Source organism: Budorcas taxicolor, chromosome 13, assembly GCF_023091745.1.
Source record: "Budorcas taxicolor isolate Tak-1 chromosome 13, Takin1.1, whole genome shotgun sequence".
In the NCBI taxonomy this organism is placed as follows: Eukaryota; Metazoa; Chordata; class Mammalia; order Artiodactyla; family Bovidae; genus Budorcas; species Budorcas taxicolor.
This window is the reverse complement of record NC_068922.1, coordinates 39,198,658-39,467,352: the sequence shown is the minus strand read 5'-3', so window position 1 is coordinate 39,467,352 and position 268,695 is coordinate 39,198,658. Positions and strand designations below refer to the sequence as shown.

Below are 268,695 nucleotides of genomic sequence, written 5' to 3'. Positions count from 1 at the left end.
GAGGGGGCAGCAGAAATAGAAATTTTTTGCACCTTTCATTCAATTTTCCTGTGAATCTAAAGCTGCTCTAAAAAATCAAGTTTATTTTTAAAATTTCTAACCATTTGTGTACACATAATTTTTCTGCTTCTGAAGACAGGTTAGGTATTTATGGAGCACTTTACACAGATTTTCTCTTTAATCCTGGTGAAATAGATATTATTTATGTCATATAGTTAAGGACTAAAGATTTTGATTGTGTGGATCACAACAGAATGCGGAAAATTCTTAAAGAGATGGGAGTATCAGCCCACCGTACCTGTCTCCTGAGAAACCTGTATGTGGGTCAAGAAGCATACTGGACATGAAACAACTGACTGGTTCAAAATTGGGAAAGGAGTATGCCAAGGCTGCATATTGTCACTCTGCTTATTTAACTTCTATGCAGAGCATATCATGTGAAATTCTGGGCTGAATGAATCACAAGCTGAAATTAAGATTGCCAGGAGAAATATCAGTACCCTCATATACGCAAATGATACCACTCTAATGGCAGAAAGTGAAGATGAACTAAAGAGCCTCTTGATGAGGATGAAAGAGGAGAGTGAAAAAGCTGGCTTGAATCTCAACATTAAAAAAACATGGCATCCAGTCCCATCACTTCGTGGCAAATAGAAGGGGAAAACGTGGAAGCAGTGACAGATTTTTTCTCCCCTCGGGCTCCAAAATCACTGCAGGATGATAACTGCAGCCATGAAATTAAAAGATTCTTGCTCCTTGAAAGGAAAGCTATGACAAACCTAGACAATATATTAAAAAGCAGAGATATCACTTTGCCAACAAATGTCTGTATGGTCAGAGCTATGGTTTTCTCCATAGTCATGCACAGATTTGAGAGCTGGACCATAAGGAAGGCTGATCACCATAGAATTTATACTTTCTAGTTGTGGTGCTGGACAAGCCTCTTGAGAGTCACTTGAACTGCATGGAGATCAAACCAGTCAGTCCTAAAGGAAATCAACCCTGAATGTTCATTGGAAGGAATGAAGCTGAAGCTCCAATACTTTGGCCACTATATGCAGACAGCCAAGTCAGTGGAAAAGACCTGATGCTGGGAAAGACTGACGGCAAAAGGAAAAGGAGGTGGTAGAGGGTGAGATGGTTAGATGCAATCACTGACTCAACGGACATAAATTTCAGCAAATTACAGGAGATAGTGGAGGATAGAGAAGCTTGGTGTGCTACAGTCCATGAGGTCACAAAGAGTGGGACCTGAATTCGCGACTCAATAACAACAAAAGTTAAGCGAACTGGCGCTACGAAAATTGACATTAAGACACAATGACAGAAAATTTTAAATATCTGTTTATCTGATATTATTTAAGATTGATATATTATATTGCTTATCTGATATTATAAGGCTGGGTTATTTGCTAGTACTCTGATGATTTATTTTCACTTTTTTCTGTTATCTAGCTTTAAAATTCCTTCAGTTACTTTCATTTATAAGCCATAGAATTATTTGGTCACAACTGTCCGGAAACCAAGGGGCAGTTGACCATTCTGGCCTACAAAGCCCAGAATGCACCCCAGCTCAGGGCGGCCGAGGAGGTCAGCAGCTTGCCGCTAGGTATGCCAGGATGGTAGTTTTCTATCCCACCCTCGCCCTCGAGCGTCCGCACGGTAGCCGGGTTCCTGTCTCCTTGCGGGATACCGCGGCTTCACGGATCCACCCGTCCTCGCACGGTCATCACAATCCCAGAGGCGATCTGAGGATGCGCCCCTGACGGCCCGGATTCTGGCGGCCTCTAGGCGGGCAGCCAGCACTCCTCACCTCACCTGCAACTCCAGAGTCCCGGGCTCCGAAGAGGACGCGCAGCCCGGTTACCACAGAAACGACGTTGACTCCGTCACGGCGCGGGAGAAAGGTCAAAAGTCGCCCCAGCCAGTTCCGCTTCCGGTTCCGGGATCCCGCTTGTTGTCGGAAAGTTGCGCGGTGTGGGCGAGTCCTCGGGGAAGGTTCTGTGGTCCCGGGCTCGCCCGCGGTCGCCGCTGCAGCCATGGCGGCTTCCACCGCGGCCGGGAAGCAAAGGATCCCCAAAGTGGCCAAGGTGAGCGGCTCGGGGCCTTGTGGGAGGAGGCCCGGGATGGGGTTGGTCCGGCCTCGGTGGTGCCTGGGGCGGGAGGCGTGTGGTCCCGGGAGCTGGTCCTCCCTACCTGAGCGAGGGCGGCGGGCGGGGAGGGCCAGCCGGGGATGGGGGTCACCTCCGCGTCCGCGTGGTCGTCGTGTTAGAAGGTGTTTATCTGGGGGAGGAGAGAGGTTCTTCAGCACAGACACGCTGAAACAGACACTCGCTAGTCGCTGGGGCTCCGGGTAGAGCGGGCTAAGAGCTACCCTGCGTAAGGGTAGAACTGCAGCCTTGCAAAGGCTCCTGAGCCCCAGAGGAATAGGCCGTGGCTTCCTGGGCTCGTGTGAGGGGTCTCCAGCGCAAGAAGTGATGATTAACCTGTGCTGAAGGCTGTAATAGAAGTCAACCCCGGGTGAGAGTGGAAGGAGTGAAAAGAGATGACAAGGGCTGTATTTTGGTTGATCTCACTTTTTCCGTCGGCGGTGAATACTTCAGTTCAGTTCAGTTCACTCACTCAGTCGTGTCCGACTCTATGCGACCCCATGAATCGCAGCACGCCAGGCCTCCCTGTCCATCACCAACTCCCGGAGTTCACTCAGACTCACGTCCATCGAGTCCGTAATGCCATCCAGCCATCTCATTCTCTGTCGTCCCCTTCTCCTCCTGCCCCCAATCCCTCCCAGCATCAGAGTCTTTTCCAATGAGTCAACTGTTCGCATGAGGTGGCCAAAGTACTGGAGTTTCAGCTTTAGCATCATTCCTTCCAAAGAAATCCCAGGGCTGATCTCCTTCAGAATGGACTGGTTGGATCTTCTTGCAGTCCAAGGGACTCTCAGGAATCTTCTCCAACACCACAGTTCAGAAGCATCAATTCTTCGGCGCTCAGCCTTCTTCACAGTCCAACTCTCACATCCATACATGACCACAGGAAAAACCATAGCCTTGACTAGACGGACCTTAGTCGGCAAAGAATGTCTCTGCTTTTGAATATGCTATCTAGGTTGGTCATAACTTTTCTTCCAAGGAGTAAGCGTCTTTTAATTTCATGGCTGCAGTCACCATCTGCAGTGATTTTGGAGCCCCCCAAAATAAAGTCTGACACTGTTTCCACTGTTTCCCCATCTGTTTCCCATGAAGTGATGGGACCGGATGCCATGATCTTCGTTTTCTGAATGTTGAGCTTTAGGCCAACTTTTTCCTTTCCACTTTCACTTTCATCAAGAGGCTTTTTAGTTCCTCTTCACTTTCTGCCATAAGGGTGGTGTCATCTGCATATCTGAGGTTATTGATATTTCTCCCAGCAATCTTGATTCCAGCTTGTGTTTCTTCCAGCCCAGCATTTCTCATGATGTACTCTGCATATAAGTTAAACAAGCAGGGTGACAATATACAGCTTTGATGTACTCCTTTTCCTATTTGGAACCAGTCTGTTGTTCCATGTCCAGTTCTAACTGTTGCTTCCTGACCTGCATACAGATTTTTCAAGAGGCAGGTCAGGTGGTCTGGTATTCCCATCTCTTTCAGGATTTTCCAGTTTATTGTGATCCACACAGTCAAAGGCTTTGGCAAAGTCAATAAAGCAGAAATAGATGTTTTTCTGGAACTCTCTTGCTTTTCCCATGATCCAGCGGATGTTGGCAATTTGATCTCTGGTTCCTCTGCCTTTTCTAAAACCAGCCTGAACATCAGAAAGTTCACAGTTCATGTATTGCTGAAGCCTGGCTTGGAGAATTTTGAGCATTACTTTACTAGCGTGTGAGATGAGTGCAATTGTGCGGTAGTTTGAGCAGTCTGGCATTGTCTTTCTTTGGGACTGGAATGAAAAATGACCTTTTCCAGTCCTGTGGCCACTGCTGAGTTTTCCAAATTTGCTGGCATATTGAGTGCAGCACTTTCACAGCATCATTTTTCAGGATTTGAAACAGCTCAACTGGAATTCCATCACTTCCACTAGCTTTGTGCGTAGCCATGCTTTCTAAGGCCCACTTTGACTTCACATTGCAGAATTTCTGGCTCTAGATGAGTGATCACATCATCATGATTATCTGGGTCATGAAGATCTTTTTTGTACAGTTCTTCTGTGTATTCTTGCCACCTCTTCTTAATATCTTCTGCTTCTGTTAGGTCCATACCATTTCTGTCCTTTATCGAGCCCATCTTTGCATGAAATGTTCCCTTGGTATCTCTAATTTTCTTGAAGAGATCTCTAGTCTTTCCCATTCTGTTCTTTTCCTCTGTTTCTTTGCATTGATTGCTGAAGAAGGCTGTCTTATCTCTTCTTGCTATTCTCTGGAACTCTGCATTCAGATGCTTATATCTTTCCTTTTCTCCTTTGCTTTTCGCCTCTCTTTATTTTCACAGCTATTTGTAAGGCCTCCCCAGACAGCCATTTTGCTTTTTTGCATTTCTTTTCCATGGGGATGGTCTTGATCCCTGTCTCCTGTACAGTGTCACGAACCTCATTCCATAGTTCATCAGGTACTCTGTGTATCAGATCTAGTCCTTTAAATCTATTTCTCACTTCCACTGTATAATCATAAGGGATTTGATTTAGGTCATACCTGAATGGTCTAGCGGTTTTTCCTACTTTCTTCAATTTGAGTCCAAATTTGGCAATAAGGAGTTCATGATCTGAGCCACAGTCAGCTCCTGGTCTTGTTTTTGTTGACTGTAGAGCTTCTCCATCTTTGGCTGCAAAGAATATAATCAATCTGATTTTGGTGTTGACCATCTGGTGATGTCCATGTGTAGAGTCTTGTCTTGTGTTGTTGGAAGAGGGTGTTTGCTATGACCAGTGCACTTTCTTGGCAAAACTTGATTAGTCTTTGCCCTGCTTCATTCTGCATTCCAAGGCCAAATTTGCCTGTTACTCCAGGTGTTTCTTGACTTCCTACTTTTGCATTCCAGTTCCCTATAATGAAAAGGACATCTTTTTTGGGTGTGTGTTCTAAAAGGTCTTGTAGGTCTTCATAGAACCGTTCAACTTCAGCTTCTTCAGCGTTATTGGTTGGGCATAGACTTGGATTACCAAGATGTTGAATGGTTTGCCTTGGAGACGAACAGAGACCATTAAAAATACTGCATTTCGGACTCTTCTGTTGACCATGATGGCTACTCCATTTCTTCTGAGGGATTCCTGCCTGCAGTAGTAGATATAATGGTCATCTGAGTTAAATTCACCCATTCCAGTCCATTTTAGTTCACTGATTCCTAGAATGTCGACGTTCACTCTTGCCATCTCTTGTTTGACCACTTCCAATTTGCCTTGATTCATGGACCTGACATTCCAGGTTTCTATGCAATATTGCTCTTTACAGCATCGGACCTTGCTTCTATCACCAGTCACATCCACAGCTGGATATTGTTTTTGCTCTGGCTTCATACCTTCATTCTTTCTGGAGTTATTTCTCCACTGATCTCCAGTAGCATATTGGGCACCGACTGACCTGGGGAGTTCCTCGTTCAGTATCCTATCATTTTGCCTTTTCATACTGTTCATGGGGTTCTCAAGGCAAGAATACTGAAGTGGTTTGCTATTGCCTTCTCCAGTGGGTTAATACTTAGCGAATGCTTAATATGTGACAGCATTTGTCCTAAACATTTGCACATACTCTTCCCTCCCGTCTTTCTCCATCTCAGATGACTCTCTAGAGCCTGTCCTTTAGGTCCCGTTTGGATGACTGCTGGAGAGAGTGCATAGAAAGCACTCAGCACAGTTTCTGGCACTTAATGTTCATAAGATAGGCGCCCTCAGCATCGTCATTGCACACATGGCATTAAATACTTAGTATTTCTTATAGTTCAGTTCCATAAACATCTGTTGGGCTCCACAGGTCCCATAAAAATTTAACGTAATTTTAAGTTTTGTCATAGCTACAGTAAAAAAAAATAGGTCAAAACAGGTGACATGAATTTTAATTATATGATAGGAACTTACTGAATACGTCTTTGACTTGAAATGCCATGAAAAATCAAAGACGGTTATCCACCTGGGGCCAAGGCAGAAATTGAAGGATTCTGCAAATAGACGTTGAAATGCCAGTTAAGGCATGGTGCACATCTTGATAAGACCTCTGGTTAGAGTTTTACCTAGGCATCCTCAAAATTTATTATACTATTCTAAAAGAGAAATGTTGTTTTTGCGACCTTTCCTCTTGAGACTTTTATCTATGGCTTTGTGATAAATACCTTGCATGAAATTAAAAAGTTTGTGTTGTTTTTTTTTTAGTTTCATAGAGAAACGGGAGCACGTCATGCAAAGGGGGCATCTTGTAATAGCGTTCATAAAGTTCACATTCTAAAAAAAGTTCATTTGTTTCTTACACGTTGTGTGAAAAGCATCTGCTAAAAATGGAAATGTCTCCTGTGTTAAAAGGTGAAAAACAAAGCCCCAGCTGAAGTACAGATCACTGCGGAGCAACTGCTAAGAGAAGCTAAGGAGAGAGAACTTGAGCTTCTTCCACCTCCCCCTCAACAGAAGATCACAGATGAAGAGGAGTTAAATGATTACAAACTACGGAAGAGGAAGGTTGGTCTGTTTCAGTCTGTCAATATCGTTAAGAATTTATAGACCAGAGTTTGAAAAGTTCCTCACTGATAAGAGAGACTATAAACTAAGACGAATTTAGTGTTTCTGGCCACCTGTGTAATGTGACTTCTGCTCACCAAGTGGTTGCATTATCGCTAAACTTCATAAAATACACCACGAGTTGTCTGTCTTACATTAAATCCACCACGGACAGAATTTTTAGTGCTGAATCAAAGACGGGTGGGAGTTTGCCAGGCAGAACAACTGACAGCTGAGGAGGGGCAGAAGCAGTGAGGTTGCGCCATGTTCTTCTGCCTGTAGCGGCCTTCTGTGCTGAGAGGTAACACCTGGGCTAGAGCCAAGAGAGGACCTGGGGATCTGATCCAACCTCCCCCACCCCAGGATGTGGGATTATTTTTTTTAAAAAATCCTCTTTGTTTGCCTATAAGATTTTAAAGAAACACTTGTGACTTTAACCTTCTTCAGTGGGTTTCTTATCTCTCAAGGATTCCAGGATGTAATTTCTCTTAAATAAGAGCAAAATGAATAAATTTCTTAGTACAAGGGTTAATAGACAAAAGACAATGTCATCTTTAGTTATTTTCCGTTTAATTTGACCCTTTTTGCCTTTTGCCAGACTTTCGAAGATAACATAAGAAAAAACAGGACTGTGATTAGTAACTGGATAAAATATGCACAATGGGAAGAGAGTCTAAAGGAGATTCAGAGGTAAAGTCACTGAGCATGTAACTCTGTAAATAGAAATCCTTAAGTTACCAGATACAAAAACACAGAAGTTAAAGCAAGTGTAAAACCATGTGCCTCTGATAATAATAAAATAAAAATTTATAGAGTTTGTTCCTTGGGACCCTAGGGTTCCTTTGAGGGGCCTCAGGAGCGCTATGGTGGGCTGGTCCTGGGCGGGGAACAGTGAAGCAGGCTCTCCAGGTGGGTCTCGTCACCAGCACACACTCTGCAGCCAGAGAAGTGCAGTTCCATCCATTTTCTCCATATTAGGAAATTCGTTTTTTGGTTTTTTTTTTTTAAAGAATTATTGTTCCACTCAAAACCAGTGGCCAACAAAATGAAATCATGACCTGACCCTTCCTGTTGTCCCACCTTCCTGTGTTCTCCCTACTGGCCAGGCCCAGAACTCACCGCGTCTCCTCACCCTGATGCCGGCAGGGACCGCCCCCCCCCCCCCCCCCACTCATCTTGGTACTGGGGTTTTTGCCCAGGTTCTCACCTACTGCTTAACTAACTTTTCCACTTGACATTTTTCTTTCTTTCCCCTCTGCTTCCTTGTGCAGACCTTCACTGTAACATCACATTGCATTGCAGTTACATGCATGTCAGTCTTTCTCTAAAACTTACAAGGTTCCTGAGAACATGATATCTTTTCACCTTTTTATGCCCAGAACATCGCTCACAGTAAACACCTGAAAAAATAGCCGAGCCTTGGAGGGGGTTGCCAGGTGTGTGGCGTGTGCTGTAACTGATATCCTCCAAATCTGGCTTCTCAAGGGCTCGATCCATATATGAACGCGCCTTGGATGTGGACTACCGAAATATTACACTATGGCTGAAATATGCCGAAATGGAAATGAAGAATCGCCAGGTCAACCACGCCCGGAATATCTGGGACCGAGCCATAACAACTCTGCCTCGAGTCAACCAGTTCTGGTAAGTTCCTGAGCTAATGAAATGGCTTTTTGTAGACTGTATTTGCACATTTTTGTGTGTACATGTGTTTACATTTATTTGTTTATTTGGCCGCATCGACTCTTAGTTGTGGTATGTGGGGTCTTCATTGTGATGTGTGGGCTATTCTCCAGTTGTGGTTCACGGGCTGCAGAGCGCACAGGCTCAGTAGTTGTGGCACATGGGCTTAGGTGCCCAACCAGGGGTTAAACCCGTGTCCCCTGCATTGGAAGGTGATATGTTCTTAACCACTGGACCATGAGGGAAGTCCTGTGTAATTATTTTATTTATAGTTGTAATCGTATGTATTAAATCTTGCATCCTACTTTTTCTTTAAACATACACTCATTACTGTTTAATGTCCTTTAGCCTTTTAAGTCATAATCCCAATGTATAATTGCTTTGTAATCAAAACTGAAATTTTGGTTGCAATCCTTTATACAGAAGAATCTTTTTGTTGACCTAAGCAAAAAATCCTTTTTTTCCAGTGTCTGATCCTTTTCAGATTTATATTTTAATAGGTGAAACATGTTTGACTTCACCTTTTGGGAAGATAAAGCCCTGACTCTTCACGTGTTAACAAAGTTAGAGCCAGAGATTGCCAAAGACCGTTTTTTTCTGAAGTCATTTTGACTGTGACCAATAAGTTCAGATGATTGTGTTGAAGGTACAAGTACACGTACATGGAGGAGATGCTCGGGAACGTCGCTGGTGCCCGGCAGGTTTTCGAGCGCTGGATGGAGTGGCGGCCCGAGGAGCAGGCCTGGCATTCGTACATCAACTTCGAGCTGAGATACAAGGAGGTGGACCGGGCCCGCACCATCTATGAGCGCTATATCCTTCGGACGGGTCTGCCTGCTGCACTGCTGGGGAGCTGTGGTCTGGCTGGGACACGCAGTCACTGATTTTGGCCCAGAAGTCAACTTCTGCTTCATAAGTTGCGTTTATATTTTCTAGGGACATAGTTGTTCAGAACAAAAGTTTGTGGTCGGGATAGTTGTCTCTTTTCCAGGGAGACTTGGGTTTGTTTATCCTTTGGCATTAACACTGTGGTTCCTTATGGAAGTTAATACTGTAAGGCTCTGTTTGCTCTGGGGTGTATGTTGGTCATGGGCACTGGTACTGGCGTTGGTCCAGAGGTTTACTGTTTACTAGCCATGTGATCTCGATGCGTCAGATCACTCCTTGGAGCCTAGGTGTCCTCGTCTTTATTTTCTCAGTTATTTACTTATTTATTTCTGGCTATGCAGGCTTTTCTCTCATTGTAGCGGGCGGGGGCTACTCCAGGTGACATGTGCAGGCTTCTCATTGCAGAGCACTGGCTCTGGGCACGCAGGCCTCAGTAGCTGTGGCTCCTGCGCTCCAGAGCACAGGCTCGGTAGTCGTGGCACGTGGCCTTAGTTGCTCCATGGCGTGTGGGATCTTCCTGGACCAGGGATCGAACCGGTGTCTGCTGCATTGGCAGGCAGATTCCTTAGCACTGAGTCACCGGGGAAGCTCCCTCATCTTTAGAAGGGAGGTAAAAGTCCCTGTTGTGGGCCGATTGTGAGGAGGAAGGAGATGGTGACGGGAAAGCACCCTCAGCAGTGCTTGATTCTTGTTTCACTGTTCTTGTGCTGATTTATCTCCTATTTGATAGCGTTTATTCATAGATCCACAGTCAGTGTTGGTGGCACTTTGGCAGTCATTTGCAGACACGCCCAGAGTGATGAACATTTGCATCCCCCAAGGCACTTGGTCCCAGTGAAGGACAAACAAGACAACCATCTGCCTTCCTGTCTCTGCTCTCCTGCAGGGCTGACCGGGGCAGGGAGCGGGAGGGGCAGTGCAGGGGAGGGAGACGCCCCAGCTCTGGGCCAGCTGAGCAGGACAGAATTCCTTCTCTGGCACCGGTTAGTGGGCAGCTTTAGGCATGTCACTTAACACTTCTGAGACTTGTTTTCTCTTTTCTAAAATAAAAGAATTTGCCAATGATAGTTATTTTTAGGATTGAAAATCACAGTCTATGTGAGACGTGTGTGTATTCGTATGTATAGATATAGTATATATGTGGGTGTGTATCATGCATACATATTTCCTCTGGGAGCAGCGATTTGGTGTTCTCCAGGCAGAGTGACTTCATAGAGCGTAGGTACCGCGAGATAACAAGACTCAACTTTATTATGTAATTTTAGCATCTTAGCTGTGACTACTCATTTTGATATCACTAGTTTAACAAAAGCATGTATGGCACCTGCTCTGTGCCATGCGTTATGATAAGCACTTTACAGATACTGTTGTTTAATCCCTGTGACAGCCCTCGATTCAGAAGCTGCTTCCTTCTGCAGATGGGGAATCTGAGGCAGGATAGCACCTTTCGGGTGCTGGTGAGGCTGGGATTTGAGCCAGTCAGCTTCAGAGCCGGTGCTCATCAGTCATTGCCCTATTGGAACACGTTCAGTTCAGTCGCCAGTCGTGTCCGACTCTTTGCGACCCCATGGGCTGCGTACTCTTTAACCATTGCCCTATTGGAAAGTGTTACTACTTTGAAATTTAATGATTTCTTCAAGGAAAGTAGATGAAAAATACATCCTATGAAGAAGTAAAATTGTAATCAAAAATGTCTCTGTTGGGTCTGATTAGTAGTTTTCTTTTCTTCTTTTCGTGACGTGTTTTTTCTTTCTTCCTTTTTTTTTTTTTGATTTTCTGGCCTTGCCGCACACCTTGTAGGATATTTGTTCTCCCAGCCAGGGGTTGAATCTGGGCCGTGGTAGTGAAAGCACTGAGTCCTAACCACTGGACCACCAGCAGCTTCCTCTTTTTTTCCCTTAAATCTTTATTGGAGTACAGTTGATTTACAGTGTTATGTTATACAGCAAACTAAGTCAGTTTTATATATATATATGTGTGTGTATATACATATATCCATTCTTTTTAGAATCTTTTGCAATATAATTTACCACAGAAGTGTTTCCTGTGCTATACAGTAGGTGCCTGTTATCTATCTTATATACAGTAGTGTGTGTGTGTGCACGTGTGTGTGCGTGCCGACTCTTTGCGGCCCATGTACTGTAATCCACCATGCTCCTCTGTCCATGAAATTCTCCAGGCAAGAACCCTGGAGTGGATTGCCATTCCCTCCTCCAGGGATCTTCCTGATCCAGGGATTAGACCCAGGTGCCCTGCAATGCAGGTGGCTGCTTTACCGCTTGGGCCTCCAGGGAAGCCCAGTAGTGCATTATATGTTAATTCCAGTTTCCCAGTCCATCACTTCCCCTCATGTTTCCCCTTCTGCAACCGTAAATTTGATTTTGGGATCTGTGAGTCTGTTTCTCTCTGCCAGACACTTCATTTGTGTCATTTTTTGTTGTTGTTAAATTTCACCAATAAGTGATAAACGGTATTTGTCTTTCTCTGACTTACTTCAATTAGTATGACTACATCTCTTCTTTGGAGAAAAGTCTACTTAGATCTTTTGTCCATTTTTTGGTTGGGTTGTTTGTTTTTTTGATACTCTAGGTTTATTCATGTTGATGCAAATGACATTATTTCATTCATTCTTATCGCTGAGTAATATTCCAGTGTATATATGCACCACATCATCTTTATCCATTCTTCTGTTGATGGACATTAAGGTTGCTTCCATGTCTTGGCTATTGTAAATAGTGCTTCAAATTAAAATAGTGAACATTGGGGTACATATGTCTTTTGAATTAGGGCTTTCTACAGATGTATGCATAGGAGTTGGATTGCTGGATCGTATGGTAATTCTGTTTCTAGTTTTTTTAAGAACTTCCATACTGTTCTCCATAATGATTGTACCAAATTATATTCGCATCAACAGGGTAGGAGGGTTCTCTTTTCTCCCTATCTCCTCCAGCATTTATTATTCACAGATTTTTTGATGATGGCCATTCTGGCCAGTGTAAGGTGGTATTTATAGTTTGGATGTGCATTTCTCTAATAATTAGTTATGCTGAGCATCTTCTCCTATGATTTTTCCCCATCTGTCTGTCTTGGGAGAAATGTCTATTTAGATCTTCTGTCCATTTTTTTATTGGGTTTTTTTTTTTATATAGAGCTGCATGAACTGTTGGTGTATTTTGGAAATAAATCCTTTGTTGGTTGCTTTATTTGCAGATATTTTCTCCCATTCTATGGGTTGTCTTTGCATTTTCTTAATGGTTTCCTTTGATGTGCAAAAGCTGTTATGTTTAATTAAGTCCTGTTTGTTTTTTGTTTTTATTTTTGTTACTCTAGGAGGGGGATTCAGAAAAATACTGCTGTGATTTATGTCAGAGAGTGTTCTGTTTTCTTCTAAGAGTATCTGGCCTTACATTTAGGTCTTTAATAATCTACTTTGAGTTTATTTTTGTGTATGGTGTTAGGTAGTATTCTAATTTCATTCTTTTACATGCAGCTGTCCAGTTTTCCCAGCACCACTTATTGAAGAGACTGTCTTCTCCATTGCATAGTCTTGCTTCCTTTGTCATAGGTCAGTGTGTGGGTTTATACCTGGGCTTTCTGTCCTGTTCCATTGATCTATATTTCTGTTTTTGTGCCAGTACCATACTGTTTTGATGACGGTAGCTTTGTAGTATAGTCTGAAGTCAGGGAGCCTAATTCTTCCCGCTCTGTTTTTGATTCTCAAGATTGCCCTAGCTACATGGGGTCTTCTGTGTTTCCATACAAATTAAAAAATTTTTTCTTTTCAGTTCTGTGGGAAATGCCATTGATAGGGATTGCATTAAATCTGTAGGTTGCCTTGGGCAGTATTGTAATTTTTGACACTATTGATTCTTCTAGCTGACGAACATGGTATGTGTTTCCATCTGTATATGTCATCTTTGATTTTGTTAATCAGCTGATCTCTCCAGCTGTAAGGGGGCTTCCCCAGGTGCGGGATTCTCTCCTCTCCTTCATTCCCCAGGGGTGCAGGTCCTATCCCGCTTACTGTTGTCTATCGTTTTTCTTTCTTTCATCCCGCCTGGATACGTGGGCATCTTCTTGTTCTCTCAGGTGTCTGAGGTCCTCTGCTGGTGTTCAGCAGGTGCTCCGTGAGAACTGTTCCGTGTGTAGCTGTACTCTTGGTGTACTTGGGGGGAGAGGTGAGTGTCACGTCCTCCTCTGCCATCCAGAGTCCTCTCAGGAGTTTTTTTCCTTAATCAGTAATTCAGATATTGTTCCTAAGCAGATAGCACAACAGGTGCCATTTGTTGAGCGCATTCTTTTGGCCTGAAATTGCAAAGAGTTTTCTACACATTTTTTCTAATTTATAGTTGATAATCATTAAATGAGGTTGGTTGTTACTATTTTCTTATCATTTAAAGATGATAAACTGAGGCTTCGATAAGGTAAGAACTTGCCCAGATCACATGGCTAGTCACGGGGTTCAGCTTTCCTCTTTGTACTACTCCTGAAACATGAAGAAGCACTGGAGGAGGCCAGAGAAACAAGACCCTGCCCCCCGGGGAGTCACCCCCATAGCCATAGTGGGTGTTGTTGAGGTTCTGGGTTTGGGCGTGGGTTTTTGTTCTCTAAGCCACATTGTGCTGCCTGGTTTTTCCTTCATTCCACTCACTTGTTCTCGTGCACCCTGATGTGAAGAACTGGATTAAGTATGCCCGCTTTGAAGAAAAGCATGGTTACTTCGCCCACGCACGGAAAGTGTATGAGAGGGCTGTCGAGTTCTTCGGGGACGAACACATGGACGAACACCTTTATGTTGCCTTTGCCAAATTTGAGGAAAATCAGAAAGAAGTAGGTAACCTTAAAGGGACTCGATTATGTTGCAAAAGAGCTTAGAAAGGATGACTTTTTGTGCACGTTGAGTTCATTTACAGTTTCTTACTTATCCTTGGAGAAAATAATTTCAAAATACGAAAACATGATTTCTCAAGGAAAACAGTGCACGTCACTCACCTGCAGGTTGGGAGTGATTATAGATTGTATTACAATGGTCTTAATTTTGTGTGCTCTACTTGGAAACAGATCTTTAAATCTAGAATGAGAATATTATCTACAGACTTAAGAGTCGTTTGATACTCTGATTAAAGGGCTTTATAAGTAATGAGCCTGGGAAACAAAAGGCCTAGAGCCTTCAGTACTGAGAACAGAATTTGAAGTGAAAAACAATGATGGCCCCACAAGTAAGTCAGTTGTGTTCTCCCTTAGTATATGTGGAAAATAATCCCTTCACGTAGTTCAGATAATCTGGTATGGGGAGGGCCATGTGCTGGGGTCTGAGTGTGGGGTCTTACACAGGTCCCAGGGATGAGTACAGGTTCTGTCCTCAGGCTGGTGGGAGATGTGGAGGGTCTTAAGCAGGAAGTGGTCAGATGTTGTCTGTGTGCCATGTGGTGGGCCTGTGGCTGCTTCAGGGGCAGTGTATGAGGGGAGGGCGGCAGAAGTGGGATGGGAGCTTTTCATATGGTCCACAGAGAGATGGAGGTGGGTCGGCAGGGACCTGGGGAGAAGTGGAGGGCCGAGTTGAGGTAGAAGAGGCGGACTGTGGAAGCAGGGAGTGTGGGAGTGCAGGGGAGAGAGGAGTTGGGGTGGGGGGTGGGGGGAGGGCCCTGGCTGAGCAGGGGCGTGATCAAGACTGGAATGAGGAGTCGACAACGACCCAGCTGGGCGGGACTCAGGTGAGTCCAAGATGCAAGGACGATGTCCAGCTGGCAGGTTAGGTAGACTTAAATGTGGGGCTCAGAGTGTCTGTCCATCCTGACAAAAGTTCCTCAACAAAAGAGAGAGGGAAAACCGTACTTTGGACACTTTCAGGCCTCACAGTCTAACGTACAGGTCATGTTTTATGTGTTGTGGCTAGAACGAGAGGGCTGTGTTCTGAAAGAGTAACCATCCTGTCTGCTTTCAGTTTGAGAGGGTACGAGTGATCTACAAGTATGCCCTGGATAGAATTTCGAAACAGGAGGCCCAGGAACTCTTTAAAAATTATACCATCTTCGAGAAGAAGTTTGGTGACAGGCGGGGCATCGAAGACATCATCGTGAGCAAACGGAGGTTCCAGTATGAGGAGGAGGTGAAGGTGAGTGTCGCAGGGCGGCCCTGACAGGCCTGCCAGCCAGGCCTCTCCCCACCCTGTGTCTGCAGTAAACCGGCAGTCACCCCAGAAGGGGGAGGCAAACAGGGCAGGTGGAAAAGGCAAGCAGACAGCACTTGGACTTGCTCTGCCACGCGAGTGTCAGAAGTCACAGTGTTGGCTGCTAACTGGACACAAAGAACTTGAGCAAAGGAAATTTGGAACCCGTTTGCGCTCATTGTTTAAAGAAGATGGAAGATTGACCTAAAAGAACCATTTTTATACATTACCCTTTAGTTTAACTGCCTGAGCAAGACTATTGTAGTTACAGTTCCATCCTCATCTCTCTCTGTAATATACTGTTTTGATTTGAATTCAAAGGTAGTAGTGTTTGCCTTTATTGCTCTATGTATTTTAAAATATTTCTGCCTGGTCAAATTAATTAAGATATCTCCAAACAAAGGACCAAGTGGTGGTAGATGAGGGCGAAATATGTTCAAGATATATTATCATTAAATGAGAAGGCAGGTTCTGCAGTTGTGAGAGTGGTACAATCCCACTATAATTTTAAATCAATCCAGACATAGACAGAGTCACATACAGAAACAGATACTTAGGAGAACAGACGTTTGTTTTCATGGCTGTAGATACTGGAGGCTTTGCAGAATCAGTAGGAAGCTGGAGGAGGTGGCTTGGAAAGTGGGCAGGAATCAGGCCAGTTGCAGAGAGTCCTGAAGAAGAAGATGGGACGGTCACATTTCAGCCCGGCTGGGAATGATCAACCTACCAATGGAAAGCACTTCCACAAGCCAGTTCCTGCTGTCCTTCATCTCTGTGTCACCCACCCACGTGAGCCAGACTCTCAGACAGGGGTCCTTACGTTGCCAAGTGCAGTGGCTTCCAGGGGCCGGGAAGGTGGGGCCCCACTCCCTTCACTTCTGTGGAGGAGAGGTGTGCAGGGCATTGCCCAGCACAGAGCTGTGTGTAATTTGACAAATTACCAATTGCTGCTTCATTTAAAACAAAAACAGAAAACCAATTGTTAATTAATTTTTATGCATTTGCCTCTAAGTCATTTTTCCATTACCTTCTTTCAAAAAGCTTAAAAATTGTGCATTAATTCACTTCAGTTGTGTCCAACTCTGTGACCCCATGGACTATAGCCTGCCAGGCTTCTCTGTCCATGGGATTCTCCAGGCAAGAGTACTGAAGTGGATTTCCATACCCTCCTCCAGGGGATCTTCCCAACCCACGGTTTGAACCCATGTCCCGAATTGGCAGGGAGGTTCTTTACCATTAGCGCCACCTTGAAAATCCAACTTAAAAACTGGGATGCTCCCCCCCAAAAAAAGGCTGTTGTAGGCGAAAGGAGCTTTACTGGGGAACCGCTAGGTAACAGTCTTCTCTCTCCTTTTCCCTTTCTATTTATAAAATCTCAACAATGGTATTTTTCAATGAAATAGTGTAAAGTCTAGGAAAAAAGCTGCTGGAGTATAGAAAGTCAGTCTGGTGCCTTCCGTCAGCTTGCCTAGTCCAGCAGGTGCAGCTCTGGGTTCGGTTTCTGTTTAATCCAGCCTGGTGTTTCCAGGCTAACCCGCACAACTACGACGCGTGGTTCGATTACCTGCGCTTGGTGGAGAGTGACGCGGAGGCCGAGACGGTGCGGGAAGTGTACGAGCGCGCCATCGCCAACGTGCCGCCCGTGCAGGAGAAGAGGCACTGGAAGCGCTACATCTACTTGTGGATCAACTACGCCCTCTATGAGGAGCTAGAGGCCAAGGTGCAGAGTGGGTCCTGGCTGCGGGGAGCTGCTCCTCGGGCAGCCGGCTGGCACGGGTGGGAACTGGTACCACGGAGCCTTGACCACACAGGAATTTCGCTGTACATTCTTACAGGCCTTCTTGCAGCCGTTTACATTCTTTCTGCCACGTTTTAAACTCTCTATACTTGTTGTGGACACAAGCGAGGTGGTTTTTAGTTTTGATGTGTGTGGGTTTTTTTTACACTTTGAGGTACTTGAAAAGGAACAATTAACCAGCCCTTAGTTTCATTATTTATAGTTGCCAGGGTTTTTCTCATAACTAGGGGTCACAGCTGGATTGCACATTCTTGCTCTTAAATCAAGTAGAAGTTTCAGTAATTGGTTGTAAGTTAATAGGAAAAGACGAATCCTGTTGGTCGAAGACTGCAGGACATCTTTGTTCCTGCTGTCACACAAGAAAGCCTCTCCACTGAGAAGCTCTCACTTGGTGGCTCAGTGCTGTGGGTAGGTCTTTGACCAAAGCTTGATGCCCAAAGTTAGTTCACTTGTGGTCATAAATGGAAATAACAGCTTGTGGAAACATATTCAGTGTGAGGGGTGTACATTTTTGTTAGTAATGGTAGAATTAGTGTTAATATTGGACCTGAATATTTTGTGCAAATTCCTTATTCTAATGTAGGATCCCGAGAGGACAAGACAGGTTTACCAAGCCTCTTTGGAACTCATTCCTCATAAAAAGGTATGTTTGCTATGAGTATTCTGTTCTAAACACATGAAAATCCTGCGTCTGTTACTTGTGAAATAATCCCATGGAATTGTATTTGTTGATGAGCTCTTGCCCTGTGCTAGGCACCCTAGGAAAACATTAAGAACAAGGTATACTCTTTGCCTCTGAAAACAGCTTCCAGTCTGGTTGAATGGACAGTCTTTAAGTGACCAGTGACTGATAGAGATAATGGAGAAATTCCGAGAGGATCGTAATGGGAACAGACTGAGCAGAGTGCACTCAGCTTCCACAGGGACAGCCAGCAGGCTGCTGGCACCTGCGTGGATGTCCATAGGCACAGGGACACGGGTGTTCTGGGAGCAGTTGACACGTGGTCTCTTCCCACTGTGGGCAGTAGGCTTTATTTCCTGACACCAGAGATAGCGAGCAGTGTTGACCAAATTACTTTCTGGAACAGAGGGCCGTTTTCTCCCTACTCACCACACACCCACAAAGCTGCCCCTTAGTGGGGGCCAGAGAGCCCTGCGTCACAGTGAAGTGTCCAGATTACTCTTGGTGATTTCTGTCAGATATTGTTAGCTTAGCTTATAAACGAGAAAATATGTCTGTCCTAGCTGTGAAGCTTTAGGGAAATTCACTTGTGGCCTTGTGTTAATTTAAATTTAAGTGATTTTTTGTGCTTTTGTTTTCTAGTTCACATTTGCCAAAATGTGGTTACTATATGCACAGTTTGAAATAAGACAGAAAAATTTACCATTTGCCAGAAGAGCTTTGGTGAGTAAATAAAGGCTCATGATACATCATTAAGTTCTTTGAGAAGGAAATTTACATCTTAGTGTTTATAGGTTGTCCAGTCCCCAACTAAGAAGGCAGGAGAAATACTGTGCATTTATAACCTGAGACATGTTTTCGAAAGCTGGGCCTTAGAGGAAAGATTGGGCGATAATGCTTAAATTATTCTATTGTCAACAATGGACAGTTACAGCTACCTGTTAACCAGATCTTTCCTGCGGCTAGAGAGATTTGATCTTAAATTGTTAGTAGTCTGATCCTCTGCAAGATTTTTGGTGTATTAAATGCACCTCCATCTTGACAAGTACTCTAAAGTTTCTCAATAAGATTAGATGCAGCTGTCCTTCTGATAAGACCCTGTCTGTGGGCAGCAGGGTTCGTTCATTGATAACCCCTTTATCATGGGAAGTGTTCTCCTCTGACATCTGGATTCCATAAGAGATCCTGAGAATCTAGGTGAGATTCAAAATAGTTTTCCAAACACTTCAGGAACCCCGCCTCTTACTGAACAGACCCAGGTGACGGCTGAGTGAGCTGGAAGGTTTCTTTGGGCCTCTGTCAGGAGCCAGTAGACCAGTGCGGTACTGCAGAGGGAGTGGGTGGTTCACCGGATCGATACCCCAAGGCCCTTGCTCAGTGGAGTAATGGCTTCTCGGCCAGGTCAAGGATGTCTGCACAAGTCAGACCAGACCTGCTCAGGCATCACCTTGGTGTCTTCTTTTCCAGGGAACGTCCATAGGCAAATGTCCAAAGAACAAATTATTTAAAGGTTACATAGAACTGGAGCTGCAGCTTCGAGAATTTGACAGATGCCGGAAGCTTTATGAAAAGTTCCTGGAATTTGGGCCAGAAAACTGTACCTCTTGGATTAAATTTGCAGAATTAGAGACAATCCTTGGCGATATTGAGCGAGCCCGGGCGATCTACGAGTTAGCCATTAGTCAGCCACGCTTGGACATGCCAGAGGTGAGGCACTTGGCATTGACTGTGGCTTTATTTCTGATACTTGCCCAGCATTACCTTAGATAACCATCTAAGAGACAGAAAGGAGGGGAGAAGAGGCCCTCTCTAGCGGGTAGCTCAGCCCTGCCCCAGTGACACCAGGATGAATTGGAATTTTATACGTGGGCTGTTCCTGCCTTTCTGTAACAGAAGGCTAAAGGCGGGTGGCCAGGGCAGTGCAGTCAAGGCCACGTGAAGTACAGGGGAAGGGTTCTTCTGTCACAGATTTGCCTGGGTTAAGCCCTCACCAAATCAGGATGTTCCTGGAGGCACCAGTGCCCTGGCCTGGCCAGCTACGGGGTAAGCGTGAGCCTCCAGGTGGTGCCAAACTGCAGCCTGGACAACATGAACCTCTCTCTCAGGCACCTCTAGGCTCGCTCAGGTGTTCTGTGAATCTTGCTCTGGGGTGACTGCACTAAGTGGTTTACCAGGCCCCACTGACTGCACTGGGCAGGGCTTTCTGGGTTACTGGTCCCATGAGTTGGCCTCAGCTACTCAACAGACTGTGGTCTCAGGTGTCTGGGCTACATCTTTCTTGCCCTTGTGCCCTGACAGGCTGTACTGAGCGAGTGGGCAGCTGGTCCCTGGATGCTTGTTGAGTTGAATTCAGACGCATCAGGGAACTTATAGTGATGGCAAAAACAGTGTATGCTGACTGACCAAGGCCCGTTTTCTCCGCCCAAGTTCCTTGTATGTGGCAGGCTTATGATAGTGCTGGGTGGTTGGTTAAGTTTCTCTGCTCTTCTTGTTAAGTCCAGCATTTGGGAAATTTCAAAAGAGAATCTGGAAGTAAATCCAAGGTCTTTTTTCTCATAGTGTAGACTCTTAGCCAAATCTTGGCCAGCTCGTAAATACTAGCATTAGTTGTTGTATCCACATACTGTGTGTTCCTTAGAAAGTTCTAGGTTCCTGGATATTCTAGGTTGAGATGCTAGTTAGGCTGTGCTTCAAACAAGAGCATGTTGCTTTTTAAATGTCAAGACCTATGAATTTGTCTTTCTCAGGTGCTTTGGAAATCATATATTGATTTTGAAATTGAGCAGGAAGAAACTGAAAGAACACGAAATCTTTACCGAAGATTGCTTCAGCGGACACAGCACGTCAAGGTATTCTGTGATTTGTGGGCTACCTTTGATTTTGCTCAAATCAGCAGTCTGGAAGAGATATTTTAAATATATTTTAAGTGGCTTCCTTTTACAAAGAGCTTGTGAGTCTCAAGACTTTGGAATGTTGAGCTTATACCAGGCCAGTATTTATACTGCATGTGAGTAACTTGGATATTGTAGGTTGAATAAAAATTAAAACTTTTTTCAGGATATTAAGATTATTTCAGGCACCTAATTGGATATAAAAGCAGACTTCTTCACCATTACTATATAGAAGCAGCTAGTCAATAGGTTATATTCTTTAGCATACTCAAGATGAATACAGTAGGTATGTTCAGATGTTGTCAACAAGAAATTAGCTTTATTATTACAGTATTGTTTCCTGGGTGACATGGTTAATTTGGTTTGGTAATGATTTCTTTCTAAGGTATGGATCAGTTTTGCACAGTTTGAGTTGTCTTCAGGGAAAGAAGGAAGTTTGGCCAAGTGCAGACAAATTTATGAAGAGGCTAACAAAACCATGCGAAACTGTGAGGAAAAGGAAGAGAGGCTCATGCTGCTGGAGTCGTGGCGAAGCTTTGAGGATGAATTTGGAACAGCGTCGGATAAGGAGAGAGTGGACAAGCTCATGCCCGAGAAGGTCAAGAAGAGGAGAAAGGTCCAGGCTGACGACGGGGTAAGGACTGAGCCCCTGGTGGTGGTCCTCCATGCCAGCCGAGCAGAAGCGCCCCAGACTTTGAAATGTGTGTGCAATGCGTGGCACGTGTACAGCCTGAGGAAGGGGGCAGCAGCTGGGGAAGGAGCCGGTCACAGTCTGGCTGCTGTAGGAACACGACAGGGTGTGCGGTCCACCCAGGGTGGAGCCCCAAGGAGGGCTGGCAGAGGGTCTTCCTGGCACTGCTGGTTCTGGGAACTGTCTGAAGTGTGTTGTTTCTGGAGCATTAGACAGGAGGTGGAGGGCACTGTGGCCCCGCCTCTAGGTGGGAACTAAAGCAGGGGAGGCTCCGTGGGCTGTAGGAAACCCCCCAGAACTCTGATGCAGTTGGCGTCTCCTGTGGCGGATTGCGGGGGCTTGGTTGGAGAGGGTCTCCCGGGAGGCTGTTGTATCAAGAGAAGCGTTGCTGGCATCTGGGACAGCGCACCCTTGGGGAGTGCAGCCAGTGGCCAGCTGGACGTGGGAGAGACAGGCAGGGAGCCAGGAGTCCCAGGTCTGTGGCTTCACCGCGAGGTGAAAGTAAATCTTTAGAAGTTCAAAATCTCACACACAGGACTGCAGGGTGGGGTGGAGGACATTTCGTTTCTTCTGGTTGACTGTGGAGCACTTTTCCCACCACGCAGTTGCTTTCAGTGAGCAGCAGCTGCAACAACACCCATCCAGCAGTACTCACTCACTCCCAGTCTCCCGGGCCTGCCCTTGAAAGTAGAACTTTCAGAGTAGGCCTTGATGTTGTTTTGCACAATAACTGTAAGTTGAATACAAACCCTGGGCTCCACAGTGAGAAATTCTCTGCTGTAACTGAAAAATGCATTTCAGCCACAGGTTAGCTTATCTTGTTTTTCTTTGTCCCTGTAGTCGGATGCAGGCTGGGAAGAATACTATGATTACATCTTTCCGGAAGATGCAGCCAACCAACCCAATCTCAAGCTCCTGGCCATGGCCAAACTGTGGAAGAAGCAGCAGCAGGAGAAGGAGGCTGGAGAGCAGGACCCAGACGGAGACGCTGCTGAGCGAGAAGCTGGGCCCTCCTGTTCGTATTGACAGATGTTATATTATTTTTATAAATGTATAGTTTGGAATTCTTGTGACTCCTGTAAGTTTTTGGGTATTCCACCAGTGATGAATTGATGGGGATCTTTTGACAACTACTTTTGAATTATTTTTAAAATGCTCTTGGGTTAGTTGAGGGTGGGATTTGTAAGTAAAGGAATTTTTCTTTAGCTGCTGGGTTTTCTTATCTGAGTCTAAAACAGTTTGTGTCTCCATCATTCATTAGGAAATCTAATTCATCTATTTTAGATGGAACTGCATAATTTTGAAAATCTTATTTATATAAGTTCTCAATTACATTCCATAATAACTTTTAAGTTTTCTCATGGTTGTCTTCATAAAGATATTTTATGCATTCCTCTGAAACTTGTAACTTACTCACATCTCGAGTCACTGACTTGAGTTCCATCCCCAGCTCTGTCAGTTAGTGATACCTTTCAGTTTACGGACTTTTGCTGGGTCATTTTGAAGATTAAATTAGAAAAGGAGTATACCTGGCACAGAGGGAGTGCTCAGTCAGATGTTCATTCCTTGTGGAATTGGGTGTGCTTGGATTAATTTTAACATAAACAACTGTACCTTCTTAATGGCCGTTTATACTAAATGTTTATGAAAACACCAGTTGGAAAATAATTTACAGTTGCTACACTTCTGCACAAGGTGTTTTTTTAAAAAAACCAAGAACATTTTAATAAAATTTCAGTTATACATCATCATCAGTTGCCCAAACTAGCTGAGTTCTCCAGGGGCTTGTTTAAAGAACAGTAATTCAGGAGCTGTGATGAACAATGTCCCATGCTCCAGTGAGTGTGGGAAACCTAGGTTAAGCCTTGCTGACAAGTCTCTTTATACTTAGGCTTCTCAGGGCTCTTGACACATTCCTGTATGTTATGAATCCTCAGCAGCAAGGCCTGGCTGTGTTTCCCAAAATACAGTGAACAAGGAAACCATTTTTACCAAGAGCACCAATAAACACTGCCCAGCATGCTGCAGCAGAGACTGTGTACCCATAAACTTGATGCATTCAACCTGGCCTCGATTTAGAACGTGAAAAACACCTGTGGTAACTTACATGGCACAAAGCCACGCAAGATGATGGTGTATTTGCTGGCTGACGCACTGCTTATATTCTCAAGCAGAAAAGCATTTGCCTTAGTTAACCAATCTGAGAAATTGTTTCCTTTAATCTAGCCTGTGTTCTCAAGCCTGTTTTTTGGTTGTTCACTGCCAAGGTTATTTGACTGGAAGCATATCTATGTGTTTCTTCACCTGTAAGGAAAATTAGCAGATTTACTTGGGCAAATGTATTATTACATTTTCAAGTATGTTAGTCACCCAAGGGAGTAAAAGCTAGTTGTTATGGTGTTAAATTCTATCTTGAAAATAGGAGCGTTTGAATGCAGAAAGAAATAGGACCTGCAGGTAAAAGCAACCTGTTCTCCACTTCACTGCTTCGGTCACCAGACTGGCATTGGCTGCTGGAGTCACAGGCTCTGAGTCCTGAGGTCTGAGCAGGGGCTTCAGAGGAGCGCCATGTTCTGAACTGGCTAAGTTGCAGGGCCATGGGTGAGATGAAAACGGCCCAGATGCTACTGTAAGTGATGAATCATAATCATGTTTGTGTTGCACATGTATGAAAGGAAAAAAACCAGCCAAGTTCTTGTGTAAACTCCTACTGCTGTTTGCAGGCACATACTGTGCCTGTGTAAAATGCATGAAAGAAAAAGTTACTCTCTTGGGAAAGTATCACTTCTCTCTCACCTCAACCAAAATAATTCCTTTCAAAAGTAAAGGGTTTTAACAGTCGTTTGTGATTCGTTTTCTTTAGCTACTTCTTTTATTCGCTGGTATTACAAGTGAACTACACATGAAAATAAGTGGTTAGCCTGTGATCTAATCGTTTGGCCTTTTTTCTTTTTCTTTTTTTTATAAAGAAATTAGGTTCTGTTCTCCTTTTATCATATCTTTTTGTATTCTGAAAGGCAGGAATACAGTATTGTGAAACTAGACCGAGGAAAGACCTGAGACCAGCAGTGAGGAAACAAGGATCTGGGAAGAACTTATGCAGTAAATAGGGAGCTTAAGTGTGCTGGGCAGGGGCTGTTCCCGTAAGCTTTTAAACAATGCTTTGTATGTAAATGAAAAATGTGACAAACAAACCCTAAGTGACGACCTTTCTCAATCCTGCTAACTTTGGGTTTACAAATGACCATCAAACTTCCAGAAAACATTCATAGAGTCAACAGTGCATTTTATTATACATCTTAGATTTATACATTTCATATATGCTTTTAAAGCTTAAGTTCAATACAAAATAAAAACTGTGTATGCAGCAGTGGTTCTCAGGCACAGAATTTAGGGGGAGACTGGAGCAATCATTTTCCCTAGCACACTGTGAATAGTGTGTTATGAGCCACGACAGTGGAATGTTTCCTTCTCGCCTAGCTGCCTTTTTTGGTTGGATTTTATTACAGTGAACAGCTGTAGAAGGTATGATATTGCTAACAGGATACATGAAGGCTTAAAATTTGATAACCTATATTTTCTTGAAGTCTTTAAGAGCTAAATGATCCCCTTTTCTCCTAATAGATCTCCAAGGTCACCTAATGAACATAATATTGTCCATAATTCTACTTGGAGCATCACCAGCCTAAGAACCACTGCTCATGGTTATTCAATGTCTTCTGGCCTCACAGGATGAGGTAATGGTATGATGGACTTCTTCTCAGTGTCCCTGGATAGAGCTTTCCTCATATCTGTTAAGAAGCAAAGTTTAATGTAAGTACACAAATGTCAGAGTATGATTTTATATCAGATTTAAAGTGTACAAGTGTTTTAAAAAACACTAAAACCATAAGCAGTTTTGTCCCCTACTCTCCCACTTTTACCAGATTCTAAGAGAAATGTATTTATAAGTGAGACTCCCAAGCAGGAGTACACAAAACACTAACCAAACCTTAGCTGGGATTCAGCTCTTCCTACAAATGTTCTTTGACAAAGTCTTAGTAACATGTCTCTAACAGCAAAACAACAACTGATGGTAATTAACCATTGGTTAGTTAATATAAGTTAGTTAGTGGTAGGTTCATGAAGGTAGCTTACAGGGGATTTAAATACTATAGCTCAAATTTAAATATGATTTTTTAAGTGTATTGAAAGAGCCGAGTATTTTGGTCTATAGGATGCAAGTAAACGTCCCTTCCTCCGGGATGCTGCCCCAGTGGGGACTCACCGTAAGCGTCCTCGTCGGGCTCCCCGTTGCTCGCCGAATAGTACTCTATGACTGTCCTGTACACACTGTAGCCCAGCTGCTTGTACATGTTGACAGCAACTTGGTTAGACACTCTTACAAAGAGATCAACAAAAAATCCACCCTTTCTGTAATTAGAAAAAAAAAATCAGAATGGGAGAAGTCCTAGAAGACAATACTGGCTTGAGTAGTTCCGCTCTTCATTTACATAGGTCATCTTTACTGTCTCGGGGTAAAGCTGTACAAACTTCAGAGAGGTCTTGCACAGCTTTTGTTAGATTTTTTCCTAAAGGCTTAGTGGGCTGATGCCAATGCAGATCTCATCCCCTTCTAAATGTTACTGTTTGTATAGAAACGCAGCTGAATTTAGACTCACTTCATATCCAACAAACTAGATTCTTACAGGTTTTTTATGTGTACACTCTTATCTGCCCAAATAACAGTAATGTTTCCTCTCAGTCCTCATACCTTTTTTAAAATTGCTTCACTGTACAATCAAGGATTTCCGATAATTACTAAGAGAAGCTGGCTTTAGGCATCCTGTCCTGGAAAGCATTCCATGCATCACCTCTAAAGGTTTTCAGTAAATACTTTTTTGCAGGTTAAAGTTTTCCCTTTCTGTAGGCTAGATTGCTTAATCAAGAGTGAATACTGTATTTTATCAAAGCATTTTCTATATTTACTGAGATAAAAAAATGTTCTTCAGTCTGTTAATTGCTAGAATACATTCTTAGGTCCGTTTGCTAAGTTTTTCTAGGACTTCTGCATCTGTAATGAGATGTTCTTTCTCATATCGCTTGTCAGGTTTTTGTTAAGATTATCTTAGCCTTAAAAAATAAGTTCTCTTTTTGTGTGTAAGACTGAACTTAGAACCCTTTTTTTTTTTTTTTTTACAATTTTGAAGGGACAACCCTTAAATATTTAGAAATATATTTTAATGTTTTGCCTATGTTGTCTTCAAGAAGTTTATGGAGTATGGTGACATTTATACAATGAAAACATGAAACCCACTAAACTATATTTTAAAAGGATGAACATTACATAATACATCAATTATAATGTGCAACAGAGACCTCAGGTCGCCTTGTGAACCCTTTCTGGTGGCCCAGAATAAGTTCGTTGACCCCTGTTTTATACAATTAAATCAATTTCTGATTGTTCTAATTAGGAATAGGCCTGTTCATACCTCTAATTATGATGATCTATTTCTTCCTATAGTTTAGTCAGTTGTTGCATTTTTAAGTTTGTCACTGGGTATGTAACATTTGATTGACTCTTACCAATATGCAGTGACCGTTTTTTATTCTAGTAATAACTATAATGTGACTTAATTACACCCTTAATTGCTTTTCAGTTTTTACTTGCTTTAGAATTTGCAAAATTTAAAAAGTGAAGTGAGCGTAAGTCACTCAGTTGTGTCCAACTCTTTGCAACCCCATGGACTATACAGTCCATGGAATTCTCCAGGCCATCTATCCAACCCAGGGATCAAACCCAGGTCTCCCGCATTGCAGGCAGATTCTTTACCAGCTGAGCCACCAGGGAAGCTCAATTTAGGAAATTTCTTTTAGTCTTTGTGTATCTTTACATGTATTTCCTGTAAATAGAGTACAGCTCTGACAGTATCATTTTTTTAATGTTACTGTACTAAGAACACTAAACATGAGGTTCACCCTACTGGTAAACTGTAAATGTAATAACTTCCCATCCCCCCTCCCCCCACTCCTCTACCACCATTCCACTCATTATGAATCTAACTACCTTAAGTCTCTGAGTGCTATCATGTAGTATTTGTCTTTCTGTGACTGGCCTATTTCACTTGGCATGATATCTTTGTCTTTAAACTGGAGTTATTAGTTCCTTAACATTCACTGTTGTACTTACATAATTATATTGGGATTCATGACTACCAGCTCATTTCATGCTTTTTGTTTTGCCACTTTAGTTTTTCTTTTGATTTTTATTAGTCACACTTTTCCTTTGGAAATATAGTTTGTATTTTTAGTGTACATTAATATATACATGTATATATGTATGTGTATACATATAGGTACACACATACTCCTGTACAAATACAAGTCACTTAAATCTTAGTAACTACTGTAATGAAGGTTTAGGAACTGGAAGGGGAAGGAGAGTAGTAGTTTTCTACTCTAAAAGAGTCTGTCCTATAAATTTTATGTGTAAGGTCACGGCTATTAGAACGTATGTCCAAACTCCCTGTCCACTATAATAATAATGTCGTAACTTTTTCAACAAGATGTCCATGCCATTAATTCTTGTGTGTAAACTACAATCTTCTCTTCCCTGTTCAGTCTAGGAGAACCTGATTCTGCAGAACCACCTGCATTCTTGTTTTATATTGATTTTCACATGGTCCTGGGGCTTTATAATGACAGGAATTTTAAAATTCTTAAGGACTAGACTTCTTTTACAGCTTAAACAAGAATGAGCTCACGTTCCCTCTTGCCCTCGACTTGCCTCAAGTCGACTTTTGAGGCCATGGTTACTTCTGTAAAACGCTCCATTTTAGTGGATTTAATAAAAGTAACACATAACAAGTGTCTGATATATGAAACAGGTCTTTAAAAAAAAAAGCCACAATGTTGGCTGTTCAAACTGTGCTCCCAGGTCGTCCAAACTCATGGACGTGCTGTAGAATATTTCAAACATTTTGGGAAAACACAGGCAAACTACTGGCTTTGTATAGTTCACAAATACACATCACATTATATTTCTTTTGGTGACACAATGTCTTTATGAAGCCAGGGTTTTAGCAATTCCGATCATTATAAAGCCCCAGGACCACATGAAAATCAATGTGAAACAAGAGTGTAGGTGGTTCTCCAGAATCAGATTCCAAGGTTTGAGAAGCCATGTGATGCTCAGCAGGTGCCATCTCATCAGGAGATAACCACAGTGACTAACAATGAAATGAAAATATTTCTTTCCGTTTTACTGCTTAAAACTCTAAACTTTTCTTTAGCCTAGGACACTATGAAAAAAATCACTGAGATGCAAAGGGCAACATTAACAAAGAATTGGGGAATGTCTGCCAGTGGCAAAAACAGTAACAGAGACCTTGAGGGCTGGATTCTGATTCTGCCCATTACCCAGCTCAAGAGTCTACAGAACGTTATTCACTCTGCGTTAATTTTCCTCAGTGGCAAAACAGGGACAATACCACCACTATGAATATGTGACTGAACTGTTGTAACGACTTTTAGAGGCTGAACATGAAACTCCTATGAAACTGCATCATGACAACATTCAACCTGAAGGAAACAACTGATAAACATTCACCAAGAGAAAAACCAAATGGTTAAGAGTTCAAGAATTATTTGAAAAACAGGCTCCTACCTTTCTGAAATTTCCTCTAATAACTCCATAAGTTTAGCAGCCAAACCAAGGCGCCGAAACTCCGGGGCAACAGACAGAGCTGTGACATGCCCGTGCCATTCTTCCCTCGCCACTGAGCCTTCTGCTTTGCCCATGACTGCCAATGAAAGACCGCATCCAGTAACTAAACATGGCAACTCACACGCGGAGAAATACTGTGTGGTGCACTTTTATCATAAAGGAAATGACCAAGCTCTGATTTTTAGGTAACACTTAAAGCCGAGGTCCCCACCCTCTGGGGACCTGATGATCTGAGGTGAAGCTGATGTAATAATAATAGAAATAACGTGCACAATAAATGTAATGTGCTTGAATTGTCCAAAAACCGTCCTCACCCCCACCAGAAAATTGATCTTCCATGAAACCGGTCCCTGGTGCCAAAAAGTTTGGGGACGGCTGCTTAAAGCCATCTAGCTAATTATTATTAGTGCTCTTACTTGATATGTATTTAAACAACCTACATTTTCTGTGGGTATGTATGTATGCACACACAACAGACAATCCACAGCTCAAACTTGTGCCAGTAACATGACCAGTTCTGTTTGGGCCACTGCTCTATCCCCTGGGCCTAGCACAGTACCTAAGACAGAGGTATCAGTAAGCTGTCAAAGAGCTGAAAAGAAAATAAAATTACAGGCATCATGATTTCCAGTTCTGTGATCAGTCTAAGAGTTAAAAACTAATTTTATCTTAACTGCTTACCCAGAAAAGTACTAGTAGTGTTATACTTACTGTAACCCATTAACTCGCCTCCAGGGGCCTCTGCGACGATGAAGTACTCTGGCCAGTGGGCAAGGTACTGTAGGTAAAAAGGAATCCCATACTAGAGACTCGTTAAGGAGGATGCAAAGTAAGGGCAGTCAGAGTTCTTCACAAAACATGTTTTGAAGTTTCCTTTAAAAAGCATATTGTTCCTTTATCCCTAGCTGTATGTATGATTTCTGCAATCAATTCATTACATGAAATGTTTAGGTTAGCACTAAGTTTTAAGAAAACTGCCTGAATATGTAACCTCAGATGTGAATGGAGACATACCATCCAAGAGTGGAGAATCAGGACCCCCAAGTTCTACAGCCTGTCTCCCCGCTGCTCACACTATGTCTAGAGCCCCCTCCCCGCACAGCACTTCCCCATCACCTGGCATTCCTGTCTACTGTCCCCTTACAGTGAGAGTGTCACCTGCCCTCTCCCCCTGGTGCTGGACACACAGTGCAACCTCAGTATGTTTACTTCTCCCTTTCTGCACTAGGAAGAGTGACGAGTGCCTTCAGGAGCTTCAGGCATGGGACAGTGAAAATAACTGTAGTTTACTTCCAAAGGCTACATAACAAACCCAGTTTGTCCAGTCCACTGATTCAAATTCTGCATTTCTAGTAATGCCCAAAATAAAAACCTGATGTTAAAAGTGAATGCCTGCGTACTTTGCTCATTACTTAGCTCTTCAGCTCTGCTGTCCTGCTGAGTTGTACTCATTTCTATACTTCTCAGTATTAACTTAGGAGAAGGCAATGGCAACCCACTCCAGTACTCTTGCCTGGAAAATCCCATGGACGGAGGAGCCTGGTGGGCTACAGCCCATGGGGTCGCGAAGAGTCGGACACGACTGAGCGACTTCACTTTCCCTTTTCACTTTCATGCATTAGAGGAAATGGTGACCCACTCCAGTGTTCTTGCCTGGAGAATCCCGGGGACGGGGGAGCTGCTGTCTATGGGATCACACAGAGTCGGACACGACTGAAGTGACTTAGCTTCAGACATCAAACCACAAGAGAACAAAAAAGGAAGGTAAGAAAATAACCTACAAAAACAAACCCAAAACAAGAAAATGGCAGAAAGAATGTGTCAATAATTACCTTAAATGTAAATGGATTAAATGCTCAAAAGACACAGACTTGCTGAATGGATACAAAACAAGACCCATATATATGCTGTCTCCAAGAGACCCACTTCCAACCTAGGGACACACACAGACTAAAAGTGAAGGGACAGAAAAAGGTATTACATGCCAATGAAAAATCAAAAGAAAGCTAGAGTAGCAATACTCATATCAGATAAAATGGACTTTAAAGACTGTTACAAGAGACGTAATGATCAAGGGATCAATCCAAAAAGACGTATACATGCACCCAACACAGGAGCACCTCACTATATCCTGCAAATGATAACAGAGAAAGAGAAATCAACAAAACGATGATTGTGGGTGACTTTAACAAGCCATTTTCATCAATGGACAGAGACAAAACCAATGAGGAAACACAGGCCTGAAATGACACATTACACCAGATGGAAAAACAAAACCTCAAAATTAGTAGAAGGAAAGAAATCATAAAGATCAGAGAAGAAATAAATGAAAAGATCAATTTGAAACAATAAAACAGATAAACCTTTAGCCCAAACTCATCAAGAAAAAAGAAAGCTCAAATAAATTAGAAATGAAAAAGAAGTTACAACTGACACCACAGAAATACAAAGGATCATAAAAAACTACTACAAACAACTGTATGCTAATAAAATGGACAAATTCTTAGATACAGTCTTCCAAGACTGAAGAAATTGAAAATATGAACAAACCAATCACAAGTACTTAAATTGAAACAGTGATTTAAAAACGTCCAACAAACAAAAATCCAGGACCAAATGCTTCACAGGTGAATTCTAACAAACATCTAAAGAAGAGTTAACACCTATCCATCTGAAACTTTCCCAAAAATTGCAGAAAAAGGAACACTTCCAAACTTATTCTATGAGATCACTATCACCCTGATATCAAAGATACGACGAAAAAATAATTACAGGCCAACATCACTGATGAACACAGATACAAAAATCCTCAACAAAATACAAGTAAACCAAACCCAACAATACATTAAAAGGATCATACACCATGATCAAGTAGATTTATCCCAGGGATGCAAAGATTCTTTAACAGCTTCAAATCAATCAATGTGATACAGCACATTAACAAACTGAAGAAAAACCATAGGATATCTCAATAGAAGCAGAAAAAGCTTTTTACGAAATCTGACACCAATTTATGATAAAAACTGTCCAGAACGTTGGCATAGAGGGAACTTAACCTAAACCTAATAAAGGCCATATAGGATAAACCCACAGCTAATATTCTCAATGGTGAAAAGCCAAAAGCATTCCCTCTGAGATCAGGAACAAGGCAAGAATGTCCACTATTACCACTTTTATTTGACATAGTTTTGGAAGTCCTAGCCACAGCAGAGAAGAAAAAGAAAGAAAAGGAATCCAAACTGAAAAACAAGTGAAACTGTCACTACAGTTGACAAGATACTACACACAGAAAATCCTGAAGATGCTACCAGAAAACTACTAGAGACTGTCAGTGATTCGGGTTCAAACTGCAGGATACAAAATACACAGAAATCTCTTACATTCCATACACTAACGATGAAAGATCACAAAGAGAAATTCAGGAAACAATACCATTTACCATTTACATCAAAAAGAAAAAAAAAATTACCTGGGTGTAAGCCTACATAGGGGACAAAAGACCTGGACTCTGAAAACTGTTAAGATGCTGATGAAAGAAATCAATGACAGACAGATGGAAAGATACACCAAGCTCTTGGATTGGAAGAATCAATATTGTCAAAGTGACTATACTACCCAAGGCAATCAGGTTCAATTGCAACCCCTATCAAATTAGCAATGGCATTTTTCACAGAAGATTTTTAATCTGTATGTAAACACAAAAGACCTCAAAGACCCAAAGCAATCCTAAGAACAACAAACAGACCTGATTCAGAGGAATCAGGCCCCCTGACTTCAGACTATACTACAAAGCTGCAGTCATCAAAACAGCATGGTACTGGCACACAGCAAAAAAAAAAAAAAAAACACCATGGAGAAAAGACAGTCTCTTCAGGAAGTAGTGCTGGGGAAACTGTACAGCTACATGTAAAAGAATGAAATCAGAACATTCTCTAACACTATACACAAAAATAAACTCAAAATGGATCAAAGACCTAAATGTAAGATAAGATACTATAAAACTCTTAGAAGAAAACACAGGTAAAATTTTTTTTTATATAATCATGTCAGTATACTTTAGAGTAATCAAAATAAATGGGACCTAATTAAACAAAAGCTTTTGCACAGCAAAGGAAACCATAAAAAAAAAATGAAAAGAATCCACAGAATGGGGGGAAAATATCTGGAAATGAAGTGACTGAGGTGGTTAATTTCTAAAATATACAAACAGCTCATGCAACTTTGTATCAAAGAAACAACCCAACCAAAAACTGGGCAGATAGAATTTCTCCAAAGGTATACAGATGGCTAAAAAGCACATGAAAAGATGCTCAATATCCCTAATTATCAGAGAAAAGCAAGTCAAAACTAAAATGATGTATCACCTCACAGTGGTCAGAATGGCCATCTTCAAAAAGTATACAACAATAAAATGCTGGCGAGGGTGTGGAGAAAAGGACCCTTCGTAGGGAACATAAACTGGTAGGGAGAACAGAACAGAGGTTCCTTAAAAAACAAAATAGAACTACCATATGATCAAGCAGTCCCACTCCTCTGTATGTATCAGGAGAAAACTGTAACTCCAAAAGATACATGCACCCCAGTGTTCACTGCAGCACTGTTTATAATAGCCAAGATACAGAAGCAACCTAAATGTCCACTGACAGTTGAATGGATAAAGATGTGGTAAACACATACAATGGAGTATTACTCAGCCATAAAAAATGAAATAATGCCATTTGCAGCGACCTGGATGGACCCAGAGATTACCATACTAAGTGAAATAAGATAAAGACAAGCATCATATGCTGTCACCTTTATGTGGAATCTAATTTAAAAACTGATACAAAGAAACTTATAAAGCAGACTTACAGATATCAAAAACAAACTTATGGTTACCAAAGGGAAAACATGGGGTGAGAGGATAAATCAGGAGTCAGGGATTAACATACACACTACTATATATAAAATGTGTGTGTGTAAATAACCACTAGGGACCTACTGTATAGCACATGGACTTCAACTCAATATTCTGTGATAACCTATATGGGAGAAGAATCTGATAAAAGAATGGTTTTACATATATAACTAATCACTCTGCTGTACACTTAAAACTAACACAATATTGTACATCAATTATACTCACATTTTTTAAAAGGTCACAAAACAAAGAGGGATTGTTGTTAATATATATTACAGATACTCACTGTCAGTTTTAGATATTTAAAAAACCTGCTTCCATTCTACTATGATGTTCTTTAAGTAAATATACATGTTTTAAATACTCAATTATTTTCTTGTGCTGAACTCACCTAAAGGTTCAGAAAATTGTAACAAGAATTTTATTTTTTGACTTCAAAGTCTAAAGTTTTTACTACAAAAAAAAAGTACACACATCCACATATTCTTGATTTCTACTGCCGGTGTACACATGCTACTGCTGTTTTAAAACTTGATCTTGGTTCTAACGTTGGTGAATGTTCTTAAGTTGTTCTTTTTTCTAGACTGATGATCGTACTATCAATTGTAAATGAAGATAGCTTTATTTCTACCTTTCTCCTCCTTATACTTCTTCCTTCCTTCTGGAAGTTTGGTCAGTTCCTCTAGAACTATGTTAAAGGGCAGTAGTGACAGTAGGTGTTCTTATCTTATGCCCAATCCTGAAGGGAATGTATCTGAATTTCTCACTCAAGTATATAATGCTTGCTGAAAGTTTTAAAATATAAAACCTTTACCAAATTAATAAAAGTCCTTCTAGTTCTAGCTTGTTATACATTCTTACCATAAAAAAGCACTAAACTGTAAGTCAGCTATATTTCAACTAAAAAAAAAAAAAAAAAAACTGTGAAAGTCAAGGACTAGAGCACAGTGTGTAAATTATTCCCCAGTAAAGCGTTATTTACAAAAACAGGCCCATGCATATTAGCGTGCCAACCCCTGACATAAATGCCTCTATTGTTATTTTCAGGTTCCAGGAAACAGAATTACCAGGTATTCTGTAAAGTGCTTTCAAAAGACTAGCTTTTGAACATTCTCATAAACTGCTGTGTCGCTAGCAGTTTATGAGAATACTCTCCTCACCTCACCTCCATCAGCCTTGAGCTTCATCACTGCTTGAAATCCTTGATAGTTTGATAGATAAAACATGGTACATCATTTTGGTTTTAATTATCATGTCTTTTAATTGGTGAGACTGAACTCTTGAAATTTTCACAGCTTCCTATATGCCCTCTTGGTTAAATGATCAATTAACACTACCCTCTGACCGGACTGTGGACATAGCACATAACCCAGAAATCCAACTCTGTGTTTCAAGCTGTTGAGAATGTAGGAGTTATCTATTCAGGTCAGAGGACCCTAACTTCACACATCCTTGCCCATGTTTCTATTGGGTACCATGACAGATACTGCTAATTGTTACCTAAAATCATTTTTTTCCCCTTTAGCAACCAGCCTGAATGTAAACCCCGGCTCATCCCAGACTGTTCTAGATAGGTGTATCTCGAGGCAGGTGCTGGTCTCCAGGGCAGAGGGCTGCGTCACACCTCTCAGCGGTCCCCTTGGCTTCCCCTCTCCTGATCGACGCTCCTGCCAGGAATGTGGATGAGATGCCATAGACTCTGGAAGCCAGGGTCCCCCGGATGACAGAGTGGTCCCAGGGCAGAGCCCGGTGTCTAGGACATCATGGAATCGCCCGGCACTGATCATCCTCTTGAGGCTTTGTTCTTATCAGACAAAAACAGCCCCTCCTGCTGAAGTCACAGCTTTCTGCTGCTCACAGCTATGCTTACTACTGAGGGGCAGGGAGGGCAGGGGATTGTACTGTTCTTGATTTATGAGGTCATTATATTAGCAGCTTCTCAGCAGATGTAAGATAACTCTTGTTCCCAGTTTTTAGTTTCTTTTTATTTTAATTGCCTTCAATGTTGTTTATGATGTTTCCTGATCTCCAAGTCTTAAACATTTTCAGTATTCAAGTCTATTTTTTTTCTTTTCTCTATTTTCCTTACTCTTTATTTAAACTTTTTAAAAAAGGATACAGTTTCTGTAAGTGGATCCAAGTTACTAAAAGAAACAAGAGAAATGTCAACAGTAAGCAGTGTTTACAAAATCAGTTTAAATAGGCCAATTACAACTAAAAATAACATGCACAGGGAAAACAGAACATGTTAAATTCACAACTTTAAAACCAACTTTTCAACTAAGAAAGATGGTTTAACCTACTGAATGACCATATTAAGCCATCATTACAGTCACTAAAAAGACACCCATACCTTTTCATTTAACTGCTTCTTTACAAATTACTTTACAGTTAACACATCATCAAAACATTCCATCTTCTTTTTTTTTGGCCACGCTTCACCGTGGCTTGTAGAATGTTAGTTCTGCAACCCAGGATTGAACCCAGGCACTGGGAGCACTAGGTCAACCACTGGATCACCAGGGAATTCCCTACAAGTTTCCATTTCCTAACAGTAAACTGTAAGTGGAACTGGTGACCAACCTGAGGTTTCAGTCACAGACAGGGCTCCACCAGCCTTGCAGCACGTGCCAAGGGCCGTCCCTGCCTTATCCCATCCTCTCAATGTGGGCTCTCACTCCTGGAGCTTCTGCTCCCCACTACCCCCATTCTCATACTTTTAATTTTGCTCTCAGAGGAATACTCCTTACCTGGCTCTGGAGCTGCTCAGCAGCTGCCTTACCAGCGTGTCTGACCACAACACTCCCAAATCAGCATTTCCACACCTGCCTCCCTCCACAGAGAGCTCTGCCCCTCACTTCCCCATTCAGTCAGTGGAAGCACAATCCTGGCGGACCCCAGAAGGGCGCCCTCAACTCCTCTCATACATGCAGTCAAGCTCGTCCTCAGGACCTTTAGCAACAGCAGAAGTCAACAGCACATTTCTGGAGACCAGCAAATCTTAGCACCCCTTTCCCCTTTACATTCAAAAATTACTGAAGACCCCAAGACTTAAATCTATTGATATTTAAAAGTGTAAGATATTTGTTCATTTTTTAAAAATCAGTTAAATATTAATGTGAATGACTTTTTTAAACCAAAAGTCACTATTTTCAAAAACAAAAGAAAATTTAGTGACAAGAATGTCATTATTTGAACAATTTTATGTATCTTTTTAATGTCTGAAGGTGAAGTCACTCAGTCGTGTCCGACTCTTTGCGACCCGTGGACTGTAGCCCACCAAGCTCCTCTGTCCATGGGATTCTCCAGGCAAGAATACTGGAGTGGGTTGCCATTTCCTTCTCCAGGGGATCTTCCTGACCCAGGGATCGAACCCATGTCTCCCAAATTGCAGGCAGACGCTTTAACCTCTGCACCACCAGGGAAGCCCCTTTTAATGTCTGGCTTAATAGAAAACAGCTGGTTTCTCATTTCTGTGTCTGCTATGCTGTTAGATGATCACACATCTGGAAGCCTCCACTTGTGCAGTAGTGAGAGCATGAGAGTTAAAAAAAGGCAATAAAAAACAATAAACCAGACTTCCCTGGTGTAAGACTGTGCTGATAATGCAGGGGGCCAGGGTTCAATCCCTGGTTGGGGAATTAAGATCCCGCATGCTGTGTGGCATGGCCAAAAGGTTTTTAAAAAACAAAAAACCTTAGTTTTATCATGAAAATGGCTCTGACTCTGCAGAACCCCCAAGCAATCTTGAGGCGTCCCTGCCCACACCTAGAGAATCACTGCTCTAATCGAGTATAGGACTCACTCTGTGCCCTTCTCAAGACTACTTTATACCCTCTCCTGTCTCCTCAGTGCTCCCTCTTCCAGCTCAGCTGCTTCTAATTTCAGGAAGAAAACACAACTGTAATAAGAAGCTTCACCAAGGTTCCAGCATCCACCCCACCTGCTCTCTACCTGCTGCCTTGGACCCAGGCCTGGAGTGCAGGTGAGCAGGTCCCACCCTCTCAGGACCCAGCAGCCTGCTCCCCTAAAGAAATGGACAGACATGCTGCACACTAGGCCACAGGAACACGTGACACAGTCCACAGCTCCGTCCCCCTGACCTGCTGTCCTTGCTCAGCCTCCAGACCCAGCAGCAGGGTCTCCTCCTGCTTCACTGGGCCACTGTGTCTCCTTTACCACGTGATGCCCTGGGAGCCATCCTGGAGCCTTTTTTCCTGTCCGCACTCATCAATGAAGTCGCCAAGCCACCTGGGTTTAACAGCATCCATGCAGTGTTGACCCCCAAGTTTCTATTTTTAGCCCAGACCTAAACTTGAAACTCCCATGTCCAGATGCCTGGCTGACTTCTCTACCTGGGGGTCTGAGCACCCTCTGCAGAGGAGCCCTTCCAGCGCTGGCCTCTCCAAGGTCGAGCCCTCTGACTCCAACCTGGTGTTCTCACACTCCCACTTGCTGCTTGGGCCACACTGGCAGCCGCCTCCGCCTCCCCCACTTCGTGTCTAAAACAGGAACCAGTACCCATACTACCCATGCCCCCAAAGCCTACACACACCCCCTATCCCCATCTTCCTGCAGTGACACCTTCCCTGAAACACCTCACCCAAAGCTGAATCCACATGTACTTCCTATTTCCCTTTCCTGCTCTCATTTTTCCTTGTTTACTGAGCACAGTTCTATCTTACTTTCCCCTCTAAAATGTAAATTCTGGGAATTCCCTGGCAGTCCAATGCAATGGTTACGTACAACTACAGCGACTTCCATTTTCAATGACTTTGGTTTTCACTGCTGAGGGTCTGAGTTCAACCCCTGGACTTGGGGAACCAAGAACCGACAAGCAGTGTGGTGTGGCCAATTTAAACAAATAAATTGTAAATTCCATAAAGATAACATTTTTTGTCTTGTTCACTACCGTCTCTTCAGTGCTGGCAGGCATACAATATTTTTCCAAGTATAAAATATTTGCCGTTAACAGCAACGTTTCCACATCCGTTGCTTCTTTCAGTTACTACTGCAACACCCTACCCCAGTGATTCTCCATGTTCTGGACAGAAGCGCCCTAAACAAGGTGAGAAACAGAAGGAAGTGAGGAGGGAGAGGAGTCCCCCACTGGCATAGACTGAAGAGGCCTTAACAAGTTAGATAACTGAATTCAAATTGTTTAGTTGCTAAAGTGAAGGTGAAGTTGCTCAGTCGATTCTGACTGTCTGCAACCTCATAGACTGTAGTCTATCGGGCTCCTCCATTTATGGCATTTTCCAGGCAAGAGTACTGGAGAGGGTTGCCATTTCCTTCTCCGGAGATATTCCCAGCCCAGGGATCAAACCCAGGTCTCTCAAATTGCAGGCAGATACTTTACCCTCTGAGCTACCAAGGAAATTAACACATTTGAAATAGGGGGCCTAAATGTCCTACATGAGAAGTGGGACAGTAACCATGGAAACCAGTCCTCCCTCCCTCCCCATCCTACAAACAAAAATGTCAGCAGTAGTTGATCCCCAAGATAAAACCAAAATGTAAAGAAAAGAACTAGAACCTCTGGTGAGTGAGTGAAAGTTGCTCAGTTGTGTCCGACTTTTTGCTGTTTAGTCGCTAAGGCGTGTTCAACTCTTTGTGACCCCCATGGACTGTAACCCACCAGTCTCCTCTATCCGGGGGATTCTCCAGGCAAGAGTACTGGAGCAGTTGCCGTTTCCTTCTCCAGGGGATCTTCCCGGCCCAGGAATTGAACTGACGTCTCCTGCACTGGCAGGCAGACTTCTTACCACTGAGCCACCAGGCAAGTCCTCAATTAATCTTTAATAATGGTAATTTTGAATATATACCTTCTTTGTTATACAAAGGCATGGTGACTTACACAATGTGGAGATTAAACAAATATGTGTCGATTTTCTCTGCCTGTTAACAGGACAGGATGATGTTTTGTTGTATATAAATGGTCACGCTTACTTTCCTTCTGTTCTATTCATTTTCATACAAAAGCACTGGCCCTTCCTCAGTCTTCGGTTAAAAATGACTTTCTAGGCAGCTTTGCCTCATCCATTCTTGAAACGTCAAAGCACACTGTCACTTCCCGGGTCTGTGCTTCTGAAAGCCAAGCCTTCGTCAAGTTATCATCTCTGGGCCATTGCCAAGACCTCCTAAATGGCTCACCTGCTGGGTACACCTTCTCCAGTCACCCGGAGATACACGGCCCTGCGGTGGACAGCTTAGGGGTCCTGCGCGGCCAGGAATGAAGAACCACCCGACTGGGGCCAATCTCCTTAGCAGTCTCCTTGCTCTGCCCACTCCCACACAGAGCTCTTCCACCTGGGCCATTCCTCTCAGCTCTCAGCTCCTTAGCGGACTCAAAAAATGGGCATGAGAAGGGCAACTACTTCACAGAGGTGTGAGGAGGAAAGGGGTTACTCCGATCTTCCCTGTAGCTCAGATGGTAAAGAGTTTGCCTACAATGCAAGAGAGCGGGGCTCGATCCCTGGATTGGCAAGATCCCCTGAAGAAGGGATAGGCTACCACTCCAATATTCTTGCCTGGAGAATCCCATGGACAGAGGAGCCCGACTGGCCACAGTCCATGGTGTCACCAAGAGTCGGACACGACTAAGCTGCTACTACTACTATAGCTACTACTATAGCAACGAGACTGAACGCAGTCGCCTCAGCTACTCTGCTCCGACTGAGAGAGGCCCCCAGAAACCATCTCCACCCCCAACAACGGGGCACAAGTCCAGTCTCACCAGTTGCTCTGACCTCGGAGTTTCAGAAACCGGCTCCTAGTCACTCCCCGCCCTAGTGTCGGCCGCCCCCCAGGGCAGCGGCTTCCTCCTCCAGCACCTCCTTCCTCACCACTGTCAACACTTTCCCATCTTCTGAGACTCAGTCCCTCTGTGAACATTTCTAGCGAACTCTTTTCAGGTTCTTTCTGACACTTGAAACTGAACTACCTGGTCCTTCAAATAACTGTCTTGGGATCTTTAAAAGTGGGTCTGGGATTGGTGAGGTGGGTGGATAAGATGGGCTGAAATGTGATGAAGCCAAAGGAGTGAAATGGTAAAAAAGTGGGAGTCCAGCTAGTAGCCTACAGGTGTTTACGGTAAAATTCTATGAAGCTTGTAAGCGCTCAGAAATTTTCATAATAAAACTTAGGGGGAAAAAAAATGAAAGCTGCAAGTCACAGAGCCTGACTTAAGTCGGACGAAGGACCGGGCACCCCAAGGACCGCCCCTCTATCCATCCCGCAGCAACAAGTGGTACCCCCGCCGCGACGCGCAGCAACAGTAACGAGGAGCGCAAAGGCGCCGCGCCCGGCGGCGGCCAGTGTTACCCCGCGCGGATACAAGGTAACCGCGCCGCCGCCGGGCCCCGGCTGCCGCGCAGGGCGGGGGACGCCGGCAGGAAGCGGAGGAGAGCTCGGCTCGGCACCCCCCGACCCTCGCCCGACGTCCCCCCAGGCCTCGAGAGGCGCCCGCACTGCGGTCGGGGCTGCGGGGACACGGCCACCCGGCCAAGGTCAGCGGGGCCGTCCGGACGTCCCGCCCGGCTCCCTCCCCGAGCGGCCCCGGGGACGCGCCGGCCGCCGCCGGGCCCGAGCGTGCCTCACTCACATGTTGTTGAAGCGAAACAGGTCGTCGCATGTAAAGGCCCGGAGCGTGGTCATCGCGTCGCCGCCCGGTTCGCGGAAACACCGCACTCGCCCCGCCGGAAGTCGTCCGGCGCGGATGCCCTGGGGCGGGACGGGGGGAGGGGGCGGTGCAGAGAACTACTTCCGGGCCACGAGTTGCTCGGCAACGGCAGTCTCGACTTTGCGCCTTCTGGAGGCCGCAGCCGGGAACGCCTGTAAAGTCTGGGGTGTTCCGAGGATCTTCACTGTGAGCCCCCAGAAGGAAACAAGAGGCTGCCAGGGGTTAGGAACCCAAGGCAGAAAAGCAGGGTTCAGGATCACTTTGTGCCCCTTGGCATGTGAGGAAGGAAGCCGAGAGGGATGGGAGAACTCATGGTCCAGAGCGGCCTGTCCCAGTGATGACAGCTGTGCCTGCGACTGCAAATTTTCTAACATATTTCACAACATAAGAGAAAGGTGGAATTAACAGCATTATTATTTTACCCAGTGTATAAACAATATTGTTTCACATGTAATCAATTTTAAAAAATTCTAATAGAATGTTTTAATTTTTTCTTTTTTTTATGATACTAAGCCTTAGAAATATATTTGCAGCATATTTCAACTCAGGACCTAAATTGTCATAGGCAATTCTTGTCCTATATTTAGATTTCATAAAAGGTATGATTAAAAAGTGGATTGATATACCCAAATTGTTCCAACCATGCTAAGTTTTCAAATAGCCTTTTAAAAAAGATAAAATTGTGATTCTTATACAAACATAAAACGCACACATAAAAAAAATTTTAACTCATTCATTATGAAAGAACCACTAAGATGTTGCCATAGGTTAAAAGGAGAATTTAAACCACAGAAGGCAATCAGGAAAGCTGAAATGTGTTTATAAATACATGTACAGCTGGTCTATTTACTGTATCTCCTGGCCATGTACCATGCATTTGTGTTTTTGTGGACAGGAATCCTTTTTATTACTGTCCATTTTCTGCAGCTTACAGAGTTAACCTGGATGTGTGTACCTGGCAGAAAGTCTGTTTTTTGTTTTTTTTTTTTGTAATTTCCAAATGAACTGAATTAAAACTAAATAGATGACTGAGAAATAAGAGTACCCAAAGATCTCCTTTACACTTAAGATATATATTATATTACATCGTATACGGGAAGATCCCCTGGAAGAGGAAATGGCAACCCACTCTATTATTCTTGCTTGGAAAATTCCGTAAACAGAAAAGCCTGGCAGGCTACAGTCCATGGGGTTGCAAAGAGTTGGACATGGCTGAAGCAACTTAGCACACACACACATCATATATAGTAAATATGTTTTCTACATCTTAATGAAAATCATTAAAAAGTATTTTTTACTATAAGCTTCCATTTAGGGCACTACTGTCTCTCTGTAATGAAAGATATAATGATCTTTGTCATGGTCTTTGTCCCTTCTGCCCTAGTCTCCTGATTATGTTGCTTGTAATATTGTTACTTTTCTGCTATGCATCTCCCAGTTGCTTGATTTCTTCAGTCTGTAACTGAGTGGATATCATGCTCACTGCCACTTTTTGTTACAATTTCCTCATTCCATTCTTCATTTTGATTCATATATGGCTTGGCTGGGTTTCATTATAGTATTTCCTTTTCCCTCTTTGCTTTGTTTTCCAGATGCCCCGTGGGGCTGGTCCTCTTAGACCTCCTTAGTCTGTGAGACCCCTGATTAGAATATTGGCTGGGATATTCCTGGATTCCCGTGTTCTCTCCCCGCCAAGAACTTTGTAAACATCATTATTCCGTTGTTTTCCGGTGTTGAAAGTTTCTGGGAAAAAAGAGTAAGGCCAGCAGGATTTCTGTTTTCCCTTTTGCGGGTGATTTAGTTTTTGTACTGGAGTGGGATTAGTCAGGACACTTCCAGAAAGAAAACATTCTTAAAAGTGCATACTTTTTAAACCAACTAAATCTTTGACAAATTTCAGCAGTTTAACACACACACACACACAAAAACAATAGTCAAAGTTGAATCACTCCCACATAACCAGAGACAGCCTCTCTGGAAAAGTTTGGTAGTTTCTTTAAAAACTAATGAGTTGGCCAAAAAGTTTGTTTGGGTTCTCCTTTAAGATGTTATGAAAAGCCCAAAACGACTTTTCAGCCAACCCAATAAATATGCAATTACTATATAGCCCAGCAGTTGCACTCCTGGGGATTTATCCCAGAGAAGTGAAAATGTGTGTATACAGAAAAACCTGTACACAAATACTTAGTTCAGTTCAGTTCAGTCACTCGGTTGTGTCCGACTCTTTGCGACCCCATGGACTGCAGCAAGCCAGGCTTCCCTGTCCATCACCATCTCCTGGAGCTCACTCAACCTCATGTCCACTGAGTCAGGGATGTCATCCAACCATCTCATCCTCTGTCGTCCCCTTCTCTTCCCTCCCACCTTCAATCTTTCCCAGCATCAGGATCTTTTTAAATAAGTCAGTTCCTCGAATCAGGTGGCCAAAGTATTGGAGTTTCAGCTTCAGCATCAGTCCTTCCAATGAATATTCAGGATTGATTTCCTTTAGGATGGACTGGTTGGATCTCCTTGCAGTCCAAGAGAATTGTCATGGTTTGCATCATTACATCTATTTCAAACATACAGAGTACATTAAGTGCCTTGGAGCCCCACACTGACTTAGGCTTCTAGGATGTGCTATTATGGCTTTCCCTTTCAGCACATCCAATCTGATTTTTAACCTGCAGAAAAACACCGTTCCTGTCCTGGCTGCACATTTTCCTATGTTACAGATGACTCAGAACTTCTCATTGATCATTTCACACTGTACTTCCTTTCTTTGCTTAGTTGGAAAAAAGAACAAGTTTTTACCACATTTTATCACAAAACATCTTCCTGCTCATTGAGATGAAACACCATGTGCTCTTCTGTAAATAGTGCTGACCCAGGCTCTCATCCACCATGGCAACGTTTCACTGACATTTAAACAAGCAAACAGCCTGGCGTTTCAGCCACTGTTGCTTTGTTGTTGTTTTCCCCTTCAGATCACATGGAAAAGACTAAGTGCCCAGGAAATATGTATTTTGAGAAATCCTCAGCAATATGTTTGACAATGAAACAGCTTGGTAGTTGCCTTCAGATTAAAATTTTCTTTTTTTTAAATAAAATACGGGTTGGCTAGATGCTTTCACTCCAGCCCTCCATGGAATCAATTACTTTTAGTTTTGCTAACTAGCTTGTACAAAAGCACTGTCTATTCATATGAAAAGCTGACAACAGGGTTCAATAAAACAAGGTGAGCAGCACACACAGGCTCCCTACCAGCACCTCACTTAAAATGAGAAGAAAAGAGCTTTTTAAAAAAATAAACTTTTGAAAGACACAAATCCACGTGAGGGGCTTCCCCGGTAGCTCAGGGGTAAAGAATCGGCCTGCAATGCCGGAGACGATGGATATTCGGGTTCCATCTCTAGGTCTGGGAAGATCCCCTGGAGGAGGAAATGGCCATCCACTCCAGTACTCTCGTCCAATCCCATGGGTGGAGGAGCCCGTGGGGTCACGAAGAGTTGGACACACAGAGTGATTGAGCACCCACTGCACCAAATCCATAAGAACGAAGAAAATGCAGGAGGAGACAACAGCCAGTGATAACAGGCAGCACAGTTATGGAAGCTGGTAAACTCATTCAGCAACTGGAGACACGCTGAGAGATAAGCAACTGCTGGACAAAAAGCCAAGGGGCAGGCAGTGGCTTCCCATTCCAGAATCTGCCGAGGCCCAGGATTTGGACAAGGCTGGGACGCCTGCAAGGAGAGGAATGCAGCTTTATCCCCAGAGCGGCACAGGAGCTGTGTTCCTCAGTTCTCAGCACACAGCACAGGGTGAGGGTGAGACAGGGCTAAGGAAGAGCAGTCACCCTGACCCTGCCCTCTGGCTCACTAGTTGTGGCAAGGTGCTGGCAGGACCTGGGTGCTGGCAAGACCAGGGTGCTGGCAAGACTTACTCCCACCCTGCAGCCTCCAGTAGGACACTGGAGAACTTTTCATGGGGAGGTTGCCTGACCCAAAAAGAAAAGCCCCACAGCTATACACATTTTTCATCCCTCCAATGAAATGACCAGGTTGTGACATGGTCACTGGGAGGGTCACCAGTTCACAAACTCTGCCCAGTATCTGCAGCTCCCAACAAGCTTTGTGATGCTTTCCATTTAATTATGAATAGCCAGCCAAAAGCCACGGAACATTTCAGTACAGCCGGTAACCCAAAAAACAATAAAACAGAAAAAGAGAACTAGGATAAACAGAGATTGAAAAAAAAAAAAAAAAAAGATACTGAGGGCTTCCCTGGGGGCTCAGTGGTAACTAATCTGGCTCCTATGCAGGAGACATGGGTTCAACTTCTGATCCAGGAAGATCCCACATGCCACATAGCAACTAAGCCTGTGAGCCACAACTACTGAGCCTGTGCTTTTGAGCCTGGGAGGCACAACCAGTGAGCCCAACTACTGAAGCCTGAGTGCCTAGAAGAAGCCACCGCAATGAGAAGCCTGCATATAGAAACAGAGTAGCCCCTGCTCACAACTAGAGAAAAGCTGGCACAGAAACTGAGGCCCAGCACAGCCAAAAATAAATAAATCTTTAAAAAAAAAGAGCTTAAAAAAATAGGTGTGCAATCTACTAGGTCTGTAACAGAGGCAGGTTCATTTCCTCTATATGAAGCAAGCCAAACGCTGGGAGATTTGTCACAAAGGTTTATTTACAAGGCAGCCCCCATAAAACTCCCCCAGTTCCCTTCTGGCCCCTCAACTCCAGCCCCTGGGATTGGGGGCGGGGACTGGAACCACTGCTTCCTTATATAGCTGCAATTATTTGATGTTTTACACAATTCACTTCTTAACCACCAAATACATTTTAATTACATCTCTCTTCCCTGTGTTTCAAAACTGATGAGTAAAATGGCCCCGTTGGTAACAGATTTTCAGAGAATGAAATGCCTTTAAAAGAAAGTTGGCTGTCCTTTCAGAAAATGAAAAAGCCCATAAACTTCCAGCATCACGTGCAGACAGCGTGACTAATTATCCAGAGTACGTGATGATGTCCCTGCGCGCACACACACGAGCACACAAGTGAGAGCAGCTGGCCCAGACAGAAAGAACCTTCTGACTCAGCTTCTGCGCTCACGTAGTCGGAGATAAAAGACGATGCAAAGTTACTGAATTTTTCTTTCCCCTACCTTTCAGGTGTTTTTTTTTCCCCTATAAAAGCAAGAAGAATATATAAATAACCAGGAGGGTAATACTCATTTCCTGACATCTGCCTTTTAAACCTTTTGTGATCATGCAGTTGATGTGAAGTGAGGTTATGCCTTATTTTTTTTTTCCCCTGTAAGCGTCACCAGCTCCTTTCCTCCAGAGTTTTTTAATAACAAGTCTTTCCAGGTGGCACAGTGATAAAAAATCCGCCTGCCAATGCATGAGATTAGGGTTTAATCCCTGGACTGGGAAGATCCCATGGAGTAAGAAATGGTAACCCACTCCAGTATTCTTGCCTGGAGAGTCCCATGGACAGAGGAGCCTGGTGAGGTCGCAAAGAGTCGGACATGACTGACGAACTGAGCACACACACCAGCCCTTTCCTCCAGACTTGGAACAGCAGCAGCCTACTACATCTGTTTAATCGTATCAGCTGCACAAATGTCCTCAATTCAAATATGCTTTGAACTAATACTTCTCAAACTGTAACATGCGTTTGGTCATCTGGAATTTTGTTAAAATGTGTGTTTGGTTTCAGTAGGTCTGAGAAGGGCCTGAGACTCTGACCAGCACCTAGGAGATGCTGGGCTTGATCCTTCTGTTGCATTTTCTGCAGCAAAAACTTCAACTATCTGTGAAACGAGATTCTGCACTCTGCCAAATATGGTATTTCCATGTGCTTATAAAAAGCAGAGGCTTTCCAATGTCCTAGCAAATTCACGTGTTTATTTTTAATTACTGAAAGAGACTTGGGCAGTTTCTTGTTCTTTGCAATTGGTCATTCTTTCATTTCACTATTGATGCATTTCTGTTCTGCTCTTGATTGTATATCGATAGACTAGAGAAACAGAGAGCAAAAAAGATAAAATTGACTAACACTACAATCTGAATCCACTCTCTCATAATCTGTAGAATTGGCAGCATGTAGGAAGCAAGGACACTAGAGATAAAGAAAATCACATCAAATGACACCTGATTCTTCTTTCAAAAGCCTAATGTATTTCAGAGTAATCCAGTTAAGTAACAGACACGCATATATAAATATCTAAATGAATAAGTGAATATAAAAATACAATTAAAAGAGGAGAAGCTATGGAGATAATCACTGACAGCAGCTGCACTTCTCCTTATGCCATTCCTTTCTGGGAGGCGCTGCTGAAGGCAACCTCAGGGGCAGACCCAGTTCCTCCTGGGAGGTCACTCTCCCTGCCCCTGCAGTCTCCCTTCCTCTCTTTGCCCCCTCTTGGCAATAGTCATCACCGGCCATGAGCCCTGCTGATGCTCTTAGCCAGGAGGGAACGCTGGGAAAATCCTTCCAGTTCACACGTGTATCCACCATCACTGCCATCATCACCTCCATCATAAGCAAGGCTAACGGAAGGCATCCACTTTAATTCTCCCACATTGGGCATCCCACATACACGTGCTCAGTGCTCAGTCGTATCCAACTCTCTGTGACCCCATGGACTGGAGCCCATCAGGTTCCTCTGTCCATGGGATTTCCCAGGCAAGATTACTGGAGCTGGTTACCATTTCCTGGGGGATCTTCCTGACTCAGGGATTGAACCCACATCTCTTGTGTCTCTTGCACTGTAGGCGGATTCTTTACGCCTGCGCCACCTGGGAACATGAACACTCTCTCTATATGTGTGTGTGTGTGTATGTGTGTGTATGCTGTGCTTAGTTGCTCAGTCGTGTCTGACTCTCTGAGACCCCCTGGACTCTAGCCCGCCAGCCTCCTCTGTCCATGGAGATTCTCCAGGCAAGAATACTGGACACACACATACACACACACACACACACACACACAGACACACACAGACACACACACATATATAAATATTAAACCTTTGGTACCTGTTACTGCCTTTCTTTTTTTCATAAGAAAAATTGCCAGCAGATAGTAACATGGATGAGGAAGTAGAAATAACCAGTGGCAGTGGAAATTTTTCAAAGTTGATTATCTCATGATAATAGTAACTAATATTCAACGTGCTGGTGGAGAACTGGGTCCTAAGACTTCACATGGATTAACACAGTGCCGTATGGCTCTCAGAGGAGTTAAGAGGAAGATGCTGTTTGTTCCTCAGCTGGTAAGAAGTGCCTGTTGGACAGTGTGCATGTTTGTGTGTTTTGTGGATAGATGCTCTGGACGTGATTTTATTTTATATGCATCTATAGCTACATTTTTCAGCTTCTTAAATCGTTCCTAGTGAATCTGGTAGAACAGCGCTTTCCAATATTGTAGCCATGGGCCAATTTTGGCTCCTAAACATTTGACATCTGGCTAATAAGATGTGACATAAGTGCCTAGTACACAAAGATGTTGAAGACAATGAAAAAAAATTAACATAAAATATCTCTAAGGTTTTAGATTAATTGTTGAACTATTATATTTGGGATATCATGGGTTAAATATAATAGATTACTAAGAGTAGATTCCTAAATTATTAGTAATACTGCAATATAGTGCTATTGATTTCACCCATTTGTTTTTCTTCTCTCTTTAACGTGGCTACTAGAAAACCGAAAATCACTTATGTGGCTTGCTTCCTATTTGCATGGAACAGCACCATGTTACGAGCACATTTTCTATGGTCTTTGCTGAAATCAAGCAGATGAGATGAAGAACTTGTACTTGATTAGGTGTTTCGGGCTGTAGACACGGTCTTACCTCTCCCAGGTGAGTGTCTCTCCTAAGACCTGTCTTGCTCTAGCCTGCTATTTCTCAGCCCCAGTGGAATCACCTTGGAAATTTCAGTAAAAGTTGCCACCTGGATCCTGCGTGCAGACATTCTGATGGTCTGGACAGCTTGGCCATCGGGGTTTTAAAGGCCTGCAGGTGAGCTGAAGAAGCAGTGGAAGCCGAGAACCTGATGGGAAAAAATGACCTGCAGAATTGAGCCCTGGGGACAGAGGTGGGGGGAAGCGGAGGGGGCGGGGTGTTGGCAGAGGGGCTTGGCTCACTCTGCATCTCTCATAGAACTAGATAAGCATGGCGTGGAAAGGCCCAGGGGAATGGTCAGAGCCTGCCCAGCTCATAAAAAACTCAACTCCCCTCCCCTTCAGGGTCCTGGGGTGGGGAGGGGAGGAGTGGAGTGCAATTGGGGTGAGGGGTGGGGGGTGAGAATGCTTTCAGCTGTATGAGGTGATACTTCCCCAGGGACCCCACGGAGGGCTGGCTGCAGAGGTGTATGCCTCTCTCACCTCCAGGGGCCACGGGGGCTGAGAGATGCTACCCTGGAGGAAACCACAGCACTGAGCTGAGCCTGGCCTTACCCCCCACCCCACCCCCAGTCCCCAGCCTTTGTCCACAGGCTCTGAGCATCCTCCCGTCCAGGCCAAGAGCCAGAGTCCAGGAGAGGCTACAGTGGATCTCTGTTTGGTCGAAGGAAATACTCAGATCCATTCATATGATATTCTAAACGTCTATCTACTACGTACTGAATTTCAGAATTCAGGCAACTTTCAGCTCTAGAAGGTTAGATTATTAGCATCGAGATAAGAAACTAGCCCCCGAAACCCCCGCTGACTTCAATCAAAGCTGCCCCCTGCCTGCAGACTGGCCTGTTGAGCAGGGGTGTGGGTACTTTATTAAACATATTAGCCCAGATCTTTCTGAATAATTTATAAAACTTCCCCTGCATGCCTTCCTGACAAAGTCACTGTTCCAAGGGGGGAGATGGTCCCACCTGCCACCCATCCTTCCATGCTGGAGCAAGACAACTTTTGCGAATAAGCATGTTTTCTCTGAGACCAACCACCAGATCTTCCTCCGTCTATCTCTTCTATTTTTCTACGACCCATTTAGGATTCTGCCATGTTTTGTGAACTTTCCCCTATGTCCAAGTTGATCAGGGCTCACTAAATGAACAACAACTTTTGCTCTCAAATTCACCATCATGAACACAACTTGGAAAATGATTACTTTTTAGGATTTTTACCATCAGATACTGCCAGGCGATGAAAATAACTGTGTCCGTGTACGTAACCTTTCCTCTCAGACCTTTGGGGGAGTAAGTGGGCAGCGCTGAAGATTATCAGAGCACTCTCTCACTTCCAGACTCTTAAAGATGAAGGGAAGAGCTACCCAGAGAACGCGAAGCCGCATTTATGAATGAACGCATTCATGGCTGGGTTTCCTGCCTTCTGTGTTTCCTTACAGATCTAAAGTTGTAACTTCCACACAGCACTGAACTACATGAACAGTTTCTATTTCTATTCTCTGTCCCGCGAGGAGAGAATACTTGGCAGCGCATGTAACGTTAAAAAAAAAAAAAAAAAATTCCTTATTCCTTTCCTCTGGCTGGCATTCAACTTTTATATTTTTAGATTTGGAAATACGTTTTCCTCTCCCTCCACCCTGCATGTATATTTTTATTCTCCTCTGACTCCTTCCAAACTGCAGCAAAATCTGTTTCCTGGCAATTTGAGAAGTGAGAACTGTCAGAGTGGGGGGAAAAAAAAGTGAGGAGACATGTGATGCTGTCATGTTAGCATGGAAACATTGCCCAAGGACAAAACCAGGGGCTGTCTTGTGATGTTTTCTTCTGCTCACACCAGCATCCTATTTTGATCTCACCGAGGTTCACTCCAGCTGTCCCCCATTCAGACATTGTGACCCGCGTGAAATCAGCGGTGTACCAGCTTCTGAAGATAAGGAGAGCTGACGCTCTCACAACCATCAGGACCAAACTGTCACTTGGAATTCACTGTAAATATACAAAGCAGGCAGCCCGCTCAGCTATAGCTCTGATCTTAAAGTGCCCATCCTACTGCTGGGTTAGAAAGTTCGTTCCTTCAACAACGCCGTATCGTGCCATTGCTCTCTGCCAGGCTTGGCTCCAAGCAGCAGGAACAGGACAGCTTCTGCAACACTGGTTTTGCAACAACCCTAAACTCTCAGCCTGGGCACTTTAGAGGTTACATAAGACCTGGGCAGCAGGGGTGGGGGAGAGAGGGAGCGGAGTGGGGAAAGGAGAGTCTGCAGGGCTCCCAGAAACACCAAATCCTTTCAGGTTAGAGGACCATCTTTTCCTTCTGCTGCTGGATTTTTGCCTCCTATCAGAACATGAGCTGGCTAAAAAGAAACAAAAAAAAAAAAAAAAAACAACAACATCAACTATTCTGTTTCCTGTCTGAGGATTATCTAACCACAAACACCATCATGGATTCCACTTTTACATAACTCTCTGAGGTACATCATTACACTCCACTTCTCAAAGAAAAAGAGACAACGTGAGGATATTGCAAGAATTATTTTCACACATGAATTATTGTACAGTATTACAAAGAGTTATGTGCAAAACTCCATTAAAAATCATTTACAAAAGGAAGTACAACACAGTATGTGTTGAGGGTTCCAGATGTACAGCAAAAGCTTGAAAAGGTACAAAGTAGAAAGCCAAACAAATCAGATGACTGGGCATCTTTACACAGTACAATAACATATTTCCCTAACTACCTGTGTGACACGAATACGAGAACTCATTCTCTGTGCAACCCCCTGACCCCCACCCAAACAGGTATTGTAAAACAGAAATTGAACTTCACCACATATTCCTACAACACAGACAGGCTTTTTGGTGCATCGGCAAACTCCTTTCCAAATGGTATTTATTTAACTCGATGAAACTCACATTATATGGTTTCTGCCCCAAAGAATTTGATGCTGTTAGTTTTGATTTATGTGGAAAGGGGGGGGGGGGAAACCTGTTGCTCCAATTTTTTTTTTTTCCCCTCATGGGGTTTTCAAAATTGCTTCCAAAAGCAAATAACATGGGACAGATTTTGCAAACCTCACTGCATATTTGCAGTATTTTCAGCATAGGTGGTTCCTTCTATCTCCTTTCCCCACTTCCTTTAAGGAGCCTGAACCAGCAGGCTCCACTCCTTAGCCTTCTGTTAAGAGTCTGTATTTCCCTCTCAGTCTCTCTCTACATTCATTTCTCTCCTGATCCTCAGCATCACTTGGTGAAAACACAAAACATGATAGCACTGAGCGTGAACAAGGTAACAAGAGTACATCAGATTCCTAAAGGCATTCTGTGGCCAGCGTCATCGCTGTAAGAAACCCAGCAGTCTCTCCCCACAAAGTGGCCGAAACATCCAGTTACGGAAGAGAGACTTATAAAATGCAATACTCTCAAATCCAGCAAGAGATTTCTTTTTTGCATCAATGTTAAAATCACATGCATAATTATAGAATATCTTAAAAGTTACAAAAATATTTTAAAAACCAATCCTGACAGTTTACCTGCAACTGCTATAAAATCTTCTATGAAATATATAAAAACACAAAGGCTCTTTGTAAAAAAAAAAAAAAGGAAGGAAGGAAGGAAGGGTGGATGAAGGCATCCACAGATCTGAGAGGTCCTTGATGCACTGCATCGGACAGTCTTGTCAAACGCCTGCTGCTGAACTCGAGAGAAGAGCTGGTACTTCAATGTTTATTCAGTACATATACACACACGTGAGCCAACCCGAAACCTGGCTGAGGGGTAGGCAGCAAGCTATCCGGGGACACTTGAACCATTGGATGCAACTCTCCAACTCTCCTTCTCTTTGCTGAACCTCAGCGAGCTCGCTGGGGAGTCATGGTTAAAGATGCCCTTGGCCAAGTGGGCCTGTGGATGGCTCGGTCACGGGTCCTCAAGGAGGTGACTGCACAAGCCCGTGGACGCCAGAGGCCAGGTTCCTAAGTCTCCCTCTTTGGATCCACCACTGGGAAGCCTCGTGAGTCCCCTAGGAGGTGCTGAGGTCTTCCTCCCCGTTCTGGAAGATGATGCCATAAGGATCCTTCTTGATGCGCTTGTAGACGAAGTGGAAGACGTGGGGCTGTGGCCGGCTGTGCAGCTCGGCCTTGATCTTCTGTGGGTACGTGTCCTCTGCGAGCTGCTGCCATGTTTCGTCCACAAAGAGGAAGAGGCTGTACTCCCGGGGGTCGGCCACCTTGAACTTCTCGGCACAAAGCTGACACACGTCTTCAGTGGTGACGTACGGCCTCACAAGGAGGGTCTTTCCTGTGCAGCCACTGTTGACCTCCTGGAATGCAACCCGGAGGTAATTCTGCAGGGGAAGGGCGGGGGAGAGATTCGGAGGGACAGAGTCAGAAAGGAAGAGAGGCGGCACAGGGGAACCCGTGGGATGCCAAGGAGAGGGCCGGCGGGTGAGCCTCACTGGGACGCCTTGGTGTCAGGACACGCGGCCCCCAGGCAGGGAAGGGGGCTGATCCGCGGCCCCCAGGCAGGGAAGGGGGCTGACCGCGGTCGGGACAGTGGAGAGCACACTGCAGGGTCTGGGCTGCTGTACTGTTGTTGTTTAGTCGCTCAGTCATGTCCGACTCTTGGCAACTCCATGGAGTGTAGCCCGCGGGGCTCCTCTGTCCACGGGATTCTCCAGGCCAGAATACTGGAGTGGGTTGCCATTCCCTTCTCCAGGGGATCTTTCCAACCCAGGGATCATACCCGCGTTTCCTGCATTGGCAGGTGGATTCCTTACCAACGAGCCACCAGGGAAGCCCTGTAATTCATCTCAAATGTCATAAGCAGGAATTCTGTTCAGCCCTGCTCTTTCAGTCCCTTTCATAAAGCTGGGCTGAGAAATTCCTGGTAAAGAGTGTCAACTTACTGCTACCCTGATCTTGCCCCTCTAGCCTCCAAAACTGTAAGAAATAAATTTCTGTTGTTCACAAGCCAAAAAAAAAAAAAAAAGAGTGTCAACTAGAACTGAAGCCGGGTTTATCCCCAGCTTGAAAAATAAACCAAAGGGCAGAAGAGCCTGAGCCAGGACAGCAGGGCGAGACACATAAAGTGAGGACATAGGAGCACAGCCCCGTCGGCTTTGGACTGCCTTTCACAAGCCTACGCAGGGGCTATGGTGTTACTGCGGACAGCTGACCATCCTCCCCTCCCCTAAGGGCAGTTTCACACCACTGAAGCCAATGCAAGGCTCCAGGCAGCTCTGAGCACCCTGTGGAAAGGTTGGTGGTGATGGGGGGCAGGGAATATGGATTCTGTGGAAAGACTTGGGAGATGTGCTGACTGGGTGCAGGTGCTGCCATGTAGAAATGGAAGGTGTCGGGGCAGGGGGCAGTGGGTGTTGGCAGGCCCCATGTCAGAAGCAGTGCCAGGCAAGCAGCGTCACAGGACAGACTGGGGTCCTGACCAGGGGCAGGGTGTCCCAGCCTCCTGCCCGGTTCTCCCAGAGTCTGTGGCCCCGAATTATCCTTCAGCTCCACTGCTTCAGGAGCGGGGGTTATAGGGGAGGCCCTGTTACATCGGATTTTCAGACAGAAAATAAATACATCTTCCTTTTCAAAACATGGCTGCCCTACTCAGGCATGAAGGGGAGTGAAGCACTCTGCCTGGGTCCCTTGAGGTTCCCCTGAGGGTATCCTGGGCTGATAGAAAAGAGAGCTCTCTCAGGAAGGACAGTGTGCTCTGCACATGAATGATAAAGTCGAGGCTCTGAATTGGAAAGTTTCGGGGCACCTCTGAGTACACACCTGCCCTGTTTTACTTACCCCTCCCCCTCTCCCCCAGCACACGTGGTCCACACGCCTGGTGTGCATTCACTCACTGACTCCTGGAGATGACTTTGTGGAGGAGGCCTACACGATCCCCATTTGATCAGGGAAGAAACTGAGGCACAGAGAGGATAGGTAACTTTCTCAAGGCCACACAGCGGGCGAGTGGCAGGGCCAGCGTTCCAGCCTCTTGCCCGTGAGGTGAGGTGCTGCCACTCCAGCGTGAGCAGATGCGTGTGTTTGTGAGCCTGACTTAGGTGTTTCGAGTGCAGCCTCGCTTCCCGGCTTTGCTCCTATAGCCAAGCTGAATCCCCGTCTTGGGCCTGCTCTAAGAAGATGTCCGTCTGCAAGGTGAGTGAGGCAGGTGGGGAGGGGTGTGCGTGGGACAAGGGCTCCGTGGACTCCGGGGGGTCTCTGGTCGAGAAGCTCCAGATAGAGACAGGGGACTGGGGGAAGGTGGGAATTGGAAGGACATGCATTTTCCTTTTCTCCTGCCCTCTTTCCATGCTTCTCCTCAGAGGCTGGGCAGCCTCCAGAAACCCCTGCCTAGACGGCTGACAATCACTGCATCCCAAGGGCCCATGAACACCTGGATGTTCTTCAACCATCCCAGGGGTGGGCGGTGCACAGGATGCCTTCTTGCCCTTTAGATTTATGTGCTTGGGAAGGAAGTTTCTGGAAACACGACTATCCTTAAGAACACCTTGCTGACCCTGCCTTTCCACAACAGGCTCCTTTAAACCAAATGTAGCTTTTGAGTGTTTTCAGAACATTAAAAAGGCAAAAAGGGCAAGGAAAGTGAATTGGGACACAGAGACAAATCTGGCCTGCTTGGGAATTTACCACGTGGCACATGGACTCAGTCTGGGTTCACAGTTCTGCTGGAAGCTTTTGAAATAGTATTCAAAGACCTGTGCAGACTCGCTCATCATTTCATAGACTGTAAGCTCATGAAGCGATCCTGTGTTGGGTCAAGATTTCTACAGCCTCAACCCGCCTCTCCTCTCCAGGAAGCATGCTCCATAGGAACCCCACCTTCCCAGCACCCGTCCATGGACAGAGAAAATTCTGGATGGGGAATTCAGAAGATTGGGCTCAGATGCTCATGCTTCAGCTCTGGCCCTACCAGGCTGCCAGAGCTGACACTGCCAGTGAGACCCTAGGGTCTTCTGTTTTGGGGGGAGGGGCGGGGAGAGGAAAAAGGAACAGGGTCATAGCACCCCTCTGTCTTCTCAAAGAGGCCAGGTCAAGTGCAGGGCCTCACAGGGCTGTTTCCATATGGCAGGTTACCTGTCTGCCACCTGTGCTAAAAGCATCCTTCCTGTAGGCTTCCTGAGTGCCCAGGTGCTCAGTATCCACACTGAACCTTCACGAGGAAATCCTGCCCTCATTTGACTATTTCCTTAAGGGCAGCAGAACTTGGGCCAAATCCACACACACACACACACACACACACACACACACACTCTCTCTCTCTCTCCCTCTCTCTCTTTTAAGGAAGAGAGAAGTGAAACAACAAGGTCAGAAGGTGGTTTAAAATATCCCTTTTCCACTGGGTGATTGGATGAAGGGGTGGGGGTGGGGGGTGCTGAGCCGCGTGGGCCATGAGGAAGCAGCTGGGCCCACCCCGGCCGCTGGCCACGCACCTGGAAGTCATCCACCGAGGGGACGGTCCGGGTGGTGGTCCTGCGCTTGTGCCACTGCCTCAGGGTGTCCCTGGCCTCAGAGCTGAGTAGCCGCGCTGCCTGCTCTTCCTGGAAGTTCTTTATCAGGGAGAGGGCCCCATAGGCGCTCGTCAGGTAATAGCCTCCTGGAAAGGGTAGACAGAATGAGTTCTCCAGGGTTCACCTCTGGGGACCACAGGAGGGTGACCACAGAGTTGGACGTCAGGCTCCACCTTGCCCCTTCTCTTCCACATGCATTATTTATTTATTTATTTGAGAAAAGAATCCTCTTCCATTCATTCCTGCATTCCTCCCCACGGATGTGCAGCTAACCCAGGCCTGAGCCACTGCATGGGGACTGAGGACCAGGCCCTGCTTTCTGATGGAATTTCCATTCCAAAGCTGAGACTCACAGAATCAACCGAAGTGCAACTGTGAAAATGCTTTTCCAGAAAAGGTCAGAGCTCTGGAGCCTGACCTATTGAGGGAGAGGGGTGTGGTGGCTTGTGAGGGCAGCGGGGTCCACTGCTGAGGTCAGAACATCTTCCAGTAGGAACAGGAGTCCACACACCTCCCAGAAACACCTGCTTTGAAGCTTCTCATTTAAGAATCCATACGTTCTAAATTTTAAGTGAACTATACATTTTGAAAGAAATACACAATATACAAGTGTGCTTACAATAATATGGGTTTTTCAAAAGAACCTCTCCCTCGTGTTTCCCTTTCTTACCCTTATATAGGGACTCACAGAACAGGACATTTAGGAAAAGGTTAATTTACAAGGAAAAGGAAGTGACGCCCCTTTTGCCAGTGCATTTGGGAATGATTTCCTATGTTTGTGCTGTGCTGAGTTGCTCAGTTGTGTATAACTCTTTGCGACCCCATGGACTGTAGCCCACCAGAGTCCTCTGTCCACGAGGATTCTCCAGGCAAGAATACTGGAGTGAGTAGACTCCCCCTTCTCCAGGGGATCTTCCCGACCCAGGAATCGAACCCTGGGTCTCCCACATTGCAGGCAGATTCTTTACCAGCTGAGCCACCAGGGAAGCCCTCTTATGTCTGAGGGAGTGTTAAAAACACTTACAATACTCTGAAAGGCATGTAAATGTGTTCACAGGTTGGTCCCAAACTATAGAGTTGTCCGATAAGTTCATTCTGGTTTTCCTATAAGGTGTTACAGGAAAATGGGAAAGAACTTTTAGGCTAACTGAGGTGCCTTTCTGGAACTTGTAAAGCTCTTCGCTGGAGAAACACTAGAGGGCGCACTAGATGCTTATTACAAACTCCGCAACTGGACGCTGCACGTTGTGGACTGAGAGAAGTTCTTCGTCCAAATACCTGTCGAATCTCCACCTGAGCCAGGTACAGAGCCCAGCTGGGTTTGTAAAAGTTAGAATCTGTGTCCCTGCTCCATAGATACATAAAAAGAAAACGGATATTGGCGTGTTATTCATGCGGGGACCAGAAGTTAGCTGTGGTTAGATGAGCTTTGTCTGCCAAGTGTCACCTCCACTGCCAAAGTACTGAGTGTTAACACAAGACCCTAGAGAACTTTCTCTCTGGTCAACGAGTGGCAACACTCAAGATGGCAGGTGGTCCACCATCTAGGAAACGAGTTGAATGCCCCCTGCTAAGTCATACTGGACGTGGAATCTGAGAAACAGTTCTGTGGTTTTCAGGTCACTGGCAGAGATTTCGGGGTCATTTTTTTTTTTTAAGATTTTTGATGTGGACCATTTTAAAAGTCTTTTCTGAGTTTGCTGCAATATTGGTTCTGTTTTATGATTTGGTTTTTTGGCAGCGAGGCGTGTAGGAGCTTAGCCCCCCAACCAGGGATCGAACTAGCATCCCCTACGTTGGAAGGTGAAGTCCTAACCACTGGACCACCAGGGACATCCCTGGAGGTTATCACTTACTGTCGCATCCTCTCGCCCACTCTGAGCAGCACACCTTCTATGCATCCATCGTAGGTCAGCCTTTTGTTCAGAGTCATTTGACTAATTTAGCAGATTTACCACTCAGCTGTACACAGTAGAAAGTTTCGAGTGGCTGAGTTTTACTAATATTTTACCCATGAACAAATTACATGATTGAGTGAGAAACTCAGTAGTATGGAATTTAAATGTGACACAGAGGATTTCAGGAAAAACCAATGTGGACCTAAGGACTCAAGAGAGGCTTGTGGAGGTGTCAGAATTGGAGCTTGGACTTGGAGGGGCCACGACTGTTGAGTTGGGGAGGGGGGTGGTTTGCTTTGAATGTCAAATTTTTCACTCCATGGCTCAAAGTTCAGGCCACTGAGGAGAAAACTCCAAATGTTGGAAGCACAAAACTGACCACACTTGAAAACCTGTGGATGCAATTAGAATAAGGTTTAAATTTCAGCAAAACCAACCCTGCCACTAGGGCTGTGCACGTCAAAGGGATTCTATGACATCTTTTCTGTAAATGAAACTACCTGCTTAAACGGCAGAAAACTGATGTGGGCTGTGCTTTGGGCAGTGGGGCAGGATGCAGGGCAGGACCAGCCGTGCGTCTCCTCCTGGTCTGCCAGCCTGACAGGGCCGCCCGGTTCTCCCAGCAAGGAGCCCAAGCAGCCAGGATGTGGCTGAGTGAAGGCGGGCTCCAGTGAAACCCCGAGTTGACTGACTGCTCTGTGTGTTTTTTAGCTGCGTCCTTGTCTTTCTCTGTGATTCCTGGAGGTGAGGACCTGCCCACCTGTCACTGACACAGTACCCTGGGCAGTGCCTCACTCTGAAGAAATGCTGGGAAAGGTGACAGGAAGTGGCTGTCTCCATCCTCAGGTCACAGGATGTAAGCACGTGTTTGTCCCAAGTACACAGTGTCAGCAACAGAATGGTAATTTTCTGAGGGAGGCTGGCATGCCTTTTCCCCAAAGCCCCAAGAGTTCAGCACACTTATTACTAGAATTAAACATGACTGAAGCTCAAAAAAATCCTCGATGCAAATACAATTATAATAATAATGCTGTGGAAGAAAGAAAAGAAGGGCATGGAGATGAATGTATGTTTCCTCCTGGTCCACGGACAAAGCCACATGCTTCCTCCCTCCTGGGAATCCCAGGGCAGAGCCGGGGAGGAAGGCTACAGGCAGGGTCTGGGCAGTTTATCCTGGAGGGTCCGGCCTCAGCATCAGTTTATATTAATGAGGGGAGATAAACCGGGAAGAGGTAAAGGGATGGATGAAAAGATACTCATCACTGGTCCTGAGTCAGCGGGTCCCTGCAGGGGTGGAGAGGGACCACAGGGCTCCCTGGAGGTCAGACCCTCTGACCCAGAGCCAGGCCCTGGGGACCAAGGGAACTAATGCACACGTTTCGGGGGGTGACTGCACTGCTGTCTCCTCCAGGGAAAATCCCGGGATGATACATTCCCTGGGGAATCCCATTGGCATGTGGATGGACCTTTTTATTCAAGCCCAGACTAAAACTCACTAGAGGAAAAAATGTTAGGCGCCAATTCATCACTCAAGAGTCCATCTGGGCTGAGACATGAAATGAACTGTCAGGACACACAGGCCGAACAAGCTCCGATCTGATCCCCTTTAGACAAGCTCATACAAGAGTCTTGTTATTTCAGGCCTGTGTACCACGGTGACAAACACCCTAATTATTTCCATAAAATACCTAACCCTTGTGTAAGGAGAGGGATTCCTGTGAAGACGTGTTGGAATGAGGCAGACAGGAGGAGGGTGACTGAACTGACAAAGTAAGTTGAAAGCAAATCGCCCAGATTTTTTTACTCCACTGTGGTTTGATGTTAACGATGAGCACGTGCTATCTTTTAAGAAAAGGAAATCACTGATGCTATTTTCATCTTGAAAACCAAATTTAAAAAATAAAGATTAAAACAAAAGATAGGCCTTTGTCCGATTCACTGACACAACAGTGGGCAGTTGTTCTGGCAATGGAAGTATTCTGCAGCAAAACTTTACAGCTTCCCTGTGAAAGCAAAGAAACCATTTCTTTTAAAAAATGGCCCTGATTCTACTGAACGGTATTTTTTTTTACTGCAACTAAGCAATCTCAGTGAAGTATAATTATGGCAGGGTTGCATTGTTTTGTGTGTTTTTCCGACTTTTCCAAATTTTCTGCGACCAATACTATGACTTCTGTAATCTGGAAAAAAGTCAGTACCTTCTCATAAATGAACAAAACTAAAATGGCCATTAACCCTGAATATATCAAGAAGCACCCATGTAAGTATCAGATGGATCTGAGGTCTTATTTGGGGGGATGAAAATGTTTTGGAGCTGAAAAGAGTTGGAGGGTTGCCCCAAATGGCAACTGGACTAAACGCTACTGAATTGTCCACTTTACAATAGTTAATTTTAGTTTAACCATGAATGTACTAAGGGCTATTGCATTGCTCATTTTCAAATGGTTACCTCATGTTCTGCGAACTCTGCCTCAATTTACAAAGAAAAGAAAATAAAACTGAAGGAAAGCACCCTGTTCCTCCCACTTCTCCAAAAGCCTGCTACCTTCTCCATGTAGCAGAGACGGATCCAGAAGCTCCATCATGTACTCGACCTCCGTGTCTAGCTCCAGCATGTCACATTGCGCTATGACATAGGTCAGGACCGGCAAAAAGTCATCTGCTCCGTACATCCTCCCTGGAGTAGGAAGAAAGGAGGGGGGACAGATGGGGTATTTTTAGCCACATTTCTCCCTTTCATGTCCTACTTGCTGCTTTTATTAGCAAAGAGCCATGCAGGGGAAGTGAGGTGGGTATTTCTGGAATCCTACAGTGGGAGGGCTCCTCCCCACTGCCCTCATCAGAGGCCGACCCTAACTCACAATTCCAGGATGAATGTCCGAGTCAGTGAACACAGGGGAAACTGTTTTTCCATTTCCATGATTTGCCTCAATGCAAGCAATAAAACAGGGCTTCCCTGGTGGCTCAGCGGTAAAGAACCCGCCTCAATACAGGAGAGGCAGGTAGACACAGGCTTGATCCCTGGGTCGGGAAGATCCCCTGGATCTACTGGAGTGGGCAACCCACTCCAGCATTCTTGCCAGGGGAATCCCATGGACAGAGGAGCCTACTGGGCTACAGTCCATAGGGTTGCAAAGAGTCGGACATGACTGAGCATGCACACACGTGCAATAAGAGTCCTTTTTTTTTAAAAAAGGGTTTAACTTTCAGCAAGTGACAGAATAAAACATCTGCGTGTCTACTTACAATGTTTCTCCTTTGTGTCTTCCTTCCTATTGCCTTCTGTGCAAATTAACCAAAACATAGTGACCAAAACCAACTGGAGCAAGGAACAACCTGTCCTTCTCCATCTTCAGTGTGACTTAAATGTGCTCAATCGCTGTACATTGAATAAATACATCTGATTAATATCTGACAAAAAAAATGGTCAGTCCGTACTATGTTTTATTACGACAGAGATTCTCAACTAGCAGTGACTCTGCCTCCCAGGGAAGTCTGGCATTGTCTGGGGACATCTTTCACGCTCATGACTGGACGTGGGCGTGCAAATAGCATGCATCCGGATGCCGATAAACTTCCTAGAGGAAGTGGGATGTTTCCACAGCAAAGGACTAGCCAGCTGTAATGTTATTAGTGCTGAGGTTGAGAAACTGCCTGAGAACAGAATCCTGTGCAGATATAATGTGGGGGACTTCTTACAAATAATTTGACAGACCAGAAAATACACTTTTGGGGACTTCCCTGGCTGCCCAGGGGTTAAGACTCTGCACTTCCAAGGCAGGGGGCGCAAGTTCAATTCCTGGTTGGGGAACTAAGACACACATGCTGCTTGGCTCAGCCAAAAAATAAAAGAAAATACATTTCTTGCATGTGAAGTATGCTTCAGAGGCAGTGTTCATCCGCCAGCATCACCAGCCCGGGAGTTCATGTGTTAACATTTCTGCTCAACAATCTGCAAAGTGCATGCCCATGGTGACCTCCTCCAGCCGTGAGAAACAGAGCCTGTGTTTTCTCTCTGCTGCCTCTCCATGAAGCAGTTTCACTCAAGGGAAACACTGTGATCATCCAGGGAATTAAAAAGGCTCACCCAAGTCCTGGGGTACCACAGGGCTCATCACTACCCATAAATCAGGGTCACTCTCGCATCTACACGCAGGAGCCCTGGGGACACCTGAGGGCTGACATGTGTGAATTCCTATTGCACTGCAACAGCTCAGAGCAAAGAAGGGATGGCCGATAAATGACTATAATGAGAGCTGAATGCTCCAAGTTTCTGACAGATGCTATCACGGACACAGGCTCTCACTGGCCAGAATGCAGTAGCAACAGGAATAATTGGAACTATCTCCACCACGCTTGGGGCTGTGCAAACATTGATCTGTCTAATGCCCACCTTAGGAGGAAGGCTAAGGTCATACCAAGGACAAGAACAGAACTGCAGCTTGGAAGGTTGATTACTGAGGCCGAAGCCCCACAGTTAGAAACCCATTCCCAGAGCCAGGGTCTCAACTCAGACCCCAAGACTGAGTCTGTATCCACTGCCCTGAATTAAATCTTTTTTTTTTTTAAGCTTAACATAACTTTTTTAAAGGTTTTTTTTTTTTTTTCTTTTTTGGATATGGACCAATTTTTAAAGTCTTTATTGAATTTGTTACAATACTGCTTCTATTTGCTTTGATGTTTTGGCCACAAGGCATGTGGGATCTTAGACCCCTGACCAGGTATCTAACTCTTGCTCCCTGCGTTGGAAGTGCAGTCTTAACCACTGGATTGCCAGGGAAGTTTCTGAACTAAAGCTTTCATAAACTGGCATTGTACAAAACTCTTGTTGCCTTGCCCTGGATTTTTGGCGCTGTTAATTTGTTGCATGTGGACTAATTTGCCAGAACCAGAGTAACACCTGCATTTCTGTGGGCCCCTTGGTAAGTCAAGAAGCTGAAAGGAAAGCCCAACACTTCCCAGCCCCATCGGAGGGCCAAGAGCCTGGATGGTGTGGTAGCCTCACCTGAGTTGTTCTCCATGACGGTATAAATGAGCTTGCAGACTCTCAACAGCAGCATGACCTTCTTTTCTGGCGAATACATCTTCTGCATGGTCATGAACTTGACCTTGATTTTCTCCACATCCACAAAGTCAGGGGTGGGGGCGAAGACGCCTAGCTCCTGGGGATTCCTCTGCCGCACGAGCTGCAGGTTCTCCTTGAGTTGTTTCCATGAGCCATCGGCCACGTGGAAGTGCTTCAGCATGGCCTCGACGTGGCCCTTCAGGGGCTTTAGGATGCACTTGTGCATGGCCTTCTCCAGCACCACATCTGCCAAAGAAAGCGCAGCCACTGTGACTGTTGTCTGAAGAAAGAAGAAGCGTGAGGCCTGCTTTCTGGAAATGCACACCTGCAACTCTGTGCATTGGTTATTGGGCAGACATGTCCCAACTGTACAGCCAATCAACCAAAATTGAGCCCCACATCATTTACACACCGGGCTTCCCTGGTGGCTTGGACAGTAAAAAATCCGCCTGCAGCGTGGGAGACCTGGGTTCGATCCCTGGGTTGGGAGGATCCCCTGGAGAAGGAAATGGCAACCCACTCCTGGAGAATTCCCATGGACAGAGGAGCCTGGCAGGCTACAGTCCATGGGATCACAAAGAGTCAGACTGCGCGACGAAGCACAGCACACACGCATTCACACACCAAACTTGTTTTTCCTCAGTAAAGCCAAGAAGAGTGAATCTTCCCTAACAGTCTTATAGTCTCTCTTGCATGCAGTCAGTACAACTGAATATATTTGTTTTAACTACTTTTACACCTTCTCACCCATAAGTATAGGTGAATATTCTAGAAGATATGCTTTTGACCCAGTCTTTCCACTGAAGAACCAGTGAACAGTTAAGTAAATGTGTTATGTTAAAAGAAGGATTTGCTAATAAAGGGTACCAGCTCCCTCAAAATATTCCTGAGGGAAAAATTCAACTAAATACACATGGTATCTTGGATTGGATTCTGGACCAAAAAAGTCTTTCTATCATTTACTATAAAGGATATAGTGGGGCATTAGATGAGATCTGAATAAACCTGCAGATTAGATAATATTGTTAACAGTGAATCTGGTTTCTTTCACACAGTCTGTATCTTGGAGACCCGGCCAGCTGTGTCTGGAGCAACAGTGTGCTCTTTTTCACAGAATGACTCTTCCTTGAAAGTTAATGAAAGTTAATGTTACTGCAGTTTTGTAACACAATGTCCCTATTTTTAGATAAATACCCACTAAGTATTTAGGGAGAAAGGGATACAATGGCTGCAACTAGCTCTCATGGTTTAGATAAAAGGAGGGGATGTGTGCATGTGTGTGTGTGTGTGAGGGGATGTGTACGTGTGTGTATGCGTGCGGAGTCCGTGTGTATGTGTGTGTGTGTGTGTGTGTGTGTGTGAACAGAATAGCACTAATGGGTGAATCCGGGTGAAGGGCAGACATGATTTCTTCATTGACTTTTTGCAACTTTTTTGAATGTCTGAGCTGATTTCAAAATGAAAATTTAAAAATTCTTGAAGTGCGTTTCTGTTCAGAATTAGGAAATACCCTTAGGTGTAGGAGGCATTATTTCCCCCTCTTTCTTTGAAATGGTTTGCCCAGTGGAGAAGCCTTCTTGGCTGACAGTACAGTAACCAGGACCACAAAGCTGGAGCTCTGGTCTGAAGAGGGTCTGTGCTGTGAGAAGCTTTCTGCTTCTTCCACATCAGTTTTTCCATCTCAAATGTTTCATGTTCTCATCAAAGCTGCCTGGGTAGCAACCACCCCTAGGATGCAACACTTGGGGATACGATTTCATCTTGGAAGCCCAGGAACCCACAGCAATAGCCAAGTTATCTCTCTGGCCCTTGGCATTCCTGACAGACATCAGATGACACAGGACTCGAAATGATCACCTATTATTAGAAGATCAGGGACAAAGAGAAATGTAAGCAGGATATACCTATAGAAACAAAAGGTCGAAGCAAAAGAGATTATACAGAAGATGAAAAACAGAACAACATTTCTTCACATCTGGCATTAAAACAAATTGCTGTTTTAAAACAAATTAAAACCAAGTTTGCATTGGTTATGCTGTGTCAATAAATTTCTAGAAAGTCATATAGCATCTCTGACTTCACTTCAAATGGCCACTAGGATGAAAAGTCAACAATAGTAATCAACATTGAGTGCCCAGTTGGACTAGGTTTTATTTCATTATCTCATCTAATTCTATAGTATCTCTATTATTTTTGCACAATATGACTATTAGGGCTTTTTATAGATAAGGAAACAGATTTGGAGATGTCTAATGGTTTGCTTGAGCCCATAAAACTGAACACTCTGCTTTTCAAAGTCAATGATTTCTTAGTTCTAAAGTTCATGGTGTTTCATTAACATTCACCAGTTTACTGCTCTATCCAAGGATTCTGCAGCTACATTCCTGGTGACCCCTCCCTCTGCTGGAAGGAGGTCACCAACGGGGGAAAAAGCCACGTCAATCATTAATTAGCACACACATGAAAGTTGGGAGCAGCTTTACTCATAACAGGCCCAAACTGCAAAGCACCCAAGGCCCAACCCAATGGCATGGATGCCAGGAGATAAACACACAATGGAATTCAGAAAATGGAATGCAGACAATGGAAGATTCATTCCATGAAAAAGAGCACGCTGCTGCTCCGGACACAACTGGCTAAGTCTCCAAGATATAATCTGTGTGAAAAAAGCCAGAGTTGTCTCCTTTAGCACGATGTTTACACAAAGCTCAAGGAGAGGCAAAACCAATCTATGATGACAGGTCAGGATGGCAGTCACCCTGAGAAATAAATCAGGCTTCCGCGGACACTTCCAGGGGGTGGAGACGGTAGATGCCTGTGGTGGCTACATGGATAAAGAATTGTCAAGCTGAGCACTTGAAATTTATACACTTCATGGATATATGTTAAACCTCAATAGCCATGTGTATAAATCAAACCAACAGAAAACACCTAGAGACCAGCCTGGGCTTTTCACCTTGAAACCCAAGGGCAACTTTTACATTCCGAGCAAGTCTGATCATCTCAGGACCAGAGTGTGCACACAAACCATCTCCAAAAGGTTCTATGCTGTTCCTGGGGCTGACAGCAGACAGCTCGTCCCCAGCCAGCTGAGTGAGTCTCTTGAGCAGCTCATCCTTGTCCCCAGGGAAGGGGTGCAGATACTGACCTTTGAGCCACAAGCGCCACTCTTAGTAGGAAATGCAACAGCGGGAATCTGCTAGGAGGGTTGGCATCGAGGGCCCACTGCCTTAAAACCCCCGAAGAAACAAATTTTTAGAATATTTTTAAAAGGCTATAATTTAGAAATGAGAAAAACTGCTCTCTCTGCTTTCTTTTTCAGGTCTTCACTCCCAACCACCCCTCCCCGTCCTCACAAATCTTTAATAAATACAATGAATAAGAAAAAAAAGTCTAAATGACAAGGACCCAGTACCTGAATGAGTCTCTCCAATAGGAAAAGAAGGTCATGCTTACGAAGCAAGACGGAAAAATGATTTTAGGAAACAAAAGGAACAGAAAATCTTTCAGAACGTGGACTAGCTCAGAACAAAAGGAAAGAACAGATCAGATCAGTCATATGGCTTATAAATTACTACTATCTGTTTTTCCCTACCATCTCTGGTTACTTTACATCCAAGAATGATGCTGTTCTAGGCACTTGACACGCACTGACTCTTCAGCTCCTCCACCAAACCCCTGGTGGGAGGACCATGATTTCTTTATTTTTATAGCTGAGGAAACCCAGAGACACGGATGCCACACAGGTACCAAGGGGAGCCAGGATTCAAGCCCAAGAACTGGTTATGTCAACTGTGTTTATCTACCAAGAAACAAAAAGATGCCGGAGAACTGTCTGCACTACAACATTTTGAGTGTTAGAAACCGATTGCTAACTGGATAACCCACAGGAAACACAGTTTCTGAAAATATTTATAGAGATCCTATCAACTGGTTCTAAAGTTCATCCACTCAGGGAAGTAGTCAGGGGCATGAGCCTAGAGCTCCCTACCTTAGTGAGACCTGTAAATGCAGTGATTTACAGGAAGCGCTAAACGTGTCGGCCTCTAGAGCCATGAGGTGATTGCCCCGTCTTAGGAAGGAGGACAGAAGCCTAAGGTCTGTCACTTCCCTCTGATCAGAGGCACGGATTCCAGAGAAAGTCAGGCATGAGACGGGAACCCATCACAGGACAGGCCCGCTCATCAGCTTGTCTGGACACTTGCTGCTCCCCAACTGCTGCCAAAGAGGAAGCGAGAGTCCAGAAGCTGAAGTTCAGCGAAGGCGCGTGTCTTAGAAAGAGTGAGAGGAGGTGGCCTGGAAGCCGGCCCAGCTGTGTCTTTCTAAGTGACTCTGGCCTCACCACTTTACCTCTCTCACTGCCACTGCCTGCAACTTCTGAACTGCCACCTACTCCTCGCCCAGGGCAGGGAAGACAGGAGCACTCTGAACCTGGTTAAAACAAAGCAATTCCCAGTATTTGCCACAGAACCCAGAGTCTAAACAACACGATGTCCAAAAGGGGTAGGTTGCAACCTACATGACAAAGATCAAAGACAAAGTGAGGTCATACAGCCTCTTGGCTTATTCAAGTTCTAGCATTCTTTCAAGAAAGGAAAGTAGAAGAAATAGAAGTTAACATTTGATGACAAGAGGCAGACCTTTTTTGTGGGGAACTCAAACTGTGAAGTGCAAACGTGCACCATCACGAATACCGACGGGCACATCTGTTTGCACAATTCCTGGGACAAGGGGCGGGACGGAAGCCCATGCTCTGTGCCGGCCCTCGCTGCAGCCCTGTCACAATGAAAGAGGGCCCTCTCCCTGAGGCACAGAAGTTAAGTGACCTTCCCTGGACGGTGGGGAACCTGGTTGTTCCTACCGCAAGGAAGTCAGGAAATAGCATAGTGGCCCTTGCGCTGTACGAGAAGGGCAAAAGGAGCTGCTTCTGTCCTTCAGTGCTAACATGGTCACCTTTGGCTGCACAGCTGGATTAAAAATCGGGGCTGAACTGGACGGGGTACTAAGTGCTTTCCAAGCATTCCAAACACTTTTATGTACTTTACATGTATTTAAACTACCCTTTGACTGACATGAATACATAACTCCTATGTGTTTTCCCTTGGGTCTTCTGAGCTATAGTCAGGAAAAGAGGGGCAGTCTTCTATCTATTCAAACTAATTTTCAAAAATAATATAGATGTGCTTTTCCTAGGCTGCAAGAGGTCGAGGCTTCTCTTGCTCTGTACCTTTTGATACTGTACTGAGATCGCCTCCTTCCAGGTGACATGCACACAAGGACTAGATCAGAGGTCAGAGTCAAGGTGGTTTAACTCTTTGCTCTGCACCACTGTGCCTCTCGGCCTACAACTTTCAGAATGACCCTGCCTAAAACAGAGCAGGTAACACAATAACTCAAGGGATTAAACCAAACTCTGAATTCAAAATTAAAAGCTGAAAATCACACTAGATACTGAAGCTTGAGTTAGACTTATGCCTGCATGCTCAGTCGTATCCAGCTCTTTGAGACCTCATGGACTATATGTAGCCAGCCAGGCTCCTCAGTCCATGAGATTTCCCAGCCAAGAATACTGGAGTGTGTTGCCATTTCGCCCTCCAGGGGATCTTCCCAACCCAGGGGATTGAACCCACTCTCCTGCATTGGCAGGCAGATTCTTTTTGACTGTATCACCTGGGAATCCCCAGTCTGGAATGCTCATTTAAAAAAATGACATGAAACAAGGCAGTTTTAATTGAGTTTAAGGCTACTTTTTCTTCAAATAATGGTAATACTCCTCAGAAAAAATACACATTTTGACAGCCACTAAAAAAAGCAAAACCATATCTTGTTTTTCATTACTGACTTTTAGAAACACAGTTGGCTTATCTGTATCTTTGTTGAGTGTTTGTGTGCAACTTGAATGAAGTAGAAAGTTGAGGATTACTAACATTTTGGGAGTTGGAAAAATTGTTTTTCTTGAAACAAGACTTGAAAACAGAGGGATTTCCTTAAGATTAATATCAAATCAGAGGTAAAAATTCTTTTGCTGTAAGAAAATCAAAACAGTATCCACAAAAATGCAACAAGTTCTGCAAAGTGTAGATTTCACTACCAGAAAGTTGGGACTAAGTTCTCTCGTTGGTTGAAAGAGACTGAGGTGGAAGTGGTGTGATGTGAAAACCCACCAATAAGGAGTATGTGCTGGGATAACAAATGATGTCACAGGGTCTATACCTTACTGGGCGGGGCATTCAGGAGTGAGTACACTTCACTCTGTCCATGAAGTTACAGATCGTAGGCTTTTGAGGAGGATGCCAAATGGTATACATGCTTTTGTTAAAGCAGTTGCTTGTCCCTCCATGTACCACTTTTGCAGAGTGGAGGGTAGAGAGCTTACCACAAGGGAAACACGATATGTGGCCCTGGAATCAAGAGGGAGCTGGGTCAAATGGGAACTTCTCCTCCCATCAGGAGAGCAAAGCTGATGTCAATCAACCAACATCTGCTCAAGAACCTCTACACGGCAGGGCTTTGTGTGGCAGTGCTTTAAAGAGCAGTCTAAACAGAAGCCAAATTCTCTACAATTGGGCACCACCACTTAGGCTGGCAATTTTACAGCTTTGAGACTGTCATTCTTACCTGGAAAGTGCTGACCTACAGGGCTATGATAGGAGCACATGGACAAAGTGGCAGTTGGGCGAGAGCTATTTGGTTTTTTCATTGGCTTTTCTCTGTGCAACTGAAGAACTCCTTTGCGAAGAAGATTAGCACTGTATCCAAACACTAAATGCACATGCTTTCATATGGTTCTTTTTCACATATGAGTGATGGAATTCTACATGGGTAACAGCACTGAAATACCTCCTCCAACTTCCTTAATTTCAGGATGGAATTCTGTAGATCTAGGCTTTACATTCCCACCTCCTCATTCAGCACTCTCTCCCCCAGAAGCTGTGGGAAAGGAGGGCAGGACTAGATTTTTTTTTTGAAGAGAAACCCAACTGGCATTCTTGAAAAGCCTTACAAGCATCAGTTGACACCGGTTCTGAAGAAATTTGAGGTTTGGAATCCTGGGGGTGGCATTTAAAGTGAATCCACTCAAAGTGGATTATAACTTCCCAGGAAGTGAGATTGGTGAAAATAAACAGATAAACCAGAGGAGACCAGGGCTGAATCCAATCTCCCCTACCCACCAGCAGCATAACTCTCCACAAGTCACTTTATACACCTTGACCACCATTCCTGAATTTGCAAAACAGAGCAAAATCTACACGAAGGTGAAAACCGTGAGTTGATCACACAGCTCAAAGGAATCACTGTGTTAACAAGGTCTTAGTAAACTAGTGAGCCCTTCATTTAGGAATATGTAAAACAGATCATTTAGACTCCATTTTCTTGCCAGAGTCCGAATCTGAACTGGCACATTTAAGGGGATTGGTTTTCTAATCATTAGGATCACATCCTTCCTCACAACTGGGCATGTGATGAGTTTCTTAGGTCACCTTCTGCTTTGGCTTGCCTTCCTCTTAATTTCAAAAGCCCAGCACATTCTCTGCCCTTTTCAAAACAGAATAATAGTTTCACTGATGAAGCAACAGATATGATGAAGCATCTGCTTTAATGCAAAAGCTTAAACAAAACAAACCAATAAAAAAGTGTGGCAGTGTGTCACACATTCGCAGACAGTGGCACTCTGAGCTTCCTCTACCAATGGTGAGCCTACTATTCTAATTCCCTTGAATTTACAAATTAAATGTTTAAGTTAATTTTCATTGAGATATAATTGACAAATATAGTATTCCTATCAGGTGTATAATACAATTTAACAATGTTTTCCAATCTCCTTAGTTTCTTATGAGAAAATATGAACATAGGCACCAGCAGGGGAGAGGCTGCTGCTGCTGTTGCTAAGTCGCTTCAGTCGTGTCCGACTCTGCGACCCCAGAGACGGCAGCCTACCAGGCTCTGCCATCCCTGGGATTCTCCAGGTAAGAACACTGGAGTGGGTTGCCATTTCCTTCTCCAATGCATGAAAGTGAAAAGTAAAAGTGAAGTCACAACTCCATGGACTGCAGCCCACCAGGCTCCTCCGTCCATGGGATTTTCCAGGCAAGAGTGCTGGAGTGGGTTGCCATTGCCTTCTCTGGCAGGGGAGAGGGGTAAGGTTCAAAACACAGGGTTTAAAAAAAATAAATTGGGGTGGGGGGCTTCCTTGGTGGCTCAGTGGTAAAGAATCTGCCTGTCAATGCAGGAGACATGAGTTTGATCCCTGGTCCGGGAAGATCCCACGTGCTGCTGGACAACTAAACCCGTGTGCCACAACTACGGAGCCTGCACACTAGAGCCTGTGCTCTGCAAAAGAAGCTGCCACAAGGAGAAGCCGTGCACTGAAACTAGAGAGTAACCCCTGATTGCCACAACTAGAGAAGACCTGTGCAGCAACAAAGACCCCGCACAGCCAAATAAACAAAGTAAAAAAAAGTTTTTAATTTATAAGATTTTTTTTAATGTGGACCTTTTTAAAAGTCTTTATTAAATTTGTTGCAATATTGCTTCTGTTTTATGTTTTGTGTCTCTGGCCAGGAGGCACATGAGATCTTAGCTCTCAGACCAAGGGTTGAATTCCCCCCGGTGGTCCAGTGGAAGGCAACCACTGGGCCACCAGGGAAGTCCCCTCAAATAAACAGGCTCTGAATCCAAAGAAGAAAGTTCAGAAGCTGCACAGGCTAGGCCGGTATAGCCCTGGACACCTGGCTCCAGCTGGCAGAACCCGGCCTTGCTCCAGGGCACACGGATGCCTGCTTCACAGGGCTGAGGCCAAGACTTACTGCCATCGCTGGGACAGGCAGCCTGGATGTTAGCTTCCCTCCTCCTCAGGACCTTAGATTTTTAGATGGAAAGCTCTATCTTTCCAGAGCAGCAAAGCGTTTGTGTCAAAGACTGCTGGCCACATTCAAATCTGTTTTTGGAGAAGATGAGATCCGGGGCTCCAACCAACAGCAATACCCTATCTGAAATGTCACCTTCCGAGAAGCTAGCAGGAGGGCTTCCCCCCCACCTGCCGGAAGGACCGGCAGCTTCGGTCGGTGCTCACAGCATCGGCGGGGAAGGAAGGCAAAGCCTGGCTCCCCAGGGAGGAGCCTCGTCTCCGTGGGCTGGCTGGCACTGCGGCCACATAGCCCAGCGCTGACATCAGCGCCCGCCGGGCTCTCCGGCCGGTGCGGGGTCCGAGCCGGTCTCCCCTGAGAGGCAGGCTCTGGGAGGGCGGGGGCCGGACCGAGAGGGCCCGGGCTGCTCTTCCGTTGTCTCGAAGGCATGCTTTTCCATCCCCACGGCACATCCTGGGGCACATTCCTTCCAGCTTTCTCTCCAGCAGCCGGGCTCTAGCCACGCCCCACCCACCCAGGCGCAAGCCACAGGAAAACAAACAAGGCTTTGATTCCTTTGTGAGAAAATAAAAAAGCTGCTGAAACTCACTTCAAGGAGAGGGGGAGAGAGAGAGGCGGGGAGACACCACCGGCAAACCACACGCTGTTTACTACTTTCCACAAACAGACCCAATCAGAAAGAAACCGATTCCAGCTTTGCTTTATGAACGGCCTAGAAATGTTGGGTAGCTCTTTTTGATTGCTGCTGCCCAGTGAATGAGGTCTCTGAAATTTGTCCTTCAGAGTCAATCTTCTGAAGTTTAAAAAAAAAAAATCTCTTAAGACTCTAGGCCTGGAAAAAGAGAGGTCTTGCCAAATTCAATCTTCCCTTGGCCAAAGTAACTATTAGCAATTCAGCTCTCCAATGAGGTTAGAAAGAAAGTTATTTCCCCTTGACTTTGGAGAAAACACCTTTCAAGTGCCCTCCAAAATTTGATAATTATTTTTAAAGATACACAAAACAAACTTGTCCATTTGACTTTTTTATTTTTGCTTACTCCCAAACTTATTGAATTCTGTGATTAGAAGCCCGCAGGGCAGTTACCCTTTGGGGAGAAGGGGGACAGGGAGGGGTTCCCTGGGGACTTTGATGCTGTCATGTTCTGCTGCGCTGGTGCTTGCTCCCTGTGGCAACTCACCCAGCTGCACACCATGGCCTCTGCCCTCCTCTGAGGGTGAAAAAGGGCACTTTCCAACCAATACAGCACAACCACCCATGGCTTGCTGAGACGCACCTTCAGGAGACCCTCAGTGCCCACACAGAGGACAAAATCAAGCAGGCAACCGGAATGGTCCAGCCCTGAACAGACCCATCTGCGGCTCCCATTAGTCGTTCCCCCAAAGGTATCGGAGCCTGATGCTCAGCCCCCAAGCCAGGTATATAACATGAAGTCAACTTGAAGAAGCTGTGTTTCTAGTTCAGATCAGCCCAGGGGGTGGAGTGTGTTGCTGTTTTGAATTCCGGAGAAACCAAGAGAACTAACACAGGATACATTGTCCTGCCAGGCCACAAGCTACAAATATATATATATATATATATATATATACACACAGCATATATTTATATATTTTTTTGGTAATTTTATTGAAGTATAGTTGATTTACAAAGTCGTATTAGTTTCAGGTGTATAGTAAACTGATTCATATATATATATATATATACATATACACACACAAACACATCCTGGAGGACGAAATGGCAACCCCACTCCAGTATTCTTGCCTGGAGAATCCCATGGAAAGAGGAGCCTGGTGAGCTATAGTCTGTGGGGTTGCAAAGAGTTGGACACAACTGAGCGCATATATCCAAACATATATAGATACACACATATGTATTCTTTTTCAGACTCCTCCCATATAGGTTATTACAAACTACTAAGTATATCGGTCCTTGTGCTATACAGTAGGTCCTTGTTGCTTACCTATTTTACCTGCAGTGGGGTGTATCTGTTAATCCCAAACTCATCTCTCCCTCCCTCCCCTTCCCCCTTTGATAACCCTAAGTTTCTTTCTACGGCTGTGGACTTCTGAATTCCACTGGTATCTTTTCTCGATAGCACGTATAAGCAATTCTATACACACACATGTATTTTAAAGGCAAGGCGGCACTCACCTATCTGGTCTTCGGGGATCAGCGATTCGATGGGGGGGTCCAGCTCGGAGCTCTGGGACAGGTAGTTCTTCACCTGGGTCATGAACTGCCGGATGGTCTGCAGGAGGTCGGTGCTGGACACGTGGCACTCCTTGTTCTCCTGCAGGAAGCTCACGTAGTCCTGCACCAGGCAGCCGAAGTAGGTGCGCTTGTCGCGGGCCAGCTCGGCGATCCGGCGCACCATGCGCTTCTCCGGGGTCAGGAACGAGCTGAAGACGCCGCTCATCTTGCGGAGCTGGGACTTGACGAGCTTGGGCAGCACGAAGGAGCTGTTCCGCTTCTTCTTGGACTTGATGGGGGGGGGCATGGTCTCCTGGTCGCTCTCGCCGTCGTAGTCCTCCAGGCTGCTGTTGGTGTCCGCCTCGTAGCCAAAGAGGGGCATGCTGCGGTCCAGGTCCAGCGAGTCGGAGGAGGAAGTGGAAAGGCTCATGTCACTCAGCCGCTGGCGGCCCGCGCGCCACGGGGGCCGGGATGCCGAGGCCGAGGCGGCGGCGCGCCGGGCCCTTGCGCAATCCCCGGAGGCCAGGACCGCCTCCGCCTCCGTCTCTGCTGGGGCAGGGCCCCCCCCTGCGCCGCCCGCCGGGCCCGCCGCGGGCTCCGGGCGAGGCCGGCCGCCGGTCAAGGTCTTGGCGCCGCCCTCCGCCTCGAGGAAAGACGCCTGCTTCTTGAGCCGGGGTGGAGGCACGGGGGTGGGTTTCGCTCCAAGCCGCGCCGCGTCCCCGGGCTGGTGCAGGGCGACGGTTTCCGGCATGCCGGCCGGGGGCGCCACGGGCCCGGCCAGCTGGGGGCCGGCGGGCTGACTATGAATAGCGGGCGGCGGGGGCCGGGGCGGCGGGGACCGAGGCCTCTCGGTGCCATCCGCGTCGGGAGTCCGGGTGCAGGGCCGCCGGGGGCCCCCGCCGACGTCCTGGCTGTGCACTTTGAAGAACAGGGGATTAATAAAGCACAGGGCCCCGTTGGTCTGGCTGCACTCCAGTTCCGAGGGCGTCCTGGTTTTTATAGAATGCACTCCATTTATCAGGCAGAGCTGACGCGAGGAGGCCGGACCCACGCCGTCGTCGCCGCCACCGTCGGAGGAGGGAGGCCTATGGGGAGGTGGAGGGTTTGGGGGTTTGTTGTCAGCTGGAGAGCTCCAAAAATCTGAAAGTCATTATCAGTGAACACAAGAATGTAAATACAGTGCACTCGGCGGTCCATCACAAACAGCACACTCGCCTGGCAATGCATGGCTTTGGAGGGGAGGTGCTACGCTGGAGTGTGGTGTTTTCCTTTCTCTCTCCCTCTTTTTTGCTTTTAACTGCATTCCTTTACTGGAAGGGCTGGAAATGCTGCCAGGCCCAGCTGCGGGCTCCCGGGAAGGTTCAGGAGGCTTTGGGCTTCAAGGCTCTTGAGAAATGGCTTGGCTGTTGCCCACAGAGGGCCCAGCCCTTCCCCAGGTGAGGAAAAAGGAATAGTGGAAGCTGGGAGAAGGCTGGGAGGGGGCGGGGGGGTCCCCGGGGAGGTGGTGGTGGGGGCTTCTCACTTGCTCCACCAAGAGGGAGTTTGCCCGCCCAGTGGCAGCACCCTTTCTGATGGATCCCCTTATCCTGGGGTGCCCTCCTCCGCCCCCTAGGGCCTGCAGTTCCCCTTTAATGGGCAGGACTAGCAGCTGGGTCTGTGGACATTACACAATCTGCCTGGGGTTTTACACATTCAGCATTAAAACCCAAAAGGAGGAAAAATGCACTCACAGGGCCCATCAGCAAAAAAAAAAAAAAAAACACAACAGGACAGCTGGGCTCAGGCCAAGGATAAGTGCAAGTTCGTCTGTCTTTGTGGTTTGCTGCCCACTCCTCCCAAATCTTCCAACATCCTAGCCGTGGCCACTGCGGCTCAGCACACTCTGGAGTGGGGCACATTGCTGTGACTGCAGCCACCCTGCCTGTGCGTCCTTGGACGGACAGGTTGGTCTTCCAGGCAAATTGAGGGAGGCTGATAAATAAATACCTGGTGTCATTTCCATCTGGAATAGGTTGTTCTCTCTACAGCTTTGCCTTGTTTTGTTTGCTGAAACTGTGTTTCTTTCCTAAGGGCCCAGAATGGCTGGTCACTGGGATGGTGGAGATCATGGAGAGAGGGTGAGGCCGGGAGCCCTGGGCCTGCCTTGTCCTTGCCATGCACACCCCTGACCTTGGCTCCTGTTGCCTGCTTTCTGTCATCCTTCCTTCCCTCTAAGGTCTGTGCTGTCCAACAGGGGAGCCAACAGCCACCTGTGGCCAGTGAGCGCTTGAAATCCAGCTTGTGCAATGAGGGACTCAATTTTCCATCTTATTTCATGTAAACCCATTTAAATGTAAAACCGGACAATTCCATTACTGGGAAACTCAAGTAGGTCTGGAACTGGGGTATGTGAAACTACTTCTTCAGTTGTAAATTTAATGGAATCTAAATACTGATCCATGTATTTTTGCTGAAAATTTAGTGCCTGAATAGAAGTGTGCTGTAAGGATATAATATATACTGGATTTCAAACACTTAGCAAGAAAAAAAGAAGGTAAAATATTTCATTACTATTTTAAAAAATAGAGATGATATATTGAAATAGCATTTCACATAGTAAATAAATTATAAAAAATAACTGCACCTTTAATTCTCTTTCATGTGGCCCCCAGGAAATTTAACAAGTGCGCACTGGCTGGCCTTACATATTTTTATAGTGGCCAGTATAGGGCTGCTCTAGCTCGAAATTTAACCCTCCTTAAATTCCTACTGTCACCGTTAAGATTTTGCAAATATAGAACATGTAGTTCCTGTGTATGTGTTGTTTTCATACAGACTATAAAGCTGGGGAGTGGGCAAGGGGGAGAGACCCTATGGATCCTTAAACCCTTGCTGTGGCTGCCAATAGCACACCCTCCACAAACACTTGTTGGATGAACAAAATACATGAGGTACAGGGTTTTAAAAAGGGATGTCTCTTCACAAAATGAAGTGCACAGTAACAATTACACGTTGAATATCTATGGGCTTCTCTGGTGGCTCAGACAGTAAGGAATCTGCCTGCAATGCAAGAGACCTGGGTTTGAGCCCTGGGTCAGGAAGATCCCCAGGAGAAGGGAAAGGCTACCCACTCCAGTATTCTTGTCTGAAGACTTCCATGGATAGAGGAGGCCAGGAGCCTGGTGGGCTATAGTCCACAGGGTCGCAGAGACTGGGACATGACCGAGCGATTAATACTTTCACTTTAAAAAAAAATTTGCTTCTGGTGAGTGACCACCGGAACAGTTTTGTTTTTTTTGCCTGAGCCTCTGCAGGGATCAAGGGCTGCCCTCAGATACTCTAGTCCTTGAGCCCTGGCACGAAGCACACATAGCAGGTGGACCACCCACCTAGGGGTCCCATGGACAGAGGCCACCAGAGGAAACAGAGGCCTGGAACGCGTCCTCAGCAGGGCTAGAATCTAGGTGTTGATGTGACCTTAAACTCAGGAAATGCTCTGAACTCTCTCCAAGGGCTATAAAGCTCAGTGGCAGAGATGGCATGACTTTTCAGCAGGGACACTTACGTGGCCCTGGTATTTTTACCAGGACTCTGCCTCCTTGTCCTGTGACCCAGCTGGCCATCAGGCAGGCCTTGGATGCATGTGGCAGTTCTTCTGAGGCAATCTAGGTTTCAGAGGGGAACATGACTCTTAACTCCAGCTTCTCTGTGAATTCTGCAGGCTCCCCTGGCAATGGGACCCTCTTCAGAACAAATTCTTTAGAGCAAGGGGAAAACGTGCCCAAGGAAGGACATTTCTTATTTGCTGGGTCAAGTATCACAGTTTCTTAGGTTCTAAGAATCCTGGGACTTGCACTTCTGAATCCCGAAGTGAAGTGAAGTTGCTCAGTCATGTCCGACTCTTTGCGACCCCGTGGACTGTAGCCCACCAGGCTCCTCTATCCATGGGATATTCCAGGCAAGAATACTGGAGTGGGCTGCCATTTCCTTCTCCAACTCTCACGCAAATACCATGGCCTGGTTGTTCATCTATCTGAAGACTGGAGCCCTGAAATCTTAAGAGAATTCCCCTTTCCCATCAAGGAGGAAAACATTGTGTGTGTGTGTGTGTGTGTGTGTGTGTGTGTGTGTGTGTGAAAGTCAAATGCACACAGATTCCCCAGGGCAACAGGACCCAGAAGTGACACTGGGGAGTGGTGTGTCCTGAGCCCCTACCATCCACCACCCAGCAGGGAGCTGGGTTGAGAGGCACGAGGGGAAGCGAACATCTGGCTGGCCGGAGTGGGGATGCACGGCAGGGTGAGGGACGTGGCCGAGAACACCAGGGCCGGAACTAAGACAGAGAGGAACTGAGACAGATGTCCCTGTGCAGTCAGATTCTTCAAAGCACAGAAGTGCCATCAACACTGTGCATTCTAGAATGAAACTCAAGCAGGGGAGGTGCCCGCTCTGGACTTCCCTGTCCGTCAGGCATGGCCATTCCCCAGCAAGATGCCATAGAAAGGGAGGACCTATGACAGACACCCACCAGACATTTGGGGGAGCTCAAACTCATCAACAGGAGGTGCTGGGGAGAACTGTGGGAGCTCCCGAGGCAAACCTAGCACCTGCCTCTGAGAGCTGGTTCAATGCTTGACTTAGAAAAAGTCTCTCAAAAGATGTGACTCAGGGCCTCCTGAAGTTCTGCCATGGAAGTGAGGGTTACATTCTGATGCAACAATGTATCAGGGGCCACTGGCTCTGCTCCACGCATGCATGACAAGAGACTGGGCAAGGGCACCCACTTACTTAGTCCCAGCTGGGCGAGTTCCTCAAGCTGAGCCTCGGTCTTGGCTGTTGAAATGGCATAAGGCAACTTCAAGGTAAATGGCAGGACGTCCCTGATTTTTCAAAAGAGAGAATACACATGATTACACATCTCGTTTCTGTCTCTCGCTTTCATATCCATCCTAGAAAGGTTTCAGCTGAAATTATATTTTATTTTAAGTCTTGTTGATTTACAGTGTTTCCGATATACAGCATAGTGATTCAGTTTACTTTGCCAACAAAGGTCCGTCTAGTCAAGGCTATTGGTTTTTCCAGTGGTCATGTATGGATGTGAGAGTTGGACTGTGAAGAAGGCTGAGTGCTGAAGAATTGATGCTTTTGAACTGTGGTGTTGGAGAAGACTCTTGAGAGTCCCTTGGACTGCAAGGAGATCCAACCAGTCCATTCTAAAGGAGATCAGCCCTGGGTGTTCTTTGGAAGGAATGATGCTAAAGCTGAAACTCCAGTACTTTGGCCACCTCATGTGAAGAGTTGACTCATTGGAAAAGACTCTGATGCTGGGGGGGATTGGAGGTAGGAGGAGAAGGGGATGACAGAGGATGAGATGGCTGGATGGCATCACCAACTCGATGCATGTGAGTTTGAGTGAACTCCAGGAGTTGGTGATGGACAGGGAGGCCTGGTGTGCCCCGATTCATGGGGTGGAAAGAGTCGGACACGACTGAGCAGCTGAACTGAACTGAACTGAACTGATAGTCTTTTTCCAGATTCTTTTCTATTATAGGTTATTATAAAATATTGAATACAGTGCCCTGTGCTGTGCAGTAGATCCCTGTTATTTATCTATAGCTTTAACTATTTCAACATTGCAGCATATTCAACCGGACTTGTCTTGACTGGTGACTGGACTGGGGGGTCATGACTTCTGCCCATGTTAACACATGCAGGACAGACTGAGTTCCTGGTTCCAGATCAGCAGTGAAGACTGAATTGCATTCCCGGGCAGCTAAACTGTATCTAGAGTTAATATTGGACTCACTGACTATGATGGTTGATCCGTCATGCAAATAATACATTAGGTATCAATTTGCTACCTGCTCTGGATATTGGGGCTTCTCTCATAGCTCAGTGGTAAAGAATCTGCCTGCAATGCAGGAGACCCAGGTTCGACCTCTTCCAACAACACAAGAGAAGACTCTACACATGGACATCACCAGATGGTCAACACCAAAATTAGACTGATTATATTCTTTGCAGCCAAAGATGGAGAAGCTCTATACAGTCAGAAAAAAAAAAAAGACTGGGAGCTGACTGGGTCAGATCATGAACTCCGTATTGCCAAATTCAGACTTAAATTGAAGAAAGTAGGAAAAACCACTGGACCACTCAGGTACGACCTAAATAAAATCCCTTATGATTATACAGTGGAAGTGAGATACAGATTTAAGGGACTAGATCTGATAGACAGAGTACCTGATGAACTATGGACGGAGGTTCGTGACCTTGTATAGGAGACAGGGATCAAGACCATCCCCATGGAAAAGAAATGCAGAAAAGCAAAATGGCTGTCTGAGGAGGCCTAACAAATAGCTGTGAAGAGAAGAGAAGAGAAACGCAAAAGAGAAAGGAAAGATATTCCCATTTGAATGCAGAGTTCCAAAGAATAGCAAGGAGAGATAAGAAAGCCTTCCTCAGCGATCAATGCAAAGTAATAGAGGAAAACAACAGAATGGGAAAGACTAGAGACCTTTTCAAGAAAATTAGAGATACCAAGGGAACATTTCATGCAAAGATGGGCTTGATAAAGGACAGAAATGGTATGGACCTGACAGAAGCAGAAGATATTAAGAAGAGGTGGCAACAATACACGGAAGAACTGTACAAAAAATATCTTCGTGACCCAGATAATCACAATGGTGTGATTACTCACCTAGAGCCAGACATCCTGGAATGTAAAGTCAAGTGGGCCTTAGATAGCATCACTATGAACAAAGCTAGTGGAGGTGACGGAATTCCAGTTGAGCTATTTCAAATCCTGAAAGATGATGCTGTGAAAGTGCTGCACTCAATATGCCAGCAAATTTGGAAAACTCAGCAGTGGCCACAGGACTGGAAGAGGTGTTTTCATTCCAATCCCAAAGAAAGGCAATGCCAAAGAATGCTCAAATTGCTGCACAACTGCACTCATCTCACATGCTAGTAAAGTAATGTTCAAAATTCTCCAAGCCAGGCTTCAGCAATATGTGAACCGTGAACTTCTAGATGTTCAAACTAGTTTTAGAAGAGGCATTGGAACCAGAGATCAAACTGCCAACATCCGCTGGATCATCAAAAAAGCAAGAGAGTTCCAGAAAAACATTTATTTCTGCTTTATTGACTATGCCAAAGCCTTTGACTGTGTGGATCACAATAAACTGTGAAAAATTCTGAAAGAGATGGGAATACCAGATCACCTGACCTGCCTCTTAGAAACCTATATGGAGGTCAGGAAGCAACAGTTAGAACTGGACATGGAACTAGCTGGTTTCAAATAGGAAAAGGAATACATCAAGGCTGTATATTGTCACCCTGCTTATTTAACTTATATGCAGAGTACATCATGAGAAACACTGGGCTGGAAGAAGCACAAGCTAGAATCAAGATTGCCGGGAGACATATCAATAACCTCAGATATGCAGATGACACCACTCTTATGGCAGAAAGTGAAGAGGAAATAAAAAGCCTCTTGATGAAAGTGAAACAGGAGAGTGAAAAAGTTAGCTTAAAGCTCAACATTCAGAAAACTAAGATCATGGCATCTGGTCCCATCACTTCATGGCAAATAGATGGGGGAACAGTGGCAGACTTTATTTTTGGGGGCTCCAAAATCACTGCAGATGGTGACTGCAGTCATAAAATTTAAAAGACGCTTACTCCTTGGAAGGAAAGTTATGACCAACCTAGATAGCATATTCAAAAGCAGAGACATTACTTTGCCAACAAAGGTCCATCTAGTCAAGGCTATGGTTTTTCCAGTAGTCATGTATGGATGTGAGAATTGGACTGTGAAGAAAGCTGAGTGCCAAAGAATTGATGCTTTTGAACTCTGGTGCTGGAGAAGACTCTTGAGAGTCCCTTGGACTGCAAGGAGATCCAACCAGTCCATCCTAAAGGAGACCAGTCCTAGGTGTTCATTGGAAGGACTGATGCTGAGGCTGAAACTCCAGTACTTTGGCCACCTCATGAGAAGAGCTGACTCACTGGAAAAGACCCCGATGCTGGGAGGGATTGGGGGCAGGAGGAGAAGGGGACGACAGAGGATGAGATGGCTGGATGACATCACCGACTCGATGGACATGGGTTTGGGTGAACTCCGGGAGTTGGTGATGGACAGGGAGGCCTGGCGTGCTGCGATTCATGGGGTCACGAAGAGTCGGACACGACTGAGCAACTAAACTCAACTGAACTGGATGTTGGACCCCGACACCCTGGGTGGGAATATGTGATCCTAAACTGAGACGTGTTACCCACTGCATTTCCCACAGTAGGTTCTCAGTGAATGTCTGTTGATTTTCCTTGTGAGGGGTTCCAGCTGGAGCCCAAATGCTGTCCTTGTGTGCTGGTGGCAGACCTTCCTTTGGAGTCTTCAGGTTGTGTTTGTCTAACTGTGATGTGTGCCTGAATCCCCGAGCGTCTTGTGAGGCTGCGCTCTGATTCAACAGGTCTAGGGGAGGCTGGAGGTTTGGCATTTCTGCCAAGCTCCCTGCCCCTGGATCACACTTTGAGCAGAAAAGCAAAGCTAAAGGACCTCATGCGACAACCCTGCCCCTAAAAAGTCTGGTGCCATGTGTGGACCAGGATACACACGCACTGCAGCACTGCAGACCAGCAGACCCAAGAGGAAGGAGCTGGGCTTGCAAAAGGATCCTGCCATGGCCAGACATAGCGTCACCACCGTGACCTCTTGCTTTGTGATCTCCTGTTTTTCCCAAAGGGCAAAGGCAGACTTGAGAAACATCTGCTCATCTTCACATACAAGGATCTGGGCTCAGATGGTAAAGACTCTGCCTGCAATGCTAGGAGACCTGGGTTTGATCCCTGGGTCAGGAAGATCCCCTGAAGAAGGAAATGGCAACCCACTCGAGTATTCTTGCCTGCAGAATCCCATGGACAGAGGAGCCTGGTGGGCTACAGTCCATGGGGGTCACAGACACAACTGAGAGACTAACCCTTAGACACAAGGATTTGGATCATGCTCTCAGCACTGGTGAAATCTAAATGGGGCTCAGCACACAACCTGGCCTGATACAGGTGGGAGAGAGTGTGCTTCAAATAAATAGATGAATGAATGTGCAATGACAATAATGACTTCTCAGGAAAGGACTTTTTTTTTTTCCCCATTGATGGTATTGATCTTACAAAGAAAGAATTCATTCATTCATCCAGCAAAGTCTATGGTCATCCACAATGTGCCAGACAGTGTTCTAGGTGCTTCGAACAAAACAAAGTCCACACCTGCATGAAGCGTCACTCCAGTGGATGCCAGCAGACAGAGAACAATAACGCAATTCATAGAATCTACGAGAAGCGGATATGCTCCATGCATAAAAATAAAGCACAAAAGCAGAAAAATAAAGAGGGTTCAAGTGTGAGAGTTGGCCTCATATTCCAGGCAGAGGGAACAGCAGGTGCAAAGACCCTGGGGTAGGAGGGTGTCTGGCATGTATAAAGAACAGCAAGGAGACCCCTCCCCACCCATGCCTGTGGTGAAGTGTGTGAGGGCAACACTTGGAATGTCTGTCTACACAAGATGCTCTGGATATTTCCAATGAAGAAAGTAACTACACCAAACAACTTGTCATTTACAGTAAGGCTGGGCAACACTCTGGGCTACAGCAGATTAAATCGGGTTGAGCAGAGAATCTTGGAGCCCCTGAGGCTGTTGACAATGAACAACAAATTAGTAAGGCTGATGAAAAGAGCAAAACATGAATAGAGTGTAACAGGGTCACGAGGGCTCACATAAATATTGGGAGCTGGCAGTCAAGAGGCTCCTTTTGCCAGGGTGTCAAGCCAGGGACACATCCTGCTTCCAGGAGAGCCTTCTTGTCCTAGACGCTACGATCACCTCCCTCTACTTGTCCCTGCACATCTGTTCTGGATGAAGCAGGTGGAGTATCAGGAGACACAGCATTTGTGTAAGAGTGGCTGCCTGACCCAGGAGAGGCCATGTAACGCCAAAGCATCATGCAAATATATGTTTCCATGGCTTGCCCACTTCATGAAAATCTACTTTCTTTACACGATCTGGGAGGAAAACCACGTATTGTCTGACCCAGGCAGGTTCTTTACCACTGAGTCACCTGGGAAGCCCCAAACAAAAACCAACCTACGTTTATTTTAAGATTTTACTTTGCCCAGCACAGTACCTAGAGCCTAAAACATCGCGCGCTTGGTTTTGGTTTTCCTTAATGACAGAGATGGCAGGAAACCACACCTGTCATTCACTCACAGGTGGTTTTAGGCTTTGATCTACTAGAAAATTAGATGTTGTTTGTGAGCCCTCTCCTGCTGTGCCGGGCAAGGGCACAACCCAGCCCCTCCTCACATACATACACAAAAGAGGGTGCCTCCTTCTCACCTACACCCCGGCGCTAAAACTCTCATGATAGACAAAATAAAGCCATCTATGTTAAAAATGTCTCACTCAAGAGTGTTAGTACATGTGTACTCATTTTATCTTTTTAATTTTGTTTTTACTCCCTGTGTAGATTTTCTAAAGAGGAGGAGATGGCTATTAATCACAAAATGTCAACAGAGGGGTCTGCCTGTGAGCACCTGTCTTGGCATCACGTGTGTAGGTCACCAAGGCTTCTATGGGCTCTGTCCCCTCCAGTCATCCAGTGGCCCTGGACAGCGGTACCCAGTCTCCCATGACCACCGATGGCAGAGATGATCTCTTTCTCAGGCTGCCAAACCCTGTTTTCTGGGTGGGATGATCTTTTTTTTTTAACTTATTTAGTTTTAACTGAAGAATAACTGCTTTACAATATTGTGTTGTTTTTGCCATACATCAACATGAATCACCCATAGGGACACTTATGTCCCCTCCCTCTTGGACTTCCTTCCCACCTCCTACCCCATCCCACCCCTCTAGGTTGTCACAGAGCCTAGGTGGGACTATCTTTCATAACAACAGCAGGCCCATCAAGACGTGAGCTATGGCGTGCAAACGCTGGCCAACCTCACCTCTGGCCCACATGCTGGGTTGATCGTGGCTCTCAGGGGCTCGTGGCACAGCATGTCTGGGGATGTGGGGGTTCGGCACTGCCCTCCTCGAGTGGATTCCCTCACACCTGGGCAGGTGGTGGCCCCTGCAGGGTACTCACGGGGTTGCGGTCAGTCCCATTCAGGGGCGTAAAAGCCCTGTTTCTTCCCTCTCTGAAAGTGCCTCCCCCATCAGGCTGCTGACCATGCCTTCGGCTGGCCTGGTCTGGGGACCTCCGGGAGTGGACAGCTTGGTGCCTCCTCTACCACCTACCCGCCAAGGGTCTAGTCCAACAGGTGCAACAAACACCTAACTCAGTTTTTGAGAAACAGCCCACATATTAAATTAACATAAAATAACCCGATTCCAAATAGACTTCTCAGCCACAGGTGGGATGGGGATGAGAAGTATCTTTGGCAAAAAACCCCAGGAACACATGCCCATCTCTGCTCTGTCAGCTGCAACAGATGTGGAGAAAAACCCAGGGACTCCCCCCACCCCCCTGACCAAGCCAGGCTACCTGAGAGGAGGCAGTGTTAGCCTCTGCAGACAATGCGTTTTGATCCTGATTCACAGAAAGTATCCTTGATTTGAGAAACTGGGGTGGCTCACAAGAAAATAAAGAAAGAAAGCCCTTCCCAATTTGCGCCCTCCTGACACTTGTTAACGTCGGGGTTTGGGGCTTAGCTTCATGTAGACTGAAACAGTTCCTTTAGTTACAGGGGTACCCAGCGGGCCTAAAGGAGAGGGATGCAAGATTTAGGGGCTGAAGGCACCCACAATTCTAGATGAACTGCATCCACTGGGGAGTTTTCCGAAACATTAGGACCTTGATTTATTCTGAAGTAGAAAAGGATATATTGCTTTGCCAGGCAAGGGGGACAGGGAAGGCCTCTGCCTTGAAAAGCTATGTGTGCCAATCCCAGAGGAGGTTTTTTTTTTTTTGGATTGGAGTATAGCCGATTAACAATGTTGTGATAGTTTCAGGTGAACAGCTAAGGGACTCAGCAATACATACACATGTATCCATTCTCACCCAAACTCGCCTCCCATCCAGCCTGCCACAAAACATTGTGCAGAGTTGCCTGTGCTATACAGAAGGTCCTTGTTGGTTATCCAGTTTATTCTCTTTTTTAAAAAAATTATTTATTTGGCTGTACCGGGTCTTTATTGCAGCATGTGGGATCTTGTTCCCCAGCCAGGGATCGAACCCAGGCCCCCTGCACTGGGAGAGTCTTAGCCACTGGATCACCAGAGAAGCTTCCTATCCAGTTTAAATATAGCGCTGTGTACATGTCCAGCCTAAATTCACATACTATCCCTTCCACTCCCCCCTCCCCCCGGCAACCATAGGTTCCTTCTCTAAGTCTGTGAGTCTGTGAGTCTCTTTCTATTTTATAAGTTCATTTGTATCATTTCTATTTAGCTTCCACATACCATGTTGTCATACCATGTTTCTCCTTCTCTGACTTACTTCATTCAGTGTGACACTCTTAGTTCGATCCATGAGGAATATTAGGATCTTTAAACTTAACCGGTTTGCATCACAGGTCCCTTTCTACGTGAGTGTGCGATTTTACATTTACAGGGGCCAGGGCAGTCATTCTGATCTTAAGCCTAGCACAGGGGGGCCTGGGGACCCTTTTACCTCAGGGGCCAATCCTTCCAGGGACGTCCAATAGCTGACAAGCCCTCCAGAGCCCCCTGCCCGGGGTGAATCAAGAAACCTGGGGGCTGTTGACAGCGCAGTCACCAAGCAGCGGCTTGACATCAGGAGACAAAGGGAGCCTTACCTGCTGATGCAGTAGAAAGCAATGAGCCGGAATAAATCCGCAAAGCTGATTCCTGAGCCTTCCAGGGAAAAGGCTGGAAAAGAGAGAGTTCGGAAACCAGCTGAGTGTCCCCGAGTGCATCCTGGGAAAGGAAAGGCCCTTGATATTGCTGGCTGGGAGGGCAGGAGCATCTCCGGGCTCCCCGACCGTCTCCCGCGCGCCTGATGGGAACCAGCTGTACGGAGGATGCATGGTCGCGGGAGATAGGCCAGAGGAGGGTGGGCGGCCTACAGTAAGTCCAGCCCCTGACTCATCGGAGCACGTGCTCCAGTGCTTGGTAAACAAAGCAGCCAAGACTCAAATTACACAACTATCTTTTTTTTTAAGTTCAGGATACAAAACTGGGCAGAGTCAAGGGGTCAAACGGGCTGGTGCGAGAGGCCAGCAGAAGGCAGGGCTTGGGGGAACACCAAGGCCCCCCCAGCCCTTGACCCTCCCAGGCCAGACCTCCTGGATCACAAATGCGCCATTTGTGGTTAAGACAAAAGGCAGAAGGAGGGTGAAGCCTGGAGGATAACACAGGTTCCCATACATCAGCTTGGGTTCAACTTGGCAAGAAAGATGCTACAATTTATTTACTTCAAGAGCCCCCGCCCCACCCCACTGCCGCCACTAAGTGTGCAACCTTACAAGAAAGAAGTATTCTGGCAAGATGGTGTGCCATTTTGTAAATCTTCTAAATGATGGAACAGAGAGAGTGGCTTGACTTCAAAAATTCATGTATTTGCCAACCACTCCTTATGCTGTCTTGGCTGAAATACCACCCCGGCAGCCCTTCTTCCAGAAATTCTCCAAAGAGCTTCAGTTCTGTGATGATTCCCTAACTTCAGATGAGTTTCTCTCCCTTCCACATCCTCATTTATTTTGCTTATTACTTGCTTATGTTGTATTATTTCACTTACTTACTATTTCTTTAGTACCCCTACACATATACCCTGACTGACAGACACAAAGAGAAACACACCCATATGTACCACAATTTTGTGAGTGGAGTAAAAGGGAACGAACCTGGGTAGGTTAACATCTCTGGCCTCGGTTTTCTCATCTGTAAAATGGACAATAATTATACTTTCCTTGTCTCCCAGAAGGAGAGTAGTGGGTAGTGCGATTTTTAAAAAAATGGAGTAACTTCTGTGAAAGCAGTTCTATGCAGATATGAGTTGGTACTTATTATGCAAAACACTGTCCAGATGTTATGACGAAATAGCTATGGGGTTTTGGGTTTTTTGGTTTTGCTTTTTATATTTATTTATTGGGCTGTGCTGGGTCTTAGTTGTGGGCATGCAGGAGCTTTAGTTGAGGCATGTGACCTTTCAGTTGCAGCATGTGGGTTCTAGTTCCCTGACCAGGGATCACAGCTGGGCCCCCTGCATTGGGAGCATGGAGTCTAAGCCACTAGACCACCAGCAAAATCCAAAAATATCTGTTTTTAAGGCCAGCTCTTCCTCGCAAAGAAGGTAGACCCTGCCTGGGAAGGGGTCATCATGGGAGGCCTGTGGTAACCAGTTATAGGCAGGTTAATGTTTTGCTCAGACTAGGCAGACTAGCTCTTTCAGCTACTTTAAAACCAGAGAAATGATAAAGATCTTCGCAAAACAGGGAGGAAAATCATGCAGCCAGGGAGGGATCTCAGACGAACAACAAGAGAAGTTTAAAATACAAAACACTAACTGTACTTATTGTAGGAGGGGAAGGTGGGTGGGATTTGCAAGCTGACTTATCACGGTAAACTGTGGGAACTGTTCATCTGCTAAGTTGTCCGACTCTTTGTGACCCCATGGACTGCAGCACACCAGGCTTCCCTGTCCTTCACTATTCCCTGCAATTTGCTCACATTTATGTCCATTGAGTTGCTGATGCCATCCAACCATCTTGTCCTTTTGCCCTCAATCTTTCCCAGCATCAGGGTCTTTTCCAATGAGTCGGTTCTTTGCATCAGGTGGTCAGAGTATTGGAGCTTCAGCTTCAGCATCAGTCCTTCCAGTGAATATTCAAGGTTGATTTCCTTTAAGATTGATTGGTTGGATCTCCTTTCAAGTCCAGGGGACTCTCAAGAGACGTCTCTAGCACCACAGTTCAAAAGCATCAATTCTTAGGCGCTCAGCTTTCTTTATGGTCCAACTCTCACATCTGTAACACGACTACTGGAAAAATCATAACTGACTAGACGGACCTTTGTCAGCAAAGTGATGTCTCTGCTTTTTAATACATCGTCTAGGTTTGAAATGGCTTTCCTTCCAAGGAGCAAGAGTTTTTAAATTTCATGGCTGCAATCACTGTGTGCAGTGATTTTGGAGTCCAAGAAAATAAAATCTGTCACTGTTTCCACTTTTCCCCCATCTATTTGCCATGAAGTGATGGGACTGGTTGCCATGATCTTAGTTTTTTGAATGTTGAGTTTGACGCCAGCTTTTTCAACTGTGGATGTTAGAAGGGATTTAAAAACCACTTAGATTTATCACCTCTTGGCTAGCTGACTTAAAAAAGCCAACTCAGCATCACCCTTTTTCACTTAACATTTAATTCACTGTCTTTCAGAGGGCGGGTTTGAAATCTACCTTTTGACTCCCTCCTAATGTAAATAAACCGGCAGATCATTAGCCAAGCTTAGTGACTGCTCAGATGACTCTGCACGTGGGAGCTTTTCCCTGACGTCAGCGACCTTGGAAGAGGCCTGGAGGTAAACATCATAGGACCCCATCTACAGCTGACCTGAGGCCAGTTGTAGATCACACAGAGGCTGGCAAGTTCCGCTGTGGCCGGAAACATCTCCTCCAGACCCAGTTAATAGATATTTGGCTCAGCAAGACTCTGAACTCCAGGCTGACTGGAAGCCTGTATCTGCCCCCACATCAGTCTCGGGACCTTCGGCTCCTTCAAAGACTGAGGCTGCTCAGCTTATAATGAGAATCTGGTCTACATCAGGATCCAAACTGGCCTTCACACCTGGGCTCGCTCACCTGTGGCTGAGAGAGGCCTACCCCTTGGGGCTGTAGGTCCACCTTCTGATTGTCACTGGGAGGCTCAAAGGGCATCAGGATTGTGTGTTCCCCTTTTCCTTGAAAACTTGACCTCCCAAAGACTTCACGTTTCCAGGGACCACAGATCAGCAGAAAGAAACCAACACTCCTGATTCTCTCCTTCCAAAACTTCAGCCTATGACCAGTTGCCCCTATAGAACACTGTAGAAGGGTGGCCTGGAGGGGACAATCCCCTCTAGGGCTATTCAAGGACTGTGCAGACACACACTTTGGAGTAAGATCCCCAGAAAAGATTGTCGTGCAGCCCGTCCTTCAGCTTAGCCATCAGCAAACCTGGGGACCACGCCCGGCGTAACTGGGAAACTAGCCTCTGTGAGGCCCTGTCATGTGCCAGGCAATAGACTGTGAACCTTGTACAAAGGCTGTCAACAGCTCTCTGAGGTCACCACCATCCCATTATACAGGTAAGAAAACCGAGGCTCCTGTGCTAGGTTATCTATAGGGGATAAGTGACAGCTCTGGGACTCAGACCCACATCTGTCCATCTTCAAGTTGCAGGCCCTCTCCCCCTCCGCTTACTTGAAGACCCGACTCCACTGGGACCTCACCACCTGACGACCACTTACTGTATGTGCTTTCCTTTATGGCAAATTCCTTGAGTGGGACTCCAAATTCACAGGGCAGGCGAAGGCAGAGGACCTTCTTCTGCATTTTGGTGGATTTACGAACCAGGAAGATCTAGGGGAGGGAAAAGAAATGCAAGCTTAAGAGACATCTAGAAGGCTGGGGCCTGGGTGTGTCCCTGGGAAGCTACACACGTAGCTTCCATGTACAGAACCCCTCTTGTAGCCAAACTACAGGGCTTTAGGTGCACACTGCTGCCATGGAAACTGATGAGCCAGCAGGCTACGGATGCCCACCTTTGGTAACCAGTCTCAGGAGGATCCCACTTTCTCTTTGATGGGAACTTCTTCACGAGACTGAGAACCTCCTCAATCTGTGAAACATTTTCAGTTTGGTGACTATTTTACAGCTCATGATACGTACTCTCCAGCCTATGTCTGATAAGGCGTACTGGCTGATGAACCCTAAATTCTAGACACAGGCTCAGCCATTGGTGGAGAATTGGAAGTTCACTGCCTAATCTGGCTCATGGGTGTATTTAAGATAGAAATCTGAATTTGTTGCCAACAGTGGAAGAGCACAAGGTCTTTCACTTTACACATGAAAATCTGAGTGGCCAGCGTCTCTTGGAAAATGGGAAAATAAGGCAAGATCTGGCTTGGCCACATCTGCTGGAGCTGAAAATGGGAAGTGCTCTGAGGTTCGCTCCAGCCAACACGCAGGCTGGTGGACCCTTTACTCTTGACTCACTTTGCTTTACGACAACTCCTTCCAATTCCAAATGGTGTCTTTAGATGTATGTTTAAACCAGCCCAACCCCAGTGCTGATCTCAGGAGACCATCCAAGCATATGTTACTGTAGAGCTGGGTATGCCACATTCAGCTGTGCACTGCACAAACCTGGGGGGCATCATCTACCCAGGGTGTCATCTACCTGGCGGGCATCATGACAAACGAAATGGTACTCCCTGGAGTTTGTGGTGTGGTGGCCTGGCTACATGCTGGTTTCCTCCTGTGATTCACGACCCTTCTCCAAGGAGACCATCCTATCCTTTTTCTTTATCTCTCTTTGCTCTGTTTGGATAGCTGCTCCTAAGGTTCTGTAGCCTTTCACTTTCTCCACCTAACTGTCATCTCTTTCTTGATATCAGGTCAATAGCTCCTAAGATACTTTTATGAGGGGAGAAGGGGTAATGGGAACTGGGTGCCTGTGGAAGACAGGAAGGTCATCTTCAGGGCTCTCTTTTTCCCCAGCGACCATAGAGAGGTGGCCACAGAATGTGCCAGCTGTGGGAACCAATGGTTCTGGGTCACCCTGAAGCAGAAGCAGGTGTTCCCACAATGCTTTTGTGATGAGGAAAAGCCTCAAAGTACTGCTAGGAGGCAGCTGCTGGTTGGTGGAAAGAAGTATCTCTCCCTTTGGGAGGTGGGTTCTCTTTGAGTTTTGAGGCTCAGGGAGGGTACAATCTCTGAGCCTTATCTCTTGAACATCCAAAACCTTAGGTCAGCAGTTGGTAAAGCATGGCCTACAGACCAAACCTATCCTGCCACTTGCTTGCATAAATAAAGTTTTATTGACATACAGCCTTGCTGCTTGGTCTACATACTTAAACAGCAGCTGTGGCTGCCCTATGACGGCAGAGTTGACCGTGACAGAGGCTCTATGCCCACAAAGCCCCGGATACTGATATTCTGACTCTTCACAGAAAGAGTCTGCCGATCCTTGTCTTAGGGCTATAGATGAATTAGGGATGGTGGCACCCTAAGGACCATATGCCACTAGGGTTGGTCTTTCAAACCTTTTTCTTTCACACACCCGCTCCTCCTTTTCAGGATCCTTGCTTCTCCTGGTGAACTGTGGCCTCTCCCCTCCTCACCCTGCCCTCAGCCCCATCCCATCAGGCAGATCCTGCCCAGGGATCCAGTAGGTGGAGAACCTCCTGCCTGACTTGCTCCCCACCAGTTTCCAGCAGGAATGGACATGCCTAACTCCAGGTGCTGGCGTGAGCAGGGAGAGAAAGTGTTGCCTAGCAACATGGCAACCTCCCTCCTTAGAATTTTTTTTGCAGAAATACAGGAGCAGACAACTCAACTTGCAAAAAGTGGGGGCCTCACAGAAAGGGGTCCTGATCATATTGACCAAAACCAGGGGCAACAACCCGGTGTGCTGGCCAAGGAATTCTCTACAAGGATGATCCAATACTGCGCCTGTCCTCCCGAACGTGTTCCAGCAGAGGACTTAGTCCTGTCTGCTTCCGCCAGATGAGGAACAAAGACTCACTTGTGAGTCAAAAAGTGACAACCGACAAGCTTCGGCTGACAGGAAACTGGAAAGTTTATTTTTGTGTCCAGCTGTTACAACATTCCTCAGCCAGCTACTGAAGGAATTTTCTCCCTGCCTCTCCATCTATTTCTTAGTTTCTATCTCTTGTTGTGTGTTGTTTCCAGTCTTATTTTGTCTGTAATTTATTGTATTTACCCTTGTTTTAGAAGTGTACATTGTACACAATTGCTGTCCCCAAGAACTTTCTATAATGGTGGCAATGTTCTATAATTTGCACTGTCCATTCAATATGGTAGCCACCAGACATTGGGGATAGTGAGATCTTAAAATATGGCTAGTGCCACTGACGAACCAAATGTTTTATTCTATTTTACTAATGTAATTTAAAAAGCTACATGAAGCCAGTGGCCACCATGTCAGATAGCACAGAATATATCTACCTACCACTGAATAACATTTTCTAAGAAACTTCTATAGCATCACAGAGTGGGCTTGGGTTAGATGAGACTAGCCTTGGGTGAAAGTGAAAGTTGCTCAGTAGTGTCCGCCTCTTTGCAACTCCATGGATTATACAGTCCATGGAATTCTCTAGGCCAAAATACTGGAGTGGGTAGCCTTTCCCTTCTCCAGGGGATCTTCCCCACCCAGGGATTGAACCCAGCTTTCCCGCATTGCAGGCAGATTCTTTACCAGCTGAGCCACACAGGAAGCCCTTGTGTAGCCTTGGGTAGAGGGTTGCTGAAGAAACCAAGCTGGGCCTTGATGTGTCACTGAGACCACACAAGGGAAAGAGGATGACACTGGCAGCCAGAGTAGACAAGACTAGCGATGTGGAATTTCTGAAGGCTGGGTCCCAAATTGGACGGCTGGACCCAGGCCAGGGCTCCCGGGCTCATAATGAAAGGAAAAGCACAGACCCCACAACCAGGCTCATCCTCCATGCCACATCTCAAGAAGTCAGGCCCAGGGCCCGTGGCCAGCGGCCCCTCCTCAGTACCCAGGTGCCCTATTATTCCTCAGAGTCTGGAGGTCCCAAGGTCACCGGGCAGATGAAGGGCTCTGTTTTGGGAGCTGCTCATAGTTTCCAGAATTTCTCTGCATTGTAATGAGACACACAAACTGGGAGCCGTGCTCCCTAGGGGCTGGGAAGAACTCTCTGGAACTCGCCGTCTTTCTCTTTAGGGAAGTGACGGCCCTGCCCGCCTCCCCGTTCCCCACTTAGAGTCTTACCCCCGGAGGCTGCGCTTGCAGGACTCCGGCTGCCTCCTCCTCGCTCAGGCTCAGCTGCAGCCATATGGGGTGGGTGTGCAGGAGTCGGTCCAAGATGCTGAGTCTGTTGGAGAGACTGTCGTAGCCCGAGTCCCGGGGGCAGGTCTTGGCGTCCGTTTCCTCGGAGTAGTGATCGTCCTTGTGTCTTACCATGCTAGGAGAGAGAATCGGCAGGGGTCAGGTGGCTGCAGCGAGGTCTCCCTCATGAAGACAGCACCCTGTGCTCTTCTTGGCTGGACCTATCCTGGCCTGGGGCCCCGTCCTTCATCACCACCTCTTCTGTCTTCCCCTCCAGACTGAAAGCTTTCCAGGGGCAGACACTGGGTTCTATTATCACTCTGTACGTCTAACATTGTAGTGAGTCCTCAACACCCCTCAACACACTCAACCTTCCCCTTCTAACCCAGTTTTCACAGCGTTCTAAATATCCTAAATGCTGTTTACTCTGTTTTCTGCAATTAGGGCATGTCTTCACTTTGAGCAAAAAGAAACTCTAAGTGCTAAATTCCATACAGTAACCATGAGGCCAAGAGTATGACTAGGCAAGCTCTGAAAACACAGACGAACATTCCTCAGGCACACACGTTTCATACCCATATAAACTGGATTTCATTTCCTTTCAGGCACTTTCACTATCGATATTATTTCTAATAGAACCCCACAGTGGAATGGTATTGCATTATTCATAAAACCATATGAATATTATTCATAGTTGCCATAAAGTGGAAACAGTCCAAATCTCCATCAACTAAAGAAAGGATAAATAAAACGTGGTATACCCAGAAAATGGAATTTTATTCAGCCATAACAGTCATTGATTCTTTTTATGACTGAGCCATTGATCCATGCTGCAAAATGGAAGACTTTGAAGACCCCATGGAATGGAATGAAACCTTGAGGATCCCACACTAAGTGAAAGAAACCAGGCACAATAGTGTACTGATCCCATTTATGCAAAATATCTGGGTTAGATAAAAACATAGAGACAGAAAGATTAGTGATTGCCAAGGATTGGGAAGGGGTTGGGGTAGGTCATGACCACTAAAGGGTTTGGAGGTTCTTTCCAGGTAATAAAAATGTTCTGGAATGAGACGAGCTGATGGCTGTGCAACTTTGTGAAATACTGAAGAAAACTGCTGAACTTTATGGTATGTGAATGAAATCTCAGTACAAAAATATCACCTTGATGTATATTATCTCCTCTGCCTCCCAACCCTAACCCTATTTCTGAGTACTTAATCCCGATTTTACAAGTGAGGAAACTGAGGTTCAACAAGCTCCAGAGTAATAAACAGCCATGAAATGGCAAAGCCGGAAACCTCAGAAGTTTGGTGTTTCTCCAGCTTTGCAGCTAACAGGTGAGATCACAAGCACAATATGGCTGTAACCTGGTGGTGTCTACTGTTGGCCAAACCTTCAGAAATACTCTCTTATCTGCTCCTCACAGTAGCCCTGAAAGGAGGTGCCAGGATCCTAGCTTTCAAAAAGAGGACCCGGAGGCTCAGGCCGAGGAACCGCGCTCTGCTGAGAGAGGGTGGAGGTCCCCGTCTAAGGCTGCCTAAGCTCTGGGTATCTTTCCTCTGCCACATTCAGAGTTCTCCATGCTGGTCATCCCTGTGGTCCCCCGTGGTCATCCTCACTGGCCCCAACAGCCAGTGGGACCACCAGGCCTAACCATCCATGTCTGCATGGTTGAGTTCAGGTGGAGTACACACCATCTTCAAATGTCTGCACTCCAAGAGACCCATACATGTGGTCTGAAGGAAGCCTTCAACAGTGAGGAAGACAGGTGATGGGGTCTGAATGTAAGGGGAGAGAGGAGAAGAGGTATGCCACCCACCTGTGGACCACTCTGCTCTAAGAGATCACGTGGGGGCATGCAGACTTAGGAAACACACACCCCCCCGCCACCCCATGACAGCACATGGGCCACTAGAGACCGTACCCCACCTTCTCCCCTGCCACCTCTAGACCTGCTCCAGATCTAAATAATCTAGGGCTTCCATTCAATATTTACATTTCATCTGTTCTCAAGTAAGGAGTGTTTTCCTTTACTGCTGCTACAAGTTTCCACAGGGCCATCTGTGCCCAGAAAGGGTAGTTCCTCATTCTGGAAATGCCATTCCAGGGCCTCCAGGTGTTTTGAAGAGAATTTCTGCAGTGCTCAGGACAAACTCTTCACAATGAAGCTGGTATAAACATTCCTTTCCCATGAGGTAAAGAAGGCTTCTTTACAGCACTGGTTTCCACCCTCGGCTGCACATGAAAATTGCCTGGGGAGTATAAATTTTTGTGATGGCTAGACAGCACCCCCAGAACAAATAAATCAGACACTCTGGGGGCAGAATGCAGACATCAGAATGGTTCAGCTTCCCCAGGCAGCCCCAGCCTGCACCCAAGTTTATAACCATTGCTTTGCATCAGCGCTTGAGCCTGGGGGAGCAATCCCCTGGGGGTGTGAAGCCACACACGCTTCCTGGTTTCAGCCCAAGAGGTTTTGATTCCGCAGGTCTGGGGTGGGCCCAGGACTCTGCATTTCTAGCAAACTCTGGGGGGATTCTGATGCTGCCAGCCCCAGAACTCGAGGAGCACAGGCTTGAGGCCTAAGAGCAAAATATGCACTTGAACCCAGACCCAATTAGGTGGTTGGCGTTTGTGTTTTGTTTGGGGCTGAGAGCATACAGGTAACATGCCATTGAAAGAGCTCTTGGGGGATTTCCCTGGTGGCCCAGTTGCAAAGACTCCATGCTCTCAATTCAAGGGTCCTGGGTTCGATCCCTGGTCAGGGAACTAGTTCCCACATGCCACAGAGCCAAATAAATAATAATTCTAGGAAACCAAATAAAGACACACGTCAGCCCTGCCATCTCAAGTTGGTGATATCTTGGAAGTGTGAAAATGAAAGTGCTAGTTGCTCAGTCGTGTCCGATTCCTTGTGACCCCATGGACTGTAGACCATCAGGCTTCTCAGTCCATGGAATTCTCCAGGCAAGAATACTGGAGTGGTTTGCCATGCCCTCCTTCAGGCGTTCTTCCTGACCCAGGGATCAAACCCAGGCAGATTCTTTACCGTCTGAGCCACCAGAGAAGCCAAGAAATATTTTGCCAAAACCAAATTCTCCTTTCCCCAACATGGCAGTCTGGACACTTGTGTACCGAGAGTGAACAGGTTGATACCTCTTCCTTAGAAGGGCTCAGCCTGTGCGGTTAAGCAGCCTTGGTTGTTAAGCAGCTACAAAGCCTTTGTTCTGATAACTGACCTCACCTTCCAAAGCCAGGGCCCAGACAGGAAGGCGGTGAATAAGATTCATGGGGCCTCATAAAGGAGCAACCATAAATTAGACCTTGTCTTTGCAAATGACTAAGCTCACGCCTTTATGCAGCCGGCCGTCTGAGGTTTATAGCCTATGATTACAGGACAGCTTGGCTTTTATGGGGACAAGGCTCAGGAAAGAACTAACGAGGGAAACACTGAAGCTGTAGTGGATGCTGTTGGCACCCTGCCTGCCAAGATCCCCTTGATCAACCAGGCACCCGTGCCCCTGTTACCATGAGTGCTGGCTGCCAAAAGCCCACAGCTGCTTCCTTCCCTGGGCAGCCCAGGAAGCTAGGCCACCCCCACCCGCCGGGAGCAGATGCATGGCTCAGGACTCAGTGACACGGGTGGAGAAGAGGCTTTCTGGCTTCAAGGTGGGACAGGTCCAAGGTGGGTGCCAGTCAAACTTCAGAGCTCCCTGCAGGGTCAGGCAGAGGCTATACCCCAGCTGACCCCCCATCTCTCTCTGGTTTCCTCCCATCACATCCTATAAGCCCTGTCTCAGGCTCTGCGTCTAGGGAATTCAATCCGAGAAAGAACCCGATGAGATTTGACACCATGATTTCTAAGACAGAAGTGAGGAAGGACAAAGGAGGAGAGGCTTATAAAAGACAAACCACTGAGCAGGAGACACAGGACGTGGTCACAGTGGGGAGGCTGGCACCTGAGATCCGGCCAGCTCCCTTTTTAAGCTTTCTCTGAAAGTGGCAATTAATATCTCCGCCACCATGCAGAACTGACGAACGGCAGGCTCATGTATGGATGCTGACATCAGTAGGTGAAAGATTTAGGGAACAGAACATTTACAGCCTTAAAATACCACCCCAAGTGTTCCTTATTCTGAAGAAGGAAATGTGCCCCGACAAGGGAGAAGCCACTTTGACCGAGTGACCGGGGTTGACATTTCCACCACCTCACCTGCTGCCTCTGATGAGATGCTCTGAAAAGGTTATAGCATCACCTGGTCTTCCTGCCCCCAAACGCCTGTAACCTGAATCCCTATGGGAGGAGACAAAAAGACCCACATTCAGGGACTTGTGCAAAGCCACTGGCCTGAACTCTTCAAAAATGTCAGTGTGGTAAAAGATTAAAAACAAAAAAGGGCTTCCCTAGTGGCTCCATGGTAAAGAATCCACCTGTGCGGGCAGGCGACACAAGTTAAATCCCTGATCTGGGAAGATCCCACCTGCCGCAGGGCAACCAAGCCCATGCATCACAACCACTGAAGCCCATGTGCCCTAGAGCCCACACTCTTAATGAAAGAAATCACCACAATAAGAAGACTGCACACTGAAATTACAGAGCAGGCCTTGCTCACCACAACTGGAAGAGGTCCCTGCACAGCAATAAAGACCCAGTGCAGCCATAAATAAATAAATCAAGCACACACACACACACACACACACACACACACACAAACTGTAAGTTATCGTAGAGAAAAGGAGACTAAACAGAAGTGATAATCTCACTGAGTGCACAGAACCAATCACATATGGCCTCAGAATAAAATGCAGCTAGAAGGAACAATATCTGAACGAGGAATATATATGAGATACTACTGTATTGATATTTAATCTCCTGACTGTGACAATGTTATTACGATTCTGCAGGAAAATGTTCTTGCTCTTAAGAGAGGCATACTCAAAAATTCAGGGGCCAAGTGTGAAAATGTTAGAAATTAAGTACCAAGTAGTTAACCCCTCTTCACCTCTCACCTCCTCAAAAAAAGGGAAGAATATAGAGGGAAGGAAAAGGAGGTGAAATCCCGACAACTGGTGAGCAGTTATAAATAGTACTCTTCTTGCAACTTTTCTGGAGCTTGAAATTTCTCAAGTATTAGGTTGGGGAAAATGAGATAGGAAAATACATAGCACCTCATTGTTTTGTTGTTGTTGTTGTTTTGACTGTGCCACATGGCATGTGGAATCTTAATTCCTGTACCCCCTGCGTTGAAAGGGCAAAGTCTTAATTAACCACTGGGCCACCAGGGAAGCCCCTTACTGGGTTTGTATGAGCAGAGGATCCATTTATTTATTCAACTATTAACTAGTATTTCCAAATATCTAGGCTGCTTTCAGGGAGTGGGGAGATGAAGCTCAATTACAGATTCAGTGAGCCCCATACTTGCATGTGAAAATCCTGGGCAAATCAAAAAATGCCCTACAGCCCTAAGATGGCTCTAGAGGCCGAGAATAAACACTGGAAAACTCGGACCCTGTCTGCTCTCTTTCCAACTGGGCTTCAGGGCCCAGCAGCAGATGGCCGATGACCACACCCAGTCTGGGGGGCAGGGCTCTCCAACATTCTGGTCACATTCAATGCCAGGCTCTTTAGAGTGTGGGACAAGAGTGGCCTTTCCACTTGGCTGTATTCTTGTCATTCCTGGGACCAGGCGCTGGTAGCCTAGGCAGGTGCAAGAAGAAGCAATGGCAGGCAGTGCATTCTAATTCAGGACCAAGGCTTGCTTCTCTGTCACACCACAGAATCAGGCTCATCTCAGAGGAACCATGAACTTGCAGCAGTGCTCCAAAGGATACTTTCTGATCCTCATCCAGAACCCCAGAGTACGGCACAACCCATCCAGGCAGCTACTAAGGTCCAGTGTCTAGACCAAGCGTGTTCAGTAAGGCTCCCTTGTCTTTCCAATACATCACTCCCTCCCAAGCTCCTATCCAAAACAACACATTACTTTACACTTCAGTCTTTCTTCAAATTAATGACGGGCAAATAAGAAAGCAATATTAATACACAGGGGCTTCCCTGGTGGGCCAGTGGTTAAGAATCCACCTGCCAGTGCAGGGGACACAGATTCAATCTCTGGTCTGAGAAGATCCCACATGCCGCAGAGCAACTAAGCCCATGTGCCACAACTACTGAAGTCTGAGTGCCTGGGGCCTGTGCTCAACAGAAGCCACGCAATGAGAAGCCCAAGCACTGCAACAATGAGAGCCCGGCTCACCGCAACTGATAAAACCCACACACAGCAACGTGGGCCCGGCTCACCGCAACTGGAGAAAACCCGCGCACAGCAACGAGGGCCCGGCTCACCGCAACTAGAGAAAACCCGCACACAGCAACGAGGACCCGGCTCACCGCAACTGAGAAAACCCACACACAGCAATGAGAGCCCGGCTCACCGCAACTAGAGAAAACCCGCACACAGCAATGAGAACCCAGCGCAACCAAAAATAAATAAACCTTTTTATTTCCGAAAGAAAGCAAAACATAATAGACATGAAACTTTGATATGAAGTTGTTTCAGCGCAGCGATAGTCGGCAATGTTCTGTGTATAAGAATCTTAGTTCCAGCTGTTGAATAGCAAAAATGAAGTTTAAAGGAACTAGATACAAGCAAATACCAAACTGTTACGCTCAACAAGGGCACACAAGTCCGTTTGGCGAATGGGTCTCAGAAAGAGTTCAGTGGTCCAAAGCGCTCTGTCCTCAGTCAGGACATGGGGACAAAAGTATAAACCTCAAAGAGAAAGTTCTCCAAACCTATCCTATGTGCATTAGAAACACATCATTAAGGGACTTCCCTGGGGTTCCAGTCGCTAAGATTCTGTGCTCCGAAAGCAGTGGGATTCAATCCTGGGTCAGGGAACTAGATAACCACATACTGTACCTAAAGATTCTGCATGCCACAACTAGGATCAAAGATCCTGAGTGCTGCAACTAAGACCTGGTGCAGCTAAATAAATAAAAACAATTTTAAACTTCCTTTCCATTAAAAAAAAAAAATCATTAGGCCAAACAATTATACTTTTTAAATGGACAATTTATATCAGCATCTATGATAAGCTGTACTTGATTACTGTTCAAGGGCAAACGCTATTTCAACTAAATTGTTTAAATGTGCTAAGACTGTTCCTTTCTAGAGCAGAGTGTTAGACCATAGTTCAAAGGAAAAAGGGATTGGTTTAGTTCATTAACGACTTTAGAAAACCTCTCCTAGAATGAATGGCAAGTGCTCTGAAGAATTATATCTATATAATGATATATATAAGGTGGGCTCCCAAACCAGATTCTACGCCTCCCAGCTCCCTTCTGGGTGTTTGCATGGAGGAGGAACAGGCATCTTTGCACAAACCTATCTCTTCTGCCTTGGAATTTGGTGCCTTTGTGATCCCCTTCATGGAAAAGCCATCCTTACACTTTAACCAAGTTTTTTGTCTTGCCTCTACTCAAAGAACTCTGTGAGTTGAGTCATCTGAGGACATTGGATGACTGAGTCTGCAGGCATCTGGAGGAAGGGTTATTGCAACTCCTTAAAATGCACCTTGGCTTTTGGCCTTTATCCCTTTTCTTCCCTACATCCCAGCTCCCTGGCCCTATACACCACCTTTGGTGTCCTCTATCGGGTAGTTAGTTCTCTTCTTCAAAGGGGAGTCTGCCCACTGTGCCTGCTCCTTCCTGGCCAATCCCAGGTGTGGGCTGTAGGACTGAGTAACTCACAAGGGCACTGGATTTAGGACCTGAATTAAGAGGCAGGCTCCACCCAGATTTTACCTTCTAGGCCCTCCCTGGATTTCCAGCAAATATAACTCAGCTCTCAAGGAAGACTCAGAGTTCTTCCTGCAACCTAAGGGCTGGCATTCCAGACCCTTAAGAAAACTAAGAGTTTGTCTTTGTTTACACTGTAAAGGCCTATTACACAGACAAAGAATGAATCAAGGGAAATGGATGGGACTGATAATTATCAATAAGATGCTAATGTTGTCAAAATAAAAACAAACAAACAAAAACAACAAGAGCAGAGCCCCTGATTTCAAGTTGCTTTTGCTGAGGACTTAATTATGACTTAAGATTCATCTCCTTGCCTCTTTCCCTGACATAAAGAGCTGAGTCTGGCTACAAAGCAAAGAACTCAAAACCAAACCCCACCTGGTAGGACAGAATAGATTACTTTTCATATTTTATAACTTTTCAGTGGTTTACTAAAAATTGATAGTAATTTCCAGAGAGTGCTGGATATACTAAGATAGTATATGGAAGCATGGTTTTTATTCTAATGTCCAGCATTTAATAGCTTTATGGATTTAGTGTAATTCACCATTATGGTGGAGGTATTAATTGACTTTCCCCCCCATTTTTTATTGTGGAAAAATGCACATAATATAAAACTTACTATCCTAACCATTTTTAAGTGATGTTGAATACATATGCATATTGTTGCACAACCATCACTACCGTTAAAAAAGAAATGACAGGCCCCAAACGGAGTCACTTATGTTGAGCCCACCAAAACTTCCTAACTAACCTAAGTATGGTTTCAACCTTCCTCAAGAATGTGACCTGTAAGCAGCCAACTTGAAATTTCCTGGTTAACACTAACAAGACATACTGTCTAATAGGCCCCTCCTTTTCCTTAGGAGGGCGACCTTGCTATAAATGATGAATTTTTTGCTAATAATTTAATTTTCCCATTTCCTCTCTACCTTAAAAAACCTTTCCTTTCCTGCAGCCCAAGGGAGCGCCTTTTTCCTCTGTAGATGGAATGCTGCCTGATTTGTGAAGTATAAATTCGTGAAGCCATTCACGTCCAGACCTCTTTTCCTTTTGCAAATCTAAAACTACCTTTTAAACAGTAATTCCCATTCTTCCCTTCTCCCTAGTGCCTGGAAACCACCATCTACTTTCTGTCTCTATGAATCTGACGACTCTGAAGTGAAGTGAAGTGAAGTCGTTCAGTCGTGTCCAACTCTTCGCGACCCCATGGACACCAGGCTCCTCTGTCCATGGGATTTTCTAGGCAAGAGTACTGGAGTGGGTTGCCATTTCCTTCTCCATGAATCTGACGACTCTAAATCCCTCATATAAGCAGAGTCACGTAGCATTTGTCTTTTCATGGCTGGCTTATTAAATTTATCTTAAATGTAACACGCAGCCAACTTAAACATTTCAGGCAAATGAATAGTAAAGATGGCACATGAATAAGTGAAAAACTGGGCACAACGGATGATGGGCTAAGACAATTTGAGTAAGAAGACTATTTTTCCTGTGTTAATCTTCACAAACCTTCTCAGTTTCAGCAGGGAAGACCATCCTGAGAAGAGCATCTCTTGCCTCTTCTCAGCCCCTCCTTGCCCATGTTCACACTCCCCTCCCACTTCATTTCCTTTTATTTCCATTTTTTAAAATTGGTGTATAATTGCTTAACAACATTGTGTGAGTTTCTGCTGTACAGCGATGTGAATCACCTAAACGTATATGTCAAAACTGCTCTCGAGTGTCTGTAACTGGCTGCAACCCACCTGTCAAAACCCAGCACAGGGACTTCCCTGGTGGTCCAGTAGCTAAGACTTTGTGCTCCCAATGCAGGGGGCCTGGGTTCCACCCCTGGTCAGGGAACTAGATCCCACATGCTGCTACTAAGACCCAGAGTGGCCAAATGAATAAATAAATAAACAAACGCTTAATTTAAAAAAAGAAAAAGGCTCTAAGGTAGAGAGACAGAGAGAAGACCAGCTCATCCCAAAGATATACATCTAATAAAAATTTCTGGCAAAGGGACTAATTCCAAATGTTGCTAAACACACACACATATATATAGCAAACACAAATTTCCCAGAAAACCTTTCATTTCAGAGATAGCCAGTAGCTGATGTACAATGATTTCCTAACACTCTCAGTCATGCAAACACGTCTTTAGAACGTATGAAGCCAAATAAAACCCACTGTGCAGTGTTCCAGTCTGGAGAAGGGGGCCCCAGTTCACTCTGGCTGTATGTGGCTCCTTTCTCGGTTTATAACAGAGAACTTGCCAGGTGAGCTGAGAAGACTCTGACCCACCACCTGGGATGGAAATGTGATGGGCAGAGGCCTGGGAGGTGGCATGTTCTCATAAGGATCGTGGCATGTCTGCCTTCATTGAAGGGAAATTAGAGGCCATCTAGGGGAAACTAGAGGCCATCTCTTCTTTGAGGTCAAACGATAGAAACTGGTAGAACTGGGCCCAGTCCTGAATTGTGCAGTTTCCCTACACCACAAAAATGGGTATTTTCATTCCCCAAGGCCTTTTTGTCCCCTTGAACTCTGCAAGGACAAAGATGAACAGATTTGGGGTAACGGGCTTTATCCCCACCAGCCAAGGATTGCTACTTTCTAGGAGAGGAGGGGAGGCCTTGACTTCCTCAAAAAGATTTCTAAAAGCAGTCACAGGAGGATTTTTACGAAAAAGCTCCATCAACTGAGGACCAGTTGGAGAGAACAGCACAGGAAAGGGAACATCAGGGGACACGGGCCTGCCACTTGCAGGAGAGGAAAAGGATTCGGTGACTTTTTTACTTATGAACTTCCTGCCACTGATTCGCCAGTGAGAGATGGAAAGGGCAGATAGGAGCCCGTGCTGGCAAAGTCTCCCCTCATTCCTGTAAAACTAAGAAAGGAACAAAGGACCTGTTGTCCTGGGCACCCTTCAAGTTGAAAACAGGAGCAGGAGCCAGGCGGGCTGTGTCTCACCCGCTGATCCCGGAGCCCAGGCATTGGCCAGCATGGGGCTTCATGGAAAAGCAACTCTCCTTAGGGTCATACCGTAGGTGTCTCAGAGCCAGATTCAGTCAGACCCTGCATCTAACCAACCAGATGTTCTGCAACAAAGTCAACTACCAATCCAGCAGCCAGCCACGGTCTGTAAAGACCACAAGAGATCAGGGCCACCAGCCCCCTGACAAAACCGGAATCTACTCCTAGGACACACTGTGTCTTTCCAGAATTCTCCAAAAACGTCCTTGTAAGTCAGCGAAAATCACGCATGATCTACCACTCAGAGGCACAGGAAACACTGGCAGGACATGTATCCAGGCAAAAAATGAAAATAACCAACAAGCAATCAGAAGGGACTCCATCTCAGGGGCTGGGTTCATGGTAATACTGATTTTTATTTTTTGCATTGTGCTTTTTCCACAATGTGCAGGTTTTTCTTTTGTTGATCAAAAATGAGATCTTACATGTTCTTTTTAAAAGCCTTCCCTGGGCCTTCAATGGTGGTCCAGTGGCCAATACTCTGAGCTCCCAATGCAGGAGGCCTGGGTTCCATCCCAGGTTGAGGAACTGGATCCCACATGCTACAGCTATGACTTGGCACAGCCAAATAAATAAATAAAAATACATGTTAAAAAAAAAATCTTCCCCAATATCACCAGTCAAAATGGGCAAAACAACTGTTTTGGGAACTGTTGATTTAGAGGTTGTCCTTATACCTCCTCACCTCATTCTTTAAGGCTGAGTCTCATCTTTGCTAAAACTGCCTCCCACCTGGAATTACCCACATCCTCGCAAAGGTCCCCAGGACATCTGGCACAGTCCACTATTACATCCTCTTCCCATTATATGATGTTTGTTGACAATTCTTTCTTCCTTAGGTTGTGTAACACTTTAGGCTCTTATCTAGGTATGTTAGCAAATAGCACCCGCTCAAAACATATTTTCTGTAAATTGAACTTAATTGGTGCCGCTTTGGTAACAGCGTGAGAAGAGTTGGTCAGTCCACGTAGAATTCCTTGACACCATAATCCAAACACTTGCATAGTGGTTGGAAATCAGGAAACATCTTAAGGAACTGGGAGAAAAGTGATCAGGCAAGTCATGGCAGAATATCCTCATGGGCATGATGGGTCACTGTCTTACTGCAAAACTATTTCTGCTTCTGATGAACCGAGCTCTGTCCCCCCAAAATCACCCCACTGTCCTGCTTCCACTGAAGGAAAGAACAGCTGTGTCTATGGCGTCACTTGAGTGTTTCAGACAAATGGGTCTTCAACCCAAGTCAAAGAGCTTCTCTATCCTGTTTGCCATCAGATAGTCTTTGAGAAAGAAGGTGAACAGGTGAGGGCTGACAAATCAGAATGAATGGAAATGTGCGTGGGGCTTCCTTGGTGGCTCAGTGGTGAACAATACACCTGCCATACAGGAGATGTGGGTCCGGCCCCTGGGTCGGGAAGATCCCTGGGAGAAGGAAATGTCAACCCATTCCGGTTTTCTTGTCTAGGAAATCCCATGGACATCAGAGGCTGGTGGGCTACAGGCCATGGGGGTCTTAAAGAGTCAGACACAACTTAGTGACTAAAACAACAACAGTGTTAATAATTCTTAGAAATAGATCATGTGTAAGATGAACATAAACTTTGATAACAGTAAGCATTTTTTTAAAGAAAGACTCTAAGATGCTCCAAGATAAAGCGAAGATTTTGTAGCAAGTGATCATTGTGAGCTTCCTAGGAGGCAAACCAACTTTTCTGACAGGTGTGGTTGGTTCTGGGCATGGCCTGCTCTCAGATGCTGTGGGACCTAAGGATGAGCTCCAAATCCTGAGGGGCAGACTAGTTTCCAAATATGGCAAAAGAGGAAAACATTGCTTTGCTGACTAACACTGCACATGACACAGACACCATGTAAGGAGACAAAACACAAAGCGATTTTGCTTTTGACAACTTGAACTTGCTCCAAAAGACCTCGTGAAAAGATCCTCCAAGATCTTCAGAAGACCAAAAGTGGCTATATCAGTGGAGAATAGTCACTCTGCATGTGGTATTTCAAGAGGAAAAGATGGAAAGGAATAATATGAACTGACGTTAAATTCTGTATTTAAAGTCACCGATGTTGAGGACATGTATTTATTAACTATGGGAAACTGTATTGGAGGCTAAAATGTATTCTGAGCTTAAATGAAGAATTAAAGCCCCCTAGATAGCCAAAATAGCTCTACCAGATTTGGGTGCATATGTTTCTTAGTTAGGGTTTCTCAGGTGGCACCAGTGGTAAAGAACCCATCTGCCTATGCAGGAGACATAAGAGACGCGGGTTTGATCCTTGGCTCCAGAAAATGCCCTGGGGAAGGGCATGGCAACCCACTTCAGTATTCTTGCCTGGAGAGAATCCCTGCCATGGGCAGAGGAGCCTGGTGGGCTACAATCCATAGGGTTGAAAAGAGCTGGACACGACCTAAGCGATATAGCACACACGTACTCACTGCAACTAAGAGTGTGCATGCCACAACTAAAGATCCTGCTTGCCACAACTAAGACCCAGCATAGCCAAATAAATAAGTAAATAAATTAAAAAAAAAAAAAAGTAGATGACAGCAAGTATAGATGAGAACAGAGCATTCAGAACTCTCACACACTGTGGGTGGAAGTGCAAATTGACATAATGACTTTGGAAAACTGTTGGACACCATTTACTAATGTTGACTATATAAGCATCCTGCTACTGCTACTGCTAAGTCACTTCAGTCATGTCCGACTCTGTGCGACCCCATAGATGGCAGCCCACTAGGTTCCCCCGTCCCTGAGATTCTCCAGGCAAGAACATTGGAGTGGGTTGCCATTTCCTTCTCCAGTGCGTGAAAGTGAGAAGTGAAAGTGAAGTCGCTCAGTCATGTCCAACTCTTCGAGACCCCATGGACTGTAGCCCACCAGCCTCCTCCATCCATGGGATTCTCCAGGCAAGAGTACCGGAGTGGGGTGCCATTGCCTTTTCTGATATAAGCATCCTACAACCCATCAATTCATTCCTATGTCCCTAACTGAAGCTTGTCACATGTGTTCCCCCAAAAGACACAAGAATGTTCACAGCAGCGTTATTCAAAATAGCCCCACACTGGAAACAATGCCAATATCCATCAACAGAAAAAAACAACTTGTGCTGTATTCATAGAATGGAATACACACTGTATGATTCCAGTTGCGTCAAGTCCCCAAAACAGGCAAACCTGACTGATGGCAACAGAAGCCAGGAAAGTGTTTACCCCTGGGGTACGGAGATCAGAAGGGAGTACACTGGGGGGCCCCTCCCTCTGCTCTGGAGGAAGCTGAAGGCCTATCCCACATCTTCAACATTTTATTTCTTTACGCACCAGACTATTTTCTTGGGCTCCAAAATCACTGCAGATGGTGACTGCAGCCATGAAATTAAAAGATGCTTGCTCCTTGGAAGAAAAGCTATGACCAACCTGCTGCTAAGTCTCTTCAGTCGTGTCTGACCCTGTGCAACCCCAGAGACGGCAGCCCACCAGGCTCCCCCGTCCCTGGGATTCTCCAGGCAAGAACACTGGAGTGGGTTGCCATTTCCTTCTCCAATGCAGGAAAGTGAAAAGTGAAAGTGAAGTCGCTTAGTCATGTCCGACTCTTCGCGACCCCATGGACTGCAGCCTCCCAGGCTCCTTCATCCATGGGATTTTCCAGGCAAGAGTACTGGAGTGGGGTGCTACTGCCTTCTCCGGTGACCAACCTAGACAGCATATTAAAAAGCAGAGACATTGCTTCACCAACAAATGTCCATCTAGTCAAAGCTATGGTTTTTCCAGTAGTCATATATGGATGTGAGAGTTGGACCATAAAGAAAGCTGAGTGCTGAAGAATTGATGCTTTTGAACTGTGGTGTTGGAGAAGACTCTTGAGAGTCCCTTGGACTGCAAGGGGATCCAACAAGTCCATCCTAAAGGAAATCATTCCTGAATATTCATTGGAAGGACTGACGCTAAAGCTGAAACTCCAATACTTTGGCCACCTGATGCGAAGAGCTGACTCATTTGAAAAGACCCTGATGCTGGGAAAGATTGAAGGCAGGAGGAGAAGGGGACGACAGAGGATGAGATGGTTGGACGGCATCACTGACTCAATGGACATGAGTTTGAGCAAGCTCTGGGAGTTGGTGAAGGACAGGGAAGCCTGGCGTGCTGCAGTCCATGGGTTCGTGAAGAGTTAGACACAACTGAGTGATTGAACTGAACTGAACTGAGGTCCTCTAATTGCTTTATGAGTCTGGCGTCTTGCTTCTCCAAGAGGCTTCTGATGCTTGAATATGTTTAGAATCTCACAGGGTCTGGCGACTGTCATTTTTCCATTCACTGAATATTTACTAAGTGTATGCTACCTGCCAGACACCATCCTGTGTGTTGAAAAAAACACAGCACTGGGCACAGATGAAGTCTCTGCTCTCACACAGCATACTTTTTAGTGTTGGGGGCAGAAGACACATATGTAAGCCAGTAAGTCCATTTTAGGTCTGCACAAGTTCTACGAATTCGAATAAAGCCAGGGATTTCCCTGGTGGTCCAGGGGTTGAGAATCTGCCCTGCAACGCAGGGGACACAGGTTCGATCCCTGGTTGGGGAACTAAGAGCCCCCACTCCACAACTAGAGAGTCCATGAGCCTCAAATGAAGGTCCCTGCAAGATGCAGTGAAGATCCCACATGCGGCTGCAACGAAGACCCAATGCAGCCAAAGAAATAAATTAATATTTAAAAAAAAATAACAACAGCCAGCTGAGGGGACAGGAGAAAGGAGAGTCCATGGGTGACTGCTTCCTGCAGGAAAGGCATTCCAGGTAGAAGGAACGGTAGGATAAAGTCTGGGAGGTGGGAGCTTGCTTGGCCAGAAGCCCAGGGGCTGGAGTAGACAGATGGAGTAGGGGACACTGTCAGAAGAGATTTAGGGGGCGGGGGAGGGGTTGGATCCCTGAAGGACTGAAGGCCATGGTGAAGATTGTGGTTTTAAATGGAAAACACTATAGGAATTTGAACGCGAGGGACGTGACTTGGATTCAGATGAACTAAAGTCAGATCATCCTCTGACTTAGATAACAGTTCAGAGGGACTTCCCTGGCAGTCTAATACTCCACCTTCCAATGCAGGGAGTATAGATTTGATCCCTGGCCCAAATGCTGCGGGAGCTGTGCCAAAAATTATAAAAAAAAAAAAAAAAAAAAAAACCAGCTCAGAGGTGGTGAATCGGTGAAGATAAAGCAGGGGCAGCAGGCAGGGTCTACTGCAGTGGGGGTGAGAAGTGGTCCCACCCTGGATCTATCTTACTGGCAGAGCTGCCAGAGTTTGGAGATAGACAGGAAGGCAGTTATGAGACTAGAGGTGTCAGGGTTGATGCATTCGTGAAGGGAAACCAAGGGCTCAGTTCCGGTCTTTGTAAGTTTGAAATGCCAAGGGTCAGGCTGCGGGCAGCTGGATGCAAACACGTGGGTCCAACAGAGGACCAGCCTAGGGATGGATACAAGCTGGGAATCTGGGAATGGTCTGGAGGTGGGAATGCTCGTAATGATGGATGGATGAGACAGAGAGGTAAGAGGAAGTGGAACCAAAAAGATTCCATTTAACCTACGGTTAAACAGAAAGTTGCTCTAGAGATGTCTCTGCAAACAAGATACTGTGGTTATCACGTGCTAAGACTGGGCCAAGTGCTTCACAGCTATTAACTCAGTCTTCCTAACAACTCAGAGGTAAGGCTCTGTTACTGTCCCCATTTTACTGATGTGGACACTGAGGCTCCTATTCAGAAAGGAAAGGGGATGGTGCAGAGGCCGCTGGGGCCCCAGGGTCAGGTGGGCAGGGGGACGAGGAGGAAGCAGCCAGTGGCAGGTGAGGTGAGAGGAGACCAGGGAGCCTGGTGTCCCCCATGCCCAAGAGTGTCCCTGCAGGGGACAGAAGGTGGGAGCTGACCATGGATAGGAAAAAGGGACATCTTTACTTCCACTAACCTGATTCCTTCTGAAATTAACTTCCTCCCAGTTTGAATGCAGGCAGCACATCTCAGTAGTGCTCTCAGCCCCTGAGCCCTGTCACCACCAGCAGTCCCAGACGTTCTCAGTGTCAGTGCAGTCCTGCCTGTGTTCATCTCCACTTCCAGATGAGAGCGGCTCCTCAACCCACAGCCTGACCTGGCTTTTAACATGTCAGTAAAGGAGCACCTACGCTATGAAATCACGTTAACAGTTCTGATCCTCGTATCTCAATTGTTCCCGCCGTTGCGCTACGTATTTTATTTTATGCATTTAGAGTATTATCCTGAGGAGGGGCTCCATGACACCTGAAAAGGCTTAAGACCTCCAGCTCATCTCAATATCAACCAGAGGAGCCACTGCAGGCAGGAAACTGCATCCTAACCTGGGGAGTCAGCGGGTACTTCACCTTGCATCCACCCAGATGCTTCCTGGTGACTGCCTGGGGCAGGTGATGTTAGCCCACAGCACCCAGGCATCCTCACCATGGGTGATGTCACAGAGGAAGGTGACTGGGATGCCTTCCTGCAGCCACCAGAAGGTGTCCTGCCCACGTCTGGGGTAGGGGATGAGGGTGGGATGGGGTTGGGGTGTGTCTCCTCTCTGCTGCTGCTGCTGCTAAGTCGCTTCAGTCGTGTCCGACTCTGTGCGACCCCACAGACGGCAGCCCACCCACCAGGCTCCGCCGTCCCTGGGATTCTCCAGGCAAGAATACTGGAGTGGCTACAAGGCTCTCATTTGACTGGGTTCTGCTCCCCTCACTCCCACTGCTTCCCGGTCATCTGCCCTTCAGGGTGCCCTGTGCCAGGCTGACCCACTGTCTCCCTGCAGCCACAGTCCTGCTCTGCCCTCATCTGCAAACAGCTCAGTGTCCTCCTCGCAGTACCTCTCCATCACCTGCCTCTCCTGACTTTTCCACTGGGCAAAATGGAGGGATTAAAACTAAGTCCCTGTTCCATGCTCCAAGCAGTCAGTGAGAGATCCCAGCACAGAATCCAGAGGCTTCCCAGGTGGGCTTTTCTCCATGTCACATGGGTCCCAAATCAGCAGAACTAGGGTCATGATAGAGTTTCCTTCAAGGGTCGTTAGGAGACTCAATGAGCTGGCAGATGTAATATACTTACAACAGTGGTCCATCTATGGTAAACACCATACACGTTGTTAAAGATAATCTTGGAAACAGATATTACCATATGTAAAATAGATAGCCAAGGAGAATTTGCTGAATGACTCAGGGAACTCAAACCAGGGCTCTGTAACAACCTAGAGGGGTGGGATGGGGAGGGAGGTGCCACGGCTGTTCAAGTGGGAGGGGACATGAGTAAACCTATGGCTGAGTCATGTTGATGTTTGGTAGAAACCAACACAACATTGTAAAACAACTATCCTCCAATTAAAAAACAAACTAAAAAAAGATAATCTCAACTTTCCTGTTTCCCATTTTTAAAAGCCTTTAAAATTCATAAATTCAGAGTCAACCAGTGTAGCATTCAAGAATAACAGACACTAATATGAAAAAAAAAAAGTTTCCATGGAATGTTTATAGTCATTCTTAAATTTAAAAACCTTAAAGGAGATGTTAAGGGTGAAGAGAAAAAACCTGGCTAAAAGTTCCATGGAGTCTGGAACTAGATTGAACACAGGGCAGAAAATCTCTGGTCAAAAATCAGTGTGCATTTGTCTAGTTTCTGGGGAAAAAAATGAACCCATTAAAACTGTTCATACCAAAGTCAAGGGAAAGTCACAGAATGCCAAGTGGAGGACCATCTGGTCTACCTCCCACATTTTTGTACAAAAGGAGAAGAGACAGACAGCACAGAGTATTTGCACAGCTAAGTAGGGGACACAGTCCTCCAGAGACTCAGGGTGTGGACCCACAGACTCTCAGCTGCAGGGTGGCAGCTGCAGGGTGGCAGGGTGCCGCCCTGGGTCGGCTGGTTCTCCCTCCTCTACAGAAAGAACAAGTCGGGCCGGTTTGAAACTTGCCCTAACAACCAGATTCACCTGGTTTGCCTGCCTCTGCAGGACTCCTCCTGCCCAGCTCATGACTTGCAAGCAAAACCAATTCCAAAAATCTCACCCTCACACTGCACCAGGCAGCCTCAACCCCATTTCTTGAGAAAAAGGGGAAACTGCTAATGAATCTGGCCTCCGCGGCACCAAGTGTCCATGGCATTTTCTACTGACTATGCCCTCCTGTCCTTGCAAAGAACTAGAGCTTCCAAGAACTGGAGAAGGTCTGGGGACTCTCCTCCAGCCTGCCCACTCCCAACCTCTGTATCCTCATTCTGCAGAAAATGCCAGTCCTTAGCTACCTACTTAGACCTTGTGCGTTGTGAACACAACGTAACACAGGTAGCCAGTGCCTTTCTTCATCGCTCACAACCACATCCAATTTCCAATACACCGGGTCACATTTCAGGCTAAGGGCCACGGCAGAAGGTGCTGGGGCTTTTCCTGACCTGAGAATGCAAAGCGAGCCCATCCTCTTCAGCGCTCCCTTTAAACCTTCTGGAGACAGACACGGGCTACCCTGAGTTCTGTTTTGCACACGGAGGCTCCTGCTGCGCTACTGTTTCCATCACTGTGAGAAGGTGGAGGTGGCAGACAGAACTTTAGGTTTCCGGGTTCTGATGCCAAGAGGGATGGAGAAGGTGTAAAGTCCAAGTGCCTTCGGAGGGATTAACGTGAACCCAGACAACTGGTTCCTAGGCCACTCCCACCTCCTACAGAAGATTCTTCTGGAGTGGCCACCACACTCCCAGTTCCCAAACCTGCCAGGCGACCGGAACAGCTATCCTGGTGGCTACCAGGGTCACATCGCCCCCATTGCGTCCCCGATGCCTAATCGCCTCGGTCACCTGTGGGCTTCGGTGGGTCCCAGGCCATTTTCCAGGCTGACATCTGTCTGCACCATCTCCTGTTTCAGTTCGCCGATCTCCGAGGCAATTGTGTCAATGAGCTATTCAAAGACAAAAATAGTGTGACGTCAGGAAGTGGAAGAGGCGTGCCTAGAGCTGGGCAGCTTCAGCCACTTCAATAGGAGCACAGAGATGACTGCTTTTCTTTTCTTTTTTTAAAAAAATATCCTGGCTTTTTGAATTTCCTTTACCCAGAGGAGGGGGGAAATAGGGAGGGAGCAGCTTCTGAGAAAGAGGAAGAACTTAGGTTTCGGTATCACCCTAAAATATGACATAAATAAAACAAAAAATATGACACCCAGTTTGCTTTCTCAACATGAACTACAAAGAGGAATAAACAAATCTTGGCAAAACCAGGCTTCAACATTCATACTGTGAAAGTGAACAGTCAAAATGGATGCCCTGTGTTAAACATTATACCACCCTTATTCTGGTTACAGAAAGATGTCTATTTTGAAGATACATACAGTCGGCAAATCAACTTCCAATGACTTGTTAGGGGAAAGGGAAGAGAGAGGGTTTTGTGGGGGTAGGAGCGGGTGAGCAGGCAGTCAGGGAGCCGCAGGGGAAGAGATGGGGAAACGTGCCTTCTTCTTGGAGAAGACTTGTGTGGTCTTGCATGCCTTGCCTACACGCTTGGGGAGAAGCTACATCTGACCCTGAAGTTTGGTCTGAATTCTTGAGCCCCCTTCCTCCCCACGTCCACTCATTCAAAAGGATCTTCATGATGCTAATCAGGATCTGTGGAACAGCTACTCAAAGTGTCACTGCTCATTCATTTTTTTTTTTAATGTAGTTATTTTTTCATATAGGACTTCCCAGGTGGCTCGTGGTAAAGAATCTACCTGCACTGTAAGAGACACAGGTTCAGTCTTTGAATTGGGATGATCCCTTGGAAAAGGAAATGACAACACACTCCAGTATTCTTGCCTGCGAAGTCCCATGGACAGAGGAGCCTGGCAGACTACAGTCCATAGCGTCACAAAAGAGTTGGACACAACTTAGCTAAATTAACAGATGTTTTCATATAAATGTTACTTATGTCAACAAGAAACCAATTAATATTTTAAAATAAACATTTAGATTATTTCTTTCCTAATATAGCAGATTTCTGTAGGCATAACCCACATGTCAAGCTCTCCATAATTTTTCACAGTGTAAAGGGGTCCCGGGGATAAAATGCTTACGAATCATTATTCTAGCTTAAAGATGTTGTCGTCTTGCCTCAAGCAGCTTTTATCCCACCCAGAGAGACTCTGGGAGAAATTTCATTTTGAGTTTATGCTGCTGCTGCCGCTAAGCCGCTTCAGTCACGTCCGACTCTGTGCGACATTTTGAGTCTATAGGCTGTACCAAAATGTTGACCCTCATCTATTCATTCATTCAGAATTTTATGGCTACTCACTTCATGCTAAGCACTCCATGACATTTCTCATGGAGATGATATTCTATCTGGGACACAGACCACAGCACTGAGCACTGAGAAGTTGCAGAATGAAGAGAGAATTGAGTGATGTTGTAGGTGGCAGCTGAAGGGTCACCCTAGCTACGGTGGGTGGTCAGGACAGGTCTTTGAGGAAGTGATGAAGCCCTGAATGACAAGAAAGCCAAGCAAAGATCAGGGGAGGAGCCTTCCACACAGCGAGTCCCAGAGGTGAGGGAGGTTTGTGGAAAAGTGTGGTCTGCCTGCCAGCAGCCCTTGTCCACCTTCTAGATTACAGTACCCTTGGATTTGAGTTTTCAACTGAGGACCATTGGAGGGCTTTAGTAGGGGAATGGCCATTTTACTTGTTTTATGTTCTAAAAAGATCCCCTTGGCTGCTGGCTACACGTGGTTTGTAAGGAGAAGCAGCAAAAGTAGTTAGGAGGCAACTGCAATGGTCCAGGCAAGAGGCGACGGTGGTGTGGACCAGAGTGGTATCAGTGAGAAGGGGGGATATCCAGGGATCACTGGACATGGAAACTGAGAGGTGGACTGAATGTGGGTGTGGGGGGAGAGAAGTCTCAAGGCCACTCCTAAGTTGTTGGCTTGAGCAATTAGATAGATGATAGTGCCTTTCACTGAGGAAAAAATGGGGAAGGATCAGATTTGAGGAAGAAACCCAGCTGGACACTGCACAGGTTAAGTTTTAACTGAGTTGCTTGTTAGTCATCAGTTCAATGTATTGCTATTGCTATTGCTAAGTCACTTCAGTCGTGTCCGACTCTGTGCAACCCCATAGACGGCAGCCCACCAGGCTCCCCCACCCCTGGGATTCTCCAGGCAAGAACACTGGAGTGGGTTGCCATTTCCTTCTCCAATGCAGGAAAGCGAAAGGTGAAAGTGAAGTCACTCAGTCATGTCCGACTTAGTGACCCCAAGGACTGCAGCCTACCAGGCTCCTCCATCGATGGGATTTTCCAGGCAAGAGTACTGGAGTGGGGTGCCATTGCCTTACTAAGGGTAAAACAACTTATACATTTGGAAGTCACTGGAATAGGTCACTGTGACAAGGAGAGACTACCTATGGGAGGTGGGGGTGGGGGGTTGGAGAAGGGGCCCCAGCAAACAGCTGTGTGCACTCTCAGCACTTAGAGGTCAGGGGACGGGGGACCAGCCAAGTCCATCCCCTTTGTGTGTGACTGGGGTGCAGGCTGTAGGTGGAGCTTCTGGAAGCACTGGGGCCTTAGAAGAGGAGATAAGGGGATTTCCTTTGAGACACATTCCAGAGGCAAAAATTAAGTCTGACAATGTCAAATCCTTGAGGATGTGGGAAAACTGGAGCACTCACATGTTGCTGGAGGCATGTTGGCAAGCACGTTGGAAAGTGGTGTGTGGTACCTTATAGAGACACAGACTCCTGTGCACACGCTTGAGAGAAACCCACACCCCTGGGTGAGATGAGAATACTGGCCACACCGCTGTCTGTAAGAACACCAAATTATAAGCACCTAAATGTCCACCAATTGGAGACATTGGATAAATGGAGGTATAGAATACTCCACAGCACTTAAAATGAATGAACTAGGACCTCCCTGGTGGTCTAGTGGTTAAGACTCTGCATTTCTACCACAAAGGGCATAGGTTCAATCCTGGATTAGAGAAATAAAATCCCATAAGCCTGCCTGGCGTAGGCAAACAAAAAGAAAAAGAAAGAAAAAGAACCAGATTATATACATCAACACAGGCAAAAGCTCAAACAAGTTTTCATAAAAGCAAAAAAAAAGTGAAACAGATTACACTCAGTATATGAACTTTAAAACTAAGCAAAATTGTACTGTTGAGTGTTCGTAGATATATACATGAAAATAGATGACCCCAAGATGCAGTATTGGGTTAATCATCCTAGTTCTCAGGAAGAGAAGTGGATGGAGGTATGTACAGATGGATAGAGGTGTGCACAGGTGGGTGGAGGTGTGCACAGGTGGGTGGAGGTATGCACAGGTGCGTGGAGGTATGAACAGGCAGATGGAGGTAGGCACAGATAGAGCATCTCAGCCACCTGTAGCACTTCGTTTCTTAAAGTGGCAAAATGATGATACTGGATGGAGCTAGTGATGCGTGTAATACGTGATTTTCTGTATGTTTAACTGTCATCAAACTTATTAGGTATCTAAGAAAAAGGGTGAATATGTAGGAAAATGGAAAAAGGAAGGACTAAAAAGGTGGGAGTGAGTGGGGTGAGCTGGGGGTGTCTGAGTGTCTGCGCAGGGGTCCCCCCTCCCCTTTCTAGGGCAGGAAGGTCACACATGGCCCATGAGGGAGCAAGCAGGCGTGCCCTGGGGAGGCCCAACCTTGACCTCCGGCAAATCTCAAAGGGAAGATTCCCACCCCAGAACATTCATCCTTTCTGCCCTTCACGGCCATCATCACGAACTGAATGGCTTTCCCTGAGAGAAGCACCTGACCCCTCCAGCCAGCTCTCTCTGTCCTGAACACACACTACAAACTGGTTGTCACTCAGTACACCCAGATGGCAAACCACAGGTGACACCCCTTATCTGTAAAGCAGAAGGGAAGGGCCGGGACCCCAAGACATGAAGGTGGATGACCACAGAGGTTGCCCCGGCTGGATGACTCTGGGACGCTCTGGCTGGACTGAAGGCGTTTTCACCCCCCTCCATCTCCCCTCTCCACCCCTTTGGACCCCAACTCATCCATCGGATGGCACAGATTTACCTAACGGATGGACCAGAGGCTAGGGTTCCAGAGCCAGGCCGCCGGCAACAAGAGCCACCCCCAAATGTCTGCTGCTCCCTGAGGTCAGCCTCGAGGTCCCTGATGGGACGTAAGCTGCTCCCCATCACTGTTCCCAGATACAGGTGTGTTTGATTGGTTTTAATTCCGGCAGATGTTTGACCTCACCCGTTATGCTCTCATGTTCTTCCAGATTTCAGTCTTTGAGGGCAAACAGGGATAACTTACCACCCACCGAAGGGGGAGCAGTGTGAACTGAAGTTTTAGCCTTTTCCTGTGTTAAAGCCAACAGCAGTCAGTTTCAGTGTAAGCTGCTTCATCAAAGTTTCTCCAAATCTACTTACACAACCTGAGACCCCAGCACATCTGGGTCTCTGTTAGAACTCCTCCAGGGGGCAAGGGGCTGCCTACGCATGTGCCAAGCTGGAAGCCAGCGTGGCTTTCCGCAACCCTGTTTGGCCGCCCTGGACATGTGTGGACGCCCGAGGGGGTGGCAACACAGCCAAACGGCTGTTACTGAGTGAATTGGCACCAGAGATGGGCCTCAGGTTTCAGGGCACAGAGCCGGTGAGATAGTAGTACTGGTTCAAAACACAGCAGCTATGTTCTCTCCAGAAAATCCCACAAGCAGCAACACGGTCAGGGCACAGAGAGCCTGCCTGGAGAAAGTCAGGGCATGGCCTGTGTTCTGAATACCCCTCAGGGTTGGTGTGCGGAGCAGGGAAATGGCTGCTGGTAGGACTTCTGCAGCCGCCACAGGGGGAACAAGCCTGAGGCTGGGTCTCTGCGTCCCATCCTCATTCTGCTCTGAAAGCCAGTGCCCCCGCCCTGGGGTCCAGAACAAAGCACAAGAAGTACTTGGGATGAGTTTCACCCTACCCTGCAGCCAGGCCAAGGGCAGGAGAATTCGGGAAGCCCCAGGTTCTTTCCCAAGATCACACCCAGGGCTTGACCTGGACAACATGGAACCTATGCAGCTCCAGCCGGGCCCAGGAGTCTACACTGATGTGGACCACTCTATATTTTGGGTGGGTCATGTCCCTGTTGGGGGAACCTCTCCACTGGGGCCACACTTCCAGCAGCAGGGGGTACAGTGTGTGAGGCAGCCCGCTTTGCATTCTCTACCTGACAGAGAAACGAAGTGCTTCCTATCTTCTCAGTAAACAATGATGTCACAGTCATCAGCGATTTCAGCCCTCCAGGGCACTCAGGAAGGAGGAAAAATACCTGAGCTCTAACAGCCATCAGATTGCAACCACTCCCTTCAGTAAGCCCAAGGGAGCTCAGTTTAGTTCAGTGGCTCAGTTGTGTCCCCTTGGACCGCAGCACACCAGGCCTCCCTGTCCATCACCAACTCCCAGAGTTTACTCAAACTCATGTCCATCGAGTCGGTGATGCCATCCAACCATCTCATCCTCTGTCGTCCCCTTCTCCTCCTGCCTTCAATCTTTTCCAGCATCAGGGTGTTTTCCAATGAGTCAGTTCTTCACATCAGATGGCCAAAGTATTGGAGTTTCAGCTTCAGCATCAGTCCTTCCAATGAACATTCAGGACTGATTTCCTTTAGGATGGACTGGTTGGAGCTCAGGATGTGGAAAAAAAAAGAAAAAAAACACCCAGGACACTGGCCCCAGATAGTTGAGATGCATATGAAAGGAATGATTTCAGTGAGCCCAGACTCCTGCACTTCCCATATACAGAAAGGCGCTAAATTCCTTGTGATATCTGGTTCTCTTTAATTCACAAAAATACTTTCGATGTTCAGACTACCTACCCTTTGTTGCAAAACTTTTATTTATATAACCTGGCTCCTCACCGATGCCCTCACCCCGCTCCCCTGGAGCAATTCTCTCAAGACTACTTGAGATGCTACCTCCTGGGCTTAAGTCCTAAAAATTTCCGCCGAATAAAACGTAACTCTCATCTTTTAGGTTGCGACTATTTTTTTTTAAGTCGAAAGAGCAGTGGTGAGGACCCCAGCTGTGGCTCAGAAAGACCTTCCTTCCAATCCCAGCCTAACCCCTGTCAGCTGAGTCCTGAATCCCTCCGTACCCACTTATTCCTGAACCCCTGATACGAGGGCTGGGGTTTGGGTCAGTACATAGGATGACGAGATGAAAACATCTTGGAGCCTGCCCCTAAATGCTCTCACATTTTCTTCCTAGTTCAGTCCTCTCTTTATATGAATGGTGACCCGCTAGGAAGCAGAGAGCTGATAAAGCCGACACTTAAAACAGACTCATTCACCTCCCTGCCTGCAAAGAGGCCGTTTCATCCCCACTACAAAAGATTAGTGTTCCTGGACTCCAACCCTCCTTCTGCCTGTCTGCCCCAAAGTCTCTAAGCTCGAGATCTGCCCACTAGATAACAATTTTCCCCAATGAACTGATGGACCAGGAGAGAAGTTGTCTGACACCCTTGCTTGCAGGGCAGGCTGGAGGGAGGGGAAAGGAGGGACTCAATCTTGCTTTCTTTATTTTAGAGTTAGATAAGAGGAGAGAGATTCTCTTGAAGGTCAAGTAAAAAAGAAAGTGCTTATAGAGCAAGTTCTGATACAGGAATTCCAGGACTAACTCAGGAGTGTTATCAGCGGTTCTTGAAAGGATGTGTCACTGACAGATGAAGACTTGAATCCTAGGGTGTGGGAAAAGTCAAGTGCCTGACTCCCAGCCATGGAATTTCTATTCCCCAAGTGCATTGAGTTGGCCTTGGGATATGATGGGCCTTGAGAATCTTATCAGCTCTGTGGGCTTAGACCCACCTCCAGGTCACAAACAACCACTGACCCTCACAACTGCCTTTCCTGTTTCCGAGCTGGCGGAGCCTCCAGGTCTAGCGGGCACACCCCATGCTGGAGTTTTCCTAAAGCAATCTGGAAAATAATTGGCTTGTTACAAACTTTCAGAAGATTTTTGCCCCCAGGAACTGTCACCATGGAAACAAAGAAGTAATGAAGGCTGCTTGCCTTCACTTGTGGAGGAGTGTCTGGGGAGTGACACTGGAGCCTCTTGGAATTTGGCACTTTTTTTGTTTTTATGTGTTAGTTGCTCAGTCATATCTGACTCTCTTCGACCCCGTGGACTGTAGTCCCCCAGGCTCCTCCGTCCTTGGGATTCTCCAGGCAAGAATATTGGAGTGGGTTGCCATTTCCTCCTCCAGGGACCTTCCCAACCCAGTGATTGAACCTGAGTCTCCTGAATTTGCAGGCAGATTCTTTACCATCCTGGAGAAGAAAATGGCAACCCACCCCAGTATTCTTGCCTGGAAAATCCTAAGGACAGAGGAGCCTGGTAGGCTACAGTCCACGGGGTTGCGAAGAGTCGGACACTACTGGGCGACTTCACTTCACTTTCTTTACCATCTGAGCTACCAGGGAAGCCCTCTCCCAAGAGTGTTTGCATTGATGTTTGTGAAATTTTAATTATAATTACAGACATAATACATATATATATTTCCATGAAATCATGGGTTATTTGTACTTTCCTGGTGGCCCAGTGCTTAAGACTGTGCTTCCAGGGCAGGGGTTGGGGATCCCATGCCTGCTCAGAGAACAAGGATCCCAATCCCCAAAGATTACTGAAGCAGTGGATAAAGAGTATCACCCGTCATGTCAGTAAACAAAGGATGTCATGGCCACCAAGCCCTCAGCCACTGTAGCTCCCAGATCGTGCACCTTGAGGGGATTCAGGGAGGAGAAAAACAGGATACGAAGGTAGATAGAAAGGTGCACACCAAAACATGATTTCAATGAGCCCAGACTCTTGCTTCTTTCCCATAGGAAAGTGCTAAATTCATCAACTAGAGATGTCTTTTTCTTTAATTAACAGTAATATTTTGATGTTCCAGCTACTTGTTTTTTGTTGTAAAAACTCCTGTGTATCCTGGCTCCTCCTTTACCTCTTTGGAACAGTCCCTCAGAGCTATCTGAGAGGCCATCTCCTGGGCTTAAGTCCTTGGCATGTCCCCTGAATAAAACATAATTCTCAACTTTTAGGTTGTGCATTTTTTTCAGTCGACATAGTTAAAACTAATCTCCCTTGACTGCTGCCACTAACCCCACCTACTCGGAAGGAATCACAATGATCAGTTTTGTGTGTATCATTCTTTTTTAAACATTTTAATTAATTAATTAATTAATTAATTTTTGGCTGTGCTGGGTCTTCGTCGCTGTGAGGCCTTTTCTCCAGCTGTGGCGAGCAGGGGCTACTCTCAGTTGGGTGTACAGGCTTCTTGTTGCGGTGACTTCTCTTGTCTCGGTGCATGGGCTGTAGGGCCCGTGGGCTTGAGGAGTTGCAGCTCCCAGGCTCTAGAGTGCAGCCTCAGTAGCTGTGACGCATGGGCCTAGCTGCTCTGCGGCATGTGGGATCGTCCCAGACCAGGGGCTGAACCTACGTCTCCTGCACTGGGAGGCAGGGAAGCCCAGTTTTGTGTGTTTCAATCTTGAATGTTATCATTATGTGCTTTTTCTGCACAATGGAATTGTACTGATGTACTGTCCCATAGCTCGCTCATACTCATTTCACCTAAGAAAATATTGATACATGAATACTTGGTTAATTCTTTTTATTTTGTTTACCTTTAATTTTTCGTCTGTGCCGCACAGCATGTAGGCTGTGAGTTCCCCGACCATGGATTGAATCCTCCCTGCTCTGCATTTGAGTCTGAAAGTCCAGAGTCTTAACCACTGGACCACTAGGAAAGTCCCACCCTTGGTTAGTTCATTTCAAGTGGGAATGGTTTTCCACCAAAGGGATAACCATGCAGGGATAGACCTAGGAATACCCCATGTATCCATTCTACTTTGATAAATGCTTAGGTCGTTTCTAATATGTTGCTGTCACAGTCATGACTGTGACGAGCAGCCTTGTGTACCGTGTGAAAACTCAAGAGAAAATGCCAAATTGTAGGCACATAGGAGGTTATGAGGAGGTACCATGTGGCTCTTCGGGGGTCTGTGCCCAACTCCAGTACCTCCACCTTCTTTGAAAACATCCACCTCACTTGTCAGCATTTACTGTGTGTTAGTTGCTGAGTCCTGTCTCTTTGCGAGCCCATGGACTATATAGCTCACCAGTCTTCTCTGTCTATGGGATTCTCCAGGCAAGAACACTGGAGTGGGTTGCCATGCCCTCCTTCAGGGAATCTTCTCAACCCAGGGACTGAACCCGAGTCTCCTGCATTGCAGGTGGATTCTTTACCATCTGAGCTACCAGGGAAGTATCAATATTTTTAAGCCTTGGCTAATCTGATAAATGGCTTTTTATTATCTTAGTGCTTTGCAAAGATTATTTTTGTTGGGAAGGAAGAAATTTTTCTCTGCCCTTCTTCACTCTTCTGGCTGGTCAAAGATTTAGAATTGAAAAAAAAAAAAAAGTGGGAACATTCTTGGATGTCCAGTGGTTAACACTCTCAGCTTCCACTGGAAGGGGCGAGGACTCCATCTCTGTGGGGAACTAAGATTCCACATGCTGTGTGGCAAGGCCAAAATAACTAAAATAAATTAAATTAGGATGAAACAGGTTAACAGCAGAAAGTCAAACAAAGTGTCATAACATGTATACATAGGGGAGAGCCAAAAGAACCAAAATGGCCAAAACCTTAAATATCACCTTCAGCTAAAGACAAAAGAGAATGCTGGAACAGTGGTTTCGGGCTTCAAAGGGAAGGAAGCTAGTTCTTAGGAGACGGACCAATAACTGTTTGGAAAACAAAGGTTTGCTGGGCCCTGCAGAGACAATGGGCCATGACTTCCCATCCAATGCCTCATGTGAGTTAGAGGCTTTTAGGCAATGGCTCCCTTCCTGGTACAGGTCCTCTATCTGTGTTTTTTTAGGCAGTTTAAGGGGAAAGTCAAAGGTTCTTCCTGAGTCTCCAGAGCTATTGTCTCCAGCTTCAAATAATCTGCATGCCAAAGAGATATTTTGGGGTGGCAAGTTTTTCTTCCTTTCATATTTTGGTCATCTATTTGGATTCCTTCCCAGAGGGATTATCTGTTCGTTTATTTGTTGCCTGTTTAGGGGTTTGCTGATTTTTCTTAAGTTGTGGATATGAATCCCTTGTCTCAAATACTGAAGATTACCCCCTCATCCTGTTTCTCTGCCTTTTAAATTTCCTTAAATTAAAAAAAAAAAAAACATATTTATTTTGCCTGTGCTAGGTCTTAGTTGCTCTTCATCATGGCAGGCAAATTCTTAGTTCTGGCATGTGGGATCTAGTTCCCTGACCGGGGTGGAACCCGGGCCCCCTGCTTTGGGAGCAAGAAGTCTTAACCACTGGACCACCTGGGAAGTCCCAAATTTCCTTAAACTTTGAATGTTGATAGAATCAAAAGTTACTTAAGGCTCTTGCTGACTCTGTGCTGTCTAGGAAGACACTCCTTATCTGGAAATAAGAACGTCTCCTTGGTTTTCTCTAAGACACATGCCATTTTGCCTCTTTACGTATGATGTATTTGCTCCTTTGTAGGCCTGTCATCCTCTGGATTTAATCCTGAGTGTGATGTGAAGTTGGGACAAGGAGGTGAGGGGTGACTGTGATAAGATCAGGGCTAGTTCTACACTACCCACTCTCCTGGCCTAAAGCCTGCCCCGAGGTACCTTCTACAGGCCAAGGAATGTGCCCAGAAGGCTCCCTTTTCCCAATTTGCCCAAAGGCTGGGGGTGGCTCAGGACAGATGATCTCTGCACTGGATTTTTCATCCCATATGGAGAGTCAGAGACACCACAGTATTTATGCCACAGTCCCTACTGATCCAAAATAGCCCTTTAGCCACTTTGAAAGAAAGTGAAAGTGTTAGTCCCTCAGTCGGTCCAACTCTTTGAGACCCCATGGACTGTAGCCTGCCAGGCTCCTCTACTCATGGAATTCTTCAGGCAAGAATACTGGAATGGGTTGTGATTCCCTTCTCCAGGGGATCTTCCTAACCCAGGGATGGAACTTGGCTCTCCTGCGTTGCAGGTAGACTCTTTACCATCTGAGTCACCAGGGAAGCCAATCAGAACCTTCCTAGTTACCAAAAAACAACACCCACTGCCTTCTTATTCCACTTTCTCCTTTGGAGTTAAAAAAATACAGCCCACCTTCAACACACGTAGAGGAAAACTTAATAAGCAACCCACCTCTCCCCATCCTCTGTGTTAAGTCAATGGTTTGCCATAAGTAATTTTCTGTTTTTAGCACAAAGTAGTAAATAGCAGTATTTAGAAGAAACAAACACGAGTGAATAATTGAATTATTTAAAAGCAGAATTTTGGCTAAAGGCCCGGCTTCAAATTCCTTTGGCTCTATTGATTCAAGCAGTGCATTCCCTGAGGAAAAAATTTGACCCCCTTACATTTTCTCATCCATGAACTGATGACGCGTTGAGGGCTGTTTCTCAGGGCTGTTTAAGGGTCCAAGGAGGTGTTGCAGGCCATGTCCACAATAGACAGGCCCCTTTATTGTTTGCTGTAGGGTGGGAGGTGGGGGTGGCGGGGAGGCAGGTGTGGAGAGAGGGCTTTCAATTGATACCACCCTCCTCGGAGGACGGCAAGGTGAGAGGTGTGGTTTAAGGTGTGCCACCAGAAGCTCCAGGTGGGGTTATGGATGCTGGATGTGATGGCTGATTGTATATGCTGGGGACGCAGGTCCTGCTGCAACGCCCACAAGGGAGAGGGAGACCTCCGTGTACTATTTCCCCCAAGCACTTGAATTCCATGGGGCTCGTTGGGGACCTGAGAAGCATGGAGATACTTTGAATGGGTCCCTTGGACTACAAGGAGATCAAACCAGTCCATCCTAAAGGAAATCAACCCTGAATATTCATTGGAAGGACTGATGCTGAAGCTGAAGCTCCAATACTTTAGCAATCTGACGCGAAGAGCCGATTCATCAGAAAAGACCCTGATGCTGGGAAAGATTGAGGGCAGGAGGCAAAGGGGATGACAGAGGATGAGATGGTTGGATGGCTTCACTGACTCCATAGACATGAGCTTGAGCAAGCTCCAGGAGTTGGTGATGGACAGGAAAGGTGGCATGCTGCAGTCCATGGGGTCGCAAAGAGTCGGACATGAGTGAGTGACTGAACAACAACAACTTAGAATGGGTAGAAATATTTGAAAGGCAAAAGCCCCCGTCAGTTCTTGGTGCACCTTAGGTGTGATGATAACCACTGCAGGACTCATCCAGGAACCAGGCTTCCAGACTTCGAGCCTCTTGTTGGACCTTCCTGGTATCTGAAAAGCCCTGCAAACATCAGGTTGCAGAGTGGTCTCGCTGACACTAGCACTTCTGCCAGACATGCTGGGTGCTTCCCCAAGGCCGGCGGGGGAAGGGAACCCGGCCCTCCACGGCCAGCCCCAAGTCCCCTGTCAGAGGACAGAAACTGCTTGGTGTTGTGCACAGAGACCCAGAAGGACCCTCAGAGTCAGTTCTGGACCACTGACTGATGGGCACTGACTGTAAACGCTCCAGCTCCCTCACCTCTGGTCCTTGAAGACAGAGCCAGAGTTACCCTCAAAGGACTTCCCTTGAACTTGGACCCTCACTCACCCTCTCTGCCCCACTCCACTATGGGTTTTTCTTGGGAGCACTTTCTGATAAGCCACTTTCATGAAAAATTTTAGCTCTGGGCTTGTTTCTGGAGACACTGACCCAAGGTGCCCCCAACCTCCCCTGTTGCCTCCCTCCCCTCATTTACCACTTGAGGTTGATGGTCCTTTGTCTGGGACCATCCTGAAGCCAGAGGCTCTCCCCAATGGCCCCCACCTGGACGCAAATTCTGCACAGCAGGAATGGTGTCCTTGTGCTCTGTGGAGACCTCTGAGCTCAGGACAGTTCGGGGCACTTCCCTCTCCTGCCTTCCTCTTGGTAACTTCCCTGTCCATTTCCATCTAGACCAGGGATAAATCAGGACACGGGGTGGGTGGGGCTCCAGCCTGACCTCAGCTGGACACCACGGGGAAGTGGCTGACACTGTGGCAGCTGCTGCAAAGGCATAGCTCCAGAGTTTTCAGCTGTTCACCAGTGATCACACCAAGGGGGCTGTACATGTAGAATTCAGAGCTCTGAGCTTCTGTTTAGGTCTCACTGAGCAGAAGCCATTGGTTTGAAACCCTGGCCCCAGACTTCCCTGGCGATCCAGTGGTTACGAATCTGCTTGCCAATGCAGGGGGCATGGGTCCGATCCCTGATCCATTCCAGAAGGATCCCACATGCAGAGGAGCAACTAAGCCTGTGTGCCACAACTACTGAGTTTGCACACCTATAGCCTGTGCTCTGAAACAAGAGAAGCCACCGCAATGAGAAGCCCATGAGCGCCGCAACTAGAGATAGCCCTTGAGCAGCAATGAAGACCCAGTGCAGCCAACATTAATAAATACATATAAAAAACAATAATGCAAAGAACTGACTCATTGGAAAAGACCCCGATTCTGGGAAAGATTGAGGGCAGGAGAAGAGGGTGACAGAGGATAAGATGATTGGATGGCATCATCAACTCAATGGACATGAGTTTGAGCAAACTCCAGGAGAGAGTAAAGGACAGGGAGGCCGGGCATGCTGCAGTCCGTGGGTTCGAAAACAGTCGGACTCAACTTAGCAACTGAACAACAACCTCTAATGACTAAATTGTAAGCTGCTTCTATCCAAGGGTAAGAGACCTCCACATTGGCTCTACCCCACCGGACACTCACTTCCAAATATGGGGAGGTTGTGGAGGGCAGGGAGACCTCTGCCATCAAGCACGCCAAAGGCTCAGTACAACCTGAAGAGGCCCAGCCCAGAGCTGTTAGTTTAATTATATTTGAAATGATCCTCCACAACAAACACTAATATAACTTTAAACTTAGTGCATCTTTGGGCAAAAATTATTTTTTAATGTATTTATTTACTTATTTAAGGGGAAACATTTTTTTCATATATTTATTTATTTTTATTTATATTTGGCTGTGCCCAGGTCTTTGCTGCTGGATGTGGACTTTAGTTGCGGTGAGTAGGTGAGTAGGGGCTACTCTCTAGTTGTGGTGCCTGGGCTTCTCATTGCAGTGGCTTCTCTTGCTGAGGAGGACAGGCTCTGCTGCTGCTGCTAAGTCACTTTAGTCGTGTCCGACTCTGTGCGACCCCATAGACGGCAGCCCACCAGGCTCCCCCGTCCCTGGGATTCTCCAGGCAAGAACACTGGAGTGGGTTGCCATTTCCTTCTCCAATGCATGAAAGTGAAAAGTGAAAGGGAAGTCGCTCAGTCGTGTCCAACTCTTAGCAACCCCATGGACTGCAGCCCACCAGGCTCCTCCGTCCATGGGATTTTCCAGGCAAGAGTACTGGAGTGGGGTGCCATTGCCTTCTCTGGACCGGCTCTATGCACACAGATTTCAATAGTTGTGGCACACGGGTTTAGTTGCTCTATGGGATGTAGAATCTTCCTGGACCAGGGAGCAAACTCATGTCCCCTGCACTGACAGGTGGATTCTTACCCACTGTACCACCAGGGAAGTCCCGGAAAAAAAAAAAATTTTTTTTAATGATACACAGAGTGTCTGTAGTTTAATATATAAAATATGGAAGCAGCCGGTGTGATGTGCCTTGAAACAGTCATTCTGCTGAGGTCCTGATTTACTCTGTCAGTTGTCTGAGGTCGGTGTTGCGTTAGATTCTTCAATGAGTTTAGAAGTTACAGATACCTATCTATCACTGCTCATGGCTTTGAGTTTTAAGGTGAAATAACAAGATAACCAACAAACACCATGAAGAGCAAAGCTCTTTCTAAGGCTCGGCACTAATGTTTCTACAGCCCTGGTTTTAGCATCTGTGTCTGAAGTTTTAATGCTGTATATTTTTAAAAGATTTTTAAGAAATGGTTACAGTGGTGATCATTTTGCAATGCAGAGAAATTTTAAGTCACTATATTGGGCACCAGAAATTAACTCAGTCTTACAGACCAATTGCTTTTCCAGTAGTCATGGAGATGTGAGAGTTGGACTATAAAGAAAGCTGAGTGCGGAAGAATTGATGCTTTTGAACTATGGGGTTGGAGAAGACTCTTGAGAGTCCCTTCCAATCCCCAGTCCATCCTAAAGGAAGTCAGTCCTGAATATCCATTTGAAGGACTGATGCTGAAGCTGAAACTCCAAAACTTTGGCCACCTGATGGAAAGAACTGACTCACTGGAAAGACCCTGATACTAGGAAAGATTGAAGGCAGGAGGAGAAGGGGACAACAGAGGATGAGAGGGTTGGATGGCATCACTGACTCAATGGACATGAGTTTGAGCAAGCTCTGGGAGTTGGTGATGGACAGGGAAACCTGGTGTGCTGCAGTCTATGGGGTCGCAGAGAGTCAGACACGACTGAGTGACTGAACTGAACTGAACTGAACAGACCAATTATACTTCAAAAACAAACTCATAGAAAAAGAGATCAGATTTGCGGTTATCAGAGGTGGGAGGTGAGGGTGCAGGGGAGGGGAAATTGGAGGAAGGTGGTCAAAATGTACAGACTTGTAGTTATAAGATAAAGAAGTACTAGGAATGTAATGTACAACAGGATTAATACAATTAATATTGTATGATATATATGAAAATGGTTAAGAGAGTAAATCCTAAGAGTTCTCATTGCAAGGAAAGAAAATCTTTTTTCATTTCCATCAATTTTGTATCTACTGGGTTGTCCAAAAAGTTAAGTTTTTGGCCAACCCGTTATATGAAATGATGGATGTTCACTAAACTTATGGTGGGCATCATTTCATGATGTATGCAAGTCAAATCAGTATGCTGTACGTGGCTGCATGTCAATTATATCTCAGTCAAGTTGGGGAAAAATAAGAAAAGAAAAAAGAAGCGTGTACAGAGTACTTTAAAAACCTCAGACGCTAGGTCAACAACAGGAAAGATGCACAATCTGCTCTATCAAATTGAAGATACTATCATTAAAGGACATGGTGTTACTTTGTATACCACCAAGAAAAAAAAGCTGCCAGTAATAATTATAACATATAACTGATCATTGCAGTTGTTGTTCGGTTGTTAAGTCATGTCCAGCTCTGTGTGACTCCATGGACTGTGGCATACCAGGCACCTCTGTCCCGCTAACTCTCAGAGTTTGCTCAAATTCATGTCCATTGATTATAGGATACAAATAACTTCAGAGATGGTGGTAACTTTTGAAGCAGTACATCTTAGAATTGAAACGCACTATCTACGGCTTCATGCAGATCAAGCGGAAGGGCCTGAGGTTGTGTTGGTTGTTAGCGGCTTGTTTTGTTGTTTTGATAACAACAAACATGCTGTGTGGGACCAGCGTCCTGGAACTTACAAAACAGTGGTGGGCAGATGACCAGCTGGCCTTCCAGCCTCCTGGGCTCCACCTGGCACTCCCTCCAGGTGTGACAGGCCTCAAGAGGGTGTTCCACCAAGCTGGAGGCTAGAAGCCTGGTCAGAACATATTCCTGCACACCGAGCAGGCTTCCCTGCCCAGGAACCGCAGTGTGGCTAAGTTAACTACTACAATCAACCTTGTCCACCCACTCATCGGTTCTGTCACAAAAACTGTTCCTAACAAAACTATACAAAAAAGTTCCATCCAAAGTCAGAGCTGGGCACTAACAAGCCTGCCTAAGGGTCACCTGGGATCTCATTTTGTTTGATTCTTTTTTTTTTTTTGGCCACACCATGAGGCTTTCAGGATCTTAGTTCCCCAACCAGGGATTGAACCCAGGCCCCCAGCAGTCAAAGCTCCGAGTTTTAACCACAGCAGGGCCAGGGAAGTCCCCAACACTTTTCTTTTACAGAAGGCTCAGACTCTGTAACGTCAGATGCAGAACTTGCGGGAGAGTGATACATCACAAATGATATGTGTCTGAAGGAACAGATATCCCCAAAGGTTTTGGCTTTTTTGCCCTGTCCATCTTGAGCTAGTTTTGTGTTAGTCTGCGCTATATAAAACTGCAGTATTGGAAGGTCAAAAAGTGGTTGCATATCAGTTATCATCAAGCCCATATCTAACCTTGCAAAATTAGATTCACAAAGCTGGCTGATGGTAGATGGTAAAGCTGGTTCAAGATAAACTTCTTGTGCCCATTCTTTATTTACTAGCCTCTGCCATCTGTGACTGGCTCCAATAGCCTGCTGATTTTCTCCTTAATGAATTAAACCAATCTGTGATGCACATTCACTATGTATTTGTTTGAGAATTATGTTTTTCACTTCTATTCATTCTAAGAGACTTGACAGCTGTGTATGTGTGGGGTGGGGTGGGGGTGAGGACTGTTTAACCTCTCTGGACTTCAGTTTCCTGACATTAAAAACATCATTGGACTTCTGACACTTCTGGCTCAGACTCCTGATGGCAACCAGCTGCCCCGCTTAGCCTTTCCGGAATGCAGTGGCATAAGTGTCTGTCACATTCACTTCCCTTTTATCACCTCCAGCTTCCTACCAAGCAGCTGCCTGCACTGGGCTTTCTACAAGCCCTGGAGAAGAAATAATGACTCACCCTTTCTGGAAGTTGATCTGAATGTATACATCCACAGCTCAGTATGCAAACTATCAAATTTGGCATTTCCAATTCTAGGAGATTCAAATAAACACTCAGGTATATGTAAAGAAAAGGTCTTGGGAGCATCACTTACAATAGTAAACAATGGAAAAAGGAATAAGTGTCTAATAACAGTGACCTTATTAAAAGTGTGGTACAGCAAGATGATGGAATATTATACAGCCCTTAAAATGGTGATTCTATGTTTATTCCAATGGTACCCCACTCCAGTACACTTGCCTAGAAAATCCCATGGACAGAGGAGCCTGGTAGGCTGCAGTCCATGGGGTCAGGAAGAGTCGGACATGACTGAGCAACTTCCCTTTCATTTTTCACTTTCATGCATTGGAGAAGGAAATGGCAACCCACTCCAGTGTTCTTGCCTGGAGAATCCCAGGGACGGGGGAGCCTGGTGGGCTGCCGTCTATGGGGTCACACAGAGTCGGACACGACTGAACTGACTTAGCAATATATCAGTACAGAAATTTGTTATTCAGAGGAAAGAACTTGCATATATTGCCTAAGCCCATTTAGGTAATATATTTATTATGGATTACCATAATGTAGTATAATTATAGACAGAAAGCAAAATTCTGGACTCAGGGACTTCCCTGGTGGTGCAGTGGTGAAGACTTCACCTTTCAATGCAGGGGGTGCAGATCTGATCCATGGTTGGAAAGCTAAGATCCCACATGCCTCGAGGCCAGTAAAACCAAAACATGAAACAGAAGCAATACTGTAACAAATTCAATAAAGACTTGAAAAAATGGTTCACATTTAAAAAAAAAAAATTTTTTTTTAAATTCTGGATTCATCAGCATCAAGATTCTCACAGGGCTCATTTCCAGGTAGAGCAATAAAAGATGGTAAAATATAGGTGACATTCTCTTCCTTCTTTATATTAAATTTTTTCTACAATAGCTTTTATTTTTCCCATAGAAAAAGTAGCTATTTTCTTTGGGAAAAACAGAAGTAAAAGAATAGTTCAGCAGGTGGAATTCATACAGAGCCTAGAGTTAACATCATAGCAGTTAGACAAGTCTTCAGAGCTCCTGAGTTTGGCAATATAATGCTGCAGTTTGTATATGTGTATGTATACAATACATGCAATACGTGTGTGTGTGTGTGTGTGTGTGTGTGTGTGTGTGTGTGTGTGTGCTCAGCTGCTCAGTCACATTCACCTCTCTGCGACCCCAGGCTCTTGTTTCCAGGGAATTTTCCAGGCAATAATACTGGAGCAGGCTGCCATTTCCTACTCTAGGGGATATTCCAGATTCAGGGATCGAACCCATGTCTCCTGCATTGGCTGGCTGATTCCTTACCACTGTGCTACCTGGTATAACAGGTGCTTAAATTGCCAAATGGAAGTGCCAGTAATAAACCACTTGGTCAGTGTAGGCATCGATAAAACTAAAGAAATGGGGTGTTCTGCCAATTATCATGGTCTGAGCTACTGAATTACATTCCTTCTCTTGAGGCCAGCTTGACACTCAAAAGAGTTATACCTCACCCACCCAGCCTACCTTTTTTTGGACAAATCTACTCAATTACACATCAGGGGTTGACTTCAATATCAAATCAGGGTTGCTTCTCATTCCAAAACAACAGTTACACATAAGGAAGTTTTCTCTCTCTATCTCCTTTTTTTGAGTTACAAAAACCAGGGCAAACTCTGAGCTACTTTTCCTGTGCCCACTGCCTCTACTCAGCCCCTACCAGCCCCCTCCCACAACGCCGCTGCTGCTGCTGCTGCTAAGTCGCTTCAGTCGTGTCTGACTCTGTGCGACCCCATAGACAGCATCCCATCAGACTTCCCTGTCCCAGGGGTTCTCCAGGCAAGAACACTGGAGTGGGTTCCCATTTCCTTCTCCAATGCATGAAAGTGAAAAGTGAAAGTGAAGTCGCTCAGTCGTCTCTGACTCTTTGCGACCCCATGGACTGCAGCCCACCAGGCTCCTCCATCCACGGGATTTTCCAGGCAAGAGTACTGGAGTGGGGTGCCATTGCCTTCTCCGTCCCACAACGCTACCAGTTTTAAATGCAGTGAGAGAGAGTATCTTTCTAGTGGCATTTCCTCAGACGGTTTTCACTCAACACTAGTGGTGTGGGATGTAAACAGGCATGATTTCAAAAAAAAGTTACTGCTCCAATAACACTGGAAATATCCAAGGAAACCGGGTTAAACATTCAGTTAAACAAGGTCACACGGACTCCTCAAACACGTCTAAAACGCGGGTGTGAGTGAGGCTTCCAAGAAGAGAATGGAGTGTCCAAGTTTCCACTGTTCTCCTGATCTGGTCTTCTTATTTGTTTGGTTGTTTTTTAGCTTTTATTTTACATTGGAGTTGTTGTTTAACCACTAAGTTGTGTCCAACTCTTTGCAACCACAGGGACTGTAGCCCGCCAGGCTCCTCTGTCCATAGGATTCTCCAGGCAAGAATACTGGAGTGGGTTGCCATTTCCTTCTTCAGGGGATCTTTCCTGATCCAAGGATTGAACCCAAGTCTCCTGTACTCCAGGCAGATTCTTTACTACTTAGCCACCTAGGAAGCCCATATTGGAGTATAGTTGATTACATTGTGTTAGTTTCAGGTATAGAACAAAATGATTCAGTAATATATATATATACATGTATCCTTTTTTTTCAAACTCTTTTTGTTATTATAGAATATTGAGCAGAGTTCCCTGCGCTATACAGTAGGTCCTTGTTGGTTATCTATTTTAAATAGAGAAGTGTGTACATGTCGATTCCAAACTCCCAATCTACCCTTCTCCCCCACCCTCTGCCTCAGTAACTATAAGTTCATTCTCTAAGCCTGAGGGTCTGTTTCTGTTTTATAAATAAGTTCATGTCTTAGTGTTATTGTTGCTTTTTTATATGCTGCATATAAGCCCCCCCCTCCTTTGATCTTTAAGACTCTGTTGAGGAGTCTTAAAGATTTTCTGGCTCTACAGAAACTCTTAAGGAAGTGATGACCTAAGGAGATGCTGACATGGTCCCTAGGAATAGCAATTGCCATATATGGAATTTCAATTTTATCTTTTTAAAAAGAGAAATAAAGAAGTAAGGAGTCAAAGGGAAAGCAACAGGAGAAGAGCCATGAATTTACAACTTGCAACATTAAGGTGAAATTTCTGAAATTAATCATTAAAAACATTTTTTCTGTAAATTGAGGATGACAACATCCTTGAGAGCATATACTTAATTTAGGGAAGGAAGAAGGCAGAGGGATTCTGAAAAGGGAATTTGGACTGTAAGAAAATGTAGAGTCTGGTCATTTTCAGTCTTGTGAAGATGATTAGCAACTTGGAGGTGATGAATCACAGAAGCACTGAAACTTACTAAAATGCAAAGGCTTAGTTCCTCATCAGGAACTGAAGCACCTATGTGGATACTGGCAAGGCACCCAGCTCAGAACATCAGATGGGACACATGCAGCAAGTACAGGCAGTGCCCACCCCTGCCTCCTGGGGTTGCTGCTCCCTCAGGTTCCACTGCAGACACCTGGACCCCCTGTCTAAGGCTGTGGATGCTCTGAGGACATGTGTAGCGGGGGTGTGGGGGTGTGGGGGTGTGGTAGGGCTCTGTGCACAGGCACTCTAGCTTCCTCCCACCCTGGAGGGACAACTCTGACCAAAAAAATGTTTTGGAATGAGAGCCACAGTCAACTCATATTTATAGAAGACCAGCCACCTTTGGGGCACCAGGCTAAATGGGCACCAGAAGAAGTGTAACACATTGTCCCCATCTCTAAACCTGTCACTAAAAAGCCTTACAATGTGACTGGAAGGTTAAGACAGAAAAGTAACAAGAAATACACGGCCACAGCCAGTAATAACTGGGACACCTTTGATTTACCCCAAAGTCACAGTCACGCCCCCCTGCTCACCGAGTAGACTGCAGGGCCCTCGCCCCTGCCAGCAGACACCAGGAGCCACATTTTGCAAGAGACTCGGGCTTAACTTCAGTCCTAGCGCACATCCCTCGCTCTCTGACACACGCTTGTGTACCTTGTGGGTGATGTGCCTTTAATCAGAGAAGTTTTAACGTTCTTACTCAGGGCAAGAGAACTAAGACCTTTGGAAACAGAAGGCACCCCATGTTCACAACAGCATTACTCATGACAGCTAAAAGGCGGAAGCAGCCCAAATGCTCATTATGGATGAATGGATAAACAAAATGTAGATTACACATATAATTGAGTATTATTCCGCCTTAAAAATGAAAGATATTCTGACACACACTCCATCACGGATGAACCTTGAGGACATTATGCTGAGTGAAATAAGCCCATCACAAAAGGACACTGTATGATTCCACTGATACGAGGTTCCTGGAATGTAGTCAAGTTCATAGAGACCGATAGTAGCACGGTGGCTGCCAGGGGCTGGGGGAGGAAGGACCGGGAAGTCCGTGTTTAATGGGGATGGAGTTTCAGTTGGGGAAGGTATAAGAGTTCCGAAACTGGTTGGCAGGAATTGTTACACAATAACGCGAGCACATGTAATGCCACAGAAATGTACACTTAAAATGGTAAATTATGTGTATGCTTCACCACAATTAAAACCCCAAATCCATAAAAATCAGAAAGCAGGGTATCAGAGTTTTTTGTTTTGTCTTTTTGTTTTTTTTACAGATGTGTGCTACAGGGACAATCTTTGGAGGAAATAAGCTACAATAACCCAGTTCCAGCTTTTAAGCCCTGGGCTCCCTAAGAAGGTAATGGTCATCTGAAGCGAAGCCCCAGAGGCTCCAAGATGTGAAGAGGTGTGACCTCTGGACAGCACGTCCATGAATTCCACACCCGTGGACCCAGGGACAACCCAGCTGGCACTCTGCAGGTGGTACCTCTTGGCGCCGGGATAAAGTACAGTCCTCGCAGCCAGGGGTCCCCACACCTCTGAGTTTTAAACACTCCAGATGGAGAACAGACGGATGCTCCACAACCAAGATAGTCAGGAGTGACCAGTCCAGCCTAGGAGGCCTGGAATCTTCCCAGTGCTGGACAGACTCCTGGAACCAGGGGGCTGAACCAAGATCCCCCAGGAAGGAGAGCTGGCCTTACAACACGAGTATCCACCTGCGGGCCCGAGGCTGGGGCCAGAGCTGGACAGCTGGGTCCTAGCCCACATGCCTTCCTTTTGTGCTCACGAAAAATGCCCCAAAGCTCTCGCCTGGTTTGGGGTCTGAGCATTTTGGTTGAGATGAGACATCTGCTTATGGCCAGATGACTTCTGTAGGTATACAGAAGTCTCTTGAACTCTTCTTTCAACTTTCTAAGGAAATGTGAAATTGTATCATATGAATACGTGATATTATATAACATGCACATATACGTCGGTACACTAGGAATCCTTTGTACCATCCTTACAACTCTGCCGTAAATTTGAAATGATATCAGTCAAACCCCTCACTCCTGACTCCTGGGTGGGGTTGGGGTCGGGGGGCGCAACATACTTAAGAGTGAAAACTGGACTGCCAGCAGTCACTTCCCTCTTTCTCCCAGCTCATCTCCAGAGCTTACTTTGCACATTCTTCTTGTTGGGAAATCTCTGCTTTGGAAAGTTCAGGCTTTGGAAAGTTCCTTGTTCTCAAAATCTTTGTCCAAGCACCCTCGGCCTAGTCAGAGGAAGCAAGGCCCACACACCTCTTCCTGCACAGCCGCTGGGCTCCGAGGCCTGGTTGCGTCTTGTTCCCCAGGCGCCCAACCACACCCAGCCCCTGGGGCTAACACTTCACCCCCTGGGGAGCCAAGGCTCAGTGGTCACCAGGAAGACCTGCCAAGCTCCCTGATAAGCCCCAGAACCACACAACCCTGGTTGGAAGGCCAGTTTGAACTCCTGCCCCCTGGGTGGCCTGGGAGGGAGACGATAAGCTCCCTGAGCCTCAGTCCTCTCATCTGTAAAAGGGGCAATAATCACTTAGTCGAGGTGGGGGAGGATGAATGGGAACTAGCCTAGGGGAGGTGCCCAGCCCCTCTGTGGCCAATAAGAGCCCTGGCTGGTTCTGGGTGGGGCTGTGGAGCCCAGCACTCAGTTGTGAAAAGTTTCTAGGAGAGAAGCATTTTAATTTCATCATTAAATTTAATTCCATCATCAATTTAATTTCATCATTCAAAGTTAACTTCTGTGTCACAGAGGAAAAATAAAAAATTATTTAAAATTACACACAAATGGTGGTGGGGCACAATTCTTTAGGCTTTGCCCGCGTGCTGCGACTACTGAGCCCATGCATTGACAACACTTCAATGAACAGGCGTGGCCATGTCCCCGCCACAAACACAGGTGCCAGCCGGCTCTGACTTGAAGGTGACAGCTGGCTAACTCGGCCCAGAGTGACTGTCTGGGTCCCTGGGTGGCCCCCTCCAGTCTACTCTGCATAGTTCAGGTAGAGGAGCTATTTCTAAGACTCTGGGGCAGGCCTGAGCAACAGACACACACCAAGACCTCGCAACCTCCCTAAAGTGGCAGCGGGCAGCTGGCTGAAGCCCAATGTTTTCAAGACTGATTCCAAGACGGTGCAGAGGTGGAAAACACAAAGTCCATGGCTCCAGATGGGCTAAGACGATATGCACAATAAAGATGAGAAGGTGGAGGGCAAGACGGAGGGAACCAGAAGTGATGGGAAGACTTGGGGGTGTTTTGAGAGCAAGGAGAGGGGGCATTTCTGGAGGGGCAGCTGGGCACAGAGACATGGGTAGGTTGACGAGCAAGTCAAGCTGTGCGGGGATGGAGGTCTGCTCTGCATCATTTGAAGGCCCCACCCCTAGAGTCTGATTCCAGAGATCTGCACTGGAATCCAAGAACCTGCATTTCTAAGACGTCTCCAGGTGAAGCTGAGACCAGAGCCAGGACCACACATTGAGAACCACTGGTCAAGGCTGCCTTAGTAACAAACTCTGTCCAATGAGAACGCTGCCCGTCCATCAGAAGACCACATTTCATGTGTCAATTACTTCCTAACACGCAGGTAAATGCAGACAGACTCAGGCATCTCACCTTGAGAGGCCTACCTAGTTCACCAGTGTCTTCTGGTCTCTCCACAAACAAGAATCACCAGGGCCCTTGTTAAGGCAAAGGGTTCTGTTTCCCCCCTTGGAGGTTCTGATTTAGTGGATGTGAGAATCTGCATGTTAACAAGAACCTACTGGAATTCTTATCTGTGACTGTTCAGGGAAGGAAATCCTCCTCATAGGAGACCCTTACTTAACAGCCAAGAGAATGGAACCAAGAAGGCAACACCTTCCCCTAGGGGGATGTCCTAAGATTCAATTCAGTTCCAACACCACCCAAAGTCAGCACACTTCACCTGCCCAAAGGAGAGGTCAGTCTCTACAAAAAAATCTGTGCCCCAAACAAAGCAGTCAAGTTCACAGCAGGATGCAGGCCAGCCAGATGTGGAGCCTGGTGCTCAGGGACCCTGCAACCTCTGAACCTTAATGTGTTCCAGGTGCTTGGGGGTAATATCACTGAATTTGTGTAACAGCAGCCGTAGGAGGCGAAGAAGGCAATGGCACCCCACTCCAGTACTCTTGCCTGGAAAATCCCATGGACGGAGGAGCCTGGAAGGCTGCAGTCCATGGGGTTGAGAAGAGTTGGACACGGCTGAGGGACTTCACTTTCACTTTTCACTTTCATGCATTGGAGAAGGAAATAGCAACGCACTCCCGTGTTCTTGCCTGGAGAATCCCAGGGACGGGAGATCCTGGTGGGCTGCCGCACAAAGTCAGACACGACTGAAGCGACTTAGCAGCAGCAGCAGCAGCAGCCTTAGGAGGGAGGGAGCCTTAATCCTCAATTTCCAGATGAGGCAACAGGTCCAGAGAGTTGAGGCAAGTCGCTCAAAGTCACATGAGAAGCAGGTAACAAAACTGGGATGTGACCAGGTTTGTCTGCCTCCAGAGACCGGCTCTCAACACGCCTGTCCTACCTGCACTATTGTAACATCATAGGGATACTACGTGATGTCACAGTATATGGTGTCAGAATACGTGCCATCATAAGGGACATTTGACTCATTTGAAAAGACCCTGAAGCTGGGAAGATTGAAGGCAGGAGGAGAAGCGGACAACAGAGGATGAGATGGTTGGATGGCATCACTGACTCAATGGACATGAGTTTGAGTCAACTCCGGGAGCTGGTGATGGACAGGGAAGCCTGGCGTGCTGCAGTCCATGGGGTCACAAAGAGTCAGACATGACTGAGCAACTGAACTGAACTGAACTGAACTGATAAGGAATATGTGGTCTTTGATCCAAACTCTCAGGATCTCCTGAGAGGTAGAGGGAATGGGAGTGTCTTTAGTTACTCACTGCAAACCTCCTTCTATTGGGCCTGAGTTTAAGTCACAGATACCTGGTGGCTAGAAGCCCCTGGAAGGCTTCAGGATGCAGGCTGGTTGCCAGGGGGACCAGGCATATGACTAGAGGGTTGGTATTTTCAGCCCCATCCCCATCCCACCACCATGAACAGGGGCTGGGGGTTGAGCCAGCGACCAATGGTCAATGATTTAATCAACATGCCAACACAACACGGCTTCCCCAGTGGCTCAGTGGGTAAAGAATCTGCCTGCAATATAGGAGGCACAGGAGACTTGGGTTCAATCCTTGGGTCAGGAAGATCCTCTGGAGAAGGAAATGACAAACCACTCTGTTGTATTCTTGCCTGAAAAAATCCCATGGACAGAGGAGCCTGGTGGGCTACAGTCCATGGGGTCGCAAAGAGTTGGATACTACTGAGCGACTAAGCACACACGCACACACGCGCACACACACACACACACACACACACAGCACAGTGACCTCCATAAAAGCTCTATGTGGAGGGGTTTGGAGAGCGCTGGTGGGAGAGGCTAGAGGGTGACACACCCAAACTCCCAGGGACACACCCAAACTCCTGTGTGTCGGCCCCTTCAACAGCTTGCCCTGGCTGTTCAATTGCATCCTTCATAACACACTGCTAACAGTAAACAAAGTGTTTCCTGGAGCTCCGTGACCACTGTAGCAAATTACAGGAAGATAAACCCTTGCTTTATGGCACTCTGCTCCCCAGATACTGCATTTTTTTTACAAACTGAAAGTCTGTGGCAAACCCACATCAAGCGAGGCTATGGGCCATTTTTCTAATACCATTTGCTCACTTTGTGTCTCTGGGTCACATTTTGATAATTCTCACAAAATTTCACACTTTTTTACTACTACGGTATTTGTGATGGTGATCTGTGATAGGTGATCTTCGATGTCACTACAACCAAATGATAATGACTTGGTAAAGCTTCAGATGGTAGCAAAATTTAGCAATAAAGTATTTTTAAATTAAAACGTGTACATTTTTTTTAGTCATAATGTTATTGCATACTTAATAGACTATGTTGCTGTTCAGGCACTAAGTGGAGTCTGACTCTTTTGCGACCCCATGGACTGTAGCCCACCAGGCTCCTCTGTCTGGGGGATTTCCCAGGCAAGAGTATTGGAGTAGGTTGCCATTTCCTTCTCCAGGGTATCCTCCCCACCCAGGATCTAACCTGCATCTCCTGCATTGACAGGCAGATTCTTTACCACTGAGCCACCAGGAAAGCCCCTTAATAAGACTATGGGATATTGTAAACACGGCTTTTACATACATTGGGGAAACCAAAATATTGGTGTGGTATCTGCTTTACTGTTGTGTTCTGGAATGGAACCCACAATATCTCTGAAGTCCCCTATACTAAACTTAAGTACAAGCTGGAAAGAGTGTGGGTGACCAGGAACCCCCCTACTTGTGATGGCATCTAAAGTGGGGGGCAGTCCTGCGGGACTGAGTCCCTAACCTGGGAGGTCTGTGTAGTGTTAGACTCTGGGTAGTGTTAGAATTGAGCTAAACTGTAGGACATCTGCTGGTGTTCACAGAGAACTGAAGCGGTCGGTGTACGAAAAGCCCACACATTTGGTGTCAGAAGAGCTGTGAGGAGAGAAATGGTTTCTCTGAGCAGTGAAAGACGATGTGGAACCATACAGCCTCTGCACTGACTACTTCCTGAGGCCCTCCCCACTCTGGGTGACTGGTGCCCTGCTTGCTCAGCCCACCGACCGTGGGTCCCTGAGTCCTGTCCTCCCCTCAGAGATCCTAAGTTGCCTTTTTCCATCCCTTCTCCTCAACATTCATAAACTCAAGTTTCCTCTCTGGGCTGATCTCAGCTAATAGTTCAGAAAGTCCTCATTTTTACTAAGTTGTGAATGACTGATGACGTCATTCGACACTCTGTCAGGACGTGCTAACTCAGGGGAACCTCCAGCTGGTGTTACAGGAAGGTGGGGGGCGGGTATTTTTGGACAGGCCATGCTCCTTTTTAGATAGTAAGGCAAAGGAGAAAGGAGACTCCATCCCACACTAGTTCCTCCCTTGGCAGCTTTCTATCTGGGACAGTGGGCTCCTGGTATCCCATAAGTTAATGGCAAGAAGCTATTCCTAAAATTCTAGTTTATAATTCCTCTGTCACCCAAGGGTTGTTTATTAGAAAGGGTTGAAGTTTCGAGGCGGAAGACTCCTTTGCTTCGAGTACATCCTCTCATGTTCTGGCACTGTTTCACTAGATCACCTAAACACTAGTTATCTCAGGGTTGCATCTGTATTTGACTTTGCTCTGTGCTGTTAATGAAGGGCTCAGGCATTGTGAAGTTACACGTCTGCCTGGAGATTTCTGTTCAGAGAAGAGAAAAGATTATCCCAAAGGTTACAGCTGTATTGCCCTGTAGGACTATCACCCATTTTGACTTTAACTTAGCAAACTTATTACAAAATGACTTTTTTTTTTTCCTTTGGCCACACTAGGTGGCATGTGGGATCTTAGTTCCCTAACCAGGGATCAAACTGGTGCCCCCTGCAGTGGAAGCACAGAGTCCAGGGCACTGAACTGCCAGGGAATTAATTCCTAGAATGACTTTTTAAGTCAACTACAAATATATCATTTGTCCAGGTATTCTATGAACCAGCTTTATATTGGCCTCCCAGATTCATGCATGGTTTGCATAAAGCTTCAAAAGATGTTCATTTTATATTACATAATTTAACTTTTTGAAAATCATACAATGAAACAGTCCTTCAAACCTACACCTTCCTCCTGGGTACCCCCCTAGTTATGAAAACTCAGAGTTACAAGTAAGCCTGCAGAGATGATGTGGTTGAGGGGGACTGGGAGAATCTTTTTCCTTCCTGATATTCAAAAGGCAACGTTCCCTGGAGCAAGTGAGTCTGTGCTGAGGCCCAACCAGGCTACATTTAATATCAGAAAGGGATGGCCAAAGCGTGCTGGGAAAGTGATGCTATAAAACCATGACATCCACTGCGTTTTGAAAACATGAACAGGAAATGCTGTCCAAAATGTTTGAGGCATTCCTAGAAAGTCATGCTTGGGGAGGGAGAGGACACTGATCTGTGTCCTGGAGGCATTTGGAGCAGACAGTGAAAAATATGCTTGTGTATCCAAAAAAAGGGATAGGTCCTCCAGAGAGAGGAAACTGTCCCCACAACCTCTCCAGATGGAGTTTCCTGGGGGATCTCAGTGGAGAAGGGTTGAAGGGACCAGAGCAGAAGCCTCAGGAGGTCTACACAGGGTTGGGGTGGGGCAGGGGGGCACATGAGAAACTCAGGCTGAGTCCCATTCCCACCCCTGCTGTGGACCAACAACCAGCCCCTGGGGCTTCAGCCTCCCTGGACCTCAGTTTTCTCCTCTGTGAAAGGAGGAGGTTTACACTAGACAAAATGCAAGCCTTCACTCTCCAATACTTAGCCACCAGCCACATGGGCTTCACAGCCCTTATAATGCTGATAGCCTGTATCAAGACACACTCGGTATAAAATACACACTGGGCTTCAAAGGCATGATACCAATAAAAATGTAAAATATCTGACTAATAACTTTATCTTGATGACATGCTGACATGACAATATTTTAGATATCCTGTTAGATAAAATATTAAAATCAATTTTACTCTTTCTTAATGTGGCCGCTTGAACATTTAAAATGACATCTGCAATTTACTATGTATTTCTATGGAGACAGCACTGCTCTAAGGTCTCTCCAGATGTGAGCCTCTAGAAGCAAAGAAAAGACACACTGAATACTGATGCCAGGTTTGCTTTGCGATATTATGAAGACTAATTAGCCATGTGTCAATTGCTCTGACCAAATCTCTAATCACTATTTTGTTTCTACTGCAAGGCACTTAGTCCTTTCCTGGTCAGAGTCAGTGGACAGAAGTCCACCATCCAGGGGACACACTGGGAGACAAATGCTCACATCTGTGGCTTTTAAGCACCCACATATTCATGTAGGGATTTGATCCATGAAACTACTAAAATGTGATTTGGGATTCCATCCATTCCTTTTCTTGAAAACTTTTTTTTAATTGGAGGATAATTACTTTACAGTATTGTGATGGTTTCTGCCATATATCAACATATGCCTGTTATACAAAGGGAATTAAATCTGAAAGGAAAGATAAATATTGTATATTAATACATATGGGCTTCCCTGGTAGCTCAGCTGGTAAAGAATCCGCCTACAATGCAAGAGACCAAGTTCAACTCCTGACCAAGTTCAACTCCAGTATTCTTGGGCTTCCCTGGTGGCTCAGATGGTAAAGAATTCACCTGAAATGTGACCCAGGGAGACCTGGGTTCGATCCTTGGGTTGGGAGGATCCCCTGGAGAAGGGATAGGCTACCCACTCCAGTATTTTCGCCTGGAGAATTCCATGGACAGAGGAGCCTGGAGGGCTACAGTCCATGGGGTTCTCAAAGAGTCGGACATGACTGTGTGACTAACACACACACTTATGCACATATATGGAATCTAGAAAGATGGTACTGATGAATCTATCTACAGGCTATCTATTACTTTTTGTAGCCCCGCCATCTCTGACGACTGTTACACCACACTGACCTCTTGTCCTAGGCAATGCATTTGAAGACATGACTTTCCACAAAGGATCATCTTAAAACTCAAATACTGGGAATCCCTGAGACCTGAGATGCGCAGGGGTGCCAGTTCTGGATGATTGAAAATGTGCCTGTAAAGTTTTCAAAACAGAGTATTGAAAACAGTATTTCAAAACAGCATTTTCAATGCCAAGGAGAGACCAGTCATTTAGGAAAGTTGGTTGGGGTGATGCAAATCATCACTCCCAGTTTATCTACTTTGCAGAGTCAGATTTTAGCAACTAGGTCACTTCAAAGCCAGTCACACCTCTGTCCTTCATGGGGCCAGAGAGAGTACTTCCGAGCCTTGTCTGAACTCCAACCCCAGGCTTTCTGTTTCTGAAAGACAAACGTCATGCACCTGCTATCTCAACTGTGCAAAATGACCAAAATGGGATTTCTCAAATGGAGCCTCTGCTGCTGAACTGGGCCCTCGAACATCCTGATGGTTTGTGAGTCCAGGCTCTGGGCATCTCCCTACAGGATGAATGAGGGGTTGAAGGCACAGGACAGCAGGGGCCCTGTGGTCAAACACATTTTCTTCCTGGTCAGTTAAGACCAGCCGTTCCCCTGTCCCAGGAGTAAAGGAAGGAGAGGGATCAGCCATGCAGCAACCCGGAACCCTACCAACATGTGGGTGGCCGAGGGCAGGCAGGCCTGGAAGCAAGTAGAACTGCCCGGCGGCAGTCACACTGGTTCTTTTCCAGCATCTTCTCTGCTCTAAGAGGATCCCCCTCAGGGTCAGAAACATGGTAACACAAGACAGAACGAGTCCCTCGTGGCAGAGCTCAAGCTATGAATGGAGGGGGATGTCCTGGCACCAGGCTGTGGCCCACGGCTAGGTCTATGGGACATTTCTACTACCGGGCGGACACCAGCTCAGCCCCCTGTTGTCAATGGAGAAAGGGGGTGGACGCCAGCCTGGAAGGGCAGCTGGGAACCTGATGGGGAGAAAGCAGAGGGTGGGGAAGAGGAAGGACATAGCAGGTTTGGGCTATGGGAGCAGGCCCAAGGGGACACTGGGGCAGGACGGGTGAAGGACGAGCTGGGAGGAGGTCTGAAGTCCTTGAATGTCAAGGTGAAGAGTGCAGATCTGGTCCTGGATGTAGCACAGAGCCGGGGTCTGCCAGCAGGCAACACAGATGGATGGAATCATTGGGAAGAACCAACCAACCGACCATCTGCATTCAGAGGTGGTGCAGACGGATTCTGAGCGTCACCTGCGGTGCTCACAAGGAAAGAACCAGACCCTAGGTAGGGTGGAGGATGCAGGGAAGGGGAGGAGGAGTGGAGCTTGAAGACTTGAGGGGGATCTGCCAGCACTGGCTGCCTGGATGGGGAAGGGGAGAGGTGGCTTGGGGAAGCTAGGGATCCAGCAAAAGGAAGGATCCAAGACGACGAGGAGCTGCTCAGCCCTGGGCCAGGACCACCGACAACTCTCCCAGCCCAGATGATCTTCCTTATACAGTCTCTTCCACACCACATGGCCTTGCAAAGTGACAGCTATCGGTGTCCATGTTGATGTAGGTGCAAATAAATTTGCTGTCTCCCCCAGGTAAGACCTTTCAGGGCAGGAAAATACTGTTCTCACAGGTGGTTGAGGAACATTAGCAATGATGCTGGGAAGGGCCATGGACCATGTGTTTGTTCAGCACAGGATTTCTGTGGCCAGGATTCCAGGATGAGACTCCACAAGCCCCATAACCCCAGGGTGTTCTCAATTACCCCGGAATGTTCAGACCATCTGCCTTACCCAGGACCTCATGTCCTGCAACTTAGCTGAGACACTTCCAGGAGCCGGGACAGAGGCAAAGCCACAAATCAAGGCTCACTGCTAGTAGTTAGCAACTCTAGCTTAAAAGCACAAACTGGGTAGGGAAGATGAGGCTGAAAAAGAGGTCTGGTGGTTGCCTTTCAAGGATCCATGCTTTGCACAAAATCAGGCGAGCCCTAATAACCAAGAAAGGGATAATGAGTGTGTGGAATTCAGCTGGAGTCAAGAATGTAACCGTGAATTCTCACATTTATGAAGTGGTCCTACCCAGATGTAGGGCATCGCGAGTCTGTGTGGAGGTTGGAAGGACAGTGGCACAAGAAAGTCACTCTGATCTCTAGATTCAACCTCAGCTCTAGGTCAGACACCACTTTCTAGGAAAGACTGTCCTGAGACCCATGTCGAGTTATCTGTCCTCAGAGTCCCTTTTACTTCTTTCACGAAGCACTGTTTTCTCCTATGATTATTATTATGGGTTTACTATTATATTGGATTAATATCCTGCTTTGGTACCAGAGCTCCGTGAAGTCTGGGATGGCTTCTGGTTTTTCTCTCCCTGGTGCCTAGGACAGAGCCTGGCTGTTCACAGGTGCTTGGTCAATATGAGTCAAAATGAAGCCTGAGGAATAAAGGAAGAGCTAGTGGGTTCTGGGCTGTGCTGAGGGACAGCCCATTTCAGCAGCTGAACACTACCTGGCATTTTCACAACAAACCTCCAACGGGTCAAAAGGTCCAAAGGGCAGCTGACTCCATCTTTGCAGGTTACCACGTGGAAAAATTTTGGAATAATTAATAATAGCTAATAATATTATTTATCTAATAAAGAATCTGCCTGCAATGCAGAAGACCCAGGTTCAATCCCTGGGTCAGGAAGATCTCTTCGAGAAGGGAATGGCAATCTACTCCAGTAGATTGCAAGAGCCTGGAGAATCCCATGGACAGAGGGGCCTGGCGGGCTACAGACCATGGGGTCACAAAGAGCTGAACACGACTGACTGACAAACACTTTCACTTTCAATATTATAATAAATGATATTATTATTCCATGATAACTAATTTAAAATAGTTATAGTAAAGAATAACAATGTCTATAAAAAAGAGGAGACATATAAGAAAAAGAAATATAAGGTAACTATCAACTTGGAGCATCTAACAAACAAAATGATTTTTAAGCTCTATGGTGGGGAAGGGGAAACAATACCAAGTTATATAGTTCAGGCCACTTGTTACATTTTCCTCAAGGGCATTTGACTCAGGAGAGAAGAAGTAGACCTCCTTCAGTCTCTCACTTCTTGTCTGATGGATTCTTTCATAGGACATAGCAAGTTAACTACTTTACCTGTTATTCAACTGAAAACACATTAAAACAAAAAAAGCCTTTCCCCAGGACTGCAGGAAAAACTGATTATGTTGAACTTAACAGTAGGTAGTATTGGGTCCAATAAACTCCTTATGGATTTTCAAAGGCCATTTGGATTCCGTTTTCTCCTTTTACCTGGACTTCAACACTACATGAGATTCAGCCACTCTCTGCTTCCTTAGGCTAGGGTGGGGACTACGGACAAGCCGACATTGAGGCGGATGCAGGCAATGTCTCAGGGGAGGGGGGCTTGGGTTACCCTCTTCCAGCAAGATGAAATGAATATCTCAGCATAAGACAGAATCCAAGAACTGGAGATGAGTCAGGAGCCTGGTGAGTTAGCGCCTGGTCCACAGGACACTTGCGGGGCCCCTCTTGTGCCCCCCAAGTGGTTTGTGAACTAAGACAGCTACGTTGACAAAGCTCAACTGTCAGGACTGAGAATCGAGACCATCTGTGTCAACATGACTTGACTAGTTCTTCCAGGAAGTTATTGTAAACCAATAAATAAATCTGCTGTTCACGGCAGGAAATTCCTACAAAACAATCTGTCCTGGCACACTAGTTTGCTCACCTGGGAAAACAGCTTTGCTGATCAATGGTTTACTCTCGAAGACTCCCTTTAAGACTCTTGACATGCTGCATCCACACACCCTGAACTGTATTATGTACTAAGTGACCACAAACTTTGCTGAAACCCAGTCAATTTTCTGTCTGAAAAAGCACAGCTTAAAGAGCCTGGGCATGGACGTCTAAACCCTGTAAAGACACCTCCTAACCCTCTTTGCCTAGACATTGACAGGCCCAGGCTCTGGCCATGTCTTTTTCTGACAGTCACTTGAATGAACTTGGCTTTGCTTTACCAACAGGCTTTTCTGATGAAAATTTTGGAGCCCAGAACTAACACAGGAAATCAGGTTTGGTTCTCTTGGAAACAGGAAGCATCTAAATGTGAGTTACTCTATATCAACAACCCACCAGGGTGGGGTAATCAGTAAATGTAGTCAGTTTTCCTCCAAAATAAGAAGGCCTCTATTTCATTCCCTCTTTGAGGAAAAGACCTGGTATTTGAACAGCTGCTTGTGACACACTGCAAATGCATGATTTACCTCTGTGTCCCTCTGATTTTACATTTTCTGCATTTTCCAAATTTTCTACAATGAGTTTGCATTATTTGGAGGGTGAGTGAGAGGAAGCAAAGCAAACACCATAAAAAGAAAATTAATTCCCTCGCGTACATTAGAAACAATTGTCAGGTCTTAATTTAAAACACACACTCAAGAGTATATAAAATACCCACTGAGAAGCTCATCTCATTAACCTAGCAAGTTCCCCCACTGACATCAACAGGCATGTAGAAATGTGGTCCAGCTTTCATCATGCTGCCTGGGTTCTCTCTTAAGAGGCCTCTGGGGGTGTTTGATAAAATACACCAGCAAAAGCATTCAGTTGGTCTAGGGTAAGGCCCAGGGATCTGTGTGTCCTTCTCTTCTTTTAACGAGCGCTTAAATGATTCGCAGAATCAAGCCAAGGGTAAAGCACACTCAGATGCCGAACTCAGCTTCCACCAAAAACCATCCAAATGAAAAAGGAGCAGGTGAGCAGTTGACAAGGGAAGGTTGCCTCACCTGTCTCATACAGGTGGCATTGCCCCGTGCCCGGGTGCTGAGCCTGTCCGGAAGCACGGACTCACGAAAGCCCCTGTCTCCCACCAAAGCCAGGAGGAGCTTGTGGCTGGGCTCAGGCGAGCTCCCCAGACAGAGCTGGCTCAGGGAGCAGGCTTCCCCCGCCCCTCTCCCCAGTCCTGCAACTCCCTGTGTGCCCGGCACCAGCACCGGGAGCAAGACACCCGTCAGCAACCCCGATCGAGGCTCCCTTTTACCTTAAAGAAACTTCCTCGCTTGTCCAGACTGCGGGTGCCCATGGTCTGAGTTGACATGGCCCCCCGACGAGGCTCTCCTGCACGTCGGGGACTCCTGAAGGTAGAGACATGTGTGATGGTTAGTCCAGCCTGTAGGAAATTCCTTTCTAAGCCACAGAACACTCACAACAACCCTCCTGCCAAGATCTTTTTCCATCAACAACAAGAGTGCCGTTTTATTTCCCACCAAAGCCCTTCCATCTCCTTTCAGGCTGATTTCCTGCCGCCCATGGCTCAGACTCGGCCCCACCTTCGCCGCCCCCCTCTCGCTCCTCCAGCTGACGGCTCAGGCTCCCGGGGACTGCGGATAGCATAATGATTGCTCTGTGTGTTTGCCTGACCTCACGCTCAAGTCCTAGAGGGACAATGCTAGATGTCACTATAATCTGCTCCAAAGCTCACGGACTTAATGCGGCCGATCACAGAGGCCAGCGGAAGAGTGAGGCCCTGCGTGTCCCAGAAAATCCTGCAGGAATGGGATGAGGTCTTTAACAGCTCTGCCAGCCCTCTTCCCCCAGGCAAGGTCAATACAAGGGCACCGGGAAGAAATCCCTCTCTTTTCTCTTAAGAAATCAAAGCTTCAGATGAAATCCTGTGTGCCTGCTGACGGAGATCAGTTTGTGTTAAGAAACAGCGTGTAAACAGCTCCAGGATAACCCAAGAGGAGGCGGGGTGGACACTGGAACGCAGAGGGGAGTTTAAGGGCATGATCAGGTTCTGAATCATAACTGCAGCTATTTGAGCTTGGAATTGCCCTCACTGGGGCATCAAAACCCAATAATCTTGTCTCCCGGCTGCAACGCCTTCCACGTCCACTTATAAATAAAACACACATGCACACAGGCAGCTGGCCCCGCCCCGGCCAGTGAGCACTCAGGAAGTATCTCTGATTCAGCCTCCTGCACCAGGAACGATGATCAAACCGCCCTCTGGCTCTCAGAGGTAGCTGACCCTAACCTCGACAAGCCCAGTAGAAGGACCATAAAGGAAACATTAAATGAAAACGTGTCTGGGGGATCTTAGAGGGGTTCAGTGGCAGGGGTGGGGTGGGAAGGCCCCAAAGACACAGAAGCTGCTGCCAGTTTGCTGAGGCTCTTTCATCATGAACTTTGGGGGGACAGAGGCAGCAGCAGCCCACAAACATGTCAACAAACAGAAGAGTTGCAGAGAACTGCTCACATTAGGAAGCAATGACCGCTGGAGACAGGCACGTTTCCGCCCCAAGACCTGCCACTCCTTCACATCCGCAGGGGGCTGCGATGACCCGTGGTTTCCATCTCAGAAAATGAGAACACAGCATGGACCCGCCCTTTCTTCTGGAGTTGTCACCTATTCTAGTTATTATCTCTGTGGCTCCGTCCCTTTAAAGGTTCAGAGCTGTCTTCCCTCTGATTCTTTCCACTCGGAATCCCTCTGGGATGAAGGTCAACCTTCCAAAAGCCTCCTGAGAAGACTGGTGAGTTTTCCATGGCAATTCTGTTGACTCTGAGATTCACGTTCATGGGCTCAGCTGCTGCACGGAGCCTCAGTTCCAGGCCCTTTGAAGTTCAGCACTTAATTACCAAAGTCCAGGGGCTGGAGAGCCCCCAAAAGGAAAACACAGTGCTGTCTTCAGAGCACGGAGCAGAACCACAGTGGAACCTTGAGGGGCAAATTATTGACTGTTTCAACCAAGAAGCACACAAATAAAAAAGTACACTTGAATCCAAGCCTAATGCCTGTAATTCTTTTCCTTCCAGATGCTTTCTCGGCAAGAAATTTGACATTGCACAGCAGTGAAGGAATGGCACGTTGAGAGCCAAGATTTCATTCCTCATCCAGACCTAAGTCCCCTTTGTTCTGTTCAGAAGTTTTCCATATACAAACCCTTTCTGATGAGCCAGGACAGGCAGGGGATATTGCCTATAACCACTGAGCAGTCTGGATTCCTCAAGTTTACTAGCTTAATTAGCTTCCTGAAAACTGAACGTGAACACGTCCACCTCAAGCGGTTCTCAAGGAAATGACCAGCCTGGATTCTGTGTGGAATTGGCAGATGCATCACATTTCTTCTGAAGGATGCAGGTTCCATCTCTGCTTCTTCAAAAGGCCATGAGAGCAGGTGACAAAGACAGGCTGCCAAGGGCCACAGCAGGTCCTTTGCAGAGAATGAAATCCACATTATTCGAATTCTTAAAGCTCTTGTGGGTCGGGAAGAAGTTTGGGTGTCAGGTCTTCCCTATTGGAGCAGCAGTTTCCTTCCCAAATCATAGCCTCTGACACCCCAACTCAACATGGACAGAAATCCAATACAACTGATAAGGAGACTCTCTTTCCACTTGTGGTTCTCACCTGATCCCTCACCTAGCCTGGAGTTACACCAACAGTCTCATCCTAAAACCACCCCAGTACACAGACAGACTGAACCAACAAACAGAAAAGGTACGGTAGATAGACAGGCTGTCAAATTCCTCCAGACTTACACGGTGGAAGCTTGCTCCTTTCCTGGTTTCCCTGAACAGTGGAGCAGAGTCTCCAGAAAGGAGCCCAGCGTGTCCAGTGGATCTTTCCAGTTGCTAGCTGAGCACTAGAGAGAGAGAGAAACCCGAACGGGACTGAAGGACACTGCGAACACTTTTCGGCCAAGCCCTTTCAAATAACAGCACTGAAAGAATGTAAACAGAGCCGGCGCTGTGGTTCAACTACAGGACAAAGGCAGGAAGCGAGTATTCCCAACTCTTCCCCTATGCCAGGCTCGGCCACTTTGGAGGAAGCCTGGCAATGGCTTCCATGTGGCCCCAAGAGCAAGTGCCGAGGTGAAGTCTGTCCTGGGATTTCAGTGTCCAGGACTCACTGTGCCATCTGATCGGGCTCCAGGTGGTGTGGACCGTGCTGAGCAGGACTGCTCCCGGCTGGCCTTCCAGCCCTTTCCACTGGCAGCCGCTGAGGACGGTGCTGGGGTACCACCACCTGACCTTGGGCTGCCGGGCTGGCCGACAGGGCTGGAACACCCGGCACTCGGGCTCCAGTTCACCAAGCCACGGAGCCAAGTCACTGGCAAGTTTCCAGCTGTTGCTTAAAATTCCAGCTTGCCAGATCTTGGCAAGAGAGGCTGCATCTGAGACAGACCCCAGCCACCCCCTCTCCCCGATTTATTTAGCCAGGCTCTACCGTTCTATTCCGTTCGCCTCAGGTACAAGTTTGAACCCCCGAAGCAGCAGCAGTAATACTGACTCTGGCGACCTCCACTCACAAGTCTGGTTTAAAAGACTCAGCTTCTTGGAGTCATGGGTTTCTCATCGCCTGCTGCTGTGCAAGTCGGCCCTGAAAGCTTTCTAATCACTCCCGTCTTCCTTCTTCCTTCTAGCAGCTGAATGAAGGGAGGCAAAGTGGACTTCGGCTCTTGGTAAACAAGCTCTCATTATTATAATAATTTTACAGCCAAACGAACTGAAGTAGAAGAAAGTGACTCACCCCCCCGGGGACCTGTCAGGTCGAGGCCGGTCCTGGGACAGGCATGTCACTTTCTGCCCGGTTCCTTGGGCGGCTCCAACGACGGCAGGTCCTCCCTCTTGTGAACGTTTTTTGTCTTTACCAAGAGGTAAGAGCTAGTGGGGCGGGTCTGTGTCTGGGTCCTGGGAAGGTCTCTGAATATTTCCGTAATTATCTTTGTATGACCAAGGATTTTACAAGTTGGATAGAAAAATCTCTATTTCAGCCCCTGGCTGGACGATTCAAGTTATTTAAATTTAAAGTTTGTTTTTTGAGCATCTTGTCTCCCTGCCCAGCACTGATTTTTTTCTCTTAGTCGTCAAACTCTTTAAAGCATTTTGAAGATCATAAACATCTTTTGTTGAAAAAAGAAACCAATTTACGGGAAGTAAGAAACCAGAAGAGAAGAACTGTATTCCCAGGCTCTTAGTAACTGTTTTTAAAGAGAATTAGAAACAATGCTGTGTCTTGACTTTTACAAGAATAACCGAGGAGAATAAAAATAATCTTTCTCCTTTTTTTAGGAAGGTGTTCACAGTGAAACTGTGCATTTCAGCCACTCACAGGGTTGTCCTGTAACCAATTCCAAGGGAGGGCCTTCCCCTTGGAAAACAGGGGTCTCACAGAGACGCTGCAGAAGCTTTGCTGATGCCTACAAAGCAGGTGTGGACGCCTCCACCAAGGGCAGTGAATGTGCCCTGGACACAGGATGGCAGCTTGGCTGTTAAAAGCTCCTCCTCCCCACCGATGGGAAACTGCCCCTTCACCCCCAACCCACTGCCCTCATCTGACCCCTCGGGCCATCCAAGAGTTACCGCCTGCCTCCTTCTCCCTGTCCCTTCTGAGTGATGCTCCTCGGGCCTCGGGGCTGCTGCCTGGAATAGGGCTAAGAAGGGAGAGGGGTAGCCCCCAAGGTCATTCTCAGAATCATGTGTCTTTTAAGCTCCTAACACTTGAAAAGCGCCACGTAGTCAGTGGTCATAGCCAGCACACATGTGCAATGACCACAAGTAAGTGAAGAAGCCCCATAAGCCACATCGGCCCTGAACCCAGAGGACACCATGGAGGAAGTCACACCCTCCAGGCCTCCCTCGGGTTTGCTGTCTACATGTGAGCACCTGAGTTTAGAGCTCTCCTTCCCGAAGTGCTCTGGCCACAATGGTGTGTGTGTGTGTGTGTGTGTGTGTGTGTGTGCGTGTGCACGCGCGCCCATTCGTGTCTGACTCTTTTGACCCCATGGACTGTGGCCCACCAGGCTCCTCTGTCCGTGGGATTTCCCAGGTGAGAACACTGGAGTGGGTTGCCATTTCCTTCTCCAGGGGATCTTCCCGAGCCAGGGATGGAAACCATGTCTCTTGCACCATCTTCTGCACTAGCAGGCAGATTCTTTACCACTTTGCCACCTGGGAAGCCCAGAAGTGTCTACACTGGTGGTTCATTTTTAACTGAAGGTTTATAACCTGGCAGGACCTGGATGGAGTCCACACTGAAGATACAATCGATGAAGTAACATACTTTTTAAAAAAAAATTGAGTAAACTGTCTCCAGAGACCCCCAGTCAAGAATTCATGTCCAAGTGGTTTATTAGAGGTGGGTTCATGCTGCAATGGTCAAGGAGAAGGTGTGACACAGGGGAGGAAGGGCAGCCAGTACAAAGGGCAGCATCAAGCAAGCAGCCAGGGGCAAATGGACTGCAGCCCTCCAGGGTTGGGAGCTCTGAAAGCCAGTGTAGACTGGCCTTGGGTCCCAAACTGAGGGGCCAGGGAGCTGGAATATTCATTCAACTCCCCCCAGGTAATGGTGGGAAGCTGCCCCTAAGGGGCCTTGGGTCACCAGCTGCTCCCACATACCCCTGGTGTGGGCAGATTAGACTCTCTGAGCCAAAGAGAGCCTTTGGGCAAAGCTGGCAGTTGGAAATCAGGCCAATGTGCATGGAAACACTTAGTACCCAAAGGAGACGGGAAGGACTGAACAGTGTCCCCTACACCTGGTAACTCAAACCAGGACATTTTGCCTAAAGTGTGGGTGTCTTGCTTCTCTGCCACAGAGAGCTGTCATCCTCCTACACTGCTGGTGGGGATGTAAATTGGCGCAGCCACTGTGGACAACAGCGCGGAGGTTCCTTAAAAACTGAAAACCCAGTTACCATATGACCCAGTAATCCCACTCCTGGGCATGTATCTGGAAAAGACAAAAACTCTCTAATTTTAAAAAATACATGCACCCCAATGTTCATTGCAGTACTATTTACAAAAGCCAAGACTTGGAAGAAACCTAAATGTTCATCAACAGAGGAATCAATAAGATAGGCTATAGATATTAATACAATGGAATACTACTCAGCCGCAAAAAAGAATGAAATAATGCCACTTGAAGTAACATGGATGTTGATCATCTCACATCATCAGATCATCACAGTAAGTGAAGTAAGCCAGAGAAAGACAAATATCATATGATATCTTTTATACATGGAATCTAAAATATGATACAATGAACTTATTTACAAAACAAACAGACTCACAGACACAGAAAACAAACTTATGGTTATCAAAGAGGAAGCAGGGGAGGAATAAATTCACAAATTATTTGTGGATTGACAGTTATACCCTACTATATGTAAAACAGATAACCAATAATAACCAACAAGGAGGACCTACTGAGGGACTGATGCTGAGGCTGAAACTCCAGTACTGTGGCCACCTCATGCAAAGAGTTGACTCATTGGAAAAGACCCTGATGCTGGGAGGGATTGGGGGGCAGGAGAAGAAGGGGACAACAGAGGATGAGATGGCTGGATGGCATCACTGACTCGATGGACATGGGTTTGGGTGAACTCCGGGAGTTGGTGATGGACAGGGAGGCCTGGCGTGCTGCGATTCATGGGGTCGCAAACAGTCGGACACGACTGAGCGACTGAACTGAACTGAACGAAACTGTATAGCACAGGGAACTATATTCAGTATATTATAATGACCTATAATGGAAAAGAATCTGAAGAAGAATATAGCTGAATCACTTTGCTGTACACCTGAAACTAACATTGTAAATCAACTATACTTGAATTAAAACAAAAAAAACAAAGACGTTGGAATAAAATACATACTGATAAAGAAAAAGCCCCATCAAGCCAGGACAGAACTTGCGGATGTCACCTCTGGTAGGGGTATCCTAGATGAATACAAGGAACAGAGGCCTTTGGACCGACCGAAGTAAGATGCTTCAACTGAGGGGTGAGGAAAACAATCAAAAGGCACATTTCCACCTCTTCTATCTCCATTCCAAAGGTGCAAGTGTCTTTCCACACTTTCTACTTCATCATTAGAATATTTATCTTTCCCTTTAATCAGTGATATGCTGGAAAATATTCAACAACTGACTTTCTGGGGATTAAAGCCTCCAAGATTTAGCATTTGCCTACTTTGAAGGGGAAATACTCTATCAGTTCAGTTCAGTCCAACTCTTTGCGACCCTGTGGAGCACAGCACGCCAGGCTTCCCTGTCCATCACCAACTCCTGGAGCTTGTTCAACCTCATGTCCATTGAGTCAGTGATGCCATCCAACCATCTCATCCTCTGTCATCCCCTTCTCCTCCCGCCTTCAATCTTTCCCAGCATCAGGGTCTTTCCAAATGAGTCGGTTCTTCGCATCAGGTGGCCAAAGGATTGGAGTTTCAGCTTCAACATCAGTCCTTCCAATGAATATTCAGGACTGATTTCCTTTAGGATGGACTGGTTGGATCTCCTTGCAGTCCAAAGGACTCTCAAGAGTCTTCTCCAACACCACAGCTCAAAAGCATCAATTCTTCAGTGCTCAGTTTTCTTTATGGCCCAACTCTCACATCCATACATGACCACTGGAAAAACCATACATTTGACTGCACAGAATTTTGTCAGCAATGTGATGTCTTTGCTTTTTAATATGTTGTCTAGGTTGGTCATTACTTTGCTAGCATGTGAGATGAGTGCAATTGTGCGGTAATTTGAGCATTCTTTGGCATTGCCTTTCTTTGGGATTGGAACGAAAACTGACCTTTTCCAGTCCTGTGGCCACTGCTGAGTTTTCCAAATTTGCTGGCATATTGAGTGCAGCACTTTCACAGCATCATCTTTTAGGATTTGAAATGGCTCAGCTGCAATTCCATCATCTCCATTAGCTTTGTTTGTAGTGATGCTTCCTAAGGCCCACTTGACTTCACATTCTAGGATGTCTGGCTCTAGGTAAGTGATCACACCATTGTGATTATCTGGGTCATGAAGATCTTTTTTGTGTAGTTCCTCTGTGTATTCTTGCCACCTCTTCTTAATATCTTCTGCTTCTGTTAGGTCCATACCATCTGTCCTTTACTGAGCCCATCTTTGCATGAAATGTTCCCTTGGTATCTACAATTTTCTTGAAGAGATCTCTAGTCTTTCCCATTCTATTGTTTTCCTCTACTTCTTTGCGTTGATCACTGAGGAAGGCTTTCTTATCTCTCCTTGCTATTCTTTGGAACTCTGCATTCAATTGGGTATACCTTTCCTTTTCTCCTCTGCTTTTCGCTTCTTTTCTTTTCACATCTATTTGTAAGTCCTTCTCAGACAACCATTTTGCCTTTTTGCATTTCTTTTTCTTGGGGGCAGTCTTGATCCCTGCCTTCTGTACAATGTCATGAACCTCCATCCATAGTTCTTCAGGTACTATGTCTATCAGATCTAATCCCCTGAATCTATTTCTCACTTCCATTGTATAATCGTAAGGAATTTGATTCTCCAAGCCAGGCTTCAATAGTACGGGAACTGTGAAATTCCAGATGTTCAAGCTGGATTTAGAAAAGGCAGATGAACCAGAGATCAAATTGCCAACATCTGTTGGATATCAAAAAAGCAAGAGTTCCAGAAAAAACATCTACTTCTGCTTTATTGACTATGCCAATGCCTTTGACTGTGCGGATCACAAAAAACTGTGGAAATTTCTGAGAGAGAGAATACCAGACCACCTGACCTGCCTCCTGAGAAATACATATGCAGGTCAGGAAGCAACAGTTAGAATTGGACATGGAATAACAGACTGACTCCAAATCGGGAAAGGAGTACATCAAGGCTGTATATTGTCACCCTGCTTATTTAACTTATATGCAGAGTACATCATGAGAAACGCTGGGCTGGAGGAAGCACAAGCTGGAATCAAGATTGCCGGGAGAAATATCAATAACCTCAGATATGCAGACGACATCACCCTTATGGCAGAATTCGAAGAAGAACTAAAGAGCCTCTTGATGAAAGTGAAAGAAGAGAGTGAAAAAGTTGGCTTAAAACTCAACATTCAGAAGACTAAGATCATGTCCCATCACTTCATGACCAATACATGGGGAAACAATGGAAACAGTGACAGACTATTTATTTTTGGCTCCAAAATCACTGCAGATGGTGACTGCAGCCCTGAAATTAAGACACTTGCTCCTTGGAAAAAATGTTATGATCAACCTAGACAGCATATTAAAAGGCAGAGACATGAGTTTGCCAACAAAGGTCCATCGAGTCAAAGCTATGGTTTTTCCAGTAGTCATGTATGGATGTGAGAGTTGGACTATAAAGAAAGCTAAGTCCCGAATAATTGATAATTTTGAACTGTGGTGTTGGAGAAGACTCTTTAGAGTCCCTTGGACTGCAAGGAGATCCAACCAGTCCATTCTAAAGGAAATCAGTCCTGAATATTCATTGGAAGGACTGATGCTAAAGCTGAAACTCCAATTCTTTGGCCACTCACTGGAAAATACCCTGATGCTGGGAAAGATTGAAAGCAGTAGGAGAAGGGGATGAGATGGTTGGATGGCATCACTGACTCAATGGACATGAGTTTGAGTAAGCTCTGGGAGCTGGCGATGGACAGGGAAGCCTGATGTGCCACAGTCCATGGGGTTGCAAAGAATCGGTTGGACACGACTGAGTGACTGAACTGAACTGAACTGAGGTTGGTTAATGCTTTTCTTCCAAGGAGCAAGCATCTTTTAATTTCATGGCTGCAGTCCCCATCTGCAGTGATTTTGGAGCCCAACAAAATAAAGCCTGTCACTGTTTCCACTGTTTCTCTGTCTATTTGCCATGAAGTGATGGGACTGGATGCCATGATCTTAGTTTTTTGAATGTTGAGTTTTATGTCAACTTTCTCACTCCCCTCTTTCACTTATTGTGGCCAATTTCAAATTACCAACATGAATTACCAACTTAAATTCATGAAAATTTAAGTCAACTCTAGTGAGCAGAGCAAACTGACTCCAGCTCCCACTGCACCAGCTTCACCCATTCACCATCTGAAGAGGCTGCTTTCAGTTGATTCTTCAGACGTGGAAGTCATACAGGACAGCAAAAGTAAGAAATAAGGTTCCCAGACGGAAACCAGTGCTTTATCCAAGAAACCACATTATTTGTTCCTACTAAGACACGAACTATTTCTGGTTATTATCTTCACCAAGTTAAGCAGTAGCATCAAGAACACTGAAAGAAGCCATACACTCAGTCTGCTATTTTCAACTCAGAAGGTTCCACATCCTTAGAGTGTGGAGAGGAGAAGAAAAAGAGCTTCCTTTACCCAACTGGATGCTGGGGATCCACATGCCTTATTCACAGTGGTCTCTCCAAGGACCTTTCATGGCGCCTGGCACTTAAGTGCTTGAAAAATGCATGTGAGATTTTACAGAGACATCATGGAGTCTGGAAGGAAGGGTTTTTAGGGAATGGCTTCATCCAAGAATAAGAATTCATGAAGAACACAGCCTCAGGAACAACACAGAAAGTTCGGATGCCAGGAACATGCACGGTTGACCCATGCATGCTGGACGAAATGTTCTTTACATGGCCCTGAAATACAAGGTGTTGGTTTATGGGGTCCATGTGTTCTTTGTGGCTGGATCTCTCTTTCAAAGTACATGATCTGGAAGCCTCTCCTTTCTCTATAACGTACAGACCTGCTGTGGTCTCCACATCCTCAGCTACTCATACTTCTCAGATCTTTCATTTCTGCACAAATTACAATCCTTGAGAGGCCTCCAGGTATGTGTTCAAGCCAGCACAGCTTCGCTGGAGACCACAAAGCAAAAGAAATCCACAGAAAGCTGCCAAACACCCAATAAAAGAAAACTGACTGAGCAAGTCGGCTTCTCTGCGTGTCTGTGCATGTACCCGGATCATGTGTTATGGGGATTAGACCCTTAAAATTCCCATCCTTGCTCTTAGGAAGTGGGCTGGAGAATAGCTAAGCTTTCTCTGGAAATATCCTCCTGATTTTGCACATTCCATGTGGAGTGCTGAGTGGAAGCATACCATCCAGTACCAAAGTAATGGAACACTTCTACACAGAGTAAGTGCCCTATGAACAATGTATTTAATTCTATCTCACAGTCAGAATCGGTGTTATCAAGGGAGACACATATACAAATAAACAGTTGCTCTCCAAAATAATTTTGACATTTTATGTTGGCTACCGAAGAGTCACGGAAACCAGAGTCTGGAAACAGAGCTCAGTAAGGTTCTCAGGGATGTCTGCTGCCATCATCAAAAAGATGGTTTTTGTTTGAAATTGTGCCTCTGAAGTTCAGGCATGCTTAAAAGTCTCTCTCTCAGCTGGCCAGGCACTTCTGCAGTTTTGCTGGGAGAGATAAGCACATACAATTGGGGCATTTCACAAATCCAGCTTCATATTCAGTATGACTGGGTTTGGCACAGGCTACCGCTACCACAGAGTTTCTGCAGGCTCTATTTGAAGCTTAGAGGTTTCCTCTCAAAGGTCTACCCCTTCCTTTCCTCTTGGACAGTGTCTGACCGATGTGAGGGCAGGGAGGCCAGGCAGGCAGGTGCAGTGAGCATGGAGAGCAGGGGGATGGGGGGAAGGCATAGCTGGATCACCCTTTCTCATCCGGAGTGTTTGCATGGGAGGACACACGTCAGAGGGAGAGAGCTTTGAGTCACAATGACAGCCTTGGGCTCAGACCTCTGGGAAAGGAAGAGCAGAGGCACTGAGGTCAATGAACCCATGGACGGAGCGTCTGAGTGGACAGTGCAGACGGCGTGCCATTGACCTTGTCTGGGCTCTCATTCCTCCAAGGGGGTGCTGGGTGGACACCAGTCATTTCAGAACCTGGGACGAGAGGACAAATGGAGACTCATACTTTGCGTCTGAATTTTTTTAAGTTAAACGTCAAAACGACAAGACGAATTGTAAAACGTGTTCTATCCTCCTACCATGGCAGATGGACTGTATAAGGACTTGGAAAGCCTGGCTACAATTTAAAATTTTTCAGACTCCTCAGGGTTCTGTGTTGACTGTGAGGACATGGGGCTATCCTGAACCTACCTCCCTGGCTTGTCACCCTACTTTTCCCTGGGATGGCTCCGTGGACACCCTAGCCTTCCTATCCAGTTCAGTTCAGTTCAGTTCAGTCGCTCAGTCGTGTCTGACTCTTGGCGACCCCATGAATCACAGCACGCCAGGTCTCCCTGTCCATCACCAACTCCCGGAGTTCACTGAGACTCGCATCCATCGAGCTGGTGATGCCATCCAGCCATCTCATCCTCTGTTGTCCCCTTCTCCGCCTGCCCCCAATCCCTCCCAGCATCAGAGTCTTTTCCAATGAGTCAACTTTTCGCATGAGGTGGCCAAAGTACTGGAGCTTCAGCTTGAGCATCATTCCTTCCAAAGAAATCCCAGGGCTGATCTCCTTCAGAATGGACTGGTTGGATCTCCTTGCAGTCCAAGGGACTCTCAAGAGTCTTCTCCAACACCACAGTTCAAAAGCATCGTTGCTTTGGCACTCAGCCTTCTTCACAATCCAACTCTCACATCCATACATGACTACTGGAAAAACCATAGCCTTGACTAGACGGACCTTAGTTAGCAAAGTAATATCTCTGCTTTTGAATATGCTATCTAGGTTGGTCATAACTTTTCTTCCAAGGAGTAAGCGTCTTTTATTTATTTATTTATTTTTTTAAGCATCTTTTAATTTCATGGCTGCAGTCACCATCTGCAGTGATTCTGGAGCCCAAACAAATAAAGTCTGGCACTGTTTCCACTGTTTCCCCATCTATTTCCCATGAAGTGATGGGACCAGATGCCATGATCTTCGTTTTCTGAATGTTGAGCTTTAAGCCAACTTTTTCACTCTCCTCTTTCACTTTCATCAAGAGGCTTTTTAGTTCCTCTTCACTTTTTGCCATAAGGGTGGTGTCATCTGCATATCTGAGGTTATTGATATTTTTCCTGGCAATCTTGATCCCAGCTTGTGTTTCTTCCAGTCCAGCGTTTCTCATGATGTACTCTGCATAGAAGTTAAATAAGCAGGGGGATAATATACAGCCTTGACGTACTCCTGCCTATCCAAGCCCTGTCCATCTCTCATTCCCTCCCAAACTCCACAGCCTATGGAGACGTACTAATGTAGCTGGTGCAACTAAAGTACTAACTATATATCCAGAAGCGAGCCAGCCCTCAGGCAGAGGGACGTGGGGAGCCTGTGCGCAAGGGTAGGGGGCGTGAGGACAGGGATTCCGAGGGCGGAGAATCTGGAGCCAGAGGTGGTGGGGGATGGGGTCTCTGGATAGGCATGGCCTTTGACCCTGTAGACTTCTCCTTCCACAGGAGAGATGAAGTTCGATGGGTACTAAGGTCACTACTGGAGGGCAGCTGGGTCATCCTAGGACCCCGAAAGGATGGACATGGACACAGGTTCCACTACTGCTCTGGGGTTCTCCCACCCTCACTCAACCTTTTTTTTTTTTTTCAGGAGAATAAGGCTCACCCCAAGTGACCGGGTTATACCCTTGTGGCATTGGAGAAAATGGACAGGCTTGGAGTCAACAGTCCTGAGGCCTAATCGCTCTTGAGCTTTTAGTTCCAGTTTATGAGGCCAGGCTCTCTCCCTCACAGCAGCCCAGCTGTGGTGCTCCTGCTCTGCTTTCTCTCCTTCCCTCTGTCCTGAAAGTGCTGCCTCCTCACTATGGGTCCACCCTCCTGAACTCTGCCCCTGATCCCCCAGTCCCGCCTTCATCCTACACCAGCTGCCTCTGCCCTCCCAGTATCCTTCACATGGAGGTCCAGTCAGCACTGACAAACACTCAACCCTGGGTCTGAGATCAAGGTCCCACATGCACTCTTGCTTTGGGGCCAGGGATATTTATGACCCTGGGCAATCAGCTTCTATTGACCTCGAGTTACTGCAGATAACAGAACACTGGAAAATATGCCTGAGAATCCACCCAAGCTCGTTATCTTGGTAAGACAAGCCCTCTGTCTCTTTGGATGGTGTATCAGGTCCCCAACAAAAGGGAGGATTAGAGGTGAATTCTATTATCCTCCTGAGGACCTCACACTCTTGCTTTTGTCCAGAGGCTGAGAGTGTTTCCGTCAAAGCCAGGGAGATAATTCATGTCTGCTTCAATGCAGGGCCAAACCATCCTTCTCACAGTGCGCTTTGTTGTTGTGTGGTTGTTAAGTAGTGCTCAATTCTTTGCCACCCCACAGACTATAGCCCGCCAGGCTCCTCTGTCCATGGGGTTTCCCAGGCAAGAATACTGGAGTGGGTTGTCATTTCCTTCTCCAGGGAGTCTTCCCGACCCAAGGATCAAACCCATGTCTCCTGCATTGGCAGGCGGATTCTTTACCAATGAGCCACCAGGGAAGCCTTCATAGACCCCTTTGGCCTAACCCAAATTGGAGCCCGGGGTCTGGCTATGACAAAGCTATCTCCCTGCTACGACCGGAACAGGGCCCTAATCTGTCTGTGGCATTTTGATTGACAAAGGATTTTACCCACATATCCTTATCTCACCTGCCTGCTAGGGCATCAGGGACTCCTCCATCTATACACACAAGGCTCCCCCGCAGCCTGAAGCTACTATTTTAACCAAGGCTTCACCACAGACTCTGTTCTCAGAGCATGAGTGCTTCCTTTTCCTTCCTGTTACCTGTTTTTGATTATTTTCAATCCCTCTATGATTCCACTAAGGTGCACAAAAGGAGTGGACAGAAGTCAAATCATTCAGCTGGCAGGCTCGTGTGTGATTTCTGGATCACAGCTGTTTGTTTTCTCTGCTTCCAATTTAGGGGGAACAAAAACAAAGCAAAATCAAACCACAAAGTGTTTGTGGGGTTTTCTTCCCCTATCTCCCCACTCCCTTTGCTGAACTCAGAAAGATCTGTCTCCAAAAAAGTACAGAAAGAAGCACTTCTTTTTGCTTTATGTCTCTGAAATGCTGTCTTTCCACTCAACATTCCTTTCCCCTGAAGTCCAGGCTCCCCTCTCTTAATGACAGCACCAGGCTTGAATCCCCGCTTCACTCGGCCCATCAATCACTCCCAGTCCTGCAGGGTCTTTTGTCCAAACCTCTGTCATCTTCCCCCCCCCACCCCCCCCCACTCCCACCCCGTCCTCCATGTGCACTCAGACCTTGGACCACGGCACCCTTAATGGTTTCAGCATCTCGCTGCTGTCTGTGGTCCCCACTGTCTGTCTGCTCCCCTCCATTCCCAGAGGGATTGGTCCTTTCCAGCCTCCCGCTTCCTGTTGCTGCGCTGCACAGGGAGAAACCTGCTTTTAGGAATCTAATGCCCACAGTCCCTGGTTGAGTACTCAGGGCTCTTTTCACATCTGTTTTCAGTAGTGATGTGTGTGGAAACTGGCCCTGTCCCTTCCGGAATGGAGCTCCCACAATACTGGATACTGAGAACATTCCTGATCGGCAGCCCCCTCCTCATGGTGTTTTCACACCTGACATTTGCATACCATGACTTCTAGCCACACAGCAAACCTGGGCCAGGAAGTTGATGAATCCGAGGCTGGTAGCCATGGGCAGGTGAAATGCTGAACATATGTGACTCCCGGCTCCCCGACCACCCAGGTGGGAAAGCTCTCAGGTGCTGTCCTGTGCTGTCTCCCAAGGTCCCCGTGAGATGAGGCTCCAATCGCCACCAGGGAGCTGGCTTGATCACACAGCCTTTTCCCTCCCCCTCTTCATGACGGGCTCAGAGCTGGAGCAGAGATGTCGGCCGGGGTCTGGGTCGCTGCCTAAGCCTCAGCCCTCCCTCCTTGCTCGACCTCCTGGTGACAAGTGACCAAAGGTTCTCTTTGCTGTGAATTTCCACTGCAGCCATGGGAGATCTGAACTTCGGTTTCCTCTGACCAGTTGTAATAAGAATCAACCCAAACTCATGCCTGAGCCTCTCTGACTCTTTCTGGACCTTCCCTGCCCTCCCGCTAGGATGTTTGGCCACTGCCTGTTTCCGCTCTGTTCAGTGGCTCCTTATTTGTACTCTGTGACATGCTGCAATATGCTGCTTTTATGTACCAGAGGTCACTGCCGTAACTTCCAGAGTTTTCGATTCTTGCTCTGGTGGCATGGACAGAAGCGTCTGTGACACCCACAGTAATGCACTGGGATGTCTCTGAGATATTAAAGTTTGGTCCTTATAAAACCCTGCCTTGCAAACTATCTGCACTTGAATCCTTATCTTAGGGTCTGCTTTTGGGGGCAGCCAAACCAAGACAATCATAGTCTCTCTCTCTCACACACACACAGACACACACACACACACACACACTTTTATGGCTGCTCCCTCTTCCCTGTGTCCAGCCCCACTTTCCTGAGATCACCTCCCAGACCACTACTTCTACAAGAATCCTCATCTCAGAGTCTGGTTCCCTATTTCTCCTAGGAATGCTGCTCACTTGGTACTGAATTCACAATTAACAGAAACACCTTTGCCAATATAAAATCCACAAACATATTTTGAAGAAAATTTCTCTGACCCTATAAATAACCACTACTCTTTGCGAGCATAAGTTACACTTTCCAGGTAAAAATGGAAACAACAGACCTATCTTGCAAACTGTTGCAAAAATCTGACTTACTTGAAAATAAGTTAAAATGTTACATTACTCAATGCAACAAATGATCAATCTATTTTGAACTGAGGGTATAATTTTTACTACCAGAGAATCTTTTTTTGGGGGGAGGGGGTCGTCACTTGCAAAATAAACTCAAAGATTAAGAAGCATCACTGGATGATAAGTCCTCTCAGGATACCCACTTAACTGTGGTCCAGCTCTGCTCCCATATGACCACAATTAGAGCTTTTAAGAAACTCCTCCGATTTTTCTCATCATAATCGCTTGCTTGTTTCCCCCACGGTAATGAGCAATTAATCCCACATTATAAATAGGCCCTTGGATCAGTGAGGGGCTTTTATGGCATAAGGAACAGAAAACCCAATTCTAATTGGCTTAAGAAGAAACAGTCATGTCTCCATATAGATGGCTGATTAATTGCAAGAGGAATGATAGTAATCAAACAGTGGAAAAACCAGACAATGCCAGGACCAGGTGAGTGAGGTGAATACCTCACTGAGGCCAGAGAGATGACACATTCCTCCAGGCCCGAGATGAACACAGCATCAGTTATAGTGCATCCCAACAGGAGGCAGGGGACCTGGAACTTGTCATAAGGAAACAACATATGCTCCACCTAAGGGACAGTCAACAAAAAACCTGGCCTGGATTTTGCAAAAATATTGATGTCATGAAAGACAAGGAAAAACAGGAATCGTTCCAGATTAAAAGGGATTAAAGAGATCCAATGCTCCCAAAACTCACGGTACTGGACTCAGAGAAAGAAACATGCTACAGAGGGTCCTGGGCTTCCCAGGTGGCTCAGCAGTAAAAGAATCCAGTTGTCAATGCAGGAGACATGGATTCAATCGCTGGGTTGGGAAGATCCTCTGCAGGAGGAAATGGCAACCCACCCCAGTATTCTTGCCTGGAAAATCCCATGGACAGAGGAGCCTGGCGGGCTACAGTCCATCGGGTCTCAGAGAGTCGGACACGACTGAGTACACACACACGCACACGCACACACACTTAGAGGGTGTTACTGGGAAAATTGATTAAAATTGGTATCTGTGACTTAAACTACTGTATCATACCCCTAAATTAAAGAGGACATTTCTTATATTTGCTCATTCCATTTATTTTCATTTAAAATATTTTAGCTTAATTTTAAGCTTTTTTAAAGTTAGTTTTGAAAATTGAGACACATTACTAATACTGTAGGAACTGGTGAGGCCTTGTCTTACCACTTTCTTTGTACCGTGATTTCTTTTTGGATGTATTTGGCTAAGCGAAACTTGTTAAAATCTTTTGTTATAGTACGTGTGCTGTGTTCGGTCATGTCTGATTCTTTGTGATCCTATGGTCTGTAGCCCATCAGGCTCCTCTGTCCATGGGATTTTCCAGGCAAGAATACTCGAGTGGGTTGCCATTTCCTAACCCCGGGGATCTTACTGATTCAGGGATTGAACTTGCATCTCCTGCTTTGGCAGGTGTATCATTTACCACGGCACCACCTTTGTTAACTAAGACTTTTTTCTTAAAGACTTCCTCACAATGGAAAAAAAAGAAAAAGATTAAGCTGCAGTCCTGGATGACAGGACTGTGGGGATGTGAGAGAAGGTCCCTGTTCTGAAGAACATTTGGAAAAGCACGTGCTCAAGGGGTGTGAAATCCACTGCTCTCACCGGGCTCAGAGAGGATCCAACCGCAGGGGACAAAATGGTACCAACTGGCAAATTGGCATAAATGGAAAATAAGGGTTCTGTGAACTCCTCTTGCAAATTTCTGGAAGTTTGAAAGTATTTCAAAATCAAAACTTAAAGAACAACTGAGCAATGAAAGTGATCAGGTGAGCTGGGGGGCCACGCCAGGGGCTCCATGGTCTTAGCAGGGCCCTACTTCCCGGGCTCTTCTGTCTCCTAATTCTGCCCTCCTGGGGTCGGTGCACCTGTCCTCAGAGGCACAGGTGGTGGACTGGCCGGGGGACTTCAGGCTTCACACCCTCTCATAAGGGGGAGTGAGGCCTGCTTTCCCAAAACTCTTGCTTCACGTTTGGAAACCCTGCTCCATCACAGAAAATCTAATCAGGCTGCCCTGGCACTTAGGACATGAAGTCCCCTTACCCACCCACTATAGCAGACACCCCAGGTCTCCTCCAGTTTCACGCAAACCTTCATTCCCATTTCCAGCTCCCCCACGAGCCCACCCTCATCTGCCACAACCCTGAATCTCTGCAACAGACCCTCTCTCTAAACTTGCCCCCTTCACCACTTGGTAAACACTTTCTGTTCCTCAAGACTTGATTCTCGAAGCACCTCTTTTGTGTGACCTTCCAGGTTCCCCCAATGCAGGGCCTCCTCTTTACTGGGGGGTCTCGACCCTCCAACAGCCTCTTGTGACATTATGAGGCCATATTTCTACTTATTGCCCACAGGCCCTGAGCTTCTGCAGGGCAAAGCTGGGCTATGGTCCAAGGTTCAGAAAGTGCCCACACCCTCACCACACGTGGACCCCGCATCACGTCTGCCCCGCTGACACCACATGCTTCCTGCCCAGTAGAAACCTGGGGAATGAGTTCCATGAGTGAATCTGTGAAACTGCTTACAGCAGGGCTGGACCTGAAATAATTCACTGAAATAAAATGTTCTCCAATAAAATACATCTTAATTAGGTTGGGTATTTTACTCTGGGAAGGAAAATTACCCTGTTATTCAAGCCACATGGAACCACTGAGAAAGGCATCACTTAGCCCATACGTGGCAAGTGCATAAGTTCTAATTTCCTGTTTTTTTCCGAGAGGCCGCCGTCCCAGCCTGGGTAGGGCAGTGCTTGATCGCGGCCCAGCCTTGGCTCGAGAGAAAGACTGTCTTCAAAATATGGGGAAAAGGGAATCTCAGAAAAGCCACAAATCACAAACACCACATCATCAAACAGGCGGGACAGCCACGGCCGGCAGCCATCCCGGCAGCCTGGCTAGGGGGTGTCGGCTCTTCATGCCCGGGGTGGGGGGCCACACCAGACACGTGGACATGATGGTTTTGCAGCCCCTGCTACCCAGGGGAGGCCCTTTCCTGGGGCACAGAAGTGCATCACAGCTGAAAAAGCAGACCGGCTCATCAGCTAGATGACTTTTTCAGAGCAACTAGGGACTCATCCTCCTGAAAAATCTAAACAATCCCTGCGCTTTACTCATTCTTCATTTTTAGTCAAATCACAGCTGTTAAAAACCTCCCACAGGCCATGGCCACAGTCGCCGGCGTGTCCCGAGACTGGACACCAAGGAGGACACAGCATCCTCTAGGGGGCCAAGAGCACACGACCCGAATCTCCTTGTCAGGCGCACTGGACACACCAAACTGAGGAGAGCTCACTAAAAACCAGCCTGAGCCCTTCAGAAATGTCAGGGTCTTAAAGAGAAAGGCTGAAGACCCATTTCAGGTCGAGGGGAAAAGGACAGATTTAAATGCAATGCATGGTCCTGGACTGGCTCTGAATCTAAAGAATAAAAAAGAAAATGGCTCTAAGTAGCATTCCAGGGATAACTAGTGAAACCAGAATATGGGCTAGAGGTTAAAGTACTGGATCAACATTAAGTTCCCTGCATTTGACAACTGCACTGAGGTGATGAGAATGACCTTGTTCTCAAGTACACACTGACGGGTTAAGTAGCACACTGACTCTCAAATCACCTAGAACAAGGAGTGCAAGTGTATGTGAGTGTGTGTAAGACAGGATGAAAAACTGATGTGGGAATATGTTGTACTATACCTGCAATGTGTATAAAGTTTGAAATCTTTTTAAAATGTGGAAGTGCATTCCACTGCCTCATTTTGTAAAATAAATAAATGAGATTCTTAGTGATAGTGGTTTGGAACAGCTCGCCATGAAACACTAGAAACAGTTAATCAAGCAGAGAGGGTGGGAAAGCTTTATTCTATCACTTACACAAAGAGAGAAGGCAATGGCACCCCACTCCAGTACTCTTGCCTGGAAAATCTCATGGACGGAGGAGCCTGGGAGGCTGCAGTCCATGGGGTCGCTAAGAGTCGGACAGGACTGAGCGACTTCACTTTCACTTTTCACTTTCATGCATTGGAGAAGGAAATGGCAACCCACTCCAGTGTTCTTGCTTGGAGAATCCCAGGGACGGGGGAGCCTGGTGGGCTGCCGTCTATGGGGCTGCACAGAGTCGGACACGACTGAAGAGACGCAGCAGCAGCAGCAGCAGCATACAAAATAAGTTAGTCTGGCAGTACAATTGGATGGCTGAGTGGTTTTTAAACATTTGACGCTTGATATAAAGTGTATTTGTGGGTGTGTTTTATTATTCATTGTGTAATTTGACTATGCCAAACCCTTTGTATGGATCATAATAAACTGTGGAAAATTCTGAAAGAGATGGGAATACTAGACCACCTTACCTGCCTCCTGAGAAATCTGTATGCAGGTCAAGAAGCAACAGGTAAAACTGGACACGGAACAACAGACTGGTTCCAAATCGGGAAAGGAGTACATCAAGGCTGTATATTGTCACCCTGCTTATTTAGGCTTTTGAAAGAAAAATCAGGCGTCATTTGATGTGATTTTCCTTATCTCTAGTGTCCTTGCTTCCTGCTGCTGGAAAAACAATTGGTCTGTATGCAGGTCAGGAAGCAACAGTCAGAACTGGACATGGAATAACAGACTGGTTCCAAATAGGAAAAGGAGTATGTCAAGGCTGTATATTGTCACCATGCTTATTTAACTTCTATGCAGAGTACATCAAGAGAAACGCTGGGCTGGAAGAAGCACAAGCTGGAATCAAGATTGCCAGGAGAAATATCAATAACCTCAGATATGCAGATGACACCACCCTTATGGCAGAAAGTGAAGAACTAAAGAGCCTCTTGATGAAAGTGAAAGAAGAGAGTGAAAAAGTTGGCTTAAAGCTCAACATTCAGAAAACTAAGATCATGGCATCCGGTCCCATCACTTCATGGAAAATAGATGGGAAAACAGTGGAAACAGTGGCTGATTTTATTTTTGGGGGGCTCCAAAATCACTGCAGATGGTGACTGCAGCCATGAAATTGAAAGATGCTTAATCCTTGGGAGGAAAATTATATCAACCTAGACAGCAATTAAAAAGCAGAGACATTACTTTGTCAACAAAGGTCCATCTAGTCAAGGCTATGGTTTTCCCAGTAGTCATGTATGGATGTGAGAGTTGGACTATAAAGAAAGCTGAGCACAGAAGAATTGATGCTTTTGTGGTGTTGGAGAAGACTGTGGTGTTGGAGAAGACTCTTGAGAGTCCCTTGGACTGCAAGGGGATCCAACCAGTCCATCATAAAGGAGATCAGTTCTGGATGTTCATTGGAAGGACTGATGTTGAAGCTGAAATTCCAGTACTTTGGCCACCTCATGCAAAGACCTGACTCATTGGAAAAGACCCTGATGCTGAGAAAGACTGAAGGCAGGAAGAGAAGGGGACAACAGAGGATGAGGTGGTTGGATGGCATCACCGACTCAATGGACATGAGTTTGGGTACTCCAGGAGCTCGTGATGGACAGGGAGGCCTGGCGTGCTGGGGTTCATGGGGTCACAAAGAGTCGGACATGACTGAGTGACTGAACTGAACTGAATATTTAAGTGATGCTAAAAGCTTTAAGATGGGACCATACACCTCACTGCCCGCTAGCATTGCTTCCATCACGTCCTCGTCTCCTTTTCAGAAGTTAACAGAATTCTGCTGTGATTGCACAAGTTTATATTCTCACCAACAGTGTACAAGATGGAGGGTCTTCAAAAAGCTAAAATAGAACTACCATATGACCCAGCAGTTCCACTCCTGGGTATATATTGCCCCAAATCCTCACTAGTTAAAAAATATATATGCACTCCAATGTTCATAGCAACATTATTTACAGTTGCCAACATATGGAAGCAACCAGTGTGTCCATCAACAGGTGAATGGATAAAAAAGATATGATATACACACACACACACCTAATGGAATATTTCTCACTCATTTCAAAAAAGAATGAAATTTTGCCACCTGCACCAACATGGAAAGATGAAGACAGATGAACTTGGAGGGCATTGTGCTTAGTAAAATAAGTCAGACAGAGAAAGACAAATACTATATGATATTACTTACATATAGAACCTAAAACATACAACAAACCAGTGAATATAACAAAAAGAAACAGACTCACGGATATAAAGAATAAGGTAGTGGTTACCAGGGAGAGGGCAATGGCATCCCACTCCAGTACTCTTGCCTGGAAAATCCCATGGACAGAGGAGCCTGGTGGGCTGCAGTCCATGGGGTCACTTAGAGTCGGACACGACTGAGCGACTTCACTTTCACTTTTCACTTTCCTGCATTGGAGAAGGAAATGGCAACCCACTCCAGTGTTCTTGCCTGGAGAATCCCAGGGACGGGGGAGCCTGGTGGGCTGCCGTCTATGGGGCTGAACAGAGTCGACACGACTGAAGTGACTTAGCAGTAGCAGCAGCAGTGGTTACCAGTGGGGAAAGGGAAGAAGGGAGTGGCAACATAGGGATTCAGAGGCACAAACTATTAGGTATAAATAAACTACAAAGATACATTGCAGAACATGGGGAATATAGCCAATATGTCTTAATAACTATAATGGATTAAAACCTTTAAAATAGTGAACACTATATTGTACACCTGTGACATATCTCAACTGTACTTCCAAAAACAAAATAAAAGAAGAAGTTACAAGAATTCTAAACTTAGTGTTCTTCAGTCCCCTATATTTCTTTACATGTTTGCTACATTGATATGCATGTGTACATTTTGTCATATTTTTTTAAAACACAACTTTTAAAAAGAAAGTTGAATTCAGTTTGTGTAACCCCTGAGGGACCCACAAGGAATATTACAGTTTCAGGGACTCTAATCTTAGAACCATTGGATGGGCTAATCTCTTAGGCTCTTCAGAGATAGTTACCTAGTGACCACGATTTCACACTCCTGGCGAATAACTTGAACAGCATGAAATAGTCCATAAAACATGCGTCACAGCACATACCCAACAACGTTCTGGAACCAGAAAATACCAGTGGGCAGCAGTGACTTAGGAATCTCTTCCTCACTTTGTCTTCAGTGCTCGCAACCACACCGTATTATTAGATTGAAATTCACCATGGCTGGAGTGTTTATACCATGGAAAGAGGCAAGAACTGCAGGCAGGGGTGAACACAGCAAACCACGGAAGGCACCCAGTTCTAAGGCACCTTGGATGTAAAAGCGACCAAGTTTTTCAGCTAACCTTTCAGATATTCAAAAGGAGGGGAAAAAAGGAAAAATGAAGAGCTAAACTTTGTTAAAGATTTCACAGCCCAGACAGACTAGTATAGAAAATGTTAAAGTGAATTCAGATGATAATTTAGAAAAATACTGTGCAAAATATCTGGGTATAATCATCCAAAGTAATTTACAAATTACATTTGGTCCAGTAGAGAACAAGATTATTTCTTTAAGAATTCTTGCCCTGAGGAAGTACCTCCTCCTATACCTTTAGACCCGGAGAAATCCATGGACAGAGGAGCCTGGTAGGCTGCAGTCCATGGGGTCGCGAAGAGTCGGGCACAACTGAGTGACTTCCCTTTCACTTTTCACTTTCATGCATTGGAGAAGGAAATGGCAGCCCACTCCAGTGCTCTTGCCTGGAGAATCCCGGGGACGGGGGAGCCTGGCGGGCTGCCGTCTATGGGGTCGCACAGAGTCGGGCACGGCTGAAGCGGCTCAGCAGCAGCAGCAGACCTTTAGATCAGAGCTCTCTGGATCACTTATCTAGACCATCTCTACTTCCTGAAACCAAAACAAAAGGGAAGGAAGACTTAAAAAAAATTTTTTTTCCAACTGTTAATTACAATTAGAGTTTTATATTGTGATATCTGATTCATAACTAAGTTTGGAAAACAAAACTATAAGATCTCCTGGGTCTATTTGGATACGTGTATGTCTCAGTGTGTGTCTTTGTTTTCGGATATTGCTGGGATTGGTTTGTAAATGAGCTCTAATCTAATTGGCCCAAAGAGAAATAAGCACTTACAAATCAAATAATTCTAAATACAGGAGAAATTAACCTAAATGAATTTCAGGTTCACGTGAACTGGGAAATAATCAGTATTAAATACCTGGTTTTAGTGATTCCTTGTTGATCTAACTAATATAGACATGTCTAAGAGTCATTAACATTAAGCATAAATCTCCATTGGCCTAGGTTTAATATAAGTTAAATATTGTTATTTGGGGCCTTTTTGGTGGCTTAGACAGGAAGGAATTCACCTGCAATGTGGGAGACCTGGGTTCGATCCTTGAGTTGGGAAGATCTCCTAGAGGAGGACATGGCAACTCACTCCAGTATTTTTGCCTGGAGAATCCCATGTTCAGAGGAGCCTGGTGGGCTACAGTTAATGGGGTCACAAAGAGTCAGACATGACTGAGTGACTAAGCACAGGGGGTTTGACTGCCCTGCAGGACAGTAACTACTTTGGTCTCTTAAATTGTGAGCCTATTTTAGCAGCTTTGCCTTTAATTGATTATATATACATCAGTCTCCCCTTTTTTATAGGTAAGAAGTAGATTTATTTAGAGAGAAACTCATTCCACAGACAGAGTGTGGGCCATCTCAAAAGGTCAGAGTGGTGTCCTGTGAATCACCTTGGCCATCTTGCTGATGCTTTCTAAACCAGTGAAGTAAATCTTTAGGTCATGCATCTTCAATGTCTGCAAAAGTGCTATATTTTAAAAACTCTTTAATGATCACACTTTGACAAAGGAGATACAGACTGAAACTAAAGATTTCGGTCACTTTTCCTTCTCGTCAAATCCAGGGCTGTCAGCCTAAAGGAGGAGAAACTTTGGACGTGTGAGGAAGGAACGATTCAAAAGGCACCGTGGTGGATGAGCTGGTCGCCTTGTTCATCAGAGCCAAGCCTCATAGTTCTTGAAACGTAACCAAGTCTAGTCATAATAAGAAACGAAGAAAATCTTAACCGCAAACAGATAGATGTTTTGCCAAAAAGCCTGGTGCCTCTGTAGGCAAACTTCACCAAAGAACTTTAGGAAAGTTCAGCTTTTCACTCCCTGCTCCAGAAAAGAGGACATGAACCCTGCAAACTAAACAATCCCACCAAGATGGTCCACAGCCAGCGTAATGTCAATAGTAACAGTTCCTGCCTGTTAGAAGCTGGTGGGGTTCTGTTATTGTTGTTATTATCTGCCCCCCTCTCCCAGGAGCCTTTAGATGTTTTCCTACTGACTTCGCTCTTTTTTTTTTTTTTCCCCCATTTTTACCTTTTCTGGCCATACCATATGGCAGGCAGGATCTTAGTTCCCAACCCAGGGATGGAACTCATGGCCCCTCCAGTGGAAGCCTGGCATCCTAACCACTGGACCTTCAAGGAATTCCCTCATTAAATGTTAATACCACAGATATACTGTATATTTATTTATATGGCAGATGTATTTCTGTGATTTATACACAAAAACCGTAGGATTTTGAGACTTCCCTCGTGGTCTGATGGTTAAGACCCCACGTTTCCAAGGCAGGGAACTTGGGTTTGATCCCTGGTCAGGGAACTAGGACCCCACATGGCACACAGTGCAGCCAACAAGAAAAACAAAATTTTAAGTAGGATTTTAAAACTCCCCCCTCCCCTCCAAATACCCCATTGATTGTGAAATGGGCTTCGTGAATTTGACAGCTGCTGAGTTTGAGCTCTCAGTAGGGAAGTTCAGGAGTCAGGTGCCTCAACTGACCTGGCATTTCATGGGCGGATACACGTGGGAGTGGTCAGCATACACACATGCTATGGATTGAATTTTGCTCCCTGAATCCATATGTTGAAGCCCTAATCCCACGTATGTCAGAAGGTGGCTGTATTTGGAGACAGACATTTACAGAGGTAACTGGGTTAAAATGAGGTTGTTAGGTCACCCCCAAGGCAATACGTCCGGTGCCATTATAAGAAGAGAGGGTTAGGACGTACAGAGAGAGACACCAGGGGCGCACACACAGAGGAGACCATGTGAAGCGGCAGGAGGAGGGTGACCGAGTACACACACCAAGGAGAGACGTCCTGGAGGAATCCAATCCCACCAGTACCTTGATTCTGAACATCCAGCCCCCAGAACCGCAAGAGAAGTAACGCATGTTGCTTAAACCACTCAGTCCGTCTATGGCAGCCCTCGCTACCACAACATGGTAGCTGTTGTCATGGAACCGAGAGATCTACCTGGGAGCCGAGCAATGTCCAGACTCTGAGACTGTCCAGTGGAGCCAATGCTGCCAAATGGGCAGAAAGGACAAGGCCCAGAAGCTTCCTGTTGGGTGTAGCAACACAAAGGAGGAGCTAAAAAATGCGAGGGGAAATGGAAAAGTCAGCCTTTTACACATGTTACTCTACTTGACCTTCCTGTCCGTCGCGGGATGGAGGTACCATCTACAATTAATGACTGCTACAGCTATGACTGGGCTTCCCAGGTGGCGCTAGTGGTAAAGAACACACCTGCCAGTGCAGAAGGTGGAAGAGATGGGGGTTCAATCCCTGGATCAGGAAGCTCCCCTGGAGGAGGCATGGCAACCCACTTCAGTATTCTTGCCTGGAGAATCGCACGGACAGAGGAGCCTGGAGGGCTACTGTCCATAGGGTCACAAAGAGTTGGACACAACTGAAGCAACTTAGTATGTAAGCACAGGGCTATGATGGAAACCAGGTGTGTTAGACTGGAGCCCCCCTCCTTCTATGGTACCTTCTATTCTGTTCCTGAGGGTGAAGGCCCAAGGGTGTCGGTGTCTCTGCAGCCTCCGCCAGCTCAGCCCCCTGGAAAGTGAGTGGCTACTTCATTTCCTGTCCCTGCCAGTTACTGTCCCCTAGGAGACTCAGCTCCATTCCAGTTGTCCCAACATTCTAAGGATGAAAGCCCTGGGAGCGCCTGGTGTGTGGCTGGACCACACTGACTAAGCCCACAGTCACACCCTCTCCCGGCTCCTGGTGACTGAGTTTCAGCCTCCTCACCAGGAATGCACCCAAGCCAGCGGAGCTCCCTGTGCACCTGCACCCTTGTCTCTACCTGATACGCAAACTGGAAGAGTGCCTTTTGCTGGACGCAGATGGTGAAGGGCCATGAGATACCCGGGTGGCAGAAAACGCCTGGCTGCAGTCGACGCGGTCACGTTTCTCACTCGATAGTCAAGATTCGTTTTCCCCTTTGGCCCCTTTGGTCCTACTGTCGCCTTTTGGCTGCCAGGAGGGCAGCTTCGAAGGCCTCTGCCGTGTGTTTCCACTCAATCCTGCCTGCCTGTATGTAAGTGCCCCAGGACAAGCTTCACAACTGCATTTTATGGAGCTGCCTGCTTCACTTCTCAGTCTCAGAAGTCCCTCTCAGTTCAGAGTGTATTATTTCACATCTCCACCTCCCAGCACCTGGCATGGTGGGGTGCTCCCACGTCTCCCCAGGACAGTCCTGCAGCTGCTACGGCCTCCAGGGACCCTCTCCCAGCTCTGGGGTCTGAACTCAGCAGCGTCGACCTGCTCTCGATCCACTTTGAGACACAGAGTCGACAGCAGTGGTCCCGCCTTCTTCCTGCATGGCCTGTGGCTTCTGCCAGCTTCCTCCTGGCTCTGCCCACAGCCTGGGCAGCTCCACCCCAGTTCTGCCAGGGTCTAATTATGAGAAGCAGACCTAAACATTCATCCTGGTCTGTAGGAAAACAGATGAGATCATGGAACTATTGACATTGATCTTTTTTTAGGAAAACTTATGAAGAATAGGGGAGGAGTCAGAAGATTAGCATTGGGAAAATGTTATTTCAAGGGGAGATTTTTATTTCCCGAATATGGTCAAGAAAGAAATATTAAGCTAGTGGGTTGTGCAGAACAGTGATGCCCAGGAGACATGAGCATGCTGCCCCTAAAACACGAAGCTCCTGACGTTTTAGTGTTTCTTAGCAATAGGGCAGGGGCTATGTTTGACTTCATGAAGGAGTCTAACAAGCCTCTCAAAATATTCTAAGAGATACAATGTGGGTGGGATGGCAATACAGTCTGCTAACCTAACCACAGAGCCTCTAGAATACATCTATTCTTTCAGGTCCTTGGACCAAAACCTAACAGTGTTGGGTCTCCTTCTGCTTCATTTCTGCCAATCAGCTGAATTCATCTTTGCAACTTAACCTCTGGAATACTTCCAGCCTCATGTAGATTCAGCTTGACCCAACTTTCATTGTCCCCTTGGAAGAAAATACATTGACTTCGGCATGCAACTGAATTGTCGACAGAAATCAGAGAATGGCAATGACAGGCGGGCAAAGATTTTTTAATAGGATATAAAAAGCAAGTGCATGCAACCATCTCCATAGAACATTTAAAAGGGGCAAACCATTAAAAAAGGGATAAACTAGACTTCATTGAAATGAAAAACTTTGAAAATTAAAAACATTAAAAATTGGTCTAACGAAACACATTATTAAAAAGCAAATATACAAGGAACTTATACTCAGAATATGTTTTTTTAAAACCCTGAAAACCAGTAAGAAAAAAAGACAAAATGAATTTTTTAAAGGAGCAAAAGATTTTAACATAATCCTTCATGAAAGAGACTATGCAAATCTAAAGCACATTAAAAGGTGTTCGATGGTATTACTACTAAGGGAAATCAGAATTAAAACCAAAACGAGATACATCCATGTAAGCAGTTGAATAGATAAAATTTAAAATCATATTAAGTCTTCCAACAATGAGGAGCAACTGGAAGTCTCCTACATTGTTGGAAGGAGTAAAATTTGGTCCAACCACGCTGGGAAACTGGAATATCTACTAATATTTATGCTCACTCTGTAACAAGGAGTTCTAGGTCTAGGTATACCTCTAGGACGGGGCTTTCCAAGTGGCACACTAGTGGTAAAGAATCTGCCTGCCAATGCAGGAGACAGAGAGACTCGGGTTCAATTGCTAGGTTGCAAAGATTCCCCTGGAGGAGGGCATGGCAACTCACTTCGGTATGGACAGAGGAATCTGGTGGGCTATTGTCCATAGGACTGCAAAGAGTCGGACATGACTTAGCATGCATCTGGGATAAATGAGCGTACATGCCGACAAAAAGACGAGAATATCCATGGCAACCTAATTCGCAGTAGCGCAAACTTCTAACAAATATTTACGAACAGGAAAATGGATAAACAAATGATGTTATTCATACTAAGAATAAGTATTCAGGGATTAAAACGAACAGATTGTTGATATAGAGCAAAAGAAGCCAGTCACAGAAGTGCATATACTTTATGCCACAAATCAGGCAAAACCAAACTATGGTGACAGCTATCAGGGTATCGGCTACTCTTATTCGGGAATAATACTGACAAAAACCATCCGATATGAGGGAGACATGAGAGATGTGGGTTCTCTTACACCTCTGGTTCTCCTATGTCTTGCACGTCTCCACAGCGCTTTGTGGACTGAAATGCTGAGGCTACAGGTGTGTGATGCGAAAAGTTCACTGAGCTGCACACATAAGACTTTTATTGTATGAAAATTATGTCTCAGTAAATATAATTTTTTTAAATGAGGGCAGATAGAGGCTAAGATACTCCAGGAAAGGCCTTAAAAATACAAAAAGCAGTCTCTCTTCCTATTTCTTCTTTACTAGCCACCCTGAAGAGTTTAGAATCACTCCATTTGGGGTCCTAGACCTGTTTCTTTTTTCTTTTTTTCTCATATCACCACCAACTATGAATCTTTTATGCTAGCTCTAATAAGTTTCTTGCCACTATACGAAATGTGAAAATACCATGAGTCCACCTTTTTTTCTTCTTACTGAGATTGCCTATATCTTTTTAAAATTTATTTTTAATTTTATATTGGAGCATAGTTGATTTACAATGTTGTGTTAGCTTCAGGTGTGCAGCAAAGTGGTTCAGTTATACATTCTTTTTCATATTATTATATTCATCCTTTTTCATATTCTTTTCCCATTTAGGTTATTGCAGAATATTGAGTAGTGTTCCCTATTTCTGTTGACCAATAACTAGAATGCTTCAATGGAGAAATGCTCAATTTGACAGCCTCTAAGTCACCGGTGATCACAGAAGGTCCATGGTTTCACACACTACCCAGTATGCTGAACACTGCCAATTAAATCATCACATCATCTTATCCTTTAGAATTTATTTCAATTTTATTGATGGAGGTCTCAAGCCAGAAGGCTTATCTAGACATACGATGCTATTATATATAATTTTTCTGTATACATTAAAAAAATAAGGAAAACAATTGGTTGATAAGAGTCCTAAAACTCCTTCATAGACTGAATCTGGTCTTTCAAGAGCATCACTGTGCAGGACCTTTTAAAAGAGTGTTCCCCACTCTAGTCTGTGGGAATTTCTCCTCAGCCTTCGCCACCAACAGTGCACGTCTGATGCTGGTATTTTCTTTATCTCATAGGAGGAATCAATGAAAGGTTTTCAGATGACAACCTAAATTCTTATTCCTTCCTCGAATGGTCCTGAAATGCTATGTGGACTGAAATGCTGAGGCTCCAGGTGTCCACTTAGGCCCCCAAGAATAACAAGCAGGTTTGCATACAACCAGGAAAGGACAACCACTCCATGTTCACGTGGCCCGCAGGGACTACAAGATGCCCCCAACCTGTGATACTCACAATTTCAGAGACATAAATGAATATATAAAGTATCTCATCCTAAGTCATGGTCAGTGACTGACTGACTGGAGGGTTTTGCAAACACCTTAAATCTCAACAGGAGGTTGAGCCTGAGGTCACAGAGGAGTCATTTCACTTGTATCTCTAAAACTACTATCCCGTTGTACCTAAAGAAAAAGTGGAGGTTCAGAGTGACTTGAGCAGAGGTTTCCAAAGGGTAGGACAAAAAATAAGTTGACCACACTACTTCCACCTAAAGGGAGGTGGCCTCCTGGTACCCCGTCATGGGTATTTTCCTGTAGAGGAGGTGGACACCTCCAGGAACCAGACCCGTATCCTTCAAGACATTCAGATCACCCCACTGTGCCCCTTGCCCTGTCTCCACATTCATAAGCACAATCTGAATTAAGACCTGGTGCTCTAAGTAGGTTTCCTAGAAGAAAAGGACACACTGAGTGGATGGTGAGAATTACCGATCCACAGCATATTCCTCTTTCTTTTTGCAAATCCATCTGCTGGCACCCTGGTTCATGTGATGGCTGTGAGTTAGGTCAGTTAGCGGGAGTCCATGTGAGCTGCAATCACTACCTGTACGTGCTGGCAGAAAGCAACTGGATCCAGCTGTCTACCCCACCCCCAAGTCTTCATGCCTTTCTTTATCTGCACTCTCTGCTATGTGACCTTGCGGGTCCCCCCAGGAGAGGCAGAGCATACCTCCCTGCCCCCATGACGCTGGGCTTGGTTGTGTGACATGCTTTGTCCAACAGGATCAGTGATGTGGCCACCAGCTTCACAAGTACTTGGGCAGCAGGATTTGCGCCCTAAAGTCTCTGTCACCACATCTCAGACAGCCCAGGAGGCTGAGACACGTGTGCACCTGAACCAGCCCAGGCCTGGGAGCCACGCACAGACGAGCTCCAGCCAACTCACAGACGTGAGGATGAGAAGGAGATGCTTGGGGTCGTGGGCCTTGAGTTCGGGGTGCTTTGTTAAGCAGCACCATTGAAGATGACAGCTGACTGACGCACATTTCCAACCAGTCTCACTGCAGCTGTCACAGTGCCATCAGTGACATGCAGTTATCCCACCTGCAGCTCTTGGGAGCCCAGGGCTCCCTGTCCCTCTGGGTCTAGGCAGCTGGGTAGGCCTCCCTGGGGCTGGAACTTCTTCCAACCCTCTTCAACTGTCCTTGTCTCCAAACTTCACCTGTGTCTGGGACTCCAAAACTGCAAATCCTTCTTCCCCCACCTTGAACTGAACCTCCCTTGGCCCAGTATCACCTCTGCAGCATCTAGACCTCTTCTCCCAAACCCACCTGGTCTGCTTCAAGGCTTTCTCTCTGCCCCCCTTGCTCCACGGTCTTCTGTCCCTGCCCTGGTCCCCAGCTGGCTTGGAGGTCACTGTCAGAGTGCAGAGCCAATGGGATATACATATAATGCTGTATAATGGGATATACGGCACCAGGGGCAAGCGTCGGGTAAGAAGAGTGCAGGGAGCATCTTTGCTGAATTCAGGTCCCCCCACCCGACCTCCTAGTAGCCTGTGTTGCACTTTTAGCCACATCTAGGACTATGCTGCTGCAAACAGAAGGCAAGATGGCACGGTGGCCAAATGGCCTGTGAGAACCGTAGACTACATCACCCGTGACCAGGTACGCTATGTCCCCCGTCCAGAATGCAGCCAGAGTCCACACTGACAAAGAGATGCACAGCATTTCCCCTTACAAACCATCACCCTCAGGAGAAACGACAGCCTCCCCTGAGCCAGACAAGTGTTTAGAGACAGTGAACAGCCCCGCCCTCCTCGGGGGCCTCACTCGATTCTGTGCTGGGCAAAAGGAGGGCTGGGGGATGGGGCTAGACCTGCTCAGAAAAAGACATGGGGAAGGTCCTCGCAATGTTAGTTTATGGGGAAGGGCATCGATGATGCGGGATTAAAACAAAGGTCAACAGCCTCTGTCCTTGGGCTCATTTTCCCAAGGGGCCATGCTCACAGCTCCCTGGGGACACCGTGTACACAGCATGGCCACTTTCAGAGAACACTGAAATTTACTTTAATGAGAACAGTCACTTGTATAAAACCCAACACAGAGGCAGGACGAGATGCAGGAAAAAGGGACTTGTTCCTTTCCGATAAATCACAAGGAACAAAGAGGGAAAACTTGGATCTCTAAAAAACTGTTTTGTTTTGTTTTTTCCCCCTAGCCTCATAGATGAAACTTCACATTTTTCTGGAGGCTGCTGTTTTGTGGCATTAAGAGACTTGTATTTTAATATAAAAACCACACAACCCTTGCTTTTTCTGTGCTGTGCCATTATCTGACTCTTGGCAGACTTCAAATTCTTCCTTTTAAAATGATTTCCTTTTGGAGGTCAGCTGAAAGGCCGGCTCAAGCACCACATTGATAGAACTGAGCTCTTAAAAGCAGCCATTATGGGTCCCAGTAGAAAAACACTCCGTGGTGCCAGCCTTCCGAGACATCAGGCCTCAAACGTGGCTTTGTGTCAACGCAGCTGGATCCACAGGCAAAAAGTTAAAAGACTGATTTAAAAATGTTTCCACTTCTGGAGAGGGAGGCCCCTCTCCCTGCAACTGTGATGCCGAACACAAGCAAAGAGCTGGGCTAGAAGGCTGTTCCACCAGGGCAGCCGTGGACTGAACTTCCATGCCCAGAGCTTGACCTGTCTTCCAGGCTCTCTCCTTATATCCCGGTGGGCAGGCGGCACCCACAAGTGCCCTGAGAGCTGGTGAGGATCACAGTCCAGAAGGAAAAGTTACACTTTTCTGACTGTTAATATTTCAATGACAAAATCTTAAAACTGTTTATTTATTCTGCAGGCAGGACAAGCTCATCAGGAACCAGAATTTTTTCTTTTTTTAACTGGCAGGCAGCTTTAATACAGCCTAAGATTTTAATACCTGCTGAATTTTCTTAAAACTCCTCCCAGGAGCTTGACTTTTCTCTCTGCATGGCACTCCCTAAGGTAAGGACCGTCGTACAGAATGAATGGACAGTAAGACAGGAGTCACAGATACTTAGAGCAAAAGCCAAATTATTTGGATGATTTAAATGGTTGACCACTGGTGAAGAATTGAAAAATTGGTTTCACTCTTGTTAATAGAGAAACGGAGGGATATCAACATGAGTAGGAGTTTACCGGAGCAAAAAGAGGTTTAAATCGGGCAGCACTCAGTCTGAAAGGTAGAAGGAGCTCCCAGAAGCTGCACAAAATGAAAGACTTCCTCAGGCAGAGGGAGTGGGATCCAGGAAGTTATGCCAGGTAAAAAGGTGGGATGGTTACGGCAAAGTCATTTCCTTTGGGGAACAGCAGTGGTCTGTCAGGCAGGTGACCTCACTACCCCTGATCACGTGATTCCTGAGTGTGACTGGTTTAAGATTCCATTTCTGGGAGAGCTGAAACTGTCATGAACTCGATTTGGTGAAGTGGGGCTTAGCATCAGCAACTGCACTTGGGGGCCGGTTGTCTTATTTTTAATACTCAATGTGGGAAGAGGATTGTCACTGATTGGTAGGGACAGACCACACATCTTTGACTCTTTTTAAGTCAGCTCTTTAATATATGTATGCCAAAGTACGCCAATTATACACAAACAGCCTGACGAATTTTCAGAAAGTTGGCATACCTGTAAGCCAGCATACAGACCAAGAAACAGAATGCCACCAGTCCCTCAGAGGCACCTTCATCCTCTCCTTCCCCTTGGCTTTTATCTTCTCAGGCAGGCATCAGCAAATCCATCCCCAACTGTGTGTGTAAAAAAAGTTTTACTGGAATACATCCACACCCATTCACTTATATATCATCTGTATCACCATGAAAGACATGGTGAATAGTTGCCAGCAAAGACCTATGGCCTGAGGAGCTGAAAATATTTACTATCTGGACCTAGAAAAAGTTCAAAGACCATTGTTGTAGGGTGGCACTGTCCAGTAGAATATGTAATTTCAAGTTTTCTAGCAGAGAGATTAAAGCGTAAAAGTGGCCAGGAGATCTCAGTTGACATTTCTCCAAAGAAGACATACAGATGACCAATGGGCCCATGAAAAAATGATCAACATCACTAATTATTAGAGAAATGCAAATTAAAATTATCAACCAATATAAGGAAGTATCACCTCACATTGGTCAGAATGGTCATCACCAAAAAGTCCACAAATAACAAAAGCTGCAGCACGTGTGGAGAAAAGGGAATCCTCCTACACTGTTGGTAGGGATGTAAAACGGTGCAGCCACTGAGAAGTTTCCTTTTTTGTTTGTTTTTGGTCATGCCATGCAGTCTGTGGGATTTTAGCTCACTGAGGAGGGATCAAACCTGGGCCCTGGCAGTGAAAGCACGGAGTCCTTAATGCTGGACCACCAGGGAATTCCCTGGAGGTTCCTTTAGAAAGTAAAAATAGAGCTACCATTATGATCCAGCAATCCCATTCCAGGGCATCTATCTGGAAAAGGTGAAACCTCTAAAAGACATACACACCTCAGTGTTCAATACAAGCACCAGCGCTATTCACAACAGCCAAGACATGGAAGCATCCTAAATGTCCATCAGCAGATGAATGGACAAAGATGTGGTAGATATATACAAAGGAATATTACTCAGCCATGAAAAGGAATGAAGTAGTGCCATTTGTAACTACATGGATGGATCTAGAGATTATAACAAATGAAGAAATAAGCTAGAGAAAGGCAAATAGTATATGATACTATTCATATGCAGAGTCTAAAAAATGATGCAAACAAACTTACTTGCAAAATAGAAGCAGACTCACAGACAGAAAACAAATTTAGGATTACCAAAGTGGAAGAGGAGGAATAAATTGGGAGTCTGGGATTAACAGACACACACTACCATATATAAACCAGATAAACCACAAGGATTTACTGTATAGTATAGGCAACTATATTCAATATCTTGTAATAACTTATAAAGGAATAGAATCTGAAAAAATATATATGCATAAGTGAATCACTTTGCTTTACCCTTGAAAGGAACACAATATGGTAGATCAACTACAGTTTAATAAACAAAAAAGAAAAAAAGTAAAAAGAAATATGTAAAACTAATCTCCATTTATCCAACACATCTAAAATATTATCATTTTAGCATATAGTCAATATGAACAACTGAGATATTTTCTCTCTCTTTCATACTGTTTCCAAGCCTGTGTGTGTTTCACGGATCAATTCACTGCACTGCAGCTACACTCAAGTGCTGGACAGTCCTATATGGCCAGGGCCCACTCTGGTGGACAGCACAGTTCTGGAACACCTTCTGCTCTCGGAACCAGAGCTCCAGGACTTATTCCCACCGCCCCCACCCCCACCACCTCTGGCTCACCCTACTGCCAGCCAGGTTCCTCCCCTTCAACTGCATGCACCATTCTGCATAAGCTTCCTTCATTCTTGAAAATATGAATGGAAGACATTCAAAAATCCTACAACTCTTAGTTGTAACACATCCCTAGGGCAAAGAAAGGTGAGAGAACTGCTTACAGTCTTTAGAGAAAGGGCAGAATGAGTGAGGAGAATCAGACTTCATCAGACCTTGTTGGGGGAAATGAGGCTAATAAACAAGCTAAAACAAACCAACACTAAAGGTGTCAGAAGACGAACAGAAGGAAAAGAGGACCTGGTGAGCATCCCTTCAGGTATCTTTGGCAATTCAGCCATGTGATTATTCCACGGAGCCTGAAAGAATGTCAACTGCAGGACAAGACACGAATTCAGTTTTGGTCTGCCTGATGCTGCAGAAGCAAGTGAGCAAAGGAAAACTAACTACCGCCAACATTTGGAAATCAAGACATACCACCTACCAATGAATTTCTGGCATCTTCGGGAAAACGACAAGGGCAGAAGCAAATGAGCAAAAGGAAAAACTAACTAGCTGCCAACATTTGGAAATCAAGACATATCACCTACCAATGAATTTCTGGCATCTTCAGGAAAATGACAAGGGCAGAAGCAAGTCAGCAAAGGAAAAACTAACTAGCTGCCAAAATTTAGAAATCAAGACATACCACTTACCAATGAATTTCTGGCATCTTTGGGAAAATAACAAGGGCCGGGAACAAAGTTTGGATGACAACAGTTGGTGGGATGGCCTGGCAGGTGCCCCCAACCCCAGAAGGCACGTGTGCTTTCTAACCGGCCACAGTCACCTTTTTCCAAGTCATCGAACAGCAGTTATACACCTGTTGACACGGCCCCCTGGCTTTTAGTTTGTACTTTTGTAACTTTGAGACATCAAGATAGCTTTTTGAAATTATGACAGGGTAATGTTGAAAGCAATGCAGTTACATCTACTGGCAATGGGGAAATTTTTAGCCGGGGGTAAAAACTATTATTTATCAGGTTTATAGTCTAGTGTGGTTTCAATCTGGAGGGGCTTTGATCCTTTAGCTTATACTGGTAGAATAGTTGGTCCCAAATTCAGAGGCTGGTGATTTTTCTTATCCTTTAATTATCTGAGCAGCTCCCAAAAGCACACAACTGTGATCACAAACTCTTTCCAATCACACTGGCCAAAGTGGAAAAACAGTCCGTCGACATCAATTCTAGAGTTATTGCCTCTTAAATTATTATGGCTTTGGAGCTAACACACTCAAGGGTTTAAATATGACAATCAGGAAATGAACAGTTTCGTCTTTGGCATCCCCACTTCAGCTGCTTGTACCTTGAATTTTGTTCATTGACCTATGTCATGCTGTATTAAGTTACAAAGAGTTTATGAGCCATGGCATTGCATGTTTTATAGACCTATGAAATGTATTCTTTATAAAGTCAACATCTTTTATTTGAAAACATTTTGAGGACCAAAATTTACTTGGTCAGAATAATCTTCTACTTCTAACAAGAAGTTCCTCTCAAAAGAAACTCAAAGAAAGTGACTCTATTCTTCCATGTGGCTTGCCATTTTGTTTTGGAACATCCTGGTAGCCTAAATCTGTCTTTATCAAGCTGGACAGTTTGCAAAGAAGCAGCCTCACTGCTCTGAGCCTCAGTTTCCCTGTATTTAGCATGGGGTAGAGACTGGAGTGGCCAATGTCAACATTACTTATTTATACCAGAATCCTTTTCTTCAATTTGTTTTTCTATGGCTGCACCACACACAGCATGTGGGACCTTAGTTCGACCAGGGATCGAACTCCCATCTGCTGCCCTGGAAGTGCAAAGTCTTAACCGCTGGATCACCAGGGAAGTTCCCACTTTCTTCGATTCACCAGAAAAGGGCAGAGCTGCCTTGCTGATGGGGATGGGTATTGGGGCCTCAGCTGGGACACCACCCACTTACCCTCCTCACAGGCAGCCCTGGTTGGTCTGAACACAAATGCCCGAATGACACACTCATTCCTCTTCTGGGGTGCAGAGTGTCTGAACCAGTCGTTAACATGGCCCAGGGCAGCGGGGCAGCCTCACAAAGAGTTCCCATCACCTCTATCAGATGCCTCAACAACCCTGGACCATCCTGTGATCCACTGTCCCCCATGCCCTTCTGCTCTCTGACCCCCACCCATCTGCAAGCCCCATCTCCCTCCAGAAAGCTCTCTCAAACACCTGGGGTGTCCTGCCCCCATCTTGTTCTCCCTGGTCCCTTCTCCAGCACGGAGCACTTCCAAAGCAGGGACCTTAGTGCAGCATCACAAACACCTTGACAGGGCGGCTGCACAGAGAAGGGACTTGCCAAGGGCCACACATCCCCATCACTGGTCCGCTGTTCACGGTGAGTCCAGAGCCTCCCCCTGATTGCTGACTATGGTAGAGTCTCAAAGGTTTTGACCTTTGAGGAGGCCACCTTCATCACACAATACACCTCTTTACAATGAGGGTACATCACTGTATTACCGGATCATCTTCCACAGTAATAATTTTCAGAATAATTTTCTAACAAGATGCACCTCTCAAAAGAAACTTCCAGAAAGTGACTCTATTCTTCCCCTTGGCTTGCCATTTTGTTCTGGAACGTGCTGGTGGGGTGTGGTAGCTGAAATCTGAATGCGAATAGAGAAAGGGGAGGCCCTGACTCTATGGGTCAGTTGCTCATTCCAACAGGGGCCTTTTCATTCCATTGGTGGCAAACCCTGTGAGGCTGCAGTGGTTACTCCCAGCTCTGAGTGAAGCTATAGATTTACTTCACTTCAGCTGAACTGAAAGAACAAAGGTCAACCCATGTTCAAGGCCAGCAATGCCAAACAATCCTAGTAAAGTCCTTTTTCGAAAAAGTTGTTATGCAGTACATAAAAGGGACTGAATATAACTCATATGATCAAATGCACCCCGAAGCACAGACATCTTTTAGGGAATGAGAGGAGCCAAAGCAGAATAAAGAAAGTGGGGTTTAAGCCCCCTGTCGGAGATGATGGGAACATTCCTGAATCTCATTTACGTTTCAACAAAACACTTGCAGCAAATTTTAAGATTTTTAACCTGCGAGTTCCCAGAAAAACAAGGCGTCTTGCTGCTTGACTGCTTTGGGGTAAGTCCAGGCACAGGAGCTGCCCAGGACAGGACCTCTGGAAATGTGCATGGAGGAGGCCAGTGGGGCGCCAGGATCCTAGGGCTTTGAAGCTTGGTCCCTTGCTGCCCATCCCAGACAAAGACGCTCTCCCAGCAATTCAGGGCTTGACTGGATGTGTAAAGATACCTCTGTAATGATCAGAAGTATTTCTGGGTTGGACTCAAGGGTGTGGAGACAACATTCCTGACAACTGTGGTGGCGGGGGGGTGGGGGCTCGCTGTGCAAAGCGAATGATAATGAGTGTTTGTATGTTAAAAACAGAACTGCAGTGACCTGAATGGGAAGGAAACCTGAACAAGAGGGGATATATGTATACACATGGCCGATTCGTTTTGCCGTACAGTAGAAACTCACACAAACTGTGAAGTCACTATACTCCAATAAAAATTAATTTAAAAAACGAAATAAAATCAGCAACTTAAAAACAGGAGTGTCTCCTTATTTTAATTCGTATCTTTCTAGACGCCACCTACTCCAAGTCACATAAGGGGAATCCAGGCACCTGATAGAGAACAGACAAGCAACAATCCCCAAACTCCTGCCCAAGTTAAGTGCTGAGAAGCCTGACCACTCTCTCCCAGGCATGGCACCAGGGGCGAGCCATGGGGACGGGAGCCGTGACACCTGGATTCAGCCAGTTCCATCGTGTGACCTTGGACCAGGTATGTTCTCTATGAGTTTTGGTCTCTTTGTTCATACAATTTGAGGTTGAAATTTCTAGTCCTGAAAAAAACTAGCTTTTAGTACTTTTAATCCCTTGACTATAGGAAAAATAAGTGCTCAGTGTAATAATACATGGCCCATTCAGAGGATGAGTGAAAATAGGAGACCCTGGGGACAACACGGCACCAGAACGGGGAAGGGAAGGCACCCAGGGAAGCAGGAATGGAGCCCAGGGGAGCAGCCAGGGCTGAGGGGCTTGAAAGGAGCAAAGGGACCAGGGCTTTCTCACCTCCGACAACAGTCATGGCACAGCAGAGGAAAAGCATTGGGCCAGGAGCCAAGGGACACGTCTGGCTCTGTCGTGGAACTGGTTTTGTGACTTTGGCTGGGTGACTGAGCCTCCCTGAGTTTCCATTTCCTCATCTGTAAACTGTAGGCAATGGTTCCTACTTCAAAGGGATTTGCTCATGAAAGCTGCAGGCAAGTGCGGAGCATCTACACAGCAGGTCATTCCCAACCAGACAGAAAGGAGGCCTTCCCCTACCTTAGTCTTGGTTTTCTTTCCTTCACAAGGATTTGGGCAGCTACAGACGCACAGCAGGGCCTGTCTGCACGGAGCTTGTCTCCCAGAGTTCTGTGTTCCTCCCGGGGGACCCGCGTGGTGGCGGAGCCAAGGCTGCACAGAGCAGATCCGGGTGAGAACAAACCCTGGCACACTGACAGGACAGCAAGCAGAGGCCAGCGCAGGGTCGGACCCGGGCCCTCTGCCCACAGTTCCTGCTGGAATCCTGCTAATAAACAGGTCGGTCCACCTACATACAGATTCAAAAGGACTGCAGAAGCCTGCCTAGCTGAGCTGCTGGTGCTGTCAGGCCACCAGCAGGTGTTCCAGGGACCAGTGGAAGCTTGAGTGAGGTCCCCAGGGATCCGTGTAAGGAGTAGGGTGGTACCCTCATGTCACCCTGCATCGAGAGCCACCGCCCACACTGGAGAAACAGGCGCTGGCCAGTGGGTGTGCCAAGGTCTGCCGCGTCACCCAGTCCACTGTGGCCACAGACAGTCCCGCAATTCCTCAACAGGCTTCCCCAGGCCTTGGGATCAGATCTGACCACATTTGAGATGCTGATTTCCCCAGAAAGAAAGAGCTGTGAAAGGCCAGCCAGCAGCAAGGCCCAAGGTGATGCCCAGTGGAGAAGGGTGTGGCGATAGCCACCATCTGCCCCAGGTGCCCCCTGCAACCACCCCATGTCCCGAAGGCCCCACTCCATCTTCATCTCCTGCCAGTGCTAAATTAAACAAAACCCCTCCACTGGTTATTTATCCAAGTTTTGCTCAAAACATCCTTTTTCTCCTGTTTTAAAAGATAACTGCATAAAATTGTAATCATAAAACTGTGTTCACGGCCTTACAGTACATAAAGAGGTAATCGGTATGATTAGCACAAAGGAGAGGACACAGAACGAGATAGAAGGGGGACTTCCCTGGTGGTCCAGTGGCTAAGACTCCACAATCCCAAAGCAGGGGGCACAGGTTCCATCCCTGATCAGGGAACTAAACCCCACATGCTGCAACTAAGACCCGGCACAGCGAAATAAATGGATAAGGATATATATATTTTGAAAAGAATCACACAGAAGCAAAGTTGTTGTTTTTGTTGTGGTGGGTTTTTTGGTTTTTTTTTTTTTTTCCTGTCAAGCCGCATGGCATGTAGGATCTGAGTTCCCCAACTAGGGATCAAATCCACGCCCCCTGCAGCACGTCATCCTAACTGCTAGACTGCCAGGGAAGTCCCAACGTTATAATATGTTACCTAAATAACACTGCGATTAAACCAAACTTAATTGTTACAAATTAATATGTTAATTGCAATCTTCAGGGCAACACTAAGAAAGTAACTAAAAAAGAAACATGAAAAATGGATTAAAATGGTACACCAAAAAGTATCTATTTAATACAAAAGAAGTCAACATTGGAGGAACAGAGATGCAAAAAGGCATAAGACATACAGAAAACACACATCAAAGTGGCAGATGTAAAGCATATATTACCAGTAATTACATTAAATGTCAATGGATTAAACACTCTAGTAAAACAGACTTGGGCAGAAGAAAAGAATTTCTGATGATCTAACCATATGCTGTCTGTGATGGTTTATTTTGTATGTAACTTGACTGGACTAAGGCATGCCCTGAAAACTGGTAAAGTATCATTTCTGGGTCTGTCTGTACAGAGGTCTGCAGAAGAGATCAGCATTAGGATACGTAGAGTGAGAGAAGGCTGAGTGCTGAAGAACTGATGTTTTCCAACTGCGGGCCTGGAGAAGACTCTTGAGAGTCCCTCAGACAGCAAGGAGATCACACCAGTCAATGCTAAGGGAAATGACTATTCATTGGAAGGACTGGTGCTGAAGCCGAAGCTCTAATACTTTGGCCACTTGATGTGAAGAGCAGACTCACTGGAAAAGACCCAGATGGTGGGAGAGATTGAGGGCAGGAGGAGAAGGGGACGACAGAGGATGAGATGGCTGGATGGCATCACTGACTCAATCGACATGAATTTGAGCAAATTCCGGGGGATAGGGGAGGACTGCGAAGGCTGGCGTGCTATGCCGGTTCATGGGGTTGCAAAGAGTTGGACATGACTTAGCGATTGAATAACAACAGCAGTGTAGACTGAATAAACAGCTTCACATGTGTGAGTAAACACCATCCAATCTGCTAAAGTTTTGAACAGAACAAAAAGGTAGGGGAAGGGCAACTTTGCTCTCTCTGTTTGAGTGGAAATAGTCATCTTCTCCTGCACTCAAGACACTGCTGCTCCTGGTTCCTGGGACTTCAGACTCACACTAGTACTTCCACCCCCACTCCCCACAACCTCCTGATTATAGGGTCTTTGGATCTGGACTTAATATCACCAACTCCCCAGATTCTCTGAGTTTTGGATCTGGACTGAACTGAACCCCTTTCTTTCCTGGTTCCCCAGCTTAGACTGCAGATTGTGAGACTCCCTGGTCTCCAAAATCAAGTAAGCCAGTTCCTACAATAAATCTCTTCATATGTCTAGATCTATATTTATATCTATGTCTTACTGGTTCTGTTTCTCTGGAGATACGCTATCTATAAGAGATTCATTTTCTCTTCAAGGACACACAGATTGAAAATAAAAGAATGGAAAAGGTTATGCAAATAGTATCCAAAAGAGAGCTGGTAGGGCTACCCCAAAGTCAGACAAAGTGGACTTTAAGACAAGTTACTAGACAAAGAACATTTATCATGATCATAGGACCAATCTATCTAACAACAGAGCCTCCAAATACATGCCACAAAAACCAACAGAATTAAAGGGAGAAACAGAAATGCAACAAAACCAGTTGCAGATTTCAATGCTCACTTTCAGTAAGAACAGAAGGATTAGAAGATGAACAAGGAGACAGAAGACTGACTGACACTAGGGACCAGCAAGACCGGACAGACACCGTAGAACACCCCACCCAACAGCCGCAGAATGCGTTCTTCTTAAACGCACGTGACTATTTTCTGAGAAAGAGCACAGCTTGGGTCATAGAACAAGTCTCAACACATTCAAAAGGATTAAAATCACCACAACAGATGAAATCAGAAATCAGATGAGAGAGAATTAGGAAATTCTATATATGTGGAAATTGACCAATATAGTCAAGTAACCAGTTAATCAAAGAAGAAATTATAAAGGAAACTAGAAAATAGTTTGAGATGAATGAAAACAAAAACACAGCATGCCAACATTTATGGGATGCGGCTAAGGCAGTGCTTAGAGGGAAATCTGTATTTGTAAAATGGTTATATTTAAAATACATGAGGTCTCAAATCAAAAGTCTAACCTTTCACCATAAGAAATTTTAAAAACAGCAAACTAAACCTAAATCAAGCAGAAGAAAGGAAATAATAAAGATCACAGGGGAAATAAATAAATTAAAGAAGAGAAAATTGAGGAAGTTGTTTCTTTGAAAACATAAAATTGATAAAACTTTAGTTAGACTGAATTATAAAAAAGAAAAGACTCAAATTACTAACATCAGGAATGAAAGAGAAGACATGACTACCCACTTTACATAATTTAAAGAATAAAAAGAACTATGAGAATTTATATCAACAAACTTACTGTTGATATATAGAGAATACTATGAACAACTATATATCAACAAATTAAATAACTTAGATGAAAGGACAAATTCCTAGAAAGACACAAACTACTGAAACTGACTCAAAAAGAAATAGGAAATCTGAATAGATCTATAATGAAAAGGCAGAATTAGTTTTGAAACACTGCCCTAAAATTCCTAACACGAGGAGTCCACAACTAGATGACTTCACTCGTGAATCTCCCCCGTTGTTAAAAAATTAACCAATACTTCACAAACTCTTCCAAAACATAGGAGAGATTGCTAGTGGCTGGGAGGAAGCAGGAGTTGGGGTGACTGCTGTTTTCTTTCTGGGGTGACAGAAATGTTCTGAAATTAGATGGTGGGTCATGGGTGCAACACTGTATATACTGAAGACCACATATGCTTTGACAGGGTGAATTTTCAGGCATATGAATCATATCTCAATTTTTTTAAGTAAAAAAAAAAAAAGTAATGGTCTTATTAACGTTAGGGACACTATTAAATTTAGTTGATTAAAGGAGTTAGTTAACCACAGCGTCTAGTCTGTTTGTCCAGAGAAGACCTTCGCTCCTCAAGACACAGAGCAAATACCAGCTCATCTTACAATGACTAACCCTGTGTTGTACGAGAAGACCTGTCTTAGACTGACGGCGCAGAATCTGTTCAAAAATAAGTTAGAGGTAACAACTAAAGTAACTTCATGTTGAAAGAACAAAATAGCCTCTCAAATGAGAAAAGATGTGCTTTTATTTTCAAGCTAAAAATCTCTGAAGATCTTTTGAATAAAAAAGAAAAAAAAGAAAAAGACCTGATTATTATGAAGTGACTGTGTTACCCAGCTAAGTAAAGTATTTTCTTTTTCTTGTCCCTCAACTCAAAATGCATTTCAGGTGCATTACAGACTTGAAAAAAAAAAGAGTAATAAGACTAGATGAAAGAACAGGCATTCATCTATTTCATCTCTGGATGGGAAAGGTCATTTTCAGCATGAACCCCAATCCAAAAAAAATAAAAAAGAATCAAAAAGGAAAAGACTGATAAACTTAATTATATTTAAAAGTAATCGAGCCGATTATACAGAGTGAAGTAAGCCAGAAAGAAAAACACCAATACAGTATACTAACACATATATATGGAATTTAGAAAGATGGCAATGACGACCCTGTATGCAAGACAGCAAAAAAGACACGGATGTGTATAACGGACTTTTGGACTCAGAGGGAGAGGGAGAGGGTGGGATGATTTGGGAGAATGGCATTGTAACAGGTATACTATCATGTAAGAATCGAATCACCAGTCTATGTCTGACGCAGGATACAGCATGCTTGGGGCTGGTGCACGGTGATGACCCAGAGAGACGTTATGGGGAGGGAGGTGGGTGGGGGGTTCATGTTTGGGAACGCATGTACACCCGTGGTGGATTCATGTCAATGTATGGCAAAACCAATACAGTATTGTAAATTTAAAAAAAAAAAAAAGTGAAAAAAAAAATAAAAGTAATCAAAGTATCTGTATATTAACCACATCATAATCACAATTAAAAGGCAAAGCAAAAGGGTGGTTTAATGTTTGCTAGGGATTTGACAAGAAATAATATAAATACTTAATTAATTCAAATAAGTCAGTTAAAAAAAAAAAACCTACTTAAATTTCCCAATGGTGAAATTAGCAGAAGTTATGAATGGAAAAATAAAAACCCATGAGAAAACAGGATAGAAAAGATATGTGTTTAATCTGAAAATGTTGAAACTTCTTAGGAATAAAAATGCAAATAAAACTTACAATTAAAGGCCATTTCTCCCTTGAGAAATCAACCCAAATTATGAAGGAGACAAAGCTCAAAGGTGTTGATTCCTCAGAGCCTTTATTTCCCCTTGAGGGAAAATTTTTCATTTTCTTTGAACAATTCCCCATGTTTATTGAGTTAAATTCATTCTCAATTATCTCCTTTTCTGCTATTAAGTGTAAAGGCTTTCGACTCAGCCAGAGCTAGATTAAAACCCAGCACTGTAACTTGTGGTGTGAATATGTGTGTGTGTTCTCTGTTCTGTGTCACTTCACCTCTCTGAGACTCAGTTTCCATATCCATAAAATGGGGACAAATAAGGCTTTAAGGGAAATACCTGTACATGACAGGTGATAAGTGACAGTAATAACAATGGCGAGACAGCCATGACGACCCTGTCTTGAAACCCTCTGCTGCTGCTGCTGCTGCTAAGTTGCTTCAGTCGTGTCTGGCTCTGCGACCCCATAGACGGCAGCCCACCAGGCTCCCCATCCCTGGGATTCTCCAGGCAAGAACAGTTCCTCTAAAATGAGTATCTATTGCTTCCACAATTATGAGTCTGTTTTTATACTGGTGTTTTTCTTTTTATACTGATATGATTTATATACCTTCAGTTCAGTTCAGTTCAGTTCACTTCAGTTCAGTCACTCAGTTGTGTCCGACTGTTTGTGACACCATGAACCACAGCACGCCAGGCCTCCCTGTCCATCACCAACTCCCAGAGTCCATCCAAACCCATGTCCATTAAGTCGGTGATGCCATCCAACCATCTCCTCCTCTGTCGACCCCTTCTCCTCCTGCCCTCAATCTTTCCCAGCATCAGGGTCTTTTCGAATGAATCAGATCTTCGCATCAGGTGGCCAGAGTATTGGAGTTTCAGCTTCAACAACAATCCTACCAATGAACACCAAGGACTGGTCTCCTATAGGATGGACTGGCTGGATCTCCTTGCAGTCCAAGGGACTCTCAAGAGTCTCCTCTAACACCACAGTTCAAAAGCATCAATTCTTCGGTGCTGAGTCCAGTACTCTTGCCTGGAGAATCCCATGGACGGAGGAGCCTGGTAGGCTGCAGTCCATGGGGTTGTGAAGAGTTGGACATGACTGAGCGATTTCACTTTGACTTTTCACTTTCATGCACTGGAGAAGGAAATGGCAACCCACTCCAGTGTTCTTGCCTAGAGAATCCCAGGGATGGGGGAGCCTGGTGGGCTGCTATTTATGGGGTCGCACAGAGTCAGACACGACTGAAGCGACTTAGCAACAGCAGCAGCAGCAGCTTTCTTTATAGTCCAGCTCTCACATCCACACATGACTACTGGAAAAGCCATAGCTTTGACTAGACAGATCTTTGTTGGCGAAGTAATGTCTCTGCTTTTTAATATGCTGTCTAGGTTGGTCATAACTTTTCTTCCAAGGAGCAAGTGTCTTTTAATTCCATGGCTGCAGTCACCATCTGCAGTGATTTTGAAGCCTAAAAAAATAAAGTCTGCTACTGTTTCCACTGTTTCCCCATCTATTTGCCATGAAGTGATGGGACCAGATGCCATGATCTTCGTTTTCTGAATGTTGAGCTTTAAGACAACTTTTTCACTCTATTTCACTTTCATCAAGAGGCTCTTTAGTTCTTCTTCACTTTCTGCCGTAAGGGTGGTGTCATCTGCATATCTGAGGTTATTGATATTTCTCTCAGCAATCTTGATTCCAGCTTGTGCTTCCTCCAGTCCAGCGTTTCTCATGATGTACTCTGCATATAAGTTAAATAAGCAGGGTGACAATATACAGCCCTGACATACTCCTTTTCCTATTTGGAACCAGTCTGTTGTTCCATGTCCAGTTCTAACTGTTGCTTCCTGACCTGCATACAGGTTTCTCAAGAGGCAGGTCAGGGGGTCTGGTATTCCCATCTCTTTCAGAATTTTCCACAGTTTATTGTGATCCACACAGTCAAAGGCTTTGGCATAGTCAATAAAGCAGAAATAGATGTTTTTCTGGAACTCTCCTGTTTTTTCCATGATCCAGCGGATGTTGGCAATTTGATCTCTGGTTCCTCTGTCTTTTTTAAAACCAGCTTGAACATCTGGAAGTTCATGGTTCATGTATTGCTGAAGCCTCGCTTGGAGAATTTTAAGCATTACTTTACTAGCGTGTGAGATGAGTGCAATTGTGCGATAGTTTGAGCATTCTTTAGCATTGCCTTAAAGTTGCACAGAAATCAACAAAAAAAATTTTTTGAGGGACGGGGTTCAGGAAAATTACAGGATCTTACCTATAAATGAAAAATCAACTGCAGTGTCAATTTTAGTAACAGAAGAGAAACTCACTATCTTGTTTGATCATAATAGCTATAAAAATTAAATGAATCATGTAATTCAATAAATATAAGAACCATTTGAAATTAGGTAACCTTAATGGAAAAATGAAGAAACATCTAAATAATGGGGAGAGATATCACAGTCTCCTCGTTGGCAGTCCAGAAATACTCCAGATGACAATGTTCCTTAATTTAATAAAGATTTAATGTAATTCCAATTGAAATACCAACACAACCCTTAGGAATGAGGCTGAACTGAATCAGCTGTTTTTCCAAAGAATAAGCTGGGAATTATAAATCTCTTCATAGTACAATTTTTAATTTGCTGATTTGAGTGTTGAGGATAAATCCTGCTAGCTTTGGTGTGATATTATAAAGAAACTGTCAGTTACAAATTCACTCTAATTTTCTTTAACTGAAACTAGAATTTATCTGGAAGAAATGGGGAAGGAGGAGAGGAAATCTATTATGTTCAGCAGTATCATGGTGAGGCATTAAATACATTTATTCTTTTTTTTAATACCTATGGTTGAATTTATTGTGATTTTTAAATTAGGTCTAATTGACATACGATGATAGTTTTAGTGGCTCAGATGGTAAAGAATCTGCCTGCAGTGTGGAAGACCTGCGTTCGATCCCTGGGTTAGGAAGATCCCCTGGAGGAGGGCATGGCAACCCACTCCAGTATTCTGGCCTGGAGAATTACATGGACAGAGGAGCCTGGCGGGCTATAGTCCATGGGGTCGCAAAGAGTCGGACACGACTGAGCAACTAACACTCAAGGATTCACTATTCACTTATATTGCAAAATGACCACCATAAGTCTAGTTAACAGCCACCACCATACCTAGTCACAGAATTCTTTTCTTGTGATGAGACCTTTTAAGACTTACTCTCTTAGCATCTTTCAAAGCTGCAGTACAGTATTAACTATAGTCACTGTGCAGTACAACATCCCAGAGCTTATTTTATAACTGGATGTTCGTACCTTTTGACTCCCTTCATCCACTTCCCACACCCCACACCCCACCTCCAGCCTCTGGGAACCACCCAAAGGTGGCTTCTGAGCTCGGTTTTTGTTTTAATTTCTCTATGTGAGACAGATAGCACTTGTCTTTCTCCCTCTGACTTATTTCACTCAGCACAATGTCCTCAAGTTCCATCCATGTGGCTGGGAAGGCGTTCGCATTCACTCTTTAACCCACTTTGCCCAGTAGAGCACAGGATGGAGTGGGGATGCGCAGAACGACGGCATCATGGGATGACATCACAGGAACAGGGAGTGGCCATGTTTCAGCCCATGGTCTGTCCTGAACACGCTTGGTGCAGAGCTCAGATCTCCCTCTGGGTGTGCAGGGTGAGGGGGCGTGTCTGTCACCCCGGACAGCCATACAACCCAACCCAGGCCTGCAGGTTCCCGGCACGGTGCTCAGGCAGTGACCAGTGGTTGGCAAAGGTTGCCCTTGGCTTCCATCACTGTGGGGACCACACGGTGGTCCAGGCACCAGGCCAGTCAGGAGGTAGAGGGAGACAGGAAACCACTGTTTCTAGAGTCTTTCCTGTGGTTTCCATGGGGAGATAAGGGTGAGGAGGGTAGGTAGGCTGAGAATTGGCTGCCTTGAGTAATTTCAGTGGGCTCTGGGAATAGCGGCTGTCCCTGGTGGTCCATCTACTTCCTGGCCCTGGGGTGGTCAGGGCTGGGAGAACAGTGGTCCAGAGTGGGAGAGGCCCATAGAGGAGGTGGTGGGGTTGTGGGCTCTGGATGGGTCAGTCTGCATTTCAAAGATGCTCTCACTGGGTGAGTGGTTTACTGTTTCTGGGAAGTTACTCAGTTCAGAGTCAGCAGGACCCCAGATGTTAACACATCAGAATGCAGAAAATGCAGGACACGGCTGATGCACAACCAAGCTTGACCATCCACAGCACTCTGAGCAGCCCAGGCAGCGGGTCCTGATCAATCCCCAGTCATGCCTCTGCTGCCCACCTGCCTTTCCCCACATCCCCGGGGCCCTAGGCACCAGGTTTCTTACCTCAGTTAAGCAGGACTCCCAGGAAAGCCCAGCCGTGCCCTCAAACATGATACACTACACTGAGATCTTTCCATAAGATCTGGCCCCACCCAAACCAACCACACATCCCCTCCAGCACTGCTCTTCTCCGTGCCTTCTGTCTTCAAGGAAAGTGAAAGTGAAATCGCTCAGTCGTGTCCGACTCTTTGCGACCCCATGGACTGTAGCCTATCAGGCTCCTCTGTCCATGGGATTTTCCGGGCAAGAGTGCTGGAGTGGATTGCCATTTCCTTCTCCAGGGGACCTTCCCAATCCAGGAATCGAACCCGGGTCTCCCGCATTGCAGGAGGATGCTTTACCGTCTGAGCCGCCAGGGAACCCAAGGGGCAGGTCCTAAATACCAGAGCTCTCTATAGCAGTGTGGCAGCACAGCAGGTCAAGTGTAAGACCCCAAAGGAGAGCCACAGGGGAGGAGCCAGCTCTGCCTTTTAGCAGGTGTGGGATGTGGGTGGAAGTAATACCTACCTACAAGGTTGCTGTGTGAATTAAACTGCGTGAAGAGTGCCTGCACCATTGAGTTGTCGTCATCATCAGTTATAACCCCTAGATGCTGCCTTTCCAACTTATAACATTCAAGACCCAACCAGGAGCATCATCTTCTTAGAAATAAGATGTTGCCAGAGACACGGGTCAGAATTCCAGCTCAGCTCTGTGACCTTTGCAAGTTACAACCCTCGGTTTCCTCATCTGTAAAACGAAGATAAAAACAGTTCTGCTCACAGGACAGAGACGTTAGTCCAAGTCCTCTGAGATGAAGATGTGCACACAGGATCCACTGTGCAGACTGTCTTAGAGAGGGAGGGAGTGTCTTAGAGGGAGCTTCCCGCTGTGGGGGAGAGGAGGAGGAAGCAGGAGGTGGGGAGGGTCATCCAGCCGGGATGCAGGTCCCATCTGGTGAAGCAGAGAGGGATGGAAGGGAGGGGAGAGGTACACCCTAGGATGCTGTGCAGCCCGAGGAAGGCTGGAGAGGCCCCACGGGCTGATGGAAGCAGTGATGACTATCACCAGGGGTTCCTTGTCTCTCAGCAATGGGCCTGACTCAGTATTCCTGCTGGGTCAGTCACTGGCTGGGAGACTTGGTGACAGCTTACAGAGCGCAGTGGTTGGCGCTGCGGTCAATCATGTCCCCTTTAGCTGGAAATCTGCAAGCCACCTTCTCATGGCCGCACAAGTGTAAGGATGAAATGGATCAAAACAAGTTGGAGAGAAGGATAAATATGTGATAAAATAAGTATTGTAGAACATTCATGGTAGAATCTGGGCTTCTCAGATGGTGCAGTGCTAAAAAATCTTCTGCCAGTGAAGAAGACGCAATAGACATAGGTTCAGTCCCTGGGTTGGGAAGATCCCCTGGAGAAGGAAATAGCAAACTGCTCTAGTATTCTTGTGGGTTGGAAAATCCCACGGACAGAGGATCCTGGTGGGCTACAACTGAGCAACCAAGATAGAATGATAGAATCTAGGCAGTGTGTATATGGGGGTTCACTGAAAAATTCTTTCAACTTTGTTTGATTTTTAATTATGAAATAGTGGAAAAATAAGCATGCATAACCTTCCTAGGAAGGGCAGACTGGGAACCTTTTATGAATTTATTTCAAAGATAAGGTCAAGCCCATCTGGTACTGAAGATCATATCAGTATAATTTCTCTGATGTTTTGAATTCATTATTTATTCAGCAAACATTTATTGAACATGAACTGTGCGCTTGTATATACAGAAGATGTTCCAGGGAGGATAAAGAAATATAAGAGCTTTATCCTGCAGATGTTACAGTAGATAAAGCAAATACATAAAGAAAGTTAAATGACAACATTTTAGGTCATATCATCCAGGGCATACATTTTAAAATGTTTATTGGTTTTACTGTACAAACACCATGACTGACAGTTGATAATTAATAATAATAGTAGCAGTCACTTAACACACAGCTCCCCACATGCCTGAACTTGTTCCAAAGGCTCCAATTTCTGAATGTCTGTCTCAAGACTCATGCTGAAAATTTAATGCCCAAGGTGGTAGAGTTAGGAGGTGGAGTCTTTGGGAGGTGATCAGGTCGTAAAAGCAGAGACCCCATGAGTGGAATTAGTACCCTTTGCAAAGAGGCCTCATGGGGCCCTCTAGTCCCTCCCACCACATGAGGACAGGACAGAAATCTGCAACCAGGAAGACCCTCATCCGTCCATGCTGCCCTGATCCGAGACTGCTCAGTTGTGAGCAGTAAATTCCTGTTGTTTGTTGCCCACCCAGTCCCTGGCGTTTAGATGCGGCAGCTTAAAGAGACTGACATCTCACTACACTCCATCCTTTAAAAAATAAGTCCCCTCCTGAAGTGGACACCTGTCCTCCACGGATGCCCCAGAACTCTAACCATACTCCTTGCATCAATAACATCTTACAGAATAAAGGCAGTTTTTCCAACAGAGAATGAAAAAAAAATTAAACTTCAAACCCTTATTTCCTGGCTTCCATGCTGCTGGGCCACAGTCGTGTGACTTGGGTTCTGCCAAGCAGACGGGCTCCTGCGAGGCGTTGCTGGGAATGGAGGGATGCGGAGAAAGAGGCAGGATCCAGAAGGGGGCAGAGTAGGTGTGACCTGAGTGTCAGTCGGAGAAGGGTCCCCTGACTCACCAGCTTCCTGACCCTTGGTGGGCTGATTCTGATGTGTCCTTCAGGGAGTCACCTGGGAAGCCCAACCCACTTCCGAATCCATCCTAGGTTTCCGAGAACTCTGCTCCTCAACACGGCTTCCTGCATCAACCAGCTGGGGGTGATGCAGTGCATCCATCTAAAAACCTGACTGCTACATTTCCTGTTGCCCCCAACAGTGGAAAGAGAACTCTGACCTCTTTTGGACCCAGTCTACTTTGTTCCACCTTGTCTAGCATGCCTTTTGTTCTGCAGTCCTACCCAACCAATCCCCATCAGACCTGTTTACCTACTCTTCCTTCTTCCTAGTGTGTCGGGCATGATGTTGTCTGCCTATGTGCTCTTCCTAACCCTCCCTCCAGTGCTGTTTCTCAACCTCTGATGGGTAATTTCAACAACCCTTAGCATTCATGGACCTCCCATTTGCAGGTGTAACTATTCTGAATTGGAAGAACTAATGCTGAAGCTGAAGCTCCAATACTTTGGCCATCTGATGCGAACAGCTGACTCATTGGAAAAGATCCTGATGCTGGGAAAGACTGAAGGCAGCAGGAGAAGGGACAGCAGAGAATGAGATGGTTGGATGGCATCACTAACTGAACAGACATTAATTTTGAGCAAACTCCAGGAGATAATGAAGGACAGGGAAGCCTGGTCTGCTACAGTCTATGGGATCACAAAGAGTCTGACGACTAAGGGACTGAACAACAAACCCAGGTAATCTGAAATTTGCAGAGGCACAAATCTAAATCACTAATCACCAAGGTTGATCAATTGCCTTGGTTTTTCTCTTCCTTCCACTCTAATACCCGTCAGTGCTCACACTGGCCAAACCCAGCACAGACCCAGTTAGCAAAGGGAGCCTGAGGCAATGCAGCTGGTTGGGCCAGTCTAGTTGCCAACACTGTAGAATTAGGGAAACGCAAAACCGGGTCTGGGGCCATGGAGGATATAACAACTCAGCAAAACCTCACGGAAGGCAGGGGGACCACAGGAATCAGGCTCTGGTTAGATTTCGACAAAGGGAGATGCCGTGCACCACGGTCTGTTCATAAGGAGTAGGTTTTTGTTTGGTTGGTTTGGAGAGTCAGTAAGCTGGCGCCGTAAGTCAATAACAAATAACTCTATATGCGTGTCTACCCCAGTTCTCATGTGGGGAAAAAAATGGGGATGAACAGAGAAAAGTGATACAGTAACAGCAGGACACCAGAGCCACTGCCAAACACGGGAAATGAGTGAGTAGTGCTGCTACAGAAATCAGGAAGAAACATCGAAGACACAACTGGTGGGTATTCAACCGTGCCCACACATTCTCATAGTGTCTCTATGATCAAAACTGTGCATGACACACCCTTGGGCTAACTCCCTGACAGATCCAGGCCTCAGAAGGTTGAGAAAGCAGTGGGAGGGGCTGCTAGTCTTGACTTATTTCCAATTAACGAGGAGGAAGTTATGCGAGAAGTGGAAGTGATGGGTATTGAGGGAAGACGTTCACATCATCTTTGTGCTCACGGCAGCTGGGAATGGGAAACCTAGTCCAGCTGAGAATCTGTAGTTCATGAGCAGAGATCTCAAATTGCTGAAAGGTGAGTTGACATCTGTGTGGAAAATTCTGAAAGAGATGGGAATACCAGACCACCTGACCTGCCTCTTGAGAAATCTGTATGCAGGTCAGGAAGCAACAGTTAGAACTGGACATGGAACAACAGACTGGTTCCAAATAGGAAAAGGAGTATGTCAAGGCTGAATATTGTCACCCTGCTTATTTAACTTATATGCAGAGTACATCATGAGAAACGCTGGACTGGAAGAAACATAAGCTGGAATCAAGATTGCCGGGAGAAATATCAATAACCTCAGATATGCAGATGACACCACCCTTATGGCAAAAAGTGAAGAGGAACTAAAAAGCCTCTTGATGAAAGTGAAAGTGGAGAGTGAAAAAGTTGGCTTAAAGCTCAACATTCAGAAAACAAAGATCATGGCATCCGGTCCCATCACTTCATGGGAAATAGATGGGGAAACAGTGGAAACAGTGTCAGACTTTATTTTTGGGGGCTCCAAAATCACTGCAGATGGTGACTGCAGCCATGAAATTAAAAGACGCTTACTCCTTGGAAGAAAAGTTATGACCAACCTAGACAGCATATTCAAAAGCAGAGACATTACTTTGCCGACTAAGGTCCATCTAGCCAAGGCTATGGTTTTTCCAGTATGTATGGATGTGAGAGTTGGACTGTGAAGAAGGCTGAGTGCTGAAGAATTGATGCTTTTGAACTGTGGTGTTGGAGAAGACTCTTGAGAGTCCCTTGGACTGCAAGGAGATCCAACCAGTCCATTCTGAAGGAGATCAGCCCTGGGATTTCTTTGGAAGGAATGATGCTAAAGCTGAAGCTCCAGTACTTTGGCCACCTCATTCGAAAAGTTGACTCATTGGAAAAGACTCTGATGCTGGGAAGGATTGGGGGCAGGAGGAGAAGGGGACGACAGAGGATGAGATGGCTGGATGGCATCACTGACTCGATGGATGTGAGTCTGAGTGAACCCCGGGAGTTGGTGATGGACAGGGAGGCCTGGCGTGCTGCAGTTCATGGGGTCGCAAAGAGTCGCACATGACTGAGCGACTGAACTGAACCGAACTGAACTGAGCTGACATCTTAAAAAAAAAAAAAAAGTCCTCTTTCTCAATTAAGGTGAGCCATTCTCGAAAATGGGGTCTGACACCACTAACACAACTAAATAATTAGCAGAGACGTAGAAGAATCACAGCAAGCTGATGTGACCGCATAGACAACTCTGAGGTGAACTCAGAGCTAGAAGGGACAAGCTACGAGGAAAGGTTCTAAGTGAGGCAGACAGATGTAAGTGAGTAACGTCTATAAACCTAAACCCCAGGAAAGGGTGTCTTGCAAACAGAGCTAAAGAAAATCATCAAATAATTTTTTAAAGGTTCTTTTTTGAAACAAGAGAAGGTTGACCAGCAGCAGAACAAAAGAAAAACACACCTACTCAACTCCTGTCCCCTGGAGTGTTTAATACCCATGATGTGCGCTTAGCTGCTCAGTCGTGTCTGACTCTTTGTGACTCCATAGACTGTAGCCCTCCAGGCACCTCTGTCCATGGGGATTCTCCAGGCAAGAATACTGGGGTGGGTTGCCACGCCCTCCTCCAGGGGATCTTCCAAACCCAGGGTTTGAACCCAGGTCTCCTGAACTGCAAGAGGATTCTTTAGCAGCTGAGCTACCAGAGAAACCCTAATACCCATGATACAAACAAATAAAGAAGTAAGAGTTTGGGACTCGGAGGAGGAGACCAGCATTAACAAGGAGCACAGGATCCTCAAGGTCACAGCGCAGCTGTAAGAGGGTGTCTGTGTGTTCCACTGGCACTTCCATTTCCCAGCCTGGAGGGAGCAGGTGCCAGGCTGTGATTAAAACTAAAATGCACATGAGATTATTTGTGGTCATCGTCCAGCATTCACAGAGAATTGAAGAGGTGCTGGGGCAAGGCTGGTAGATAATGTGGGCCCTGGTTTCAAGACCAGAGAAGGGAGCTGACTCTTTCCTCTAAGATGTGAGCTTGGGGACCATCTTGTGCATGGCTCTAACTGGGATTACTGGCAAAATGGTCTATCTTTGGGCAAAAGTGCTCATACCTAGGGTCAGCTTGATTTCCAAAGACAAGGTCTGTCACTCAGCGACACTCACTATGTTTTTGGTAGGGCTATTAGACTAGGAAATTAGTAAAATAAATAAATAAAATAAAATAAAAAATGAACCTGTTAGCCATGGGATTGCAAAAAAGGAGCTGACAAATAATGACACCTTTTCAGTAAGATGGAACATTGTGCATAAGACGATGACAAAACAGCAGTTACATGTCCACACGCCCAGAGCCCCGGTTGATAAATCACTGTCACACAGAAGCAGGCCCCACATTTCTTTCCATGACCATTCTGTTTAGGATACTGACTAAAAAGTTAAACTAGAAAAAGGATTGCATCAAGGTTAAGTTCAAAGTAGAGAGAAGTGGTAAATCTTCTAAGCCAGTGTTTTCTAAATCTCAGTCTTGAGAGTAATGCCTTCGTAATTCTTATCACTGTGTACACACGGGTTTAAGGATTTTCTTTGATTCATTTTAAACTTAATTTTTTTTAAAAAAAGAAGCTATGTATTTGATGTGTTAGTTATATTTTATACTATAAATTAGGTTCATAAGAATTAACCAATGAAGTGAAAGTATAAAAATGTTCACCTGAGAACCACTGAAAAATCTTCTGGGCTGTCTCTAGCGGTATCTGTCACATGCTTTGGAAAAAATGGAACCAGATGACGTCACTGAGATACAAAAAACAACTCAACTAGCTGTGACCACAGGCTCACAAAATGATGTTTGAGAAAAATCAATGTGAACTCCTGCGAGCAGGGGGACAGAATGCATTACTGGGGAGCATGCTAGAGAAGACAACCGAGGGCACACATGAAAGGGACTCCGGTTGAACTGACTCTGTGCAAGATGACACAAGTGCCTGAGTCCCCAGTGCACATGGGCGCATGTAAGCCATTTCTAGGGCTTTCCATGTGGTGCTGCTGGTAAAGAACACGCCTGCCAATGCAGGAGACCTAAGAGACACGGGTTTGATCCCTGGGTTGGGAAGACCCCTTGGAGGAGGGCATGGCAACCCACTCCAGTATTCTTGCCTGGAGAATCCCATGGACAGAGGAGCCTGGCGGGCTACTGTCCATGGGGTCACACAGAGTCAGATGTGACTTAGCATGCACACATGCAGAAGCCGTTTCTTTGTTGCAGCAAGTCCTGTTCCATGAGTCCCTGGCTCTCACAGAGAACACGGGGCTCAGTTCAGTGGGCACCATGCGGGGATTCTGCCACATCAGACGAGGTGAGGAGAGAAACCAGGACGTGAGAGAACAGAAGCCTGGCCACACAAGGATGAGCTGACTGTCTGAGAAGGGTTTCCCAGGGAAGACTGGGAAGCGGGGAAGGATGGGGCAGGTGGATTATCTTCTTACAAATAGGTTCGACCTACTGGGCTCAGCCTAGGAAAGACCATCGGATGATCCGAGCTGTCCTGGAAGGCCCAGAGCCAACTGCCAGGTCAAGCACGGGCTGCTCAAGCATTTGGAGATGAAAACAGCTTAGTCCTGAACCAGATTCCCCAGAAGTAGAGCTCGGGATGGGGATTCAGGTGCACACGGCTTGCTGGGAGTGTCTTGGGGGCGAGGAAGGCAGAGGGGGAAGGATAAAAAGCCCAGCAAGCCTGTGCCCGTGGTTAAGTCTGGCCTTGGCCTGACCCCACAGGCAGCTCCATAACATGAGTGGAACCATATTTATCCCGCTTGAGGCAGGACCCGTCTTCTATACCCATATCTGCCAGTTGATGACTGGCCTTTCCTGCAGGGTCTGTCCTCCTAAGTGTCACCAAGAACAGGTCTCCGGAGAAGGGGGCCACTGAGAGGCCACCAGAACCCGAGGCCCACCCCAGCCTGTGGGGAGACCTTGGTGGTTTAGGAGGATGGTCACTACATGGTTGTTTGCATTTGGAAATGATTGATGGGACCTGAGTTTTTGTAACTGACGTCTAAGTTCATTTTTTAAAAACCGTAAAAGGCCGTTTTTTCTTCTTCTTGGCTCCTACTGTGTCCCTGACAGCCAGAACTTGCAAAAATCTCTCTTCCTGAGATCCTAAGAGGCTCCTGTAATTGTTACTAAGTCCAGCAAGGACAGATCCAGGTTTTAGGGAGCCTGAGGCTTATTCTCTTTGGGAAGCCTCTGCTATGGGAAAGAATACAAAATTACCAATGCAGGGAATTGCTGGTGGTCCAGTTGTTAGGACTCAGCGTTTTCACTGCCATCGACTGGAGTTCAGTCTCTGGTCGGGGAACTAAGATCCTGCAATTCTGAAAATTGGCCCCATAGGGTGGCCAAAAAAAAAAAAGCTACCCTTTGCCCCCAGACATTCACATGATTACTGTTAAAATCGAGATCTGTGACCAGCACAATGGTGACAGAAGATAAAAGGTGTGAAGTCTTCTGAGAAAGATCAGGATGGCTCTACAAAGACGGCAACCTCAGAGTTGAGTCTCAAAGGATGAGTAGACAGTGGAAGGGGTTCCTGTCAGAGAGAAGAGCATGAGAAATGCCCTTCAAAAGCAAGGGGTGAGCAAGTGATTTGGGGAGACCATAAATCCAATTTTAAAAATTGGAATATAGTTGCTTTACAATGTGTTAGTTTCTGCTATACAGCAAAGTGAATCAGTTATACATATACATATATATGCTCTTTAGAGTCTTCTCTCTTTTTTTGGCCATGCTATGCAGCATGTGGGATCTTAGTTCTCTAAGTGGGGACTGAACCCAAGCCTCCTCCAGGGAATGCAGAGTTTCAACCACTGGCCCACCAGGGAAGTCCCTATAAATTCAATCTTGCTCACTATTGCTAGAGCACCAAGGGTTCTGTGGAAGGGGAACTGGCTTTGCACAGAACAGACCATCTTGTAGGCCATGCCAGCTAATGAGGATTTGACCATCCGGGTGATGATGAGACACCACTGAATACCTCTGAGCAGTAGGTGACATTTCTAGGGGGCCACCCAGGGTGGGAGGTGGGAGACTGATCCCTGAATACAAAGGGTGGGGCATATGGGTGAGATTCTATTTAAAGAGTCAAGACTTGATACCTGTGGGAGGCGGGTAGAGGAAAGGGAGTCCCAGGTAAGTTTCAGGTTTAATGTGTAAAAAACTTGGATAGAAGGTGGTACAATTCACCAATATACAGCATGCAGAAAAACAGCAGGTATAGTGGGAGAAATGAAACGGATGAATTTTAGTGCAGTTAAATTTGAAGAGGCTGTGGGTGAAGGTGACCAAGAGAGTCGGATATGACTCTGGAGCTTGGGTGCATGGTCAAGGCTGGAGAGACAGTGTTGGTATAGGCAGGATAATCAACAGACGGCAAGGGTGAAATCTGAAGTTAGGCCTGAGGATTCCTCTCAAGCATCTGCAGCCACGTTCTGGGACCAGCTCACAGCAGGTCCAATTAGTTCTCTAAATTAAGTCCTGCAAAACAGCTAAAGTACGAAATAAAGAAAAGGCTAAAGAGAACAAACATTATGGAAATCACATTGACACCAACTGCTCTTCTTTCCTGTCCGAAGCACGAGTGACAAGATAATTACAGCTGAATGTTCATGCCTACACCGTTTGTGGAAGTGTAAGTTCACTACGGAGAACAGCATGCTGCTGCTGCTGCTGCTGCTAAGTCGCCTCAGTCGTGTCCAACTCTGTGCGACCCCATAGACGGCAGCCCACCAGGCTCCCCCGTCCCTGGGATTCTCCAGGCAAGAACACTGGAGTGGGTTGCCATTTCCTTCTCCAATGCATGAAAGTGAAAAGTGAAAGGGAAGTCACTCAGTCGTGTCCGACTCCTAGCGACCCCATGGACTGCAGCCCACCAGGCTCCTCCCATCCATGGGATTTTCCAGGCAAAAGTACTGGAGTGGGTTGCCCCTGCATTCTCCGATGGAGAACAGTATAGGGGTTCCTTAAAATACTAAAAATAGAGCTACTATATGATCCAGCAAGTCCATTACTGGGCACATATCTGGAGAAAACTCTAACTTGAAAAGATACTGGTACCTCTATGTTCATAGCAGCAATATTCATAGCAGTCAAGACATGGAAGGAATCTAAGTGTCCGCTGACAGAGCAGTGGATAAAGAAGACATGGTACATATATGCAATGGAATATTACTCAGCCATAAAAAAGAATGAAACAACACCATTGCTGCAACATGGATGGACCTAAAGATTATCACACTAAGGGAAGAAAGTCAGACAGAGAAAGATCGAAGAGTCATGCCTAAACCACTTTCTGCCCAGGGCTCAGGCTGGCTAGTGATCTACGATGTTAATAACAAGTAGGGCTTCTAGACTTGTCACAAGTCACACCTGAGGGAGCTGCTGGCCAAGGGGAGCTGAGAGCACGCTGAACATGCGGATGGCAGGTACTGGGCACCTCCTCTCTCCCTGACACTGCAGACACTGATACCAGCTGTGGTGCTATTTCCCAGTGGGGTCCCCAGGACCCTCTTCCACACAGCATCCTGCCCACCAGGTAGAGCGGCCCTACTCTGATTCCACCAGTGAAGAAGGCGAGACCTACAGGCTGCTACCTATCCACCAGCGTCAGAGCCGGCGTAGCACACAGCTCTCCTGAATGCCTCACCCACACACTAACACTTAATTTCTAACCGAACAGGAGGGTTACCGTGTTCTGGATTCCCCAGGCTCCAGATCATCAACAGGACAGACAAAAGCCAAATCTCCAGACGAGAGCTCCGACATCCCAGGGAAACAGAGCTGGTGATCCTTCTCACTGAGAAGGTTAAGGACTTGTATTTCCCGTACATTCATCTAATATTTGCTCAGGCTTTCTGTTTGTGTGACCCGGTTCTGACCACAGGGCCACCACACCCAGCCCTCACCTGGGAGCACTGTTAGGGGTTGGCCTTTCTGCCTCCTGGCACATATGCTAACAGACTGAAAGAAATAATCAGGTGCAAACACAGCTCCCCAAAGCCACCTGGGGCTCAGACCAGAACATGATACCTTGTTCAATTTATCAAACTGCTTAACCATGGGCCCCTGCTCTTCAGTTGCTCTAGTCTCTTAAACTTGAAGAGGTTTCACTCAGAACAGAAAAATTAAACAGTTTTCCCAATTGTAGAGGTCACAGCCATAACACCCTTAGGTCAGGCTGTATTAAGTGGGGACTGGTGGTCAAGGCTGTCAATCGATGTTGCTAAATGTAAGTTGAAACCTAGCAACAATTACTGATATAATTAAGGCATGACCTTGGGAATGTCTTTATAAGTCTGGCCTATGAAGAAAAATCCTTGGCCTTAAAATTCTCTGAAATTACACTCAAGTGAATTTGATAAAAACATGTTGGACATAAATAAATCTGTTCCAAGTTTTTCAAAATTGCATCCATATATTAAGATTCAGCCTATTCACAAACACTACACATGTGCCCCAGGGATGGGGCCCTGATCACATCTCTGTTTCCTCAGGGCAGAAGGGCACCTGAAAAGCTTCTGAACCAAATAAGACCTCTGTCTTTCTAATCTGCCTGTGTGCTGTATTGTAGAGATGAATCCAAGGAGTGTGACAGGCCATACAGACCCCCACAAACTGAGGCCTTATTCCTTCTCCAAAGGAAGATGGGGCAGCAGTTTTCATCTTCCTCCTAAACGCACGGCTGTTGGAGCTAATACCAACTATGGCACGCAAGGTGCCTGGCTGGGCTGTGACTAATCCATTTCCCAGAGGACCCGGTGGTCTGCTGAACTCGGGAGGAAGTGGATGGCTATGAATCAGTGTCCAGGAGTGGAAAATACAATGTGATTCACATTAACTAGAGGAAAAAGTTGAGGGAGAAAAAACAACCAGAAATTAAAACCACACGCACTCTTATGCATCAGCAAATGCCACACTGAGCATGTCACTGTGACTTCTGCTTTTAAAAGTCCAAGGAAGAAAAAAAAAAAAGGCAAATTTCAAAACAAAGCCTAATAAAATTAGTTACAGCAAAATTGAACTAGAACAGTGCATAATGTAGTTATATAAAAACAAATGAGTTCTTTTTAGTGAAGCTGGTACTTGTTATAAGAAAATAAGAAGCCAATACAATATTTGTCAATCTCAAATAGTCCTTTACATACCTTCATTAACTTTTGTTGAATAGTAGAAAACTTTTCATATTAACTTTCGCTCAAAGTGCACTTTTTCTTTGTGGTGAGACTTCTTGCCTCATTTAAGCCTTCTCTCAAGTGGCATCATTTAATTTTCCAATAATGAGGGATCTAGAAATGTAAAATGAAGGAGTGACAGTGGGGCTCCTTAGAATCCAATCAACAAGGAAGTAAAAAATAAACAAACAAGAAACCTCAAAGCCACTGGGATCAATCACACTGAAGCCACTGGGATCAATCACACTGAAACAACGGGAATCGCTGGAAACACTGAAATCGCTGGTTCTGAAGAGAGACACAGAGCTCAGACTTAAAGTAAGAGCAATAAAGTATCCACATGAGGACTTCCCTGGGGGTCCTGTGGTTAGGGCTTCCACTGCAGAGGGCGTGGGTTCAGTCCCTGGTCAGGGAACTAAGATCCTGCATGCCACAAGGGATGGCCCCAAAAAAAAAAAAAAACACTCCCAAAACAAAACACTGAAATTGTAAAAATAGAATCATAACATGACTAGAAAATATGTATTAAAATATATTATATATATGAATCTGTGTGGGCACAGATTATGAGTTTCTTTATTGGTGCCACATGGATAATTACGAATTCAAATTAGTTATTAAGAAAACCTGAACAAGCTTGTGAGTGCAGGCTCAGTCGTGTCCAACTCTTTGCAACCTCACGGACCCCGCCAGGCTCCTCTGTCCACGGGGTTCTCCAGGCAAGAACAAGAGTGAGTTGCCATGTCCTTTTCCAGTGACCAAGCCTGCAAGCCATCAAATGAAGTTACTATTTGGATAGGATCTGATTTATTCCCAAGTGGATTTTAAAGTCAGGCTAGACCAGAAATGGAGTGAATGACGACCATGTGGGGTGGAAGGTTTTGGGTGGATGTTTTGGGTGGGAGTGTTGTGTGACCTAACGAGTTTCTTGAACAGCTGTAATAATCAGTGCAGACGTTAGGAAATAAAGTGTCACTGATTTTGGAAAGTGGCACCAATCAGTGAAAAGGCAAAGTCAGCTGTGTGGAAGCAGTGGGGAAGAAAAGAAGAGGGAAGGAGAGAGGGCGGCACGGTCACCACCCCACTCCCATCGTACATGTCTGTGTGTTCCAGGGAGCTGAGCCCCAGGCCAAGAGTCTGGGTGAGGGCTGAAAAAGTTTTATTTTTGTCTAACTTTCCCAAGTCTGGGAGTCTTCTTGGGTCGCGCTAACCCAATGACTGAAATCTGCCCTGTATGATATGTTGTGTGAGCTCCTAAACACACATCTGCAGCTCCCTTTGCCAGTGAAAACAAAGCAATGTTAGAACCAGCATTTGGGGCTCAGACGGTTCAGTCTCTGCATCCTGCATTTCATGCTACTATTTTCTATTCTGACTAACTTAGCAAAATGTGTAATTTACCAAGACTTGAAGAGATCAGTCATCATTCCAAGTTACCCATCAGAAAGGCATTTTATAAACATGTCTGGTTTTCCATAATTTATTGATCATATATTTCCAAACATCAAATTTTCTAAAACATGCAGAACCACATCACAGATAATAAAGACAAGGTATTATTTTCCAGTTGATTTTTTTTGCAGTATTTTTGGTTATAAAATTATGATACAATGAATCATATGGACATTCAAATCTAATGCTTTTGGTAAGTCTGGAGTAACTTTTTTTGCCAAAAAGAGCAATACAAATTTGTTATAGAAAAGTTAGAAAACAAATTAGCAAAATAAATTGCTTAAAACTATCGTTCTATTTGTTAATCCTCTGTAGTGCATCCTTCCAGAAGCTTTATGAGTGCATCTGTCTCTACTTCCTCACTGGGTTTTATTTCATTTTGTAATGCTTATTATAACCTGCTATCTACTGTGTATTTATTTGTTCAATTATTTACTGTCCGTTTCTCCCACTTCTATGCATCTGTTCCTTCCTTTTAAGAGAATAGACAACTTCTTGGGGGAAAGCACTTTGCCCCTTTTGTTCACTACTAACTGCTCCCCCACCCCCAGACTCAAATAGTGCTTGATGCCTATTAGGAGTTATAAAGGCTTAGTGAATGAATGAAACAATGAACAGTTGATGCTCACTAACTATTTGGAAAATTGAAAGCTGGTAAGTACAACCTGGCCGACGTCAAGGAGATGGCAAGTAGGTGAGAAGGTCTTCCTTCTCCTTCTCATCATTCTGATTCCCTCTGCTGTTGACTAAGTCAGCCCATTAATTCTTGTTTGAGTTCAGTATATGTAGCTACAGGCATGGATTTGGTTCATGTTCACAATGTGAGAGGAGAAGGCAATGGCACCCCACTCCAGCGTTCTTGCCTGGAAAATCCCATGGACGGAGGAGCCTGGTGGGCTGCAGTCCATGGGGTCGCACAGAGTCGGACACGAAGTGACTTAGCGGCAGCAGCAGCACAATGTGAGAAGTTACAGAAAGAAGAGAGACGTGAAGCAGAGGCGAGTCTACAATCAGGGTCAGTGTCAGGGGGCAAGAGCAGGGGCCTGCTGGACACAGGTGAGTCTGTGCTCTCAGTGCCAGAATGGGGACCACCCAGCCCTCCCAGCCCTCTAGATGTGCCATGTGACCGGCCTGCCAGGGGCCTCCTGACCATACCCAGAGTGGAAGGCTGAGGGGGTGGAGAAACTTGTGCCTTAACTTAAGGAAGAGAGGTACTGATAAGCTCTTTCATGTTTTTGTTTATGCAACATCTGGACACATTTTAATCACCAATTTCCCATTAACAGAGAAAAAGCGGTCAAGGAAGTATGCCTTCATTTAATAAAGAGCCACTGTGTCGTGACCAGACGACTTTTTCTGGCAAAAAAATCAAAGTCTGATCTTGCCCTTCCCTTTGATTCTTTTAGCAAGCATGTCCACGCTGTGAGACGATTTCTGGGTGCACCATCCTAATGGGGTGTGGGGGCTAGCCTTTCTTTAACTTTTTATTTGGACATAATTTCAAACTTCCAGAAAACATGGCAGGAGTCCAGAACCCTAACTCATTAATAAGGAGACAAAAGGACCCAAAATAAACATAAGAAAAGATCGGAAGAGACACACTGCCAAGAAGATAAGCCAATAGCTAATAAGCACATGAAAAGATGCTCCACATCCTTAGTTAGGAGGAAATGCTAAATCCACAGTAAGATGAGACTACACATCTATCAGAATGGCAAACAACAGAAAAGCTGACCACATCAACTGCGAGAATGGAAATGAGTCTCCCATTGTTGGTGGGGATGCAGTAAAATGGAGCAGCCTCTCTGGGAAACAGGTTTGCAGTTTCTTAAAGAACCAAATAAATACTCAATCTATGACCTGTAAACACTTAAGTACCTACCCAAGGAAAAGAAAACTCTATGTCCACATAAAGGATTGTATGGAGATGTTCATAGTAGCATTATTCATAAAAATGGAACTGAAACCAATGCAAATGTCTATCAACTGCAGAATGGATAAACAAAACGTGATATGTCCAATCAAAGAAACACTCTTCCACAGTAAAAAGGAAACAAACGATGGGCATGCTGCAGTCAGGGATGGCTGAGTGAGAGCAGCCAGACGCCGTGTACGATTCCATTTGCATAACATTTCTAGCAAACTGTCAAAGTTTACTAAAATGCCCATACCTGTACACTTAAAATGGGTTAACTTTATGATACATAAATTAGATCCCAATAAACCAATTTTAGGCTTCCCTGGTGGCTCAGTGGTAAAGAATCCATCTGCAATGCAGGAGACGCAGGTTTGATCCCCGGGTAGAGAAGATTCCCTGGAGAAGGAAATGGCAACCCACTCCAGTGTTCTTGCCTGGAGAATCCCACAGACAGAGGAGCCTGGTGGGCTACAGTCCATGAGGCTGCAAACAGTCAGACACAATTGAGCAACTAACCAACATCAAAGCTATTTTTATAAAGGGGAACATATTCTAAAGATTGCTCAGGATTGTGCTTTTTCTCTACTCAGAACTGTAACTTGAAGACGGTTTCATATCATCACCATAGTTCTACCTTTTTTGAAAAAGTGAAAATGTTAGTCGCTCAGTCATGTCTGACTCTATGCAAACCCATGGACTGTAGCCCCCCAGGCTCTCCTGTCCCTGGAATTCTCCAGGCAAGAACACTGGAGTGGGAAGCCATTCTTCAGGGGATCTTTCAAACCGGGCCCCCTTGCATTGCAGGCAGATTCTTTACTGTTTGAGCCACCAGGGATGCTCTCTACCTTTATAAGTGGCTGTCTAATGTTTCACTGTATGACTGTGATGAAATTTAAATAAATAAATAGCCATAGACACACACACCCACACACCTACACCCACACCCACACACACACAAATGCTCTCCTTTCTGCATTCTGTCCTAAGGCCTCAGAGGGATTTTGCTTCCACTGTGCTCAGATTTAAAAGCTACAAGACCCTCTCTTTCCATTCCCCAAACTGCCCGGCACCCCCATATCACATGCAAAGGTGCCTCACCCACATCCCCTTATCACTTGCTCTCCCATACATGCCACTTTTTGACTTAAAAAAAATCAACATTACTTTTGTTTTGATTTTCTTTTTTAAATCACGAATTACCTACTCCAAAATATCCATCCTCTGGTATCCGTGGCTCTCTTTGATCTGAGGACAGACAGCAGGAGCATGTCTGGGTAGGCCAGAAGACCAAGGAGCTACTGCCTTGCGATGATCTGTGGCAATGATGAGTGGGAGTTGGTGGATGAATGCCCCGTGTCCTTACACCCCAGCTGCCCACAGTGGTCAGAGGCTTGTGAACACAGCTGCTCCCCTGCTGCATCTCACCTCTCCTCTCCCCTTGCATCCCTCCCACCCAGAAGGATGGCAGTGGTACTTTCTGCCTGGTCCTCGTGCATTCACGAAGATGGAAATCAGCCATAAAGTCCACAGGCATGTCAGCAGCATTCACAATGCGCATGTTGGCATGGATGAGTTAATTAGAAAGCTCTGTTGGGCCAAATAGGGTACCATCACAAAGACCCTAGAGCAAGTCTTGTTTGAAATAGGGTACCACTGTGAAGACACTAGAGTATAGTCGTGCTTGCTTGGCCAACATGCGAACACAGTATAAATAACTTATGAGTGTTTGGAAACACGTTTAATCATTTGAGGCTTAGGTTTCTGCCGCAGACCTCCACTACGGGGCCAAGAACACAACTGTCAAGCCACCCTTAGCAGATGCTTTATGACTTAGAACTCACAAAAAGCATCAGATGGCAAGTCTTTTCCGTGCTTACTTGGAAAAAGCCCTGTAAATTTATGGCTGCTAATTCCAACCAACATAAAAGCATCGCCTCCTCTCCTTCCAGCTTCAACTGTATTCGTGCCAGATGGGAGAGCCAAGGTACCAAGAGGCAAAGAAATGACATTTTCACCAAACTCAGAGCACTCTCCCCAATTGTAGGAAACTATACACTTCAGTGTAATTGACAATTTAGTCATCCCACTGGCTGCTCTTATTTCATTCTGACGCACTTGAGCAACTGGTATGTGCTGATGCCAAGTAAAACCATTTCAGGCCGCTGCCAGGGAGGTAGTGGTTGTCACTGAGGGAGCCCAACAACCCCAGACACCTCCTGAGTCCAGCAGAAGCGAAGCTGTGATACCAGAAGGGGCAGTAATTGCCCACACAGGGCTGAGCCCCCAGAGGTTTCTGGAACCCAGAGCTGTGTAGCTTCTAATAACCACATCATATGGCTTCCCTGATGGCTCAGTGGTAAAGAATACAGAAGATGAAGGTTTGCTCCCTGGGTGGGGAAGATCCCCTGGAGAAGGAAACGGCAACCCACTCCAGAATTCTCGCCTGGAGAATCCCATGGACAGAGGAGCCTGGCGGGCTACAGTCTATGGGGTCACAAAGAGGCAGACACGACTTAGGGACTGAGCATGAGCACACAGAATATCATTGAAGACTTGGGGTTTTGCCCAGAGTTAGAACCAAAACTGCCACTGGAAAAAGCCTTTAAATTTCAGCTTGTCTTTGCCCAATTTGACAGAAGCAGTCCCTGCATAAGACAGGGACTTCTGGGTTCTTACCAAAGCCAAGGCCAACAGTAGACACCCAACACCCAAGACAGGTGGAGTTCACCGCTCGGCCTCTTGACTCAGCATGGCCATGTGACTGGCATTATCAATACGATCACACAGGAGCACCAGTGAAGAAGTCTCCGCATTTCCGCCTGCACCCCCGCCTCTCCCATGGTCATGAGAAGAGCTGCTCTTGGGCTGCCACTGCCCTCAAGCCTAGATTTAGAATGCAGTCAGGAGGAACAGGCTTGAGCCCAGACCTGAGCGAGAGGCCTTGCTGGATCAGGTTGGAAGCAGTGGTCCAGTTGAGCCCAGCCCGGATTAGCCACACCCCTCAACCCTCTCCACAAGGTCAGCAGAGTCGCCCAGCTGAGTCCACCCTAGATCAGACCAGCTGCGGCCAACCTTTTCAGACTGTGCTGCATAAACCCTTATTGTGGGCTTCCTTGGAGGCTCAGATGGTAAAGAATCTGCCTGCAATACAGGAGACCTGGGTTCGATCCCTGGGTGGGCACAACCCACTCCAGTGTTCTTGCCTGGAGAATCCCATGAACAGAGAAGCCTGGCAGGCTACAGTCCAGTTCAGTTCAGTTGCTCAGTTGTGTCTGACTCTTTGTGACCCCATGGACTATAGCACGCCAAGCCTCCCTATCCATCAGCACTCCCGGAGTCTACTCAAGGGGCTACTCAATGAGCCTACTCAAGGGATTGCAAAGATCAGACACGACTGAACGACTAAGCACACAGCCTTGTTTCCACTGTATCTGAAGGCAATTTACTGCACAAGATGAACTAACGCAGAGAACAGAGGGAAGTCTAGGAAGCCAGGAGTCTGCTTGATACATTCTCCTTCCTCCCTTCCTTGGACAAATGGGGTAAGAAGAATTGGTTCTCCTTGGGCTTTCCTTGTGGCTCAGCTGGTACAGAATCCGCCTGCAATGCAGGAGACCTGCACCCCTGCGACCCCTGGGTTGGGAAGATCCCTTGGAGAAGGGAAAGGCTACCCACTTCAGTATTCTGGCCTGGACTATACAGTCCATGGGGTTGCAAAGAGTCGGACAGGACTGAGCAACTTTCACTTTGCTTCTCCTTATTACCAATAGGCTTCCAAGCTGCATCCTCCTATTGGAAGGAATGGGTAGGATGGAGGAAAAGAAAGCCAGAAAAAAGAGGATGAAGAACAAGGAACATCTTCCATCCTCATGAAAGTGAAAATGTTAGCTGCTCAGTCATGATCGATTCTTTGGGACTGCATGGACTATAGCCTCGCCAGGTTCCTCTGTCCATGGGATTTTCCAGGCAAGAACACTGGAATGGGTTGCCATTTCCTTCTCCAGGGGGATCTTCCCGACCCAGGAATCGAACCCAGGTCTCCTGCATTGCAGGCAGATTCTTTACTGTCTGAGCCACTTAGGGGTTGGATGAGTTCCTCCCCATGAACCCACTTTAAATTCCTCCGCCAGCTGATGGCAGCACTTGCCTTTAACTAAACGCGAGCAGGGCCAGCAGCAGGCACCCTCCATGGATTACATTTGGTTCAGGACATTCTGCTTACTGAGAACCAGAGGGGGTACAAGAGGGGTGACTAGGTGAAGACACAAGGCCACCGATCCCATGAGCAAAGGCTGACGGAGACGACAGCACACACGCCAGGTCACATTTCAGCATTCATGCCGAAGTCAGTTCTCCAGCATTACACATCTGAAAATACCTTCCAGTTGAATAACAACCCACAGAGAAATAGTAACGCAGAGCCCCACTGGTTCCTGTTATTTAGTTTACTGTTGCGTCTTGTGGAAGCTGTTTATTTATAAAAGTGAGACCCAAAGATGTTTCATCTCACAGGAAAAACAAAGGAAGGGACAAAGAAGCCCTGACCTCAAAAGACAGCCCCTTAGCCCCAAGATAAGACTTCAGTGTTTATACCTGGAATTCTGCACTTCCTTATGTTACCCTCTTCCTTCTCAAGAAAATTCATACTTCCTGCTCCTTGCTGTTGATTTAGCTTACATTTATCCAGTGTCTGCTACAGATTAGAGCCTGTGCTAAAAAAAAAAAATGAAGAACAGGAGACACCGATCAGGCTCTGGCCTCGCAGAGCCTGAAGTCAAACATGGGCAACACAGAAACGTGAACATCACTCCACATGCTATGAATCTCATGTAACATGAGCAGAGACCATGAGTCTAAGCTCTTGCGGGGAGGGTTGGGGGGGAAGTAGTCAGCCTCATGAGAGGACTGTGTGCTTAAGGCAGGACCCCAGGGCTTAGCTAAGGGGCTTCCCAGGTGGTGCAGTGGTAAAGAATCTGCCCGCCAGTGCAGGAGATGCAAGAGACACAGGTTTGATCCCTGGGTGGGGAAGATCCCCCGAAGGAGGAAATGGCAACCCACTCCAGTATTCTTGCCTGGAAAATGCCACCGACAGAGGAGCCTGGTGGCTACAGTCCATGGTGTTTCAAAGAGTCAGACACGACTCAGCAATTGAGCATGAGCACCGAGTTTAGCTAGGATTCAAATTAAGAAAACAGAGTCACAGCAAACTATACGGGCGTAAATCTAGGTCTCCAAAGCTGTGTTTCCTGGCCTGCCTGCTTCAAATGGTCTCCCTTCTCTGAGCAGAGCTGTTTGAAGGGCAGCTCCTGGTCCAGAAGGAATGGGCACTGGGGTCAGAGTTCATCTCACAAGCTTGGCATCAGAGGGCCCTGGGTTCACATCCCAGCTCGTCATCTGGCCTTGGGTGAGTCACTTTGTCCCAGTTCCACCCGGCAGCTCAAGGCTGGAGGCTGGAGCCACCTGAAGTCCCCTTCACATATCAGTGGGGCCTGGGGGGTGGCTACTGACTGGAAGCCACCATCCCCCACCCCCACACGGGGCCTGGGCCGCCTCACAGCGTGGCAGCCGGTCTCACCAGCAAGCCTGCCCGCAGCCGGAGAGCCAGCCGGGAGCCATGTTGGTTTTGCTGCTCTCGGCTTCGGAGCCACTCAGCGTCGCCTCTGCTGCCTTCTCTGTGAAGGTGGTCACCGAGTCCCCACCCAGATTCCAGAAAGGAGAAAAAGCAGACGTCCCAGATTGAGGGGGCCCAGGGAAACTGTGATCCCCCACAGTGAACCACACAGATGTCCCTCTGATGTTCAGTCCCTTTTGTACAGAGATCCATGATTCCACCAAAAAAAAAAAAAAGGATGAAAAGTGGGGATGGGAAGAGAGGCAAGTGGGGAATGTACCTGAAAGAGGAAAAAGGCTTTTCGGTTGGGACGGGGCCACCATCAGGACTGTCTGCTCTCAGTAACCAACCAGCTTCGGTGTTCTCATTTCTGAGATGAGAACGAAATGAGTTAACCCACTGAAGGGCCGAGTCAGCCACACAGTTGGAGCTCTCTTACTCTGAGCGCTTACAGGGAGCTGTCCTGACCTTGGTTCGGCCCTGCTGCTTACTGCATCATGACAGGACCCCTTAGGTACCTGGAAATAGGCAAGCATCCTCCCTGACCCTTCCGGAGAGAGGTACCATCCACAGCAGCGCACCACACTAGAGCACACAGGTTCCTATGCACAGAAGGATTTGGAAAAGAGAATCCAGGGCCTTGGGGCACGAGGCTTTAGTTATCACTTACCCTTCAAGCCAGCATCTCTCAGTCCAGCCTCCACCTGCTCACCATCCTGAAAGGACTTGAATGGGTATCTTCCCCAGTGGAAGGTCAGAAGTCTGCAGGTCCTTTCTTCATCTGCAATACACGGAGTTGGCCGTTTAGTGTCTTGTATGCATTTTTTAAATGCCACAGGGCTTCCCTGGTGGCTCTGTGGTAAAGAATCCACCTGCCATCGCAGGAGACACGGGTTCAACTCCTGATCTGGGAAGGTCCTATGTGCTGCCGCACAAATAAGGCCATGCGCCACAACTATTGAGCCTGTGCTCTCGAGCCTGGGAGCTGGAATAACTGAAGCCCACAAGCCCTGGAGCCCTAGCTCAGCAACAAGAGAAGTCATGGCAATGAGAAGTCTACATATCGAAACCAGAGAAAAGCCCGAACAGCAATGAAGGCCTAGTGGAGCCAAAAAGAAACATAAAAATTTTTTTTAAATGCCACAGAAACTACCCAGGGACTTGCCCATCACTTGGCTGGGAGGGATTGCTGACAGCCGAGGTACAGTCATCCTTGGTATCTGGGGGGCGTGGCGGGGTGGATCCAGGAGGTGCAGATACCAAAACCCACCATGCCTAAGTCCCTTATCCTTATTAAAACGGTGCACTAGTACGTAAATGAAAGTGGCCCCATATTGGTTGTTCTGTATCCACAGATTCAACTACCCGTAGACCCAAATTTTGTGAAACTGAATCTGGGATGCGGAGGGCAGGCTTACAGGATGGAGGGCAGACTGTACGGCTAAGAGCCTTTCCTTCCTGTTTTGATCCCTTTTCCCACCTCCTGGTCAGGTTATGAACAGGGGACTTGCCTTACTAGAATGTTGTTTATATCCTTATGCTGATGCTCAGATTTCTGAAACTCCAAATAGTCTTCTGTGGTAAAAAATAAAAGTAACTATTAACAAGGATCCTGCCTTCTCCATCAATCAAGTGACAATTTGTTCCTTTACCCCTTGCATTACATCTGTTTCAACAATTTAAAGAGTCTTGCAATGTGCAAGTGTAGGATTTGGAGATGAAACTAAGTGCAATATGAAATTCTTAAAGGACCCCGTATCTTTTTTGTCCTGTCAACACCCTAGCCTTTACAGAATTACGTAAGTCCATGAATGCAGTCATCTTGCTTACAAACAAACAGAAAACAAAACACAAACACCAAATCAAGGCTCAAGTTTCCTTTAGCCACCTAAAATCCACAGACAAACAGATGGATAAAGAAGATGCGGACAGCAGCCCACCAGGCTCCTCTGTCCATGGAATTTTCTAGGCAGGAATACTGGAGTGGGTCGCCATCGCCTTCCCCAGGGGATCTTCCCGACCCAGAGATCAAACCCTGGTCTCCTGCATTCCAGGCAAATACTTTACCATCTGAGTTACCAGGGAAGTCAAGGATGTGGTACATACAGACAATGGAATATTACTCAGCCACCAAAAAGAGTGAATAATCTGCAGCAGCAGGGACGGACCTAGAGATTAGCATACTAAGTGAAGGAAGTCAGACAGAGAGCCACCATCTGATACCACTCATATGTGAAGTCTAAAACATAAGTGAACTTACTCACAAAAGAGAAACAGACTCACAAATAAAGAAAACAAACCAATAGTTACTAAGGAAGGAGGGGAAAGGGATAAATTAGGAATTTGTGATTAGCAGGTACCTGCTGCTATATATAAAACAGGTAAACCGCAAGAACCTACTGCACAGCAGAGACTATTATATTCAATACCTTGTAATAACCTATACTAGAAAAGAATCTGAAAGAATATGTATAACTGAATCACTTTACTGTATACCTGAAACTAACATAACATTGTAAATCACCTACACTTCAATAAAAAAAAAAGTATGTTACTTGAATCTTAAAAAAAAAAAGGTTGAAAAGAATAGGCTGCCATAAAACATTGTTCCATAATCCTAGTAAATTGGGAAATGTGGAGTTACACAGAGTAAAACAGGTTACTTTGTTGCAAGATTTCTAGGGTCTCTCTGAATATGACCTGGAAGAGTTTAAGTATGTTCCAGCACTTATCTTCCAAATTTTTCTGCATCTAGAGCCAGACACCCTGGAATGTGAAGTCAAGTGGGCCTTAGAAAGCATCACTACAAACAAAGCTAGTGGAGGTGATGGAATTCCAGTTGAGCTATTTCAAATCCTAAAAGATGATGCTGTGAAAGTGCTGCACTCAATATGCCAGCAAATTTGGAAAACTCAGCAGTGGCCACAGGACTGGAAAAGGTCAGTTTTCGTTCCAGTCCCAAAGAAAGGCAATGCCAAAGAATGCTCAAACTACTGCACAATTGTACTCATCTCACATGCTGGTAAAGTAATGCTCAAAATTCTCCAAGCCAGGCTTCAGCAATATGTGAACTGTGAACTTCCTGATGTCCAAGCTGGTTTTAGAAAAGGCAGAGGAACCAGAGATCAAATTGCCAACATCTGCTGGATCATCAAAAAAGAAAGAGAGTTCCAGAAAAACATCTATTTCTGCTTTATTGACTATGCCAAAGCCTTTGACTGTGTGGATCACAATAAACTGTGGCAAATTCTGAAAGAGATGGGAATACCAAATCACCTGACCTGCCTCTTGAGAAATCTGTATGCAGGTCAGGAAGCAACAGTTAGAACTGGACATGGAACAACAGACTGGTTCCAAAGAGGAAAAGGAGTACATCAAGGCTGTATATTGTCACCCTGCTTATTTAACTTATATGCAGAGTATATCATGAGAAACGCTGGACTGGAAGAAACACAAGCTGGAATCAAGATTGCCGGGAGAAATATCAATAACCTCAGATATGCAGATGACACCACTCTTATGGCAGAAAGTGAAGAGGAACTAAAAAGCCTCTTGATGAAAGTGAAAGTGGAAAGTGAAAAAGTTGGCTTAAAGCTCAACATTCAGAAAACTAAGATCATGGCATCTGGTCCCATTACTTCATGGCAAATAGATGGGGAAACAGTGGAAACAGTGTCAGACTTTATTTTGGGGGGCTCCAAAATCACTGCAGATGGTGACTGCAGCCATGAAATTAAAAGACGCTTACTCCTTGGAAGAAAAGTTATGACCAACCTAGATAGCATATTCAAAAGCAGAGACATTACTTTGCCGACTAAGGTCTGTCTGTCTAGTCAAGGCTATGGTTTTTCCTGGTCATGTATGGATGTGAGAGTTGGACTGTGAAGAAGGCTGAGCACCGAAGAATTGATGCTTTTGAACTGTGGTGTTGGAGAAGACTCTTGAGAGTCCCTTGGACTGCACAGAGATCCAACCAGTCCATTCTGAAGGAGATCAGCCCTGGGATTTCTTTGGAAGGAATGATGCTCAAGCTGAAACTCCAGTACTTTGGCCACCTCATGCAAACAGTTGACTCATTGGAAAAGACTCTGATGTTGCGAGGGATTGGGGGCAGGAGGAGAAGGGGACGACAGAGGATGAGATGGCTGGATGGCATCACTGACTCGATGGACGTGAGTCTGAGTGAACTCCGGGAGATGGTGATGGACAGGGAGGCCTGGCGTGCTGTGATTCATGGGGTCACAAAGAGTCGGACACGACTGAGAGACTGAACTGAACTGAACTGAAAGAGATTTTGTTCGTGAACACCTCAGGGTCAAGCCAGCTGTGAAAGATGGTGACCTGGCATGTTTTCTCTTCCTCTCTTTTTCTTTCCTTTCTTCCTCTCCTTTTCTTTAATTGTTAGGGAGAGGTGTTGCCATCTCTCTCTCTAGAGGAAAGGCTAGAGAGGATGCTACAAAGCCAACTGTGCTACGGCCATCAGAGGAAGACCCCTGATGGCTGGGCCATCCAGTAGAGCAGCCTCCAGCCCTGCGTGGCTATGGGTCACCCGAGCCATGCAGAGTCCGAGTTGAGATGTATAGAAAACACACACCAAGTTCTGAAGACAGTACAAAAAGTAAAATACCTCATTAACAATTTTTTACACAGACCTCATGTTGAAATATTTGATACACTGAATTAAATAAAATGTATTATTAAAATTCATTTAACCTGTTTAACATTTTTTTTAATATAACCACTAGAAAATTTAGAATGACATGTGGCTCCCTCTACATTTCTATTGGACAGCATTTCTCTGTGGAATAGCCCTCAAGGCCTTACTGGCTCCTGGTACACCAGAATACAGTTGGTGTACTTGCTGTCTTCTGAATACACGAATACACAAAGACACACACACACATATACACAGACACAGAGACACACACAAAGACACACACATGGAGGATGCTTAGCCTAAAACCCCTTGTTCTTTGATGCCAGCTCCTGCTACAATCCAAGCTTTCCTTTAAGCTCCATCTCAAAACAGAGCAGGTCATGGCTGGCATGTATGAAGAACTGACGACACGCCAGGCACTACACCGTGTACTATCCCCCTGACTCTCTTAAGCCATCCCAGCAGCTGCATGAAGAGAGTAGCAACAGATTGTCAGTTTGCAGCAGGACAAAGTGAAGTGACCTGGTATTGTTGGATTGGGCTTCCCTCATAGCTCAGTTGGTAAAGAATCCACCCGCAATGAAGGAGACCCTGGTTAGATTCCTGGGTCGGGAAGATCCGCTGGAGAAGGGATAGGCTACCCATTCTAGTATAATTGGGCCTCCCTGTGGCTCAGCTGGTAAATAATCTGCCTGCAAAGCGGGAGGCCTGGGTTCAATCCCTGGGTTGGGAAGATCCTCTGGAGAAGGATTTTGGCCTGGAGGATTCCACAGACTGTAAAATCCATGGGGTCGCAAAGAGCCGGACATGACTGAGCAACTCTCACTTCCACTTTAGCACATGAGCTGCTCATGGCAAAACCCAGACTTGTCATCACTGTCCCTGCCTTTAACCCCCTTGGTGGTCCTCGCCCCCTCCCCACGTCTGCTCTGGGGTCCTGGGTATCACGCGCCCTCACTCCTTTGAAGCCTCACTGCACTTGGCTAATACATCTTAGTTTACATACATTTCCACAGCATGAATTACTATGTTGTACTATCACAATCTCAGTTTTCTCTGAAGACCAGGATGACCTCTGCTCTTGCTTGAGTCTTCACAGAAAATGGCACTTTGCTGCCTCCGTGACTGTTTGACTAATATACAGCGTATTATATATTATACCTGAATGTCCTCCTCTCACAGCCTTTTACAAATTACAAACTTTTGCTGGTGAAAGGGGAATAAGGGAAATTGATGTGGACGCCCACTGCTGACAAGCAGAATAAAATTAGGGAGAGGACTTCCCTGGTGGTCCAGTGGTTAAGAACGCACCTGCCAATGCAAGGGACACTTGGGTTCGATCCCTGGTCAGAGACGATCCCACGGGCAGCACAACAACTACGCTCACACACCTTGACTACTGAGCCTGGGCGACCTAGAGCCTGTGCTCTGCAACGAGAGAAGCCATTGTAACGAGAAGCCCACACACGGCAGTTAGAGAGCCCCTGCTTGCTGCAGCTGCACACACTTGCAGGCCCTTGCTTGCTGCAACCAGAGAGAGCCCATGCGCATCTGTGAAGACCCGGCACAGCCAAAAATAAATAAATAAATAAATAAATAAATAAATAAACTTGCTTGCTGCACACACTGCAAGCCCTTGCTTGCTGCAACTAGAGAGAGCCCATGCGCATCCGTGAAGACCCGGCACAGCCAAAAATAAATAAATAAGAATCACGACCTGAAGTACTTCAAATCACTAAAAATCAGAAAGAAACTGGGGGCCAAAGAGAGCAGCTGGGTGTCTGTGGTTCCCTCTGGCAGGACCACCTCTAAATACCTTTGTAGTTTCTCTCTTTCAGCTCACACTGTCAGTTTGACCCTGTCCTTAACCTTGTCCCCAGAAGGCATCCTGTCCCCTACCTCCCTGACCACAGAAAATTGCCTGAGAAGAAACTGATGGGGGAGGGAAGGAAAAAATGCAAGGAATTAGAGTAATTACGGGTATTTCCAAAGCAAGAACATTTCTGGTAAGTTTATAAGACTCTTCATCCTTTAGCCATTTTGTTGTCAGAAATGGGCACCCCCAAAAAAGTCAGAATGAAGATCCCCTAGAAGTTACAATACCTATGAAAAATAAGGATTCAAATATGTTATTTTCTATTCCCTTTCCAAAGACTTTTTTGTAATGGAGAAATTTTAGATGTTTCCAATTGCTTTATTTTTTTTATTTTTTGCTTTAAAACATACTTACTGGTTAACTTTCCTTATGCAATGATCTCAGTTTTTCCCTCAGAAGCCAGCTTGCCATGACTTCATGAAATTTTTCTCACTTCCGTGGAAAAACATCCAAAGATGGGGCACACCTTCTCTTCTGTGGATCATTTTATTCTGATATGTATTCTTGCAAAGAATGAGCCAAGAATTCTGTTGCCCTTTGATGATCTAAACCTTCCCACTGTACTAACTCACTAAATTAGATTCTTTGATCTTTGCTTAAATATGTAAGATTAAATTAAATAAGATCAACAAGATTGTTTTGAATAATCTTCTCAAATAGGTTCATTGTTTTGGAAACATTCTCTCTTCAGAAATGACCAGCAGGTCTAGGAATGCATATATATCCGTGATAATTCTGTAAGCATTTCTATTTCTGTCCTGCCAATTAAGGAAAGGGGCCAGTAAGAACATTTGTTTATTCATTTTAAAGAACATTTGCTGGATTTTGCTCAGGGTCTCAGCTGGACACTGCAGGGACACAAACAGGGTCCTGTTTTTAAATGTGGGTATCTCAAACGGATGCAGAAGATGAGGGTAGCTTCAATCAGGAGGCAGGAAGAGAGGCATTTTAGAGAAAACCACTTGGTCAAAAGCAGATGTGCCAAGGTCAAAGCATTAGAATCCTCGTTGGCCCTGGGAGGACTGGGGAAGGAAGCAGATAGGCAGCCCAGGAAAAGGGCCTGGACCAAGGGGAGGGGGGGGCTTCCACTGTACAATGTAAACAGCAGAGCTACTGAAACCTGTTGCAGGGTGGGCTGCTGGAGGTGGAAGGGCCTCTTAAGGCAAATAATGAAGACCTGAACGATGGACTATGACCTTGGACTAGGCAAGATGGTACCAGACACGAGAGCTGTTATGGAAGACTGCTGCTGTATATGAGGAAGCTCTAACAGGCCCCCAGAGAGGACAAGGAAGCCTCGAGAAGCAGCTGGTGTGGGCGGGTAGAGGATTAGTACACTTTTAGATAAGCTGAGTCTAAGTTGAAAAGTCCAACGCTAGTTGAAAAATTAAGAGGAATACATGTGTATTTCTGTTTCAGGACAGAAAGTCCCCTCCCCCTAAACCCACAGATACACATATCTGTGTATATGTCTACACACAGATAGAGAGTGAAGGAAGAGTGGTCACAGCCGCCCTTGTGATCAACAAAGCCAGGGGTCAAGTTTCCTGTGTGGGAAGCAGGCATCCTGACCACTGGTCTTACTAAGACGAGAGGAATTGCCGGTCTGAGTGGGTGCTGGATTTTTAAAAAAATATAATTATTTTATTAGAGTATCAGTTCAGTTCAGTCACTGAGTCATGTCCAACTCTTTGTGACCCTATGGACTGCAGCACGCCAGGCCTCCCTGTCCATCACCAATTCCCAGAGTTTACTCAAACTCATGTCCATTGAGTCAGTGATGCCATCCAACCATTTCATCTTCTGTCGTCCCCTTCTCCTCCTGCCTTCAATCTTTTCCAGCTTCAGGGTCTTTTCAAGTGAGTCAGTTCTTTGGCACCAGGTGGCCAAAGTATTGGAGTTTCAGCTTCAGCATTAGTCCTTTCAATGAATATCCAGGACTTATTTCCTTTCAGATTGACTGGTTTGATCTCCTTGCAGTCCAAGGAACTCTCAAGAGTCTTCTCCAACACAGTATAGTGGGTTCACAATGTAGTGATAATTACTGCGTATACATATATCCCCTCTTTTGGGGATTTCCTTACCATTTAGGTCACCACAGAGCACTGAGTAGAGATCCCTGTGCTATTCAGTTATCATTAGTAATTGATTTTATATATATTAATGTATATATGTCAATATCACTTTTCCAATTCACCCTACCACACCCCCACACCCCCCATTTACCCCTTGGTATATTTGTTTTCTATGTCTGTGTCTCTGTTTCTGCTTTGTAAACAAGATTGTACTTAATTTTTCAGATTCTACATAAATACATTAATATATTTGCTTTTCTCTTTCTGGCTTACTTCACTCTATGACGGTCTCTAGGTCCATCCACGTCTCTGCAAATGGAACGATTTTGTTCCTTTTTCGTGGCTGAGTAATATTCCATTTATATATATATACACACACCACATCTTCTTTATCCATTCATCTGTTGACGGACATTTAGGCTGTTTCCATGGGTCTATGATTATTTCACTTTTGGAAGATTTGGTCTGAGGTTCCGAAGGGCAGACTTCCCTGGTGGCTCAGATGGTAAAGTATCTGCCTACAATGCGGGAGACCTGGGTTTGATCCCTGGGTCGGGAAGATCCTCTGGAGAAGGAAATGGCAACCCACTCCAGTACTCTTGCCTGGAAAATCCCACGGATGGAAGAGCCTGGTAGGCTACAGGCCATGGGTCGCAAAGAGTCGGACACGACTGAGCGACTTCACCTCACCTCCGGAGGGCAAGGGGTGGATTCTAGAGCATGGTGACTGCTCCATTAGGAATGAAATCTCATCCCAGCCCTCTCTTTGAAGTTACTTCTCTCTGTTGTGACCCAGGCTATTAGACAAGTTGTTCACCATGCAGCCAAAGCAGGAGCCACCCAACCTTGGGCTTCATCAGAAAGCTTAAGACTGGTACCCATGTTCTCAGTTCCTGCATTTATAAGGGTTATCGAATTCAAGGACAAGGAGAACAATTCTCCCAAGAATTCTCGTGCCACTTACTTTTGCAAAAGGCAGTAGATATTTAAAGATCTAAAACTACAAAGAAGAAAACCACCTGAGGATGACTCAGTTCTTTTCCAGTGGAAAGGTTAGTTTACAAGGTACATTTAGAGAGCAACCTAATTCTTCTTAAAAGAGACATGTTCTGGGCTATTAATGTCCTCTTTATAAATCTTCCAAAACAAAACTACTGAAAAGGGCGCTAGTAGTAAGGAACCCACCTGCCAATGCAGGAGATGTAAGATATACGGACTCGATCCCTGGGTTGAGAAGATCCCCTGGAGAAGGGAATGACAACTCACTCCAGTATTCTCTCCTGCAAAATTCCATGTACAGAGGAGGCTGGCGGGCTGCAGCCCATAGGATCGCAGGGTCGGACGCGTCAGAGCAGCAGACACACACCCACCCATACACAAGGTATTAGGCTAGTTACTCCTCCTCTAACACAGTCCTTTCTTCTGACACTCTGCTCATTCTGGGTATCCATCACTGCCTAACAAATCACACAGGACTTGGTGGCTGAAAACAACCAGCATTTTATTATCTGGTTTCCGAGGGTCTGGAATTCAGGTAGGGCTCATCCTCTAAGGTAACACAGTGTTATTTCACCACATTCTACTGCTTACAAGTGAGACTCAAACCTAGCCAGATGCAAAGGGAAGAGAGTAGAGTTCACCCCTGGACGGGGTGGGAGGATAAAGAAAACAGGCACAGTGGTGATGATGGTGTGTCTGTCTTTGGAGAAATATAGTGTCCCCCAGCCTAGAGTTAGCTTGTAGAGCAGATGTCTCATTTAAGGAAGCCATGGACAGTCTCGTTTCCTAGGTAAATCAGACAAAGCATTTCTAAGCTGTTTGTAACACAGAGGAGGGGAAGAAAGCATCAAATCTGTGGGTGTTTTTTTTTTTAGCCCATATGCAACTTTAATTTAAGCTCCAATACTTTGGTCACTTGATGCGAAGAGCTGACTCATTAGAAAAGACCCTTATGCTGGGAAAGATTGAAGGCAGGAAGAGAAGGGGATGACAGAGGATGAGATGGTTGGATGGCATCACCAACTCAATGGACATACGTTTTAGTAAACTCCCGGAGATGGTGAAGGACAGGAAAGTCTGGCGTGCTGCAGGCCATGAGGTCACAGAGTCGGACACAACTGAGCAACTGAACAAGAGCAAATGCACCTTTAAAGAGTATAACACTTGGAAAGCACTTCGTGAACTATGAAATACAGCCTAACTTGTGGTCGTTCAAAGCAATTTGGAAACGTCTCTGAAGTTCTGTATCTCTGAAATTCCGACATATTATCAATGGAGATGACACTCTCCTTGGCAAGTTTTATCTACTTAACAAAGACCACTAGAGCCACCCTAGGAAAGTATTTGGGTAATTCTTAGAGTCTTTTTTAAATAGAAAACTTGGAAAGAAAAAACCATCACCAAGACTAGCCTTATAAACTGTTTCTCCTTGGAAGAGGCAATAAGTACAGCTGTGGGCAAGGAATATTTGCCTTGGGCTGCGGTTTAGGAAAGAAAATACAACAAAGTAGGAGCCAGGTGAAGGCAATGGCAACCCACTCCAATACTCTTGCCTGGAAAATCCCATGGACGGAGGAGCCTGGTAGGCTGCAGTTCATGGGGTCGCGAAGAGTCGGGCTCGATTGAGCGACTTCACTTTCACTTTTCACTTTCATGCATTGGAGAAGGAAATGGCAACCCACTCCAGTGTTCTTGCCTGGAGAATCCCAGGGACAGGGAAGCCTGGTGGGCTGCTGTCTATGGGGTCGCACAGAGTCGGACACGACTGAAGCGACTTAGCAGCGGCAGCAGGAGCCAGGTCACCGGTTACTCTGCTCTCTCTGGAAAGGATGGTCCCATGGACATCCCAACACAAGTCCATTCATGGAAGCTGAAGTTTATTTCTTCTAGGTTCAGCCAAGTCTCATTTCACATCTCCCTGGGTTTTGTCCATTTTAGCTCTGATTTTTAAAGCTATCTTCGATGCAAGGTTGACATATATAAACATATCTGTGACAAATCTATATGTACGACAGCCTTGAATCAAGAATTTATAAAAAGAAAATGCTTATCTCAAGATATTTAATAATGTTGGAACGCTGTCTGCTATTACATTCTGTTTTGGGATGTATAGATGTGTTTCGGAGAAGGCAATGGCACCCCACTCCAGGACTTTTACCTGGAAAATCCTATGGATGGAGGAGCCTGGTAGGCTGCAGTCCATGGGGTCGCTAGAGTCGGACACGACTAAGCGACTTCACTTTCACTTTTCACTTTCATGCATTGGAGAAGGAAATGGCAACCCACTCCGGTGTTCTTGCCTGGAGAATCCCAGGGACGGGGGAACCTGGCGGGCTGCAGTCTATGGGGTCGCACAGAGTCAGATACGACTGAAGCGACTTAGCAGCAGATGTGTTTATGGAGAAGGAAATGACAACCCACTCCAGTGTTCTTGCCTGGAGAATCCCATGGACAGAGGAGCCTGGCAAGCTACGGTCCATGGGGTCGCAAGAGTCGAACACAACTTGGCGACTACACCACCACCACCAGATGTGTTTAGAGAGGGGTGAACATTTATCCCCTGAAGTGTTTTGATTCCCAAACTGTTTTCTTCTGTCCCAGCTCTGCGCATGTATTGCCTGCCACTTTCTGTTCTTTTTGTAATGGATTTTCTTTCCTGGACCAGCAGTGAGCAGATACAAAGTGCCTCGGGTGGCTAACGAGGTTTCTCGAGGCACATGCGCCCTCTGCTGTTGCCATGGTGAAGTGCACTTTCTTTACAGCACAGAGCGCTTCTGGGTGAGGGGGATTCTGCTATTACAATACTCCTTTTTTTTTTTAATCTCTGCAGGACTCCTCCAGTTTTACCCCATTCGCTGTACTTGCTACACATCATCTACAACAGGAATGACCTTTCAGGGCTCCCTTCCTTCTGTTTTGAAGCCTCGGGTCCCACATGCATTCCAATATTTCCACCCAGGACAGGACTTGTCTGTCTAGGGTGATGTCTGGTTTGGGTCACCCCACACTCCCGAGAGTCCTGTCCTTTGCTCCAGATTTTCTCTGCTGTCTCTGCCCAGTGCTCCTGACAGGGATGGGCTCAGAGACGCCTGGCTGGACTTGGGTGTTTATCTCATTACTCACAGGAAGTCCTCCCCCGGTTTCAAACCCCACTTACTAACTGTGACTTGGGACAAGCTCACTTAACTTCTCAGAGCCTGTGTTTACTTGCCTGTAAAATGGAATCAAGGCACTCCTTTCACAACACTGTTCAGGGGCCCCGAATGGAGTGACGCACATAAAGTTTCCAGGACAGTGGGACCTGTTTTTCTTTTAATCACAGCCTTTTCAAAAATTCTCATCAGAAAAGCTCTACTCAACTCAGACTTTTTTTTTTTATTATAACCATCCTTGGAAAAACCAAAAAACAACATCTAGGAGCAAAACTATTTCTTTTCGTTCCCTGAATCCAGCTCCTCTGGGATCACTGTTATTCTCAGGCTTTTTAATTGTAACATTGTCCTCTGTGATTTCAAGAGCAAAAGGAGCACGATGATGCTGTTTGGTTTTCTGCATTTTGTTGTTGTTGTTATTTAATTGGAAAAAAATTAGAAAAAGATCAGTTTGAAATTAAAGTAACCAACAGACCAGAAGCAACAAACTTTCAAAACAAAACACCAAATGGCCAATAATAAGTCAGTCTTAAAAGTACAATTTACAAAATTGCATATTTCATAAAAACAAAAACATGAAATGCTTTTCCTTCTAGATTAGACTGTTTTCTCTCCAGAAAGAGGAGAAAAAAGCAACCAATGATGTGAGATTAAAACAAAACATAACTGTTATCCATCCCAGCAACGGGCTTCCCAGGTGGCTCAGTGGTAAAGAATCTGCCTGCCGATGCAGGAGACTCAGGTTCAATCCCTGGATCGGGAAGATCCCGGGGAGGAGGAAATGGCAACCCACTCTAGTATTCTCACCTGAGAAATCCTACAGACTGAGGAACCTGGTGGGCTACAGTCCACAGAGTCACGAGGGATCAGACCTGATTGAGCAACTGAGTGCGCGTGTGCACACACACACACACACACACCAGAAACATCTAAAGAAAGGGCCCACAGGGCATCGAATGTGGAGTGTGTGAGCTGTAAAAACCTGGGCACATAATTTAACTTTTCTAGGACTCAGTTTCCCCTTCTGAAAGTTAGGTGCTATGAGTCAACAACTTGGGGGTCTTTTGTTATCTGAAGTTCTTTGTCTATTTAAATGCTCACGAAAACTTAATTCACCATCTTGTCTGAATACCAATACTGTACCTGTTTTATAACACCTCTCAGGGAAGCAGGTTCATGTAGATAAGTCACAAATTTGTAAATGCCCAGGGCAGTAATACCCCTTGCATTTCGTCTCTTTAGGAGATAAAGTCTCAAAGGAGACTTCATTTTTCCTCCCCTCAAAATAAAAATCTACTCAGCAACATCTCAGAGACATGATTTTTTCTTTTCATTGAAAATATAGCTTCTATAGTATTATTTGCCTTTCTGGGAATTTCATTCGATTTGGAGGAAAATAATACCCCGTAAGACTGGATTGTAGCGCATGTCACTTATAATCAGAGATTCCAAGCCTCCCAATACTCAATTATACTTTTGTCGGTTTTTAAGAGTGAAATCTGACTTTAAAAAAAAGTAAAAGCCTAGGGATGTTACAAAGCGAGGCTTTGCTCTCCTTGAGCATTTTCTTTGTTTGTTGACAGTATTCTTAAGTCCATGTGGAATGACAACTGCACCAGAGCCATGAAAGATTTCATGTGAATAGGAAATCCCCCATCACAAAGAAGGTTGATTCTCAGCTGGACACAAATGCAAAGTTAGAGAAAATATTGGCAAATGTTCCTGCTGTGAGTCAAGATGCTGCAGTTTCATATCTAGCCGACAATTTATAAAAGCCTCTTTAATCCCTATAGTGTCATTTTAAAACGTGTGAAGACAGCAGAGGTCAGGTTTCAACCTTTTCCTCAGTGACACTGGGCTAGCGCGCCCCGGCTCTGCACTGGGGTAAAGACCCAGCAGACAGGCGAGCAGCAAGCCAAGGCAGCCGGGGCCAGGCGAGCAGCAAGCCAAGGCAGCCGGGGCCAGGCGAGGTGGGAATGGGAGGAGCTCCCTGGGCTCAGAAGGCAAGCAGGTGTGTGGACCTGGCCACCAGGGTGGAGGTCAGCCCCACTCCCGGAGTACAGCTCAGTTAGAGCTCCAGCCCGCTCGTCATCAGCGTCCTTCCCTGATCAGCTTCAACAGGATTTCCACAGCCTCTGCCTGCATCCTCAGTCCTTTTATAGGCTCTGCATGTAAACAGAATGAATAAAACAAAAAACCCCAAACCCTCTGCCATTCGTGATGGAGAAACAAGGATTAAAAAGCACTCCCCTCTTGTTTCTAAGATCAGAATTAAAGGTGTCCATTTTCACCATTTCTATTCAACACAGTACTGGAAGCCCTAGTCAAAGCAACCAGGCAAGGAAAAAAAATAAAAGGTATCCACTGGAAAGAAAAGAGCAGTCTCTGTACAGAGATCACATAATCTTATGTTAGATAATCCTGAATATTCTGCAAACAATTAGAACTAAGAAAGAATCCAGCAAAGCTGCAGTGTACAAAGTCAACACACAAAAATCACTTGTGTTTCTATACCTTTAAAATGAATACAAAAAGTAAATTAAAATAATTCCACTTACAATCACATTAAAAAGAATATAATATGTAGGAAAAAATTTAAATTTTGCCAAGGGGGCAAAAGACATACACTAAAAGCTAGAAAATGTTGCTGAAAGAAATTAAGATGCAAATAAAGGGGAAGACATCCAGTGTTTATGGACTGGGAGATTTCATACTGTTAAGACATCAATACTAACCAGATGAAATGCAATCCCTAAGAAAATACCAATGCCATTATTTTTGCAAAAAATCAAAAAATTCATCCTAGAATTCACATAGAATCTCCAGAAACCCTGAATAGCCAAAACAACCTTGAAAAAGAAGAGCAAAGTTGGAAGACTCACACTTCCTGATTTTAAACCTTACTATAAAGCTATAGCAATCAAAACAATGTGAAACTGGCATAAAGACAGACATGAAGAACAACAGATGATTAGAACAGGAAGCACCCAAATAAACCCATGCATATATGGAGAAATAATTTTCAATATGGGTGCCAAGATGGTTCAATGAGGCAAGTCCTTACAACAAAGATCTCTGACTTTCCTAGCACAAAGACTTAGTGCTAGGAAAACTGGATATCCACATGCAAAAGAATGCAGCTGGCCCCTTAACTTTTACCATATACAAAAATCAACTCAAAGCTAAAATTATGAAACTCTTGGAGAAAATATAGGAGAAAAACTTCAAGATATTGAGTCTGGCAATGATTTCTTGGTATGACACCAAAAGCACAGACAACAGGGGGAAAAAAATAGATAAACTGGACTACATCAAAATTAAAAACATGTGTGCCTGAAAGGACACAAGCAATAAAGTGAAAAAGCAACCCACAGAATGGGAGAAAACATTTACAAAGCATGTATCTGATAGAGGATTAATATCCAGAATACAGAGAGAACTTCTACAACTCAATAACAAAAACAAACAACTAGGTCTAAAAATGGCAAAAGGCTTGAGTAAATATTTCTCCGAAGAAGATATATATAAAGTGGCTAACAAGCGAATAAAAAGATGCTCCATGTAACTAACCATTAGAGAAAGGCAAATCAAAACCACAAAGAGACACAATGTCATCTATTAAAATGACTATTATCCCCCTCCCCCAAAAAACCCCAAAAAAACACAAAATAACAAGTGTTAGCAAAGATGCGGAAAAACTGGAACCCTTGTGAACTCTTGGTGGGAATGCAAAATGGTGCAGCTGCTATGGAAAACAGCATGGCAGTTCCTCAAGAAATTAAAGAATTATCATAGAATTACCATATTATCTACGGTAATAGAATATCTATGGTAATAGAATTACCATGTTATCTAGCAATTCCACTTCTGGGTATACACCCCTAAAAACTGAAGACAAATATCTCTTTCAAAGAGATATTTGAACATGCATGTTCATAGATGCATTATTTACAACAGTCAAAAAGTGGAAGCAACCCAAGTGTCCACCGATAGATGAATGGATAAATAAAATATGGTATTACATACAATGGACTACAATTAGCTTTTAAAAAGTGGGAAATTCTGACACATGCTACAATATGGTCGAACTTGGAGGACATCATGCTAAGTGAAGTAAGCCAGTACTTCATAAGGTAAATATGCAGTGGTATTTATGCTATATGAAGTGGGCTGACAAACAAGACAAATACTGCAGTGTTCTACTTATATGAAGTACCTGCTGCTGCTGCTGAGTCGCTTCAGTCGTGTCCGACTCTGTGCGACCCCATAGACAGTAGCCCACCAGGCTCCCCCGTCCCTGGGATTCTCCAGGCAAGAACACTGGAGTGGGTTGCCATTTCCTTCTCCAATGCAAGAAAGTGAAAAGTGAAAGTGAAGTTGCTCAGTCATGTCCGACCCTCAGCGACCCCATGGACTGCAGCCTTCCAGGCTCCTCCGTCCATGGGATTTTCCAGGCAAGAGTACTGGAGCGGGGTGCCGTTGCCTTCTCCGATATGAAGCACCTAGAGTTGTTAAAATCAGAGACAGAGTGGAATGGTGAATGCCAGATGCTGAAGTTATTGTTTATTGGGTATTTGAGAAAGATGAGAAGAGTTCTGTGGATGGATGGTGGTGATGGCTGTACAAAAATCTGAATGTCGCTGAACCGTGCCCTTAAAATGGTTAGGATGGTAAATTCTGTTATATATACTGGAGTGGGTAGCCTTTCCCTTCTCCAGGGGATCTTCCCAGCCTAGGGGTTGAACCCAGGTTTCCTACATTGCAGGTGTATTCTTTACCAGCTGAGCCACCAGGGATACTGGAGTGGGTAGCCTAGGCCTTCTCCAGCGGATCTTCCTAACCCAGGAATTGAACTGGGGTCTCCTGAATTGAAGGCGGATTCTTTACCAACTGAGCTATAAGGGAAGCCAAAATTCTGTTGGAGAAGAATTTTACTAAAAGAGAAGGAAAAAGCTATAACCAGTTTGTTAGCTGGAATTCTTTTTGTTAATTAAAGATGAGAATTTGGCAGTCCACCAGCAACCCAGCCTTACAAATAAAAAAAGACAGTTAAAGGCAGGGTGGGGCGGGGATGGGGCAGTGCACCTTGGCCCTCGTCCCACGACTGCCTCCCTTCACTCCCTTTCCTATTTCATCAACTCGCTGCAAAAAAATGAGTGGTAGACTTTAGGGCACAGAAAGGATGGAGGCTTGAGGACACCTAGAAAACTGTTTAATGAACTATAAACATCACAAAAATATTTGTGCATTTCTATTTCAGAGGGAAATTGTGCAACCAGATTTCCTGGGTATTTTTCTACAGCCATGGGGAGGGGGAGGATCAGACAATGGTAGGGGGGTCAGGGGTTACAGGCTCTTGGAGGCACTGAGTCCCACACCCACCCACACCCTCCATCATGAGACAGAAAGTTCCTCAGCCTGCTGACTCTTGAGAATCAGGCTCTGTCCATGGATGCACCTGGGGCCATGCTGTCCAGCCCTGATTAGGTTGACCTTGAGCAGGTCAGGTCACTGGTGCGGTCCAAGCCTCCGTCTTCCCCATGTCAAACAGGTATAAGAAGACTGCCCAGCTTTGGGACCAGCAGGAGCAGGCCTGATAAGACAGCACATGGACTGTGGAGACTCAGCAAAGGCCACTTCTCACCAGGACTCCCAGGATGGTCAGCCCTCAGGATTCCATCGACAGGATCCTGCCAAAATCAAGTGGTTTCTTCAGTCTCAATGGAGAAGTCCTCAGCCTTTCTCCATCAGACTCGGAAACCCTGAACCCTGTGTTAGAGGGCACCACACGTGAAAGTCCTGAGTCCCAACCACCCAAGGGGCTCTGTCTGCTGGGAAGATAAGCAGCTAAGAGAAATGAACCAGCATCATCCCTTGAGCTGAAACGTTTTCAACCTATGCACATCCTCTCATATACTCTATTTTTGACTGCATTTTGATATGGTGCATGGGGGCTTCTGGGATCTTAGTTCCCTGACCAGGCATCAACCCTGTACCCCCTGCATTGGAAAGCAGATTCCCAACCACTGGACCGCCAAGGAAGTCCCCCCTCCGATACACTTTCAGTCATCTCCAGATTACTCATGATAGCTAATATAAGGGAAATAGTTGTTAATACAAGGTAAATGCTACCAAACAATTGCTGTGTGCTAAGTCGCTCCAGTCGTGTCCAACTCTTTACGATCCCATGGACTGCAGCCTGCCAGGCTCCTCTGTCCATGGGATTTTCCAGGCAAGAATACTGGAGTGGGCTGCCATTTCCTTCTCCAGGGGATCTTTCCCACCCAGGGATTGAACCCAAACCTCTTATTCTGCATTCGCATTGGCAGGCAGGTTCTTTACATTGGCGCCACCTGGGAAGCCCAAATAGTTGCTGGTACACAGCAAATTCAAGTTTTTGTTTTGGGGGAGTTTCTGGAATTTTTTTTTTTAATGTTTTCAGTCCACAATTGGCTAAATCCACAAATGCAGAACCAGCAGATAGAGGGCAACAATAACGTCCTCCTCCTCACAAGATATGAAGATGACCTGGACTGGGGCGATGGCCAGGAAGACTCAGAGAAACACAAAATGGGTACCACACCAGTTCATTTCAGGGCCTGACACATGGTACTCAATAGCACTTGGAAAGAATGCAAGGGTTTCACTCCCTTCTAACCTCTTTTCTAGGATAGGAATGCTTTTCTCCGGGCACTTCCAATTCCTTCGCACGCCACGGTGGGAGCAGACCTGGGGGTGGGGGTGGGTGATGGCTTTTTCCGTCTAAATATTCCTCTCCATCTCCTGCAATATTGGGCTTCTTGATCTTTTCCCCCATCCTCTACTTGAAAAATATCACTTTTATCACATGTTGCTCCAAGAAAAATACAATGTGCCCAGAGCACATTCCTGTCTGACTTCCTCTGGAAACACAAGTCAGGGTTGGTTCCACTGACGGCGAGTGTTGTCACCCATCTTCTTGAACAATCCCAAGGCTCTCTCCCACTTCAGTACCCACCTGTGGGGGGCAAGGGATGCTGGAGCCGGTTCAGACGCAAGATGAGTTCAGAAACCTGAGCTCTGCCCGCACCAGTCTTCTGGGGGGAAGAAAGAATAGAGATCTGCAGAGATCCCCAACTCCTGCCTCGGCAAGACAGCAGTGGTTCCATGGGACAGAACCCCAGGGTTCCAACAAAGGAACCATCAAGGTCACAGTGTTGGTCAGGGGGAAAGCAAGGGCAGGTCTGTGAGTTTTGTACAAAGCTAAATTTTTATATTTTTAATAGGCTGTGATCAGTATCACTGCACTATTTAGGGATCTGCAAGCTTTACTACTCTTTTCCCCATTCAGGTCATCTGGTCTCTACCTATCCTGAGTCAGCAGAATGAGGAGCAGATGGTTCATTAAGGGTCAGCCTCTCCAGGGACCCAGCGCCGTGGCGATCCCTGAAACCACTGCGGTGGTTTAATGGCCAGCACATCTCCAAACCGGCAGTCTGCCTGTCATTTCTCTAACACTTCTCTTCCCATTCTCAGCTTCCATCCACTGCTGGGAGGGTGCTGAGAACTCCCTGCCCCAAGAACGAGGCAGGAGGGCAGGAGAGAGGCGATTCCTATTGGGCACTTTGACCACAGAGTAACCACTCACCACTGAGAATACCCAACTCTACTTCTGACCATGTGAGCTGGTCACACTTCCTGCTCATTTGATCAGTTTCCAACTTTACATCCTGCTATGGGTTGAATGCGGAGAAGGCAATGGCACCCCACTCCAGTACTCTTGCCTGGAAAATCCCATGGACGGAGGAGCCGGGTGGGCTGCAGTCCATGGGGTCGCTAAGAGTCAGACACGACTGAGTAACTTCACTTTCACTTTCATGCACTGGAGAAGGAAATGGCAACCCACTCCAGTATTCTTGCCTGGAGAATCCAAGGGATGGGGGGAGCTTGGTGGGCTGCTGTCTATGGGGTCGCACAGAGTCGGACACGACTGAAGCGACTTAGTAGCAGCGGCAGCATGGGTTGAATGATACCCCTCCAGAAAGATCAGTGAGAGACCTGATCCCAACACCACACTGAACAGGCCCTTTATTTGGAAGTAGGGTCCATGCAGATTTCATCAGGTTAAGATGAGGTCTTTGGATGGTCCATAATCTAATATGACTGGGGTCCTTATAAAAAAGAAATTTGAACCCACACATGCAGAGAGAGGACCATGTGCAGACGCAGAGAAAGGACTCTATGGGAGGATGGGAGCGGAGACTGGAGCCTTGTGTCTGCAGGCTGAGAACTGCCCGAGGGCACCAGAAGGCAGGAGAGGAATCCAGACTGTACCGTCCTTGGCACCTTCAGAGGGAGTCACAGCAGCCCCCAGAAATCTAACATACCTCAGTATTTTCACTAAAAGATGCTCTGGAGACGTGACAGGATGCTGCTAAGAGCATAGGTCCTGGCATTTGACAGACCTGGTTTGTATTTTGGCTTCCCCACTTTTGTGCTGTGTGACCACACATAAGTTACTTAACCTTTCTGTGCCTTGGGCCTACGATCTGAAAAAAGAGGGAAAATAAAACCACTTGCTCTGTCCCACAGGGACAATACATGAAGTAACCATCCCATGTATTGAGATGAAGTAAGACCTTCAGTGACCCTGGCTGGTGTGACCATCAGTTGGGGTCTTGAAGCCCTTGTCAGAGGAACTTATATTTCCTGTACCCATGGCGTGCTCTGTGGTCACACGACCCTGCATTCAGGAAGGCCCCACTCTTGGTTTAATGTTCTGCTGACACCTTCTTGAAATTATTAATAATTTTTGACAAGGGGCCCCCATTTTCATTTTGCCTAAGTGAAGTCGCTCAGGCATGTCTGACTCTTTGCGACCCCATGAACTGCAGCCTACTAGGCTCCTCTGTCCATGGGATTTTTCATTTTGCCTGGAGCCTCGCAAATTATGTACTGATCCTGCCTGGCCCCTCCAGTCACATATGTGGGTTGAAAGTTTATAGTCCCCAGTGTGTGCAGGAGAGCGTCTTCTTTAGACGTGAAGTGACTCTTTCTGGAGGCTGCATTCAAATATCCCAATGTCCTTCAGTTAAGTTCAGTCACCCAGTCATGTCTGACTCCTTGCAGCCCCATGGACTGCAGCACACCAGGCTTTCCTGTCCATCACCAACTCCTGGAGCTTACTCAAACTCATGTCCATTGAGTTGGTGACACCATCCAACCATCTCATCCTCTGTCATCCCCTTCTCCTCCTGCCTTCAATCTTTCCCAGCATCAGCGTCTTTTCAAATGAGTCAGTTCTTTGCATCAGGTGGCCAAAGTATTGGAGTTTCAGCTTCAGCATCCATCCTTCCAGTGAATATTCAGGGTTGATTTCCTTTAGGATGGACTGGTTGGATCGCCTTGCAGGTCAAGGGACTCTCAAGAGTCTTCTCCAACACCACAGTTCAAAAGCATCAGTTCTTCAGCACTCAGCTTTCTTTATAGTCCAACTCTCACATCCATATGTGACTACTGGAAAAGCCATAGCTTTGACTAGACAGACATTTGTTGGCCAAGTAATGTCTCTGCTTTTTAATATGCTATCTAGGTTGGTCATAGCTTTTCTTCCAAGGAGCAAGTGTCTTTTAATTTCATGGCTGCAGTCATCATCTGCAGTGATTTTTGGAGCCCAAGAAGGTCAAGTCTCTTACTGTTTCTATTGTTTCCCCATCTATTTGCCATGAAGTAATGGGACTGGATGCCGTGATCTTTGTTTTCTGAATATTGAGTTTTAAGCCAACTTTTTCACTCTCCTCTTTCACTTTCATCAAGAGGCTTTTTAGTTCTTCTTCACTTTCTGCCATAAGAGTGGTATCATCTGCATATCTAAGGTTATTGATATTTCTCCTGGCAATCTTGATTCCAGCTTGTGCTTCTTCCAGCCCAGCATCTGGCATGATGTACTCTGCATATCAGTTAAATAAACAGGGTGACAATATATAGCCTTGATGCACTCTTTTTCCTATTTGGAACCACTCTGTTGTTCCATGTCCAGTTCTAACTGTTGCTTCTTGACCTGCATACAGATTTCTCAGGAGGCAGGTCAGGTGGTCTGGTATTCCCATCTCTTGAGGAATTTTCCACAGTTTGTTGTGATTCACAGTCAAAGGCTTTGGCGTAATCAATAAAGCAGAAGTAGATGTTTTCTGGAACTCTCTTGCTTTTTCGATGATCCAATGACTTTAATCTCTATCTTAATTTGAGTGTTACGTGCACTTAAGAAAAAAAGTCTCTCTTGCAGAAACTTGTTCCAGGTTTGAGGAGAAGAATGAAGAGACTTCATGGCCTGAGCCCCAGCACCCTGGGCTGGTGCTGCTGAGAGAGAGGTGGCTCCTACAGAAACTGGCAAGCTGCCTCACAACAGGCAAGATTTTATTTTTAGCTCAAAGGGATATTTGGCCTCTTTAGTCACCGTGCCCAAGCCTTCAAGAATCTTCGTGCCTTAACTGTTTAAATCAACAAAGTTGCATTAACTCCCTGCTAGACACGATGTGGAGAAAAGGGAGCCCTCCTATACTGCTGGTGAGAACGTGAACTGGTGCAAGCCCTATGGAGCACAGTGTGGAGATTTCTCAAAAAACTGAAAATAAGAACTATTATATGTCCCACTCCTGGGCATATACTCAGAGAAAAAATGTCATTCAAAAAGACACATGTACCCCAATGTTCTTTGCAGCACTATTTATAATAGCCAGGACATGGAAACAATCTAAATGCCCACCAACAGATGAATGGATAAAGATGGGGTATATATACACGATGGAATATTAGCCCTAAAAAGGAATGAAGTTGGGTCATCTGTAGAGATGTGGTTGGACATAGAGTCTATCATACAGAGTTAAGTCAGAAAGAGAAAAATAAATAGCATATATTAGCAAATATGTCTGGAATCTAGAAAAAATGGTACAGTTCAGTTCAGTTCAGTTGCTCAGTCATGTCTGACTCTTTGCAACCCCATGAACCGCAGCACACCAGGCCTCCCTGTTCATCACGAACTCCCAGAGTTTACCCAAACTCATGTCCATTGAGTCAGTGATGCCATCCAACCATCTCATCCTCTGTCATCCCCTTCTCCTCCTGCCCTCAATCTTTCCCAGCATCAGGGTCTTTTCAAATGAGTCAGCTCTTCACATCAGGTGACCAAAGTATTGGAGTTTCAGCTTCAACATCAGTCCTTCCAATGAACACCCAGGACTGATCTCCTTTAGGATGGATTGGTTGGATCGCCTCGCAGTCCAAGGGATTCTCAAGAGTCTTCTCCAAAACCACAGGTCAAAAGCACCAATTCTTCTGTGCTCAGCTTTCTTTATAGTCCAACTCTCACATCCATACATGACTACTGGAAAAACCATAGCCTTGACTAGATGGACTTTTGTTGACAAAGTAATGTCTCTGCTTTTTAATATGCTGTCTAAGCTGGTCATAACTTTCCTTCCAAGGAGTAAGCATCTTTTAATTTCATGGCTGCAATCACCATCTACAGTGATTTTGGAGCCCCCAAAAATAAAGTCAGCTACTGTCTCCACTATTTCCCCATCTATTTGCCATGAAGTGATGGGACCAGATGCTATGATTTAGTTTTCTGAATGTTGAGCTTTAAGCCAACTTTTCACTCTCCTCTTTCACTTTTGTCAAGAGGCTCTTTAGTTCTTCTTCACTTTCTGCCATAAGGGTGGTGTCATCTGCATATCTGAGGTTATTGATATTTCTCCCGGCAATCTTGATTCCAGCCTGTGCTTCTTCCAGCCCAGTGTTTCTCATGATGTACTCTGCATAGAAGTTAAATAAGCAGGGTGACAATATACAGCCTTGACGTACTCCTTTTCCTATTTGGAACCAGTCTGATGTTCCATGTCCATTTTTAACTGTTGCTTCCTGACCTACATACAGGTTTCTCAGGAGGCAGGTCAGGTGGTCTGGTATTCCCATCCCTCTCGGAATTTTCCACAGTTTGTTGTGATCCACACAGTCAAAGGCTTTGGGATAGTCAATAAAGCAGAAATAGATGTTTTTCTGGAACTCTCTTGCTTTTTCCATGATCTAGCGGATGTTGGCAATTTGATCTCTGGTTCCTCTGCCTTTTCTAAAACCAGCTTGAACATCAGGGAGTTCACGGTTCACATATTGTTGAAGCCTGTCTTGGAGAATTTTAAGCATCACTTTACTAGCATGTGAGATGAGTGCAATTGTGCAGTAGTTTGAGCATTCTTTGGCATTGCCTTTCTTTGGGATTGGAATGAAAACTGACCTCTTCCAGTCCTGTGGCTACTGCTGTTTTTCAAATTTGCTGGCATATTGAGTGTAGCACTTTCACAGCATCATCTTTTAGGATTTGAAATAGCTCAACTGGAATTCCATCACCTCCACTAGCTTTGTTCATAGTGATGCTTCCTAAGGTCCACTTGACTTCACATTCCAGGATGTCTGGCTCTAGGTGAGTGATCACACCATCGTGATTATCTGGGTCCTGAAGACCTTTCTTGTACAGTTCTTTTGTGTATTCTTGCCACCTCTTCTTAAAATCTTCTTCTTCTGTTAGGTCCATACCATTTCTGTCCTTTATTGAGGCCATCTTTGCATGAAATGTTCCCTTGCTATCTCTAATTTTCTTGAAGAGGTCTCTAGTCTTTCCCATTCTATTGTTTTCCTTTATTTGTTTGCATTGATTGCAGAGAAAGGCTTTCTTATCTCTCCTTGGTATTCTTTGGAACTCTGCATTCAAATGGGAATATCTTTCCTTTTCTCCTTTGCTTTTCACTTCTCTTCTTTTCACAGCTCTTTGCAAGGCCTCCTCAGACAGCCACTTTGCTCTTTGGCATTTCTTTTTCTTGGGGATGGTCTTGATCCCTGTCTCCTGTACAATGTCACGAACCTCTGTTCATAGTTCATCAGGCACTCTGTCTATCAGATCTAGTCCGTTAAATCTATTTCTCACTTCCAGTGTATAATCGGAGAAGGCAATGGCACCCCACTCCAGGACTCTTGCCTGGAAAATCTCATGGACGGAGGAGCCTGGTAGGCTGCAGTCCATGGGGTCGCTAGGAGTCGGACACGACTGAGCAACTTCATTTTCACTTTTCACTTTTATGCACTGGAGAAGGAAATGGCAACCCACTCCAGTGTTCTTGCCTGGAGAATCCCAGGGACGGGGGAGCCTGGTGGGCTGCCGTCTCTGGGGTTGCACAGAGTCGGACACGACTGAAGCAACTTAGCAGCAGGCGCAGCAGCAGTAGCAGTGTATAATCATAAGGGATTTTATTTAGGTCATATCTGAATGGTCTAGTGGTTTTCCCCACTTTCTTCAATTAAATCTGAATTTGGCAATAAGGAGTTCATGATCTGAGCCACAGTCAACTCCCAGTCTTGTTTTTGCTGACTGTATAGAGCTTTTCCATCTTTGGCTGCAAAGAATATAATCAGTCTGATTTCGGTATTGACCATCTGGTGATGTCCATGTGTAGAGTCTTCTCTTGTGTTGTTGGAAGAGGGTGTTTGCTATGACCAGTGTGTTCTCTTGGCAAAACTCTATTAGCCTTTGCCCTGCTTCATTCTGTACTCCAAGGCCAAATTTGCCTGTTACTCCAGGTTTTTCTTGACTTCCTACTTTTGCAAAAAATGGTACAGATGGTCTTATTTGTGAAACAGAAATGGAGACACAGACACAGAAAACACACCAAGGAGGAAAGGCGTGGGGGTGGGTGGAATGAACGGAGAGGTTGGGACTGACCTAGATACACTACTATGTATAAAACAGATAATGAATGAGAAGCTACGGAACAGTACAGGGAGTGCTACTCAGTGCTCTGTGTTGATCTAAATGGGAAGGAAACTCAAAAAAGAGGGGATATATACACATACAGTTGATTCACTTTGCTGTACAGCAGAAACTAACAACACTGTAAAGCAACTATACTCCAATAATTTTTTTTTAAGTACCTGCTATAGATATGCCAGTGCTACTCTGGCAAAAACCAGACAAGCCCATAACTTCCCCAGTGCATCTCAGATGCAGACAGGTACTGAGACGAGGGACTGACAAACGGAGTAGGACCCCTTGAGATCGACAGCTGTGAACCCTTGACATGCTTGCGGTTTTCCAGCCTGTCCACCTTCCTGGGACAGACATAGGCCAGGAGATGCGTTCAGACCGGGGAGTCCCCTCAGAGAGACGACAACAGAATTTAGGTTTATGCCAAAGAAGGGCTATCACCCTAGACCCCAAAATCCAAGCTGGGAAGGAGGCAGGTGAGGATGTGACATGAACGAGGCGTGGGGACCTGGTGGCAGGGCCAGTGGATTGTAGAGCAGGGCAGGGGCTGAGCCAGAGCAACTCTGCAGGAAAAACAAGGTTTCACATCTCATCATTGCAACAGAGGACGAGGTGGATTGAGTCCCCTCACCAACGGCCGCTGGGAAACTCGTCTGCTGAATGTTAAAGTCTTCTGAAAATTCTTTAACTGTTACAGTATTTTACCCCTGCTTCTGTGCTGGGTTTTCATACAGTGTGTAAATATGCTTATATTGTTCATATCTTGGTCCATTTTCCCAGCACTCACTACAAAAAAGTGTCCTCAAAGGTAGTTTTGTTAAATTGAATAACACACAAGTATACAGCTAGATAAGAACCTTTAGTTCAGTCAACCTTCAACAACTAAGCTGCCATGTTTATTGATTTTTGTCTCTATTTCTAGAATGATGTTTCATTTACAAAGCATCAAGATCTCTGAGAACACAGTCTTGGTTCTCAAGTGAGGCTCTTTTTCTCTCTAGAAGAACTGAGTACAGCTTCCTCTGAAGCATTCCATTTATTTCCTCAATTATTTTCCATGGGGTGTACAGGGAATTCTTCAGTACAGTAAATACCAACCAAGACCCAGATGTTTAAATGAACTATGGAAAAACAATGGTGAAAAAATGCTACTTTTTCATACTATTCATTTTCTTTTACCCTTAACGTTGATCATTTTTTTTCTCTTGTGATTGTTATTTTAATGGTTTCTTGGTACTTACACTAAATGAAAAAAATACTGTAGGAAAGTAAGTGAGAGAGGGAGAAACAAATATTGCCTATTAACGCATATATATGGAATCTAGAAGGATGGTACTCATGAACCTATTTGCAGAGCAGTAATGGAGACACAGACATAGAGAACAGACTTACGGACACGATTTGGGGAGGAGGAAGGAGAGGGTGGGATGTACCGAGAGAGTAATATGGAAGCATACATTACCATACGTAAACTAGATGGGACTTTGCTGTATGACTCAGGAAACTCAACCCAGGGCTGGGTAACAACCTAGAGGAGTGATGGGGAGGGAAGTTGGGGGGAGGTCCAAGTGAGAGCGGACATGGGTAAACCTATGGCTGATTCATGTTGATGTTTGGTAGAAACCAACACAATTAGTGAATACTGTAAAGCAATTATCCTTCAATTAAAAGTAAATAAATTTTAAAAATACTGTAGGAAAAAACTAAGAAAGAGATTGATTTCCACCTCATATCAACAGTTAAAATTAGACCTGATGATAGATCTCTTGAGATCTTAAGTCATAATGTTTAAAATCTCATTTCAGAAATATCTGTAAATGATGTGACTGACAAGGCCTTAATCTCCAAAATATACAAACAGCTCATACAACTCAACAACAACAACAAAAAACAAACCCAATCCAAAAATGGGCAGAAGACTTAAGCAGACCTTTCTCCAAAGAAGAAATACAGATGACCCACAGCCGGATGCAAAGATGCACAACATCACTAATCATGAGGGAAACGAAAGTCAGAACACAGGGAGGTATCACCTCACACCTGTCAGGACGGCCATCACCAAAAGCAAGAGAGGCGACAAATGCTGTTGCAGATGTGGAGAAAGGAGAACCCCTTCTGCACTATTGGTGGGAATATAAATTGGTGCAACCCCCACAGAAACCAATATGGAGATACCTCAAAAATCTTACACAAGAACTGCCACATGGTCAATTCCAACTCTGGATATTTATCCAAAGAAAATGAAAACAGGAACTCGGAAAGATATCTGCACCTCATGTTCACTGCAGCACTATTTACAATAGCCAAGACATAGAAAAAAAACCTAACTGTCCATTGATGGATGAACGGATAAAGATGTGGTTCAGTTCAGTTCAGTCACTCAGTCGTGTCCGACTCTTTGCAACCCCATAAACCGCAGCACGCCAGGCCTCCCTGTCCATCACCAACTCCCAGAGTCCACCCAAACCCATGTCCATTGAGTCGATGATGCCATCCAACCATCTCATCCTCTGTCGTCCCCTTCTCCTCCTGCCCTCAATCTTTCCCAGCATCAGGGTCTTTTCCATTGAGTCAACGAATCGCATCAGATGGCCAAAATACTGGAGTTTCAGCTTCAACATCAGTCCTACCAATGAACACCCAGGACTGATCTCCTTTAGGATGGACTGGTTGGATCTCCTTGCTGTCCAAGGGACTCTCAAGAGTGTGGTACATATATACAATAGAGCATTATCTACCCATCATAAAGAGTGAAATCCTGCCATTTGCAAAACCGTGAATGAACCTTGAGGGCATCCTACTAAGTGAAATAAGTCAGATAAAGAAAGACAAACACCTTATAATCTCACTTATATGTGGAATTTTTAAAACACACACACACAGCCAAGCTCATAGATGAAGAAGACAGACTGCTGGTTGCAAGTCGCAGGTGCAGGGGCTAGGGACAGGGGATGAAATGGGTGAGGGTGGTCAAAAGGTGCAAACCTCCAGGTATAAAATAGGTAAGTCAGAGAATGCAGTGAACAGCATGCTGACTACAGTTAATAATACTGTATTGCATATTTGGAAGTTGCTAAGTGAAAGTCACTCAGTCGTGTCCAACTCTTTGCAACCCCATGGAATTCTCCAGGCCAGAATACTGAAGAGGGTAGCCTTTCCCTTCTCCAGGGGATCTTCCCAACCCAGAGATCGAACCCAGGTCTCCCGCATTGCAGGTGGATTCTTTACCAGCTGAGCCACAAGGGAAGCCCAAGAATACTGGAGTGGGTTGCCATTCCCTTCTCCAGCGGATCTTCCCGACCCAGGAATCAAACTGGGGTCTCCTGCATTGCAGGTGGATTCTTTACCAATTGAGCTATCAAGGAAGTTGCTAAAATAGATCTTAAAAGTTCTCATCACACACACAAAAATTCTGTAACTGTATAGTGACAGATGTTACCTAGACTTATAGTGATCACTTCACAATATAAATACTGAATCATTACGCTACATACATGAAACTAATATAAAGTTGTTTGTTAGAAAAAAATTCACAAACTGGGGGTAGTCTGGGTCCTGGCCAGTCACAACAAGTTCTGAATGGTCCGACTCACCATCAATGCAGGCGCTTTCTCTTCCCTTCCAGGCCCCTGGACATGGGCCTCTAGGTTCTGCCTTGACCCATTCTACTTGTCCTGTGGCCTGTCCCTGGGTTAGTTCACTGACTGCCCCACTCTGGTCCCCTCAGCATCCCAGTAACTCCCCAACTCTGGCTCTTCAATGACAATTTCTATCGAGGTAACATACAAGACTTTTAAACTCAACAGGTTAGAAGTCACACTCAGTATTTCTTCCCCACTCTCCTTTGGCCACACAGGCAGAAGGACACACACACACGCTCACTCAGGAATACCCACCCCATCTGATTGGTCCATTTTTCTCAAAACATTCCTTTCCTTGACCTCTGTGACACCATCCTATTAAATACAGATCTCTAAAGGAGCCCACATATCTTCTAATCTTTGGAATAACCTATGAAACAAATCTGCAGACACATTTGCTCAGCACTAGAGACCTAGAAATGTCTCCATCCAAATGCAGATAGACATTACATTCACCCAGCCTGTCTGATCACAGTATCATCTTTCCCAAGGCTCCTCCTAGCCCACCACTCTCCTCTGAATCCCTGAAATACACACTAGAATCCTCTGTTCAGCCTGAATAGCCAGGGGTACCAATGGGTGAAAAGTACCTAATAGATCGCAGGCAAGCTCTGATTCAGAAACAACTGCCAACAATGGGTGTGTCTGAATTGCGGGCTTCTGAGGCGCTGTCTGGGGAGGCTGGGTGAGCTCTGCCTGCTTACGCAGCCCAGGGAGCCCACTCACTAGGGCCTGTTTGCACTGCTGACCGAAGAACTCCAGGTCCCTCAGACCTGATCACACCCAGGGGTGGGATGGGGGGAGCACTGATTCATGTTAATCAGATTCATGTGTGTGCAAATGCTAAGTTACTGCAGTCATGTCTAATTCTTTGAGACCCCAGGGACTGTAGCCAAGCTCCTCTGTCCATGGAATTCTCTAGGTAAGAATACTGGAGTGGGTTTCAGTTCCCTCCTCCAGGGGATCCTTCTGACCCCACAGGGATCAAACCCATGTTTCTGAGGTCTCCTGCATTGGCAGGTGGGTTCTCTACCCACCTAGCACCACCTGGGAAGACTAATCAGATGCATAGAAGCTGGCGAGCCAACAATTCACTCTAAATTTACAAGGGGGGATTACTCTGCCTTTTAAATGTCCAGAACATATATTTTTACTCTTCTGCGCACTAGTGTTCCTTGAACATTGCCTAGACGTTAGGAGGTTTTGCATGAACTAAGCAATTTCCCCAAGTGGACCCCTTAAGAATGCTGGATCCAGAAGACGCTTCCTGGTTCTGGGGCCAAATGAAGTTGGCAAACATTCCGTATTACGGAGTCCTCCTGAAGAGTCCCGATGCACATAATAATAACAGCACTGAAAAGTCCTGCAGTGGAAACCCTGCTTAACCCTCTTATTTCTCTAAAACATTTTAGCCCTGTGACTCTGTAGTAATTTCTCTGGAAAAGTGCCTCTGAACACACCACTGTGTAAATTCTGTTCCGGACATACACTTCATGGTGTGTGTGTATCTGAGTCTGGCCACCTCCAGCAAGTCAGCAGTGGTTCAGCTAAATGGGTTCTGGGCCTGGGGCTCTACTTCCAACTTTGGTGCTTTGACCTGCCCAGGCCTCTGTTTTTCTACCTACCAAATGGAATTATTAGTGTTGTTGTGACAAACAACTGTGATATTATCTGGAAAAGCATTTTATAAAGCCCTAGAATAATATGATTATCTGATAAGGATATACTTATTGCTCTGCAACTCCTCCAAATGCTTTTTACAGAAGGAAACTTCACGAAGTGTTAGGCAGTAAGAGCCTGGAGCTGGCTTTCACCCTTAGGAAGTTCAAAGACAGAGGTCGAGCAGGGGCCACTGAATACTGCTCAAAAGTAATTGCTTCCCAGGTGACTCTGTGGTAAAGAATCAGCCTGCCAATGCAGGAGACAAAGGATGCGCAGGAGATGCAGGTTAGAACCCCCAGGTTAGAACCCCCAGTTGGAAAGAGCCCCTGCAGTAGGAAATGGCAACCCACTCCAGTATTCTTGCCTGGAGAATCCCACGGACAGAGGAGGCTGGTGAGCTACGCTCCATGGGGTTGTAAAGAGTCAACAGGACTGAGCGAACATGCATGCACAACACATACCCAAGGACTTCAGGTGCCTGACCAGGGAAAGGCGGCCAGAGTTCAGCTGAAACCACTAGGAATCTGGCAGCATCATCAGACCTGGATTGACACGAGGAGCAGGACAGAGCCTCGTGGTGGAATGTGGGCAGTGCCTGTGCTAATTGGGCCCAACTGTGGCCGACCTCTCAGGGCTGCATACCCCCGGAAAGAGGAGAAATGAGTTTTATCTGTCTCCTCCAAGAGGAGGGGGAGGATTTTTGGCAAACCGGGAGGGGGACCTGGGGTGGGTTTAGGGGAGGGCTGCTTAGACATTCTTTCTAAACAAACACATACCTGCAGCTCTAGAGGGAGTCAAGCTGCTTGCATCTATTTCTGCATGGGGGGGGGGAGGGGAGGGCTATTTTAGATCTCCTTCTTCCCTTAGAGAACATGTTGGCAGCAGGGAGAGGGTCTCCAGACAAAGGAGGTCACAGTAGCAGGGCGTCCTCCTGTCCCCAGCCTCCAAAGGCTGAGAGCAGAGTCCCCAAACCCCAAAACTCCTGTCAACCACCAGTGTTCTTTCTGGAGTCCCGAATAGGAGCCCCACCCCCGCCCCCCTCAATCCGAGGCCACGATGCTGTGGAGGTGCCAAGGCAGGGACAATGCATGTTTGTTCTAGAGACAGAACTGGAATTGGAGGCCAAAAAGGAAATGCCCACCTCTATGTGCACTCATAAAAATACTCTCACATACTTGAACTGGGTAAAATAGCACCAGTTCCACAGTCAAAAAGCATAACCTACAAGGGAAAACAATCCGAAAAAGAAAGTATCTCTGTGTCTAACTGTACACTTTGCTGTACACTTGAAACTAACACAACAGTGTAAACCAACTATCTTGTTTTTTAGAGCCATAGTAAAAACAAAAGAACACGACCATATATTCAGTATAAAGCCGCACTGCCTAAACTGCAGCATGCCACTCTGCCAAGGCTCAGAAATCCCCAGGTGGGGGTCTAGACAAACAGGGCGGTTGGAAACACTGTTTCCACCGCACAGTGACGCAAGGTCATAACCACAACCAGTCTTGATGTAAAACGTTGACATTTTGTTCAGGGGATTTTTCACATAAAATTTGACGGTTTTCAACAGTGCATTAAAATATTATTTTTGTTAATGACCGAGTTCCGCCAGCTGTTTGTGTTTGCTGCAATATTTACAAAGTCCTGTTGGTCGGAAGAGTGCCCCGGGGTTTCCTTCCAGCTGACAGCACGTTCCTAAGAAACCCCACTGTGCCTGAAACCCTCAGGGCTGCAAGAAAATACAGCCCCCCAGCTTTCGGGTTTTTGTGGCTTTCTGTCCTGAGTTAGGAAACCCCCCCGCACTCCCCTGCACTCCTCCTCCACTAGAGAAACGAGGCGCCGGTGAGGGCCCGAGGGGGCGGCGGGGTCAGTCTCGCCTGTATTTCTTGGCAACACATCAGAGGCTTTAAAGTTGAATTCTGCAAACTCTCCGAAGTTCCGCGGCTGTCGGGGGCGAGGGGCGCGGGTGGGTGGACACTGCGCTGGTGGGAGCCGAGTCCAAGGGTGGAGACCGAGCCCGGGGATGGAGGGGCGTGGAAGCTTCAAAGTGTGAGAGTGACCCCCTCCCTTCCGCTCAGGAACCCTAGGCTCCTCCGCCTGCCGCACCGCCATCAATCACTGCGACAGCCCCTTCGTCCCCCGGCCGGCCTCTCCCCCGCGGGAGTGGGTGAGGGGAGGAAATCTCTAGCCCGAGCGTCTGCCCCTACCACTGGCCGAGCGCACCGACCCGGTCTGCCCCGGGCTTGCGACCCCCGCTCCAGGTTGCGCGGCGCAGGGCGCACTTGACAGGCCGTCTGCATCCCCGCAGGTCCAACTCCATTCACGTCCCGGCGGCCGTCCGCCGTGCGCGCGCACACCCCGAGCCCCCGCGCCTGCAGCCGCGGTGTCCCACGACCCTCCGCGCAGAGGCCCCGGGAGGATTCCCGCTGGGAAAGACCACCCTGGCCCAGTCCCGGGGCCGCTACTCCCTGGTGCCCTCTTCCCCATGCGTCCCCACGACCCCAGAGCCGCCCGATTGCCAGGCCCCCCAGGTCTCCTCCGGAGGCGAGGAGCGTGCGAGGACTAGCACCCTGCGCCCCGAACCCTGCAGAGCCCCTGCCCGCGTGCGCCTGTTGGAGGGGGGATCTCCGGGCGCTTGGGGTGCAGGTCCAGGGGGTGGGGTCTCCGCTGCCGCCGCCCCTTACCTCGCGCAGGCCCTCCCCGCCGGTCTCGGAGAGGGGGGCGACCCGAGCCCCGCGGACCGGCGCCGGGCTGACTTTCCCCGCCCGGGAGGTGCTGTTGGCGGAGGAAGAGGAGGCAGGCGAGGGAAGGGCTTTGTGTCTGCCTCGCGTCCTCCCTCGGCTCCAGCGCGGGTCATCCCCCTCCCCCGGCCGCCCTCCCGAACTCTGGAGCGATGGGGCGGGGGAGCCGAGGGGGCGAGGAAGGCGCCTGCGCGACTCGGGTCCACCCCCGCCCTTCCCCCCACTCACCCCGTACCGCCCACCCTGCGCCCCGGGACGCGCAGCCTCTACGCTCACCCCGGCAGCCGGCGCCCCGGCGGCAGGGCGGAGGGCTGCGGCAGAAAGTTGATCTAACCCGGCGCGAACCCCGCTGGCCCGGCTCCCGACCCGCCTCGGCGCCGCCGCCGCGCTTTGCTCGCTCCCCCGGGGAGGGCCAGGCTGTTGTTCCCGAAGACAAGGCCCAGCGTCCCCTTTCGATCTGCTCATGCCCCCGGCTGCACGAACGCGTGCACCCCGCCTCCACGGAACGAGCCCCACCGCCCCGCCGCGGACCCCGATCCGCCGCGCGGGCTGGGAGCCCTAGTCCCGGAGGCCCGAGTGGGGCGCGGCGCTTTGTCCCGGCTTTGAAAGCGCCGGGTGCCTGCCGCGCAGTGTTGTGCTCGTCTTCACTGGGTAGGGGGCCGCCAGGGTTTGTTTCTGCATGAGCAGCCCAGCCCCTGGCCCGCGGAAGTGCGAGGATGTGGTTTGGCTCCGCGCAGGGAGACCTTTCTCACCCCTGGTTGGGGCGACGCGCACAGGCAGAGAGGCGAAGGGGTGCGGGCGGGTTCACCGCCCCGAACCAGCAGTGGTCTGGCGAGTCCCTGGTAAGGGGAAGTTCTCTCACTTCCCCGTTAGAAAGAAATACCTAAAGGTTACCAAAGTAGCTGGTGTCTCAAAAACAAACAAACAAACAAACAAAAGAACAATTCAGAGACACCCGTTTTGGACAGAGCAGAAAAAGGAAGCCAACGGACAGAAACCTTATATTTTGTTTCCGTTTGCCCCAGACCAGTAGCCCAAGAGGAGGCCTGCACTTCACCGGTGGTGGTTCTTTGTGAATCCTGCCTTCTAGAAATCCCCAAATTTATCCTTTGTATTCAGCTAGGCTCCCAGGAAGACCGAACCCACTGTGCCTGTCTTCTGTTCCAAGTCAACCATTCCATGAATAATTGAGCACCTGCTTTTGTGCCAGGCACTGCTGTAATGTTTGGGGATGAGCTAGAGGACAAAAGATCAAAAGATCTTTGTTATTGATTCCAAACAAAGATCTCCCTGCCCTTGGTGGAACTGACCTACTTGGACAGGGGTGGGGTGGATGCAGGGGCAGAGGGTGACCCATGAGCATCAGTCAGTTAATTATCTGGGCTGTAGAGGTCGTCAGCAGTGGGAACTGGAGACAAAGTAAGCAGGCTGGGGAGTTCTTGTGTCTGGGGTGCTCCGAGGAGGCCGGCCTGAGCAGTTGGGATTCAGGCAGGTGAGGAAAGGAATTACCTGCAAAGAGGACTAGGGGTAGAGGCTCTGAGCTGCTGGGTAGAAATCACGAGAGTCTACATGGAGGGTAATGTGGTTTGGCTACATTGCTGAAAAATGGGTCTGATGTTGTACCGGAAAGTTCACTGCAAGGGGCAAAGGTGGAAACAAGTTAGGAGACTTGAAATGATCTCAGACTGAGACAAAGGTGGCCAGAGCAGAGGTGAAGTATGGATTCTTACTGGTTTTGCAGGTGAAAGTGTCAGGAATTCCTCTGCGGTTGGATACACTGGAAGAAGGGAGAAGCAGACAGAGGCAGACCTGGCCCCACATCTCTCCCCCTTCCCTCCCTTCCTCCACCAGGAATGACTGTGTTTTGTAGACAACCCGAGGTAAATATGGAACAGGTACGGCCTCTGCTCCTTTCTTCCTGTTCTTTTCCTTTTCTCCCTTTCTAGCACCCTCTTGAAAACTTCATTCATCTTGTGGACACAGGCTCGATGTATCCCAGAACTTGGGACCCATTAGGCCGTATTCCCCCCAGGTAAACATTCTACTGTAGAGATGGATTTGGGGGTTACTCAGCCAAACTGTTTACTGAGTAGCAACTGTGTATGTGCCAAGCTCTGTTGTAGGCTTTGGGGCTACAGCAGGGAACCAAACAGACAAAACATTGTGTTCTCCTAGAACCCTCAGTCTTGTGGGGAGAAAGTCAATAAACCAGACAAACAAGGAAGATATGTGACATGGTTGATGAAACGTGCCATGGAGGAAAAATGAACCTAGGGAGGGAAAGAGAGGGTGCTAGGGAGGCTGTGATTTGAGATAGGTGGTCAGAGAAAACTCCGGGGGTGGGGGGAAAAAACCTTTTTAAAAACAACGAACCTTGGACCCTCTCAGGGACATACTCACACTTGGCAGGTTTGGGCTCCCCCCACCCGGGTCCCTGGAGGCTGCAGCGTGCACTCCAGTCAGCCGCAGAGATCACAAGTGCTCTGGGGGCACTGCTGTCAGCTGAGGACCAGCCAGCCAAGAAAACGACATTTCTAATGAAGTTATTTCCCTTCCAGAGTAAACCAAGCAGCCCTGGTCTGGAAGCATTGCCCAGAGCTGGCAACTTGGCAATTTGTTTCTTTCCTCTGTTGAGCAGGGCAAATAGAGGTGAGTGTCCTGAGCATCACAGTGATAATGATGGCTTCTCTTTATTTATGCATCTGCAATGGTAAATGGGTAACGTTACCTTGATCAGTCCCCATAGCCACCCTGAAATTATTTGAGGCGTTCTTTGTGACCTAGTATATGATCTATTTTGAAAAAAATTCCATAGTTATCAGAAAAGGCTTATTAATGCCCCCCATAATCTAGCTCATACTTAGCATATAGTAGTTGTTCAAAACTGTTTATTCCTGAACTCAGATGCCAACCAATGAAATGTGAATTCATCTTTTGCATTTATTCTAATTGTTTGTGTCATTTACTTTTATACTTTTCTTTGCCAGTCTTCTAATTTATCTCCTGCTTTCTCCCCTATCCCATTCCTGAATAAAATGATCATCTCCCATTTCAACTGGAGTTCTGACATTTTTCTTTGCATTTTCTACCTCTTGTATTCTAACATTGTCATGCTGTTACCCAGTCCCTAAATATTTAGGGGTACTATGCTTTTACAATGGATGGCAGTTATCAGTATAATAAGCCTTCTTTGCCCCATTACATGTGTTTGTCCTGATTTATTCTGAAATTCATATCATGACCCCCACTTTCTTTGTGTTTACATTCAATACATTTTTTAGTCTATCCTGTATTTTAAATCTTTTTTTTTTTAACATTTATGCAATTGTTTTAATTTATTCAACTCTAAAGATTGACTGCAGCAATTTTTGGATGGTTGACACCTTAGATTAACACTAATTATATTGCTATAAATTTGGTTCAGGGTCAGAATGGGAATCAGGAAAGAGGGAGAACAATAGCAACAAAAATCTTCAAACACTGAAATGAAGAAATACTTTTTTCCCTTGAATTAATGCTACTTTCCCATAGAGTTCCCTAGACTGGTTTGCAGCCTGCTGCTGCTAAGTCACTTCAGTCGTGTCTGACTCTGTGTGACACCATAGACGGCAGCCCACCAGGCTCCCCCTTCCCTGGGATTCTCCAGGCAAGAACACTGGAGTGGGTTGCCATTTCCTTCTCTAATGCATGAAAGTGAAAAGTGAAAGTGAAGTCACTCAGTCATGTCTGACCCTCAGCGACCCCATGGACTGCAGCCCACCAGGCTCCTCCGTCCATGGGATTTTCCAGGCAAGAGTGCTGGAGTGGGGTGCCATTGCCTTCTCCCGGTTTGCAGCCTAAGGTAATAGAAAACAAAGCTTGGGCATATGGAAGAAACCGCAGGTTAAGCCATGGTGCCAAGCGAGAGTCTAAAACCGCGATCTGAGTGTCAGTCTCACGCACAGTTTAGGAGCACAGGCAGATTCTCAAGTGTGTCCCAGGGTTCTTCCATTTTCACCTATTCAATTCCCCCTTTACTGGCCAATTCAGGGCTGTACACAACCCCCTTGCTGCCTTTCCTGGTGTTTACACGGAACCCGACAGGCACGTGTGGCTTCTGCTTAGACAGAAAGGCAGCAAGACCAGCTGTGATCCATCTCCTCCTGAATGCCTGGACAGTTGGGTTGGCTGAGGAAGGCTTCTTCAGGCCTCCAGAAGGCCTGGAGCCCCGGGAAGAACACTGCTTACCCTTGGGAAACCTGGCAACAGTTGCCCGTGATTTCTGGTGGAAATGACCAATCAGAATCAATCCATATCACTGGGAAAGGTCAAGGGGTGGGGGGGAAGCTTCCCTTCCAAAAATGGTAAAGAGGAAATGAGGAGAGAAGAAACCAAAATATTTAGAATGGCAAAATATTTAGAATGGCATAAAAAGTGATATGCGTAAACTTCTTTTTGTTATTAAATCTAACTAGAAGTTTCCTAAAGTCCAGTTACCAAGTTGGATTGTGTGGGAAAGAAGAGAGAGACTGGCTGGAATTTTCCTCAGGAGTTCACAACTTCAGGCTGAGAGGTCCTAGGTTTGCACTGGGGGAGCCCCTTCCTGAATGAGGGCTTGGGTGGGCTGGGCTCCATGCTGGCTCCAGTCCCATTGGTCCCTGCAGAGTGAGCCTGGCCCCGTTCACTAGCATTTCCTGGTGCCTGGGGTGGAGCACTCTGGTACCTGGAAGCAGATGAATACCATGAGCTGTTTCTGTAACAGCCCACGCTGTCGTGTCGCCCTTGGTTGGTGGGGTCACTGGACTGTGGGCCTTGTGGCCTGTAGCCTTGTCCTCCTGGCAGTACCTCTCGATGAGGCTGGTAGGATCGGCCACCGGAGTTCGGTGTGGTTGTAGGCGTCTCCCCCGGTGCCAAGGTTTTCTTGTTAGCACTTGTAAGGCTGGGAGCAGGGGCATCACACGGGTTACTCAGACATAGATGTAACCAAGCTACGCCGAGATCACGTTGAATAGCTATTCTTTGGATGGGATACTTGTCCAAATGAATCAGTGTTCTTCTTCAGGGTCTCTACGTCACAGGTGAATCGGGGCACTTGTCCCAGATCCTCATCATATTTACGTTCACTAACAAAGTGCTTGATAACAGCTCTGAGCTCAACCAACTGCTCTTCTGACATCCGAACAGCCACATCAGTCATTTTCTTTAGAAGTTCGGCTTTCTTTTGACAGTTAGGCAAAATTTCCATTATTTCACCTTTCTCTTTGTCCATTTCAGCAAGCAACGCCACTTCCCAATCCATTAAACAGCTCTGCTGCTGCTGCTGCTAAGTCACTTCAGTCGTGTCTGACTCTGTGTGACCCCGTCTGCAATTCAGCAAAAGCTTGTTTCACTTTCTTAATAGAAGCATCCATCTCTTTTTTTTTTTTTTTGGAGTTTATGTAAAAATTTATTTGACCAAAATGTAGAAAAAGTGATACTATTACATATGATACAGTTGCAAGAATCTAAATGGAAAGTGTGGGTTTTATTCAATTGCACAATTTGCTAGTGTATCTCCTGGGTAGTGTGGCGCTTAATAAATAGGAGTGAGGGGCAGAGGATTCAGATAAGCTAGAAGCAGGGTGATTTTTTGAGTCAGAATTGTAAACTTGAGTTGGCACCCACACTGCTGGGGAATGTGGAATGTTTCAGCTCTGAAATGTTAAGAGAGAAAGCAGAAATATAACAAAATACAACACATTATGTGCAGCCCTGTGTACAAAATACTCCATATCCAGTTTAATCAGGAGTTTCTTGGTCTTTCATTAACTTGGTCCTGAAGAAGGAATTAAAATTCTAGATAAGTCAATCTCCAATTTGCCATTCTCTCGAGTATAGAGATGAAGTTACGCCAATTTTTTGGTTTTTACTTTGCTGTCTGAGAGGGCCATTCTGCCTAATATTTGTTCACAGAAAAACAGTCTTGCTCAGTTACTGATGGTTCTGAAAAAGACTGCTTCTCTGAATAGGACTGACTGCTCCAACATTCGCTCCTCCTGAGTGGATGGCCTCCTATCAGAGCAGATAAGCACGGGTCATTATTGGAATAAGACGTCAGCTCCTCAGAGAACTTTAGATTGAAAGAAACATACAGAAGAGCATATCAAGGATCTAGTCAAAACACATTTGGCTAATTATTATGACTCTTTTCTAAGCATTCTCATGCTGACTGCTCAGAGGATGTCTGTTCTGTTCTGCACGGTGGAGTGCGGAAAACAGCTGGGATGATCAAGTTAACCTCTCCGTCGTTTATGACTTCCCACAGTAACCCCACCCCCCTTTTTTTGGTCTGGATGGAAAATCCCCACCCATTTTAATGTGATGATCCCTGGCCTCCTACCACATGACCAACGGTGGACATTCTCCAACCTTTTAAACTGACCCATGACTAGACATCAGAATCTGTGTTTTTGAAAGTGTGGGGTTGTCTATTCTCCCAGGAACCATATGCCCTCAGTCTTAGAAGAGAGTATGTATGCTCAATAGGAAATACCCTGCCTACCTTAGGAATATATGCAATTTAAGGATAAAAACAGAGCTGAAAAAAACGTGTCATTTTGAAAAACAGGAAAGAACAGATTAACTGGTGCTCAAAGCTTCTCTGATACAAAATATTTGGTCATGAATTCATAATTTGCTTGACATTTCCAGCAAAGCGAAGAGACAATAACAAAAGAAACTTCTTACAAGAGAAGAGAAAGACACGGCGCTCTGGAGCTTCTGTTGGAACAAGACTCTTCTGTTTCGGTTTATATACAGTTTAGTTCATTTAGTGTCTGATCCAGTGTCTGATGTAAGCCCACGTTCTCTTCTTTGGCCTGGGCAAGTTTTTCTTCCAGGTCATCAATTGTCTTTTCCAGTTTTGCAACTGTTCTCTCTGCAAATTCGACACGGGTCTCAGCCTCTTTCAGTTTGTCGGACAGAAGTTTAATTTCTTCTTCGTATTTGTCCTCCTTTTCAGAATACTTTTCAGATGCAGCCTCTAGTGACTTCAGGTTGTTAGTGACATTCTTGAGTTCTTCTTCCAGGCCACCACATTTTAGTTGGGACACCTCGGCACGCTCCTCTGCCCTCTCTAGCTCACCCTCCAGGATGACCAACTTACCAGCTACCTCCTCGTATTTGTGGTCGGCCGCCTCGGCGATGTGCTTGGCCTCTTTAAGCTGCATCTCCTGAATCTCCATCTTCTCCTCATCTTTCATGGCGCGGTTTTCTATCACCTTCATCCCCCTCTCACTCTCATCTGCAGCCTTTTCTGCCTCCTCCAGCTTCTGCAGGGCTGTGGCCAGTCGTTCCTGAGCCCTGTCCAACTCCTCCTCAACGAGCTGGATGCGTCGATTGAGAGCTGCCACATCACCTTCGGCTTTCTCGCGCCGCTCGCGCTCGCCGTCCACCTCGCGCTGCAGGCCCTGCGCGTGGTCCTCCGCCTCATCTGCTTGCTGCTGCAGGGCCTGGATCTTGCGTTTCACCGCCTCCAGGGAGTTGAGGCCAGCCATGGCGCGGAGGCGCACGCAGCGGGCGGCGGGCAGCGGCGGGCGCTTGGTTCGGCGCGGCTCCGGCAAGAGCTGCCCCATCTCTTCTGTAACTACAACTCGATATCGTGCAAGAGACACTGTGCAGCGCTGGAGGTCTTTCACAGGTTTTTCAATATTAGAACCAAGCTTTTTGTTGGTGGAAGAGAGGGGAATATCTTCCATGCCTAGATTTGAAAGCTGAGGTCCTACAGTAGTTCTTAAGATAGACTTGGCAGCATTCCCGTTTTGTTGAGTAGAATGCATAGTCAAAGATCTGGACTCCAAATCAGAGACACCATTCTCCAGCATGGATCCTGTTCTATCCAGCATCTCTGATGTGGCAGACTCAGGATCCTCCAGTTCTCTGGCTTCTATGGAAAGTGTCTCCATACCTTCACTGAGTGAGTCCACAGACTCAGTATCATTGATGGCACCGTTGACATGATAACCATTAATACCACCTTTCTCTGAGGAGGGCACAGATTGTTCCTCTTGAATGGAAACCGATTTATTGGAATCTGGGATACTGTTACCTGGTTCTTCTGCAGGTTTTGGCTTGCTTTTCTTCTTTTTGTTCATTTTCTTGCCTGTCACTATCCATTCTTTGAGTACTTCACCAGCACTACCTTCCATGAATGCTTGTACTCTTTTGTCCACACGATTATCAAAGTGCTGCAAAACCAGGATAATTTCACTGTTACTCTTATTGGGAACTATTGCACGCACTGCATTTATCTTTCCTTTCATGTTTGCAAAAGCTCCTCCTTGGGCCAGTACCGCATTGGACTGCAAATCAAAAATGAATCCTGGTGAATCCTTCTGGTTTTGTTTCCTAGACATTTCAGGTTTCTTTAATCTCAAAAATTGCAGAAGAAAAGTATTATTTTGCCTTGCCTTGGTTCTGACTGTAGTTATCTTTGATTTAAAAGGAGGTGACCGAAGGCTGTAGTTGGAGGTGATAAGTATAAAATCTTGGTCATTTGAAATCCTGTTCACTAGCCGTTGATCTCCTTTTTATCTCTCATATCAAATCCGTGCCAAGAAATATCATTGTAGACATTCATGTCTCTTTTTCCAGGGAGATTCTATCCTGGGCCCCTGCCGTCGCTGCGTTCCCCAGTTCTGGCTCTGTGTTCCGGACGCTCTGGGGTCTGAGAAGAGGAAAGGCTATTTTAAATCTTTTTGCATCTTTTTATTATGATGAGTCTTTTTGAAGCAACATTTATATAATTGAATTTTCTTTTTAAACCCAACTGATGAAGTTCTTTCAATTTTTGCCATCTTGTTTTATGATGTGGGGGTTTTATAATCCCCTGCCACTTCCTGAGTTCTGTGCTTTTTTGGTAAAACTGACTGTACTTTCTCTCTTCATATTTTCTTTGGGCATTTGAAAAGTATAGCTCTTGTTTTAGCCAGAGTGGTTCATTCCATCCTGTATTCAGTTATGATTCTGTACTGGGAGGCAGACACTGTTCTAGGCACTCTGGTTATTTGATGAATATATGAAGGGCTTTCCAGGTGGTGCTAGTGGTAAAGAACCTGCTTGCCAATGCAGGAGACGTTAGAGATGTGTGTTTGATCCCTGTGTCAGGAAGATTCCCCTGGAGAAGGAAATGACAACCCACTCCAGTATCCTTGCCTGGGAAATCCCACGGACAGAGGAGCCTGGCGGGCTACAGTCCATGGGGTGGTACAGAGTCGGACACAACTGAAGTAACTTAGCAGGCATGAAGCCAAGAAGAGTCTGTACAAACCTGATGAAAAGAACCCTTATCCTCTCTTTGCTTCCTCATAATTTCAGTTACTTTCCCACAATTACTCTTTGTTCAACGAAATATATAAGCACTTAGGCTTAATCACTTTGGTGGTTTTCCTGCAAAGGCTGCTATGCATGTGTAAAAATAGAATTTGTATGCTTTACTTCTGTCAATCTGTTTTATGGCCGCTTAGGTCTTGGGCCCAGCCAGAGACTCTAAGAGAACAGAGGGAAAGTTTGCCTCCCTACACCATGCATGTAGAGTCCCCAGGGCATGCTTGTTTATATGTCTCTCCTGGGTTATGTTTCGGTGCAGTTTAGATTTATTTATTTATAATTGGCCACACTCTGCATGGCATGTGGAATCTTAGGTCCCTGGCCAGGGATTGAGTCTCAACCACTGGATTGCCCAGGAAGTTCCTGAATGCAATTTAGATTACATTTTAGTTGAGTTTAGCCAAGCAGTAGCAAATTTATTAAAACTGGTGGGTGCCTTGAAAGTAGCAAGTATTTGTTGACATTAACTGAAAGAAAGTGTCTCCTTTGAGACAGTTGAGTTACAGTGAAATGCGCAGGGTGGCATTTTAGAAATTGTGTGTGGGTGTGCTTGCCAGTGCGTGCTTATACGCCACACCTCGTCCAGTGGGAGGATGAGTCCTCCTGGCCTGCGGAAGAAGCCCTGGGAGGAAAGAATCCCCCCAGCTGCTTAGGTTTCAGGGGAGTCCTTCAGTGAACAGTGGTGCTGTTTACTGAGTCGGGAGCAGTTTCGGAGGGATGAGAGGTAAAGACTCCTGGCTGTCTTTGGTTTATTTGAAAACTGCCTGCCCTGACTCGGCCCAGGGACACTGCGGGATTTACCGTGCCACCCTGTTCTCTGCTCACCTCCCAGGCCCCTCATTCTTCCTAGTCTTTGGGCGCTAGACTTCAGAACAGAAACTTTTACATCACTGAATTATTGTTTTTCTTCTGCATGACTCATCTGTTGAGAATTAATTGTATATCTGTATTTGGCCTGATGTCAGGCTGAAACGGCTTTGTCATTCACCACTGCCAGGACGTTTCCAAACTCAATTTTACTCCACACAGGATAATTTCTCTCCTGTAAGTAAACCCTGTTTTCTCTTGGCTTCCGTGCCAACAGCATGTCCTCTGGATCCAGTCCTCCTCCTGCTCCTTCGCTGCCTCCTCCTGCGTGACCAGACTCCAGCGAGTGCCCCGCACTTTTGCTTGCCCCCCGCCCCCACCCCAGCACCATACCCCTTCACACTCTCTGGGTAATTAAATGCTTTATCTATACCACTGATCACAGATCTATAACCCCAACTCTAACCTCTGGTGTACCTGATAACTCTCTTACATCTTCTACTCCTGGGAGGTAATAGCTACTCAGTGTTTACATACCGAAGTTAGAGCTCCCCTAAAATTCTCCCCACACTTCCCTATCTCTGCCTTATCCTTAATTTCTTGCTTTTTCTCACCTTTTTTTCTTCCAGTTTTATTGAGATATGGTTGGCATAGAGTGCTGTATACATTTAAAGTGTACAGTATAGAGATGACTTACATACATCATGAATGATCACCGCAGTTTATGAACGTTCATCATCTCTGATAGATACAAGGGGACTTCCCTGGTGGTCCAGTGGTTAAGACCTGTGCTTCCAATACATGGGGCATAAGTTCAATCTCTGGTTGGGGAACTAAGATCCTGCAGGCCACACAGCCAAAAAAGAGTAAAAATTTAAAAGATCCACCTATGGTGGAGGGAAATAACTTTTTTAAAAAGCCAAAACCTCTTATAAATACAAAATTAAAGAAATAGAAAATATTTTCCTTGTGATGGGAACTCTTGGGATTTACTCTTAACTTTCACATATAACATGCAGCAGTGTTAATTACATTTATCATGCTGTACATTGTATCCCTAGTGTTTATTTATTTATCTTATAACCAGAAGTTTGTGCCTTCTGATTATTTTCATTCAATCTCCCTCCTCCTCCTCCCCTCTGCCTCTGGTAACCGAGCATCTGACCTCTTTTTTTCTATGAGTTTGTTTTTGAATGTAATTGGCCCACAGGTCTATGTTAGTTTCTGTTGCCCAACATAGTGATTTGGTATTTCTATGCCTTGCAAACTGATCCCTGCAAAATACCTGCTTACAGTCTGAAACCCTACAAAGACAAGACTCTTGCTTTTCCTTTAGTTCCGACTACAGACACATCAGGGTCACCTTCCTGCTTTCCCCACAGCATGTAACCTGAA

General features: G+C 45.9%; 5 protein-coding genes across 7 annotated transcripts; 1 reads left to right on the top strand and 4 right to left on the bottom strand.

The window, feature by feature from the left end:
• Nucleotides 1-1,956: 1,956 nt before the first annotated feature.
• Nucleotides 1,957-22,636, top strand: CRNKL1 (crooked neck pre-mRNA splicing factor 1). Its single transcript, XM_052650855.1, has 14 exons — nucleotides 1,957-2,090; nucleotides 6,484-6,636; nucleotides 7,274-7,365; nucleotides 8,161-8,319; nucleotides 9,005-9,171; nucleotides 13,898-14,076; nucleotides 15,191-15,361; nucleotides 16,944-17,135; nucleotides 17,797-17,856; nucleotides 18,538-18,618; nucleotides 19,363-19,602; nucleotides 20,643-20,744; nucleotides 21,172-21,420; nucleotides 22,318-22,636. The coding sequence occupies exons 1-14, from the start codon at nucleotides 2,040-2,042 to the stop codon at nucleotides 22,501-22,503; spliced, it is 2,082 nt and encodes a 693-aa protein (XP_052506815.1). The 5' UTR covers nucleotides 1,957-2,039; the 3' UTR covers nucleotides 22,504-22,636.
• Nucleotides 22,637-24,746: 2,110 nt separating this feature from the next.
• On the bottom strand, nucleotides 24,747-41,805 carry NAA20 (N-alpha-acetyltransferase 20, NatB catalytic subunit). The gene is made up of 6 exons (XM_052650739.1): nucleotides 41,686-41,805; nucleotides 36,202-36,226; nucleotides 29,894-29,984; nucleotides 29,123-29,258; nucleotides 25,745-25,890; nucleotides 24,747-25,268 (listed from the first exon to the last, which is right to left on the bottom strand). Exons 1-6 carry the CDS (start codon nucleotides 41,736-41,738, stop codon nucleotides 25,183-25,185), a joined length of 537 nt encoding a protein of 178 aa, XP_052506699.1. The 5' UTR covers nucleotides 41,739-41,805; the 3' UTR covers nucleotides 24,747-25,182.
• A 10,415-nt stretch (nucleotides 41,806-52,220) lies between these two features.
• On the bottom strand, nucleotides 52,221-257,163 carry RIN2 (Ras and Rab interactor 2). Of its 3 annotated transcripts, XM_052650794.1 has the most exons (13): nucleotides 257,092-257,163; nucleotides 223,221-223,331; nucleotides 150,599-150,692; nucleotides 114,879-114,979; nucleotides 95,153-95,345; nucleotides 91,641-91,752; nucleotides 87,995-88,067; nucleotides 79,976-80,067; nucleotides 75,170-76,348; nucleotides 64,091-64,396; nucleotides 61,631-61,762; nucleotides 57,110-57,273; nucleotides 52,221-54,004 (listed from the first exon to the last, which is right to left on the bottom strand). In XM_052650794.1, the coding sequence occupies exons 3-13, from the start codon at nucleotides 150,653-150,655 to the stop codon at nucleotides 53,681-53,683; spliced, it is 2,733 nt and encodes a 910-aa protein (XP_052506754.1). In that variant the 5' UTR covers nucleotides 150,656-150,692; nucleotides 223,221-223,331; nucleotides 257,092-257,163; the 3' UTR covers nucleotides 52,221-53,680. The 3 variants fall into 3 exon arrangements, with proteins under 3 accessions (XP_052506754.1, XP_052506756.1, XP_052506755.1); XM_052650796.1 differs by lacking the exons at nucleotides 114,879-114,979; nucleotides 223,221-223,331; nucleotides 257,092-257,163 and having other exon boundaries at nucleotides 150,599-150,632; XM_052650795.1 differs by lacking the exons at nucleotides 114,879-114,979; nucleotides 150,599-150,692; nucleotides 223,221-223,331; nucleotides 257,092-257,163 and adding an exon at nucleotides 114,480-114,683.
• Nucleotides 257,164-261,672: 4,509 nt separating this feature from the next.
• Nucleotides 261,673-265,520, bottom strand: LOC128058182 (spermatogenesis-associated serine-rich protein 2-like). The gene is given in 4 exon segments (XM_052650551.1): nucleotides 261,673-262,099; nucleotides 262,101-262,433; nucleotides 262,486-262,548; nucleotides 264,751-265,520. Coding segments are annotated over 4 exon segments (1,593 nt in total).
• Nucleotides 263,916-264,662, bottom strand: LOC128058184 (tropomyosin alpha-4 chain-like). The gene has a single exon (XM_052650553.1). The coding sequence runs from the start codon at nucleotides 264,660-264,662 to the stop codon at nucleotides 263,916-263,918; it is 747 nt and encodes a 248-aa protein (XP_052506513.1).
• Nucleotides 265,521-268,695: the final 3,175 nt, after the last annotated feature.

What these genes read in the sequence shown, in the direction of transcription:
- LOC128058184 (XM_052650553.1), bottom strand. Translation starts at nt 264,662, where the DNA reads ATGGCTGGCCTCAACTCCCTGGAGGCGGTGAAACGCAAGATCCAGGCC.
- RIN2 (XM_052650794.1), bottom strand. Translation starts at nt 150,655, where the DNA reads ATGTCAACTCAGACCATGGGCACCCGCAGTCTGGACAAGCGAGGAAGT. An exon ending in ACTCGCCCAGCTGGGACTAA is followed by an intron (nt 76,349 to 79,975) that starts GTAAGTGGGTGC and finishes AATGACTTTCAG; the next exon opens with ATTTTTGGAGCTCTCCAGCT. An exon ending in GATCCCCGAAGACCAGATAG is followed by an intron (nt 64,397 to 75,169) that starts GTGAGTGCCGCC and finishes TTTCTTTGGCAG; the next exon opens with ATGTGGTGCTGGAGAAGGCC.
- NAA20 (XM_052650739.1), bottom strand. Translation starts at nt 41,738, where the DNA reads ATGACCACGCTCCGGGCCTTTACATGCGACGACCTGTTTCGCTTCAAC. An exon ending in CTGTTTCGCTTCAACAACAT is followed by an intron (nt 36,227 to 41,685) that starts GTGAGTGAGGCA and finishes TGTTTCTTTTAG; the next exon opens with TAACTTGGATCCACTTACAG. An exon ending in TGGATCCACTTACAGAAACT is followed by an intron (nt 29,985 to 36,201) that starts GTATCCTTTTTT and finishes ACGAGTCTCTAG; the next exon opens with TATGGGATTCCTTTTTACCT.
- CRNKL1 (XM_052650855.1), top strand. Translation starts at nt 2,040, where the DNA reads ATGGCGGCTTCCACCGCGGCCGGGAAGCAAAGGATCCCCAAAGTGGCC. An exon ending in AGTCTAAAGGAGATTCAGAG is followed by an intron (nt 7,366 to 8,160) that starts GTAAAGTCACTG and finishes TGGCTTCTCAAG; the next exon opens with GGCTCGATCCATATATGAAC. An exon ending in TTGAGGAAAATCAGAAAGAA is followed by an intron (nt 14,077 to 15,190) that starts GTAGGTAACCTT and finishes GTCTGCTTTCAG; the next exon opens with TTTGAGAGGGTACGAGTGAT.